Source organism: Trachurus trachurus (assembly GCF_905171665.1).
Source record: "Trachurus trachurus genome assembly, chromosome: 6".
Classification (NCBI taxonomy): Eukaryota; Metazoa; Chordata; class Actinopteri; order Carangiformes; family Carangidae; genus Trachurus; species Trachurus trachurus.
In genome coordinates this window covers 24990705-25206049 of record NC_139897.1, presented here as the reverse complement: position 1 = coordinate 25206049, position 215345 = coordinate 24990705, and the positions used below count along the sequence as shown (strand labels likewise).

At 40.0% G+C, this 215345-nt stretch overlaps 16 protein-coding genes across 18 annotated transcripts; 4 read left to right on the top strand and 12 right to left on the bottom strand.

Moving 5' to 3' along the window:
• Positions 1–8719: 8719 nt before the first annotated feature.
• On the bottom strand, positions 8720–26058 carry mmp15a (matrix metallopeptidase 15a). Its single transcript, XM_083972988.1, has 10 exons — positions 25831–26058; positions 23441–23589; positions 21654–21776; positions 20569–20897; positions 19811–19972; positions 15000–15415; positions 13546–13684; positions 11695–11845; positions 11475–11590; positions 8720–10040 (listed from the first exon to the last, which is right to left on the bottom strand). The coding sequence occupies exons 1-10, from the start codon at positions 25945–25947 to the stop codon at positions 9562–9564; spliced, it is 2181 nt and encodes a 726-aa protein (XP_083829114.1). The 5' UTR covers positions 25948–26058; the 3' UTR covers positions 8720–9561.
• A 2647-nt stretch (positions 26059–28705) lies between these two features.
• zpd (zona pellucida glycoprotein d) lies at positions 28706–35483 on the bottom strand (the record flags this gene model as incomplete). The annotated part of the gene is made up of 10 exons (XM_083974357.1): positions 28706–28827; positions 28948–29053; positions 30541–30724; positions 30836–30963; positions 32085–32199; positions 33191–33348; positions 34143–34351; positions 35021–35128; positions 35223–35277; positions 35472–35483. The coding sequence occupies 10 exons, from the start codon at positions 35481–35483 to the stop codon at positions 28706–28708; spliced, it is 1197 nt and encodes a 398-aa protein (XP_083830483.1).
• A 4239-nt stretch (positions 35484–39722) lies between these two features.
• On the bottom strand, positions 39723–75330 carry nup93 (nucleoporin 93). The gene is made up of 22 exons (XM_083973268.1): positions 75203–75330; positions 73341–73523; positions 72297–72414; positions 57726–57788; positions 56028–56156; positions 55465–55539; positions 53349–53441; positions 53094–53233; positions 52216–52348; positions 51068–51225; positions 50447–50612; positions 49150–49243; positions 45106–45297; positions 44879–45005; positions 43865–43937; positions 43610–43654; positions 42126–42242; positions 41871–41989; positions 41575–41692; positions 41160–41243; positions 40725–40853; positions 39723–40042 (listed from the first exon to the last, which is right to left on the bottom strand). The coding sequence occupies exons 2-22, from the start codon at positions 73517–73519 to the stop codon at positions 39932–39934; spliced, it is 2463 nt and encodes an 820-aa protein (XP_083829394.1). The 5' UTR covers positions 73520–73523; positions 75203–75330; the 3' UTR covers positions 39723–39931.
• A 4300-nt stretch (positions 75331–79630) lies between these two features.
• On the bottom strand, positions 79631–82080 carry steep1 (STING1 ER exit protein 1). The gene is made up of 2 exons (XM_083972976.1): positions 81518–82080; positions 79631–80101 (listed from the first exon to the last, which is right to left on the bottom strand). Exons 1-2 carry the CDS (start codon positions 81941–81943, stop codon positions 79850–79852), a joined length of 678 nt encoding a protein of 225 aa, XP_083829102.1. The 5' UTR covers positions 81944–82080; the 3' UTR covers positions 79631–79849.
• A 651-nt stretch (positions 82081–82731) lies between these two features.
• On the bottom strand, positions 82732–83708 carry mt2 (metallothionein 2). The gene is made up of 3 exons (XM_083973637.1): positions 83511–83708; positions 83352–83417; positions 82732–83003 (listed from the first exon to the last, which is right to left on the bottom strand). Exons 1-3 carry the CDS (start codon positions 83533–83535, stop codon positions 82912–82914), a joined length of 183 nt encoding a protein of 60 aa, XP_083829763.1. The 5' UTR covers positions 83536–83708; the 3' UTR covers positions 82732–82911.
• A 5073-nt stretch (positions 83709–88781) lies between these two features.
• LOC310986819 (metallothionein) lies at positions 88782–89894 on the bottom strand. The gene is made up of 3 exons (XM_083972907.1): positions 89592–89894; positions 89413–89478; positions 88782–89065 (listed from the first exon to the last, which is right to left on the bottom strand). Exons 1-3 carry the CDS (start codon positions 89614–89616, stop codon positions 88974–88976), a joined length of 183 nt encoding a protein of 60 aa, XP_083829033.1. The 5' UTR covers positions 89617–89894; the 3' UTR covers positions 88782–88973.
• Positions 89895–92070: 2176 nt separating this feature from the next.
• LOC310987409 (metallothionein) lies at positions 92071–93379 on the bottom strand. The gene is made up of 3 exons (XM_083973636.1): positions 92837–93379; positions 92668–92733; positions 92071–92347 (listed from the first exon to the last, which is right to left on the bottom strand). The coding sequence occupies exons 1-3, from the start codon at positions 92859–92861 to the stop codon at positions 92256–92258; spliced, it is 183 nt and encodes a 60-aa protein (XP_083829762.1). The 5' UTR covers positions 92862–93379; the 3' UTR covers positions 92071–92255.
• Positions 93380–95513: 2134 nt separating this feature from the next.
• On the bottom strand, positions 95514–96605 carry LOC310987408 (metallothionein). The gene is made up of 3 exons (XM_083973635.1): positions 96325–96605; positions 96154–96219; positions 95514–95793 (listed from the first exon to the last, which is right to left on the bottom strand). The coding sequence occupies exons 1-3, from the start codon at positions 96347–96349 to the stop codon at positions 95702–95704; spliced, it is 183 nt and encodes a 60-aa protein (XP_083829761.1). The 5' UTR covers positions 96350–96605; the 3' UTR covers positions 95514–95701.
• Positions 96606–98614: 2009 nt separating this feature from the next.
• LOC310987411 (metallothionein A) lies at positions 98615–99668 on the bottom strand. The gene is made up of 3 exons (XM_083973638.1): positions 99430–99668; positions 99258–99326; positions 98615–98902 (listed from the first exon to the last, which is right to left on the bottom strand). The coding sequence occupies exons 1-3, from the start codon at positions 99452–99454 to the stop codon at positions 98811–98813; spliced, it is 186 nt and encodes a 61-aa protein (XP_083829764.1). The 5' UTR covers positions 99455–99668; the 3' UTR covers positions 98615–98810.
• Positions 99669–103042: 3374 nt separating this feature from the next.
• LOC310986804 (lathosterol oxidase-like) lies at positions 103043–106676 on the top strand. Its single transcript, XM_083972889.1, has 6 exons — positions 103043–103579; positions 104802–105020; positions 105108–105240; positions 105348–105448; positions 105996–106124; positions 106363–106676. Exons 2-6 carry the CDS (start codon positions 104811–104813, stop codon positions 106621–106623), a joined length of 834 nt encoding a protein of 277 aa, XP_083829015.1. The 5' UTR covers positions 103043–103579; positions 104802–104810; the 3' UTR covers positions 106624–106676.
• A 99-nt stretch (positions 106677–106775) lies between these two features.
• Positions 106776–108039, bottom strand: anapc13 (anaphase promoting complex subunit 13). Of its 2 annotated transcripts, none has more exons than XM_083972891.1 (3): positions 107948–108039; positions 107652–107844; positions 106776–107054 (listed from the first exon to the last, which is right to left on the bottom strand). In XM_083972891.1, the coding sequence occupies exons 2-3, from the start codon at positions 107748–107750 to the stop codon at positions 106929–106931; spliced, it is 225 nt and encodes a 74-aa protein (XP_083829017.1). In that variant the 5' UTR covers positions 107751–107844; positions 107948–108039; the 3' UTR covers positions 106776–106928. The 2 variants fall into 2 exon arrangements, with proteins under 2 accessions (XP_083829017.1, XP_083829016.1); XM_083972890.1 differs by having other exon boundaries at positions 107987–108039.
• Positions 108040–110196: 2157 nt separating this feature from the next.
• Positions 110197–126522, top strand: rspry1 (ring finger and SPRY domain containing 1). Of its 2 annotated transcripts, none has more exons than XM_083974061.1 (15): positions 110197–110316; positions 111504–112149; positions 113460–113512; positions 116700–116812; positions 117071–117197; positions 117719–117777; positions 118018–118084; positions 118829–118960; positions 119078–119193; positions 119953–120096; positions 120205–120316; positions 120654–120756; positions 121477–121629; positions 123169–123273; positions 124035–126522. In XM_083974061.1, exons 2-15 carry the CDS (start codon positions 111752–111754, stop codon positions 124129–124131), a joined length of 1779 nt encoding a protein of 592 aa, XP_083830187.1. In that variant the 5' UTR covers positions 110197–110316; positions 111504–111751; the 3' UTR covers positions 124132–126522. The 2 variants fall into 2 exon arrangements, with proteins under 2 accessions (XP_083830187.1, XP_083830188.1); XM_083974062.1 differs by having other exon boundaries at positions 110229–110350.
• A 706-nt stretch (positions 126523–127228) lies between these two features.
• On the top strand, positions 127229–130519 carry arl2bp (ADP-ribosylation factor-like 2 binding protein). The gene is made up of 7 exons (XM_083972901.1): positions 127229–127292; positions 127587–127665; positions 128329–128390; positions 128531–128637; positions 128816–128901; positions 129137–129233; positions 130219–130519. Exons 1-7 carry the CDS (start codon positions 127274–127276, stop codon positions 130315–130317), a joined length of 549 nt encoding a protein of 182 aa, XP_083829027.1. The 5' UTR covers positions 127229–127273; the 3' UTR covers positions 130318–130519.
• Positions 130520–131034: 515 nt separating this feature from the next.
• On the bottom strand, positions 131035–138723 carry pllp (plasmolipin). Its single transcript, XM_083973176.1, has 4 exons — positions 138177–138723; positions 134464–134637; positions 134126–134242; positions 131035–132325 (listed from the first exon to the last, which is right to left on the bottom strand). The coding sequence occupies exons 1-4, from the start codon at positions 138339–138341 to the stop codon at positions 132218–132220; spliced, it is 564 nt and encodes a 187-aa protein (XP_083829302.1). The 5' UTR covers positions 138342–138723; the 3' UTR covers positions 131035–132217.
• Positions 138724–148163: 9440 nt separating this feature from the next.
• Positions 148164–155689, bottom strand: tgm2l (transglutaminase 2, like). Its single transcript, XM_083973278.1, has 15 exons — positions 155603–155689; positions 154634–154804; positions 153757–153987; positions 153204–153322; positions 152689–152817; positions 152321–152498; positions 152077–152206; positions 151880–151983; positions 151635–151777; positions 151369–151468; positions 150991–151178; positions 150136–150265; positions 149873–150033; positions 148906–149042; positions 148164–148744 (listed from the first exon to the last, which is right to left on the bottom strand). Exons 1-15 carry the CDS (start codon positions 155610–155612, stop codon positions 148579–148581), a joined length of 2097 nt encoding a protein of 698 aa, XP_083829404.1. The 5' UTR covers positions 155613–155689; the 3' UTR covers positions 148164–148578.
• A 12101-nt stretch (positions 155690–167790) lies between these two features.
• hsf4 (heat shock transcription factor 4) lies at positions 167791–192490 on the top strand (the record flags this gene model as incomplete). The annotated part of the gene is made up of 12 exons (XM_083974523.1): positions 167791–167916; positions 170844–170952; positions 171062–171189; positions 171923–172047; positions 177111–177186; positions 178465–178532; positions 180511–180610; positions 181757–181875; positions 182350–182580; positions 184509–184626; positions 184818–184883; positions 192431–192490. 12 exons carry the CDS (start codon positions 167791–167793, stop codon positions 192488–192490), a joined length of 1326 nt encoding a protein of 441 aa, XP_083830649.1.
• Positions 192491–215345: the final 22855 nt, after the last annotated feature.

Sequence of the window (215345 nt, the reverse complement as noted above, 5' to 3'; positions counted from 1 at the left end):
GTATTGTAGACTTGGCTATTCAGTCTATAAATGCACAGAGAGAGGAGATGGAAATCAGGATACTATCTTTAAATTAAAGGGGACATATTATGGAAATATCACTTTTTGAAGGCTCTTAGACACATATTTAGGTGTTTGTCTGGCCTTCCGCCCCCAAAATTTAAGAATTGACAAAGAAAATCTGTAATTTGCAGTCTCCCTAGGTTGGAATCCATGTGGTTTTACGAGCTGTTCCCTCAGTTGTCTGGCAATAATGTCACCAGTTTTCGAATTTGCATAATACCACCCCTATCTGGTACCAATTGAAGGGGCGGGGCAAGCAGTGATTAATTTGCATTTAAAGGGACAGGCACTGACACCGGTCGTTTTAACAGATGAAAAAGAGCTGTGATGTTTGATTCTTGGGGTATTTTGACCGAAGCATGTCACATACATGTCTTTAAGACACCTGGGAACTATTTTAATTTGTGAAAAGGGGGCATAATATGTCTCCTTTAAAACAGCATCAAGATCAAAAGCCAGAGAAAGGGGTGGAAGTTAACCTTGAGCAAAGCTGCAGTGCAACATGAGCTGCTTTAAGAGGGTTCAGTCAATATAAGACAGAGAGGAATCGGTCACAAAAGTGAAGAGGAAGAGGAAGAGGACGAAAAAAAAGTGACTGATGGGGGATTTGAAGGTAGAGATTTACAGAGCCAGCAGGGGTGCCACTCATCTGACCTAATCTCAAATGTGCGTATTATCCCCTGTGAGAGTTTCAGCCTGTTGAGCTAATCCACTTCAGCAACAGGGCAAAGAGCCACTGAGCCTACGAAGATGTCCCAGTAAAAGACCACAGCAACTAAGACAGCAGCCGACAAATACAAAGATCAATAATCACAATCACAGCCTAGTTACAGTAGTTAGTTAGAGTGTTATTGTGTTGCTTATTTCTATCATATATTACAAACTAATTATCCTTCTGTCTGCTTGATGGGTCATGGGCCTGAAGGTCTGGAAAAAGTGGAATCGCCACATTTTAGGTTTTCTATGAAGAACCTGCTCATGGAAAATCCACATATACTTTTTATCATTTTTAAGTCTATGAATGGTTTAGCCCCCTCCTACGCTGCTGACATGCTCGCTGAATATACGCCTGCCAAAACCCTGAGATCATCAAACAATAGTCTTCTTCCTCTTGTCATACCTTGCATCTACTGTACACTAAATCACCTAATGGTGCTTTTAGTTTCCACAGTCCTGCCTACTATTTGGAATAAATTACCACTAGAGATCAGGTCTGCCACAACTGTAGCAGTTTTAAAACAAACCTCTTTGCACAAGTCTAACTAACTCATTGTGTACCTTTCCTCTTGTTTTTTTTCTTTCTAATTTTACTTTTTAATCTTGAGGGCCCCAATCGGTTTTTATGTATTTAATGTCATATGTGCATATTTTTGTATCTTGTATGGTGCTCACTTTTATTGTTAAGCACATTGAGTCTGTGCTTGTCACATGAAATGTGCTGTATAAATAAAATCTGACTTGACCTACATGACATATACGTGGCCTCATTGCATTGTGGTTTGATCTGTTGTTGTGATCCCTAACACAATATCCCATCAACAAAGAATCAGAGATCATCTCCAGTCATAAGTCATGAGGAGGACACACTAAGATGTATAACAAACTCTTTATCTACTGATAGAGCTGAAAGGATTGGTTCAAGTTCGGCTTTAGGGTTTCATGATTTTCACCGTCATTTATATGTTCTCTGTCTTTCTGCTGCAGCTTCATTCACTGCATCTAAACCAAGACTCTGATCGCCACTAATCACAGCCACTCCAAGTTATTTGTGCATAAAGTTGTGTATCTCTTTGTCTAAAACAATAATAATGATAATATGTTTTTCTTACCTGCGCGTCTACAGGTGGCTCTGCATACCGGTGGCGTAGAGATCCAGAGTGCGGCACAGCCAGCACAGGTGTGTTGGGATTTCCACAGTGGCTGCCTGGGGCTAACGGGATTAACCGGCGCCATCTGAAGGTCAAGGCACAATCCTGGACCGTGAGCAATCGCAGATTAACAGCAGAGAAATGTATCGTCAGGACATCATCTCTGTAACCTAAAAAAAAAAGAAAAAGAAAAAGTGGAGAAAGCACCAAAGAAAAAGTGCTGATTTAACTCCTTTGTGGAAGAAAGTGAAACTCCTCCTTTCCTGTCATCTGCAGACCATTCAAAACAATTCAATGTGCAAACCAAGTATTTGTCATATTATGTGTTTGTATCTGGGTCATGAATTTTGTTTTGTGTTTAATGTGCAGGCCACACAGGTTTCCCCAATATGTAACAGAATAAAACTGTTAATAAAATACAAATTCCTGCTGCTCTTTCTCCTCTACCATCTTTTAACCCCATTATTTTCAATTACTTCCTCATTATCCCGCAGCAAGTGACGCTCCGCCTCCGCCTGTCCAGCAACAAGCTATATAAAGTCCACCTTTTAACTAATAACTCTCAGGGGAGACAGAGGGGAAGGTAAAGCTTATTAGACAGTCTCAGGGTCTGACCAGGGCTCTGATGATCTCTGTCTTATCTCGTTCCTATAGCCACATAAAGACCACAGCTTTACCAGGCATGTGCAGCCAGTCGTCCTTCCTATAAGGCCTTACGTGTTTCACAGTGATCTATCCCCTTGGGCAAACAAAAGGACAAACACCACAATAGACAATGTAATCAATGTAATCTGATCTAAGTAGGGATTTGAATTAATTGCTCTTCTTCGTTCTAAGAAAAAATATCTAAATACTTCTATTTCTGTTTAACAATGAGAACGAAGCAGGTGACAGGGAGGATTTAGAGGGGGATACGCAGCATGTAAAAAAAAAAAAAGCTGAAAAAAAAAGGAAGAAGGAGGTCAGAAATCAAGATGAAGATGTTTGGTGGAGAGGAGGAGAGAGAAAGCATGATGGCACGATGCCTGAAAGCGATTAGCGGCGATCCAGAGCTGGCCTCGTTAATTGAGCGGGTGGTAAACAGGACGTGGCACATTTGCCTGGTCGGGGTTTTTATTGTGAGAATGAGAGCAGCTCGCATGATGGACATTGGACAAGTTTATGGAGATCCAAACTAACAACTTGTATGAGCAAGCATAGGTCACACAGTGAGTGAATAACAGTGGCATGCAAACCTTTCTCTTTTACATTTTCCAAATGACAGAAAAGGAAAAGGCCCCACAGCAAAGGTTTGGCCACCCTGCATAGTTAGTACCTGCATGACACTGTACACATGTAGGTGGCGCTCTGCGAGAGAAACGGTCAGGCAGATAATCTGAAAGGCACTGAAGAGGGAGAAAAAAGTCAGCAGATCAGACGTGCACAAAGATCATAAACCACCTCTAGACTATACGCCTGTTGTTGTTGCTGGGTTTGAGAAAGGGAACTACAGAACAATTTATGGTGGTGGTGATGAGGCAGGAGGAAGTGGGCAGATCCCATTATCAGCTCAGAGGTGGATAAGCTGGGAGGAACAGCTCGATGACACAGACCCTTGGCCCTTGGTTGGAATATGCAGCACTGCACTGGCCTCAATCCTAATTGAACAGCTGGATAAGACGGAGCACAGGGGCAGACAGTTCAAGCAAAGACTCAATTAGAGGAGCAGAGCGAAGTTAGGTCTATGTAACACATAAACTTGAAAAATGTCTTCAAATTGGTGGGAAACCGATGTTATTGCGCACCATTTATTTGTTTATTATCGAATGTTCTGATTAAACTGTTGTGTATAAGAGGAAATCAATAAGGGATACTGTAGCTACAAACAGGTGATGACACAGAGAAATGAAGAAAGAGAAAGCAGTGCAGAGGTAAAGCTGTAGTGGATGATCTGTGATGGAGGCTAATCCTGATTAACTCTGACATGAAGACATGCAGGAGGGCGCTCTCACTCACACAAAGGAGACAAAGGCAGTCACGCATGGACTTTGTGTGTCTGTAGCACATAAATACATTGTACACATCACATCTGTGCAGCAGCAGTGCGATCCTTGAACTTAAGTAAAAGTAGTAAAACCACAACATAAAAGTATTTCTACTTTACAAAAGTAAGAGTTTGCAAAATGCAAAATGGACACTTTTGAGGTGTTCATATCATTATGGCAAATAAAAACCAATTATTATTGTTGTTGTAGCTGGCAGAGGTAGAAGTAAATGTAAATACCTTACGCACTGTTTGACGTCCATATTTCATGGGCTGATCAAGTATTTTCCAAGAAAGTGTGAACACATGCAACATAACTAATGACTCTACTGTAGCTGCAAATAAATGCAGAATAAAACAGGATGTCCCTTGGAATAATGAAATGTCATACTACTTTGCACATCTTCATTAGAGGTAAATAGCCCTACTTTTTACTACTAAACTAAAGTCATTTAATGGGAAGAGCTGTGGCAAACATATGAAATCTATTGACTTCATTCAAAATCTGCGTGCATACTGACACATTATTGATCTCAAAATGATATATAACATGCACTTTAACCTTAATAATACAGTGTTTTTTACTTTTATATTGAGCATTATTGCTTTTAAAAAGTATTCAGAGTATTCATCTCACCTTTGCTTCTAAACAATCAAGAAGTATGAAACGTCCTATCAATGGGCAAGTAGGATTTGCCATAACTCTGATAATCTGACCGGAAAAAATGGCCGCCCTGCTTCCGGTCTAGGAACTGAACTTTCCCCCACATTTTTATGTTTTCAGTGGGTTTTCTGACCGTAAGGCGATATAAAGTCCAGTGAAAGCTGTCACTAAATTCATAAAAAAGCACAATAATGTCTGACCCAAAATGATCCAGTTATGACCGTGCTTCACCGTTGTTGTATGTCTAACAGCTAGCCTAACGGTAGCGATAGCAACAGCAACCATGACAGCAACGATAGCGATAGCAACAACGGTAGCGATAGCACCACCGCTAGCATTACTTACAGCCAGTTAGCTAACATGATCCGTGTCAAAATGATAATAGACTCATTGTTATGTAGCGATTCAATTTACTTACACAAAAAAGGTCAAGTTCTGAGTCAAGCTGGATCAATTTAACCGTTTGGCTAAGTGCTCTCCATCTGGGTTGAAGCCAGAGCAGCCATTAGCACCTCGGTCAAAGATGGACAGAAATTCAGCCTCGGACTTTTCCTGTAGGACCGCCCGGTCGTACAAAAGGACACTGATGGGGCCGTAAAAAAAAAAAAAAAAAAGCAGTTCAGATGTTTTGATGCCATTAGTATTTCTCCAGTAGATGGATTTCCAGATGGTGTGTTTTCACTTGAACGCCGCACTGACTGCACGTCCTGCCCTCTCACCTTTACCTGTGGGCGGAGCCTATGAGTTCTTTAAAGGTAAGAAAAGTCATCTGTTGTTCATCAGGAGGGACTTGGCATCCAGTTGTTTGCTATTGAAAATCTAATTTACAGAACCTTTAAGAAGATTGACATCAAGCAACAAATAGCTAGGTACTGTTATCTCATTACCTCCCAATATTGTTGTAGTCAAGAGAACACTGACTGAACCCGAGACCAAGTCAAGACCAAGACCAAACCAATGCGAGACCATTTTCAAGACTTTATTCAGTGCCAGTCCTCATAATAATCATGTGGCTTGATATTTACATAAAGCTAAAAAAGAAAAGATGATTTTATATCAAATCTATACCATATCTAATTGAAACAAAGTTTGGATGGCACAGAACACAGCACAGAACCTGCAAAGTCTCCTGCTCCTGCAACCAAGTTAGCACCAGCATATTGCCTACTTTTGTAGAACAATTTTAATTAAGTTATTGAATTACATCACATCAACCAAAGCGAGTGAGTGACAGAGACATTTGCAGTTAAGAAAAAAAGGTTGTCACTGCAGCGGTGGTCTTGAGAAAAAATCCTGAGTCAAGTAAAAATGAAGTCGACCCCAGTGAGTCGATTCCAAGACAGGACCAAGACCTTGAAAATGTGGTCTCAAGACCGGTAATTGAGACCAAGACTGGTAACACTACCTCCCAATAATATTAAGTGCTACAGAAACAGGATTGTATCTGTGTATAACCACACACACCCCAGCATGTTTTAGGTTTTACTGTTACTTTCTACTTTACTCTTGATTTATCATACTGTTTGTGTTAATACTCGGGGTCACAAAGATACCTGTTCAACATTTCAGAGACAACCATTCCCTCTTGTGGCCAAAAGCAGAATCATCCTCTTCTTCTTGAGCTTGAGATTTGCACAGCAGGATAAAAAAAGAAGTAATAATTATGTGAAGCCAAGAACTAATTTTTTACCTGTGAGTTTTATTGTGAAATATTTAATGTACTCTACACAGGAGTGAACAGGCCTAACAGAACATGCCCTGCATGCATCGACAACATCTACTACAGAAAACCTGAACATGAACAAAATTAACAAAATTACAAATGATAAGTACAAAAAAAAGGAAGAAACACATATTTAAAAACTGTCCCTCATGCTATTTATAGTAACAAGACATTACCCCCAATATTCACAGGAAAAAAAAGGCACACAATAAAAACATGTAACACAGGCAAAACAAAATACAAGCACAATGTCAGAAGCAGAAATACAAAGCTGAGTGTTTAATGGTTGTAGCGTTTGAATAGTGGCTTAACACAGAGATGAGCAAGGTAGAGAGAGAGACGGACAGACAGACAGATAGACAGCGACAGGAGCGCATCACATCCTGCAGATGTTTGTGTGCGTGAATTATCTTTTTAAATGCTTGAGCTGACTTTCCACAAGAGCGGAGAAGAAAATGAGTACGTTTGGGAGCAGCACAGACGCAGGGAGGGGTGGGTTACAGCAATTAAACAGAAAGGATAGAATAGATGAAAAGAATGAAAACAACATCAACAACAAAAGTACAAAACAGAAAAAGGGGGTCGCTCGCTCGCTCGCAGAGGAAGTCATCTCCAGTCATGACAACAAGCAGAGCAGAGAAACAAGAAGAGTTGAGAAAGAGGAGGAGTGGACTAAGTGGCCCAATCTAGGTCAGGAGGCACAACGCCAGCGCTGCCCCTCCCCGAAATCCCTCCAACCTCCCTCCCCTTGGAAAGGAAATGCTGGCAAACCTCTCCTCTCCCCTCCTTAATCTCTGCCTCCTCTTATTTTCTTTCTTTCCTTCCTCACCTTACCTCATTCTCTCTCATTTGCAGTCTTCTTCTAACTCCCCACCACCATTTTTTTTAATTCCTCCTTTTTTGCATTTTCCCCCCCGACTCCCCCTCTCCTCCTCTCTCTCTCTCCTCCCTCTCATGCCTGACACTACTAAATCAGCAACATGTGGGTTTAATGGAAACCAGACCCTGACCCATTCTTCTCTGGCCTGCAGGCTTCTTCTTTTTCTTCTTCTCCCTTGTACACTTTAATTAGCTTCGGCTCTATTTAGTTTAGCATGAAGGAAGCAAGAGGAGATAGAAGACAGAAAGATACATACTGCTGCTATGTTACGTTTGTTTTTTTTACTCTTCACAGGTTTACGTTGAGATGGACAAAATTTGTAGAAAACCACAAACAATTTTCAATACTCTACTTGTTAAAGGAGACATATTATGCTGATCCACATTTTAGAAAACCCTTACAATGTTATAATGTCAAATGTCCGTGCTGAACCTCTGTAAAGTTGCACAACATTAGCTATAGGGGTCCTGCCGTAGACCACCAACGAGATTTCACATGGTTTCCAGTCTCTCTGAACGCTCGGTAACGAGATCTCCTTTGTGAGATTTGCACAAAAACCTGACATAAGGTTTTACCGTCCAATTAGGACGAATGCCCAAACTGCAAGAGATCTGCCAAAAACAAGTTCACAACGCCCGCCTCCAAACGGGATCTATACGGAAAATCGTAACCGTTTTCTTTCCCTAAAAATGAAAACCGTAGGTCAGACTAAACAGATACCAGCGCAACGTAACGTTTAACAACGCAAGGTAAACAAGCACACATGGGCCTCCACTGAGCAAGCCAATCAGAGGAAGTGATCCTGAAGTGGCTGCATAGCGTTTGAAATCGAGATTTTTCTTTCTTTCTTTCTTCCTTTCTTTATTAGGATCCCGATTAGCACCCGCAACAGCATCGGCTATTCTTCTTGACATCTGTACGAGACAACTGAGGAGTTTTTGGAGCTGAAAATCATGCAGAACTACTCTGTAGGTGTTCAAAAACGGACACAATGGTGAGCAAAAAGCAGTGAAATATGCATAATATGTCCCCTTTAAAAAAAAAAGTGATTAAATTGCCCCCTCCCGCCCCTCTTGTATTTCATTCCTGCCCTGGCACCAGTCATATATCAATATGTCTCCACTGGGATTGTGTTCGTTTTTTAGTGGTGGTGCAGCCTGAACAGTTATCGGGGCTGTGGTGGTGGTGGGAGGGGGAGGAGGAGGGAGGAGGGGGAGGCTGGAGCCCGGGTGTCTGTGTGCAAAAAAACTCTATGTGCCTTTGTCGAGGGTGGGGGTGGTCTCTATGTGTTTGTGTCTACATATGTGGACATGCATGCACAAATGAGTGCACTTAGGTTTTTTTTTTGACATCATGTGATGTTTGGGGCATATGTGCATGTGCATGTGTGTGTGTGAAAGAGAGGGAGGAGGGGGGGGGTAAATAGATGTAATGGGCTCAGTGGGAGACGGGCGGTCATGGACGCACACAGCTGTCTGACATTCCTGCGCTGGTCGGAGGATGAAGCTTCTCCTGCGAGTGTCTTCTGTGTGTTTACAGAGAGTTCTGCTTTGCACGGAAAAACACACACGCGCACACTTCTGCAGCGAAGCAAACTCAGCAAAACACAAAACTACAACAACAACAAAACAAAACAAAAAAAAAAACAGAGTCAAAGTGCAAACTATCTGTTCTAAACAGAAAGGAAAAAAAGTCGAGACTGGCACCTCGGCGCCTTAAGTCAGTTTCTATAAAAAGGCTTGTTCGTATCAGTAAATGTGTTTGTGTTGGTTTTTAATAGCTGTGTGTGTGTGTATGTACAGTGTGTGTGCTTCAGGTTAATGTATGTGCATTATCGACTTTGTCTGCATTTATACTACAAATACACCGTCTGTCCCTCCTCTCCTTTTTACAATTAGATTTGATAGAAACTGAGATTCCTTGAATGTCTTGTGTGCACATCTGGTGGTGACACATAACGTTTTTTGTTTTTTTTTCTAAGTTTCAATGGAAACAGGCAGGAGTTTTGAAGAAACAGAGGTACTTTTTCAGACATTTGAAAGGCACAAAGGGAGGCACTGGAGAACAATTTCAAGGCCAGTGGAAGAGGGAAAGTACACTGTCGCTCCACAGGCACCAACTTTACCACTTAGAGATTATTTCACATGAGCAATAAAAGTTCTCACAATGAATGGGGCTCAAAAAGGCGACTTCTCCTCAGCTCTCTTTAGACTTTAGCACTGAGTCAAAGCTTCTTTTCTTTTCACCGTGCCGTGAGTTTAAAAAAAAAAAAAATTTGATGCCAACGTCTGCACCAGACAAAACGATCAATACCCGCTCAATGCCGTCTGATTCTGTGCGTCACACCCAGTCCTGAAGTGAGCGCTTGCAGTGCACCAAGGCCCTCGGCGTCTCTTTGTTCTGCAGAGTCCTGAGGATGGCGTAGATTAGCACGAGGATGCACAGGACGAGCACCAGCGGAACGATCACCATGATCAGGGTCATGACTTTTGACTCGTTGTCGGCCACCGTCACGACCACGTTCACCTCTTTGTCCTCCTCCTCTTCCTCCGAGCCGTCGGGCTTAGAGCTCTGGTCGTCTTCCGAGTCCGTGTCCTTTCCGTCCGGCTCTTTGTGCTCGTCCTTGCCTCGGTCCGAAGGCTTCACTGGTTTATCTCTCGGCTCCTGGTCGGTGTCGGGGTCGGGGTCGGGCTGAGGGTCGGGGACGCCACGGCAGCCCATGAAGTCCTTCAGGATGGAGCGCGGGTAGCCCTTCTCTGCCTCTGTCTTGTGGTTGTCAAACCTCCAGTAATTGGTGCCTTTGTAGAAATATGTGTAAGCTGCAGAAGTGGGAGATAAAAGGACATTTCAGTCAGACAAATCTTGTAGAATGGATAATCAATAATAATCAATGATGTCTGTACAGTATTTGCAATTAGACTCATACCCATGTTATTTACATTTTTATGTTGTGTATATCAAACTATTCACATGGGAAATACGGCTGTCTGTACAAGACTTCATTGGCACTTGAAACAGTATTTGTTTGATTTGTATAGCTATTGGACTGGACTGGACTTTTGCGAAAGGGGAACTATGCAAGTTACTCCAAAGCTGTTTAATTAAGGTATAAATGTAGCATACAGTAGTTAAGGTAAAAATCTTGCATAGTTCTTTCTCTTAACATCTGTCAATCTAATGGATTTGGGCTTTGAAAAGGTGAGAAAATGAAAAACTGAATGATTGAAGAAATCATCAAACAGACAGAAGGACAGTGGGGTCATAATACATCCATGAGTGGGGTCCCTCTACTCATCTTCCTTTCAGCAAAGTGCAGCTGGAGAAGTATTTTTAGACACAAGGCGAAACTCAGCAAGGTCTGAGCGACCTCTGGTTCATTTCAAAATATTATTCTTTTCATCACCGAGTCAATATGGGTCGACTCTTTTTGCATTTTGTAAATCCCCTGTGGGCCGTAAAACTAACAGCCTTAACACCGATTCTGCAAATTGCCATTTCATTTGTAAAGATTGTCTCTTTAAACTTTACCATTTGTTTTGACAAAGTAAAACTAAGTTCATTTTTTGTGTAAACAAAAAAGCAGACTCAGGAATGTTTCTTTAGGAACCAGCTTAGTCTTTGCACTCTCTCCCCGTCGTTCCCACACCTCATAGCTACCAAGTGGACCTCTGCAGGGCCAGAGCTGAGGTTTAATAAAAGCATTTACTTAAAATACCAAATCAACAATAAAGACAGAAAGAAATACATCATTGCAATGATATTGGACATTGATATGCAAAATAATAAATAATCTATTTGGGGCAAATGTCTGGGTGTAAATGTGTGTGTCGGTGTATGTTTGTGTATGTGTGGTGAAAACCAGGCTTGCAGAGACGTCCGTGTGGGTGGAGATAAGATCTGACTGTTGCAGAGTGCGTTTAGAGCAGCTCTGCCACAAATCTAATTTCCAAAGGAAGGACGGGCCAAGCCTCAAACCAGAGCTCTCATTCCTGCCTTCTCTCTCTCTCTTATTCATCCCCTCACTCCTCTTCTCTCTGCTCTGCCCTCACCAATCTCAAATGCAATTTTTCCCCCTGTGTCTTTTACACACCCCATTTCACCCCTCCATCCAACCCTCTCTCATTCTTTCCCTCCCTCCTTCCCTCCGCCTCCTCTCGCTCTCCTGCTTTCAGCGCTCTATTTACAGCTCCTCTGACGTCCTCCTTCTTCCAAATAAAAAACTCTATTTGTCTTATTAAACAGGCTTCGTTTACCTCCGTCATCACTGAGGAAGGCTCCTTTGGGGGAGTCGGGGATCCTGCCCCATCTGCTGATTGGCTTGGGGAACTCGCGGTCAGTTCTCCTGGTTTCCTCATCGTATCGCCAGTATCTGCAACAAACAACACAAAGATTTATACACAATACAGTTCAATAGCAGCCTTTACTGTATATAAACACTGACGGCACATTGTTGCATGTGTCTAAGTGATGTACCTGTCTCCTGAGAAGAAGTACGTGTATCCATTGGGCTCCCACCAGATTGCTGTGTCGATCTTATGTGCAGGAACTCCTTGTCCGTACTCATAGATGGGCTGTGGGTATCCTGGCAGCACATCGGCCTCCCTGAACACCCAGTATCTGTCATCTGCAGGGACAAAAACAACAAAAAAAATAGGCCAAATGTTTCTCTCTAAAAAAAAAAAAAAAGACACATTTACAGTACAGTACAAGCTTCCTGCACTCATTGCACAGGGAAAAAAATGTTTGTTAGCTGGCTAAGAGAGTAAAAAAAAAAAATTCAGGAGGGAGCGAAGGAGAAGCAGAGCCATAAAAGCATGGGCAGATGGAGAGAGAGAAAGTGATGGTGACAACATCTGGCACAAGTTGTGGGGTTTACTCACTCCCGGAGAGAAAAGCAGAAACGACATGCAAGGTAGAAATGGTACTGTAGGCATAACACCGATTTTCCAAGATTTTTTACCCATGTGGACGCCAGCTTCTCCCCCCTAAACCATAACCTTTGGACACACTTTCAGCCACTTTCCACCTCTAATGCCAGGGCGCTTCGGCATTTACAGCACAAAACTAATAGCTAGTTCTTTTTTTTTTTTACTAGTTAGTGCACATTGACCGATTTTATAGTGCTGCTTCACCATTTTTAAATCTGATGTTTTGTCAGCTAGTAGTTTTGGCTTCACATCCTGCCTGGCCATCGTTGCTGCAGGTTTTGGTCTGTGCGCTATCCAAGAATCTTTGGAGTCGATGCAAAAATGTGTTCCTCAAAATCAGCTTGTGCAGATCTCCTTAAACCTCTGAAGAATGTGGTGGGGGGAAAAAAAGAAACAACGACGCAGGGATAAGCAGAAATCATTAGCGACGAATCTGCGGAAGCTTACGGGAATTAATTTGCGATCAAAAGCACAGAAAGAAAAACAACGACCTGAAAATGCATGACAAATCAGGCATATGGCTTTGTTGTTTAAGTGAGAGAGCTGTGCAGCTGTTCACATCTGGAGCGGTGCAGCGCGGAGAAGGCTGATGCAATCCCCTCCACCTCTCTCTCATGAGGCCTTTTGGGGCTCAGCTGGACCGGAGTCGAACTGGGGCAGAAACAGCTGCCACGCTGCACAGACCTCATTCAAGACACCCAGTGAACTCAGTAACACACACACACACACACACACACACACACACACACACACACACTAATACACACTAATACACACACACATGCAAAGACACAGAAACTCACGACTCAGGTTTTTGTCTGCAACCGTTATTATCAAACTGTTTAAACAGTGAATCGTTTGGCCGGTTGACTTGTTTTCTTTTTGACGTAACTTCTAATGTTTTAAATATTTGTGCGTATGAGTAAGGGAGGGTGTGTGTGTGTGTGTGTGTGTGTGTGTGTGTGTGTGTGTGTGTGTGTGTGTGTGTGTGTGTGTGTGTGTCGGCTACAGGGAGTTAAAGCTGCGTTGAATTATTACCATCTCCCCGTAAATCAGTAAGTAAGGGGGGGAAGGGTGAGGGATGGAAAAAAAATGCTGAGTTTGCACTGTTTTCTTTCAGCCTCACCAATTCAAATCAAAGCACAGATTTGTGTTGTTCTCTCTCATTTTGTGTTCATGGAGCAGACACACAACTTAAACAGCTCGGATGAAAGAAACTGTAGAAACCATCTGTTGATGTTGAGCCTGTAGGCAAACTAGTGAAAAGCTCACCATACGTTTCTAAAAGAAGGTCCTGACGTAAACACATCACGTAGTCTGCTCAGCATGTGGACGGCCGCTGTGTTTGTAAGAGTGACTGTTTTGTCATTTTTACTGTTGATAAATAAATAATTACCTTTGAAGAAGACAAATTTGCCATCGTGGCGTTCGTAGGCAGCGTCGATGTCACTGGGCAGGCCGATCCAGAACACAGATATGGGCATCGGGTAGTTATCCAAGACCCGGTTCCTCCGCACCCTCCAGAACCAACGACCCTGCAGAGTCAGACACAATAATGATGTTTAACTTTCATCAAAAATATGTAGTATAGTATAGTCCACTCCTCTTTTCTCAACTTGTTGCTATTACTAACTTGCTATTTTGACTCAGAACCCGACTCATAGATTTATAAATTTGGAAAATCAAAACTTATAGAACAAACTCTTTGTTCAAACAGAGACAAGTTGACAAAGGAGACGGTTCGCTTTCTGTTATGTCTGCTCAATCCATTCATTGCAATTGGAGAAAAAAAGCCACCAAAAGGCCACAGAACCTTCAAAGTGTCTGACATCAACACAACATTTTTCAGACCCACAGATTTTGAAGAAAATTAACATAATTTGTGACCTCCCTTTGTCTCACCAACAAACTCTCATCCAGTTTCTCTGCTGCACATCAGTCAGTTTTTCGGGACTTACAACCTTTAAAATATTGCTTAATAATACAAGTACTGTTCTTATCATTTAAAGGGATAGTTCACCCAAAATTCAAATTTCACTCATTATCTACTCACCCTCATGTCGACTAAGAGCTGTGAGAATTTTCAGAGTCCTCCGTCCCTTCTCTGAGTTACGGGGGGGGGTCCGTGCAGCAGTATTTGTCCATATAATGGTTGTCAATGGACACCAACTTTCTTCGTCCAAAAAGACACACCAAAAAACATCAAAATACCTCCATACTGCTCGTCTGTAATGTCCCTCTTGTATTGAAGCCCCGACATGAGAAATTGTTCCACCGGTCAGTGCAAATCACGAGAGATTTGCACTGACACAGGAAGAGCAGTGAACTGAGACACTGGGAGCTTCCGCTACAAACAAGCTTAAAATATAGACTTATTCAATTTTTTTCGAAACAGTTTCTCATGTCAGGGCTTCAATACAAGAGGGACATTACAGACGAGCAGTATGGAGGTATTTGGATGTTTTTTGGTGTGTCTTTTTGGACGAAGAAAGTTGGTGTCCATTGACAACCATTATATGGACAAATACTGCTGTGCGGACCCCCCTGTAACTCAGAGAAGGAATGGAGGACTCTGAAAATTTTCACAGCTCTTAGTTGACATGAGGGTGAGTAGATAATGAGTGAAATTTGAATTTTGGGTGAACTATCCCTTTAACTCTTTTTGGATGGAAAATAGTGGGTGTTATTAGGCTGATATTAAAATCAGATTAAAATGAGGATGCACAAATTCAAACACTGTCTATTGTTGTGTATTGTTATTAATTTAGACTTTGACATTTCTCATCTTTGTTACTTGTTACTGTAAAATAAAATCAGGCGATCAATCTATAACTCTTTATTATTTCTCACCTTGAACACAAACATCTCCCCCCTCAGCAACGTCACCGTGTCAAAGTCCCCGTCACAGATGTCGGGGGGCTGGTTGTCGGGCAGCTTGGGAGGACGAGGGGGAGCGGGGGGTCGAGGGGGAGGCGGAGGGGGAGGAGGAGCGGGGTCGTCTTTTCTAACCACCGGGGTGACGGGTTCGGGTTCAGGCCGGGCGGCGGCGGTGGTGGTGGTGGTGGTGGTGGGGGTCGATGTGGTTCTGGGTGGAGGCGCCTCCGGGTGGACTGGGGGGTCCAGGTTGTTGTCGGTGGGTTTGGGTGGGGGGTCAGCGGGGAGAGATGAGGTGGGTTCAGCCTCAGGAGGAGACGGGGAGGTGAAGGAGTCAACGTCAGGTTTGTCTTCAGGGTCGGGGGGCGGAGCTGCAGTGACGAGAGGAGGACCTAGAAATAAAACATAAAGTAAAAAGATGAAGAAATGGTGTTCAGGATCAATGTTCTGCACTTTACTTTTAAAAGTAATTAGTTGGAAACTGGCTCTTATCAATAAACAGGACCACTATTATGATTTTGTGTTTCATTTCATTTTCATTTCTACTTTTCACCTTTTTTTTTTCTTACTTTTCCTGAATGTGTATATTGTTTTCCTTGTGACTGCACATTTTCCATGTCAAAAACAATAAATATTAAAAATATAATTATTAAAGGGACAACGAGGAGTTTTGGAAAGCGAAGTGTTTTCACACTACATTTCCCATGAGCCTCCGCTCCCACTGTGAAATTCTTGGACCGGCACAAGATTGGCGAAAGCGAAAACATTTGCCAAGAATGTTTTCATTGATCAAGAATTAAAGTCAAAGTTTCGAAGACGATCAGATACCGTTGTAGTTCCGATCATAAGCGGCGATTCAGTGGCGTTATTCCCATGACCCGCTGGGCAGCGTCCGCGAAACCGAAAGTAGGAAATTCTGGGCGAGTCGACCACTAATAATAATAACAAAATAACGATAAAGACAAAACGATATATTTATCGAAAATAGACCCATTAACAAGTGTGGGTAACATAGATTCATCCACATTTATATGAGACTATGAAATTAGTTATAGTTACTTTCCGCAAAAGTAACATTGCTGGTTATTGTCAGTAACCGTTAACAGCGTTATAACGGGATAAACAGTAACTTAATAATAATAATACATTTCATTTATAACTTCTTTGATTTATCATTACTGCTACTAAAGTAGCAACGTTAGTAACACCCATCATCACTGTTAAGATTTTTCTTTTTTTAAAGGGGGGGAAGTTGAATTTCACACTTAAGGTGGTCAAAAGGAAAAACAACCTCCAGCTGAAGTAAAACATAAATCTCCCCGGCTGCTGGTTTGTCTTTGTGCCATCAAACATCAATAATCTCTTTCATCCACTTCATCCTCCCTCTTCCTCACGGTATCCTCTCTATCGCTCCCTCACACAAAGGAAATGCAATTTTCCATTTCCACTTGACTGAGAGCAACTCTGCTGCTGCTGCTGCTGCTGCTCTCTGGAAAAATGAGCCGTGCTGGTTGCTAAGAGAGGACAACACACGGATACAGTCAGTTATGTAATATGTATGGACAGCTGATGGTCTTAAAAAACGCAATGAGTTCTGGCCTGAGCCAAAAACATTGCAAGGAATATGACTCATCCATCAATATGTGGAGCAAATCCGCCACTACATCTGCAATATATAGTCAAGAAAGACAGTGAAAGGTGTTTTATTTAGTTTTTTAAGAGTTTAACAAGTTCTTGTGGTGACTTCAGTGTCTATTTTTGATTATCTATTGTTACTTCCTTGATTTGTGTTTTAATTTTAGTTCCACACACAATGGACTCTTCCTTTGTTTCAGATACACTGTACATTAGAGGCTTGTGCTGAAGGATATATTAAACAGTTATTTTCATCTCAGGAAAAAAAAAGTGGAAGAGGCAGCAGCAGTGTCACAATAAAAGCTGCTGCACACAGCCGATTTAATGTATTCAACCTTATGGCTTTGGCCATATGGGAGCAACACAACACTGCTGAACAGATATAGCATATGACATGTTATCGAACTGTTGTCTGTTCACACGTCTGCCAGATATAGAGCTCCATTTTGTCCCCACAGGGAAATATCAGGTTCTTCAGCTGCAGGTTTATCATAACACACAGTTCAATCTATGTAGAATCACCTGAGAAAAGGGAAATGATGACATGAAACAGTCATCTATTCCACTTTTATTATAGATAAATACGTAATAGATACAAATACATGCCCATAGAGTTGGATTAATATTGTTTTTAGGCACATTCCTCTTTTTATTCCTATTATAAAGGTTAATTGTGGTTTAATTTTCACAGTGATATACAGTATTTGGAAGAGATTGATGAATAAAGTTTTGGGAAGATATGCACTTTATCCATCAAGAATAAATGACATTATCACAATCTTTATCACACTTCAAATTACTTATATATCATTTATTTCCCAGGTTACTTAGTAATGTAACTCTTTTTGCAGCACAGAGCTGGACAGGAAAGCAACACACGAGCAGCTGATTCAGCGATGCCTACGAAGGAACCTGAATGTTTATTTCTGCCAACAAAGTTTATACTGCGTCGGTGTCTATTTAGATACTTGGGATCCTTTTTTAATCAGCACGTCCTTCCTGCAAAGTCAATTAGATCTCCTTAATAGAGCTAAACTACTGCTGTATAATTTCAGTCCAAACATTTACCTTAAAAAAGGAAAATCCAAGGTACTCTTCTTCAATAATAAAAAGCCTTTATTCATACAAGGCAATATCGAATAAAAACATTTGAGTGGGTTACAGCCCACGCGTTTCGGCAGAAGCCTTAAATGTTTTTATTCGATATTGCCTTATATGAATAAAGGCTTTTTATTATTGAAGAAGAGTGCCTTGGATTTTCCTTTTTTGACCAATGTTCCCACCAAAGAGCACCTTCGTCATATGTTTTGAACCTTCTGAGCACTCTGGACTTTTTCCTTTTTTTCCTTTGAACTAACATTATTTACCTTACCAGAAATTTACAGAAGTAAAACTTGCAACAAGAGTTTTTCACATCACTGCTTTGCTAAAAAAAAAAAAAAACTTCTTAATTTCCTCTGGTGCAGCGAAGTGAAGTGTAGGCGTATCAATAGGGCCAGAGCTGTGTGTGGGTGTGGAAAGATTTCTGGGTTTGCTGGAGAAACTCAAACCAGAGACGACATTCCCAAACTGAGCTGGGTTGTTTGATCCGTTATGTGACACCACAGATGTCACCAGAGCAACACAATGAACACCAAAGGAATGGGGGTGGGGGTGGGGGGGGGGGGGGGGTCTTTGTTTTTGCCCCGAGGCGAAAGAAATCATAGATCAGTCATTCAGTATAATAAACAATGTCTGTCATACATTCACATCTGCTGGCCTGTAATTACAGCTCTAATAAGAGGCCCAGTGTAGAAACACACCCATATATACATACATTCATACACTTTAATACTCATATGAGCCTTTTTTCTAACCAGCACACACACACACACACACTCACACTCACTCAGAATGACGTAATGTGTCAATTAACAAGGCCGTCCATTCAGAGGCAGCATGATAACATCATATCGGCATGCATGACACGCAGTTCTGACTGAGGTCCACTGGTTTTGTGCGCGTGTGTGTGCCACAAAGCTTCTTCACAAAGGGGGGTCCAGATGTTGCACAAGTGTGATACAACAAAAGAAAGATAAATAAATAAACTCGAGGATGTGTTGTAGTTGTAGATATAGTGTTTGTTTACCCTGCGGAGCTTCCAACAGGTGGATTCGCTATCTGTTAGTTTCACAGAGGCGGAGCCAAAAGCTTCACTGTTTTGAAGCCAGTGATAATAATAAATATCATGTTCATTATTATTCATGAGGCTGTTTGTTTGTTCACATCATTTGCTTAAATCACAGTGAGTATTACACAACATGTATTTGGAGATCAGTGTGTCAGTAGGACAGGAGAGCGAGGGGGGCGGGGGGGTGACAACAACTTTAAAATTCAGTAAATTAAAAACATATTATTATGCAGAGACCTACTTTTACGAGCTCTGAGAAGTTGTTATTGAAAACCGAAGGAGTAAAAGATGCCGAGTCAGCTGCTGCCCGCCCCATTTCTACAAACATCTGTGTGTGCAAAGTGTCATTTACTACGATGGTAATAATGAGCATCGTTGGACTGACTGGACACAGATGTATCCCAGTCCCTTTATTTAAATCAAATCAAATCAAATAAATTTTATTTGTCCCACAGGGGGAATTTAGTTTACATTAAGGTGATTTCATGTCATGTGTCCATTGTATGCAGGTCGATCTGACCTCTCCGAATGAGAAAAGCATCTCTGCTACATCCTGATGATGATAAATACTATCATTAACCCTTAGAGGTTTGAGTCTGTTTTGGTTGTTTTTTAATACTTAAGATTTAATTAATACCCATTTTTATCACTTTAACCTACTTTATTAACATATTGGGCCTAAAAACCCCCACAAAAATCACGTAGAGTATCAGATAATTCAACCACTTTTTTGAAAATGATAAATGTTCTTCCATCTCATCCCACTTTTATGCTATAAGTATTTTTGTAATATCATATCCCAATCCCAATATCAATGTCAAACAAAAAACTGGGAGTTTCAAATCTGCACTTTCCAGTTAAATTGACAGCAGCGCTCTAGGATTTTGTTATGGCGAGTGATCTGCGTGATCATAGACCCTGGAGGGTTAAACTACTACGACAGCAATCTGAAGATGTTATGAATGAGGTGTGTGCTTCTCACCGTATATGTACTGTATTCCTTTGATGTCATCCGAATGCAGCGTGAAGTTGTGAGTGTGAACCCACTGGTAAAAAGGAGCCATCACGGCGTTGGGGTTATCCGAGTGCTCCAGACCCAGAGCGTGACCGAGCTCATGGACGGCGACCAGGAAGAGGTCAATACCTGCAAGACAAGGTGGCACAGCTCTAATCCAATCGAATCCACTATTTATTTATACATTTTTGAACATTTTCAAAACATAAACGTTTACCAAAGTGCTGCACAGTGACTAACATACAGGAAATAGAGCACAAAATGGTTCAGAAAAAGGACAGGCACATTAAAAATACAATAAAATGTGAATAAAAAGGCAAGATACAAGAACAGAGGTCACACAACTCTTATGCTGAGTTAAAAGCCAAAGAATAAAAATAAGTTTTAAGATGTGATTTTGAATTTGGTAGGGTGGGATACATTTTTATTTCTAGTGGTAGTTAATTCCACAAATTAAAAAACACTAGAAAACACAGATGTAGTTTGATTTCATTTGACTGTAATTTGCTAAATAATTATTAATGATTCAGATTTACTTCCCTATGTGACCTTTGTACTTTGTAAGTTGTTGTTTAGCTCAGGCTAAAGAAAACCTTTGTATTAAGGTAATAAATTGTGTAAAACAATCTGTTCATGTCATACAACGTTATTAATGTAGTAGAAATGTTAATTCATAAATAATAATGATAATATATAAATATATAATTAGACATAAACCCACTAACCGTCTGGATTTTGGTTGTCCAGCGTCCAGGGCTCATCAGCATCAAAGTGCGTATCCCCACCAATGCCCGGTCCGGGGTAGTAGGCGTGCGCCAGCGACCCCCCCTCGCCGTCAAACAAGGACATATCTCCATGGAAACCAGAGGCGAACAGCAGCAGGATGTCGGCGAGCGCCGCCTGGCTGCTGTTGACGTTGATGTTGATGCTGTTTTCAGCAGGCAGCTCCTCAAAGGTGAGCGGCGTGACCTTTCTCCACACATCAAAGGCCTTGCGGATGGCGTCGAAGGTTCGGTCCTCCCCCAGCGAGGAGGGGACGTGTTGGTCCATGATACTGAAGACAGGGGAGAATGGATATTTAAAGGGATAGTTCAACATTTTGGCAAATTGGCACATTGCCATAATCCCTATAGTCTTAACAGTAGGTTCGTTACCTTTAAATGTCGGTGCAAGATATTTTTAGAACGGCGGAGCAGAGCCGCGAGCTGCTCAGAGCTACGCTACGGAGACTTCCCTCATCAAACTCATCAAATACACAATCCAACAACTCCAATATGCTCTGGTGGACAAGTTGTGACCTGCACATTCACCACGCTATGAGATAATAACAGAACGTTACCAGACAGAGTCGTTTTAGAGGCAAATACAGAGACTGCTTTCTGAAAAACTGCACCCGACGGGAACGCGCATCAGCAGTTTTGCATGAATTTACCTCTAAAACAACTCTGTCTGGTAACGTTCTGTTATTATCTCATAGCGTGGTGAATGTGCAGGTCACAACTTGTCCACCAGAGCGTTTTGGAGTTGTTGGATTGTGTATTTGATGAGTTTGATGAGGGAAACCAAGAAATCCCATGAGCCTCCCATGAGAGCGTAGCTCTGAGCGGCTTGCGGCTCTGCTTCGCCGTTCTAAAAATAGCTTGCACCGACAATTAAAGGTAACGAACCTACTGCTATGACTATAGGGATTATGGTAATGGGCCAATTTGCCAAAATGTTGAACTATGCCTTTAAGTTACTATTTTAAACTTGCTGCTTTGTCGGTTTCAGATTTTTAAAATTTCATTTCTATTCTTAAGTTCTGACAAACCTGTAGGTGATGTGGTCTTTGTCCCACTGCTGCCCAGTGAGTGTGTAGCGTTTCTTTCTTGCACCATCGCCATGCTCCTCTGGTTTTCTGTCTGGGAGGCCGCAACGAGGTCGGCGCATGGCCCTACACAAACAAAACACACACACAAACACGCGCTCATAAACAAAACAAGCTTCAGCTGCAAGAGGCTGCTACAGATTTGTCCCAAGTAGTGTAAAGGCCATTTTGCAAGCATCCTCACTTAAGAAAAACAAAACAAGAACCACGCTCTTAAGGAGGAACTATGTAAATCCGGTCGCTTTTCCGCTGTTTTGCTAACCCTCCTCCTGGCCATGTGCATTTGTTTACATGGAAGCCAGTGAGAAATCACTCAATAGAGCGATACATAACGTTATTTACTGTATCATATGTGATGTTATGACTTGTATATCTGTGTAGTCTTAGATTACAGGTTACAGTTGTGTCCACCACAATTACTCCAAAGCTGTTTAATTAAGGTAAATGTAGCATAGTTAAGATACAAATCCTGCATAGTTCCTCTTTAAGGAGAAGAAAACAGAGGGGGAACAGATAGTTTATGTCAAAAGGTAATAAAATGTGTTAATATGTAATACGTAATCTTAGTTTTTGTTAAGTATAAACCAACAGATACCATATAAATTATCAGAGCCAAGCTACTGTAGTTGTTAGCCCCCGATTTCTAAGGCTACGCTAAGCAAACCACCAGTGATTCATATTGTATCTGCTATGCACACACATCTTTTCATCTAATTATTGGCAAAAAAGGGAAAGAAAAACAACAAAACTGTTGCTGTGCGACCTTGTTTACTTCACACACAGTTTACAGCATGAAAACAATGGGCTCATACAGCTGCATCAAGGCCACAGTGAAATATAAGGATGTGACACAATAGACTGGCTGGCCTTGTCAGTGAGGAGGCGATACAGGCAGAAAGAAACTCAACTGCAATGTAATGTAAACCTTATCATCATAAAAAAAAGGGGAAGAAGTTATTAAGAGCTGGCACTGTTTCAGTCGTCAGTGGTAAATTAATCTAACGATATCATTGTGTTGTTGGGGAACAAACAGCCCAGTGCCCACAATGCAACACAACAGCTTCAGGATGCAGCGTGATTATTATTGAGTTGCAGTTTGTTGCTGGGCAAACTGAAACTTGTAGCCTTGTGTCATTTTATTTATATACCATGAAGTGCATGAAAAATGAGAAACATAATGCAAATGAATGCAAAATGAATTCCCCTACATGCTTTAAAGGAGACATATTCTGCCCCTTTTCCACAAATTAAAACAGTTCCCAGGTGTCTTAAAGACATGTCGGTGACATGCTTTGATCAAAATACCCCAAGGATCAAATATCACAGCTCGTTTAATCCTCTCAAAATATCCCTGTTCAGAGCATCTTGTTTCAGTGCCTGTTTCCTTAAATGCAAATGAATCATGATCATTGTCAGACAACCGAGGAAACAGCTCGTAAAACCAGGTGGATTTTAACTTAAGAACCCTGCAAATTACAGATTTCTTTTGTCAATTCTTACATTTTGGGGGCCAGAAGGCAAGACAAACACCCAAATATATGTTAAATAGCCTTCAAAAAGTTATATTTCCATAATATGTCCCCTTTAATGCAACCCCACAAAATCCCATGGTTTCAGTTTATGGTCAATGCATGCATGTACTGTAGGCTAAATGAGAATAATCTTTGCTTGTCATGTGAAACTGATCGTTATGCAAGATATAACCACTCTTATAATATAAAAGAGCTTACGTGACAGTGGCAGGGTCCATCTTTCCGGTCACCTCCAGCCCGTAGAAGCTCTGCATGTCGCTGATGGCCTTGGACAGGATCTGAGCCGACTGCATGGTGGACATCTGTCTGCTCGCCTGGGACAGATAGCCGAACTTCCGAAGCCATCCCTGCAAGAAAGGAAGCAGGAAATTATTTGTGATTTATTTATTTATTTATTTTTTGCTCAGTCAGTCTGGCTCCAGAAAAGTTGTCGCTTCACACATGCCTGCTGTTTTTGTGTTTACACGCAGCTACTATATGACAGTTTCAGCTGTTGAGGAAAGGAGGCACAGTTTTTGCTAATTCAGGGACAAGCCCCTGTCTAATGAAATGACGGCATCTGAGCAGTTAAAAAGAAAAGGGAAAGTAGAGATAGAAACCAGATGGATCCCATTAACATAACAACATTCCTGCTTTTTTTTATTCCTGCACTGACAGCCAAGGAGAGGAGAGGAGAGAAGAGGAGAGAAGAGGAAAAGAACTGGAGCTGAACAGACAAAAAACTTGACCATAATTAAACAGTGTGTCCCTTCAGCGGCGCACTATTAGATAAACACACAGGTCTGAGTGTGTGTCTTCTTCTTCCTGACACATGCCAAATCTTTCCCTTTCCCTCCTCTTTTGTTTGGTGTTTGCTGACAGTGAAATTGAGGATGCAGAGCCACGTAGCCGTGCAGGCAAACAGGACGACGGCTCCTCGGGGGAACAAAAAAAAAAAAAAAAAAACCTCAGTAAAAGTTTTAAGATCTACCCACAGACCCCAACCCATCTCCCCCTTCCTCCTCCTCCTCCTCCTCCTCACACAGCTGGATCATGGGACTCCACTTTCATGCATGTATAGTATGAACACAGACCTGGGGCAAAACACACACACACAAAACCACTGTGCGTGAAAGTCCTTCAAGATGATTTCTGCATAGCATGACAAGTCTCAACTAATCTAATAGTCTAGTAAGCACATTCACACAAGTGCCTGAAGAAACGACAGACAGACAAAGGAGAAAAAAACCTCCTCCTCCTATAGAAAGGTCATGCATTATACTGTATCTGAAATGCATTTCCTATTATAATAACTTTCTACCAAGTGGACATGTTGATAAATGCTTCGGCATTGTTAGAAAACATGAACTCTTTGAGCTTTTAAGACGTTTGAATGTTCAAAACTCATCAAGATGTGAAGTTTCACTCAATTCATCGAAGAATTGGTGACTAAAAAAGTTGAACTTACTGGATTTCTTCTGGCCCTTTCAGCCCCAAACATTGACCTACATCAGTTTATAACAATTATATCATCCAGATAGATAGATAGATAGATAGATAGATAGATAGATAGATAGATAGATAGATAGATAGATAGATAGATAGATAGATTGATTCACACACGAATGAAAGAAGAAGAAAAACTCCAATAGTAAGACCATGCATTCCTGTTATAATAACCTTCCACCAAAACCCAGTATCCATCATCCAAAAGTGGAAGATATACAAGTGGAAATATTAATAAACATGAACTGTTTGAGCTTTTAAGACGTTTGAATGTTAAAAACTCACCAAGATGTGAAGTTTAACTCAATTCATTGAAGGATTAGTCATTAAAAAGTTACATTTACTGGATTTATTCTGCCCCCGTCAGCCCCAGTCATTGACCTACATCAGTTTATTGGTCAATGACGTGATGCAACCCAATGACAAATGGTGTAACCGGCATTTTTTTTTTTTTCATAAAAATCTGACGCCTGTATACAGGAAAATAAATCTGGACTCCAGTTTGGAATAAAAGTAACTCATGTTTGCAATGCAGCACTATGCTTCTTGACAGTTTTAACATAATTTCTAACACATTAATTAGAAAAAAAGTGGTGTTTTTAGATATTTTCAGGAGCATTCAGTCTTAATGCTTTAAAACTGACATGAATACAAAATGTACATTTTAACAAAGCTGATGCATGCTCTTAAACAACCTCATCTTGCCAACCCTTATTATTTGTCATTGACCCTTATACAAACTATATCATCCCGATAGATAGATAGATAGATAGATAGATAGATAGATAGATAGATAGATAGATAGATAGATAGATAGATAGATAGATAGATAGATAGATAGATAGATAGATAGATAGATAGATCCATGTGTGCGCCATATGTGCTGTGTTGATGTTATTTGGAAATGGGGCAAAAGGTCAACTGACATCCCTGCAGTGCAACAGCAGCTGACCTGGTGCTTTGATGTTCACAAACATGAACACAAAGACTTGAACTGTTGACCTGACATATATTTATACAATTAGAGAGTTAAAGGTGGGTTATTGCTGGAGTAAATGACATTGATTTCACGGTAATATTTTATGACCTTGACATTACTGTACCTCAGCACTGAAGCCTTCCTCCTCCGGGACATCTGGCTCTGTGCTGCACAGGCTGAGGGAGAATAAAGACACCAGTGTGATAATGATCTGAGTCCATGATGTGAGCTGAGATGCCATCTTCTTCTTCTTCTTCCTCTTGGGGTCCCTCAGATATTAAGAGCTCAGCTAATGTTGTCAATAAAGACGCAGAGTGCTGTGGGTTTATTTCTCTTCTTCTTCTCCTCCGCTCACATTAAATCACCAGTGAGCTATCTGCTCATTGTTGGACTTTTAGACATCTCCAAAGAAAAAGAAAAAAGAAAAAGTTAGAGGATTGCCTGTCACAAAAAAAAAAATTAAAATCCAAATGTTACTAATCCATTTCTGGTTGCAGGGAGTCCGACTTGTCCCGGGACAGCAGCAGCCTCATGGCTCATTCAACAACTCTCCTTTTCTTTAAGTTAATGCATAAACCTCTGTAGCCGGCGGGGCAGATAAAAAAAAGAAAAGAAAAAGTCCTTCCTTGCCCCCCCTTTTCTTTTTTCCCCTCTACCAAGTGCACAATGGCTGATCAGCAGAGTGAGAAAACCCTCCGATCAACTCAACAGCAGGACGCGTCCGAGCGCATGGAAACTTTCCCCCTCAAGTTCACGACGAAAGACAGTGAAGGAGAAGAAGTTCAGGCGAGGCGATCACATTTCCTGCTCTGCGGTGTCAGCGGAGGTCTCGTCTCGGGGTATAAACACTGACAGGAGGCCGAGCCGAGCCGAGCAGTGCACGTAACTTAACTTAACTGAGATGAGATCCACCATCAAAGAGTTGTGCAGCAGCAGCAACAGCAGATAAAGGATTGTTTTTGATGGTTTCCTAAGAAGAGAAGGACCCTCCTCCCTCCCTCCATTTATATTCAGCAGCAGCAGCAGCATCAGAGCAGCAGAGCAGAGGGCCAGAGGAGGCCACGGTCAGTGTGCCATCTGCTGCTCCTCTGGGAAACTACAGCAGCAGCAACAGGATACAGTTGTGCTCAAAAGTTTACATACCCTGGCCGAATTTGTGAAATACTGGCTACATTTCAGAAAATATAATTGATAATGCAACAAAACTTTTTTTATTCAGAGTTAGTGGCTGGGCGAAGCCATTTATTATCACACAACTGTGTTTGATCTTTATAAATCCTAATGATAAGTGCAACCACCAAAATGGACCTAATCAAAAGTTTACATACTGTACCCTCAAAGTTTTACCCTGATAAAAACACCTGCACATTTCATCCATTGCTGCACTGACTTTGCTGGATTCTGAGCCATTGGGGAAAGCAAAAGAGCTGTCAAAAGTCCTGAGAGAGGAGGTTGTTCAACTTTATAAAACATAAAGAGGGATATAAAAAGATATCCAAAGATTTGAGAAAGCCAATCAGCAGTGTTCAAGCTCTCATAAAAGTGGAAATTGAGGGGTTCTGTTTATACCAAGCCATGGTCCGGTACCATCAAAAGTTTGTTGGTCAGACTCTCTGATGGTCAGTTTAATTTGAATCCCATTAAAAATAAGAGAAATCTGTTTTGCCTGATCACTCATGTTTTCCTTAATGAATGGTACACAGTTACAAAATCTTCCAGGGTATGTAAACTTATGAGCACAACTGTATGTATATAGCAGCCTATAAGCACTGAAAGTTTTACATACAGTGGCATCATGCAAAAGTTTGGGCACCCCCTGGTTAAAATTTTAGTGAACAGTTCAACAAGTGGAAGATGAAATGATCTCCAAAAGGCATAAAGTTAATCATGAAACACTCTTTTGCAATATTTTAAGCAATATCAGAGTATTATTATTTTTTGTTTTATACAGTTTTAGAGTGAAAAAGGGGAAACAAAGCAGCAGCCTGCAAAAGAATGGGAAACCCAGGAGACTTGAGCTCTCAGATAACTTTGACCAAGGTATCAGACAAGATATTTACTATTTACACACTGTGATAGTTTCTAAAGGGGGGGCTACTAGGTACTACCTTTTCTAAAATGTAAAGGGAATGTGTCATCTGTAACTTTTTGCCTTTTGGAGATAATTTCATCTTCATCTTGCTTAACTGTTCACATTATCAGCAATTTTGACCAGTTTTGCATGCCACTGAACTCATATCCAATAAAGTGCTTTTCTATGACACATCAAAAACCTACTATGGTGCATTCTTCTTGCTCTGAATCAACATGGGAGTCGAAACCCACAACCCCTAACATCAGGAGTCACACGTTGTACAGACCGATCTAATCAGACGGACATGATGACCTGTCTCTCTCTGAACACCGACATGTAGGAGGAGCTGTCGACCTGTCCGTCCGTGTGCATTTGTGCAGCGTCGGCCCAAACCTCCATGAGGCCTTATTAAGCAAAATTTGATTATAGGGCCCCTCTATTACTCCCTCTACTCCTTATCTATCTATAGTTGTACACGTTGTACAGACTAGACAGACACATGGTTATCTCTCTGACCGCTGACATGTCTCTGTGTGAGAGAGTGTGGAGTCAGTCAGGCTGCAGGTTTGAGTCCCAGCCACAGCTAATCTTTACCTGAATCAACAACATTTGTGTGCTTCAAAGGTGCAGTGTGCTGAGCTTGTACAAATTGATTTCAGGTTGTCATAAATCAGGGAAGAGATTAAAATCTATATCTAAAATATCCGTTTTTTTGGAATAAAGAACCAAATGAAATATGTGCAATACCCTTTACAGTGCTATTTGTGTGACAGATGGGACCCAATCTCAAGATGTTTTGATTTGTTTTCCTTTGTGATGTTAATTGCCTGTTAATGTGCATAAAGGCAATAAAGTTAAAAACAAAACAAAACAAAAAAACAACATAAAACACTTTTTGAAGTTTTATTCAAAGTGTTGCCGTCAGTCAGTCGTGCTCCAGCGTCTTTAGCCTCCTGCTGCCGGCCTTCGCCACGGTGATGAGGATGACGAGGAAGAAGCCCACGGTCCAGACCCCGACCACGGGCAGCACCACGGCCAGCAGGACGTCTGAAACAGAGAGAGACAAGTGCAGTGAGACGGGTCACAGCAACACCTGGCGGACCACGGGGCAGCGGGTCAGGACTCAGGAGGAAGATGTGACAACGAGAGAGAGAGAGAGGATCGTACGGGACAGAGGTCGGTCTGGAACCTCGACCCTGATGGGTCCGTACGACAGGAGGCCCTGGACCGGGTCGGCTCTCACCGCCTCTCGCTTACTGATCGAATTACAGTTCTGCAGAGAAAACAAAAACAAGACGGTTCAGTAGGACGTCAAAAAAAGAAAATAAGTAAAATATCACCATGGGGTCGAGATAAGGAGGACTGAACAAAAGCGAAAAAGGATGAATCTTCATTGTAGCCATTTGGTTTGCTTAAAGGGCTAGTTCAACATTTTGGCAAACTGGCTCATTGCCATAATCCCTATAGTCATAGCAGTAGGTTCGTTACCTTTAATTGTCAGTGCAAGCTATTTTTAGAAAGGCGGAGCAGAGCCGCGAGCTGTTCAGAGTGTTGTGATATTTACCCCAGAATCATATATTGCTGTAATGTTTGTGATATTGACATTTGCCTTTAGCTTGTGTCAATCAGTTTAATAATGAAGCATGTAGTCAACTTTTGGATAATTGGTGTAATTACTGTGTTTTACTCTTACAGCCCAGAGAGAATGCCATTAACATGACAGGGGAAGTAGCAGTTACACACACACAGACTGTATGTACTGTATGAGTTTGTTTGATAAATTACCAGGCCTAGTTACACCTAGTGCAGAGATGATAGTCAGCTGACGCCAGAGAGGCCGTAGAATGCGGAGGGGGGGTTGTGTGTCTCTGTTCTTTTCTCTGTCTGTGTCCTTGTTTGATAGGTGCTACGTATCAACAGCTGATCGGCGCCAAGCATGAGATTGGGGTCAGACACAAGGTCATGGCGTATGGGCTCCAGCCAACGAAGAATGCATATTACATCAATTACATCATATCTTGCATTTGTGCAGTCAGTAATATGAGCTCTGAAAAACGATCTCTTTTTCTAGTTGCTTCTGTCAGAAATACATTTAGGAAAAACTTGGAATTGAACGTCTCCTGTGTACTTCATCAAACGAACATGCAAGTTCAAGGATTGGAACTCATCAGGAGGCTAATGGGATTTCTTGGTTTCCCTCATCAAACTCATCATATTCCCACAATCCAACAACTCCAAGCATCAGCGGTTTTGCATGAATTTACTCCTAAAAACAACTCTGTCTCGTAATGTTCTGTTATTATCTCATAGCGTGGTGAATGTGCAGGTCACAACTTGTCCACCAGAGCGTTTTGGAGTTGTTGGATTGTGTATTTGATGAGTTTGATGAGGGAAACCAAGAAATCCCATGAGCCTCCGTAGCGTAGCTCTGAGCAGCTCACGGCTCTGCTCCGCCGTTCTTAAAACAGCTTGCACCGACAAATAAAGGTAACGAACCTACTGCTATGACTATAGGGATTATGGCAATGGGCCAATTTGCCAAAATGTTGAACTATCCCTTTAAGAGTTGAATTATCTTGTAGCGCCCAGGTGAACTCAGCCAGGTAACTAAGGTATGGAGCCAGTTGGTGATCAGGAAAGAAAAGGAAGTGAGGCAGGTGAAATAAGGAATTAGAAAACAACTCCTATACTTCATATCTGTATCTGAAGTCAAGCCATGTGTGACAACAGAGGTGTGTGTGTGTGTGTGTGCGTGCTCACAGGTGTGCAGGACTTGTGGTCGTCCGGCTCACACAGCTGCACGGTGCAGTGCAGATACAGGCTGTGTGGTTCTGCTATGAAGCGAAACATGTCGAAGCTGTAGCGGACGGTCGAACCCGCGCCGTTACGTCCAGGCAGTCCGTCGCTCGCGTTGTGAAAGGAGACGGTTCGGTCGTTCACACACCTGCAGGAAGAGATGGAGGAGAAAGAGAAGAAGAAGGAGATGTCATAGTAACTGAGACAAACTGTCCGTAATGATGATGAGAGAGGGTGTGGGTGTGGGATCGATTCGAACCCGTTAAGCAGCAGAGTGTGAACCGATCCCTCCGTCGTGTTCGGCTGTGGAGACGACGTGGCCCAGCACTCGTTCACACGGAGCAGGAAGAAGTCTGCAGGCTCCGTCACCGTCACCTCCACGTACACCTGCAGACATTTAGAAAGAAAAACACACACACACACACAAATATAATATCTTTTAAAGCTTCAACAACATCAACATCTGGTCGACCTACTTATTTTTACTTACAGTGGGGAAAATAAGTATTGAACGCATCAATGAGCATGCATAGAGGCCACGGCGGTTAAATGCATTACTCCTTTACTCTTTTACACAACTGTATCTGCTGATTCAAGGTCCCTCTAAATCTCTCTGTCAGTGATCCTCAGCTTTTTCTCTTCTTAGTTTTCTTTTGACTCAGAAATCTTGTGAGGACCTGGTCGTGGCCAGTTTATGGTAAAATGTTGTTCTTTTTACATCTGGATAACGGTGCATTCGGACACATCTGTAACCAATGCCATCAGTACGTTCTGCGATATAAGTTTCTGAAGGTCTGGAGAAGCTCTTTGCCTTTCCCCCATCATGAGAAACCTCTTGTGTGACACCTTGGTGATGAGAAACCTTTTTATAGGCGTCAACTTGGACTAAAGCAGCTGATATGACTTTGCACTGATAGGAGACAGGATTACTTTCTAATTACTGACAAACTCCAGCTGCTTTCTTGGCTTTCCATTCCTTTTCTCACCTCCTTTTCTTCATGTGTTCAATACTTATTCCCTGTGTCACTTCACTTTATTACACATAACCTAATTCATGCACATAAACGTTTGGATTTATTTGTATGCATTTATTATTTGTATATCTGGTGAAAATTTCTTGTCAATAGCTCTATTAGAAATATATTTTCTGAGAAAAATGTTGATGCGTTCAATACTAATTTTCCCTGTTGTAGGTATTTTTACTTTTTTCTCTCTCTCATCCATCCCTTTGTCTCTCTTTCTTTCTCACTCTCTCTTTACTTAATACTAACTATTGTACTCCAGGTCCACCTTTTTTTATGTCTTGTTTTGTTCTTCTTTTCATTCTGTTCACCTATTTGGGGTCTTGTTTGTACTGTGCTGTTGTTTGTTAAACATCCATGTTGCACCCCTGTATTATTTGATTGACTCCTCACCCTATATTGCACTATATAAATAAAAGTTAAACAAACAAAAAAAAACTATCTGGTCGAGCTGCTATAAAAGAAGCTGAATGTTTTTTTACCGACCTTGTCTCTGAGCTCGATGGTGGGGGCGCTGCTGAAGGCCGTCGTGTAGGACCGGTCCGTGTAGAGCTTCATCTGGACCTTGGCATCGAGTTCGTCCATACGCATCACTTTATCGCTGCACAGGAGAGTCACAGACACACACAAATAAAAATACACACTGCTGAGTGACGACAACTACAGACACACTCACATCTACAGTCTGTACTGGACCCAGTCTCTGTTGTGGCAGAGATCGACTTGCTCTTACTCCTCCTGACTCCTGGTATTTGACCTTTGACTCAGTCCCAGTTTTGATTTGATACTTTAAAGATAAGACACTTAAAGTTTAACATACATTATTATTTCTGAGCTTTTATCTGTGAAAGTTTAGGTTAAAAACCAATAAAGGATCAGACTTAAAGAGTCACTTCCTGTTTTATTCTACTTCTTAAGACTCTTATTGTATGTTATCTGCCTTTGTGGTCCCATACACCTTGCAGCAGGAGCCTTTTACCACTTTATTGTTTTTTCTGTCATCTATTCTTTTGTTTTGAATGTACATTACTTTCTTTTTTTTTTTTTTTAATAATATCCTCTTTTTGTAGTCAATAGTTTCTTTATATTGTTAGTTTGTTTATTTATGTATGCACCTGAGTGGGCATGTGTTTTGTGTTTTGTGTTTTGTATATATAACTAGAGCAGGAGAGGTGGCTGGAAACCTGTTTTCTTTGTTCTTTTGTTTGCTGCTTGTTTGGAAAAATAAATCATTAAGGAAATGCAATGAAACTGTTTGAACAATGAATTAACCACAAACCCACAGAGTGTATCAGAGGCCTTATAATTTAGTGAACTAAAGTTTGTTTGAGGACAAATAGTCCCTACACAAATAAACTATTTACATTATTATTACTATAGAAGGCCTAAGATGAATTTAATGATGATTCAAAACCCGAATTATGTCAAAATACATAGTGAAAAAGATCAAAATACAATCTTAAACCATCCCGTGAGTAACTGAACGACTTCTTCCTGCTCAACAATGAAGCAATAGATAATCTCTCAATGTTATCTGGACATCCATCATCCTAAAAGTGTCTGAACAGAAAGGATGTTTCCTACTCACTGACCTGGAGAACGGGACGACTGGGAACGGCAGACTGGTCCTCCTGATGTACGGATACACACAGGTGTAGTCCATCTTAACGACGGGATCTCTGATGATGTTTCCTGTGACCTGAGGGTCCGACAGTAAACTGAGACTGTACGAGACGTGAGTGATGTTTTTCTGTGAGAGAGGAAGAATAAAAACAGAAAACATATATGTAACATTTGTTGTTGTGTTTCTCCTGGTTCAGATATTCTGTTTTACACTAAACTGACCACTGAGAAAATACTTTTTTAAAGGGATAGTTCAACATTTTGGCAAATTGGCCCATTGCCATAATCCCTATAGTCATAGCAGTAGGTTTGTTACCTTTAATTGTCGGTGCAAGTTATTTTTAGAACGGCGGAGCAGAGCCGCGAGCTGCTCAGAGCTACGCTACGGAGGCTAATGGGATTTTTTGGTTTCCCTCATCAAACTCATCACATACACAATCCAACAACTCCAAAACGCTCTGGTGGACAAGTTGTGACCTGCACATTCACCACGCTATGAGATAACAGAACGTTACGAGACAGTTGTTTTAGAGGTAAATTCATGCAAAACAGCTGATGCACGTTCCCGTCGGGGCAGTTTTTCAACAAGCAGTCTCTGCATTTACCTCTAAAACAACTCTGTCTCGTAACGATGTGTTATTATCTCATAGCGTGGTGAGTGTGCAGGTCACAACTTGTCCACCAGAGTGTTTTGGAGTTGTAGGATTGTGTATTTGATGAGTTTGATGAGGGAAACCAAGAAATCCCATTAGCCTCCGTAGCGTAGCTCTGAGCAGCTCGCGGCTCTGCTCCGCCGTTCTAAAAACAGCTTGCACCGACAATTAAAGGTAACAAACCTACTGCTATGACTATGGCAATGGGCCAATTTGCCAAAATGTTGAACTATCCCCTTAACATTTACGACGTTGTGCTGCTTCCTACCTCTAGCGGCTTCCCTCCACACGTCTCATATCTGTCTTTGTTTATCCTGGATACATAGAACGGCACTCCGTCAAACACTTCCCTCTCAGCTCCACACGACTTGTTGGGCAGGTGCAGCGACTCCAGCGGCACGTTGTGATACTGGAAGAAATCCTCCACCGCTCTGATGGAGATGTAGTCTCTGCCACACATCACTTTGATCTGTGCGTCTGCAAAAGTCGATAAGTCAAGTCAAGTCAAAGTGTTTATTGTCATTTGCACAGTGGAAAGGTGAGTTTTCCTGGCAATGAAATTCTTACTTTGCTGTCCTCGTCATAAAAAGCCAGCAACAGAACAGAACAGAAGCGACAGAAACTTGATTCTTGAGTGTTATAATAGTAAATCTAACATCTAAAAACATAATAAAAATGCAGTACAGACAGTCCCTGAAATGGAAATTAAGGAATGACAGCCATTCGATGACATCATAAAGACATTTGGTTTGCAATGTGTACTGCCAAATTCTCATCACTCAGTGTTTTCTGTATTAAATACCTAAATTAATGCAAAATAAATTCATTTTGGTATTGAAAAAAAAGCCATTTTTGTTTTAATACTATTCTTATTAATTTATTTCTGCATGTATTTGTACTCGTGTCATCTTTTGGCCATATATGGAACAGAGCAAGCTTTAAAAGAAACAGAAATTGGCTTTGTCAGGTTTTATAAAAAGGGAAAGCCTTTGCATCTATTCAATCAATAACTTCTAATTGATTGAACCTTATGTTATAATAGATTTTATGAAACCAGCCTTAACTTGTTTTATAAAGGAATTAAAGGACATTTAGTGAAAAAATAAACCAAAAGTGAACTGATGATAATAAAATACTTTGACCTACTTCTGTCACACCGGTCTGAATAAAATCCCGTGGTGCATTTACAGCGTCGTTGGTCTCTGGACAGGACGCATCGACTGGAGTCAGTGCAATGCTCCACGCTGCAGGTTCCTGCGGAAACAGCAAAGAAACGACACTTATAATATCATAACATTATGTAATATAACATGACAAAGTTTCTAAAAGCAAAACTCAGCCAGCTTACCCTTCACTCTATAGCGCGTGAGACCAAAGAGAAGCACGAGGAGAAGCACGCTCAGCTGATCAACAGAACAGAATAAAATGAAATACGATAAGATGTTAAATTATTTATTTACTGCCTACATTGAAATATTCACTGATACATCTGAGCTAAACAAACAAACAAACAAACAAACAAACAAACAAACAAACATCAAGCTTAATTTTCTCTGGAAAACATTTATTTATTATTTTAAAACCTTTCGTCTCTCACCTTCAGGAGCATCGCTCTGACTTTATAGTGATATTATAGCCTATAGCTTATATATTTATTTCAAATATATAGATTGTTTTTAAAGGGGTTGCAGTTAAACTGGACGTCCTCTCTGTTACCGTCGTTTTTCAGCTGCACCTGAGTTCCTAATTGAACACACCTGTTGGCTGTGCTCGTGCTGGGCGCTCGTGCTCGCTCGTGACTGTGACAATCAATCCTTTATTAATGGTTATAGGTTTTTTTTATTCAGCATTGACTCTTCTGAAAATTAGTAATCCATGAAAAACTAATTACTAAAAAAAAAAAAAAAAAAGAAAAAAAAAAAGGCTATTATTGAAACTGTAAACCCGGGAATGATTAACTTGACGTCACCTTTGTGATGCATATTTTCTCTGTTCTTACAGTTTATCATCTTATATCGATTAATAATCAGTAAAAAATAAGCGCAGCCTTCGTAACAATAACGTAAAAACATTTACTTTGCTTTATCCACCTTCTCTACACTTCAAATCAACCCCGACCACTAGGTGTCACTGTTGTCAACACAAAGGCAAAGTTCAGGCGAGTTCAGCTCATCATTCAAGACAATGAAAATAAAATGTCAATCACTCAATAATCAATGCTTAAAATCGTTGGTAATCTAACAGATTACTTCATTTAGATCCATATTTGAAAAAAAACCTGAACAGACAGGGAAACATTTGGGTATAAAATCAAAAGAAATGATATTTTTTCTGAGCCAACAGATATGATGATGAGATATTACAGTGTCCACAGGGAACACCATAACTGGGTCACTGTACTTCCTGCAGAGCCAACTCATCTCACCCGGAGGCTCAGTCCATATTTTGAGAGTCCACCAGGCAGAGACCCCCCCCCTCTGGGTCCAGACCATCTGCCTCCGTTGGGCCGAGTTAAGTCTGGGCCAGAAGGAGTTGGTGGTGAAGGAGGAACCAGGATGAGTGACGAGGCAGGTTTACAGCAGGTCTGGTGGTAGATCACACAGCCTGAGGGATTATATTATTATTAATAATAATAATCAACCCATCTCCTCCTCCTCTGATGATGATAAAGGGTTAAAATAGTATCCATAGATTAATATCCAACTAGCTCAAGCCTTTATTCCTCTTCATGTAATGTTACTTGAACTATTCAGACTTTCACATCCACACTTTTCATATCAAAATAAGGTTACTGTTTTAACCAAGTGTGACATTTAACATAACATCAGCACTCTACACATAGATGCACATATATTTATATAAAATATATAATTTCTGCATATTGTAACTCTCTGTCTCTGTACATATTACGGGATAGTATCATTTATGTTGTAGTTTCTGATTTTAACCTGGACTTTTGCCCATCTGGTTAGATGCTAGATTAGATTCATTGTCTTTATATAGGCCTATCTGCAAAAATGATAATAAAGTTACATTAAAAATGCAATTGTAGTAAAAAACAAACATAATAATGGGATAATTTATAGACTCAATTAACTTTACTCTTAATTTTTATCATGCCACTAGATCTAATGAATTCCTATGGAAAGTTATTCAGACTTGAAGCTTTTTTTTTATTGGTCCAAATAGAAACTGAAGCAAAGGATTGAAGATTTTCTATGGATGCTTTTTTTTTTTTTTTTTTAAATATATAGTGTTGGCAAAGTTCAGATCTCATTATCATGCATAAATAAAACCCACAGTGAAGATATGAGAAACTGAAACAAAAGAACAAGTCTGCAGCAGAAACACTGGTAATATTGTTTATTAACAGACCAAAGAGATAAAAAAAAAGGATTTTACAGAGCTTTACAGGGTGTTGTGAGTGGTTTAGAATATCTGTATATGTCTATATGTATGTGTATGTTTATGTATGTGTATAAGTGTCCAATAAATAAAATGGGGAGAAAACAGATGTGGTTGCTTTGATGAGATGGAAAAAAACACTGAAACTGACAAAACTACATCCATGTTCCACAGAAAAACAGAAAAACAACTAAGTTAAGACCTGAAACATCAGCATCTGTGTCCGTATCTGCAGGTCACTGACCGAGCTCATGTTTTTTAGTTTTTCTCAGCACCAGCGTCACGTTGTCGTTGGTTGTGACTCGTCCTCGGTGTCGTTGTGTCGTCGTCAGTGGTGCGGTGCCACCCTGGTGTTGTGAAATAGCCGGGTTATTGGAGGTGTTTTTCATCGGCCTGATTCACAACACCAGCTGCAGCACACACACCTGAGACACAGGTCTTCTGCTGTAGGAGGAATTAGGACACACACACACAACACAACACAACACACACAGGAGGAGGAAGATTGTATAATAAAAGACACAGTAAAAGGAATTATACTTAAAAAAAGGGTGAATTGTTAGGACTTTTGTTCCTTTATAAAGTGTCAGTGTCTTATGTAGGTCTGGAGTACAACAGCGTGGATCTCATCGTAGTTGGCTGAGCTCTGTGTCTGTGGCCGTGGATGAACTGCAGCATCTCCACACAGTTATTATGTGGAGCAGCCAAGACAGAATGAGCCTCCATCTGTGTTCTCCGAGGCCAGACTGAAGGACACTGAGTGTGGGCCACAGAAAAAACTCAGCAGCAGCAGCAGCAGAAGAGAGTGAGAGTGAGAGTAGGGGCCGATCGTTTCTCTTAAGTCATACAGTACAGATGCACTCAAGAGGTGCTCGGTTGGCTCTTTTTCCTGAGCGAAATGGTTCTTTCTGGGAAGTTTAACGAGGTTTAAATCACGTTTCTGAATCAAATATTGAGGTTCCTTCAAAATAAAAGCATGGGCGAGAGCTTTGTAGCATTAAAACTGTGGGACTATGTTTGCCAATTGGGTTAAATTGATGAATGCGACATTGCAAAATTCTTTTTCCTCTTTTTTTTTTGTTGCTAATGTGCCAGACTAAGAAGAGGTATTTTCTGCAGAAATCCCCCCTCTGGTGCAGAGACAGAAATATCCCTCCAGTCCTGTGTTGGACTTCAAGCCAAACAACCATCTGCCAGGGTAACAGACATGTCACAGATACTGTACTCTACTCTACTGTACTGTACTGTGCTGTACAGCCTGTGGACAAATGAGACGGCTTTTGTTAAACCAGAGGGAAGCAGGACATGTTTACAATAGATAAAAGCTCTAATTTGTCTCTTATCTGCAGCTTCTTTTTTTAAATTACACTAAAAAAAGTGGTTTAATTCTGGTGAATTTGTGTCGTTTTAGTAAAAATCCAACATGAATCCAAGGTGACTCTTCCTGCTCTACTTGTATCATTTCAGCTCTGGTTCTTGTTTGAATAATAAATTATGATGGATTTGTTGACTTTACTCCACCACCTGTCGTTTAATCTCGACAGTAAACAATAGAGTAAATGACACAATTTAAGACTCTTGCGGAGGACAGTGTGTCTTCTCTACAACCTAACAAACCCTGAACACACACAGGAAGAAGGTGCGAACATGTCTATCAACACTTATCACCTTGTTACACTGCAAAAAGAGCACAACAAGACAAGAATATTTGTCTTATTTCTTGTCAAAATGTATAATTTCTAGTCAAAACTAATCTCTTTCCACTTAAAATAAGACATATCACCTAAAAATGAACTTGTTTTTAGATCATTTTCACTTGTTTCAAACAAATTTTCACTTAAAATAAGTAGAAAAATCTGCCAGTGAAAGCAAGTTTTTTGTGCTTGTAATAAGAAAGAAAAACTTGTTCCACTATCAGATTTTTCTACTTATTTTAAGTGAAAATATGCTTAAGAGAAGTAAAAAGTGTCTGAAAACAACCTAATTTTTGGGTGACGAGTCTTATTTTGAGCATAATTTGATTTGTTTTGGCTAGAAATAACATTTTGACTAGAAATAAGACAAATATTCTTGGTAAGACTTTGAGTTTTTGCAGTGTATGAGATGTCGTGGTAGACATCAGTTACTCTACAACAGGCCTCAGATGCATTAAATCTAAACCCAGAGTATAAAAATAACTATAAAGTGAAATGAACTGAACTAGGGAAAACACATATGAAGCATGGGAACTGTTATCAAACTGGGTCCAATTAAAAAAAAAGACTGTTCAGCTCAATTATAATGGTAAAAAAAAACATGGAGGTAAAATAATGAATGAATAAAGGAAATTAAAAAGAAAAATGATGGTGCATTCAAATAAAAAGGCAACTTAAAAACATAAACTTATTATTTTTTTTATTCCAAATCATCAAAAGATACAAATATGAAACAACAAAATGGGAAAAACAACAGAAGCAAAAACAAAGAAACAAACAGGGGACTGACTGACGACGGGAACGGGCGATATAAAGATGCATCTGTTAAAACACTGATGAACTTAGCGGCCTATACAAAACAAAATGGCAGGCGAATGAGTGTGTGTGTGTGTATATGAGTGTGTGTGTGTGTGTATGAGTGTGTATGTGTCTGTTTGTGTTGATGTGTCATTGTGTCTCAGTTCATCAGTAGCTCCATCTGCACCAGTCTGGCGTTGGTGTCGCCGGCCATGTTGTAGGGAATCATCCCGGCGAAGGTGATCAGGGCTCTGGCCTGGCTGCGCAGTTGCTGTTTGAAAGAAGAAAAAGAAGAAGGAAACTGAATCATTATACAGCTGCTAAAAGTAAAATATAATTATCTAGTAACGATTTCTCATTTAGAAATAAGAACAAACCACACAACTTGGTTTCCTCTTTAGAAAACACAGAAAAACCAAACACTTTATAAATTAACAAATACTGTTAATTATAAATGAGGCATGATGTCATTGTTTTTTTTCTTTTTTTTTTCTTATCAGGCCCCGTGAGTAACAATTATAAAGAAATAGTGTCACATTTATACATTTTCTGGAGGATAACCACTTTATTTTTCTGTTTTAAAACGTCCCACTTAGTGAAAAACTTTTGCCTTCTTATGTTTGACACCGAGGGGGGTCTGGAAAGTAACATTTTTATGTCTTCATGTTGAAATAAACATCATCTGACATACATTAACTCATATATCAGTTAGTTTTTAGAGCATTTTTTGTCATTATAATGCACTAAACCACTTTTACCTCTTTCTGTTTTTACTATTTATTGTTATTCTCTATTGTACTTTTTTAATTGCTCATTGTCTCATGTCATTGTTGTGTATTTCCATTGTTTTCTGCTGCTGGTTGCACCACAAACTGCCCCCTCAGGGACGATAAACATACCTTGAAACACCATTTATTCTATCTAAAACATCAATCAGACTCCTGGTTTCTCACCATGTCTCTGTCCTCGATGGTCCTATGTGGTCGTCCCGGTGTTCCCGCTGTCGCCCCCTTCAGGCGCTTGTACTGGGTGAACAGGATGTTCATGGTGGCGAGCAGCACCTCGGACAGGTTGTGCCGCACCTGAACACACAGGAGGAGAAGATTAGAGCCTTTTATTCTGTTTTATCTTATTTATTTGATGTAATTTTAATTTATTTTATTACTTTACTATTCTTTTTTAATCTAATGAATGATTTTGGTTCATTTATATTCTGTTATTATCATTATTACTGTGCCTATTGTCATTATACACTTTCTTTGATCTCTGTGTGAATGTGCGACTGTATAAGAGGAGATATTATGTTATGATTTAGACTTGAAATTTCTATAAAAATATACAAAATGGTGTTAAAGTCTGAGCACACGTTCATAAACCAATCTCCTCACCTCGTCACTGAAGTTCCTGAACGCAGCCACTCTCTCCTCCACGCTGTCCTGGCTGAGAGGGAGGAGCTTCAAACGCTCCATCACCTGCAGAAGACGAAGAAGAAACACAGACGGACAAAGATTAACAGAGAAGCTGACATCTTATTATGTGTGAATTGTTAAAGTGTTTTCTTTTTTTATTTAGCAGAAATAATGCATGCATGTGCTTCGTTCTGCACTTTGACACTTCAACGGCCACCTAGCGGAGCTTCCCTCCACAAACAGAAGAGATTTAACAGCTTTTTTTTGGACATTTGAGATTTAAGTAAGTATCATCCAATGAAAAACTGCTTAATTTGATCTTCTTCTTTTTATTATTATCATTAATAACAACAGGTCTGATATGTTGTTATCAGTACAACAGGTCTGTACTCACATCGTAGGCTCTGTCCACGTGACCGGCGTGGTATTCGTCGAAGAACGTCATCAGATCCAAGAGCAGGTAGAACGTGCTGTCGACCGATTTCTCTCCTGCGACGCCCTGAGAACGATTCCTGCAGCAGAAAAGAGGATAAATTAAATTAGATTTATTCATTTATTTTTTACATCTGAGGTCATAAAACCAACAACCAGTCGATGTCTGGGATGTTTCTCAGGGAGCTTTGGTTGATTTACACAATGCTGTTGATTACATTTAGATAATTTCTGCAGCGTGTGTGTGTGTGTTCGTACCTCTCAGCGATGGCCACTGCTGTGTTTTTTAGCCTCTCCTTGTTGGACTGAGGAGCGCTGACCTGGGCGATGACTGGACTCAGCAGTCGGTTCATCAGCTCCAACACTTTATCTGGGTTCTGTGATCAAAAATAAATACATAATGATAAAAAAAGTTGAGAAGAAATGAGTGGAAATGTAAAAACTGGGCAGATTTAACAGCGTTTTCTTGCAGCGATCGCCACGGACCAGTCTGCTGCTCGCTCACTCGCTCACCTTGGCCAACTCGTAGAGTCGGACTGCCTCCTCAAACAAGCCCTTGTTCTCGGCCTCCAGAGCCACTTTACTGATGATCGCTCTGGTGTCCCCGGCAAACTTATCTATGACTCCGGGCTAAAGAGACGAGGGAGGAAGATCAGAGTGAGGCTGAGAATACCACAGAGGATACTGCTCCACTTCTGACGGCGGGCGCCACAGCGGAGCAGGAGAACTGTTCTGATAGAAACTAAAGCCTGTGTTAATGGGTTCATGTTAAAGAAAGCGTTTAAACATTTTTTTTTTTAGCAGCAGTAATGCATGCTTGCGCTTCGTTTTGCACTGTAACACTTCAGCGGCCACCTAGCGGCGATTTAACAGCTTTTCTTTTGGTTATTTGAGGTTTAATTCAAAGTATCATCCACTGAAAAACTGCTAAATCTTATCTGACGTACAGTAAATGCACCAGAGAGACTTAAAGTTTAACTAATCAAAACCTTTGCAAGCTCCCTAACTCGCTCTTTATGGAGGTTATTTTGCAGTAAAGACCAGAAAGGAGAAATAATGGAGGCACAACAGCTATCCAACATGAAGCTCATCATGGCGAACACAGTTTGAAGTTCACTATGAAAACTTTTTAATGTCTTAATCTGTATTTATCTGTGTTGTTTGTTTGATGTTAAACTGTGATTTTAACTTGTGTTTCTTTTATGCACACTGAATCTGAATCTGAAGTTATTAGATGGATATAAAAACTAAAATTCATGAGCAAAAATCAGACTGCACATCTGCACTTTAAAATATCATTTTCAAACTCGCACTGTAACAACTTCCTGTCTGTGTTTCAGCCGAATCACTGCGTTTTTTCTAATCACCGTTTCCGACCACAACTGAGCTCTGGTTTGCCTTTAATTTAAAGCCACATTAAAGCAAAATTAAACCTGATTTCTAAACAACATGATCAGTAAATTAGTCTTTCAGAGAGATTTTATCTACTGCATGTGTCTTGTAAGGAAGGCACCATCTGTGGTCTTTTGTTTAATCACCATCTTACAGTTTTATAATGTTAGATATACGTAATAATCCGTCCAATATCTAACTTACTGTATGTAGAGCAACATGAAACACCACTGCAATCATAATGTAATATCCCATTAGCTGTGGAGTTAATGTAGTAATGCAATGTAGAGTAGTCTCCATGGGTGGGATGAAAACATGCAGTGAAGCGAAAATAAAAACCTTCAATTGTCAGATTTTGCTGAGTGAAGCTAAAAAAAACTGTGAGAAAAGTCAAGAAACTAAAAGCTACGATTTAAGTTTTGTGAAAATCTGTTAAATGAGGAATTATCGAATCATGCTGGAGGCAGCTTGAACAACGGGAAGATTTTCTGACCACGTCCGAACTGAAATCGTCAAATAGAGCAAAGAGTGCGAGGAGAAAATGTGAAGCAGGTGAGAAGCAAAATGCAAAATAAATATTAAAACCACAGGAGTCGTCTTCCTACCTTCCTGCTGCCGTCCTTCTCTAATCTCCCCAACAGCATGTCGAACTGTAAACCAGAAGCAAAACAACCACATCATTTACGACTGTGACACCAGAGAAAAAACAGTTGGCGAATAATAAAAACCTCAATTTATCAAGTTTAATATACTAATTTACAATAAAGCTAATAACACAGGGATGCTGCTCTGACATTTATAAAAAAAAGAAATGAGGCTCTATTCTTGGTCCTTGCTGTGTTAAAACGTGGGTCACTCACCTCTCGACTCTCAATAACGAGCTCGCTGACACATCGCATGAACATGTTTTCTCCCTGGCTGTCCTTCTCGTTGCTGCAGAGAGACACATTACAAAACAGGAATTTAACTCATTATTATGGAAGTGTATTGCATTCAATATTTTTCTGTTTTTCTGACAAATTTTTGTTTTTTTTTTCATGGATTTCAAAATCCTGTGAGAAGCTCCCACCTGCAAGTAACATAAAGACTGATTTCAAAATAAAGGTGCTACAGTGACACTCTCTGAGGTGGTGTTCTGTAATAGCAGGTAGTTTCCTTTAAATATAAATCAGAATTTACTGGGAACACAGTGAAAAATGAGTAAAATGAGTGGAGTTTTCCTTTTGAAAATCTACAATGCCGTTGATACTGTAGCTCGACTGTATTTTTTGTGGAGCATACAGTATCCATGCATTTATCTCGACATGGATCTAAGATGATCCATGATGAAGTGGAGGCTTGACTCGTGGATGTATTTGGCTTGACTGCAATGGTTAAACGTTAAACTTGCAGGTGGGAGCTTCTCGTTAAGTCTCGTTAAGTCAGAAAAAGACTACCACGAAACAAAAGAAATAATTACCTTGAAAAACAAACCAAAAAAAATAAATTACTCAAGTGAATGCAATACACTTCCGTACATTGTCAATTAATGCAAGCAAAAGTCAAATTTAATACGGCTGATAGATAAGATAGCGTCCATCACATTCTTGCCTCTCCATTTGAAAAATAAGAAAAAGGATGTTCTTTTTATTATTATAACCTTTATTATTTATAACCAGGTTTGTCCCATCGAGACATCTTTTGCAAGAGAAACCTGGCCAAGAATGGCAGCAGCACATAAAGTTTCAACACATTAATCATAGACAAAAAACAAAAAACAATAGATTTTTTAAGATTAGTTAAAAGAATTTACAAGATTAGTCAAAAAATAAAACATTTGCACTGCTAAAGCCTGTGAGAGAAAAGAGGGAGTGAAGGAGTGTAGGATTATTTACCGTAAGAAGTAGAAGTACTGCAGGGCTTCCCGTGGATCAGTGGACTCAAACTTGCGAGTGTAGAGCATGAGCAGGCGGATAAAGTTGAGCCGACGTACCATGGGAGGGTCCCCGGGCTCCTGGCTCACTGCACACACACACAAAACACACACCAAGTGAACACTGTGTTTTTTTTCCATCTTTTAACCGAGATGTTTTTTTTTCCAAGGCGGTTGATTGACACTCACGCAGCTGAGCGCTCTGACCGGACGACTTGAGCAGCAGCCGCAGCTCGTACAGCACCAGCGCCATGTGCACGGCGTGACTCCGCAGCCTCTCGACGCGGAACAGGAAGGCGAGCGCCGCCTCAAACTGAGCTGTCAGGAACAACACCTGGAAGTAGAGGAAGGGCTGCTGGCTCGCCGAGAAGTGGGACTCTCCTGATGGACGGAGGGAGAGACGAGACAGAAAGAAAGAAAACAGCTGTGTTACTTCCAACATGTTCAACGTGATCACGCCTGTAGTTTAAAATGTAATAAAATTGTGAAGTCTTTTAACAACCACTTTAAATTTAACCATTCAAAGTAAATTAACAGATGCAAACTATGAATTAAGACACTAAATAATGTTTGATCAATATTCTTACAAGAAGAAAATGAAAGAAAACATATTTGAAATGAAACGTGCGATCTATAGTTTATCTTGTTTTCTCATCTCCCATGTTTTTCTCCAGGTAACGAGCTGCAGTCCAGATGTTTCATATGCAAACAGTTGAGTGCATCATCCAAATGTAATAAATCAATACTTTGCTTTTAATTAACTAAACAAAACCCTGTGCAATTTCACATGAGAAATGGAAATAGAAAACAAAATGAAACTCATTTTCTGTATCAGCCATCTGACAAATCAGCGTTTCTTCTTCTTAATGCACAAACCGTCCAGTTTCAACCATAAAAGTCATAAAATACCAAATCTCAGCTCAATAAAATGTTCAAATGATCAGTTTTATGTTCACAGCTTTGGTTCGGTCTCTGTTTGATCAGCTCATTGAGTCTCTGTTCAAAAATTAGACTTTTACATGAAGAAAGACCTTGAATAAATGTAATTAAAGGTATTAATTTTATTTTTTCATCTGTAATATATGGATATATAAATAAAAATTGATTTGATTTGACTTTGTGAAGCTCATTGTTCTATATAATCTACAGTGTCAAGGTGAGAATCTAACATTAGCGTCCCTGAGGGAGTTAGATAAGATCCATTTCATCCTATTATTATTGGACTAAAATGAGTTTCTGTGAAGTCACAGTGACCTTCATCTTTGACCTTTGACATCCTCATCAGTTCATCCTTGAATCTATTTGAACCTTTTCCGACTGATGTAACCAGGTTTTATCAATATGCTGCGGGAAGGAAAAAGGCAGTGCGATGTCACGACGACCTTGCCCCGGCTCCTGTCTAATGTCACTGAATTCATTTCATGTCTAATAACGACGACTCCTCTCTCAGTTTAACTCTGCAGGTCAAGACGAACCGCGGCGGCGAATTCTGAGAAGTTTCTAACTACAGTACGGCAGCTAAGATGCGAGCGCAAACTATTTGGAAAAACATTTTTTTTTTTTTTTGTCCAGCGCAGGTACTTAGTCATCAAGTTTACTTTTTAATTATAAATCCTTAATCCTCTCGCCGGCTGAAACTTTGGGGTAGCAGAACAGGGTGGACCATGTCAGCCATTTTATAGCCTTATCTCAGACTCACAGCGCTTTTAGTTCAAAAAAACGAGAGCGTGTGAGAGAAGAAGGAGAAGAGGAGGAGAGGAGAGAGGGAGAGAGAGGGAAAAACAGCAAAGAAGGAGAGATAAGAGTGTGGGAGTGAGGGGGAGTCGAGGCGGCGGCGGAGCGCACAGAAACCAGAAATGAGAAAGAAGAACAAAATATGCGCATGCGATGTGGGAGGAGGGAGGGGAGTGGAGCGAAGTGAAAGAGGACAAAAATCAGTGGGAGGACGGAGGGAAAACAGCGGTGCAGGTGTGAGGATAAAAAAAAAAAAATAAAAAAAAAAAAAAAAAAAACGGGGATAAGGAATAAAAGGAAGAAGACCTAGATGCAGCGAACAGAGAAGTAGAAGAGGAAGAAGAGGAGGCAGGAGAAGAGACGAGGCCGAGGGAAGAGCGTTGGCGGCGTTAAGAGAGAAAATAAAGGAAAAGGCTCTGGGCTCCGACGTCCTGCTGTGAAGCAAGATGGAGGACGGCGAGCGAGGGAGGGAGGGAGGGAGGGAGGGACGCGGTGCCAGACGAAGAGAGAGAGAGAGAGAAAGAGAAGGAGAGAAGCACAGCGGGGGGAGAAAACAGAATGAGGCTTCAGGCTGCATTTCCCACTGAGCAACAGGGAGCGAAGGAGGGAGAGAGGGAGGGAGGGAGGGAGGGAGGGTGAGGGCTGCAGAAAGAGAGAAAGAGAGAGAAAGAGAGGGAGAAAGAGGGAGAGAAAGAGGAGTGCAGTCTTATCTGAAGGGAGCAGCATCGGCCTGTGGAGAGGACGGCACCCACGGGAGGAAACTGTGCTTTCTCAAACTCAGCAGGAGACGAGAGGAGGAGAGGAGGCCCGATGCCCCTCGTGCTCTCGCTCTCGCTGTTTTTTTATTTATTTATTTTTATTTTTTCGGTACGTGCTGGGAGAGGTTGGGGGGGTTTAAGTGGGTACTTTTATTTTGAAAATGACAGGAGGTGAAGAATCAAGGTCATCAAAGTCCGACAGGCCCTCGAGAAAACAAGCTTCCTGTCACTCAGTGAGAAGCCGCCGTGAACAAAACAACGCGTTAATCTGAATACGCAAGAACAGAACGTCAGGTGATCGGGTGAAAGCTGATTATTTTTTAAAAGGTTTTTTTTTTTTTTTAAGTTCCTGAAAAGTAAAAGCATCACTCCTCTTCTCGTGTGCAGCGTGTTCAAAGACCGACAGTTCAAAGATGTGTCGTTACTAAATATAATACATTTTGTGTTCTACTGTCCTTTCTATGACTTTATTATAAGACAAAAACTGTTTAGTGAAGTTAGATCAAAATAACGAATGTGTTGGTGGTTGGACGATGCTGAGAAGCTAAAACGTCTTTTTCAGTTGAATACATCTGCATTTTCTTGGGCAATGAGACGAAGATCGATATATACGGATGAGAACTGAAAGTAATCTTAAATTGGTTATTTATGTGTCACACTTGTGTGGCAGCCAGGTAATACCAACAGAAAGGACTAAGGTCTAGTTTTTGTATTTGTCAGTAAATGTGTCTTGTAATCCCATATGCCATACGGAAATAAAAATTCATTCATTCATTCATACAGAACTGCTCCTATTGGATAATCTCAGTTTAAATTGAGTTTAAAGTCAATAAACTTGTCTTTTTTTTGGCTTGTTTTCATTTTAAACCTGGGTTTAGTTATTTTAAACCCTGTTTTAATGTTGGATGAATTAAATATCGTTGGTGCAATCGAGACACACGACACATCCCTGAGCTGTTACTGAACATTTAACCTTTTTGGAGAGGATTAATTGTTGAACTCAAACGAAAATAAATAAATAAATAAAATAAAAGAATAAAAGCTGTGTCCTCTGTGTTGTAATATGAAGGACGCCGAAGCCTCGGAGGGACCGGGGACGGTGGAGTCAAGAGGACACGAGACCAGGTGACACACGTTGTCCTTGTTTTGTTTCCAGCACGGTGAATAATTATCATTAACATTATGTTTTTTCAGTCTCGCCTACAAGCTGCTGTTTCCTGTTACTTACTGTTCGCTGAGGGTTATTTCATGAGGTCGACAGACAAAAAAAACAACTATAAAACAGTTATAAAAGACGAGCAGCAAACCTGTTGAGATGTATTTCAATGTATTTCTATATCTCAACAGTTTTTTTAAAAATCAATTCACAAACAAATTTCCGGCTCAAACTTGTGAACTTTTGTTCCCCGTGTGCCGTGACGAAGCGCTCTGAATTTGCTTCAGCTCTGAGTCACGCTGTCTGGCTTGTTGTCCATAGCAACAGCAGCAGCAGCAGCAGCAGCAGCAGACTGAGGGAGGCTCTGTAGCGTTTAGAGCTGCTCCACAAAAACCAAACCGGAGGAGGGGGAAAACAAGACGAGGAGGAAGAAGAAGACGGAGAAGAAACACGTTTCCAAAGCTGAAATATTCATAACTGTTTTGGCTTTTAAGTGCTGTTGAATTATCCAGCAGAGCTTCTGTCTGTATATGTGTGTGTGTGTGTATTTTTTATTACTTTACAGTAGGGGAAACGAGTGCGTACCGTAGTCCTCCAGCAGCTGCTTCTGTAGCTGTGGCAGGGTCAGTCTGTCCTGAGGAGAGCTGCTGCCGTCGTCATCAAAACACACCTGGTTCAACTGCAGAGGACAAAACACGGGACAACAGAATGAAACAACGACTTTGGCTCAAAGGAGGCTTGATTATCTAACAAAAAAGAGATGTAAGATAGATAGTAGCCTGTATATCTTATAAAATGCACATTTTCTTTTCTTTTTAAACTATTTATTCTGTATGATGTGTTACATGGACCTGTGTCTGCAATAAAGCTTTATATATATAGTAGATTTACAGACTTTGCTTATAATTTCCTGCATCTGACGTGTTGGTCGTGCCTTATGGATAATATGTCCTACATGACACTTTCCATGCTCAGTATGGATTTTTTTCTTTAAAACACATCTTCTTGCTGTGTGAAATGCACTGACGCATCAGCTCAGGCAGGTTCGGGCCGGCTTCTTCTGTGCCACCGTCTCTACTGTTGTTGTGAAGCATGCAAACATGATTTTGTCCAGTTTCAGTCCGATTAAGGCGTATACATGCAGAAGAAAACCGATTATTGTTTCTGATTACCGCATTATCTGGGTGTTTCAGTTGCACTTTGGTACACTGAAAGGATTGTTGTAAAGGGCTGTATAAATAAAGTATATTACATGACAAAGTACAAGCATTAGTCGACTAAAAAGTCATTAGTCGACCAAAATGTCATTGGTCGATTGGTCGCAGAGAAAAAAAACAAACATTTGGAGCCATGTCTTGTCAAAATTAAGTCAAAATCAATATGACTGAACTGTATATGAAAGGCCAATAGGCCAAGATATAGGAAGTCGTGACACTCACTCGCTGTCAGTTTTTACACGTCCCTATTTTAGTTTAGTCGACCAATCGCCCTAAACAACGACTATTGGTCGGGGGCAGCCCTAAATAATTTGGTTTTTTGAACTGTGATGTAAACGTACCGATTAGCTTCCACTACCCCGCTCCCTCTTCACCTCTCACCCATGGATTAATGTAAGACCATGCTACATAGAGCAATATAAATTAATATAAAATAAAATAAATTTGTTATTTCATCAACTTTTTTTTCCCCCTAACTGTGGTGCTTTTAATATTTGTATCTAACTATTTATTCTACTATTTAATTATATGTTTTTCTCGCTTTTATTATCTGCTTTTACTGCCTACTATTCTAATATTGGAATTCCCCCCCAGGGATTATTAAAATATCATTATCGTTAACAATAAAGTTGGTATATTTAACTCCATTTTAATAATAACTGCACCTTCAGCCAGAGGTAGTCCTCCGTCTTGTCCGCCACCTCTCCGTGGTTGTCACTGATGTCGCACTTTCCGATCAGGCAGTAGACGGCTCTCTTGTAGGGGTCGGCGCTGTTCCTCAGCACTCTGCGGTAGTGGAGGCGAAGCTTGTTCTCGGACGTCGGTGAAAGGCTGAAGAGAAGAGATTATGATTATGATGTGAACTTCCTTTTGTTGTCTAGTGTTATAGACAAAAAACACTTCAAAAACTCAAAATCTTTCCAAGAATATTTGTCTTATTTCTTGTCAAAATGTCTCATTTCTAATCAAAACTAATCTCTCCCGCTTAAAATAAGACTTGTCACCTAAAAATTAGCTTGAAAGTGAAAAGCAGGTTTTTTGTGCTTGTACTAAGGAAGAAAAACTTGCTCCACTATCAGATTTTTCTACTTATTTTTGAAAGAAGTAAAAATTGTCTAAAAACAAGCTACTTTTTAATGTGATGAGTCTTATTTTAAGTAGAATGAGATTAGTTTTGACTAGAAATGACATTTTGACGAGAAATAACACAAATATTCTTGGTAAGATATTTGAGTTTTTGCAGTGCATCATGATATAATTTAAAAAAAACAAGGAGCCTTCATCACCGTCGGTCCGGGCTGCTCATGTACTCCTGGAACCAGGTCTTGAAGTCTCCCAGCTGGTGTTGCACTCTGTTCACCACCTGCATGGCGGCGTTCAGGTCTCCGCAGCGCAGACAGTAGTAGATCACAGCCCACACCGGGTGGCCCTCGATCTCGCCGTCCTGTTACATAAACGTACGTGGTTTAATTCATCCATGTTGTTATACAATGAGACTTGATGAGTCTTCTGCTACAAGTTCATTGAGTTTGTACTGAACTTTGGGAGAGTTAACGTTTAGTTTTTTATGCATCATCGGGTTCACAAAGCACTTTAAAAATGGAAACTTTGGTATCATCAAACCCTTGAGGAAGGATCATACGAGTTGTTTTATCCGACTGTTTCATGTCTCGTCTTCACTGACTTGTATTTTTAGTTTCTATTTTAGTTCCTTCTTCAACGTCTTTGTGAATGAGGGCGAGCCTTCAATGCTTTTCAAGTTTAAATAAAGGCTATTAATAAATATAACAAGACAAAACCTGGTATTTGTGACTCTGATTCTGACGTGTCCATACCATAAGAGCGTATGAAGCGTGACTGAGCTGAGATACCGTGATAAACAAGGTTAGAAACATGTTGCCTGTGGAAGTGACATAGTTTAATCAGTTGAGATTCAATGTATTTTGGCCACTATATTATCTTTGTACATGAATGTTTCGTTATTTTTGTTTCTGATCAATTAAATCAAGCCGAGGTCATGAATAAATATCAACGAGCTTTGATGTTAGTTATTGTGAATAGGATCAATCAATCAAATGATGAATAGATAAGATGAGAAGAAGAAAAAACACTAGATAAAATAAAGTGAAATAGATAGGTGTAATAGGATAAAATAGAATAAGAATGAATGATGAATGAATGAAAGATAATAATAAATAAATATAGATAAATTAAATGAAATAGGTAAAGTAGGTTAGATAAATATGTATAATGTGTAGGTAGATCAAGGGGATAGAGAGATATTGCAATTAAGACAATAAATAGTTTTATAATCATAGGATCTTGATGTTTGGCAGATATACGTTTACAAATGGCAGGTTTAACCAATTACAGGTGATGTTTTGATTACCCATAAGCATTCAAATGTATCTGTGTGTGTCTGTGTGTGTGTTACCTGCATGCCTGCCAGCGGTCCTGGTAGTTTAATGTTGAGGAAGCTGCGGACTAGTTGGTACGTTCCTGGCACCCCTCCTAACTGGGCCTGGTGGAGGTTTCCAAACACTGTGACCATGGTGTAGTTTTTATAACTGTGACAGAGAGAGAAGACACACACACAGAGTTCAGTTTAACGTTATATATCCGGCACTAAGTTGTTGCCTATGATTTGTTCATTAGTTTATTTATAGGATCCCCATTAGCTGATGTCATTATTATTAGGTACGAAGAATACATCAGACATCGCATTACATTACCACAACGGTTCAACCCGCAAATAATTCCTACAATAAATTATTATGCGTTATATATATATATTATTCATTGAATTTACAATTTATTTAAATAGTCTTTTTAAAAATGTGTTTTGAGTTAATATTTTTGATGTTATTATTAGGTAATGTGTTCCATCCTATAATGGCTCTGTATATTACAGTATGTTTTAAAAGTTTGCTCTTGGTTTAGGTGTCAGTAAATTATCATATCTTGACTGTCTGGTTGCGTATTTGTTGATATATTCGCTATCCGATCTGAGAAATATTGTGGGTTTTTTTTTTATTGTTAATCAAAATTTTCATGAAAGTTAGAAGCTTAATTCTTAAAGAAGATACATTCTATATTCTAAATTCTGCCATGATATTCTAAATTCAAAATTCTGCCATTCTAAATTCCGCCATGATATTCTAAATTCAAAATTCTGCCATGATATTCTAAATTCTAAATTCTGCCATGACATTCTAAGTTCTAAATTCTGCCATGATATTCTAGCCATGATAAATTCTGATGCATTTTAAAGATATTTTGCAATGCATGCATGACAAGAACAAGCTCAGTCACCTCTTCTCCAGGAAGCTGAGCGCCTGATGCACGAAGGCCATCTGCATTTCCACTGAGGTGCGGCTCTTGAGCGTGTCTTTAGCTGGAACCAGCAACACGTCCGTCATCTGCTTCACCATCAGCCACATGTCCGATACGTTCTGAAACACACACACAAAAACAATAACACTGATCTACATGTTCTGCAGAAGATAAAAGTGCTACATGAAAGAATAAAAGATCATTTTATGTTGATACCAGTCGGTGTTTTTTTACCTTGTCGTCCAGACTTTCTGCGACAGAAGCACACAGGTCTCCCAGATTGGGCTGAATGTGGCCGTTCACGATCTTCTCGTTGAAAATGTAGATCTGACGGAGACATCAGAGGCGACGAGAGGAGAGAGAGACACAAAAAGATAAGATAAAGATAAATAAGGTCAGAGTTTAAAAGCAAAAAACGCTACGACGGCAATCGAGTGAAATGGTTCACGACGAAGAACAGGAAGAAGAGGATCAAAACGTTTAACAGGTCGTCGAAGAGGATGACGAAAATCAGACAAACGACTCCGCACGCGATGTGTCGACACATGGTCGGACTCGGAGGGAGAGAGAGAGAGAGAGGCTGCGCTTTAAAAGCAAAGCAACTGCGTCATAAAAGCGAGATCAGAGAAAACAAAACAGAGAGTGAGTGAGAAAACAGAAGAGAAGGTCAGACAGACAGGATGATGAGAGAGGGAGAGATGATGGAGAGACATAGAGACACAGTCAGAGAGAGAGAGAGAGAGAGAGAATCAGCCCCTCTACCCCCCACCCAAATTAATCAATATGTTTGATCCGCCACTTCCTGGCTCGCTGTGACCCAGTTTTAACTCAACAATCAAACAGGGCATCACCAACAGTACGACGATAACGATGAACACATCTGGGTTTAATTCACTTTAGCTACAATTCAGGAGGTGGATGTTTGTTTAGAAACATCTGTGTTTAAAGGGATAGTTCACCCAAAATTCAAATTTCACTCATTATCTACTCACCCTCATGTCGACTAAGGACTGGGAGAATTTTCAGAGTCCTCCCTGCCCTGTCGGAGTTGCACGTGAGATTTGCACTTTTTTTGACACAGGAAGAGCAGTGAACTGAGACACTGGGAGCTTCCGCTACTAACAAGCTTAAAATATAGACTTATTTAATTTTTTTCGGAACAGTTTCTCATGTCGGGGCTTCAATACAAGAGGGACATTACAGACGAGCACTATGGAGGTATTTGGATGTTTTTTGGTGTGTCTTTTTGGACGAAGAAAAGTGAGCCCCATTCACAACCATTACAGTATATGGACAAATACTGCTGCGTGGAGCCCATTCTCCCAGCCCTTAGTCGACATGAGGGTGAGTAGATAATGAGTGAAATTTGAATTTTGGGTGAACTATCCCTTTAATGTCTGTTACTGGTTATGTCATAGCTATATGTATTATCTGTACTATATGTAATCTACTTTTCTTTTTTTGTCTGCATGTTATGCCAGTGTTGCTATGTGTCGCCTGTACATGTCCTATTTGTTAGTGTAGTGTATTATCCACCTGAACGTTTTGCTTTAACATCATGCATTACGTTCTTCTGTCTTTCTTGGAACTGAAGCAAAGTGTTTAGTAACAGTAATAGATGAGACATGAGTGACCCTTGTGAGATGCGCCCTAGGTGAATGTGTTTTTTGTTGTTCACGGAGCCTTAAGCTGATGTTTAGCCTCGTCCGGAGGATGAACCCAAGGTCGTAAAATTATATATAGGCTAGATCCTGTCTTGTGTTCATGAAAACAAAACATGAACTGTGTATGTTAAACAGATACAGGTATTGTTTGGATTTACAGAATGCTTCTGTTAATGTCGAACAGTTAATGCCTAAAGTTATATCCTTATGTTGGGAGAAGGTGGAGTTTTGGAGTTAGAAAGTATATAAAGATTGTGGTTTTGAGCCATAGGGAGAGGGAGATCTCACATTGGCACCAGAGATGCTCCAGGATTCAGCATTTTTTGTACACTGTTCTTCTTGTTTCTACTTTTTTGAATACAAGTGAAGACGTGTCGGCGGTGATCCCTTCTTTTCATCAACACATCAATATACCACATTAGTATGAGCTTTTAGGTAAATTGATATGTAATTTCAGCTGTATTTTAATGCATTGCTTAATTGTTTTTTTTGGTTCTTGGGTCGCCTGTAACATCTGGCCAGGGATGTCAGTCGTAATTATATCGTCTGTCCACCAGAGCGCACTGATATATAGGTATATCTTAGTCATAAAACTCAACTGATGCGTCATAAATAAATATATTTTCCATATAAATATAAATATAATCGTCTTTGCTGAAAATTTCCCACAAGTTGAGGCGACTCACCTGTCGTCCGTACGCCACCTCCACGCTGTCCAACGCACTCCTTCCTGGAGCCGTCACCTCGCTGACGAAGCTCGGCTACAACACACGACACAAATAAAGAGTTAAATGTGATAAAAAGGTGCAAGTTTTTTTTTTTTTTTAATGCCGTTTAGAATATTTCCTTGTTGTCTGTGTTTCCCACGTGTTTCCTACAGGATGGGAGTCTTTTACTCTACTCAGGCAGAACGTTTCCTCTTTGGGCCTCTTCATTATTAAAGAGCAACAATGGTTGGACCTCGCCACTTTCCGTTTCCCCTTTTTTTATTTTGTGTATTCATTTTTTATAGCAGATCTCGGTAAAACAGAGGCGGAGGTTGCGTTAAATCCTACAACCCTTATATTAAATTTAGCCGACATATGGATGAAGCATCTTCTCGTCGCCTTGAGCAACGAGTTCAGCCTCCAAAAACCCCTGCAGCGAGTTCTTCCCCTCCAAATTCAGATTCAGAGCCATGTAGCTCTTCGTTCTCTCTATCATATTTCGCTATTCATATTTTATCATTCATTTCATTTCATCTTTGCACCTCCACATCTTGACTGAAGTCCAGTGCGTCTTCTCCCGCTCCGAGCAGCGTGTGCAGGACTCTCTGCTTCACCTGCTCCCACTGGACCAGCATGGACTCGCGGTGATACTCCTCCGCCAACAGGAACGTCTGCAAACATTAAATAAACTCAATACTTATTCATACAGCACACAACTTTAGGCCATTACCACCGTTTTATGTGTTTGTGGATTAAAACAACTCTTCTCCCTGACCTGCAGAACAGAAATGCACAAAATGCACAATGCCTTTTGTTATTACGTTATAAATGTTTACTTTTTATATTATTTTATGTAATTTATATCATATAATTGTTATGAAAGCTGCTGGACGATCTGAATTTCCCTCCTAGTAGGGATTAATAAAGTATTTTCTATTCTATGTCACCGTTTTGAGTCAGCAGCAGGAAAGATAAGACTTAAACTCACGTGTTAAATGTTACGCAACGAATTAATGCAGCAATTTTCTAGCGTTTTTTCACATGTGCCAAAGTTTTCCCTGGTGATTTTTAACTTGCTGAAGATGTATAGTGTATAATTATTAACAACTTACCCCCCTACACACACACTACTGCTACTAAAAGATGAGCAGAGTTAGATTATAACAATTGCTGTTAATTGGGACTACCTAGGACACACAGGGAGCAGATTTAGCAGCAGGTCTCTCAGTGCAGATTGCTCTTCTCCACCAGGACGCACCGCAGCCTATTTTAACTCTCCACAGAGACTCGGAGTGAGATAATGGGAACGTGAGATAATTGAATCTCCAGCTCAGCTCAGCTCAGGGAGAGACACAAATCTAGACTAAAAGTCACCATTTACTGGGTTACCGTAGGTTACCGCTGCCTGGATGTCAACGCTTTACATATTTCTGAGATGGAAAAAAAGCTATAATTAAGTTGAAAAATGAATATATATTGAATATCAGTTTGAAAAGAAAGTAAAACGTAGATGTGAAGTGAGTTTAAGTTTATTTTTCACATGTAAATTCTTCTGATCTAATGCACATTTCTTATGTAATCTTATTCTAACAGATTTTACTTGGATATTATTGTGGCATCTGATTTAGACTTCCACAATCGTCAGTAGCCAAAAGGCCTTTAAACTTAAATGAGATCATAGTTTGTTGTTTCCTCCTTTGTCGTCTCTCAAAGGAAACATTTAACATCCACTTTCTTTGCAAATCTTCGGTGCGTTTCGGTTTTTCCACTCACACACGCACATACGGCACGCGTCCCTTTTTTCCTTCCTCTCAGGGAGCAGGGAGAGATAATGGGAACAGCAGCTAATTAAACACAGGGCCTATTAGCTCTGCACATCAGGGAAGCCATTTCAAAACTATTCCCTGAAGGTTCACACCAGAAGGACTTTGAGATCACAGCGCAAAAAAAAAAAAATTACTACAAATTTGGGTTTTTAAGTGTTTCCTATACTGCGGTTGTGGTGTGCCAACATAGTACTGACAGCCAGATTAGGACTGCGAGTGACATAACGCTGCGTGTTCCTAATGAGACTGATTACTGCCTCCTGTCCTCTGAAAACTGAGCAGTAACATCACCTGGAAAGACGGAAAAACGGGAATAATGTTGAATTAAAAAAGGGGCTTTTTTGCTTGCAGGCCTCGATTGTTTAAAAAACCATCTGTATTTCTTTTTCTTTTGTCATGAGACGAAATACTGACCCTGCGGCGAGACTCCTCGATGGCTGACAGCAGGGCGTTGTCCCTCTCGTTCTTCAAGAAGCCCTGTGGACGAGGCAGACGGAGAAGAGAGGGAAACAAAAAGAAAGAAAGAGAAAGAAAGACAGAAAAGATATTAGTTCAACCGGTGAGGACAAAGTAAGTTCTTTCTAGAGGGACAGATTTAACCGGCGCACCATCGTTTGCTCGATGTGGAGAGACAGACAGAGACAGAGGCAGCGTCTCAGTTTTCCATCCTATTTCCCTTTTCCTCCCTTCGTCCTCAGATGGACAGACTAACGCACTGTGAGGATTAGTCAGACATATGGTCGCCATCTTATCCAGACGTATAGGACAGGCAGTCGCTGCTTTTCCATACACACACACACCAACACACACATATGCACCTCTCTCTGCTGTGAGGCAGCAGTCACCATAGCCTCCATTTTGATGTCAGCTCAAGATGGCTGCCGCTGCATAGAAACACACACACACACATACACGCACTCGCATACACACACCTCGCTGTTCTGGCCCTGGATGTATGAAAAACACGGTAATTATTCCTTTTCTTGTGGAGCAGCTGATAATAAAACTACTTATCTTTCTTACATACATGAGCTCGGAGCTGTCGGGTGAGTAAGTGGTCCTTTACGTTAACAGCTGGAACGTACAGGAGAGAAACGAACCACCGTCCGTCTCCTTTTATACATTCAGCAGAAATATATCGACATAAAACCACGAAGCAGTGAAAGAGCTTTTTTTTTTTTTATCTTTTATGTTCGTATTTCAAACAAATACATGTATAAAAATCTTTTTTTTTTTGTCCGACTGAAAGAAAAAGTGCATCGAGTATCGCGGCCTCGACCTGAACTGGTTTCATCTAACATATAGAACACATAGAAAATATATTTTAACGCTTAGAGGTGGTGACAATACAACTGTGATTGTTTATCCTGCATCATAAGTGAGATTCAGACTCAATAATATCATAGATTTAAAAAGAAAAAAAAAATGCATAATTGTTCCTCGAATCAGAATGAGAAGGAAATGAAAATGTTTTAAAGTGCTGCTCTCTGACTAAATCATAATTTTAATCGTCTATTACTCTAATAACGACGAGTAATCACGTTAAACCACAGCCTGAGCTCTTACTATGTCTAAATATTCAATTTGCAACATAAAAATGGAGAAACCCTGCAAATCCTGCACCATGTCGCTGTCATTTCTCCCTGCTATTGATGAATTAATTAATCAAATAATTGTTTTTAAGCACAATTAACACGCCTACACACATAGATACAGAGAGAAAGAAAGAAAGAACAGGAAGTCCTGTCTGTGGCGACTGATACAAAAGGGAGAGAACAAATTAATTAGTTCAATCCGAGCAAACAATGGATTAAATTTGACTGAGATTTCTCTGTCTGAACGATGTCGCAGATTTGATATTTGACAGATTTCGTTGACTTGCCGTCAGTTAAGTAGCAGCGTTGCCGCCGCCACTCCTCACTATGTGTGAACGATGTGACATAACAGCCTCTTAAGTTGGAGGAAAGTTGTTCCTCTTCGTCAGATAATGGCACATTAATTCATCGGTGACATTTATGGCACCGTGTCTTTTTCCTCCCGTCTCGAGCACGGAGGATCGTTTTAGCTCGTGGAAAATAAGCACCTGGTAAGAGACGTAGCATTTGTCAAAGCTGCGGCTGCGGGGATTATTCTGCTGCTGCTCTACGGAGGAGGAGGAAGAGGAGGAGGAGGAGGAGGAGGAGTGGTGAGGGCTTTCAGCTTCTTCGTCTTCCTCTTCTCCTCTCTCCTTTCTTGTCACCTCTCTCTACTCCCCCACCTGCTCTGCTCCACTTCTGTCCCATTTCCAACCCCTGTCCAAGCTCTCGACCTTCACCTGCCTGTCATTGCTCTCCTCCTCCTCCTCCTCCTCCTCCTCTTCCTCCTCCTTCACTTTCCTCCCTTCATACTGACAAATCAGGGCAAACTGGAAGCAGAAAGAAGCCGATACAGAAAGATTTAAAGAGGGTGACTGATTGTTACCGCATTGAGAATTGAACCAGAGAGACGTTTGAGGACGCCGTTTGACCTGGACGGGTCAATTCATCTGCTATGAATATATGCAATTTAAAAAAAAAAGAAAGAAGAAAAAAAAAGCTTCCTCTTAAACTGGATCTGCTTTTTATATAATGAGCTGCTCTAAATAACCAGGTGCCTCCAAAAAGAAACACACAGTCTGTTTTTTTTTTCGCAGGACGTGACACGTTTAGTCCGACCTACCTCTCTGCTGCTGCTGCTGCTGCTGCAGGAGCAGGAAGACCGACCGATCGCAGCGACTGAGTGTCAATCATATGATGTAAAGCTCATAAAGTAAATCTGGAGTGAAGAAGAATTGTGTGTTTTATTATTTCACCTTATTCCTCACGAAAAAAGCAGCGAGCGAGCAGCTTGTCAAATAATATATTTTAGAAAAGGTGGAACTTGTCAAGATCCAACCAGGTTATCATCTACCTATCTAAAACACAGAAGAGAGAGGTGCGATCCCCACAGACTAGAGAAAAGAGAAAGTACCAGTCGTGAAAAAAGAAAACAGAAAACAGAAAAAGAAAAGAAAAAGGAGTCCGACTAAGTCTGATATTCTGCTGCGTAGAAATAGGACACGGATGCGTGCTGTTGCAGCATGGTTACTGCAGGTGTGTGGATTTACATGGTGGCTCTCTTTCTTTTTTTCCTTCCTTTCCCTTTTCTCTTCCATGTCGCACTGAATGCATTCGCGTTTCATTTCGAGCCAGAAGCAAAAGCAGTGCGTTTTCTTTCTCTTTTTTTTTTTGCATTAAATGTGTATTCGTTGGTAATGTGCATTTAAATGTTAAGAAACTGCAGTCGTTCAGGTCAGAAACAGGTCACACACACGCACATACACACACACTAGTCCTAGTTTCCTAATGAAAACCAGAGCAGGGTTTGACCTGCTGCAGAAGGACAGACACCATATCAGTTACATGGTGTCAGTATCTTGATAAAGTAAAACACACAAAAAGACGTTGGTTTCACAGTCACAAAAACTAACATTAAATAGAATTTGTCAAATTAAATTAAGTATATTTAACCCTATTAGGGAGGAGAATAAGTTTCTGCCTCCTCCCATTTGCCCATTTACCTATTTGGTCCATTTCTCATACACCCACCCACCACCCACCACCCACCCTGGACCCCTCCCTCCCTCCCTCCCTCCTATCCTCGTCTTTCTTTCTTTCTTTCTCTTTCTCTCTCACTTTTGTGTCCCAGGAGAGGCCGACAATGGGTTTATATTTAACCACTCTAACCAGAGAAAAGAGCTCAGGTCACTTGCTCACTGGAGAGCTGCACTGGAAAAAAGAAAAAAAAGAAAAAGAGCAGAAGTAACAAGGGCTTATGGTATTTATCTACTACAATACAGGACAGGGCGGCCTTTTTTTCTTTTCTTTTTTCTTTATTGTCATCACGGTGATGACTCTGTTATTCCAGTAAATTGGAGGAGGAGGAGGAGGAGGAAGAGGAGGAGGGGAAATGAGACGGACATCTTTTCCAGAAGCAGACAGGAGGGGCTGCTGCTCTTTACCCAACCGGCTCTGCTGAAGCAATGGCGGCGCATTGGGTAACACACACACACACGCACACACACACACACACAGAGTGGTGGATGACTCTGCTTGGCAGTCGGCTCAGCATTTTTTTTTTGTGTGTGTGTGTGTGTGTGTCTGTGTGCGTGTTTCAACAACAGGAGGCAACAATTTTTCATCGCTGTCATTCTGGCGCCTGTTGCCAGCCAGCCAGCCGCACACTCGCACTTTGCGCTGCCACCTGCCAGTGACTTGTTCTTCTTCTTCTTCTCCTTCTTCTTCTTCATCTTTGCCTATACAACATTTTTCGTGCCAAATGTAAAAAACTGACAACTTGGCCAACAGCGGCGGCCAAAACTCCCATTTCGTTCCGAGATACAAATCACGGCCTCTTCCACGTCATCCACGACCTCCTGCCTTTAGAGCGCCTGAACGATGTTATAATAGAAACTCTAAAAGAACTAGCCGTTACTATTATCATCATTAATAGTCGTCCTTCCTTTAAGGATCATGTTTCAGTGGAGAAACTAAACATTTCCCCCAAATTTTAAAGCTTCATCACAAAATCTTTGATACGATTTTCACAACTGTGGTATAATACTGTCATATATATATGCATTATACTCGGCCTGAGACAGTGCAGACGCTTCGACTCCTTCTCCTCTGTAAAAATAGAGATGAAACAGACCAGAGGTGTCGTATTTAAAACCCACGGTGACACATCCAGACCAGAAATATATATAGATTTTTTTTCTTTTCTTCTTTCAAATAGAAAGGGAAGACGTTTTAGCTGGAGACTAATGCGCTGCTTGTCACTATCAGCGATCAATTCAATTCAATTCAGTCCAGTTCTGGGTAATGGTGGTGGGTAATAGTATCTAAAAAAGATGTACATTTTCTGTTGCCCCACCCCTGTGTTATGTATCCTCCTCATCCTCAGAGATCTGACTGCAACCCACCGTGAACACCCACAGCCTGCTGGCCAGACAGCCCAGAAGCTTCTGCAGGAACAGGAAGGAAGACGACGGACGGCGGCCACAAGGGAAAAATAAATAATCATTTGATAACTGGTTAATACAAAATACTAGATACTATAATACTATAATACAGTGAAGTCGAAGTCAGAGAGGTAAAAAAAAAACGAGGATTAAATCTGATGGAAGTTTAAGTCTTTGTCTCTAATAATCACAAAATGACAGCGGACGACTTGACTGCGTCTTTAGATTTACACCTCGTCACAGGCCACAGGACATATATGACCATTTTTCTTACAGAGGAAAACGTCGATACTGCTCCTCCTCCTCCTCCTCCTCCCTCCCTGCCTCCCTCCCTCCTCCTCCTGTGTGCATGTGTGTGTTTCCAAATGCACATGTTAACTTGCACACATGTGCTCATCTTCCTCATCCTCCTCTGTACCGGCGCACACATAGACACACAGACACACACAGGCCCCTTGGCTTCAGGGGAAAGTCTCGGTTTTTCACCCATTCGACGTGGCTTTACGCTTCTCACACACAGTTGAGAGATACAGAGCGTTACACCGATACGATGCAGGGTCATGAGGAATCTAAAGGCGACATAAGGACACGGACGAAGAGCAGTGAGAGAGGAAAACGAATGAATGAACGAACGTAGGAAACCTCGTTTTTTTTGTCTTTCTGTGCCGGTCATCATGACATGACATTAAGAGTGGGAGGCTTTCTGTCCTCATTTGCCACGACACAATGAGCTGCCCACTGCCCCAGTGTGTGTGTGTGTGTGTGTGTGTGTGTGTGTGAGTGTGTGTGTGTGCGTGTGTCAGAGAGAAACCCCACCCTTCACTCCTTCGCTTCCTGTGTCGCGAAAAATATATACGTAAAAGACTACGGCATTTTTCTTGTCACACACGCACACTCACACATGTACATATGTATGATGAAGATGTCTGCCTTTAATCGCTCCCAATCAATTTATACAACCATCATCATTATCATCATCATCGTCATCATTGTCGCCGCCGCCGCCATAGTCGCCACGCAGCCATATACGGGTACATACATTATGGTATTATAACCAGAGAATAAAAAGTCTGACAGACAAAGCACATGCCTGTCTGTGAGTGTGTGTGTGTGCGTATTCATGTGTATATGGGCAATACTCACTCATGCCGAGCAGAAGAGAGGACGAGACAAGAGTTTAAAAAAAGAAAAAAGAAAAAAGAAGAATTAAAAATAGTTTTTCTCTGTCTCTTTGTCTGCTGCCCAGGTATCTGAGCTCTGACACCTGCAGTCGTTCACGTTCGCCACCGCCATCCCCATCCCTCTGGCGCCGGGTGGGTGGGTGGGTGAGGCGGGTGGGTGAGGTGAGGGAGGGGAGTGGAGGGTGGTAGGAGAAGTGGCCGCCATGCTGGGGCGTGTTCCCTGAGCCCCGGTGTGTCGTGTCGAGTCGAGCCGGCATGGCGGTTAGTTGCTTGCATGTTGCAGCCTTTCACCCCCCGGTTTTGGAAAGAAGAGGAGAGAGCGAGAGGAGAAGACGGAGAAGCAGCAGCAGTGATGGAGGCGGAGGCGGAGGAGGAGGAGGCGAGTCTGAGCTTCGTCGTCTGCGTGCGTGCGGAGGAGCGGAGTGCAAGTGCCACATCGAGGCTCGCTGGAGGTGGTTTTATTGTCGGGGAGAGAGGGTCGTACCAACTGAGCGCTCAGACACGGGGGGGAGAGGGGGGGATTCATGAGGAAGGAGCTGCTATGGATTCATATAGGATATCAGCTCCTACCATCGCCTCACCCTCCTCCCCCTCCTCATCCTCTCCTCCCTCCCTCAGTCCCACTCATTTTCTTCCTTTTTTATCCATCTATGCATCCTTCCTTTCTTCCCTCCCCTCCCTCCCTCTCTCTCCCTCCTCCCCCCAAGCTCAATGCAATTATAGTAATGGATTTTTTCCCCCTCGGTTGATGGCTTCCGACATCCTGTCTTGAAATGAGGCTAATCATGCTCTTAAGGGTCATGTTTAGTTAATGAAGGGTTTGGGGAGGCACATACAGGGTGGTGGTAGTGGTGGTAGTGGTGGGAGGGGGGGAGATGGGGGGGGGGGGGGGGGGGGGGGGCATTCCTATGTGCTGGCTGACTATCAAAGCATATGAAAAAACCTGGCATGTTCATATACACACTTGTCGTCTCGAGCACGCAGCAGCAGCACGGAGCGTTTCATATGTGAGGATGTGAACATGCATGAACCACGTGCAGCCGAATCTACGCTACACACACACACACACTCATTCATTCATAAGTACATGGAGATGCAGCAGCAGTGGTAGTGTGTGTGTGTGTGTGTGTGTACGGTGTATGTGCCAGCGAATCGATCGATCGGCGGCGGCGGCTGACACAGATTACAGGCGTGTGGCGTGTGCACACATACACACACACAGCACACAGCACATATTCTGGCGAAGCGGTGTCAGAGCTGTTCGTCTATCTCAGCAGATGCTCTGGGCTTAGCCAACTGCATCCGCTGCTGAACGCATGCCATCACTGCTGAGGGAGAGGAGGAGAGGAGAGGAGAGGAGAGGAGAGAGAGAAAGGATGTAAATGGGAAAGAGGGAGAGGGATGGAGAGGGAGGGGAGGGGAAAAATCGAAGAGAAAGGAAGGTAAAGTAGAGAAGAAAGGGAGAGAAAGCAGAGGCAGCAGCTGAAAGAGAGAGTGAGAGAGAGTGAGAGAGAAAGAGAGGTGGTAGAGAAAGATGGAAGAGTGAAAAGTGAGATGAGGACACAGAGACAGGGGAAAAAAAAAAAATTGCATCCAGTCGCCATTTTTCCACCGGTATCGCTCTCTCTCCGCCTCACACTTCTACAGTTTCATTTTTCTGTCCATATTTTTCCAGTGTGATCCACTTTCTCTCTCTTCTCTCTCTCCATCTCTTTGTTTCACATTCTCTGTTTCTGTTTGTCATCCTCCTTTTGTTTACCTTTCGTATGGATGATGGTGATGATGATGATGATGATGACAGTAGAACAAATAATAAGCACCGGCGCCGGCTGTCACGGATCAAACACGGCGTTTCATCCGTGACAAAACACACACAGGACGTATAGCGCCGAAAAAAAAGGACAATAAAACAAGGATTAACTCTAAAAATCATTAACAATGTGGCCCGTGGCACATCTGTGCACAGATGTGTTATGTGGGATTAGGTGTCAAGGACTGGCTTTCCAGAAGATGGGATGAAAACCAAATAAAATGTGACTCTAAATCAATAAAATCTATATCCTACCCTATCATTTCTGGCATATAAATAATATTATACACTAATAATAATCCAGACAATGTAGGAAAAAAGTCATTTTCAATCAATATATTAATAATCTGAGGCGATGTCTTGTTTTGTTTGGTCCTAAAACACTGAGTTTACTATATTTATACAGATGATAACATCATTTTTTTTTTTACATTTAAGAAGCTATCACCTTTAAATATTTGTCAATTTCAGCAAATAAATGATGATTAAATGATGAATCATGATGATAAAGCAATATTCTCTCATCTTATGACACATCACGTATCTATTATAATCTTATTACAGCAGTGGTTGTGTGATATATGTATAAATGATTTAAATTTCCTAATGCATCCACAACGAGAATAATCTAAATACAATACAGAAAAATCATAAAATATCAGATAAAAGAGTCAGGATTGGAATAAAAAGTAGCCACAGAGAGAATCAGAAAGTAAAAGCTCTATTTAAAAAAACAAAACAAAACCAAAAGAAGCACTAAATCTCAGGCTGTGCGTCCATACAGGCTCCTATAGGAAGATCCACACTAATTTGCACTTGACCATATATGTAGACACATCATTCACACACCACTGCCCTTCGTCCTATAAGTGTATGTGTGTGTGTGTGTGTACACTGTATGTGCCACACAGGGGCCACAGAGGCATTTATCAGCTCACTCATGTGCAAAAACACACACACAGATGCAAAAACGGCATATTGGTGTGTCTTCTTCCTCCTTCTCCAGTTTCTCACCAGACACTGATGCTGCTGCCTGATACACAATTAAGTTTTAGCCCTGGAAGAAATAAGACACCAGCACCACCGGCAGCAGCACCACACATGGTAGAGCTGCTGCACTGAATCTGATATGCAGCAGCAGCAGCAGCAGCAGCAGCATCACTGGCTCCCGTACGGACGGACATTATCAGACGTTATCACCTGCTTGTGTTATTTTTGCCTTGCAGCGGCAGCCACTGTGGCACAAAGAACAGAATATAAACAAACGCTAGTATTTTCTTGAATGACTGATCAATCATCAACTCCTCAACCTTAATATAAACACTGGAGAGTCTCACGCTGATATCGATGTATGGATTAACCCTCCTGCTGTCCTCCTTGGTCAAGGAAGGAAGGAAGGAAGGAAGGAAGGGCGGAAGGAAGGAAGGAGGGACAAAGGGAAAGAAGGGAGGAAGGAGGATAAAGGGATAGAAGGAAGGACAAAGGGAAAGAAGAAAGGAAGGAAGGATAAAGGGATAGAAGGAAGGAAGGAAGGAAGGAAGGAAGGAAGGAAGGAAGGAAGGAAGGAAGGAAGGAAGGAAGGAAGGAAGGAAGGAAGGAAGGAAGGAAGGAAGGACGAAGGGAAAGAAATAAGGAAAGAAGGAAGGACAAAGGGAAAGAAGGAACAAAGGAACGATAAAGGGATAGAAGGAAGAAAGGAAGGACAAAGGAAAAGAAAGAAGGAAGGAAGGATAAAGGGATAGAAGGAAGGACAAAGGGAAAGAAGAAAGGAAGGAGGATAAAGGGATAGAAGGAAGGAAGGAACGAAGGAAGGACGAAGGGAAAGAAATAAGGAAGGAAGGCAGGAAGGACAAAGGGAAAGAAGGAAAGAAGGAAGGACAAAGGGAAAGAAGGAACGATAAAGGGATAGAAGGAAGGAAGGAAGGACGAAGGGAAAGAAAGAAGGAAGGAAGGCAGGAAGGACAAAGGGAAAGAAGGAAGGACAAAGGGAAAGAAGAAAGGAAGGAAGGATAAAGGGATAGAAGGAAGGACAAAGGGAAAGAAGGAAAGAAGGAACGATAAAGGGATAGAAGGAAGGAAGGAAGGACGAAGGGAAAGAAAGAAGGAAGGAAGGCAGGAAGAACAAAGGGAAAGAAGGAACGAAGGAAAGATAAAGGGATAGAAGGAAGGACGGAAGGAAGGAAGGACAAAGGAAAAGAAAGAAGGAAGGAAGGCAGGAAGGACGAAGGGAAAGAAGGAAGGAAGGCAGGAAGGAAGGACAAAGGGAAAGAAGGAAAGAAGGAAGGGCAAAGGGAAAGAAGGAACGATAAAGGGATAGAAGGAAGGAAGGAAGGACGAAGGGAAAGAAAGAAGGAAGGAAGGCAGGAAGGACAAAGGGAAAGAAGGAACGAAGGAAAGATAAAGGGATAGAAGGAAGGAAGGAAGGAAGGACAAAGGAAAAGAAAGAAGGAAGGAAGGCAGGAAGGACGAAGGGAAAGAAGGAAGGAAGGACAAAGGGAACGATGGGAGGAAAGAAGGAAGGGAAAAGGGAGGGAAAGATAGATGGAGGGAGGGAACAGATTGGGTCAAAAAAGAAGGAAGAAGTAAGGACGAAGGGAAGGAAGGAAGGAAGGGAGGGAGGCAAAAAGGATTGTGGAAAGAAGGAAGGGAAAAGGGAAGAAAAGAAAGATGGAGGGAGGGAACAGACCAGGTCAACTGGATCAAAAGAGGAAGGAAGAAGAAGTAAGGACGAAGGGAAGGAAGGAAGCAAGGGAAAAGGGATTGTGGAAAGAAGGAAGGATGGAGGAAGTGAACAGATTGGGACAACAGGAGGGTTAACAAAAAAAAGAAAAATGCACATGAAATACGCAATAAGCCAATAAAAATCTACTGATTGATCAAACTGATTCCAATACTGTTTCTAATACAGACGGGTTTTACTGCCCAGCGTCGCAAATATCCGACTGCATGATCCGACTGCTGCAGCTTTGAAATGTAATAATGTAATTCAAGAAGGTTTTGTCCTGTTTCCTCTTCTTTTTCCTTTGCTGGTTGGTTGGTTAACTTCCAGCCAGTGTTTTTTTAGTATAAGAGCTGCATGATGTGCAAAAAACCCCCCCATCATATTAGGATGATTAATATGGGCAGATAATGTCACTGTGTTTTAAGTGTTGAATTGTCGTTCTCACTTAAAAAAAAACATGTGAAATTCATTAGACAAACAAGTCCCTTTACGTCTAGAGAAGATGACTTGTTGGTCAGGGGGGGTCTCTGATAAAGGGATAGTTCAACATTTGGGGAAATTGGCCCATTGCCATAATCCCTATAGTCATAGCAGTAGGTTCGTTACCTTTAATTGTCGGTGCAAGCTATTTTTAGAACGGCGGAGCAGAGGCGTATAATAATATCAAAATAACTATAAAGACAAAATGATATATTGAAAATGGACCCATTAATAAGTGGGTAACGTAGATTCATCCACATTAATATGAGACTCTTTTATAACCAAAAGCAAACTCCTCGGGGTCTCTTTAACGTTAAACTGAAAGACCAGTGCCTTTATTGTGTAATGAGTGAAGGAGGCAGAGAATGTGTGTTTAGTCAAAGAGTGATGCTGTTTGTCAGTATATAAATCCTATACTGTAATATCTCAGTGCCACTTTTATCCTCAATGTACTTAGTGATGTAAAGTGAAGATAGATACTAATAATCGGATTTGACACAGTGAAACGTTCTTCATTTTTCTTTAAATGGTCAAACAGACAAACCAACGCAAAAGAAAAGCCATCGTCCCCATTGTTTTGGTTTTTCGGCCTCAACAGAGTAGATGGAGATGAGATGGATTTAATATTAGGAAGTATAATGGATGGAGTCCAGTACCACAGTGGTCCAATTTAGTCAAGGTTTAAAACACCGTTAGGCCATTAAACCACTGAAAGGCAGATTTGGTGCAGACGTTTTGATTCTGCTAAAGCGCATTATGCATTTAAACTATGACTGTGTGAAATCTCCAGTGTAGTTTGTGCTTGTACTTATGGTGCATTATCAAAAAAACTAATGTGTATCTGTGTTAGTTATTTTGATAAAAGCTCACGTACAGTATATCCCATTACTGAATACACTTGCTTCATGATGAATACCAATGCAGTGCAACTATCTCTGCTGCTGACTTCCCTCTTTTTTCCCCCCTTTTTTCTTTTTTCTTTTTGACCACCTTCCTGGAATCTGGTCGATGGATGGGTGGACGGATGGAGCTGTGGTTTCGTCTGCAACACTGAACAAGATATTGTGCATTTCGACCGAAATGAAACTGTAATGCACTGTCTCCTTATAAACCAATAAGGCCAATAGAGCAAGTGCTGAGAGGATGTGTGTGTGTCTAAGTGTGTGTGTGTGTGTGTGTGTGTGTGTGTGTGTGTGTGTGTGTGTGTGTGTGTGTGTGTGTGTGTGTGTGTGTGTGTGTGTGTGTGTGTGTGTGTGTGTAAGTGCACTTCCAGTCAGTCAATCAGTCAAACCCACTATGGCGAGCAGACATCCAGTTGACCAAGACGAGTGAAAACAAATGAGTAAATTCATATGATCAGATGTTCAAGATAAATAAACATTGGCTGGTTCTAGGTGCTGCAACTAACGATTATTTTCATTATTAATTGATTAATCTGTCAATTATGTAAATGATTAATCGATTAGTTGTTTGGTCAATAAAATGTAAAAAAAAAAAAAAAAAAAAAAAAATGTTGAAAAATGGCAATCAGTGTTTCCCAAACCACAAGATGACATCCTCAAATGTCTTGTTTTGTCCACAAACCAAAGAGATACTCAACATATTGTCATAAAGGAACAAAGAAAACAGAAATATTCACATTTAAGAAGCTGAAATTTTCTTTAAAAAACTAACCAAACCGATTATTCGATTATCAAAATAGTTGACGATTAATTAATAATCGATTATTGTTCATTTAATTGTTGCGGCTCTAGCTGGTTGTTCACTATCTGCTGCAGCTGATTCTACAATCAAGACTTTTTTACTACATAATTATGATATATAAATAACTAATAAAAGCAAAGTAACACCACTATACAAGATAATAGTGCACATATATGAGATTTCACCATATGAAAGTTAATTATAAAGATTTGGTCCCATAGAGAGGAAACTGCTTTAAGCTGCTGCTACGTTTCTGTTGTCATGGGTTTACGATCTCCTGGAGTCTCATTAAATCAAGAATCTTTCAAAATCTTCTTATTGATTGACTGATTTTAGTCTTTACACGCTTCAGTAGCTTCATGTTTAAAGCTGGCAAACCCCCACACACACACACAGCCACACACACACAGCCACAGGGTTTCTTCTACCGCATCTCCATGAGGGGGGCGCCAATGAACTTCAGTCCATAATCAGATAATATTTCCACAGGAAACAAACTCACAGTATTTATTTTTCATCTGCTCTAATTAAGTCATGACAATTAAGTGTCTATTAACACTAATGCAACACTTCTTCCTCTCCCTGCTACACAGTCACAGCTTTCCAAAAAGACACAGTTCAAATTCAGATGACAGTTTTCACAAAACACAGCGCTACTGCTGCTGCCTCACACCCGACAAACACGTGACCGAGCACGAACCACGTTTACTACGAACACTCAACACTCTCGATGTGCAGCACGTAACACAATCATATCATCATAACCTGAATTAATGTGCTCATTAAAATATTGTTGCATCCAAACTAAATCATCAATAAAAGGCCCTATCCACACGAAAACGTTTTTTTTGATAAACGCAGCTTTATTCATCAGGTTTGGGGGGTCCGTACACACGTAAACGTACTAAAAACGTCTATGCGTATATGCGTATTCGTGTGTGGACATAGATATTTTAACACCCGAACTTGTGTGGACGGGAATATTTAACACTAAAGTGTTGTTTTTCGTCTAAAGGTTATTCTTCGTATGTTTCTTTTCCTGAATGGCTTTTGTTGTTGCTCTATTTTAATCTCTTGATGTGTCTATAATTGAGATTTATTTCATGACTACAGTAACATTGTGTCTTTTTTCAATGAGAGTGGTCATGTCATATATATCAATACCGTCTTCCTCCGCCTGAAGATCTAGTTTGGGTTAGTATCCCTTATGAGTATTTTTCCCTACTTCTGTTTTGTATTATGCTTGTTTAAAAGAGAGGCTCCTCTAATGGTTTTTCTATATGACATGATGGCCTTGTATAGCCTGAATCCCTATATGGGAACATTAGATCTTATTAGATGTATGTGTATACATGGGTTTACAATCATGTTTAATAGATGTTTTTATTTTTTCTACTACTGATTGGTATGTCATGGGACTGGACTGGTCTTTAAAAATGGCGTCTACTCTCTACCCATTCATTCTCTTGTCTACCATCTGAGGAAGAGCCGGTGGTGCTCGAAACGTCATGTAGCTTTAATACATTTCTGCATTGGAGCTCTTTTGGTGTTGACGACTTTTCTTTACCCTCATGTGACGGGAATATTTAACAGTAAAAACTCTGTATATAAAGAAAAAAAACGTTTTTGTGTGGATAGGGCCTAAGATTTCTAATCTCTACACACATACAGCACATGTGACTACATCTTCAACTGCAATGGCTTTTCTACCATCAACAAAAACAAGTGTTTTCCTCACTGGGAATAATTTACCGACTGAAGGGTCCGTGAAAAACCACTCACCTAAACTAAACTGTAGTTGTCAGGGATTATTTCTATATTCTCAGACCAGACACTGGGGTTTATGTGCTGATTGTGGAGGTTGATGTGCTCTCTGCAGGCCGCAGCGTGAATTACATATGTTCAGCCAGACAATGAACCATCGCTTTCATAACTGGGACGATATAAAATGGAAAACGTCTTTTTGCAACCCGTCAGGAGAACGTTCCCTGGTTTGTCTTTCTCTCATGAGACAATCCTTACGAGGGGCTGCAAAGCAATCTGGACTCGAGGCCCGTTCTGTCGTTCGTACCTGTATGTCGGTGTCTTTCACCGGCTCAAGGGGCTCGAAGGTGGTGGCAGCGCTCAGAGTCTCCAACCTCTGAGAAATGTGGAAGATGTCCAAGCCTCTGGACCCAAGGAGTATCGACCTGAGAGCGAGACGGAGAAGAGGCGGAGAGAACGAATATGAATGTGACTGATTGAAGGACTTACAACTGCAAACTGTAGTTGTGCTCGACATCCACTAGAGGGCGCACAAGGGCTTTGTAACTACTGCAGCACCATAAAGCTCATGTCATGACAGCGCCATAAAAAAACCACTTAAAGTTTATGTTAAGGAAAACTAATCATAATGCAATATGCAGTATTTATTTTAATGTGTGAAAATGAGTCATTTTAGCTATTCTATATGTTTTTTTTTTTAATAAGACACACATTTGCATTTACTGTAGATGTGAGAGAACCTCTGAAAATTACTACTAAGTACTGCATTAATTCACATGTTATTTAGTTCATATCAACAATTCAGCAATTAATTGTACTAAATGCTATATTACTCACAGCCACTTTAAGAAAGTAAGACTTATATGCTAAATGTATAAATCAAAGGGGTATAATCTTGGGAAATCAAATGTATATGGATTTCAAATATGCAAGGATCTGTTATTTAAGAATAGAATAAATAGGGCTGCATTAAAAAACAACAATTCAATTCTTACGATAAGCCCCACCGTTGCATTTAGGTTTTAGGTTACACGCTTTGGGTATCGGGTATCGTTAAAAAAGCACTATATAAACCATTATTATTATGTTTCTTTCCCTTAAACACCCATTTGTGCTAAATGTATCAGAATATTAAGTTATTATAACTCCCACAATGAATATATTCTAACATTAAAACATAATATAGATAATATGCACTAATATAAGCTGCCTTGAGTCATAATGACTTGTTAATTGTGGTGAGTTCCCCTCACAGTTGAGGAGACAGTGGTGACTCAGGGTGATGAGTCAGGATGGTGGTGATGGTCCCATTATGAGTGAGGTGTTTTTTTTTTTTTTTTTTAGTTCTTACGCTTTTACGTCGGCAGCATCTTGCGAGGTGCGCGTCAAGGTGCGGGATCGAAGCCTCTCTCCCGCCTGCTGGATCTCCTGGAGGTTCCTCTCAACATGTGGCAGCTCTGACACGGCTTCGGTCTCTGCAGCCAGCTGCTCCGCCTGCTGGAGCAGCTCCCCGAATCCCTCGGCATCCATACCTCTACACAGAGAGAGAGAGAGAGAGAGAGAGAGAGAGAGAGAGAGAGAGAGAGAAAAAAAGAGCGGGGGAAGAGAGTTTAACCAAGTGAAGACAACAGCAATATATTGGGAAGTACATCTAAAACAGATGGATGATACAGTGACTGATCTATGGTGAGATCAATAAGATGTCCATGTTCTGTACTCTAGCTAATTTCAAATGACATCGGCCTTAAATAATTGAATCATTGACTCAGCAAAAGCTCTTAGAGTTGATTCAACACGGATTAATCACTGTATTTAGATTAAAATTTTTTTTTAAAAGAACCTCAAAATAACTCTGACAAAGCCAGAAGATTTAATGATCATAAGTGGCATGATGAGACAACACAGATTTGTCACCACAGTTTTGAGCACTTAAGCTCAACCAGATACCAGATATAATGACCAAATACAACATGGGATGGCTTTATAATTATGAGCAGCTGAACCAGATCTTTGTGTTAAGATGAAAAAACATAATTATTAGAAAATATAAACAACCTAAAAGCATAAAACATTATGTTTAATGGATGACAGGAGAGGACCCCATTTTGTAACTGTCCTACAGCTGAAGCAACAACACAAGAACCTCAAGATGAGAGGCATATTTTTGTTGTCAATAAAATAGTGTAATATTAGTGTGCAGTTGATTATCCACCTGCCTTGAATGTTTTTCATGTTTTTGTTTTGTTTTTATTGTATATTACTGATGTTTCTATCCTGTATTTGTTTTACTATATGGTGCTATGGATCTCTCTTTGGGATGTGTCTTTAATAAAGTATGTATATCTATTTATCTATCTATCTATAGCAGAGGTCAGCATAAGTACTGCAAGGGGCAGGGGGTCGCGAAATTTTTGGTTGATTAGACAATTTAAAAAATATATTTTTATAAATGTGTTTCCACATTTATGTATGAAATGAAAGTGTCAATTTAAATAGCTTGATTAACATGCAATCGACAGACATTGTTGATATTGGCCTTGGTATCAGTTTACAGGTCTTCTTATAAATGGCACGAAGCCCACCCTACTCACTGTACCTGTACATGAAAAATACACATGAAAATAAAATAAAAAACATTAATATATATGATCCTCCTGTGTATTATTTATAAAGCTTAGTATTAAATGCACAATAACAAGTTTGGCACACTGGGCCCAGTTAAATACAAAACACAATTTTTACAGTGGGGAAGGGTCCCTGCTCCATCTCTCCATCAGTTTGAGGCGTCTTTGGCCTGAAGACCACTGATCTATTAGTACCAGGACACACACCGTTTGACAGCTGGCATATTATGGGGCTGCCAACTCTGCAGCGCGCGCGCACGTAGCACGAGAGTTGACAGACTTAACGGTTAGCATCACTAGCTAACACCTGTGCTAACTAGGTGACTCGGGCTTCATTGCGACGACGACAACGACAAGAGACAATCTGCGTGAGGTTATTGCAGTCGGACACCAACGTGACAGATATTATAAATACTTTTCCCCTGCAGCTTTGTTAGTGTAGTTTACTTCACTTGTCAAAATGAATGGCGCTCCGGAGTTGAGCTAACGAGCTACACCGCTAACGTCCACACGCATGCTCCCGTTCAGTCAGTCAACTTAAATTGTTCATATTAAACTTCACAGCGTTAAAAAGAGACACATTTCATACCCGTTGTATGGGGCGGACGTAAATACGGTCCCGTATGTTTTCTTCAGGTCACTGTATTTCCAGTTTTTTAACCTCTTATTCGGTTTTGTTCAGCAAATACAACATGTACTCAGAGCATATTATTTGGCCCGGCACTTCTGAAGTCGACGCTGATTGGATGATTCGCGGTCCGGCACTTCTGAAGTCGACGCTGATTGGCTGATTCGCGCTCAGAACCGGAAGTGACTCCTCTTCTCTTGTTGCCGAGAAGTGGAGAAGCCCCGCTGCTCCGCCTCCTGGACAGGATGACTGGAAACCTACTGCAACATGGCAGTAATGTCATTTAAAACATTTAATAACCTACAAATTAACCTTAAATGCAGGGGTCTTCAATGTTTTTCAGGCCAAGGACCCCGAAGTGATGGTGAGATGGAGCAGGGACCCTCTACTATAGCCTATATATTGTATACATTTGTGTATTATATTAAACTGGACCTAGTACCATGTATAAATGCACATTGTTATTGTGCATTTAATGCTGAGCTATTCAAATAATTCACAGGTTATGGCTGTGTCACTGCCATTAATAACAGACCTTGTAACTGATTCCAATGCCAGTATCAACAATGTCTTTCATTGTAAAATGTAAGTGTAAATGTATAGCTACTACAAGCTATTCTAATTGACGTTTTTATGTTAAACATAAATGTGTAAACGAAAAATGTATTTATTTGTTTGTTTGTTTTTTCTTTTGTTTTAAGACTTAATCATGATTTTAAGTGAGTTTTAAATAACTTTTGCTTGTTGCTTGTATGCATCAATGAATGCTTGTTTTCACTTCTGTAACTCTTTAAGGCTTTGTTTGTGAAGCACTTCGGTGCAAAGGCTATTTGTGTTTAAAGGTGCTATATAAATAAATAAACTTGAGGTTGAACTTAATAGTCATTTGTGAGACTTTTATCTTAAAGGGTTGATCTGTAATCTTTCTTTAAGGAGATACACACCAATATACGTTATAAATGTAACGTATTTCTGTATACATCACTTTGCAACTATCCAAAGTCTTTCAACTGTTGATCCTCCTCCATGACCTTGTGAGGCAACACATGTATAGTATTAACAGCTACAAAGTTACATAGTGCAGGTTAAAGCACCAAACACACTCAGGTCAAGGGAGTTCATTGCAATGTAGGTCAGTAAATGAATAGACATAGTTTATCTAAAAGCTTGCAAAACAGTGTCGTTGGGTGTGTTTTCCTCTTTTGGTGTTTGTGCCTCTCTCCATGTGAAGAATGTATGGTTTACAATCCCTGGTAAGAAAAGTCACACCTCCAACCTGCTGTTTGATCTATGTTAATATTTGAAGATAAGGCAAAAAAGAGAACTTGCAACACTGTCTTCACTCGAAATAGAAAATATATTTATTCAAGGGCTAAAGAGACAACGTTTCGAACGACTGGCTCAATGATTTGAACAATTAGGTGCTTCTCAAAATGGTTTTCTGGGAGGGGGGGGTCAGGCCATGAGCGGTTTAAAAACACAAATGAGTAACACAGAAGATGATGATGAAAACGTGAGAGAAATCCATCAAATGAGTAAAACAAATAGACATTCAATACAATATAGCACCATAAGTATCACAATAGTCACATAAGTATAGAACTACTACAAATAAGTATAACCAAAAGGGAAAATAAAATTTAATACACAATATATCTAGTCTTATCAAAAGACCAATGTAGGTATTTGAAGACAGCCAAATACACATGGTAGAAAACAGCAAAATGCATGAATAAAGTTTATAATTGTATTCTATATGCACATTCTTGCTATTTATATCTTAATATGCACAGTATTGATAGCTGAAGGTCATTGCTGTTGTGCTGTCTGGGAGCTCCCCACCTGGTGAAACACTCAGTCGTACCAATGTGGGACATGCATGGATTCAGGAAAACACTGACATCTTTTACTGTTTCTCTTTCTGTTTCCTCCTCATGAGGAGAAACCACCGTCTCCAGCTTGGATCACAAAGCACAGATGGTTGATGAGCGCCTGCTCCCACAGTCTGCTACAGTCTGCTGCTTCATTCGTTAAAAAACCGATCTAGTCATGTGGAGTGAAAGAAAAGCCCCAGAGCTACTTCATTATGTAACACAATATGTACAACTGTTACACAACACAGGACACACATCACAGGACTTTTGTGACTTTATGGCACAAAATAACAGTTTTTAACCAAACCCAGGTTCCACGGCATCTGTGATAGCAAATTTATTATTGAAATTATTAGATTATTGACTCTTCTTTCCACAATATACAATGTACAATCTAAAAAAACTTGTATAATCATTGCCATTTAATTTTTAATTGTATATGCATTGATGTGTTAAAAGAACTTTTGAAAAGAAAGTTTTATATTTACAGCCACAAGCTGCATATATTACATATTATTTCCCTACATTATTAATCAGCCTGCCACTTTTTTTTTTTACATAAAAAAATATTTTAGCCTTTGTCCTGTTTCATATTTTTATATTCCATATTTGCATCTATATATTTTAATGAGGAGAGAAGCCACGCATAATTGCATTGTACCTTGTATAATGACAATAAGGCTGATTCTGATTTATAGTAACTGTGGTATATTATCCTCAACTCAGTTCAATCTAAATTTGAAGAACGTTAGGAACCACATTTGTGAAGAGCGACAGTTTATATCTTTACAGACTAAATACAAATGTTAAAAGAGAGAAAGGCACACGGATACATTTACGAGCATAGGAGTTTCCTTTGTTTTTGTGGACTGTTCCCTGAGAAATGTGTCCCTTGTTATTCTCCCTTGTCCTGTGGGGATACAGGATACTTGTTTTTCCTTAGCTTAAAGGTCAGAGGTCATTTTACCATTTGGACAGTAGCACCTCTGTCTGGAGAAGGTGGAGTGTATTCAAACAGTGTAAACTTTATGTTTTTGTAGCTATGACTTGTATGAAACTCTAAAAACTGTACAATTCTTCACCACATGAACGAAAGCCGTCCATGTGGAGGCCTAGATATTTTTAGGCCTGTACATAAATGCTTTATTGTTTTTAATCAACTGTGGCCACATTGTGATCCAGTCTACGTGACACATTGTTCTCCTAATCTGTCTCCTATTTTTGTGACCCACATTACGGCTCTGACCTGCCAGATCGACACTGGCCTACATTACCCATCCTCTCATCACTGAATCACTGTCTGACACAAATACTTCAAATATCTGTCTAAATCAATTAGACGGATGCATGTGGCACATTTGTTAACATTTTAACACCAAAAAGGGTAAAAACATGCAATATGCATTTTTTCAGAGCACATTTTCAAGATGTTGTCACCATATTTCAGGGGTGTCAAACATACGGCCCAAACCAGCCGACCAGAGGGTCCAATCCAGTCCACTGGATGAATTTTCCAAGTGTGAAAATTACAAAGAAGACAGAAGAGGCATAATTGCAAGTATTTTTCTCCAGAAAATTGCAGGTTAATCTTTAGGTTAATATTTTGTGAAAAGGAGGATTTATTTGCAGTAAAACAAGGAGAAAATTTAGAGATCTTGTTATTTATAGGTTATTTTATCCCATTATTTTACTGGTCCGGTCCAATTGCGCTGTGTGTGTGTGTGTGTGGCCCCTGAATGAGTTTGACAGCCCTGCCATATTTGACAAATTTTGATTATCAAAGGTCTTGAATTGACTTAATTTTGATCAGCACGGATAACGACTTAATTAAAAAACACCAAACAAGTTTATTCTATCTTTTAATTTTGCTCAAAATAAAATTTTAACCATAAAGGTCTATATTTGGGTTGTGATCCCCAGGAACCACACATTATATCAGTCCAGTTTCTGTTTGTACAAATGTATAAAATGTGTCCACTGTGGGTCAGTGCAGGTGAACACGTCCTCCACAGGGTAACAGCCACAGCCACAGTCAGTGAATTGTATAGAACTGTATTTTTTTTGTTATTTTCATTTTTGTTAAATGTTATCTTATTGTATTGCCATTTATTTCATGTAAAGCACCTTGGTCAACCTAGGTTGTTTATGAGGTCCTATATGAATAAACGAGACCTTGCCCATGACCATATTTAACAGAATTGGACTATCAAAAGTTTTGAAATAACTTCTCAGAGGTTAAATACCTGGGTCTCCACACTAGATAGTTGGACCAGTCCCAGCCTGGTCAGATGCGAACATGAACTGATAAAGCCTTGGATGAGAGGTGAAACGTATTCCTAGACAAATAACCAAGTCCAGTTGCATTCAATTTAAATTTCCTTGAGATAACTATGACCTGGACAAATGAGAATATTCACAGGCTTTTGAAATAACTCAATTTTGATCAGTCACAGACTTGCAGATACCATAGTAAATATTTCACTGATAACAACTGAATTAAAAAATACCAACCAAGTTCATTTTGGTCTTTTAATTGTGTACAAAATAACATTTTAAACAAATTTAAACGTAAATATTAAAATTCCCAGGAACCACACATGTTATCAGTCCAGTTTCTGTGTGTGTACAAAATAAATGTATAAATTGTGTCCACTGGAGTTGATCCACTGTGGGTGAACACCTCCACAGTCCCAGTCCCGGTCCAGCAGCCCCCCTGTGTGAGACCGGTCCACCACTACTTGAACTGGTTGTCGATGAGCGTGCCCTTCATCTTGGCCTTCTTGGCCTCTAGCTCGGCCAGCTCCTGCAGCCTCCTCTTGCTCATGCCCTTCCTCTCCAGCTGCTTCTCGATCACCTTGGCGTTCTGGGCGTACGAGTCGGCCACCTCCCGGGCCTCGATCTCCTCCTCCTCCTCGTCGATGGTGGACACGGTCACGGAGCTGAACTTGCCCATGTCCTTGGTCCTCTTCGTCATCATCACCCGCACCTAGTGATGGAGAAACCAAAGCAATCAATCAATATGAATCAATTGTGTTGAAATGGTTCAGTGTTTCGATGCATTTGATACAATTAAACATGGCGACATCTGCTGAAAACACAACAGCAAATCAGAAAACACAACAGCAAAAGAGAAAACACAACAGCAAAATCTCAAAGGAATTTTAAATCGAAAGCAACTGGACTTGGTTATTTGTCTAGGAAGACGTTTCACCTCTCATCCAAGAGGCTTCATCAGTTCATGTTCGCATCTGACCAGGCTGGGACTAGTCCGATTGTGCAATAAGCCTGTGCTGTGCATATTCTCATTTGTCCAGGTCATAGTATCTCAAAGGAATATTGAGCCTGGTCAGATGCGAGCATGAACTGATGAAGCCTCTTGGATGAGAGGTGAAACGTCTTCCTAGACAAACAACCAAGTCCAGTTGCTTTCGATTTAAAACTCCTTTGAGATACTATGACCTCCTGGACAAATGAGAATATGCACAGCACAGACTTATTGCACAATCGGACCAGTCCCAGCCTGGTCATGCTTACATGAACTGATGAAGCCTGGAGAATATGCACAGGCTTACAACAGCAAAAGAGAAAACACAACACAAAAAGAGAAAACACAACAGCAAAAGAGAAAACACAACGACAAATTACTAAACAGTTTTCTGTTTTGTCGTTGTATTTTCTCTTTTGTCATTGTGTTTTCTCTTTTTGTGTGTGTGTGTGTGTTGTTTCAAAGGAGGTTAAATCGAAAGCAACTGGACTTAGTTATTTGTCTAGGAAGACGTTTCACCTCTCATCCAAGAGGCTTCATCAGTTCATGTACGCAGCTGACCAGGCTGGGACTGGTCCAACTATCTGGTGTGGAGACTCACTATTTAACCTCTTGTGTGGGCGTTTCACAAGGGTGATGATGTCACTGGTTCCCTTTTGTGCTCCAAGTGCCAACGACAGTCGTTGGAGTGACAGTCGTTGGTGGGAAGTTGGTTTCGACTTCGTTAGTGCCCTATTGTGTTCTAACGACAGTCGTTGGAGTCACTTGCCACTTGTGAACAGTAGTTGTTCTTTGAGGCTAGATTGTTGAGTCTCCTGGGAAGGGATGAGAGGTGAAACGTCTTCCTAGACAAATAACTAAGTCCAGTTGCTTTCGATTTAACCTCCTTTGAAATACTATGACCTGGACAAATGAGAATATGCACCGGCTTAGTGTGTGTGTTGTGTTTGTCATGTGTCTCTTTTTGTGTTGTGTTTTCTCTTTTAGTGTTGCGTTTTCTCTTTTGCCGTTGTGTTATCTCTTTTTGCTGTTGTGTTTTCTGATTTTCTGTTGTGATTTGCACCTCAGGGCCACCGTAGTCTGCTTCGAGCATATTAACACCCCTACTACTACTACTCCTCCTACTACTCCACGCACCTTCTTGGGGGCCTCCGGCTGCTTCTGGCTGTAGACGCTGGTGTTGCCGAAGCCCTGGCCGAACTTCACCACGGCTCCGTCCACGATGAAGGTGGCCGGGCTGTTCTTGTCCTGGTGCTGGTAGAAGAGCAGCAGCCCGCACTTCCCGCACTTCTTGCGGCGCTGCCTCTCGATGCCCTCGGCCCTCTTGACGTACGCGGTCTCGTCGTCCTCCACGTTGCAGAACTTGTGAGCGTGTTTGGCGGCGTCGATCACCCGCGCTCGGTCCCGGGGCCTCATGGGCAGCTTCTCCAGCTGGCAGTCGAGCACCAGCACCATCTGCCCGCAGAGGCAGTAGTAAACATGGAGCGGCTTCTCCCCGTCGTCGTACTCCTCCCGGTCCCGGGTGTCGGAGCAAACCACGCTCCTGGACACGACCTTCGGCATCTCGACTCGCTTTTGACAACAATTAAGTTCAATTAAAGGATTAACGCTACTGCTTCGGCGTCATTTCGACAAAAAAACAGCAAAACAAAACGGCAACTTGAGGAGTTCACGCAGCAGAAACAGAAACAGCGCGTTACTTCCGGTGTGCGTCGCTCGTTGCTGTTGGTTCCGGTTCCTCCTAGCAACGAGAAGAGCGTCACTTCAGTTCCGCCTCGTTAAAACGTTCCATCTTGACGTTTTTATAAGTGATATTCAATCATAATAGGCTAATTAAAAATGATAAATGATAAATTAAATGTATATAGCGCCATCTAGACACCCCAGTGGAAAAATAAAGTTAAGTAAAAATAACTAAATGAGAACAAAATGACTAATTTGGAGTTTACCCATACTAAATGATTTAAATTCATAACTTGAAATATTGCATTTACGTTTCAACTTTAATTGAAAACTGAATTGATAGGTCGTATTGTGTATTATCATATCAAATAAGTTAAAAAAAAAAAATCTATGGCTGATGCTGCAGACACTTTTAGACAGCGTGACTTTTATTTATAGGCTACAACAGTCGTGTTTAAGCCTTTTAGCGAAGATTAAAATTCAGGGTTATTTTTAAACATGTGATGGCTGCATTTGACCTCCCGTGCAGTAGACTAGACGACTAAAGGAAACTGTAGCTTTAACAGTTAATCCGTATTAAACGTGCAGGCTATACTGTCTCCGACCTTGCTCTGCCCCGACATTTAAAAAAAAAAAAAAAAAAAGCCAAACCCAGGACAACCATCACGTTGAGGAAACATGATTTATTTCAACACTGAAAGACAGTAAGGTACAAAATAACTTCTTAAGACACACACGTGACAGAAATTGATTCAAAAGTTGATCACAAAAGCAAAAGGCTCCATCACACCGCGGGCAGCTCGTCTCGGCTCAGCCCGGGCAGAGCAGGCGCTGATGCTGCAGGTGCATCACTGACAGCAGCTGGTGTCGCATGTCTTCCCTTTGCACACGCAGCCAGAGGCGCACTTGGTGCATCCAGAGGGGCAGCAGGAGCAGCAGCCTGGAAGAAGAGGAAGAGGACACAGTGATTGAGTGACAAACAGCAGCAGCAGGTGGAAGCCATTACACCTTTACATTGAACCCTAATTAAGCCAATTGGAGACACCTGGGCTGCTAGACTACATGCGTTTCACGTGGAAGTGAAACAACTAGGACACCAAAAAACATTTTAGTGCATAATGTAAAATGTGCCTACAGATTGAGACAAAATAAAATAAAATAAAAATCGTGGATTTGAGACACGTTGCATCCAGGATGTCAAGAGTTAAGGCTATGACGCCAGTAAACTGCTCAACATTTTGTCTTCTTTTTTTTTTTACAGTCTATTGTCTTTACATGAAGGACTTACTCTTCTTGCAGGTGGTACAGGAGCAGTTTGTGCAGCTGCAAGAGTCTCCGCAGCTGCAGGTTCCAGCTGAAAATAGAAAAATACAAAAAATAAAAATTAGTTTTGATTGACAAAGTGTCTCATTGTCGCTCTCAAACACTATAGGCTAATACTACTTACTCTTGGAGCACTCGCAGGGGTCCATTTCTTCAGGTGGCGTCTGGTTCGTCTTCAGATAAGAGAGAAGTATCTGTGTGTTGTCTGTCACAGTCAGTGTTGTGATCTGGAGGTGAATGGGCGGCCCCTTTTATAGCAGGCAGTCCCCGGCGACAACAACAGGACCGCGTGCAAAAATCAGTCAGTCAGGCTGCTGCTGCTGCACGCGTGCACATATAGCAAAGATATAGTAGATGATTACAAAGGAGTTTGTGCACACGATCTGATTTACCGCACCACCGCAGCGGGAGAAGCACACGGATTCCCAGGCCAAAGGACCATCTGCCTCATCGAACCACTTCTATTACATCTAAGATTTAATTGGGATAATAATTTGTGTGGATTTTGGGAGAGTGACATTGAAACGGTGGGACAAATTTTCTATGAATGTGAGCATGTTATACAATTTTGGGTATTGTTTCAAAGCTGGTTGTTGACCAAACAAATTGTTTTGCACCCGTTAAACTAACTGGATGTCGATTAAAGTTGGAGTGTGTAGTGTATAGGCTACACACCTTAACTTACTTACTTTAATATCTTTAATTATTTTATGTTCTTTTTTGTATGTGTGTCTTGTTTGGAACTGAAGGAATGTGTTAATCGATGCTCTGCTTGATGGACATGTTTTGCTCAGAAGTAATCTGAGCCCTGAGATACAGGGCATTGGGTTCGTTCTTGCCTAAAGGTTAGAGGGTAGGTCAAGGGTAATTTAACATCTGGTTTGCCTGACATGAAATAGACATGAGATAATTCACTTAAAAAAATGTGTGGTCAATGGTGATGATGAGGATCAATATTGTAAAAGAAAAAGAGAGAAAAAAAAACTAAGGGTGGGAAAGTGCAAAATGGTTGCTTAATAATCATTTTGCGCACGGTTCAATAAATTGTGGGGAAATTAGTGGGAACAGCAAAAACTTCCCTTATGTTGAAATTTAATAAGGAGTGTCATGTCATGTCTGTTATTTCTATTCTAATATGTCTTCACATAGCCTATCAATCAATTACACAACGGCTGTAGTGTGATAGCCTTATTGTGTGTGTAAAAATGAATTTAAGTGCAAATTAAAGGATATTATCAACCTACATTGCGTCGTAACTGTGACAGTTATACAGCAATACATCACATTTCTCGCATTTATTTAATTTTTTTCATTTTTTTAAATCCTCGTTTAAAATGTTTCTAATTGATACTGAATGTAACTTTGAGTCTCTTGAGTTGACAGCAAACATGAAAACCATGACATGTCCGCAGTTAATGAGATGTTTGTCTTACATTCATCCTTTATCAGTGTTTTTGTTTTTTCACACATCTGGTTTAGGACCCCTCTCTGTTTGGAGATGGGGTTGTCAGAAAAGGTACAAGTCAGAGCTCTGGGCTAGTCGAGAGAAGATTCTGCATTTTTTGTACACTGTTCTTCTTGTTAATAAACTTATTTTTTGAAGTGATCCCTTCTTTTCATCAACACATCAATATACCACAAGTGCAACTAAAGGGAAAACAAAAACTTACACTTCTTCTTGATCACGCTTGGAAAACATTTCATTCACAGATGCAAATAGCTCAAGGTGAAGCCCCACATCAACAACGGATGGAAGAATGAACTCAATATACAAGTACATCCTTGTACTAGCTACATGACAAACAAAAATGCCCAGAGACTCTTTTCTTTATTGGATTTATTTACCCATGTTTGTAATTTGTTGATACTTGAAATAAAAAGTAATAATAAAAAAAAAGGACCATCAGCCCGCAGAGGCAGTGGTCTGACGGAGGTACGTTTTATCAGTCTGTTTTCTGGGAATAATTGACATAAGGAGAAACCAGAAACAAGCCGTTTTTTCGTTTTTTCGTTTTGGAAAAAAAAACGGAAATCAAAATTTCAGTTCGTTTTCTCGTTTTTGGTTCTTATTTAACAAAACGACTTTACCACTCAATATTTTGTTTCCGTGGGTGGGCGGGTCCTAGTGTGCTTCCTTGCCCTGTGCCCTTCAAAATAAAAGTTCCTCAATTTAATAATGTCGACAAAAATATTACTGTAGGCTAGTCTACAGACACTATAGAGGACCCCATCACCCACAGTCAAGACTGACACGTGGCTTCAAATAACAATAATAGTAGGCTATTCATAATGAAAATGAGAACTTATGAAGTTATGATGACTTCAGTGTAGATGTTTAGCCACAAGGTGGCGCAGTTATTACATGAAGAGTAGATCTGAGGGCTTTACTACGACGGAGGCTCACAACATATCGTGTCGTGTGTATTATTGAAAGCGAGGGGTGTGCTATAGGCTAAAGGCTAGTGAGTACAGAGTGTCTACTCTGTACAGTGACAAAGACTGTACAGTAACTTCGTTCAATATACAGTAGATACTACTTCAAAGTGGCCATTTCACTCGCGGGGAGCGAGATTCACGCAACGCGTGAAATGTGACTGACAAAGTGATCACACACGAGAGCATTATGGCTGATAGCTCCCCTGGTAGAACAGCTCCCTCATTAAGCTGAGTCATCCACTAATGTGGGTTCGAGTCTCAGTTTAGGTTGTACCATTAATTAATGTGTTTTCTTTTCTCATCATCATTATGATCACACATGCTTAAGTTTGAGCAAATAAATGAGCAAATGAGCATTAATTCTCCGCCGGGCCGAGGCACCAACTTCCCTGCTTGTGTACATGTTTATAGGGATGTGAACGTGTACTTAAATATGTACACGTGTACACTGTGCATTTTCCTGGCCAGCACAGGTACCAGGAGACCAAGACCCCCTGTCATGTCGGTCCTCTATGGGATCAAATAAGGGTCATAAAGATTCTGTACTTGTACAATGATGTTCAAATGTGTGGGCACCGGGTTGATTGGCAAGTCAGTAAGCAATGTGCTGATTGGCTATTCATTCAGCCGTCAAAACAGGGTCAAAATTCGTACTTGTAACTTGAGTTTTGTAAACTTGTAACTTCAGGGTCGTACTTGAAGGTGGGAAATTTGTGTTAGTTTTACATGTACAAAATATTCCCATGGATAAAAATATGTTTTACACATGCACAAACTATTTTTACAAATTCAAAATTTTGTTACACATGCACAAAATCTTTTTACAACTTCAAAACTTTGTTGCACAAGCACAAAATCTTTTATACACCTTCAAAACTGTGTTACACATGCACAAATTGTTTTTACACGGGCACAAAATATTTTTACAACCACAAAACTTCAGTACACATTTGAACATCATTGTACAAGTACAGAATCTTTATGACCCTTATTTGATCCCATAGTCCTCTACCCTTCCTGATCCGCCGCAAGTTGCAAGAGCCCCACGGAGCCCATGTCTCTCCCTCCTCTCCCACACTTCAGCACCTGTCCTGGGCTGTCACTCTGCAGGGACGGCGCGTGTCATAAGCCGTTGGAGACAAATACGTATACTACACAAGCAGGGAAGTTGGTGCCTCGGCCCGGCGGAGAATTAATGCTCATTTGCTCATTTATTTGCTCAAACTTAAGCCATATGTGATCATAATGATGATGAGAAAAGAAAACACATTAATTAATGGTACAACCTAAACTGAGACTCGAACCCACATTAGTGGATGACTCAGCTTAATGAGGGAGCTGTTCTACCAGGGGAGCTATCAGCCATAATACTCTCGTGTGTGATCACTTTGTCAGTCACATTTCACGCGTTGCGTGAATCTCGCTCCCCGCGAGTGGAATGGCCACTTTGAAGTAGTATCTACTGTATATTGAACGAAGTTACTGTACAGTCTTTGTCACTGTACAGAGTAGACACTCTGTACTCACTAGCCTTTAGCCTATAGCACACCCCTCGCTTTCAATAATACACACGACACGATATGTTGTGAGCCTCCGTTGTAGTAAAGCCCTCAGATCTACTCTTCATGTAATAACTGCGCCACCTTGTGGCTAAACATCTACACTGAAGTCATCATAACTTCATAAGTTCTCATTTTCATTATGAATAGCCTACTATTATTGTTATTTGAAGCCGTGTCAGTCTTGACTGTGGGTGATGGGGTCCTCTATAGTGTCTGTAGACTAGCCTACAGTAATATTTTTGTCGACATTATTAAATTGAGGAACTTTTATTTTGAAGGGCACAGGGCAAGGAAGCACACTAGGACCCGCCCACCCACGGAAACAAAATATTGAGTGGTAAAGTCGTTTTGTTAAATAAGAACCAAAAACGAGAAAACGAACTGAAATTTTGATTTCCGTTTTTTTTTCCAAAACGAAAAAACGAAAAAACGGCTTGTTTCTGGTTTCTCCTTATGTCAATTATTCCCAGAAAACAGACTGATAAAACGTACCTTGGTCAGTAGTAAACATGGAGCGGCTTCTCTCCGTCGTCGTACTCCCATGGTGTCGGAGCAAACCACGCTCCACCTTCGGCATCTTGACTCGCTTTTAATAACAACACGGTTCAATTACACGATTAACGCGACTGCTTCGGCTTCATTACGACAAAAAACAATACAAAACAACTTGAGGAGTTCACGCAGCGCAGCAGAAGCAAAACAACGCGTTACTTCCGGTGTGCGTCGCTCGTTTCTGTTCCGGTTCCTACTAGCAACGAGAAGAGCGTCACTTCAGTTCCGCCTCGTTAAAACGTTTTTATAAGTGATATATTTGATCATAATAGGCTAATTGATCATTATAAATGAATACATTTAAGAAACTCAGTGAAAATAAAAGTAAAAATAAATGAATAAAAACTAAATAAACTAATTTAGAGTTTATTCAATTTCAATTCAATTTTATTTATAAAGCGCATTTCATGCACAGGGCAAACTCAATGCGCTTCAGAATAGTTAAACAATTATAATACAATGCAATAATAGTGCAAACAATTAAAAAAGTGCAAATTTAAAGACAAAACAAGCAACATCAAAACAGTATCACATACACTTATAATGCTCAGGGGACACATATGGTACACACACAATTTAATCAAATGCAGTTGTGAAGAGGAAAGTTTTTAACTTTTTTTTAAATGTGGTCACTGATGTTGCCTGTTTTACAGAGTTTACCAATATTAAATGATTCAAACTTGAACTGAATTGATAAAGTAGTTCCCCACTTGTGTATTTTCACACTTTAATGTTATTTCAGCACGTTAATGTCATTTAGATATCGTGAACAAGGAAGAAAAACATTATATGGTTGATGCAGACAGCAACACATTTTGAAAGCCAAACCCAGGACAACCATCACGTTGAGGAAACATGATTTATTTCAACACTGAAAGGCAGTAAGGTACAAAACAGTAACTTTCTTAAGACACACACGTGACAATAAGACAGAAATTGATTCAAAAGTTGATCACAAAAGCAAAAGGCTCCATCACACCGCGGGCGGCTCGTCTCGGCTCAGCCCGGACAGACCAGGCGCTGATGCTGCAGGCGCATCACTGACAGCAGCTGGTGTCGCATGTCTTCCCTTTGCACACGCAGCCAGAGGCGCACTTGGTGCATCCAGAGGGGCAGCAGGAGCAGCAGCCTGTAAGAAGAGGAAGAGGACACAGTGATTTAGTGACAAACAGCAGCAGCAGATGGAAGCCATTTACACCTTCACATTGAACTCTAATTAAGCCAATTGGAGACACCTGGGCTGCTAGACTACATGCGTTTCACGTGGAAGTGAAACAACTAGGACACCAAAAAACATTTTAGTGCATAATGTAAAATATGCCTACAGATTGAGACAAAAAAAAAAGAAAAAAAAAGAAAGATTTGAGACACGTTGCATCCAGGATGTCAAGAGTTAAGGTTATGACGCCAGTAAACTACTCAACATTTTGTCTTCTTTTTTTTTTACAGTCTATTGTCTTTATATGAAGGACTTACTCTTCTTGCAGGTGGTACAGGAGCAGTTGGTGCAGCTGCAAGAGTCTCCGCAGCTGCAGGTTCCAGCTGAAAATAGAAAAATACAAAAAATAAAAATTAGTTTTGATTGACAAAGTGTCTCAATGTCGCACTTAAACACAGTCATTGAACGCCAAACTACTACTACTACTATTACTTACTCTTGGAGCACTCGCAGGGGTCCATTTCTTCAGGTGGCGTCTGGTTCGTCTTCAGAGAAGAGAGAAGTATCTGTGTGTTGTCTGTCACAGTCAGTGTTGTGATCTGGAGGTGAATGGGCGGCCCCTTTTATAGCAGGCAGTCCCCGGCGACAACAACAGGACCGCGTGCAAAAATCATTCAGTCAGGCTGCTGCTGCTGCACGCGTGCACATATATAGTAGATGATTACAAAGGAGTTTGTGCACACGATCTGATTTACCGCACCGCAGCGGGAGAAGCACACGGATTCCCAGGCCAAAGGACCATCTGCCTCATCGAACCACTTCTTCTTACATCTAAAGATTTAATTGGGATAATAAGTTGTGTGGATTTTGGGAGAGTGACATTGAAACGGTGGGACATATTGTCTATGAATGTGAGCATGTTATACAATTTTGGGTATATTGTTTCAAAGCTGGTTGTTGACCAAACAAATTGTTTTGCACCCGTTAAACTAACTGGATGTCGATTCAAGTTGGAGTGTGTAGTGTATTAGGCTACACACCTTAACTTACTTACTTTAATATCTTGAATTATTTGATGATGAGGATCAATATAGCTACACTGTAAAAGAAAAAGAGAGAGAGAAAAAAAACTAAAGGTGGGAAAGTGCAAAATGGTTGCTTAATCATTTTGGGCACGGTTCAATAAATTGTGGGGAAATTAGTGGGAACAGCAAAAACTTCCCTTATGTTGAAATTGAATAAGGAGTGTCATGTCATGTCTGTTATTTCTATTCTAATATGTTTAACATAGCCTATCAATCAATTACACAACGGCTGTAGTGTGATAGCTATTTGCCTTATTGTGTGTGTAAAAATGAATTTAAGTGCAAATTAAAGGATATTATCAACTTACATTGCGTTCATTAGTGTGGGCTTTCGTGTAACTGTGACAGTTATACAGCAATACATCAGATTTCTCGCATTTATTTATTTAATTTTATTCATTTTTTAAAATCCTCGTTTAAAATGTTTCTAATTGATACTGAATGTAACTTTGAGTCTATTGAGTTGACAGCAAACATGAAAACCATGACATGTCCGCAGTTAATGAGATGTTTGTCTTACATTCATCCTTTATCAGTGTTTTTGTTTTTTCACATATCTGGTTTAGGACCCCTCTCTGTTTGGAGATGGGGTTGTCAGAAAAGGTAGGCTATATAAGTCAGAGCTCTGGGCTAGTCCAGAGAAGATTCAGCATTTTTTGTACACTGTTCTTCTTCTTGTTAATAAACTTCATTTTTTAAGTGATCCCTTCTTTTCATCAACACATCAATATACCACAAGTGCAACTAAAGGAGAAAAAAAACTTACACTTCTTCTTGATCACGCTTGGAAAACATTTCATTCACAGATGCAAATAGCTCAAGGTGAAGCCCCACATCAACGGATGGAAGAATGAACTCAAGTACATCCTTGTACTAGCTACATGACAAACAAAAATGCCCAGAGACTCTTTTCTTTATTGGATTTATTTACCCATGTTTGTAATTTGTTGATACTTGAAATAAAAAGTAATAATAAAAAAAGGACCATCAGCCCGCAGAGGCAGTAGCCTAGTAGGATAAACATGGAGCGGCTTCTCTCCGTCGTCGTACTCCCATGGTGTCGGAGCAAACCACGCTCCACCTTCGGCATCTTGACTCGCTTTTATAATAACAACACGGTTCAATTAAACGACGACTGCTTCGGCTTCATTACGACAAAAAACAATACAAAACAACTTGAGGAGTTCAGGCAGCGCAGCAGAAGCAAAACAACGCGTTACTGCCGGTGTGCGTCGCTCGTTTCTGTTCCGGTTCCTACTAGCAACGAGAAGAGCGTCACTTCAGTTCCGCCTCGTTAAAACGTTTTTATAAGTGATATATTTGATCATAATAGGCTAATTGATAATTATAAATGAATACATTTAAGAAACTCAGTGAAAATAAAAGTAAAAATAAATGAATAAAAACTAAATAAACTAATTTAGAGTTTATTCAATTTCAATTCAATTTTATTTATAAAGCGCATTTCATGCACAGGGCAAACTCAATGCGCTTTACAATAGTTAAACAATACAATAATAGTGCAAACAATTAAAAAAGTGCAATTTAAAGACAAAACATCAAAACAATATCACATACACTTATATATAAATGCTCAGGGGACACATGTTATACACACAATTTAATCAAATGCAGTTGTGAAGAGGAAAGTTTGTAACTTGTTTTTAAATGTGGTCACTGATGTTGCCTGTTTTACAGAGTTTACCCATATTAAATGATTCAAGCTTGAACTGAATTGATAAAGTAGTTCCCCACTTGTGTATTTGCACACTTTAATGTTATTTCAGCACGTTAATGTCATTTAGATATCGTGAACAAGGAAGAAAAACATTATATGGTTGATGCAGACAGCGACACATTTTGAAAGCCAAACCCAGGACAACCATCACGTTGAGGAAACATGATTTATTTCAACACTGAAAGCCAGTAAGGTACAAAACAGTAACTTTCTTAAGACACACACGTGACAAGACAGAAATTGATTCAAAAGTTGATCAAGCAAAAGGCTCCATCACACCGCGGGCAGCTCGTCTCGGCTCAGCCCGGGCAGAGCAGGCGCTGATGCTGCAGGCGCATCACTGACAGCAGCTGGTGTCGCATGTCTTCCCTTTGCACACGCAGCCAGAGGCGCACTTGGTGCATCCAGAGGGGCAGCAGGAGCAGCAGCCTGGAAGAAGAGGACACAGTGATTTAGTGACAAACAGCAGCAGCAGGTGGAAGCCATTTACACCTTTACATTGAACTCTAATTAAGCCAATTGGAGACACCTGGGCTGCTAGACTACATGCGTTTCACGTGGAAGTGAAACAACTAGGCCACCAAAAAACATTTTAGTGCATAATGTAAAATATGCCTACAGATTGAGACAACAAATAAAATAAAATTTAAAAAAAATCGTGGATTTGAGACACGTTGCATCCAGGATGTCAAGAGTTAAAGTTAAGGTCTTCTTTTTTTTTTACAGTTGTCTTTACATGAAGGACTTACTCTTCTTGCAGGTGGTACAGGAGCAGTTGGTGCAGCTGCAAGAGTCTCCGCAGCTGCAGGTTCCAGCTGAAAATATAAAAATATAAAAAATAAAAATTAGTTTTGATTGACAAAGTGTCTCAATGTCGCTCTCAAACAGTCATTGAACACCACAGTAGCTAGTACTTACTCTTGGAGCACTCGCAGGGGTCCATTTCTTCAGGTGGCGTCTGGTTCGTCTTCAGAGAAGAGAGAAGTATCTGTGTGTTGTCTGTCACAGTCAGTGTTGTGATCTGGAAGTGAATGGGCGGCCCCTTTTATAGCAGACAGTCCCCGGCGACAACAACAGGACCGCGTGCAAAAATCATTCAGTCAGGCTGCTGCTGCTGCACGCGTGCACATATAGTAGATGATTACAAAGGAGTTTGTGCACACGATCTGATTTACCGCACCGCAGCGGGAGAAGCACACGGATTCCCAGGCCAAAGGACCATCTGCCTCATCGAACCACTTCTATTACATCTAAAGATTTAATTGGGATAATAATTTGTGTGGATTTTGGGAGAGTGACATTGAAACGGTGGGACATATTTTCTATGAATGTGAGCATGTTATACAATTTTGGGTATTGTTTCAAAGCTGGTTGTTGACCAAACAAATTGTTTTGCACCCGTTAAACTGGATGTCGATTCAAGTTGGAGTGTGTAGTGTATTGGGCTACACACCTTAACTCACTTACTTTAATATCTTGAATTATTTTATGTTATTTTTTGTATGTGTGTCTTGTTTGGAACTGAAGGAATGTGTTAATCGATGCTCTGCTTGATGGACATGTTTTGCTCATAAGTAATCTGAGCCCTGAGATACAGGGCATTGGGTTCGTTCTTGCCTAAAGGTTAGAGGGTAGGTCAAGGGTAATTTAACATCTGGTTTGCCTGACATGAAATAGACATGAGATAATTCACTTAATAATAATAATAATTCACCACTGTGTGGTCAATGGTGATGATGAGGATCAATATAGCTACACTGTAAAAGAAAAAGAGAGAGAAAAAAACTAAGGGTGGGAAAGTGCAAAATGGTTGCTTAATAATCATTTTGCGCACGGTTCAATAAATTGTTGGGAAATTAGTGGGAACAGCAAAAACTTCCCTTATGTTGAAATTTAATAAGGAGTGTCATGTCATGTCCGTTATTTCTACTCTAATAGGCTATGTTTAACATAGCCTATCAATCCATTACACAATGGCTGTAGTGTGATAGCTATTTGCCTTATTGTGTGTGTAAAAATGAATTTAAGTGCAAATTAAAGGATATTATCAACTTACATTGCGTTCATTAGTGTGGGCTTTCGTGTAACTGTGACAGTTATACAGCAATATATCACATTTCTCGCATTTATTTCATTTTTTTTAAATCCTCGTTTAAAATGTTTCTAATTAATACTGAACGTAACTTTGAGTCTCTTGAGTTGACAGCAAACATGAAAACCATGACATGTCAGCAGTTAATGAGATGTTTGTCTTACATTCATCCTTTATCAGTGTTTTTGTTTTTTCACACATCTGGTTTAGGACCCCTCTCTGTTTGGAGATGGGGTTGTCAGAAAAGGTATATAAGTCAAAGCTCTGGGCTAGTCGAGAGAAGATTCAGCATTTTTTGTACACTGTTCTTCTTGTTAATAAACTTTTTTTTTTTTGAAGTGATCCCTTCTTTTCATCAACACATCAATATACCACAAGTGCAACTAAAGGAGAAAAAAAAACTTACACTTCTTCTTGATCACACTTGGAAAACATTTCATTCACAGATGCAAATAGCTCAAGGTGAAGCCCCACATCAACGGATGGAAGAATGAACTCAAAATATACAAGTACATCCTTGTACTAGCTACAGCCTACATGACAAACAAAAATGCCCAGAGATTCTTTTCTTTATTGGATTTATTTACCCATGTTTGTAATTTGTTGATACTTGAAATAAAAAGTAATAATAAAAAAAGGACCATCAGCCCTCCGCAGAGGCAGTAGTAAACATGGAGCGGCTTCTCTCCGTCGTCGTACTCCCATGGTGACGGAGCAAACCACGCTCCACCTTCGGCATCTTGACTCGCTTTTAATAACAACACGGTTCAATTAAACGATTAACGCGACTGCTTCGGCTTCATTACGACAAAAAAACATCAATACAAAACAACTTGAGGAGTTCACGCAGCAGAAGCAAAACAACGCGTTACTTCCGGTGTGCGTCGCTCGTTTCTTTTCCGGTTCCTACTAGCAACGAGAAGAGCGTCACTTCAGTTCCGCCTCGTTAAAACGTTTTTATAAGTGATATATTTGATCATAATAGGCTAATTGATAATTATAAATGAATACAGCGCCATTTAAGAAACTCAGTGAAAATAAAAGTAAAAATAAATGAATAAAGGAGAGAAAAAAACTAATTTAGAGTTTACCAATATTTTTTTTTTTTTTTTTTCGGCTTTTTGCTTTTTATTTGATAGTGATGACAGTAGAGATAGACAGGAAATGGGGAGGCAGAGAGAGGGGGAATGACACGCAGGAAAGGTCTGCCCGACGCGGGATTCGAACCGGGGACGCCTGCGGCGAGGACTGTAGCCTCTACATGGGACGGCCGCTCTACCCACTGCGCCACGCACCGCCCCAGACTTTACCAATATTAAATGATTCAAACTTTAACTGAATTGATAAAGTAGTTCCCCACTTGTGTATTTGCACACTTTAATGTTATTTCAGCACGTTAATGTCATTTAGATATCGTGAACAAGGAAGAAAAACATTATATGGTTGATGCTGAAGTCACTTAGACAGCAACACATATTTTGAAAGCCAAACCCAGGACAACCATCACGTTGAGGAAACATGATTTATTCAACACTGAAAGGCAGTAAGGTACAAAACAGTAACTTCTTAAGACACACACGTGACAAAGACAGAAATTGATTCAAAAGTTGATCACAAAAGCAAAAGGCTCCATCACACCGCGGGCAGCTCGTCTCAGCCCGGGCAGAGCAGGCGCTGATGCTGCAGGCGCATCACTGACAGCAGCTGGTGTCGCATGTCTTCCCTTTGCACACGCAGCCAGAGGCGCACTTGGTGCATCCAGAGGGGCAGCAGGAGCAGCAGCCTGGAAGAAGAGGAAGAGGACACAGTGATTTAGTGACAAACAGCAGCAGCAGGTGGAAGCCATTTACACCTTCACATTGAACTCTAATTAAGCCAATTGGAGACACCTGGGCTGCTAGACTACATGCGTTTCACGTGGAAGTGAAACAACTAGGACACCAAAAAACATTTAGGCCTAGTGCATAATGTAAAATATGCCTACAGATTGAGACAAATACAATAAAAATCGTGGATTTGAGACACGTTGCATTCAGGATGTCAAGAGTTAAGGTGATGACGCCAGTAAACTGCTCAACATTTTGTCTTCTTTTTACAGTTTACGGTCTTTACAGTCTATTGTTTTCCTACATGAAGGACTTACTCTTCTTGCAGGTGGTACAGGAGCAGTTTGTGCAGCTGCAAGAGTCTCCGCAGCTGCAGGTTCCAGCTGAAAATAGAAAAATAGAAAAAATAAAAATTAGTTTTGATTGACAAAGTGTCTCAATGTCGCTCTTAAACACAGTCATTGAACACCACAGTAGCTAGTACTTACTCTTGGAGCACTCGCAGGGGTCCATTTCTTCAGGTGGCGTCTGGTTCGTCTTCAGAGAAGAGAGAAGTATCTGTGTGTTGTCTGTCACAGTCAAGTGTTGTGATCTGGAGGTGAATGGGCGGCCCCTTTTATAGCAGGCAGTCCCCGGCGACAACAACAGGACCGCGTGCAAAAATCATTCAGTCAGGCTGCTGCTGCTGCTGCACGCGTGCACATATAGTAGATGATTACAAAGGAGTTTGTGCACACGATCTGATTTACCGCACCGCAGCGGGAGAAGCACACGGATTCCCAGCCCAAAGGACCACCTGCCTCATCGAACCACTTCTATTACATCTAAGATTTAATTGGGATAATAATTTGTGTGGATTTTGGGAGAGTGACATTGAAACGGTGGGACATATTTTCTATGAATGTGAGCATGTTATACAATTTTGGGTATTGTTTCAAAGCTGGTTGTTGACCAAACAAATTGTTTTGCACCCGTTAAACTAACTGGATGTCGATTCAAGTTGGAGTGTGTAGTGTATTAGGCTACACACCTTAACTTACTTACTTTAATATCTTGAATTATTTGATGATGAGGATCAATATAGCTACACTGTAAAAGAAAAAGAGAGAAAAAAAACTAAGGGTGGGAAAGTGCAAAATGGTTGCTTAATAATCATTTTGCGCACGGTTCAATAAATTGTGGGGAAATTAGTGGGAACAGCAAAAACTTCACTTATGTTGAAATTTAATAAGGAGTGTCATGTCATGTCTGTTATTTCTATTCTAATATGTTTAACATAGCCTATCAATCAATTACACAGCGGCTGTAGTGTGATAGCTATTTGCCTTATTGTGTGTGTAAAAATGAATTTAAGTGCAAATTAAAGGATATTATCAACTTACATTGCGTTCATTAGTGTGGGCTTTCGTGTAACTGTGACAGTTATACAGCAATACATCACATTTCTCGCATTTATTTCATTTTTTTTAAATCATCGTTTAAAATGTTTCTAATTGATACTGAATGTAACTTTGAGTCTATTGAGTTGACAGCAAACATGAAAACCATGACATGTCCGCAGTTAATGAGATGTTTGTCTTACATTCATCCTTTACCAGTGTTTTTGTTTTTTCACACATCTGGTTTAGGACCCCTCTCTGTTTGGAGATGGGGTTGTCAGAAAAGGTAGGCTATATAAGTCAGAGCTCTTCTTGTTAATAAACTTCTTTTTTGAAGTGATCCCTTCTCTTCACCAACACATCAATATACCACAAGTGCAACTAAAGGGAAAAAAACAACAACTTACACTTCTTAGTGAACAACTTGATCACGCTTGGAAAACATTTCATTCACAGATGCAAATAGCTCAAGGTGAAGCCCCACATCAACGGATGGAAGAATGAACTAAAAATATACAAGTAGCCTACATCCTTGTACTAGCTACATGACAAACAAAAATGCCCAGAGACTATTTTCTTTATTGGATTTATTTACCCATATTTGTAATTTGTTGATACTTGAAATAAAAAGTAATAATAAAAAAAGGACCATCAGCCCGCAGAGGCAGTAGTAAACATGGAGCGGCTTCTCTCCGTCGTCGTACTCCCATGGTGTCGGAGCAAACCACGCTCCACCTTCGGCATCTTGACTCGCTTTTAATAACAACACGGTTCAATTAAAGGATGACTGCTTCGGCTTCATTACGACAAAAAACATCAATACAAAACAACTTGAGTTCACGCAGCGCAGCAGAAGCAAAACAGCGCCTTACTTCCGGTGTGCGTCGCTCGTTTTCTGTTCCGGTTCCTACTTACAACGAGAAGAGCGTCACTTCAGTTCCGCCTCGTTAAGACGTTTAAGTGATATATTTGATCAATAGGCTAATTGATAATTATAAATGTATCAGTGAAAATAAAGTTAAGTAAAAGATGAATAAAAACGAATTTATTATTTTTTTCCACTTTAAACTAAGTAAGACTCATCACCTTAACTTGTTTTGAGACAATTTTCACTTGTTTCAAACAAACTTTCACTCGAAATAAAAATCTGCCAGTGAAGCAGGTCTTCTGTGCTTGTAATAATAAAAACTAATTTAGAGTTTACCAATATTAAAGGATTCAAACTTGAACTGAATTGATAAAGTAGTTCCCCACTTGTGTATTTGCACACTTTAAATGGTATCTCAGCACGTTAATGTCATTTAGATATCGTGAACAAGGAAGAAAAAAAATTCTATGGTTGATGCTGAAGTCACTTAGACAGCAACACATATTTTGAAAGCCAAACCCATGACAACCATCACGTTGAGGAAACATGTTTATTTCAACACTGAAAGACAGTAAGGTACAAAACAGTAACTTCTTAAGACACACGTGACAATAATAAGACAGAAATGGGTTCAAAAGTTGATCACAAAAGCAAAAGGCTCCATCACACCGCGGGCAGCTCGTCTCGGCTCAGCCCGGGCAGAGCAGGCGCTGATGCTGCAGGCGCATCACTGACAGCAGCTGGTGTCGCATGTCTTCCCTTTGCACACGCAGCCAGAGGCGCACTTGGTGCATCCAGAGGGGCAGCAGGAGCAGCAGCCTGGAAGGAGAAGAGGAAGAGGACAGTGATTTAGTGACAAACAGCAGCAGCAGGTGGAAGCCATTTACACCTTCACATTGAACTCTAATTAATTAAGCCAATTGGAGACACCTGGGCTGCTAGACTACATGCGTTTCACGTGGAAGTGAAACAACTAGGACACCAAAGAACATCTTAAGAGTGCATAATTTAAAAATAGCCTACAGATTGCTAAAGATAATACTTTTTTTTTTTTTAATCATGGTTTTGAGACACGTTGCATCCAGGATGTCAAGAGTTAAGGTGATGACGCCAGTAAACTGCTCAACATTTTGTCTTCTTTTTACAGTTTATGGTCTTTATATGAAGGACTTACTACTCTTCTTGCACTTGGTACAGGAGCAGTTTGTGCAGCTGCAAGATCCTCCGCAGTTGCAGGTTCCAGCTGAAAACAAAAATACAAAAAAATAAAAAATTAGTTTTGTTTGACAAAGTGTCTCTGTCGCTCTCAAACACAGTCATTGAACACCACAGTAGCTATTACTTACTCTTGGAGCACTCGCAGGGGTCCATTTCTTCAGGTGGCGTCTGGTTCGTCTTCAGCAGAGAAGAGAGAAGTATCTGAGTGCTGTCTGTCTCGGTTGAGTCAGTGTTGTGATGTGGAGGTGAATGGGCAGCCCCTTTTATAGCAGCGACAACAGCACCGAGTGCAAAAATCAGTCACGCTGCCGCTGCACGCCTGCACGTCGAGTAGATGATTACAAAGGAGTTTGTGCACACGAGCAGATTTACCGACCGGCAGCGGGAGAAACACACGGATTCCCAGGGTTGGCGTGTCGTCTGAAAATTACATAACCCCCCCTCTGGACCCCCCTGTTTCCCCCCGAGTGACACTTAACCCCCTGGAATAATTAACATGTTTATAGGAGAAAAACAACATTATATAAGGGAGAATAATATAGAACACATCAGCTTCATTGTAATGCCTGACACAAATAGACATGAGATATAATTCACTTGACACAAAAATGTGTGTGGTCAATGGTGATGATAAAGATCAATATAGCTACACTGTAAAAGAAAAAAGAAAAAAACTAAAGAGGGAAAGTGCAAAATGGTTGCTTAATCATTTTGCGCACGGTTCAATAAATTGTGGGGAAATTAGTGGGAACAGCAAACACTTCCCTTATGTTGAAATTTAATAAGGAGTGTCATGTCATGTTTGTTCTTTGTACTCTAATATGTCTTCACATAGCCTATCAATCAATTACACAGCGGCTGTAGTGTGATAGCTATTTGCCTTATTGTGTGTGTAAAAATGAATTTTAGTGAAAATTAAAGGATATTTATCAACTTACATTGCGTTCATTAGTGTGGGCTTTCGTGTAACTGTGACAGTTATACAGCAATATATCACATTTCTCGTATTTTTTTTTTTTTTTTTTCACAGGATTTCCTCGTTTAAAATGTTTCTAAATTGATACTGAACGTAACTTTGAGTCTCTTGAGTTGACAGCAAACAAGAAAACCATGACATGTCCGCAGTTAATGAGATGTTTGTCACTTAAATGCTATACATTCATCCTTTATCAATGTTTTTGTGTTTTTTCTCTCTATAATTATTCTAATTGATTTCCATCCCTTTTCTGTTGAAGTGTAACTTTTCCACGTTGTTGCTTCTACTACAGAGTTTAAATTCTCATATTTTATTCTGAAGGCCAGTTGTTGGCTGGAACTAATCAATGAAAAAACATAAACAGTGTAAAGCCTACTTTTATGCCTTTACAGTAAAAAAAATATCAATCACATCATTTTAAAAGTGATGTTATGATATGCCCCACGTCTTAAGATCACCCCATTTATTTCTATTTTAAATTGTGTGTCATGTATTTATCTTTTTAAAAATGTTGTCTAAGTAATTGTTTATTAATTTCTTAATGAGGTCCACCAGAGGACAAAAATAAGATTCAGCTCGGGGACATTTCCTTTATTCCTCCGTCACATGTGAGTTGTGATGCTCCAGTGTTGTGGCTCCATGTGCACACGGTTCACGGCGTCTCCTGTTTGTTGTTGTCATTCCTCCTGCAGCTCTGCACCCGGCGCTGGTGAGCAAACCAGAGTAAAATGGGCTTTTGTAGTGTTGCCTTCAAGCACCGTGTGCAGTAGGGAAATTCACCACCACATGGAAAACCACCAGGAAAGTGCAAAGTATGCTAGCCAAAAACCACACAAACTGATAGTTTAATTCACATTATCGGGGGTATCGATCAACATTTCACTACGTAACGTCACAATTTCACCATGAAATCGATCTGCTTCGTGTGACGACGAAGTTAATTAACGTTGTTGATGTTTTGAATCCTGTAGAGAAAATTAGCATGCCCACACGCTAGATCACCATTATACTCCTAAAAGTAGAAAAGCCAGGATGTTTTATATATATTTTTTAGTTTTTTCCCCCCCAAACTGACACATATTTTCACTGAGACTAGCAAATTTATATTCATAGCACTCGGATTGTGTTGGGACCCTGAAGGCAACATTCGTCCCCTTTTGCACTCGGCTGTCGGGTGGAAAAGTTTTCCACACAATCACAAACGCTGACCGACATCCTGCACTGAGCTGAGTCATTGCCATTACGAGATGTCATAACTGTAAACGTTTACAGCATGGTTTACTGTTATCCGGTCTCGTAATGACTCAGCGTGAACTGAAATATGTGATGTTTAGATTTTATTTTATTTGAGAAACTAGGTTATTCAAATGTAAACGAACGAAGAGAACAATACATAGGCTAAATCTGACAAATCTGATGTCACATTGTGGTCATGTGGAGGAAAAATACTTAAAATCGCCTGGAGCTGTTCTCAATTTATATAAGTTATCATATTGAACAGGTCAGGTCAGGGACAAATCACTGTCTTATTACATTACAAACTTTTGTGAAACTATTAGAGATTTAGGCTATTTGTGATATTACATGGGAATTTGACTGCCCAAAGTTCACAGGACATCAAATGAGGAAAAACATTTAAATGTTTAACCATAAAAATGTACCTTCAGTTTTTACTCTCAAGTTTGCTATGAGATGAAATTAGCACAAGGAACTTTTTAGAGTTTATTTATTATTTATTATCCATAGGTGTCTTGTGATTATGATGAATACTTTTAACTGATGCAAAACCCACATATAGATTTCTAATTCATCCATTGTTTCTGGGTCACATCACATGGTGATCTCATGACAAACATGAAAAACAGAGAAGGATGCATAGAAAAAGTTCAAAGGGACAGAACAGAGAGTTGCTGTTTGTGCCAGAGACTCTAGAGGGAGACATTTACAGTCTCGTATAAATAAATGTAGCTTTGAAGAGAGAGAGAGAGGGAGGGGGCTAGAGCTTTGAACTGTGTGTGTACCTCATCATTTCCTCACTAATACACCTTAAACTACTACACTATGGGTAGCAGTAATCTCTCTCCTAGTAATTAAATTTATTGTAAAAAGATATTGATAAAGGATGAAGTTGATAATAGCAAACACAACAACATGGAGGCCAGAGTGTCAGAAAACCATGTTGTACCTCATTTTGAGGGAGCAGAGCTTTGACATGCAATAGGCCACATGTATAAGATATTGAATTATATCTTGAGAAGTGAAAATGAAAGTAATTATGGTTGAAAAATAACATCAGTTCCAGATGATTGTATGAAAACATTACTTATATTGTTCAGACAAGATACATAATAAAAGAACATTTTCTTGCTGAGTGACACTATGCACATTGTTCCCCTGAGATATATGTGTTTGTGAGTCAGGTTTGAAACGTAGACACAAACACACACACACAGTAGGACTAATGAGATGATAAGTATTTATTTAATTTTTTCTCTTCCTGATCACTGATCACTTTTCAAAGTTCGTGTGGGATGTGTACGTGCTGTATGTGTGCATGCGTGTATGTGTGTAAAGGGCAGACAGTTCACAGGGAATTTGATCCTGCGGCGCACCATGGGATATTGCACATGCATTGCAGAAAAATGACATACTTCACCCTGCAGGAGATTTCATTTTACACTAAAACAGATCAATGGGTGGCTCAAAATTCAAAATGCATGGATTAAAGGCTATAATGCTGTTTCACGTGTCTAATCAGTGTGTCTTTATGCTTTTATAAAGACATCGGATTTGAGATTTACTCATTTCATAACGAAGCACATTCACTGACTTGGAATCAAATAAAGAACAAACCAGTAAAGAACGTTAACGCCACTAAAACTGCTCTGAAATTAGCAGAAAATGACTTGAAGATCATATGTCACCGAGCTTCTCGCTATGCGCTGAGCATGCTGGGATCTTGTTCCAGCACGACTCACTTGCGTCTTCCTGTCAAGATACTCACTGCCTCAACAAAATGAAGCAAACAGGCGCGTGCGGCTGAATCTCTTCCACCTCCCAGGACGAAAATAGTTATTTATCTGAACATCTATTGAACTGGAATGCATGGTCAATTCACTTTAGTGTGTATATGTGTGTTATCTGCTACTAAACCATTTGCAACATAAGGCCACATGCTCTCTGTGACAAATCATATACTGGTGGTGTGGAAGAAGAAGGAGGAGAAGGAGGAAGAGGAGGACACGTCCACTTTCTAGGAAGGCTCACCACAACTCTGACGTCGGGCCGTGGTCCTAAAGCAGGTCAGTTCATCAGCAGCTCGTCTTGTCTTTAAATTCTCTGATCCTGAGGAAAATAATTATTTTAAAGCATGAAACGAAAAGCATTGATAAATTAAAGATAAAAGGTGACCACACAGATTTATACTGAAACTATTTAAATGAATAAATCTGATCACATGGTGAAGGTTTGCCTCAGCATGTGTACAGTGTGATATCAACATTTTGTGTCCATTATAATTAATACAAATATAATTTCTTACATATTTATGCTTAATTCTCCACAAGAAACACTGAATTAGGTCAAACTTACTTTAAAAAATCCGTATAAAGCAACTGAGTGTGAAGATTTCTGCACAAACTTCACATGCCCTCTTGATTCCTTCTGCCATCAAAATGCACAATGCCATTTACTTGGCATTTATATCATATCATTTTACGTTATGTAAGCTGCTGGACAATTTGAATTTCCCTCCAGGGGATGAATAAAGTACTTTTCTTCTTGTCTGGCCTCTGTGCTTTCACACTGATTAAAACTGTATGGTGATTCTGAGACAGAGGTGTGAAGAGAGACTAATGGTTGAATATAGTCTGATTGGGATTGAGGAGATTTTAATCAACTGAGTTAAACAAAGTCAGGACTTTAATCTAATCATCATTCAACCCGGTAGCCCACGGTTAAAACAGTGCTCAGTCTAACAAGAAGAGTTATATTAATAGAAGCGAAATTGGAGTCTTTCCAGCTTCAGTGTTGTGACACTGCATCAGGATAGTGGACATTTGAACAGGTACAGACAAGAAAGTGCTAAAATATATAGTTTTTTAAAAATCTAGATCCAAGATTTACCCACAGCTGATGTATTTATATTTGGTGTGATAATGTTTTTTTTAACCTTTGTTTAACTTTGCAACTGAGAAAGTCTTTGAGGGTGCTCCTCTGTCCTGTAGAGTTAGGATAAAGGTAATTTTAGGGAATATTTATCAATAAATGTATCAAAAAAAACAAAAAGGGAAATGTAATATCACATTAAAAAGGTTCATGTAAGGTATGATGCTTTAACCTCTGGTATATTGAGCATCGTGAGCTTTTGAATTCAGTTTACAATGATACACAATCATTTGAAAGACTCTACTCATATAGTTTCTGCACCTTTATGTGCTTTATGTAGTTTAACCACAACTAAACTTCTGTGATTAGTGGTGATGACTTTTTAAGACTGATCTTCCAGCTGCCTTGAACTCACAGATTTGTGCCATGGATTATGTGCTGGACGTGGTGGACCGTTACGTCTTCACTCCGTATGTTTACCCGACCTGGTGGCCCGAGGATGAAGCTCTGCGTCAGATTATCAGCCTGTGGGTGGTGACGAACCTGGGAGCAGAGCTCATCTACCTGGCCTTTGGCGCTCTGAACTTCTACTACGTGTTTGACCATAAGCTCATGAAACATCCACAGTTCATTAAGGTAAGCTCTAAGCTGGTTAACGTAACGTAAACCTCTGCTCCCTCCCAGATGCTAACTTGAACGTATTTGTCTTTGATCCAACAACAGAACCAGGTAAGAAAGGAAATCCAACTAGGAACTAACGCTATCTTCTGGATGAGCTTCCCCACAGTAGCTCTTTTCTTCTGGGAGGTCAAAGGCCACAGCAAACTTTATGACGACATCCATGAATCTCCACTTGGTGAGAAAGCTATTATTTAAAACCATAAAAGACAGTTCAGAGCTCATATAAGCACTGATTTAAATCCAAAAGTGACTTAACTAGTCCTTCATTTGTTTCTGTTTCAGGCTGGCCTGGAGTGCTGCAGAGCATCGCTGGTTTTTTGTTCTTTACCGACATGTGTATCTACTGGATACACCGGTGCATGCACCATAAGAGCATTTACAAGGTGAGCTGCAGGGGAAAATAAAACTCAGTTGAACCTACCAAACACTGCTTCATCTGCTCAGCACCAATTAGTAGTAGTCAGGCAGGCGGACTACAAAGATGAAGCTAAAGAACCAGACATTTTCCCCAGGAGTAGGTGGAGACCATGACAGAGTGAAGCTTAGACCTCCATTCATTAGGTGACAATTAACAAAACTAAAATGAACAATTGTGTTAATAAGACACTCGCTATATAGTGATAGTATGTGAATGTTTACAGCTGCCACATAGTGACCAAAAAGTCTTTTAATGCAGGATTAAGTTAAGAGGATTAACAAGAGTAATGTTCTTAATTCTGTATATCAGCTCTTGGCTCTTGGTGGAAGGGGTAAATTTGGAAGTTAAAGTATCAATACGACATTTCAGTATGTGAACTGTAACTGTGGATCTATTAATAACAATTTAAGAACTTAAATTAATTTATCTATTTACGACACATCTATGAGTCTCTCCTTAGTTTGGATTCTGTTTTTTCCCCACTAAAGACCATTTGTGTTTCTCCTCCTCAGCACTTACATAAGCAGCATCACATATTCAAGATCCCAACGCCGTTTGCCAGCCACGCCTTCCACCCACTCGACGGCTTCCTGCAGAGTTTGCCCTACCACGTCTACCCATTCATCTTCCCCCTCCATAAGGTGGGAGTCTGATGGTCACTCTTAAATGCTAAATATTGTCATGTTACAGCAGCTGAAGTTTGTGGTGTAAGGATATTGCAAATTATGAGTGTGCGATCTTAACTTACTGCACTGATTGAAACTTTAATTGAACGACTTTAAGGACAAATGTGAACACATGTTGATGACAAAAACTACAGATGTTGTTGCTCAACTGTTAAATTCTTTATAAATGACATTTGTAACATTTACATCGCAGGTGGTCTACCTCTCACTCTTCGTCTTTGTCAACATCTGGACTATTTCCATACACGACGGAGACTACCGCATACCCGGCCCTCTCATATGTCTGATCAATGGCGCTGCTCACCACGTAGACCATCACCTCTACTTCAACTACAACTACGGACAATACTTCACACTCTGGGATCGCTTGGGAGGCTCCTACAGACACCCCTCAGTTCTTCTCGGGGGGGAGTCACGTGACTATATCCGCAAGCTCGGAGGAAAGACAGAGTGATGATGGGAGCACATTATTAATTTCTCTTTTCAACGTCCCAGTGCTGGAGTCCGTGGACTGTTGCTTCAGTTACACCTACAGCCATCTGAGCGGGAATTTGAAAGCCATAACACGGAAAAGGCAACATCTGATTTTTCAAAGCAGAGTTGTGCATATAAATGACATCCTCCTTTAGTTTAGGTGACGTAGAGATGAGTCACAATTGAGTTTGGAGGCCTGTTTGTCCTGTAGCAATGCAGTCTTAGTAGTTGCAAGATGAATTGCGGAGTTGATTGGAGGTGGCTGCAACTTGCGTTATAAGTCTCTCAGCTTCCGGTGCTGGGTGTGTTTTCATGGAGGCTCTGCAGGGCGAGGTCTGTCCACTTCATCTCTTGTTCTTTTACGGACTCTGTGGATCCTCCGTTGTCCTGTTCAGCCTCAGGCAGTTCACTCTATCAGAGATCAGGGGAATACAAAATGCCATGGAAATGAGAAGCAGTAGGTTCACAAGTTACATTCATTCTAATTCATATCAGAGTCACGGTATAACAATATGATGGTTATCTTCATAAAAACAGCATGGAAAACCAGGTTCACAAGAATGACGGATGTTCTGTGTGCACTTCATCAGATATGGTTTTACCCTTAATGCTCTGTACTGTGTCCCTTTAAAAGCCTTTTAGCCATTATGCCAGCTGGAAAACATCATTCAGCCTTAAAATGACTACAGGATGTTCTAGTGGTCTCATTGAACATTAATAATATAAGACCAATAAACTTCAAGAATGAAGTGAAAATTTGAAGAAACGCCTCTGTCTTTGTGAAAACATAGTGATAGTTCAACATTTTGTAACATTATGTAACATTGCGAGATGGAGTTGTTTTCTACTGTTATGACTATTGGGATTGTGGCAATAGGCCACTTTGACTAAATGTTTAACTATCCCTTTACATACAAAATGTCAATGAGGAATTCCTGCAGCTCTACGTAAACAAACTCCATGAAGGCAGCTTTACAACAAACTGTGTAGCGGTGTAGCAGCACGTACCAGTGGGATGGTGACATCTTCGTAGGGCAGCTTGTCCTCCCTCCAGGCATCGTCGGTCAGGTCCAGGACTCTCCCGTCTCTTTGGATTTCACTGTCCATCTTCCGAGCAGGTCCCCGGGGCCAAGCTGCTGCTCACGTCTCCTCCTAGGACTACACCGGGGTTAGCTTCAAGCTAACTGCAGCAGCACAAACACTGGGAAAGTAAAGAGGAAACAACCAGTCAGAGTCTACAACTGCCTTCAAAAAAATCTACTCACAGTCAGCCAAACAAAGAAAAATAACAATAAGAAACTAACAACATCACGAAACTGCTCGTTAACACAGTAAACGTTTACATTTGTTGTGAAATTTCCAGCCGATTAAAACCAGTGGACGCGGTACTTGTACGTAAAGTGTGACGCTTGATGATGACGTTGTAGAAGCTTGAGACGTTCAGTGCCGTAGGAACATTCTGGATTACACGTTTGGACCCATGATTCTAGTTTTGAGAGTTTTATGTGGCCAGAAAACAAAGCAGAGTTTGGAAAATGATTGAAAAACCAAAAATACATAAATTAAACAACTATACTCGAGCTGCTGTTTCCAAGGTTAAGAGAGAATTCCGTTACAACCGTCCCTCCCATCGCACCTAATGTTTCGCGGTTTCCATAGTGACCAGATGCTTCCCCCTCGCAACCGTTGCCAGGTTAACACATTGGTAAATAGACAACACAACGCAGACTTTCCCCACTTCGTTTATTGCGCTTTTGAAGGTAACTTTTTGTGAAATTACTAACATATTTGGAAGAAGGACAGGGCTTTGTTCAGTTCGTTTTTTTAAATCAGTGAATTAGTAAATTAGGAGTGCTAACGCCAGCTATCTTTGATCTAACTTGAGCCATGTACACGTGGATAAGTTGCTTTAGCATGTGTATCTGTTAAAATGTAGCCTGGACGTCTTATATCTTTTGTTTGTCTAATTTATAATTCATTTTTTCTGTATTATTTCGCTGCTCCGATTTATGTTGAATTAAAATGCCTAATATATTGTATCCTTATTTGTTACTGTTTGGTGTTGTATTGTTTTGTTTGCCTTCATGAATCCCCTAAATGTTTTTGCACTTTTACAGGCCTACTGAACGTAATTTTTCACCTGTATTATTATCCTCATTGAGAGTATGTATTTTTCAATTGCTCAATAAAAAAGAAAAGAAAAAAGAAAGAACTGTTAAAATCGATAGCTATTCTTTCTGATTTCTGTCTCTCTCTCTCTGTTTCTCTCTTTTTTTATAGGTTCTGCATCTAAGGATGTCCGCCTCCCAAGAGAAGCAGATGGAAAGTACCAAACAATGGACAACCACTACTGGAAACCCAGTTTTCTCCTGCATGTTGTCTCCGGTGTTTAAAGGTGAACTGCCGACGCAGTGGGCAAAGACAAAGCAGCATCCCCTGTACAGGACCACTGCCAGCGAATATGGCCGTCGCCCTCCAACCGATGAAACCTTGCCGTGTACTTTCCACCCTAAATCACAGAGGTTCACCAAGGAGGAGGCCAAGTTTGGGCAGTATCGTAACAGCTCCTTTAATACAGCGCTGGATCGAAGCAGAGTGTATGACTGTCCCAACCTGCAGCACACTGTTTAAATGCAGAGTTGTTTGACTTCATGGAAAACATGTTCATCCCTGACTGTATGCAATACATGTTTGTTGTAGTCTGTCTCATTTGTTACATTGCATATTGTGGCCTTGTGGCCCAGAGATGATCGAGATTGATCACATTTGTTATTATTTCACAGAGAAGAACACTTTCATACTGTTAATAAATGTTCATTGACATTCAGTCAAGTGTTTCTCAAAGCCTTTGTCAGTCACTCAATGGCTCAATGCAGATTCACCAGAGAAAACTAAGAAACTGAATCTCTGCATCACATTATTCTGTATTTCATCGGTATAACACATCAGCACATTCCTCCTCTGCTGTCAAAACCTGATGAAAACATTGTGTTTTAAAACATCTTGTGACTGTTGATTGCGTTCAAGTCCTCTGGGACAGTCCAGCTTCAGGGTAGATCTAGTTGCCCTTTAGTGTAATTTGGCAAACTTTATGCTTTATACCACATTTTAGTTTCATAAAATGTCGACGTTGTGAGTTGTTGATTTTTATTTTTCTCACTATCTCTCTGTCATATAGAGTGGCATGCAACAGTTTGGGCACCCCTGGTTAACATTTCTGCAGTTAAATAAGTGGAAGAAGAAATTATCTCCAAAAGGCATAAAATTAAACTGGACATAGGCCTACTCTTTTGCAATATTCAGACTATTGGCCTACTTTTGGTTTCTACAATTTTTATGCTTTGGCAACATAGTCTTTGTGACATAAAGCAAATTGAATTGAACTGAATTGAGAGAGAGAGAGGGTTTTTGTTTCATAATATGTGATCATCTGTACTAAACATCCTCCTCCTCCTCCTCCTCCTCCTCCTCCTCCTCCTCCGCATCCACACCAGTTAATGACGTCGAGCCTTTTAACGTTAGCTGTTGCTGCGGCTACGGAAGTTAGCACGCATTAGCATCAGGCAGCAGCGGCTAACGGCGGCGTCGCGTCGCGTCTCGGGTAAAATGTGTACGAGGTCCCCAGCTAACTAACGTCATGTGAATGTGATGATGTTATTGACTTCAAACAAAGGTGTGTTTCCGGATATACGCGGCTTCATATAACCGTACGTTTATTTATTTATACTTCGCCAGTGTTTTGTGTCACACGTTTTTAGTTCACGGCTAGTCATGTTAGCTTGTAACTTGTGGCTTCGTTTTTAACAGTGGTTGAATCAGAGGAGCTAACCGGGCTATCAGCTAACGTAGGCTGTTGTTTTTTTTTCTTCAAGTTGTAGTATCGTATGTATGTATTTCTGATAAAATGAAAATACTGTAATATGTTACTGAAATGATACATGCGAGTTTATGAGACTTGGTTTTCATTTAGAAGTACTAATGTTCAATGTCTTGTCTGGTGGGTGGCTAGATTTTTTTTTTTAGCCAGCTAACCGAGTGATGAGTCTTGTTTGTCAACAATACAAAACGACTCCCAAGTTTTGGTATATAAACAACACCGTAAATTTCACACAGTGTCATTTTCTATTGAAAGAGCTCAGCTGAGGAGTAAATCAACAAGGTATCGCGTTGTAGCTACTTTGTTTGGGATAAACTAAGTAGCTACAACAACATTTATTGCCCGTCCTGGGTGAGGGATCCCTCCTCTGTTGCTCACCCTGAGGTTTCTCCATTGTTTTCCCTGTTAAAAGGGTTTTCTTGGGAGTTTTTCCTCAGTCGATGTGAGGGTCTAAGGGCGGAGGATGTTGTCATGAAGCTGTGTAAAGCCTTATGAGACAAACTGTTAGTAAAAACGGGCTATACACATAAAATTGCCTTGCTTTGCCATTACTGAAATGATACATGCAAGTTTATTAGACTTGTTTTGTTTTATTTAGCAGTACTAAATGTTCATTGTCTTGTCTGATGGGTGGCTAGATTTTTAGCCAGCTAACTGAGAGAGTCATGTTTGTCAACAATACAAAATGACTCTTAGTTTTGGTATATTAACACACTGTAATTTTCACACACACAGTAATTTTCTATTTAAAGAGCTCAGCTGAAGAGTAAAACAACAAGGCATGGCGTTGTAGATGAACAGTTTTAACAACAGTTAGTTGTATTTTTTTTGTCTAGTTTTCAGTATTTGATCACATGTATTGCTGAGCACAACAACTAGAGCAGATTATTATCAGCTGATTACTGATATCAGCTTTAATACTGGACGCAAGGGGCGAAGTTTAATTGTTGTTGTTGTTGTTTTTGCTTGTGTTGCCTCTACAGCTGTGCAGCTGGACCCGGATCGTGTGCTGTCTATGATGCTCAGAGCTTTTCTCGTTGCATCACCTGACCCCTCCTGGTTCATTTAAAAAGAAAAAAAGAAGAAGAAGAAGAAGAAGCCATATAAAGTTATTGCTCCCACACACACCCGGTTCCACATCTGTGCTTTGGCCACACAGTATGATCGTTTACTCTGACCCCACCCGGCCCACTGGGGCAAGAGTCCCCCGAAACCAAGCTCTCCCAATGATATGATAGTAGCCGCCTGGATCACTTACTGTGCCTGCAGGAGCCTCGCAAGGGTTCTGCTCTTCCCTTCCTCCGCAAACTCCCTCCCTTCATTCTGGGAGACCCTCGCCAGCGTGGTCTCCAGCACTGGAACAATGGGGAACAGCTGCGTGTGCCGGGAGGACAGTGACTTGGAGGACCATCACCACGGGTCGACGAGGGCGACCCGGGGGCAAGCGAGGCGGGTGGATCACGGTACAAGTGTAGTCGCCGACGCCGGAGAGGCTCGCAGCAGCCGGCCCAGGGACCCGGTCAGGCCGCCGCGGCGAGGGCGAGGGCCGCACGAGCCGAGACGGAAGAAGCAGAATGTGGACGGCCTGGTGCTGGACACGCTGGCTGTCATCAGGACACTTGTAGACAAGTAAGTCTAGTCATGTCATTAATAATTTAAGGGCTGAGGAGTGACCGGAGAGTCAGAGAGTCAGAGTGGTCTGCACAGTTTTGAAATTCATATTCTAAACTTTGCCTGCTGTGAAATGAATCCTGACAGTGTCTCAGTTAATTAAAACTTCATGAACCAGGGTTATGTGGACATATTGCAAAGTGACTTAAGACCTTCTGTCTGTTAAAAGTGTCAGTCATTTTAAAAATATTGTCATTTACAAGTAGATATTTCCACATTCGAAGTACAAGTACTGTAGCAGCAGTGCCCTGTGTACTAGTGCATTCAGTAGGTGTGTTGTCTGGGAATATTTGAGCCGTCTAATCTCGACTCTTGAGTCCTTTTTAATTTCATTGACTGAGTTATACGTCAATTAGAGCAAGAGGGGAATCAAATGCCACAATCACACACTCCACATTAGCTGCCCTTGAAACTCAAACTCCTCTTGGCTTGGCGGCATCTGTCTGGTTGTCTCATTAAGAAATGTGTCCCTGCTCATTTCTCAGATAACTTTAGAGATAATACTGAGATGCACAACTGCAGATTATTCATGTAGTAATGACATAACATCACAAAACACCTGCCTAAAACATAGAAACGTAAAGGCTGTTGAAAGTAAAGGACACATTAGAGTAAAATCATTCTTTTAACAGCACTTTTCTATGATTAAATTGGGTAATTTCTTTGAAAATTCAACAGACTGAACCATTTTTCTCATTTAATATGGACGTGATAAGGACGGTGCTAATTACTGCAATCAGCTGCTGCAGGTTTTTGTTCCTGTGTCTGAATTCTTCAGAGATAACTTTGTGTCAGTCAGTTTTCTCGCCATGACTCGCTGCAATGGGTGCAGCATGTTGAAATGTGCTGCTTGCTTCAGTGCTGCTGATCCTCCTCCTCCTCCTCTTCCAGCCGTGACAAGCAACAGTAATAGCAGCAGCAGCAGCAGCAGCAACGACGCCGCTCAGTGAAGTAAATCCATCACAATTATATGCTTGCATTCCTATCTGTGGGATGACATTACCGTCCGTCCATAGCCATTACTGGAATAATGGAAACCCAAAGGCTGAGTCGCTTGTTTTCAGATGCACTGATCTCAGGGCTACAAACACTTGAGATCTGTATATTGTGGTTGAATGCTCTTAAGGTGAAGGACCACGTCCACTTGCACATAAACCAACGCACAAATCACTAAATGCAGGTCTTGAGTTTGTGATATTATCCATTACACTCCTAACCTACAGTAGGTTTAAAAAAAATCTTATTCTGTGTTTTATTTTATATTTCAGTGACCAAGAGCCTCCGTACTCCATGATCACTTTGCATGAGATGGCAGAGACAGGTAAGAAAAAAATAAAAATGCACATTCACATGCTGAGAACACACGCAAGCAGCATTTTATCTGCGTCAGCATTACATTTCCTTGTCTGAAGACGACAGAAAAAGGAGTATTAACACGTTAAGTTTGAACGTCAGAGGATGTTTGAACCATCAGTATTTTATTGCTGCTGTTTGGCATCTACATACCCACCCCCTTTATGACTGAGGGGCCACATTTTATATACGTATGAAGCCTATTTCATGGTCACATTGGCGCTTGCTAGTAGGTAGTTTGAGCCGAGTACAGTATCATGTGTCTTATAAACATTTAGGACGTCCCTCTCTCCAGTCATCAAGAGCTGTTTACATTGAAGTCTGTGGCGTCCTGAACCCAAAGATGACATTTGTGCTCTAACACTGCTATCTAGTGGGCACTTGGACAAGCACCCCCCATGAAAGGAATATGTGAATGATGGTATTGAAGTTTGATTTTTCTCAATAAGAAGCATCCTATACAAATGCAGATGTAATTACTGTCAATATTATTCGTATTAATAATTTAATTGTCAGTGTTCCTGATCTCAGTTCAGAGGTTGCTTCTCTGGAGATCTGCGGCGCCTTATTGGTGAAGTGGTAGCACCCAGATTTAAACGTCTTAATGCGGAAAATAAAAGAGTGAGAAAAAGGAGGCGAGGAAGCGCTGAGTGAAAAATGTAAAGGAGTGCTGAAAAACTGAAAGATTTGAAGAATACCAAGGCAGCTCTGTTTTGACAGAAAATAAAATGCCTTTATTATAATCATAGGGCCAGGTACACATATTAAAACAGGTATGGAAAGTATGGAATTTGATTTTATACATTTCCAGGTCTGTAAAAGTATGGAAAATGGAAACTATTGTATGGAAATATATTTATCTTAATGCTTATCTGGGTTTGGTCTTATGTGAAGTTATTTGGGTTCATTATTTTGCATGTGTTATTAGCTACAATCTCCTGACATTATTTGGTGACATAATGGCATACAAATTCAGAATAATGAAAACAAATCATGATTAATTGCATAATTTACTTAGATGATACGCATCTAATTACTCAAATGTCACAAATTATTTGAATTTTTTAAACCGAGCAGTCTGCAAATTAACCCCGTTAACAACCCTGTCAAAAGGTTAAAACAAAACAAACACGGTTTAGCTGAAATGAGCCTTCATCAAGGTTGAGGGAAATAAAATAAAAGGAAAACAAAAGGTTTGGACCAATTTGTATTCCCTTACTGTAACACCACCACCTGTCTGCTGCTGCTGCCTCAGCGTTTCTCCAACACACCCACCGACCGAGCTCAGGGGAACATGACACGACCTCGGACACGCACTCTTATGCCTTTGTTGGTTTGAGCAGTTGGACAGTAACTGATGAGTCTGATCCTTATTTGGGTTTTTGGTTTGTGTGTGTCTGTGTGTGTGTGTGCTTTCTTGAGCAATATGGTGACTGACGCTCTCATGCTGCGCGGGGGCGAGAGAGTGGTTGTTCTGTACGCTTATGTGATAGCTTGTGTTTTTTTTTGTTTTTTTTTGGGGGGGGGGGGCTTGTTTTTCATGCACATATGGCGTTTGATGCTCACATTGGTTGTTGTGGTGTTGTGTGGCTCGACAACAGCCAAGTCTGGTATTAGCTTGCAGATACTGAACCCTGAAGGCAGCCAAGCAGCAAGTCAGTCAGCCAAGCCAGTCACTTTCAGTTTGACATGTGCTATCGTGTTACATTATTCATCAGCAAGTTCTCCACTGATAGCGTCACAGACAGAGTGTTTGTTACTGACTCATCTAATGGACAGGAAATTGATGGGCTTTTTTTTTTTTTTTTTTGCATTTGAGCTGCGTCCAACACTCATGATACAAATTTCAACAGAATTATATTTGAGGTGCCTGGTTTCATTAAGACTAACCACCATGGGAATTGTTCCTTTTTTTTTTTTTTTAAATCATGAAGAAAACACCCAGAGAATAGAAACATCTGTCTGAAGATGAATACACTGTAAAAACAACAACATGTTGTGGAGATGCAGAGGCAATCTGACATAAAGAAGAGACACGTTTGATTGATTCAAGACTCAACAAAAATCTGTCATCGTTTCACTTCACAATAAAGTGAAAATAAAAATCACCATCTCTAATGAATATGCAAAATCTGCCTGTATAATCTCATTATAATGCTTTTTTTTGCATGTCTGAAGTTGCAGGCATCTTTTAACCAGTGTTGATGATACATACACATCAGACTAGTATTAATACACAGTCCCGGCATTGGGTTCATTAGGATGCAGTGGCTTACTACACGTAAAATAGTAATAATGGCTTTAAGACACCTGTTAAAGAGATAATTGTGTGTATGTAACGTTACGATACAGAGTTGTTTTCAAGATAAATTCATGCAAAACCGCTGATGCACGTTACCATCCGGGGCAGATTTTCAGCAAGCAGTCTCTGCATTTACCTATAAAACAACTCTGTCTCATAACGTTCTGTTATTATCTCATAGCGTGGTGAATGTGCAGGTCACAACTTGTCCACCAGAGCGTTTTGGAGTTGTTGGATTGTGTATTTGATGAGTTTGATGAGAGAAACCAAGAAATTTCATTAGCCTCCGTAGCGTAGCTCTGAGCAGCTCACGGCTCTGCTCCGCCGTTCTAAAAATAGCTTGCACCGACAATTAAAGGTAACGAACCTACTGCTAAAACTATAGGGATTATGGCAATGGGCCAATTTGCCAAAATGTTGAAATATCCCTTTAACAAAAGACACTGGAGGATGATCTGGCTTCACACTTTATTATTCTGCTGTAGAATAAATGAAAAAAATGGTTCTGGCTTGTTTACATTTCTTTACACCCATCCTAATTATCTTGGATGCCACTGAGCCCAGGATGTTTTATGGTTGGTTTGATACGTTTGCACTCAGATATGAGCAAAATGGTGAATTCCAAGCAAAGAAAACTCCCAAAAAGCTCGAAAAGACGTCATTGCATGATTCAAACCCCATCAAAACTTGCCATTATTTACAGTGTGTAGGTTGTCGGATGTTCTTGTTTTCTGTGGCGAGACAGAGTCTTTCTATTACAGTTGTGAGTCATAGCATTTATAGGAACGGTCACATGAATTTAGACATTTGAAAGTAAAATCAAACCTTTTTTCCCTCTTTCCTCTCTCTTTAGATGATGGTTGGCTGGAGGTCGTCCAGTCACTGATTCGAGTGATCCCGTTGGACGATCCGCTTGGCCCTGCAGTGATCACCCTTCTGTTGGATGAGTGTCCCTTACCCACCAAGGTTTGTGTCTTTTTGTATTTGTTTAATGTGTTGCATTTAGGTGAGATTCATTTTCTCCAGAGTGTATGTGGGTGCATCCGTGCACTTGGCTTTATTACCTGGTTATTATGACCTGATCTATCCATAATAATGAGATATTTTGACTCTCCATCTTTCCCTTTTCTGACTTTTGGATTGTTTCATAGAAGCTGTGTGTCTGTGAGATTTTGTTTGAGTAACTGTTCCGTGTCCTCTCTCTCTCTCTCTCTCTCTCTGCAGGATGCTCTCCAGAAACTCTCTGACATGTTGAGCCTGAGTTCGGCCGTAGCGCAGCAGGACGCTCTGAACCCTGCGAAACACAGAAACACCACGGCCGTTCTGGGATGCCTGGCAGAGAAACTGGCTGGTACGGTCGCTCTTTGATTACATACACACACATATATTCCCGATCACAAACATATTTACAGCTCTGGGAACCACTTCAAAACTTTCTCGATAACATCAGATTATAAAAACCATTGCTGCGATTAAAAGTTTGGGTGATTCCAACAATGTTTATTTCTGATCTCTTCCAAAGTAAAACAAAAAAATTAGCTTGTGTTGTTAAAAAATGAATTTGAACTTGTTTTCTTTGCATTATTTGAGGTCTGAAAACACCAGTTTTGACTAGTTTCTTCAATTTTCTGCAAATAAATCCTCTAAATGACAATATTTTTATTTCAAATTTGGGAGAAATGTCGTCAGAAGTTTATAGAATCAAACAAAAAGTTTTCATTTTACTCTCACACACACACATACCTACACCTAACAGTAATAACCATAGAAACTGATCATTTTGAAGTGGTGTCTTCATTTTTCCCCAGAGCTGTATATTGTATGAAGTTTACGTGTCTCTGAGGTTTACTAACTTTATCGTCATCATGACAGGACCAGCCAGTATCGGACTATTGAGCCCAGGAACCCTCGAGTACCTTCTAGAAAGCCTGGTGAGTGAAAACACACACACACACACACACACACACACACACACACACACACACACACACACACACACACACACACACACACACACACACACACACACACACACACACACACACACACACACACACACACACACACACACACACACACACACACACACACACAACCAATTGAAGCGGTCGTTATTCAGCACATTAAGTTTGAAATAAAGTCCACACACTGACGACTGTTTCTCTCCTCAGAGCTCGGAGGCCCATCCCACTGTCATGCTGTTTGCTCTCATCGCTCTGGAGAAGTTCTCCCAGACCAGTAGGTTCACTCCAAGTTTTCACCTAAAACCATTTCAAAATAAAGGTTAAAGGGATACTTCACCCAAAATCAATAATTCACCAATTTTCTACTCACCGTCATGCCAAGGAAGGGTTCGGAGAACTTTCGGAGTCATCAAAACGCTTTAGGAGTTCCAGGGGGGGTCCGGCTGGCAATGGATTTTCATGTAATGGCGGTGGATAGAGTTCACTTTTGAATCGTCCAAAACACACACTATGAAACATCCAGATACCTCCATACTGCTCGTCTGTACTGACCCAAGTGTCCTGAAGCCGCCACATGAAGAAGTTGTTGGAAAAAATGAAAGTGATCTCTGTTTTTATCCTTGTTGTAGTAGTAGCTCCCAGTGGCTCTGTTGATGTTTGTGCACATGTACGAGATTTGCTGCGAGATGTTTGTTCGTCGTTGTAAACCATTGGATGTTTGATGAGCTACTGCTACAACAAGGCTAAAAACAGAGATCAAATACATTTCTTCTGAACAACTTTTTCATGTGGCGGCTGGAACTCCAAAAGTGTTTTGATGACTCTGAAAGTTCTCCAAGACAAGAGTAGAAAATTGGTGAATTATCGATTTTGGGTGAAGTATCCCTTTAATGAAGAGACAAAATGAACACAATGAGTGATTGATCCTAACACTTTCTGTCAGGCTGAAGTTGTTTTGCTTGTGTTTGTGTGTTTTATTTAATCGTTCTTCCTCACACGCGCCTCTTCTCGCCCTCAGGTGAGAACAAACTGACGGTGTCCGAGTCTTGTATCAGCAATCGACTCGGTGTCCTGGAGTCGTGGGCGGAGCATCCCGACTACCTGAAGAGGCAGGTTGGATTCTGTTCACAGTGGAGCCTTGACAACCTGTGTGAGTAGCAGCAGCAGCCCTGTGTTTTACTTTTATTTTATTTTTTATTTTTTTAAACATTAAGTATTTGTTTGAGTCGAAGAAGAAATAAATGTATACGATATTTGCTCTGTCCAGTTCTTAAGGACGGTCGTCAGTTCACCTACGAGAAGGTCAACCTCACTAATATCAACGCCATGCTCAACAGCAACGATGTCAGCGAGTACCTCAAGATCTCTCCCACTGGACTAGAGGTCAGTCTGTGTGTAGTTTATAAAAAACAGCCACATTCATGTTTTTAATCTTTATGCACTTAGTGAAAAATTGGTAACTGGACCATAAAATTATGATGTGCAGTGCAATAATTTTGGATTTTTGTGTAATTTTTAAGTGGGGACACTACAAGTGAATAGAGTAAAAAAATTTAACTAACAGATATCACCATGAAACTTCTCAAGTTTATCACTTACATTAAGACAAATATTTTTTGTATTACAAGTTTTGTCAAATTTTATGTTTAAGTATGTAAATGAGGCAATATCTAATGAAAAATGCACTAATTTACATACATTTCCAGAACCTAAAATCTGAACAATGGATAAAGCCCCTTTCAAAATTCATGTTTTATCTTGTTAACATATTAGAGTCAGAAGTTTTTACAGAGGGGATTTTGGATATCTCTTTTTATCACTCTGTAAATGAGAAAATACTGTCACCAGCCCTAAAAAAAAAAAAAAAATGTCGCCATGTTTTTAGGAATAAAATGTTGTATAAATCAGACTTTGAATGACATATCAACAATCCCCTTTGTAAAAACCTTCATAATATAGACAGGAATAAAACTGGAAGGTTTAGTGCTGCTGAAGTGGAGATTTTCGCGATCAGAGTAAAAAGAGGAAAAACTAATTTTGTAAGTGTTCAACACGTGTTAAACAGCCACATTCATGTTTTTAATCTTCAGCCTAATGTGAATGATCTATAAAAAGTCGGATGAATGTTTCCCTCCTTTTCAGGCTCGGTGCGACGCCTCGTCCTTTGAGAGCGTGCGTTGTACTTTCTGTGTGGATTCGGGCGTCTGGTACTACGAGGTGACCGTCATTACGTCGGGCGTGATGCAGATCGGATGGGCCACCAAGGACAGCAAGTTCCTCAACCATGTAATCCTCCTCCTCCTCCTCGGCGCGTTTACACTCTTCAACCTTTGCACGTTGTGGCTCTCTGCAAACATATACTTTAAATATGTCGTGTGTGTGTTTGTGTTGCAGGAGGGTTATGGAATAGGAGATGATGAATACTCATGTGCCTATGATGGCTGCAGGCAGCTCATCTGGTACAACGCTCGCAGTAAACCTCACTCTCACCCCTGCTGGAAAGAGGGTACGCACTAAACGCACATAAACACACTGTTATTACCGAGCAGCACTACTGTTGTTTTTCAATGTGTTAATCAAAGACGTTCTGTAATCGTTGCCACTTTGAACAGTAGGAGAGAGAAAGAGAGAGACACCACGCTTTTAAATGTCAGATTCATTTGTCTCCAAGTAGATATTGTTTTTCATGTTTTGTGATATCGGTGCCCACATGCCGCTGTCATCGCTCCAGCATTCACGCTCTGATTTACCTCCCACATGGACGGAGGGAGGGATAATGGTAATTATAGCAGGCCGGTGCTTTATTATTCTGCTTCTGCGTCTGTTTTTTTGTCCCGGTTTAGGAGATGCCATTGGCTTCCTGTTGGATCTCAGCAAGAAGCAAATGATCTTCTACCTGAACGGACATCAGCTGCCTCCAGAGAAACAGGTCTTCTCGTCAGCCACGTAAGTTCACACCATGACGCCAACCTTCCTGTCCCATCTTCTCTTAGAAGGAAAGGTAAAAGGACAATTCCAGGCAAATTCAACCTGGGGCTCTAGTTTCCTGATATTTTTTACGTCTAAAAGAACGAATCTGAAGATTTTCTTTTTGTTACGGTCCCTTGACATTCAAAACACATAGGCTGGAGCTAGACTGGTGCACAAACTAATACACACGAAAAGATTCAATTACAAAATTGCAAATATTAAAAAGCATACTACACAATAAATTCAATAAACACTCCCGCTCCTCGTCCATATTCATACACTTTAACAACCATTTCATTCATAACAACAATTGATCGTAGCCATCAACACATACAAACACAAACATTTACCTCACTTCGCCTCCCAAGGGCGTGAACTCTTTGATCCAACACGTATCAGCTCCACACTCACATCTCTTCTGGCAGTGGCTAAACAAACATCACAGTCGCCCAAGTTGCATTTACGTACACAATCGCGTCAGAACGATGTTGCATCAAACATACTTAGGTTACATACCATGTCACAGACAGTCACAGAACTACTGCATCACAGGAGACATTCAAAAGAAAATCTTCAGATTCATTCTTTTAGACCGAAAATATTAGGAAACTACAGCCCCAGATTGAATTTGCCTGGAATTGTCCTTTAACTTGAACTTTTTTTTCTCCCTCCATCTTCACCTACCGTCCCTGACAGGTCGGGTTTCTTCGCTGCCGCCAGCTTCATGTCGTACCAGCAGTGTGAGTTCAACTTTGGGGCCAAGCCTTTCCGTCACCCACCTTCTGTCAAGTTCAGCACCTTCAACGACTTTGCTTCGCTGCTGCCCAGTGAGAAGATCATCCTCCCCAGGTACAAAGTGACACAAACAGGCCCTTGAAATACTTTTCGTACTTTTTTGTGTCTATGGCCACTGTGTTGTCTAAAGCAGTAGACAACACGGTTTGGGAGGGGCCGTAGCAGGTAATGGCGTCGTCTCACTCCGCCGTCCTTTGACCGGTGAATCATTTGACATTATAAAAACATGACTCATCGTTTTCGGCTACATTAAAGCAGCAGCTCTTTAGACTTCTTGTAAATAGGAAGACTAAGTAGCGACTTTATTTAGAACAAACGGATGCATTGAAATCAACAGACTAATGCAGTGGGGTAGGTGCATCTCCTTTGTAGTCTAATGCTCTGCGATACCACAGACCTCTCTTGTTTATGTCTCTTCACTTTGAGGTTTGCAGCATCCACTGAGCTCCACCGACATCAAACAGTTCTATTAATGTTACTGATCATACTCGTCGTGTTTAATAAGATAAAATATTTGCCATCGTCAACACCTCTCTGGTGCAGTGTCAACAAAAACTGAATATTATAATCTTGACAAAGAAACAAATGGCCGTGTTGTTTGTACGGCATAAAAGGTGTCCACAGAAAAGTTACTGAACTTTAATCTGATGTATTTTTATGCAGATATCGAACTGAGCTTTATTAGTGAACAATTGGTAACTGGACCATAAAATTATGATGTGCAGTGCAAGAATTTGGGATTTTTGTGCAATTCTTAATTTACTCATGCATCAATGAATCTTTTAAAACAGTCATAGCATTATATGTAATAAAAACTAATTTGTATTAAAGGGATAGTTCAACATTTTGGCAAATTGGCCCATTGCCATAATCCCTATAGTCATAGCAGTAGGTCCGTTACCTTTATTTGTCAGTGCAAGCTATTTTTAGAACGACGGAGCAGTGCCGCGAGCTGCTCAGAGCTACGCTACGGAGGCTAATTGGATTTCTTGGTTTCCCTCATCAAACTCATCAAATACACAATCCAACAACTCCAAAACGCTCTGGTGGACAAGTTGTGACCTGCACATTCACCACACTATGAGATAATAACAGAACGTTACGAGATGGAGTTGTTTAAGAGGTAAATGCAGAGACTGCTTGCTGAAAAACTGACCCCAAAGGTAACGCGCATCAGCGGTTTTGCATGAATTTCCCTCTAAAACAACTCTGTCTGGCAACGTTCTGTTATTATCTCATAGCGTGGTGAATGTGCAGGTCACAACTTGTCCACCAGAACGTTTTGGAGTTGTTGGATTGTGTATTTGATGAGTTTGATGAGGGAAACCAAGAAATCCCATTAGTCTCCGTAGCGTAGCTCTGAGCAGCTCGCGGCTCTGCTCCGCCGTTCTAAAAATACCTTGCACCGACAATTCAAGATAACGAACCTACTGCTATGACTATAGGGATTATGGCAATGTTGAACTATCCCTTTAAAAGAAATCAAGCCAGTGTGATGTCTGTAAGTGTTCAACTACATGTGTACATTTTTACAGAACAAGAATATCATGCTGATCTGTGTGTCGTTGTTGTCTTGTTTTGTGTGTTTCCCAGACACCGGCGTCTGGCCTTACTAAAGCAGGTTAGCATCCGAGACAACTGCTGCACGCTGTGTTGTGACGTCATGGCTGACACGGAGCTGCGGCCCTGTGGACATGGGTACGTGTGCATCTGACAAATCTTATTAAAAGTCCATTTGTGACCCGTTCTATCAAAATGAGTCAGATGTCGCAACGTTCTATTTTTAGATAATCAGCTGATAACGTGGAAAACCCATAGAAAATAAAAACATTTTTATTTACCCTAATTTCAAAGCAATGACATTCAAAAACAATCTCCCAAAGTTTCACAGTCCAGATAATTGAGAAAAGGCATGTAAATGATGATTAAAGTTGACTTGCAACTTAAACCCTCCTATAGAGCGTTGCTTCGGTGCCAAACATGAAATATCTTCTGAACCGTTCATGATACAGACGAGCTGTAAACTGCATCTGAATCGCGGGATTCTCCGCTTTCCGACGGTCATTGAATGGTGGCTCTATGACAAGAAGGGACAGGTACAGAAACAGATGCTAAACGGACTAGCATCGACGCTAACAGAGCGTAGCATCGATGCTAAATCAAACGTAGCAACGATGCTAAACCGAACGTAGCAACAACACAATGCTTGCACATGTTTTACAAAACATCAAAACATGACAAGTTTTGAACCGTTTATGACTCTGACTAGGGTATCATTTTAAAGCTTATTTTCTAATCTTTCCATTGATACCAAAATCTCAACTTTGAAATTTGGGTCACTGTGACTCATTTTGATGGATCAGGTCACATTTTACAATCAAGACAATTCATTTTTTCTATGAATGCATAATAAAATCTTCTCCTGTGTTGTGTTTTTTCCCCCCCACGTCTTCTCACAGTGGTATGTGTATGGAGTGTGCCTTACAGTTAGAGACGTGCCCCCTGTGCCGCCAGGACATCCAGACCAGAGTCAGACTCATTGCACATGTCTCCTGACACACTCCCTGCCCCTACTCTAGTACGGAGAGACACACGAGCCCTACTGCCTCCTCCTCCTCCTCCTCCTCCTCCTCCTCCAATCCCCTCTCACCCAGCGGGGCTGCGAGGGCGCTGCCACCAAGCTGTGACGACGCCAGAACCGCCAGTTCTGGTCAGAAGAGGCGACGACGACGGAGGGGTGGAGAGAAGAAAGAGAGGAAATGAGAGGAGGGGAGAATCGAACCACAGCTTGCCCCCGAACCGCCCGCCCCACCGCTGCCCCAACCCAATCCCCTCCTTTCCCCTAAAGGAGCATTCCCTCATTTACTTACCTAGGTCTCCTCTTTTGTATCCTTCTGACAACTCACTGCAGGAGCTGGGCCAAGAATCATCAACTTTCTACAGACAGCGTTTTTTTTTTTTGTTTTTTTTCAGACAAAAAAGAGCAGATGTGAGGAGCAAAAAAAAAAAGAAACAAAAAAAAAGAAAAGAAGTGACCAGTTTCCAGACAAAACCAGCTTCTCATCATCTTCAAGCCCACATGCGTAGTAGAGTTATCAGACGTCCTCTCGCTGCGCTTTCAGCCCCAGAGGCTTCGACTATGTATACACACACACACACACACACACACACACACAAACACAAACACGTCTGCAGATCTGAAAGGGCTGGGTGGCTGAAAAAGAACACGGCCTTTCGTACAGTATTAAACTCAAGGTACAGATAAGTTTGAGTATGTATCACACTGTCATGTTTCAGGTTATAGATATTCGAAATTGTTGTTTTTTTGAGGTAGCATTTTCATTTTCTTTTCTCATGGTCGTACCCAAACCTGTCCTTCTGATCAGCTTCTCTTGTCCGTACCTATCGATCGATCGCCCCGGTCGGTTGGGGTTTGCCAATCCGAAAAGAAAAATAAAAGACGCCAGAGTTTTCTCTCGGCGTGAGAGAATTTGAATTTTTACAAAAGATACTAAACATAAAATCAGAAATTAAACAACAGAGAGAAATTCAACGACGATTATTGTTTCACAACCAGTAAGAAAGCGACATACTTGAATCTGTATAAGGACTTCACTGACTCTCAGCATGGCTGACCTCGCTGCTTTTTGTGCCGTATCTGTCGTCTTTTGCTCCAATGTTGATATTTCCTCAGTCTTAGTCACATCAGCAAATAAACACACACAGGGATTCGAATTGACATAAATTCATATTACAGTGCTCATGTTTGAGAGGCAGCACCACCCTCTGGAGTCTGTTCTGTGTTGCTTGATTGCAGCGGTGTAACTAAGTCTTAATTTTTTGTTTGTGATTACAAACACGTGCGTCTGTATCAAGACGTCGATTTTCAATCCGCAAGATGTGACTTAATTATGAAGTCTAACAGATTATGAACACTGATGTAGAAAACTTGGAACAGGTTTTGTTAATTGAAATTGTTTTATCAGAGGTAAATCAGTAAATTCTATAAAAACATGTGCGAAATGTTTACATGAATCGTCTTTACTACTCGGTTATCAGTTTACGAAATATCCCGAGTCTGTCTCTTTAAAATGTTGTAACTGTGGGGAAAATCCTCAATTTCAAATAAACAGAAAGAAAAACTACCCACCGCAGCACAGGGGCGTGACGTAGAGAAAAAAAAAAAGATGATTAAAAATGTTTGATTTGCTACAAATCAACGACATTCTTGGTGAGATTGATCGACTACAGTATTGATCCTGTCTAAACACGTTTGGAGAAGGCGCCAGATTGAAGGTGTTTCTTCCAGATGACGGGTTCTGACTAGGAAATGTGGTTTCCCACTGTGCTTTATATAACAGCACATCTCTCTGCTCTCATGTTGCCATTTCTCTGTCTTTCCCCCTACTGTACGTCTTCAACCATGTGTTTTCCACCTGTCTCTTTATCCTGTACTTGAAGTATCTCTGGGTTGACTGAATGATATTTATCTTTTTGGAAACAGGTGACAAAATGAACTTGAGGGAGGTCGAGAATCAAGAAAAATTCTATTTAGAAAAACAAAACAATGACACGTCAAATGAAAACAGAGAGTAATTATGATTTTCTTTTGGTCATACAGTTTGAAATAGTATGAAATAGTTCTTACTCCACCAAAATGCATGAACAAGGTCTGTAAAATCATTCAGCCTATACTGGAATAATTTATTAAAGACAACATGCATCTCTCAGTACAACAAATGACTGGTCTGTTGCCCATTTGTTACCTTGTATTTCTTGGAGCACCTTATACATTTAGGTGAGAGAAACTGTATGGTTGTCCCCTCAGTTGGAGATGAACTTTGCGATTGTAAAGAATAAGTTGTGAGGTGTATTTAAAAAAAACATCTATAAAGGAATTTTGCCCCAGAGTTCCCAAAGATGTGATTTATTGAAGAATTGTTGTTTCCTGGATTGTGATATTTGTAATAAATGTATGGTCATGTGATATATTTTGTATGACTGACTGTCTGCCTATATGCATCTCAAATATCCTTCTCTCATCAGATTATCATAAATCTATAAATTATCATTCTTCTGTGTGCTATTACTTTTACTTGACTACTACACATACCTTCTTTGTTTAAACTTGAATATCATGTAGGCTGAAGCCTTCATTTACAGTAATGTTGAACAGATAGATCAAAGTTTCACTATACTATATAAACTATAACAAACCAAAGAAGTTTGAAAATCCTGTTACCCATGGCATTTAAAAACAATAAGTTGCAGAATGAAAAACCCGACAGAGAATAAAATATTGTCATAGCACACAAATTGGACAGTGAAACTGGTGAAGCATCCACCCCCATTGCACTTAAAAAACAACAACACTACGCCTATTGATAATAAATAATTGATAAAAATGATAAATAGATAATCAGGACATACTATTGCACTGTTAGTGAGAAAAATTGATGAATAATATGAGAAGTGGTCCCTTATTGCACTATTATTGCACACATAGTATTATTATTATAGTACTAGTAGAAAACAGCACATAAAACAGGAGGAGAAGTAGGAACCAATGAGCGCAGGCTGTTGTGTTCCACCGGATGGAACACAGAGGCGCGCACGCACGCACGCACTCGCCGTTTCCTTGGTAACAACATTACGTCCACTATTTACCACTGGCGTCACCTCTTCATTTAAAAACAACATGGACATCCAGGAACTAAGTAATTACATTAAATCCACTTAACGAACAGCTTATTGAACATGTAAATCAATAACTTTGTATTAGAAATATAAATGAAATGTCGCGATAACTGCTCGTTTAACGCTACATGTGTTTAGCTAATGTTAGGCTAACGTTTACTTTAGCCAGTCAGCTAACGTAACTAACTAACTTAGTAACTAATGATGATAATGTCCAATTTTCAGCTCGTGTGTTTTATATACAGTCTGTGGGTGGGTAACGTTGTTAGAACGTGCATGTTCAGGTGTTCCCTTCCTCCCTCGTTGTTCTCCAGGTGTCCAGAGCTGTGGAGATAACATTGAGGAAGAACAAGAAGAAGTGGACTTGGACGAGGAGGACCGTGCTATCTCCAGGTGGCTTTTCTTTTTTTCTTTTTTAAAATCAGGCCAAATAATACCCATTTTTGACTTTATTAGGTTGAGACTTGGTTATTACATTCATTTTCACGGTCCAGGTCTCATATCTGCAACTTCTCCATACACACTTTTATGCAACAGGCCTCTTTTACATACTACACTTACACACTTAAAGTGGCATGCAAACGTTTGGGCACCCCTGGTAACCCCCGAAACTACCACAGTGTGTAAATAGTAAATATCTTGTCTGATACCTTGGTCAAAGTTATCTGAGAGCTCAAGTCTCCTGGGTTTCTTTTGCAGGCTGCTGCTTTGTTTCCCCTTTTCACTCTAAACTTGTAGAAAAGAAAAATAATCTTAAAATGTTGCAAAAAGAGTGTTTCATCTGTAACTTTATGCTTTTTGGAGATCATTTCATCTTCCATGTGAGTAACGACTATCCACTGTTCATACATTTATTCATTTGGGACAGTATTTATTCTTGTACTATTTACTTCAACTGTGCATAATTTAGGTCTGAGATTTGAGATTTACAGCTTTTAATTTGAAAGGTTTGCAGCGGCCCACCGTGGCTATGTGCTAATTTAGTAATAACTGCTTTAAGTCAAACTTATTAATTCTGCCTTGAAATGATATGATCTTTTGCATTTCCCCCTCCAGTTACTCTTCTGCAGATGTCGCCTTTGATGCTGTTATTGGCTGCATAGAGGACATTATAATGGGTAGGACAGGACTAGAGATAAAACCACTCATGCTTTAGGTTTTATTATATGTTGACTTTTCTCAGTGAATTTGGCAAAAATAATTGTTCAACAACCTGAAAACTTTCAGTGTGTCCTCCTGTCCATGTCTTTTATTACAGAAAATGAGTTTCAGCAGCTTCAGCAGAGCTTCATGGAGAAATACTACCTCGAGTTTGATGACTCAGAAGAAAACAAGCTCAGCTACACACCCATCTTCAACGAATATGTGCGTTTTTTTGTGGCAACTGTCTGTGTCTGTCTAATGTAACACACCTGTCTTCAATGACTATGATATAACTGATTTATATTCCCCTGTTAAATGCTAATACACAGTTAGCTTCAACAGTATATCAACTTTAGATCAACTAAGATCACCTTTATATAAGTTATTGTATGTGGTGTAGGTGGACCTGCTGGAGAAGCACCTGGAGCAGCAGCTGATGGAGAGAATCGCAGACTTCAACATGAAGACCTTCACAGAGCTGCTTATGTAAGATGTGAAGCTATTTCCTTCTGTCTGTTTCCTCTTACAGCAACTCATTCATTTTAATCCATTTAGTGGTCTTGATGGTGTCTCTGACAGGAACCAGTCAGCGCACACACACACTAGTTTGTTTGGTGCACCTCTTAACTAATATTACATGTCAGCATGCGGCCACTAGATGGCAGAGCAGGACATTTGAAAACAGGAGGAGATTCTCAGTTTGTCTCTGGTTCATCTGCAGGCAGCACAAAGAGGAGGTCTCAGATGACATCTTCGACATGCTGCTGACGTTCACTGACTTCATGGCCTTCAAGGAGATGTTTCTGGAATACAAAGCTGTGAGTTGTTTTGAAGCTGAGCGTCCCAACACAACCTATTATTATTATTATTATTGTTAATGAAATAAAACAATATGAATTTTCTCTCATCAAATTGGCAGAATGACAGTTGATGCTATAATCCATAATGTGAATTAGTTTTTGTGGGTTCACAGTTTTAATATAAAAATCACAGCTTGCTCCTGCACTCACATAAGCTCTGTTTAATGGGTCAGTGTTTCAGTCTATTGACCTTCATCAGGACCAACATTTTACACTTGTTATGTGGCTTCCTTTTAACACAACAGCACACGTATGCAATTAGTTGATTACAGGTGTGTGTAGTTATCAGAGGAAGTGACATCATCACAAAAAAGGAAAAGAAAAACTATTGGCTTAAAGCATTCAATTAAATAACAATACATTCTGGACCGCAATAGAAAATGTGTAGCAATCTAGAAAAGAAGAGGAAAAAAAGGATCAAATATAAATATTATTGGTAACACTTTACAATAAGGGTCCCTTAATTAACGTTAGTTAGTACATTATTAAGCATTAATATATAAACCAATGTGTTAATTAATGCTGAGTAATGCATACATAATGATACAAATTACATTATTCAACTTTTATTATTACTTAATAATTTATTAACTAACTTTGAGTAGTAGACATTAATTAACCTTATTGTAAAGTGTTACCTTATTATTTTCACCAACATCTTATATATAAGAAAAATATAGGGGGAAAGGGTTCACTGACTCATTAGATCCAATAACTCCAGGGGGCAAAGACAACAATGGAAGTGAATTAATTGATGTCATTTGACTGGATGATGATATTATAAACTTATTTTTTTGCACCACATGAGCATCATGTCATAAAAACAAAAAATATTCTGGCACCAAAAGAAAGTACGCACATATAAATGTAATGTAAACTGTTAAAATATTCATAAACTGTTGTTTGAACCTCAATAATAATACTGTGTTGTATATGTTTGCAGGAGAAGGAGGGACGAGGTCTGGACCTGAGTCAGGGCCTGGTGGTCACATCTCTGCTCCCTGCAGCCTCCAAACAGACCAGCTCCATTGAATCACAGTGACACACACACACCTTGCCTCTTCCTTCATGTGTACAGTCAGGCCTCCAGAAAGTCGTTACCTTGTTGTCAGTGGTGTTTGTAACTTTTTTTTTTACTCTGATGTCGAGCTTCAGGAGAATCTAAATCTAAATCTAAATCTAAATTTGTAATGGCAACTTCATATCTGCATCCCTGTGTTCTTCATGGTAGGTGGGATTGTGGCATTTTTCTCTATGCCCTACAAACTGCACTGGACTACAACCATACTTTTATTCACATGAAGTCTCATTAAGATGAAACATTGCTGAGTTCTGCTCAGATGGAGAGAAGGACTCTGAATTTCTGGTGCTTGTACAAAGCCAATGCCGCCGTCAGTCAGGAAAACATTTAGTATAATTGACTGTTCCCTTGTACATTGTTTTTTTTTTTTCATAAGACAAGACTTTAGCGGAATACATTTTGTGAAGTTTTAAATTATCTTTTTAGCGTGAAAGTTCATTGGATTGAGTTTTGTGCCTGTGAAAGTGATTTTGAATGTAAATAGTGATTGTTTGTGTGTGCGTGCGTCTGAAGATCCACAGTATAGTTTTCAGTACAATGTCAAAGTGTTTTCTACTTGTCTTAACATGACAGTTTTAACTTTAAAAGTATATTTATGTCATTGCTGAAGTACTGTTTATATGTCACATTTGTTTAGTGAAAAGATATTTCCAAATAAACAAGTAAAAAGCCTCACACTGCAAATTACCGAGTGCTTTATTAGACCGAGTGCTTGGTGGAGTCCCAGCACTAAACACAGGATTTCTCTAGTATTCAAACTCTGGGTACAAAAACACAACATAGAGGTTCATACAGTACAACAGGAGTTATTCATGTGCTGCAGAAACAATGCAACTCTTCAGCTGCAGGAAATGTTTGATTCATATTGTATATTTTTTATTTTCAGCATTGTTTTGGCTTCCTCAATGAAATTATCTTGGTTCTGTCTCAGCACATAATTATAGTCTGAGGAAATCTCCCCTGCCGTGTCAGTTTATGAGAGTTGACACCATACTCTGTAAACAAACAAAAAAATACAAAACAAACTTCCAATAATCACATTTCTTCATGATAAAAAAAAAACCCAACCTCAGACCTCACTGCCTACAAGTTCATGTACATGTTTGAAATCCGAAGTCTTTAGAGTCAAAGTTCGGGGCTGTGGGGTTTGTAATATGGATCTTTTGTTGGATCGTCCTCTCGCCTCATTCACAAAGGAACAGAATCATTTTCCATTTCGTGGAGTTTTCTTCCCTCTTTTGATGCAAAAACAGTGGTTTGCCACAAAGTTAGTGTTATAAGACCTTACATTCATTCACGTTGTTTCCTGTTTTTGCCAAACTAATGTCAGATATCAATCAGAGTTAATAACTTTTGTGCATTTGAAAACATTCCTTGTCAAAGTGTTGATATGTTTTCAGAATATTAACAATTGCACTTATTTACTACTGCTGATACTATAGACTAAAATTAATTATTAATGCTCATTTCAATTGTTAATACTATTTACAATAGTGTTATCAAATATATTATTTTCACAACGGCCTGATTGTGAAGCCTCAGTGCCATCAGAGCCCCTTCAAAGACAAATATAATGTTGATACTGTTGATATCAATTATCTATAGTATCCACATTTATCATGATAATCCAGTGTTTCTGTTCAACTTATTTTTCATAATGTAAAGATGAAAGTCTGTTGAGTTTGATGTGTGGGTTATATTTCATCGTATTGTTAATACTGGGGTTAAGGCTGAGGTCAGGGTTTGAGTTACCAGAGCCGGTGTGTCGACACTAGACTATCCAAATATAACTACAGTATCTCCAGGGAAAGAAAAAACACAAGTTGTTCTTCCCAGCCGGGAGCAGCGCATGTTCGATGTCCTAGGTCGGCACTGTGTTCGTGGCGGCGTTTCCTCCATCTCCCCTCCAGTCCATGTAGGCGAAGAACGCACTGGCTCCGTACGCCAGAGTCACCACGGCACCGAAGAACTGGAGGTGAAGAGGGGAGAGAGGAGAGGAGAGGAGAGATAGTTACACAGTCTGTAGTCGACATGAATCACGGAAACATTTACATTTTTATCTTTTCACATCTCTACAGATTCCAGGTCCGTGTGCTTTAACAGCTCTGATAACACATTAATAGGTCATTAGCCAAGATAAATACATTTTAGCATGTCGTACCTCAACGTCAGAGAAGTGCACCTGATGATGAGTGTGTGACAGGGTAGGGCTGTGTGTGTGTGTGTGTGTGTGTGTGTGTGTGTGTGTGTGTGTGTGTGTGTGTGTGTGTGTGTGTGTGTGTGTGTGAACTCATGTGCTAAATGATACTGCAGCTGTAAACTGATGTGGACTTTAGCCTGTGGAAAGAAACTATAAAACAGCATATTGATCCTTTATTCCTTGACACTGACCATGTATGGTCACACACACCCCCCTCGTGTATTCACTTCACACCTGAACTATTTTTGCTACCTAAACACTGGCTCTTAAACAGCAGAGGGGAGGAGGAGTGAGCAGCAGCCGCACCTGTGGTACAAAGGTAGCAAATAGCACATGACATACTTTCGATGTCATGTGAGAAATGAGATGATAAGAAAAGCCTCACCCTTCTCCATCTCACTCTGCCTCACAAGCACATACATACACTGTACACGTTCTGGGCGTTTGTACGTGACGCACCCTGATGGGTAAACATCCAGAAAACACACCAAGCCAAACAGTGATGGTGTTCAAACACTAGATGACTGTGCAGGGCGTGATCTGAAGAATATAAATAAGATATTGTAATACCAAGGACCACCCACTGCAATGATGTCTTAAGCCAGTGGTTCTCAAAGTGGGGTCTGGGGACCGCCAGGGGTCCTTGAGAGGGTTAAAGGGGTCCCCAACGTTTTCTTGAAATGTTACCACTTTTTTCTAGAATTTTTATAAACTTTTTTTTTGAGAAATGTTCCCAGTTTCTCCTAGAAAATTTTTAACTGTTGGGGTTTTTTTTTTTTTTTTTTTGAAATCTTACCACCTTTTTTTTTCCAGAAATTAATTATCTCACACAATATTTCCAAAAATCACACCATTGGCCCTAATTTGAACATACATTGACTATAAAAGTAATGTTCTTCAGTCTCAGAACAAATATTTGTGTATTTCTGGTGTTTGTCCAATGGGGGTCCGTGGTCTAATTTGTGTCGATTTAGGGGTCCTTGATGTAAAAATGTTTGAGAACCACTTCCTTAAGCGACCTGAAGAGCTCCTTTAGTGCCACATTAGTGATGTCAAGGTGCTCTTCAGAAGGTTTTAGAAGGTCCTTTATACCTGGTGCTGTGAAGTTTTTTTTAATATGAACATTGTCGTTGATTGTTGAGTTGGGGATTGCTTGTATGATAGTTATCTCGTACTGCCTGAGTCTATGTTTCGTTGGTGTATGTTTGCTGTCTTTGTGCAAAGGTCAAGGTGACATCTAATTTCCCCTCTGAGGTATTAATAAAGTACTTCCAGTTCCACTTCCAGAGAGCACAACCCTTATTGTCTTACACAAGTCGACACACAAGGGATTAAAGTCAAATGGTAGAAAGATTTATCAGCGACTATTGGTCCTGAACTCACTGCAACGTAGATTTTGACAAAGTAGACCATTTCTACAGAGTCTGGTATTTGTTTGTTGGTATATGTTTGTTTTATTAATAACGTAAGAAAATCAAATAGATATCTATTGCTAGAAATAAGTGATAATTAAAGAAAAAAAAGACTTATTTGGATGTGTCTAAGTGTCACAGGTGTCAGGCGTCTTACTGCAGCGGCTGCGAAATGTCCGTAGAAGTAGCCGTAGCGATAAGGGTGGACAGATGCTGCATTGGCCAGGAAGGCAGTCAGATAGAGGACGGCTGCTATGCCGTTATAAGCCATCACCTGTAGGACAAGAGAAGAAACATTAGTAAACATTTTGGTCACCTAAGAAGAAAAAAATATACACAGTATTTTTTAAGGCTCATATGGTTCAGGTCTTTCTGTATTTCTTATGGGAATCCCGGGCCACCAATTGACCCTAAAGTCAATTTCACATGGACCTAAAAGCCAGAAACAACTGGAACACATTTGATCTGTATATGCTAAAATAAACAAATACCTACCGTCAGAGGCCAGGGGATGGAGCTGAGTTTTCTCTGGGTACCGAACAGGATCATGCAGAAGAGGATGGTGGTGAGGAACCACAGGGTGACGGCCACAAACAACACCCAGCCGTACGCCGGCAGCGCCCAGTAGGGGGCGCTGGCTATCAAGGCCCAGTGGAGCAGCCCCAGAACCTGGAGATGTGTAGAAAGACGAACAGAAGAAAACACTTAAAAGTGATAGAAACATAAAAATGATATTTTAAAACAGTGAGTTTAACAATTCATCAATTGAGGCCTGGTTTGGTTTCGTTTGCTGCCTCTCTGCTTGCTGCCTGTCCCGTCAGAGAGGACATGAAAGGACAGTCTGTTGAGTGTGCAGAGCTCATGTTTCACTTTTTACACACCTGATACACAAACATACACGCAGCGGGCACCACCTTAACAAAGAGAAGCGTTCTGAGCCCGAGGAACAGCAGACCACCTCAGTTTCCTCATTAACAGTAATATGTTACTGTAATATAAACACGTTGTCAAACTGAGACAGGATGTTTTCATTGGTAAAATAAACCTTGTTTATTCATTTTTGATGATGACTTACAACAGACGGCTTACTTAGTTCTATTGACTTAGCTTTTAGAGTTGTTATTATGAAAATAGTGATGTAATTTCAATATTTATCCAGTATATTTATCCAGCCTCACCGAAACTTGCCCGAAGCTATAGATAAGCACAAATGATAAAGGGCAAGGCAATGGGCACACTATGAAGTGCATGGGACTGTGGGAGATGGTGTGTTCAGATTTAAAGAATTTGAATATTTATTCCATAAAGCCACTTGCACTCTTACACCTGAAATATGTTAATTAGTTACTAAAGTAGGCTAGTTGACTTACTATAATGTAATTTGGGGGAATCTGAGTTAGAAGCCATTGTAAGCCTAACTCTTTTCCTGTACCACAAAGATGGTGGAGACTAAAACAGAGGTAAAACAGAGCTAAAAGAAGATTAGATTTAGATTTACATCAAATACTATACTTTTTTTAATAGTGGTGCTGTTTTACAACATAAAACAAAGTGGCACGTCCTAAAAATCACTTTTTACAACAAGCCATGTGTCGTAGTTTATGACATTTCTATAAAAACTAAACTTTCTCTAGTTTACTACTGTGAGACTGCGTTCCTGCTGACTTATTAACCTTTGGATGACATATCTCTACCCCATATATATATATATATATATAGCCTACTGCAAGACAAGACCATTTGTCACCGCAGCAACACAGGTAGCTCACAGTAGCCGACAATCACGGTACCCTGAACATTAAACGAGGCTGTAACAGAGGGATGGGTCCTTACCCTCCTTCTTTTTACAGTCTATGGTCCTTACACTTTGCATGTGAAGACCATATAGACTGAAAATAACAATGGGCGTAGCCTCAAACATTATTTCACCACTGCTTCACCCTCAGTTATGAAACAGACATGCATGCAACCAAGAAGTTTGTCTACTGGGTTTTCACACGTTAGACTGAGGATAAGTTGAAATAAACTATGGCATGGTATAGGAAAATTGTGTTCATTTGCACACCGGTATGTGTCTACACAAATGAGCATTTTTGAAGCATGTGATGAAGAAACAATGTTAAGTTTATCCTCTAGGTAGAAAATTCATATGGACACATTTCACTGTAATGTGCTAAATCACACAAAAGGCTTGTCATCAGACTACAGCTATCAACCATGCGAGGAGACCAAAGCACACAGGTCAATTAAAAAAAAAATCTATACTGAAGTTATCTCAAGAACAGGTGTAGACCTTATCTCTGTCATAATAATATTTACAGAGACCCAACAATTCAAAGAAACACATGGCAGCAGTGGCGAGGAAAACCTGCCTTTTAAGAGTCAGAAACTCGACTCAAGGTTGGCAGCCATTCCTGGACTGGTTGGATTGAAGAGGAAGACTGAGGAAAAGTGCGGTCAATGAATCACATCTATAGAGGACTGATTTGGTTTTGGAGCTGGCATCAAGCAGCCACTCAAAGGTTTTTGTTCTGAAACCATTTAGGGGTTTTCACTCAATTGTTAAATTAGTTTAGTGGGCGATTTCTAATTTATTCACACTGGAACTGAGAGCTTGACTATCTGCAGGCTGCACATGAAACACTACCAGAATAAACCCCATTGTAGGCTACATAGGGTGCAGTTGATAGTACACTTGAATATTTGGGCAGGTCACTTGTCATGAGCGAGTGTTGCCATGTCTTCAGGAAAAAATGGAGTCTTCAATTATTCAGAAAGTGAAGAGATGCCTAGTTAGCATGCTAGCTTCAGTAGAAGATATGATAGACCCTAGACACAATTGGCGTTGCTTCACGTCTCTGGACAGAGCTGTAGATGTAAAGTTTGATGCTGAACTAGCAACATTTCCTATGGACTAGTTAGTAAACAGCCGCTATTGCTAATGGTAGCCATGAAGCAATAGTTCCTACTGTACAGATTATTAATGTACGTTGGCAAAGACTTACATTAATAAGTCTTTACCAGCCCCAACAAACAATTTGAGTACAACACTGGTACATTACTGCTAACTTCTGCCCTTCTGCCTCACTGACCCCATTACTACAACACCACCACCACCAATAAAGCTAAAAACTCATAAAGCATGAAGGCCTGTAGCAAATGTTTAACTGACATAATACAGAATGGACTTTTGACAGTGGCTTCTAGGTCCTTGAAGGCTACATGGGTTCAATTTAATAATGGGATAGTTATGAAGGGACAGGGCCTCCTTGGGGACAAAGGTCTTCTTCTACGGTCCAGTCACATGTCCTCTGCACAAATACATCACTGAGTGGGGGGGGAAATGAGTTTGAGTCGAAGATCAACACCCTTGGCATGATTTCCTCTTTACTTAATTCAATCCTACAATCAAATATCAGAGCAAACAGAAGACTCACAGTCAAATTTCAGTTTCAGCTCCATACCTGTCCCTGGGTTGGCCTGATATGAGTCTTTGTTTGCACACAGCAAAGCTAAAGCAGCAGAGCAGCAGCACCGACCAGTGACAGCCAGGCGTGTTTTACTTGATCGATACCCAGTGATGTTTATAAGCTTGCTGGCACAAATTTAAATTCCTATGGCACTAGATTAAGAGTGCGGAAATGCAAATGTCTTCACACAGTGCTGTTATATGATGTGGGTCGCAGTGCTCTGAGTTTATCACACTGTGGTTAGCCTTTAACTCTTCCTTGATAATCAACATAATAGGGTGTATATTTAGCACATTTAACTGTTTATGACTGATTGTGAGTTACCTGCTCTCAAGTTCTTAACATTAGTAAAATAGCCAATGAGTTACAACTAGTATGAAATTAGGACAAATGCAACAATAAACATGTGAATACTGAGATACAGGAAGTGGCAACTTCATATGAACACCACCAAATTAGCTTATTCATCTGTGCCATTGAGCTTCACTGAACCTTTTAAAAACAATGGGTAACATCTTCCTCTATTATGAGGAACATGGGCTCTGTTGTTTATTTTGACTTAACCACACACTGACCTGAAAACTAAGAAAAATATATAACAGTCTTACTCTTTAATAACCTGTAAATTAAGCCTCAGGTGCTTCCAATAAAAACAAATTGAAAAAAAAGAGTAAAAGTTTAGCCCACAGAGCTGAAAACGGGAGTAAAAGCAGAGCAACTCTCTGAACTGTTACGTACTATTTCAGCAATCATGAGGTAGGCTGGGATACTTCGGATAAAAGACATGTCCATCATGACGGTGACGTTAGAGGCCAGCCCCCGGAGGCTGTTGCCCCCCTGCTGAGAGCTCTGGGCGTTGGGAGAGCCGGTCTCTGTGGTAACTTTGGACGGGAAGTCTGCCATGTTCTTGCAGCTTATCTGAAGTTGAGTATCTCCGAAAAAAACTGACAGCTCCGACAGAAGTCTTCAAAGAATATTTTTCCTCCACCAGCAGGTTTCAGTTTTCCTCCAGAAAAAAAAAAACGCCTGAATGTTGAGATTCAGTAACCATTGACTACTTCAAATGGTGACGACATCAAAAAGCAAATATTCAAATTAACAAAAGTACAAATACTTAAAAAAACCAAAATATATTGGTACAAAAAAACAGTCCAAAGAGTCAAAGAGGAGCCCTCCAGTGAAACATCCAAGTCCAGATATCCAGTAGTTGGTCTCCACCTGTGCTGACAGGTGTCTAATAGTGGTGGTGTGTGAGTCTCTCTACACTTCTTGCTCCCATACACACACAAACACCCACACACACACACATTGAATATTTCGTCATCCTATCTCTATGCACCCCCCCTCTTTACCACCTCCATCGGCTCCTGGCACCTCCCATATGGCTCCGAGGCCTTTCACCCGAGTGACTCAATTAATGTGTTTGGAAACAGGGAAGAGGAAGGAAAGATAAAGAGCTCAGTGAGGCCCTCTTGTTGTGGGCTACTGTTGTGTACCTGCACACCAGTCCTTTACAGAGGGGTAATGTGTTGCCGCTGCACTGCGGTCAGTTTAATAAATGACACATAAGGTATGAGCTAAATGCCTTTTAATTCAAAAGGCAAAAGCAAACAGGGAACTGGTCCAAACAGTCATACTTGAATGGTTAAATATTAATGAATAACACAAGACGAAATGTAACTGCTCTGTGTCGTTCAAACCTTTGAGCGTAAACATTGACGTTTCTATTTCAAACACTGAAAATAAAAACAAGGCATAGTATTAGAGGGTAACCAATACAACCAGGGTTACTAGTACAACACATGCGTATATATAGTTGGTACATAAAACATTTAGCACAAACAAACAAACATGGAAAGGAACAGATGGTCATTGTAATACTGTTATAACATTATCATAAACTACAATAAATTGATGAGCACGTTAATGTTCTATTTGATTCTAAAGTTATTGTATTGTAATTGTAATGTAAGAGGGGACTCTGTACTGATATGAGCTGAAGTTGAATTTTCTCTATCAGGAATAGTTGTTGTACTGAAATGACCGTATGTTATATTGTTCTATGTATAGTATCCGGTACAGACATGTTAACTGTGTACAGTAATAAATAGTTGCTGTCAGAAGTGGGATTCGAACCCACGCCTCCAGGGGAGACTGCGACCTGAACGCAGCGCCTTAGACCGCTCGGCCATCCTGACATGTCTTACTGTCTTCATGACACTTTCACTATGACGTAATAGTTATATGCAAGACTGTAAAAGTTGTTGGTTGGATTTGTCTCTAGGAGAAACTGACTAGTCTTGAAATGCTTATACTTGGACTTTCAGTTGTACATGTTAATCATTCAAGCAAACAAACAAACAAACAAAAAATGAAAAGATGTTGTAACTACCATATTACTACAACAATATTATCACAAATACAATAACTACATGATAGCTTCATATTGCCCAAGAGGTTCTTCTAGCCTACTGTCCTTTTTCATTCTAACTCTGTCATTCTTTATGGCGATACCTATTATATATGATAGTTGTATGTATGGGTTTAGGTTATTACGTTGTAACAACTGTATATTTAAAGTACAATAACTACATGATAGCTTCATATTTCCCAAGAGGTTCTTCTATTGTCTCATTCTAACTCAATCATTCTTTATAGCAATATCTATGTGATAGCTGTATGGGGATAGGTTATTATGTTGCAACAACTGCATATTTTATCTGTGAGTTGTCTGATACAGATGTGTTGGCCACAGCAGCAAAGAGTTACTGTCAGAAGTGGGATTCGAACCCACGCCTCCAGGGGAGACTGCGACCTGAACGCAGCGCCTTAGACCGCTCGGCCATCCTGACATCTGATACAGTTGCTGTGACACTTTCACTATGACGTAATAGTTGTATGCAGACTGTAGAAGTTGTTGGTTGGATTTGTCTCTAGGAGAAACTGACTAGTCTTGAAATGCTTAGACTTGGACTTTCAGTTTTTAAAATATGTTATTCTGTCCTTTTTCATTCTAACTCTGTCATTCTTTATGGCAATACACATGTGGTAGTTGTATGGGGATAGTTTATTATGTTGTTGTTACAGCTGATTGTGGCCTTAGACCGCTCGGCCATCCTGACATCTGTTACTGTCTCTGTGACACTTTCACTATGACGTAATAGTTGTATGCAGACTGTAAAAGTTGTTGGTTGGATTTGCCTCAAGAGGAAACTGTCTTGAAATGCTTAGACTTGTACTTTCAGTTTTTACTCTACACTCAAATAGATAGTTCATAAAATACCAGACAGTATGGATTAACAACTAAAAAAGTACTTGGTACAACACAATGTACGGTATGTATATAGTTTTTCTATCACTGTAAATGATTGATTCATTCAATCAATCATGTTAATCATTCAAGCAAACAAACAAACAAACAAACAAAAAATGAAAAGATGTTGTAACTACCATATTACTACAACAATATTATCACAAATACAATAACTAGCCTACATGATAGCTTCATATTGCCCAAGAGGTTCTTCTAGCCTGCTGTCCTTTTTCATTCTAACTCTGTCATTGGTTATGGCAATACCTATTGTGATAGTTGTATGTATGTTGATAGGTTGTTACGTTGTAACAACTGTATATTTGATCTGATACAGATGTGTTGGCCACAGCAGCAAAGAATGTTGTCAGAAGTGGGATTCGAACCCACGCCTCCAGGGGAGACTGCGACCTGATAGTTCATAAAATACCAGACAGTATAAAGGGATTAAAGCAGAAGTAAGTGGTCCGGTCGTTTTCGCTAATGCTGCGTTCCAGGCAGGCTTTTGAAATCGTAAATTACAGCTTCAAGTCACAACTTACGACTTTGTAGCGTTCCAGGCAACCCACTCGTGTTTTTCCGACCTGTTTTACCGGTGAAAGTCACTATAACGGCCACTCGTAACTTCCGACCGGTGAACTCATACCAGATCGAACTGGTACGACTTCACGGTCGGAAAAATACGAGTTTCCTTGAACGCACCATAACAGTCCTCGTCCCTACGTCACCACATTCACGGCGTCCCTTGGCTGCACACACAGCCCTGCATGCCGTTCTCTCTCCTCATTGGATAAAAACTGTAGGATACGATAAATGTTTTCTCCTCGGCTCAGAGCAGAGCAGAGTGACTGACAGACCCGTGTTTCAGACCAAACACTCTATGTAAGTGATTGCTGTCGGAAGATATAACTATTTAAGACTTATATTAACACAAATATATCACTTACTTCTGCTTTAACAACTAAAAACGTACTTGGTACAACACAGTGTATGTAGGGTATGTATATAGTTTTTCTACTTGGTACAACACAGTGTATGTAGCCTATGTATATAGTTTTTCTATATCACTGTAAATGATTGATTCATTCAATCATGTTAATCATTCAAGCAAACAAACAAACAAACAAACAAAAAAGGAAAATATGTTGTTGTAACCACCATATTACTACAACAATATTATCATAAAGTACAAAAACTAGATGATAGCTTCATATTTCCCAAGATATTCTACTGTCCTTTTTCATTCTCACTCTTGTCATTCTTTGTGGCAATACCTATATGATAGTTGCATGGGGATAGGTTATTACGTTGTCACAACTGCATATTTTAACTGTGAGCTGTCTGATACAGATGTATTGGCCACAGCAGCAAAGAGTTGCTGTCAGAAGTGGGATTCGAACCCATGCCTCCAGGGGAGACTGCGACCTGAACGCAGCGCCTTAGACCGCTCGGCCATCCTGACATCTGATATCATATTTGTGACACTTTCACTATGACGTCATAGTTGTATGCAGACTGTTATAGGTTGCCGGTTGGATTTGTCTCTAGAGGAAACTGACTTAAACTAGCCTTGAAATGCTTATACTTGTACGTTCAGTTTTTACTTTACACTCATAGATAGTTTATAAAATCCCAGACAGTATAAAGGGATTAACAACTAAAAAAGTACTTGGTACAACACAGTGTTTCTATCACTGTAAATGATTGATTCATTCAATCATGTTAATCATTCAAGCAAACAAAAAAGGAAAAGATGTTGTTGTTGTAACTACCATATTACTACAACAACAATTACTACCATATTACTACAACAATATTATCACAAATGCAATAACTAGATGATAGCTTCATACTTCCAAAGATGTTCTACTATCTTTCTCACTCTGTCATTCTTTATGTCAATACCTAATTGACAATTGTATGGAGATAGGTTATTATGTTGTAACAACTGTATATTTGAACTGTGAGTTGTCTGATACAGATGTGTTGGCCACAGCAGCAAAGAATTGCTGTCAGAAGTGGGATTCGAACCCACGCCTCCAGGGGAGACTGCGACCTGAACGCAGCGCCTTAGACCGCTCGGCCATCCTGACCTCTGATACCATGTCTGTGACACTTTCACTATGACGTAATAGTTGTATGCAGCCTGTCATAGGTTGCCGGTTGGATTTGTCTCTAGAGGAAACTGACTTAAACTAGCCTTGAAATGCTTATACTTGTACTTTCCGTTTTTACTTTACACTCATAGAAGATAGTTCATAAAATACCAGACAGTATAAAGGGATTTACACCTAAAAACGTACTTGGTACAACATGTATGTAGCCTATGTATTTAGTTTTTCTATCACTGTAAATGATTGATTGATTCATGTTAATCATTCAAGCAAACAACTACCATATTACTACAACAATATTATCATAAAGTACAATAACAAGATGGTAGCTTCATATTTCCCAAGATATTCTACTGTGCTTTTTCATTCTCACTCTTGTCATTCTTTGTGGCAATACCTATATGATAGTTGCATGGGGATAGGTTGTTATGTTGTAACAACTGCATATTTGAACTGTGAGTTGTCTGATATAGATGTGTTGGCCACAGCAGCAAAGAATTGCTGTCAGAAGTGGGATTCGAACCCACGCCTCCAGGGGAGACTGCGACCTGAACGCAGCGCCTTAGACCGCTCGGCCATCCTGACATCTGATACTGTATCTGTGACACGTTCATGATGACGTAATAGTTAGATGCAGACTGTAAAAGTTGTCGGTTGGATTTGCCTCTAGGAGGACCTAGTCTTGAAATGCTTAGACTTGTTCAGTTTTTTTTAAAGATGTTATTCTGTCCTTTTTCATTCTAACTCTGTCATCCCATATGGCCATACACATGTGATAGTTGTATGGGAATAGTTTATTATGTTGTTACAGCTGGTTGCGACACCGCCTATCTCCCATTTACAATGTCGCCCTCTCTGTACCGAGGAGAAACAACAACTTAACCTAACCTGACCCTAACAACTGTTGTTTTCCAGGGGTCACAAGACCCTAACGACTGTCCTTCACATGAGATACCAACAGGGGCAAAAGACCCTAACGACTGTCGTTCACATGAGATACCAACAGGGGCAAAAGACCCTAACGACTGTCCTTCAAATGAGACCACAACAATGGTCAAGTGGAACCAGTACTTTCACAGGTAGTAGGTACTTTGGTGAACACGCCCACAGAGGTTAAATACCTGGGTCATCCACTGTCTTGGTCAGCCTATTGTGGACTAGTGAGACCGATGCGTACGAACTGATGAAGCCCCCTGGACAAGAGGCGAAACGTCTTCCTAGACAAATACCAGTCCAGTTGCCTACGATTCAATTTGAGAGAGAGAGAGAACAATGACCTGGATGAATGAGAATATTCATAGACATGTTGTTACAGCTGTGTATTTAAACTGAGAAGTGTCTGATACAGATGTGTTGGCCACAGCAGCAAATCATTACTGTCAGAAGTGGGAACCCACCTGAACGCAGCGCCTTAGACAGCTCGGCCATCCTGACATCTGAAACAATAATAAATCATAATCAGAATACTGTCCCAAGTGGGGTTCAAACTGGCGCTTCCATTAGACATTGGTAGCCAAATGAGAAACTTTTTTTTTTTTTTTTTTGTAAAAGTCAGGTAGACATTGGCTGCCAATCATGTTTGCAACGCCAATATTCGGTAACCAATCAGCGCCGCGCAATCTTCCATCAGCGCCAAAATTTCCAAAGCATGATAAACACTTACAATATTCAAAAGTGGTGAATGGTTTTACACACAGTTGCACATGTTAAAACATTAAAAGCAATGCCAACAGTTCATGTTGTCGTGTTTGTTCATTTACATTTTAAACCGTCTATTCCATGTAATTTGAACCATAGAAAGAGTATTGCAACTCTATGGTTTGGGCCTGAACTAATTAGACCACTCAGCCATCGTGAAATACCGGTATAAAACACCTTCGTGACATTTCTGGCAGAATGAAATAGTTGTTGCCTCCAGGGGGAAGTTGTGTCGGATATGAGATTCGAACCGGCGCATCCAGAGGAAAGTTGTATGTATATCTTCTTTTTACAGTCTATGATGTATATAAATTACCGGCGGCAGCTACCAAAGGATAATTTGGGAAAATGTTGGAAACGTCAGAGAAATGTAGACTGTATTAAGCCAATCACATTCGCTGCTCCAACATTCGGTAGCCAATCAGCGCCACGCAATCTTCCACGAGCTCCAACATTTCCAACATTTGACCAATCACGTCGCAGAAATGTTGGACCAGAAAAGAGTAAGGGGGGCGGGGCTTAAACTCAAGTGCGTAGAGCGGTTAAAACGTTAGCTAGCTAGTTGTTCGAAAGTTGGGGAATATAATATACATCGAAATGGTGAGTAGATTTACACATTTATTACATATTGGCGAAAAACATTAAGAATATTAGCAATCTTATCTGTTGAATCATGTTGTCATATTTGTTAAATTGGATTTATTTGGGACCAATTACACTGTTCATCCTGACAGCAGGCTATACAATGTTAGCTTACCTGTTTGAGTCAATTTGAACTGCAAATGTTGATTAAGAGCTCAATATTGTGTTTTACTGTGCTCAAATAATATTCCGCGATGAGCAAAGTTTCGTATTTTGGAAATAATGACCTGTAATCATTGAGGTAATAGCCTACATGTGCTGTTGTAGCATGTATGACTTACCTGGTAAGTAATAGGAGGTGCAGCCAACTGCTGGCTGGCCGGAAATCTCCAAAATAAAAGTTTTAGGCAACGTAAAAAAAAAAAGAAGAGGTCTGTGTTAGTGTAAGAAACAAATTTCGTGGTGCGAAAAGGTTATTGTCAGAAGTGGGATTCGAACCCACGCCTCCAGGGGAGACTGCGACCTGAACGCAGCGCCTTAGACCGCTCGGCCATCCTGACATGTAAAGCAAAGGAAACCAACTAAAGTATATAATGGACTAACCACCGTTTGATTTCTTCCATTTCTTGGGGGTCTTTTTTGCTTTGATTCGTGCTCTTATTGTTGAATTACCGTCTTTGAGTTCAACCCGGAAGACAACATTGACATGTTCAGTGGCTCAAACGCGGTTCTCTTCCTCCCTCTAGTGGTACAAATATACCTACCTACATCTGAAGTCGGTTTCTGTCAACATTAACGTAGCCTAACTTCTGTACACAATACCCGTAAAATACAGACAGATAAAAACAAAACAAAACAAAAAACCCTTGGACGAGCCGCGGGAAAGATGAAAAATAGCAGATTCAGAAAACAGTCCCAAACGGGGATAAACGGTGGACCGAGCACAGCGACTCATACAAAAGCTCAACTTCTGCAGCAGCCGAATTAGATAATAAAAACGCAAAACAACGAAAATGTGCAAGAAAAATAAACTCACAGTAAAAGTAACCTACCCGTTCTAGAGTATATCCACTTAATGTTCACTTGCACCTTCTCCCAAGCCATTTATTTTTTATTTTTTACTGAACATCACGTCCCAGTTCGACTCCCACCCGGAGCCTGACTACGTGTCAGGTCTGTCGCTGGCTCGCTCGCTAACCCTAACCCTATTATCCAGGAAAAAAGGAGCCTCTAATTTCGAGGATATAGTAAAAATATATCGGGAATAAAGTCATAATATTGTTTAAAACAAGTCAGTGTATATGAGGAAAACAAAGTCACAACATTATGGGAATAAAGTTGTAATTCCCCCCCTTTTTTGTCTTTCTCATCATACAACGTTTTCCCCCTTGAGGTACTCTGACTTCTCTCAAGTACAATGATGACTTTATACTCTTTATTTTATCATCTTGTTATAATATAACATATAACAACAAAAGGGATGACTGCATTTATGGGTCAACTTACTTTTTAATACAGTATCAGTTAAAATCCTGTAGGTGACCGTCATTGCCACTAGGTGTCGCACTAGACCACCACAATCTCTTCATTATAGGTTTTCTGTTTTTCACACTAGTGTGATTTCCTCACACACTATTTTAAAACTTTGATTTTAATTCGTTTACTGAAGCACCATTTTGAAAGCAGAAGTATTAATTGAAACAGTTTTTTTTTTGTCATTTTGGTGTGTGCTGACAGTAAAACTGAAACAACCACACATACACAGTGTAACATAAGGTCATGTCCTCACTGTGGACTGTAGGCTGAGATGTGCTAATCCTCCTACTTTCATTAATCACAAGTACGAAACGGTGATTTTCCAATTCCCTACTTTTCATAATAATAGTTTTGGTATTTAAAGCAGATATCAGCTTCACGGCCGTTTCGGCTAATGCTGCGTTCAAGGCAGGCTTTTGAAACCGTAAGTTACAGCTTCAAGTCACAACTACGACTTGGTAGCGTTCCAGGTAACCCGTAGCTCGTGTTTTTACCATCCTGTTGTCTGTGAAAGTTCCCTATAACGGCCACTCGTAACTTTCGACCCGTGAACTCGTACCAGATCGAACTGGTATGACTTCACAGGAAGGAAAAACACAAAGTACGAGTTTCTTTGAACGCACCATGAGTTAGCAGCCCCCGCCCTTGTCAGGCATCAATTGGTCCTCGTGCTACGTCACCACATTCACGCGCATCCCTTGGCTGCACACACAGCCCTTCATGCCGTTCTCTCTCCTCATTGGATAACACTTGTATCCCACAAGGAAAATTTTCTCCTCGGGTTACAGCAGAGCAGAGTGACGGAGAGACTCGTGTTTAGGCTGAAATACTTCATGTAAGTGATTGCTGACGGAAAATAGGACTATTTAGGACTTATATTAAAGGGACAACGAGGAGTTTCTATTCGGTTATAAAAAAGTCTCACGTTAATGTGGATGAATCTCCGCTACCCACACTTGTTAATGGGCCCATTTTCGATAAATATATCGTTCTGTCTCTATCGTTATTTTGTTATTATTAGTGGTGGCGGAAATGCTGGTCGAGCCGACCAGCGTTTCCTTCGTGGCGAGTTATGAGAATAACGCCGCCGAACCGCCGTTTATGGTCAGAACTACGGTGGTATGTGAACCTCTTTGAACCTCTGACTTTAATTATTGATGAATGAAAACACGAGTCCGTCTTGCGCCCGGTCAAAGAAATGTACGGTGCGCGCGGAGGCTCATAAATGTAGTGTGAAAACGCTTCGCTTTTCCAAAACTCCTCGTTGTCCCTTTAACAAAAACATTCCACTGATATCTGCTTTAACATGACATTTTTCTCTTTGTCACATTCTGAATATTACACCCACAGTGGTAATGACATGTGAAGCAACAAAGCATAAGTGTGATAAAAAAAATCTTTATTGAAAGCAGACTGTGCATAGTTTATATCAGCATGAACACACCCAACTATTATATATACTGTATATATATTTATAAAAAAAGAATAAATATTAGGATTAAGTATTCAAAATTGTGTTTTTTTTTCTCTCTCAATCATATGTTGCATATTTGAAATAGTGCAAAAATGTCATTCAGGAACAAAACACAACAACAGATTTTCTTTGATCAGATGCTTTTCAACAGTAACAAACTATATGGAATAATATATTAAACTTACACCACATTTAAATGTCAGACACTTAAAACTAGCTGTGACTGACTATGGACCAATGAGTGGGATTTAACAGAGAAGAAAAAATGTTAAATTTAGCAATGCAGTCAAGTAAGACATACAAAGAGTGAAATAGCACTGAGGAGGAACATAAAGAGAAAGTAAAAAAAAAAAAAAAAGACACCTTCCATTCAAACAGGGCAGCTATACTCGTCTCACATTTTCTCAGGTTCAGACAGCTCAAACATTAAAATCCAGCCAACATATGGCCCCGGCGGACAATCACGGTTCCTTCTCCCTTCATGTCCTTCAGCCGATCGGAGTCAAAGTCGACGATGAGCTTCCTCACCCCGGCCCTCATGGGCACGAAGGACAACTTCATAGACACTTTCTGGCTTGGAGAAATGTCATGACTGAGAGAGAGAGAGAGAGAAGAGAGAAGAGAAAGATGAGGGGATGAATGTTTCACTTTCACAGACAAGTGGAAATATCAATCTGTTGCCATTATTACAGGTTGTTTATTCTAGCCTGTGCAATACATGCTGCAGTTTGAACGCCTTGTCAGCACACTTACCTAAAGGGGATCTCAGTGGAAGGAAGTAGACCGGCCCCCTCCACAGTGAACACACCACCCCTCAGTGGAACGGGTAGAGGGTTGGTGAAGGAGACGAAGGCTGAGATTTTTTCCCCTACAACGGCTTTTCCAGGCACCTGGAGGAAGAAGAGGAGGCAGCTTAGTGTTATAGCCTATTGAATTTATTCACAAATGTATGTCACAAGTCACATATTTCCATTAACAAGAACTCAGAACTGATGAAACAGGATAGTATGATCTCATGTCATTTCCTATTATCTTAAAGTTTATTTGGTAGGCTAACTCTTTAACTTACAGGCCGCTAATTACGTGATAATGTCAAGAAATAGCCAAGAAATAACGGTCAATTTCATAGTAATGTCGAAAAATATAGCCAAGAGATAACGATTGATTGCATAGAAATAGGCCAGAGATATTGGGTCAATTGCAAGGACTTGGTAGAAAAAAATTCTGGCCTTTCTGAAAAAATTCAAAGCATGAAAAGCATGTGTAATCATTTGCATTTATGAAAAACATGACAGTACTATGAAATTGACCGTTATTTCTAGGCTATTTCTTGCCATCACATTATAATTAGCGTAATTAGCAGCCTGTAAATTAAAGGGTTACTGTTTGATTCTCATTTGTGAATGTCTTTAAGATTATCGTCTTTTGGCTAAAGGGAAGTTCAAGTGATATTCATGTTGCTTGATCAAAAAAGAAAAAGTCTTATCAGCTCACGATTCGTGTCAATTGTGTCACTTATGCTAGACATTTATGGCCTGTGTGCACAAAAGTCCACAGATATTGCATTCTTGAGTTTGGGAATTGCTTCAGCAGAGGTCGTCACAACAAGTCATTCTACTACGGGCAACTGAATTAGGCCTGTGCCTTTTGTTGAGAAAGACAAATTCGGCCAAACCATATTGTTGGCTTCATGGTCCGAGTGTAGTGTAAGTGTACCCACCAGGACGAGGAGAGAAGGTGTGCTCAGTGGGATGTTGACTATGGTCATGATGGGTTCGTTCAGCCCTGGGGCCTCTATTAGGGCTTTCACTCTGATCACATGATGCTCAGAGACGCACTTGGCATAGTCTTCATAGCGCAGACGCATCACTTCCTTGTGGGCTGAAAACACACACACACACACATAGACACACATTTAATATTTTGACTCTTATTGTTTTACAGTATGTATTCCTTTACAGGGTTTCTACTTCAGGTACTTACTGTTGTTAGCGGGTACGGTCACAGTGGTCGTCTGCCTCTTGCACGCCCCCAGACTGACAGAGTTGTAAGTCACAGCCATGGCCAGGATGGTCAGCTGAGCATTGGCGTCCTTACCTCCACCGTTCTTCACCTGTGGACAGACAGAGGGGACTCGTCATCAAAGAGGTTCGACACAACCTACACACCCAGCAGCATCAGCAGCCCCTGATTCACTGTGGGTGCTTTCAGACCGACACAGTTCTGGTTCTGGTTCTGGTTCTGGTTCTGGTGCCTTTCTGGAGTCTCAGCAACCTTGGTGCTTTCTGGCGAACCAACCCACGTTCACACCAATTAAAGTGTAACAAAAGTATAGGCGTACATTACTCTGCATTAATCAGGCGGAAGTAAACACAACAGTGGCAAAACTTTAGCTTTTTTTTGCTGTCTCGCTAATCCTTGTTCAGTTTTTTAAGTTTGTTAATTAATTGGTCTGGCGTTCAAGTGAACTCAGCCAAGTTCAAAGATAAGAATTATTTTACTTTATGAAGCCCAAATGCCCAAATCGCCACCAAACATTTTTGTTTCTTTAGCAGACCCCTACAAATTTTTTTTCTTCAGGTTCTCAGTCGCTGCCCTCTCTTCCTCCTTCCTGCTCGTCTTCACAGTCTAGAGTACGACACGCCCACTAACAATGTCATGGTTCGCAGGGAAGAACCAACTATTCTTTGGGTCTAGAGAACCGACTTTTCAGGTTTCAAACCTGTTATTTTAACGCGGCGGCTGGCCCAAAATTGGGTTTGTGACCTGGAACCGGCACGGAGCCCTGCCAGTGTGAAACCCCAATGTGTGAATTCACTTCTTCTTGCAGGTACATACCTCAACGATCACATCAAAGTCGGTCCCAAACACAGGCTGGGCATGCTTGATTGACATCTGCAGCTGTAAAGGTTCTGTGTTGCCATCGTCCCGCCCTGTAATGACGCTGTCTGGCTCTGTAATGGCGCCGTCTGGCTCTGTGACTCGGCCTCCTGCTTTCTCGTATGCCTTCCTCTCTTCTTTGGAGCCTGTGGAAAAGACATTGGTACATGAGGACTGATCCTATAACCAGGAGTCTTAGTGGATCATTATGAGCAGATAACAACAGCGGAGGAAAGTGAACTATAGAAATGGGATTATGGTCAACAAGGGTTTTTTTTTTGTATTCATAGTGGCTGTGTGCAATCATTGAACAATCTTTGTGCTCCACCTACGAACCTTCAGGATATTTGTAGTGTAGAGTGACATCTTCTCTTTTGTTGCCGTAGACACTTTTGGTGCTGATGTTCTGACCCACAGTTCTCTGGTCCACTTTGACCTTTAACAATAAATATGATTGTTGTTATTATCATTATTATCAATTGGCCCTCATCTTACACTTTGATCAGGTATTATATCTCTGTTAAGCACATTGAATGACACATTGAAACTCTGTTCTAAACCTTGTAGTTCATTTCAAATCAATCAAAAGAAAACCGGGTCACCTTCTGCCTCGTGCCATCTGATCTGACCATCCAGAAGATTTTGTCAGCGTTCACCTCAGCGAAGACAAACGGAGCGTCGTACTTCACTTTCAGATTTCCCTCCTTGATGGCGGTCACTGGACAAGGGCCACAGCGAAACTCATCTGAAGAGTGAAAATTCATTCAGTTTGATTTTCAGGCTAACACCTTGTCCTGAGAACAGTTCAGAGAACAAACGAAAGTCGGAAATTATAAATGCAGCCTACCATCACTCCGTTCTTGAGGGGTGGGATCCAGAACCTGCCAGCCGTCATTCCCTTTGGGGAGATCGTCTCTCCTCATCCAGGACTCCACCCAACAGTGGAAGTTCCTGCAAACACAAGACGTGGGGATGATGAATAATTTATCATATTAGACGACATATCATCTACTATTCAGTTATTTTTTCGACTTTGACTCCTACCAGATGCTGTCCCCCTGAAGGCTCTCCAGTTTTTCATCCATCAGGTATTCGATGGATAAGTTTCCATCAACGTCATGGGCTGACTCAAAGTTAGTGATGAGGCGTGTTGGGATTCCCAGACAGCGAAGCACTGTGAAGATAACAACACTTCAGACACCACTTTTCCTTCTCCTTATCTTCAGAGCCATTATACTTTGGCATACTTGAATAAGGCAACAATCAAATCTAGTGAGGTCTGTCTTACCTGTGCAGGCGACTCCGGCAAACACCCAGCACTGGCCGTATTTGACCGCCCTGGCGCCAGCTTTGCTCCACTGTTGAAGGATCGGCGCGCTGCCGTTCCATTTGTACGGTGCAACTCCATCGGAGTATGGCTCGGACCAGCGACCAGCCAACACACCTTTGTCATCATTAGCGTTCACCTGGAGAGGGTGACGAAACATGTGGAGGACACATTGTTAAAGCTGCAAATCAATGCAGGAAGCACTGGTTTAGATACGAGAAGGTTTCTTGTATCTCCTACAACATGCTTTCAGTTTTCTGTTCAAAGCTTTTGTGCTTGGACCACATGTGCTATTGCTTTAGTAGTGAGCGTTAAGAGATCATCGTCACCATTGCAGTGATCGTCCTGCCGACGTAGACGGGGTCAGATCTCTTTTCGATGTGCATCTTGGAGTTCCTCAGGGCATCATTGGAGTAGTCCAGAACTTGAAAGCAGATGTCCATCACATCGTCCTCAAACTGGAAGAGAGAAGATTGAGAGAAATCATGATGAGTCACATTTGTTTCCCATTTGATAGCTTTCAATCTGTGTATCAGTTACACCACCCCCTGCCTGCCATCTATCTGTTTGCTTGTCTGGCACACACTGCCTCCTTGTTTGCCTTCCTCTCTGTCCTCCCAGCGAGCTGCGAAGGGACAAGCCCTTGTTTGTGTGGTTTGGTTACATTCTGACACCTCCTGTCCAGAAGGTTCCTCCGTCCGACAAACAGATTTCCTGATGCAGCCAAAGCCGCAGCGCTGTCACACTGCTGTGACAATTCACACAGGTCACCTACTGCCCTGATGGACACGGACACACTCGACTCAACCCATTCACATAATGGACGTGTGTGTGAGAGAGGTACCTGTCCAAAATTCCAGGGGATGTTTTTAATGTTGTCTGAAGACCCCACGAAAATGAGTCCATCTTCATTCATGATATACTCCTGGAGCAGCGTCTCATCAGGGAGGTACACCTCATCATCTGATACCCACACACAGAAAACATGACATCAATATACACACATTCACAAGCAGCAAAATGAATGCAGAGGTTTTAATGCCCCATCATGCACACACACATTTAAAAAAAAAAAATCTATAGATGTGGTGTCACGTCTACAGGAAACAGAAACAGCCAACAAGACGTCAACATAAATTCTGAATCAGCTAATGTGAATTATGTTTGTGTTCAAGGGCCTTGATTAGAAAAAACACACGGCTGTGTTGATCTGTGAGAAATTCCATCGTTTGGTGTTTTGATGACGCTGATGGAAAATGCTGTCTCACACTGACAATGCTCAACTTTCCCATAAACACACAGTTGGCTTCATATGTATTGGTTCATTTAAACAGGTGAGGGTCAAAATGGATGAACTTTAATGTGTGTGTGTGTGTGTGTTTGTTTGTTTTTTTTACCTTTGCACCAAGGGTTGTAGAGCAGGTGGAATTGAGTTGTTTTATTCTCCTCCCTGATTTGGCCCTCTGGTGACATTACCAACACAGCCACACGGTACTGGCCAATGATGGCGTCGGCTGGACTGTGCAGAGTCAGCAGTATCTCATCCTGCGCCACCTGCTGGTCAAACCACCACTTGTCTCCAGCCTCACGCTGCTTCTGAACTTTGATCACCACCTCGTCTCTTTTGCCTAAAGAAACATACAAATAACCCATCGTTTTTAAAACATCAGTTCATGAGATCTTCATCTTGCTTTTCTGACTCCCAGCCTCTTAGCATGCTGGGAAAATCCTAGGTCTAAACCAGGCAATGGTTCTTCCAGAAAATTGTTCCAATCAGCGCGATGCCTATCAGATTTTTTTTTACCACAGAGTGGTCAAAAAATGAACCACACAGTGTCTTAAATTGTGGGAAATACATTTGCCACCAGTAAATAGATAAATGATTGAATTCAAGAACAAGTTTTAAGTTGCATATTATTAAAAATGTCTGAACACACAGACTCAGGGATGTATTTAAACCATGAAATTAGAATTAAACATATAGGCCTAGTATTTATTTGTTTAATAACTCCAAAAAAGAAAATTGAACAAACTGTAAGCCCATCACATATAAAGTTATATTGAACATTAGATTAGCTGTTGTCCAAAGTTTTTTTAATGACTTTCATGATTACATTTTAAGCACTTTACTCTCCATAAACTAATATACAGTGTCAACACATTGCCAGGTTCAGTATAAACAAGAGCCTGCTATTGCGAAGTGGCATCAGAGTATTAAAGGATACTAACAATACATAATTTTGTTTAACCTCTTCCAGGTTGGACTGTACTCACCAAGGTGCAGCACCAGTTCCAGGTGGTGTCCAGAGGGCAGAGAGTCAGTGCACTGCACAGTGATGGAGAAGGGCTGACCCCTGCGCACAATCAAGCGCTTCTGATCGATCTCCCTGGTGCGGTGAGCCAAGTTGTTCTCATGGCTCATCACATCCACATTATCAATCAAACCTAACCGGACAAAAAAGAGTCAAAGTTAGTCAAGTCTGCCAGAAAACACCTGCTGTGGATGTTTGTTTAATGAAACACTGGAAGAATTGCATTAATGTTGTGACTACACAGTAGTTGGTCACAGGTCAGGCTAAACATTATGATTGAAGTAGTTTTTCCAATACAACCCACAAAATAGGGCTGGATGATTATCAATTATGGCAAAAATCATTATCAAGATTATTTTGGCCAATATTGAAATCATGATTATTTAGACGGTTATTCGCTGTACTTTTGTTTGATTCTGACAACAACCTGCACGTTTAATAAACCAGCAACAACAGGCCAGAGGAGCGAGCTAACTAACTAACTAACCAGCCAACAATGAGTTACTTAATTTGATTATGTGAATTAACTGACACATGTGGGTAGAAAGACTGTCTTTCAGAATAAAATCCCAATTGTCTATAGGAAAATGACAAAATAATTGTTGTTCTTTGATTATATACGTACGTTTTGAGATCGTTTCCATCCAGAATCAGACAAAATGTGTTTTTGGTACAGTCAAAAATTCAAGTTAGATTAGAAGATGAATGAACTCTAGCACTGTAAATTTCTAATGTGCTTGTTTGACTGGCCTGATCCAACGCTGCTGCAGTGGCAGGAGTTATGATGGATCATATCACAACCGAGCGTCAAATAGTACATCAAAACATCAGCACATTTTTCACACAGAGCATAATCTCCCATAGAGTTTTTCTAACATCGACTAGAGAAAGAAAGAATAATAGATAGATAGACAGATAGATAGATACTTACGGTTGGCCATCGCAAAATCTTTCTTCAGAAATTCTTCTCGTCTCAGTTAAAAGTTGCTCCTTCGTGCTTGTGCGTCTTTTTTTTCGTACTCAGTGTCCATCACTGTTCTGTATTTATACAGTTCAACACCGGCCCTCCCTCCTCTATGACACAGACACTCACCCCAAAATACACACTCACTCCACCACACCTCCCCTCTGTGACCTCTGACGTCACTTACCAAAAACCTGCAGCAGTCCTCATGAAGCCATACGCCCAGTATGTGTGTGTTTGCAATGTGTGACTGAACTGAGTTTTTAAAAAAAAGTGTGTTTCTCACCTTCTGTCACACTGGTGTCTTTGTTAATGTTAGAAATTACTGGTGCTTATTTGTGTCTCTCTCTGTAACGGTTCATGTCTATTGAAGTTTTATATTCTTTCTTATTTTTTTTTTGCTTATCAGACTCGCTCATAACTGAAGTAAAAAAGGAAATACCAAATGAAAGTTGTTGCATCAGACTGACTTGGTTAATTTCACAACATCACTCAGCAGTGAGTTTCAGAATAAGAGGACATGACCATGTGTGGGTGCAAGTAAAGTTTGTGATCCCTGCGTTGCGGTTTCCTGATAAGCAACAGCAAATGACCTTTTTAAGACGGCCAAGAATGTTAAAATGAAGCCTGAGCTCTGAGTGTGTTATTATGAAGGCAGTAATATAATGTGACATCTTGTCTGAGTACAGTCTGTTTTTCATAGCATTAAATATGGGCTCTGTTACAGCATACTGGTACAATACTGTTTGTTTAGCCATATGACAAGGGTGTCAAACAAACGGCCTGCGGGATGAATTTTCCAAGTGTGAAAATGACATAGAAGACAGAAGAGGCATAATATTGTTGAACTGAAGTATTTTTCTCAATAAATTTAGGGTTGTCCATAATGTTTTGTAAAAACAAAGAGAACATTTTGAGTTCTAGTTATTGATAGGTTATTATGCTATTATTTTATTGGTCCGGCCCAGATAAAATTGCACTGTGTGTGGCCCTGAACTAAAATGAGTTTGACACCTCTGTCAGTGGTTTGACATTGAATTTATTTTCTAATCAGACTTACAGTATGAATGCTGTCTGATATTGTGTTAAAATGTCCTACTAGTATCTAATTAGAGGATAAATTGGTGATAAAGACCGATTTATTTTGGATCTGAATGATACATAATTAAAGGCCCTAATTATGTGTTTGTTCACTTACTGTTTGTTTAGTAAAGACTGCTGCTGTCTTCTTTGGGTTAACATGTTCACTGCAGATGTTCCAGGTACTCCTTCCCACAGTCCATTCACCTGCACAATTAGGTGGATTGACGACTCTAAATTTCCAATAAGTAAGAATGTGAGTGTGCGAGGTTGTTTGTCCTGCACAGAAAAGCAGTGAAGCCAATTAATGGATGGATTCATGGATTTAATTTAATCTAGGTCTAAATCTAAACTACATCTTACGTGTTTTTAGTGAACCATGAAATCAAGTGTGACCTTTGTTCCTAAAGAACAGTGAAATACACCATAAACTCTTAAGAAATCTCTTCAATGGAACCCTACATGAATTTTGTGTGGCAATCTTTAGGGTAGCATTGAGTCCAACTTCCCATATTTCCACATGACAACTTGTTGTACAGCTTGACCCTATAACCAGTGCGTGGTTGGTTCAAACTCTTACAAACTCCGTTGAGGAAGCATGATTGAAGTTGCCCTGCCTCAAATACTGAGTCACATTTCGAGCTAATTCAAGCAACAGCAAAAATACAGATGATGACCAAATTACCAGTTCAGATATTAATACACAAATCGACAGCCACGACCGCCCCACCCATGATTAGACAACAGCAGTTGGAGTCAGATAGCTACACACACAGGTGCGTGCACTTGTTGTCTGTTTCTGAACTTGGTTGGCCTCTTCTCGACCTCCCAGTGGGACATTTCTAATCTCTGAGTCTGGCCCTTTATCAAGGCCGTTAAAAAAAAAAAAAAGCAGCAGCACCCACTTGTTTATAATGTAATGTTGTCATTATCAGAAGGGAGTTTCTTCCTCAGTTAATATCTCATCCACAAAGGTCTACGTCCAAAAACTTTGTCCAAAAATAAACACAGCAGGTGATTGAACCTGCAAGTCAGTATTGAGTAAAGCAGTTTCACATGAAAAAGTAAGTTTGAAAATTAAAGGGAACATTTGGGATAATGTAACAAAATAAAGAACATAGATTTTGTTTTTTTGTTTTTTTGTTAGACATTTTAAAGTGAAATAAAAATAGACACATTTAAAGTGGGTTGTGTGAGGTAATCAATGAATGAGTTGTACTCTGGAATGCACAGAATTTCAGATGATCAGCTGTGTGAATCAGAAAGTGGTGCAACACAGTGCACTCTGTCGGTTTGTGAGTAGGAACACTGCCGATGAAAGTGATTGAGAAAATGTACTGGACATGTCACAGGAAGGTAAAAACCCTTCAAATTAACTCTTTAACTACTGAATAACTTGAAACACGCCCCATCCATGCCAAAACATCTGCAATTTTGGAAGAATATATTTGAATTTTTATACAGTATTATTGAAGCCAGACTCATTGATAAGTATTTTAATAAGGCTGATCTGATAGATGACATTAACAGGCTGTTTCATGATATGAGCAAAATACCCAAAACATATACTACAGAAGAGAGGAGCCTGTGGCCACATTTAAAATATGTCTATGTCTTCGGGAAGTCAGCAACGTATTGCATTTGGAAGAGCTAAGGCATCATTTAAACAAAAGGTCTGGGTAATTCATGAAAGTCTGAAATCCAATTAAAACAATTTTGGTATTAATATTTTTATTAAGTATTTTAAATATTAGTAGGCCTATATTAGGGCGTGAACAGAATCTTACTTCAGGTTTTGCAGCGACTAATCATGACTACCTCACACATCCTCATGTCCAAAAAGAAAACCCTGGAACATCCCTTTAATTTTACATTATCTGTGGTTTCTAAGTCTCTGTCTGAAGTACAAAAAAAATAAACAGTTTGCAGACTGAGGGACCCAGAATCTGTTTGTGCGACTTGAGAGCTGACTGCGTTGTGCTACATATCTCAGTGGCCACAGTGTGTGTGTGTGTGTGTGTGTGTGTGTGTGTGTGAGGGCAGCTGTATTGTCTGGCTCAGAGTGCGAAACAGGAAGATATTGAGGTCTGTGTCGGACCAATAGAACTGAGAAGACACACATACACATTGGATCCAGTACAGTAAAGAGCACATATGATAAAATACCCAATCACCTTGTTCACACATCATGAGACATTAAATATCCTGGAGGATTGTGCCTACTGTGCTATAAAGGTGACACACACCGAAACATCTGGATGTTTTATTGTAGGCCACACATACATACACACACTTTCACCCATTGTGAGTGATGCACCAACCATGTAGCTCCATACGTAGAGCTGGGCCCCGTTAGCGACTGACTGACTGACTGACTCGGCTGAAGCTACACGTTGACAGGATTTCGTTCCTGCTGTGCTCTACATTCCCACTCCCAATTAAAACAGACCAGATGAATCTGATGTAAAAAAGGATACGTCTGGTACAAATGGATGTACAAAGGTCACAGTGTCACAGCTGTGGACAGGACACGCTCTGATGTTGCTCAACTTCATGTGAAATTTGGACACATTGCACGGTTTTTTTCTCTCCTAATGAATACTCCAGTAGTGCAGCAAAGACTGAGTCATGCTGCTGACTTTTACCTTTTCGTTTCAGGTTTAATTCACCATTTAAAAGAAAATGACAAAGAAAACTGAACTAGGCCCACAGTGCAGCCACTAAACAGTCAACACCCAAGTAAGATAAGATAAGATAAGGTAAGATTCAGAGCTGTGAAAAAGTATTTGCCCCCCTCCTGAATTCTTATTCTATCTTTGCATATTTGCCACACCAACATGATCATCAAACAAATGTTAATATTAGACAAAGTTAACTCAAGTAAATATAAAATACAGTTTTACTGTTCAATCAAGACATCACGTCTGACAAAATAACAAACAGTAGTTTCAAAGATCTCAAACAGCAACACATAATGCTGCGATCTAAAGAAATTCAAAAACAGGTGGAAAAAACAAAATCATTGACATCTATCAGTGTAGAAAGCGTTACAAAGCCATTTCTAAAGCTTTGGGACTCTAGCCAACCACGCTGGTGAGAGCCATTATCCACTAATAGAGAAAGTTTGGAAAAGAGGTGAAAACCTTCCCAACCAAAAATAACCTCAGGAGCGCAGCAATGATTCATCTAGGAGGTCACAAAGGACCCAGAACATCTCCCAGAGAAGTGAAGGCCTCATTGGCCTCAGTTAAAGAGGAACTATGCAAGATTTTTACCTTAATTAAACAGCGTCAGAATAATTGTGATGGTTAAATAAATGACTTGTAATTTGTTACAAGGAGAATGGAGGCTCTTCCACCTAACATCAAAACCAACCTTGCAAGATCAGCGCTGCCGACCCAAACTCTCGTCTCTGCGGCACCATGACACAAACTCACCCCGTAAACCGTAATCTCTTGTTTATGACAGATAAGACTACACAGATATATTGTATATGACATATGAAGTAAGTTACCCTCCGTGCTCCATGGATTGCTTTCTTGACATTAATACACGGACAGTAATACGTGAAAACAGTTAAATGGTCTTTCAAGCATGTAGACCTCATTTTCACTGTCATACACTCTGATTTTCCAGGCCTTGGTTCATGTTGCACACTTTATTCTCACAGTCTCATGTTTAGCAAATCGACATTCAACCGCAAGATCAACGATGTCTATACGCTCTGTCTTTCCATCTTTGCCTCCTTTATGTGTTTGCACTTCCTGCTGCTCAGCCGTGACTGTTCAGGCTTTAAGCAGAAGAGCAAACATTTCACAGAGTAAATATGTGCCTTCATGTGAGTGCATCTGCCTGACTGGAAGAGATAGCATTAGTGTCAGCGTGATGCCGAGCTGTGGAACGCCGGGCATGGCCGTGTTTCGGGAAAACGAGGTCTCCGAGTGACCTCAGCCTCCTGGTCACACCAACGTGTCGACGGAGTGATACACTGATGGGCTGGGACGGGACGGGAACGGTGCGATGCACTCCGTTTGTCACTCACTCACCTCTCTTTCAGTTCCCCAACGCACACACTCAACTCAAAACCGACTAACACATGCAGAAGTGTAAGAGTGTATGAGGAAGTGCTTTACGTGGATATAAAACACCATGGAAAAGACAGTGAGTGAGTGAGTGTGAGTGTGTCTGCGTCAACACAATAACAGCCTCACTTTCTTTTACAGGGAATAGAAAGGACAAAGGTCCTGTAACGGTTTTGACTTCACATAAATCAGATGAGCATCCAGCCCATGACGTCTTTACAAAAGAAAACAAAAAACTTTTGTGTCATTCATCTTTATTCCTTCCCTTAGTGGTGAGTAACACATCTTTTTTTTTTTGATTTATATACAGGTATAAATAAAAAAAATAAATAATAAATCAGAAAACCCAAATTTTAGGATATTTAAGAAGAAAACAAAAGAGAAAAAAGAAATCAGCAACAGCAACCATAAAAAAATAAAAATAAAAAATACATGCCAAACAAAAAAGACAAAACAAGACAAAGACTAAACAAAAACAATATATCATAAATAATAATATCAGTCATGGGTTCTCTCAATCAATTCATCAGTACGTACATATCTTTATCAATCACTTCTGAGTATGACCTATAATCCCGCTCAGTACCAAAAGACAAACAAAGAAAGAAAAAAAAAGCTCTTTAAATTATCAATCCATTTGTTCTCCCACTACCTCCATTAATGGTTGCCATCTCTCTGTAAACACTTCCTTCTGTAATCTCAACATATATGTAATTCTTTCCATTGTGTAAATATTTTTCAGAATTGTTACCCAATCAGTGTATGTGGGAGGGTCCTGTTTACGCCATCTTAATGTAATTGCTTTCTTTGCTGCTATTAGTACTATTTGTAGGATATACATCCTTTTTCTACTGAGAATAACATCTGGTTTCATCCCAAGAATCGCTGTCAAAGGGTCTCTAGCCAGTTCGACTTCTAATGTTTTATTCGCAGTAGCAAAAATGGATTTCCAAAAATTATCCAACAGTGGGCATTGCCAAAATATATGTAGGTGAGTTGCTGTGTTCACACCACATCTCCTCCAACATGTATTTGACTGGTTTGAGCTCATCTTTGCCATAATTTCTGGTGTTCTAAAAAATCTATTTACTATCTTCCATTGAAACTCTCTCCACCAATTGGCATTAATAACTGTATGTATCTCAGCACAGATCTTTATCCAGCCTTCCTCAGTGATTTCCTGTTGTAGCTCTCTATCCCACCTTTCTTTCACATGATAAGTATTATCCTTTGACATTAAAGTCAGGATTCTATATAAATTAGTTAGGCTATTGGCTTTTGTATATGATTTCCTTCCTGAGTAACACATCTGGCATGAAATACTGAATAACTGCTTCAAAATCCTGCGTCATGACACGTATAAGAAACACAAACACACAACAGTTTTCAAGCCTCTACAAATTAGCTTCAACACCAGCAGCTGTAGTCGAACTAAAATACTGTTTTGTTAATTTAACCGTCTGTTTCAGATTTATGGGCATGCTGCTCATGTTTGTGGATGAGATATTAACTGAGGAAGAAACTCCCTTCTGATAATGACAACATTACATTATAAACAAGTGGGTGCTGCTGCTTTTTTTTTTTTTTTTTTTTACGGCCTTGATAAAGGGCCTGCTCTGCTCCCTTTAATTAACAAATTAATTATTTAACTATTAATTAATTTTTTGTATAATATGATCATGTATGCTGTTTCTGTTCTGGAGCTTGACTAGAACTAATTAATGATTGTGTTGAACAAATGAATAATGAACATAATAATGGTAGCTGCAAAACTGAATTGCCTCGGATTAATAATTGTATTCTGTTCTAGACAACAATATATGTATTTATTTTGGTTTAAATAACATGAGGAAGTATATCTACAGCTGTGTTAAAGTCACTGAGAGCTACAACCTTAAACACTATTATGAAACTATTTCCCATCGAATGCTCACAAAAATTAATGTTGGCTCATAAGACTTTGTTTCAGTAGAAGAAATGGTAAAGGAGACAATTAAAATAGTTCCCAGGTGTCTTAAAGACTATCGCGGAACGAAAGTGCTAAAATTAAATAAATAAATAAATACACCATTAAATAATCACTTAAATGTGTCATTAATCAATTAAAATATCAATTAATTTTATGTAAAAAACATATATAATTATTTCACTATTTCTGTTTCAAATATGTTTATTAATAGGAAACTGATCACATAAAGAAATTGACAGTTAACAATTATGTTTCCATGTTTTTTACATAAATAAAAAGTAATCCCTAACAAACCAGACTAATGACAAAAACTGTGTAACAAGTAACATCAACAAAGCAGATAAAACAAAACAGACAGGACAAAAAAAACAAACAAAAAAAAGGGCAGTATTATTTCACTATTACATAAATTATTTCATGGTCCTGTGTTGCAGTGCTTCATGAATTTATTTTATCTGTCTGAAGGCTTTGAAACCGAAAGAAGAATGAGTCTTTCCAAACATGGTGGCTATGTTGATGGAGGATCTTCATGGACTTTCTAGGGCAGTTAACTCTCCAGAAACACCATTCTGTGTATTTCATTTTATTAAAGTAGCTAAGGATGGCCATGCTCCTCTCTACATTAGTTATACCTGCAGTGAGGAGGATGAAGCAGCTGTAGGCTACATCCACATCTGTTATCTCTGTGGTTCTTGATGAATATTTAACTTTTTACTGTACAGTAACAACACTTTAGTCCATAATTTGGTTGATAGGCCTACAGCTGACTTCAGCACCATCTTGACGACTCACTCACTCAGTATCAAGCATTTTTACTGTAGAATTTTTGAGAAATTAAGCCTCTAAGTAACATTTTTTGCTCAGAAAATGCTCAATTTTTACTGTACAGTAACGCCACTTTGGTCCATAATTTCTGACAATGGTTGATGCAGTTGACCTCAGCAGTAGTCAGGGTCTTCCTGAGGTCAACTATATCAACAATTGTCAGAAATTATGGGCCAAAGTGTCATTACAGTACAGTAAAAATGGAGTATGAGTTCTTTTCTGTGCAAAAAAAAGGGAACTAAAAGGCTTAATTTCTCAAAAAAGATACAGTAAAAATGCTTGATAATGAGTGAGTGAGTAGTCAGGGTCTTCCTGAGGTCAACTATATCAATGATTGTCAGAAATTATGGGCCAAAGTGTCATTACAGTACAGTAAAAATGGAGTACGCTGTCTTTTCGGTGCAAAAAAAAAGGGAACTCAAAAATGATACGGTAAAAATGCTTGATAATGAGTGAGTGAGTAGTCAGGGTCTTCCTGAGGTCAACTATATGAACGATTGTCAGAAATGATGGGCCAAAGTGTCGTTACTGTACGCTAAAAATGGAACATAAGACCCTTTACTGAGCAAAAAATGCAAATCAGACAAGATTTTTAAAAAGCCTGTAAGAAAAAACCCAACACTAAAAACAATCACAAGATGGCGCCCACATATCACTGAGCTTTGGTTATGTAGAGTTTATGGTTTATGGGAAATATTCAGTTTTTAAGCCTAAATGAACGTTAAAAAGGGTAAAAAGAAGCACTTCCTAATGCATTATGAATTTAAAGCATGTACTGTACATTTATTTCTCTTCAGTCACTACTGTCTCCTTAGGTAGCGACACAGTGGTGGGTAACACCATCACCTCACAACAGTAAGGTTTTTATGTTTTTAAGCTTATCTTTAAAAGGAAACATTAAACATTTTGTAAAATACATTTATTTCCTTATCTGCCCCCGGCAAAATCTACTTTACCAGACTGGAAAACCTCCCTTTTCCACCTTCTGTTATTCTTATTATAGTTATAATATAGGCTAGAATCAGACTTAATGAGATAGAAAGTATTCAATCTAATTGTCAGTTGTTACAACCCTGTAGTGGAGCAGCTTCAGTGAGTTTATAAAACACAAAAGTCCAATGATGCACAAGCAGACTCTGATAACATTTCTAGTTCATGTAAATCAACACAAATTGTTGCTACACATGAAAAGAAATGCAAAGACCAGTGTGTGACAACAAATTATTTGTCTTTCACTGGCTGTGCCATGAGCTACGTTAGCTTTACGGAAGACTTTAGACAGCAGCAGATAAACTTCATGCATGTGCTTCACTGTGGCTTTAAGTGTTGTTAACACTTGCAAAAGGGGGCCCACAGTTTGTTTACTCAGGTTTAGGATTTATTTAAATAAAGCGTACCAGTGGAGTAAAAGGGGGGAGTACGATTTATTATTCAAGTCCTATTTCACACATGAATGAGCACTTGACCATGGGAATGCATAAACACATCCACAAACACAAAATGTGTTCTCTTCATTGGTAATCAGTGTTTCCTCAGCAGTGACCATAATAGGCTATCAATGCTGCTAATAGATTGGTGGCAACATTATCCATTGTTTCATTTACATGTAATAAAAGGCCACTGGCTTTGCAGGATGGGCTCAAGACGTATTTATCAATGATGCCATCCAAAGGAATAATAATAATGAAGAAAGGTAAGAGGTAATTAAAAAAATATCTTCAAATAAATTATTAATGCATCCACAGGGAATCAACTTATTCTGTTAACAAGGAACATAACTGGATACAAGATACAACTTTAGTGCTTCTTATTCTGACCTAAAACAATTGATATGTCACATAATCTTATAAACTAACATGAATTGAAGGTAAATATAGTTTGGAAGTAATAAATATTAGACTAATATGACTGTATGGTCTCTAACAAAGGGGTTTTTGGTTGTTCACATCCTCCTGCCCTCTCACATCTGGACACATCTGTGAGCCTGTATTTCCTATAGTTAAAGTACCTTCTGTCTGACTTTATGTAGTTAATAACTAAGCAATACACAGAGTGCATAAAGTTGGGTGAATGTGCTGACATGAGCTGTGAGTCAGTCAGTGTTGGTTGATGCAGAGTTTCTGTTTGAGTGTGAAAGTGCAGGTAGCTCTACAGCGCCACCATGTGGTCGCCCTGTCAGTGACTGACTGGTGTTTTGTTGAATTAGGCCTATGACATCATGACGACTAACTTTATTTATACTTTACATGTGAAAGTTTGATTCAACTTTTATTTTAGATTGTTGATAAATTCATTGTGTATATGAATGTACATGTGTTGTGTTTTTGGACCTGAGGGTAAAAGTGTCCAACATGGAGAATAACCATAATTTGAGATAATTTTCCTCATGAACTATTTGAGAATCAGTTGCTTAGATTTATTATATAGTATTGATTGTATACAAATGTACATTTTGAAAGGAAATGTCAACATTAAATCACCAAATTCACCAGGATTCAATCTGAGAGAAACCCAAGACTATACAACACACTATAATACCATAAACCTACTGCACAATGAGACACTGTAATGTTCCCTAGACACAATAAGAGATGTGATGGAGGGTTGTTAAAAAAAAAAAAACCCTCAGAAGAAGGAGATTAAAGGAATAGTTCACCAAAAAATGAAATTCAGTCATTATTGACTCATGCTGATGAATACTCTGGAGTAGTTTTTTATTCCTCAAAGTGCATCTGGAGACCCGGGAGGCCGGTTCGTGGTCCAACGAAATCCTTATATGAGAGTCAATAGCACCCAACACAAAAAGGTCCAAAAAACTACACAATAACCTTGTAATTTTCCACCATACTGCTCGTCCGCTGCAATCCAAGTGTCCTGAAGGGATATAGGCTAATCCAGAGTTCATCGCTAGCCGTGAGAGTGTGCCCCCAGGCAAATTCAATACAGGACTGTTTAGGCTGTAAAAATGTCCCAAATGACGTTGTTTCGAGTAAACTTTGGACTATATCCCTTCAGGACACTTGGATTGCAGTGGACAAGCAGTAAGGAGGAATATTACAAGGTTTTTGTGTAGTTTTATGGACGTTTTTGTGTCGGGCGCTATTGACTCTCATATAATGATTTCGTTGGACTACAAACTGGCCTCCCGGGTCTCCAGATGCACTGTGAGGAATAAAGAATGGGCAAAGATAACATCACATGAATCCATTAATTAATATAAAGGAGAAAAGGAAACACTAGAATTGATAGAAGATGAAAAAGAGACAAATAAATAAAAAAATCGACATGAAAGCAGATCAACTCATATAGAAGTATAGTTGCTGTTACTGCAACATAGAAATATCACAGCGTGTCCACTTGAAGACATTTATATGTTTGTTCTGAGGAGCCGTGTCCTTTGTTTGTACCTGGCGTAGCTACGGGCACAGCTCTGAACTCTGCACTGTTTCACTTTAACCAGCGGCCTTTTGACGCGGGGACAGTGGTGTATTATTGAAGCTTTTGTGTGGATGCTATATTGTTTTACTGGGCTGTCTCTTGATTGTCAGTGGGAGGCCGGGGGGCAAGGGGTGTGTGTGTGTGTGTTGGTGGGGGGGTGGAGGGGTGGGGGGGTGGCAGGGTTGGGCTTCAATGGTGTGTGTGTGTGTGTGTGTGTGTGTGTGTGCTGACATGGACCTTCTGTGATGACATTCAGTTGGATGACTGGTGTGTGGCAGGGAGGACACACAGAGAGAGAGAGGAGAGAGGGTGAAAGAGAAAAAGAAACCAAAAGAGCTGCAGAAATAATAAAAACAAAAAACAGGAGGATTAATTGAACAGAAAAGAAGAGGATCAGCAAAAAGAAAAAAAGAAAAAAAACCAGAGATCAGAGACGAGGTGAGGCCGTTGTTGTTGTTGTTGTCGTGTCGTCGAGGAGGAGGACGCACCAGAGACCGACTTTGACCGACTGAGATGGAATCGAAGAGACTGAGACAAACTTGGGATTATCAGTAACAGATCATCAGCAGAGGAGTTTCTTAAACATGGACTAGTCTGAGAGTCTTCACACACACACACACACACACACACACACATACACACACATACATACACGCACGCATACATACTCACGCACACATACATACTATCATATACACATACACGCACATATCTAGGTTTCCCCTTGTAGAACGGTCTTGGCAGTGGACAGGTGTCTCAGCATGCAGGAGTCTCCAGGTGCCATGGGCGTGGACGGCAGCTACGCCAGCAACGTTCCCGCCTTCCTCACCAAGCTGTGGACGCTGGTGGAGGATCCAGACACCAACCACCTCATCTGCTGGAGCGCCGTGAGTCAAACAAACACGCTCCCTAGTCCCTACTACACATCCCAACATAACTCTGTGTTGTGTTGTGTTGTGTTGTGTTGCAAGCTAAATATGATAGCCCTCTGATAGATCATGACGCTACATGAAGGTGAAAACAGATTTTAATGCTATAAAATCCTCTATATTCAACATTATAGACACAAAAACTGATAATAAAGTAAGTCTTGCTGCCTTGGTAGAGAACTGTTAACCACAAAATCTTGAATTGGAAACTCTCCTAACACCTGTATTTTTCTCATATCGCAGCAAACTGTGTCATAGATTTCATAAAAGGTGATATTATTAGTCTATAATTAACCACAAATATGTGTCGGCCTTTATTTAATGGAAAAAAAACCGCACTATACTTGCTAGTGCTTGATTTTTTGACCTTTGACCCGGCGTAAGTGGCTAATTGTTAAGCTAACTATGAAAATAAAAGCAAACAGGAGTTCAACTGTGAAACAATTTATTGGTAAAACAAATGCTGACATGAAAATTGTTCTCACTTTACATAATGAAGAGATGCACCGTTTTTTTTTTTAAATGATAAAAGCCGATGACACGTGTGTGACACAAAACGAGGCTTCAGTGATAAACGTTCGTATAAGAGGACAGCGTCTCTGTTCTTCTGTGAAAGGAGACAAACACACACAAAACAGATGCTGCCCCGATCCCATGACATCTAGAGTGTGCAGCATCAGCTGTTGCATTGTCAGACTATTAGTAGACACAAGTGAGCGTCGTCGTCACCACATACAAGGTAAAAAAAAAAAAAAATACAGAAAAAAAACAACATCTTCGCCACAAATTGTCTAAACTAAACTTCACACCGTTCACAGCTGCAGTGCAGACGGCACACGGTCATTCATTTTAGATTTAAATAAAAGTGTAAAGTGTTTAAATACACAGAAATGAAAAAGAGCGAGATTACATTTGCTTAGTAAGACTGGGAGAGAGAGCATGACTCATCATGACAGAGAGAGAGAGAGAGAGAGAGAGAGTTTGATTGGCTGACTAAGCTCAATATGGCCGCCGCAGATGAATAGATTTCAACCTGTGGCGGGGGAAAACAAAAAAAAGAAATTACCTTCTTAACAAAAACTCATTTCATCATATAGTCTGTGTGTGTCCAGTCACAGCAGGTGGTTGGTGAGTCGTGTCCATGACGATGATGAAGCACATTCACATCATCACTGGAAAACTCTGAGGTCTGGTCACGATGATGATGATGATGATGACAGGAAATAAAAAATGTTGTTACTTTCTTCTCGGACCTCATGCTGGTGTCACATCAGGAACCAGAGAGAACAAAAATAAACAGAAAAACTTCAAGATCAACTCTTCTTTAGGCTTGAAAATATCCAAACATGATGTTGCCTGAGAACAGTTACCTATGATCTGAGGCAAAAGCACATATGAGATATGTTAATGTATAATTCAATACACCTGAATTACTCAATAATATCTACACACTATTAAGCATTAGTTAACACAGTTATAGATGTTTAACCAATGTGTAATTTTGGCTCGTACTAATGGTTAGTGAGTGTGTTTATAGAAGATATCTTATCAACACTTGTCAGTACTGAAATTCATAATGAATGCCTGAACACATGAGCACTTAACTATTATGTAATTTATAAACCCTTAGCTTAAAGTAGCGTAAGACGATCTATAATGTGTTTATGATTAATGATTATATTTTTATATTCTTTATCAGTGATGGATTCAGCATTTATAATTTAAGTGTAATATCAAGGCAAGGCAAGGCAAGTTTATTTGTATAGCACATTTCTGCAACAAGACAACTCAAGGTGCTTTACATATTAGCAAAATGAGAACATAAAAAGCAAATATTATTTAAAAACAGACAAGAGAAAGAATTAAAACAGGTATAAAAAGAAGTAAAACAGAAAGGGAGACAGAACAACTAAAACATAGTGAAACAGATATAAAATAACAGAATAATGTTACAGTGCAGTTAATCAGTTAAGTTAAGTTATTTAGGAGTTATTTAGGAGATGCCAGTGGCATCAGATCAGTGATGAAGTGTAAGTAAATAATGAACAAACTATGACGACGTAGGTGCATGAAGGGATAATGCTTTATATATGAATTAGATGTTTAACTAATGCTTAAGAGTGTGTTGTTAGTATAAAATGTTTATCCTCTCATATTTTGTTTATAGGACTTTAGATAAAGCAATTATAAACTTGCTCTAACTCACCTACATTTGGGTTTTTAAAACCAAACGAAGGGTTCAGCTCAGTGTTTGAGATCTCATGGCATTTACATGAACTTTGACTTTGACAAAGCTCAAAGAGTGAAAAGTCAAAAAAAGAGAAAGAAACAAACGTCCGGTCTCTTTCTTCACTTCTGTTCCTCCAGACTGTGTCACCCTGCAGCCTGCAGATGCTCCGCTCACTGATGTTGTAATGAGTGGTGCAGCATGTTTCGAGTGTGGCTCTGTGACGTCACATGGGTTTCTTCATTCAGCCTTATCTGTTATCACAGCGTTTCCTGACCCTTTTGAACTTTTGCTATTTGCTCTCAACTCTGTTGGTTTGAAGAAGTTCAACAGAGCTGCTACATGATATAATATGCTACAGTACATGATAGCAACATGTAGTAGTTGTTAATAGTTTCAGATTCAGCTCTGAAACAACATAAAACGTCATTGTTTGTCATTTTACTGAGATTTAAACAGGTAAAGAAAACCACTGGTCCCACTGATGCTTGGTTGATATCCAGACTGATTAGTATTAGTATTAGTATTTATATCAAATATGAAGCCAATGAAATAAGAAGGAAACAAACAAGTGAAGATATTATGTCCGGGGAAATGTAAAAAGAGAGAAAAGAGAGATCATTTGATCATGTCTTGTCAAATGTGTTTCCTGTTTCAGACTGGGACCAGTTTTCATGTGTTTGACCAGGGACGATTCGCTAAGGAAGTCCTGCCAAAGTACTTTAAACACAACAACATGGCGAGCTTCGTCCGACAGCTCAACATGTGTGAGTACTTTCTTCTTCTTCTCCTACTTCTTCTTCTTTCTCTCCACTCCTCCTCCTCCTCACAGTATTAACTCTGTGTGTGTGTATATATATATATGTGTGTGTCTAGATGGTTTCCGTAAGGTGGTGAACATCGAGCAGAGCGGCCTGGTGAAGCCTGAGAGAGACGACACAGAGTTCCAACATCTGTACTTCCTCCAGGGACACGAACACATGCTGGAGCACATCAAGAGAAAGGTGTGGACAGAGACACACACACACACACACGCACAAATACACACACAAATACACACACACATGCACAAACAGACAAATACAAAGTGTCTCCAAACAAAATAACCAGTATCTACTTTATGCCGACTTAATATCACAGTATTGGAGGGATCTTAAATATATAAAGATGAATTTAACAATAAAATGAAGTAAAAAGGATATTTATATGAAAGATATTGTGGTAAGACATAAATACATACAGTACAAACATGTGCAACATATTTGTTTGTCTCATAGAATTAAGTCTATTTTATTTTTAATACAACATTTTGTAAATACAAACCTTTACAATATGTAGTGCACATAACATTGTGTATCCTGTATAACAAAGCTAAGATGTTAAAGGCTTGGATTATCAGAGTTTATTTGGGTTGTGTCCTCAAATTAAGAAAGATGTTGATGAATATATGAAATCTTATGACTGTCCATCTAGTTTTGGACTCTAATCCAAGAGACTCAGAGGTGGTAAAACATCTTCAAGATCTACAACCAAGTCCCGATACTATCGATTCAGCTCTTCTTACATCAGTCATTAGGATCCATCCTCTAGGGACCAATTTAATGTTTAAAAATTGGAAATCCACCAAACAGTGAAAGTAAAATGTAAAAACAACTGAACAAGAGTTAGTTTGTCTAAACTTTTTGTCTGTAAATTGCAGAGTTACTGAATGAGGCTGTACTTTGTGTGTGTGTGCAGGTGTCTATAGTAAAGAGTGAGGAGACCAAAGTTCGCCAGGAGGACCTCAGTAAACTTCTGTACGAGGTTCAGCTCCTCAGGACACAACAGGACAACATGGAGTGTCAGATGCAGGACATGAAACAGTGAGTAGAGAGTTTAAAACACACACACACACACTAGCTTTTACAAGTGGGAGACCACAGAGGTTGTCAGGGATGTTAAAGGGATAGTTCAACATTTTGGCAAATTGTGCCCATTGCCATAATCCCTATAGTCATAGCAGTAGGTTCGTTACCTTTAATTGTCGGTGCAAGCTGTTTTTAGAACGGCGGAGCAGAGCCGCGAGCTGCTCAGAGTTACGCTACGGAGGCTCATGGGATTTCTTGGTTTCCCTCATCAAACTCATCAAATACACAATCCAACAACTCCAAAATGCTCTGGTGGACAAGTTGTGACCTGCACATTCACCACACTATGAGATAATAACAGAACGTTACGAGACAGAGTTGTTTTAGAGGTAAATTCATGCAAAACCGCTGATGCGTGTTGCCTTCAGGGACAGTTTTTCAGCAAGCACTCTCTGCATTTACCTTGAAAACGAGAGAGACTGCTTGCTGAAAAACTGTCCCTGAAGGCAACGCGCATCAGCGGTTTTGCATGAATTTACCTCTAAAACAACTCTGTCTGGTAACGTTCTGTTAATATCTCATAGCGTGGTGAATGTGCAGGTCACAACTTGTCCACCAGAGTGTTGTGGAGTTGTTGGATCGTGTATTTGATGAGTTTGATGAGGGAAACCAAGAAATCCCATGAGCCTCCGTAGCGTAGCTCTGAGCAGCTCGCGGCTCTGCTCTGCCGTTCTAAAAACAGCTTGCACCGACAACTAAAGGTAACGAACCTGCTGCTATGACTATAGGGATTATGGCAATGGGCCAATTTGCCAAAAATGTTGAACTATCCCTTTAAGTGTCATCACCCACCAGTCTGCTTTGACGTAGTGTTTAGTTATTCTCACACTTTTCGTTGTGTTTATACAACGTCGGTAGGTGAGCTAAACCAAATGACACGTGTGAAGTTTAGCAGCTGTGACACTGAAGTCGGCCGACCGGGGTGCAGGTCATTCATAAACATTTTACATTTGTGGGTTGTATATAGGCTTCAACAATCGTAAAAGTGGTTTTTATTTATGAAGAGTATCTAGCTGAACAAATAATTCAAGTATTATTTTCTGCAGTAAATGCAAAATTCAATTGAAAAATCCCACTGGCTTTTTGCTGTGAGAGTCGGGGTGAAGCTAAATTTCAGCTTGGCCTGTAAAATACATTATCCCTGTGTCACTGTATTTAAACTAGACTAGACCCAGTAGTCTCAGTAGACTACATATCCGGGATGTTAAAGGTGAGATGTGCACAAAACTCAAGGCTAGAAAAGCTGTATTACATTCACAAGTCAGCACCCGGTGGGAAACAAAACACTCAAACAGCCAAAATCCCACTAACTTGCTTTGCACTGGCTCATTTCATTTCATTTCATTTCATTTCAATGACCCTTCCACCTGTTTGCATCCCTCCTCCCCATCTGTGCACCATGCTCTCCGTACCGGGCACCGAAATACCACACAGATGGGCAAAGCAACATTTTTAATGTCAGGGAAATACCAAACGAGTCCGAGCGCTGATTGCACTGCTTGTTGCACAGCCATAAAAAAAAATAAAAATAGGAGCGCATATGTGCCCCTGGTCCTCCAAGGCCTCATTTAGCTCCTAAACAAGTGTTGTGTGTTCACTACCACAACAGCAGTTATGTAAATTGGTGTAACATTAGTAACTCTAATATTTTATACTTGTTAAAATGGAGTTAAAATGCTGAGATGTTGATATTCAAGTGAAACCTCAGTGGCCTAACAGCTGTGGGATCTGAACTACAAAAATTAATACTATTATCCCTCCCCCAATACACAGTCCAGTTCAATATAAATTCAATTAAAGAAACTTTATTTGTCCCCAGAGAACAACCACAACAATAATATCCACACGATAAACTTATCATTTAGGAAATAGAGGATGTGAACAATGAAGAAAATATTGTTGTAATATACATACAGGTACATGTACAGCAGATGAGTCATTGATGCATAAATAGCGGGAAATTAACAGATCTGAAAATACAGACAAAATTAATCTCAAAGGAATTTAAATCGAAAGCAACTGGACTTGGTTATTTGTCTAGGAAGACGTTTCACCTCTCATCCAAGAGGCTTCATCAGTTCATGTAACCTACGCATCTGACCAGTCCCTGATGAAGCCTCTTGGATGAGAGGTGAAACGTCTTCCTAGACAAATAACCAAGTCCAGTTGCTTTCGATTTAAATTCCTTTGAGATACTATGACCTGGACAAATGAGAAATATGCACAGGCTTATCAGACAAAATTAATAATAAACATTCAAGATGAGTCTGGAAATAAACTTTATATCTACAGCACCAGAAAGCAGCCTATAAAAAATATTGTAGGCTATAGATAAATGTCTGTACAGCACATGAGTAGATCAATAAATAAATTAAATATAGCAAATACAGACAAAAACGTAATTAAGAAGGCTGGATTACCAATCAGACAAGACTGAGAAATACCCAGAAGCCTCAGATCCTCAGGCTGTAAAAGACCTCGTTAGTCAGTCGCAATTGATTATTGACAATTTTGCAAAGTGTACACGTTTGACTGACACGGGCCTGATACTTTTACATATTATTGAGTCTGAAAATCTAGTTTTAACAGTATTTCTTTTAAATTGTGTCCTTGTGTTGAATTAAATTAATGCACAGCAGCCTGGATTCACTACTCCTGGCCGGGTGTCTCAGTAAATGATTGCAAATGCGATGCTGTTAAACCCTCCAGAGTTATAAAATACTGACTTATAATATTATAAATCTGCCTTAGACCTGCTGCTCAAACTAGACTTCCTTCCTGGATCTTTAATTTAGTAACTGGTACCTGAAGCGACACTCTGGGAGTGGGAGTGGGTGTCAGAAGGAGGCTCCTTGGGCTCCTTAAAGTTTATTATGCGGTAGTGTAGACATCTTTTCATTGTTATATTAACACATTTTCCTGTGTTTCAGTACCTTTAATTTTAGAAGAAAGAAACATTAGACATTTAAAACTGTGCAGCCTTCAAATTTGGAAAAATACAAACCCACTGTGGCTGCTTTCAGAGTCTAAATGCACCCACGTTCCCTTTTTGTAGCCAGGTTTTACAGGGAAAATTTCAGAAGAGCGATTGACCTGTCTGTTATTCCTCTTGCTAAGTTGGAACAAATTACCCAGTGGATGAACTGACTGTTTCTCTAGAGGCTATTGTTGCTGAAAATAGCTGCTGTGTGTCCATTGTGTGATGTGGCTGCTTTGTGCTCAGTATTGTTTGCTAATGAGAGGAGAGAATGTTCACCTGCTCACCTGACTAACACACACACACTCACACACACTTGCACACACACACACACACTCACACTTGCGCACACACACACTAATATGCACACACACACACACCAGTAATGATGAACAACATTCTTAGAAACGAATGTGAACAAATGTGCGTGTGCACGTGTTCATGCATGTGCCTGGACAAAGCTCTCAGAAAAATATTCCACCACAGACTCGACCCTTTTCCATTTTATCATCGTACCTGAAAACAAATGAAAGTCTGAGTCTGATCACATTAAACTTCTTGAAATGGCTGATACATACATAAGTTTTGCCATTTAACATAAGTTTAAATGGCAAAAATGCTATTTACATACATATTGTAGCCCTGGGTCTATGAACATTGTCAGGCTCCACCATTATGCCGTGTGTTGTGCAATAAGTCAGTCTACCTCACAGGAAAAACTCACTGAGTTTACATTTTCATTTTTTAAGTAGCTTTATATTTGATATATTTTTTTAAATAATTCTCTTATTATACTTTATTTATTGGTAGAATGCATTTTGATGTATAAGGACGAATTGTTGAATGTCTTTTTTGCCGTTGGTCAGGAAAGTAATAATAATAATTTATTGGTGCAACAACTTTCATACATAAAATGCAACTCAAGCAGTACTATATAGTTATATAGTACTATATAGTTGTAAAAATATAAACATAAGAAAATAAATAGATAAATTGGAAGAATAAATTAAAAGAAAGTAGAAAATTATCTAAATAGGTAACGTCTCTTATTCATAAAGGTAGTTTGCTCCAAGCCATTGGTGCATAAAAAGAGGATGATGCTTCACTGTACTTTATTGCTGCAACTTTATGTTGTGTTCTTTTCTGCACAACTAATTTTGTTCTATTAAATATACAGTAACAATATAGCCATTTATGTAAGACTACATAAGTACTGCAGTATTGGGTTTCAGCCGATTGCAGCAGCGAATGATACAGCTGTATAAACCAAGGGCCTTAAAACCTCTAGGTGTTGTAGAAAAAGTTATTTGTTGTCGAAGTTACGAGCCAACAGGAGACCAAACTGTTTCATTTAGTTTGGCCCTTGCGGTCTACGGCGACTACGAGGGGGCCACACCTTTCTAGGCAACATCCTCCTCAGCCGCAGCTACTGTCTTTCCCTCTGTGCTGCTGCTGCTTGTGCACTGCTTGTGTCTGACAGATAAAATAAAGCCCCGCCGGTGCAGACTGACTGTGACATCAACTCTGGGCAGAGGAGGAGTAACGTTGCACGCTCTCTCTTGTTATGAACCTATCTGTCACAGAGAACAAGTAAATGAGGTTTATATATCAAAGAGCAGTGGCGAGGGAGGGAGGGAAGGCCACGTATAGTGCTGAGCCGGCAGAATCTGCAGTGGCAGGTTAGTGGGTGACACCTGGATGAAAAGTGATGTGGAAACACTGTTAGAGCCTGGAAGTCGGGTGAAATGTGGAAGGGATTAAACTTCAGGCTTTATTAGGGAGGAAATAGAAAGAAAACATGCACCCACCCACCCAGACTCTTGTTTTTAGTGCCGATCAGCTGATTATAGATAATCCATAGTGAATCTCTTCTAATTCCCTCCACTGTATATAAACCCACAGTTTTGCTCGTTTTAGTGGAGCAGTAAATAATTGAAATTCTTTGGTACAGAGGATGTTGAATACATCTGAAAGCATGACTCCAGACTCCTACTAAACATGGCTGCTCTCTGTCCTCTCATCTTCCTCCTCCTGTTTGCAGGCAGAACGAGGTGCTGTGGAGAGAGGTGGTCTCACTGAGGCAGAACCACACACAGCAACAGAAAGTCATGAACAAGGTCAGTGTGTGTGTGTGTGTTTGAGTGTGTGTGTGTTTGAATGACATGAACAAGAAGTCACATCTGAGTCAAACTGTAGGCAGTGAACTACATCCTGACTTTCTGTTCTCAAGTCTTTTATACTGCAGTTTGAGCTTCACAAGTAAGAGACTGGAAACTATAGGGTGTACAGTATATTCTCTATATGTGCAATGCATACTATATATATATATATATATATATATATATATATATATATATATATATATATATATATATATATATATATATATATATACATATACTGTGTATCTGCACCTAATCAGTATCATATCTGCAGCTTCATCACCACATATCATCCCATTTAGAAATGTAATATATGACACATGTGGGCCTGTATCAAGAGTGATGTTGCCATGTCACATCAATCCATCCATCCTCCACATATATAAAGATAAACATTTATGAATATACATGAAAAACCAACGCTAAAATCTTTGTATGAACATACATTTCAAAGTCTATATTGTGAATTTTTATGTGATAGAAATTGTGAATGATATAGTTAACATATGCACATTCAACCACATGCACATACAGATTTAAATGTGCCTACCTTCACATTTTGCAAAACTGTTCTCTAAACTGACTTTTAGACTTATTTATAATATCAATATTGGCAGAATTTGAGATGGATATACAACATAAACATACATAAAGATACAGATTTATATGGGCTAGACATATATGTGCTACATACCTGCTTTTATGTCATATAGAAATTCAGTATACAAATATTAAATTTGCGTCTAGTCTGCTGCCTCTGAGCTTCTATTACAACAACTACAACAAATGCAGCTCTAATGGATCCAGCAGGCACACACCTACAGCGGTGTATAACAGGAAGTTATTTCATCCTGGGATCTTGATTTGATTTGTTAAATATGTGATTCAAAATAGTTATATAGTCATTAAAAACTTTACCACATCTAATTTCTTATTGTTCAGGGTCTATTTTTGGTTTTACAGCTGGAGTATATGGTAGAATTCAAAGAGGCCCAATGTGTGTTAGGTCCCATGTCATAGATTATCTAACACATTTTGATGAGATGATGAAGGATAGGTCAGGTAATTTATCCTCCTTTTCCCACTTGTGTTTGTATTTGTGTGTATGTTTGTTGTGTGTGTGTGTGTGTGTGTGTGTGTGTGTGTGTGTGTGAGAGAGAGAGAGAGAGAGAGAGAGAGAGAGAGACCAAGTGAAGATGCTGATTCATGCTGTGCTTTTTCTCTCTCCGCCAGCTGATTCAGTTTCTGTTCAGCCAGATGCAGTCCAACACACCCAGCACTGTGGGCCTAAAGAGAAAGCTGTGAGTGCACGCACACACCGCACGTTCATGCACGCACGCACGCACGCACACACACACACACACACATACACATACACGCACGCACGCATGCACACACACACACACACACACACACACACACTCACATACACACAAACAGTGGAGCAATCAACAAAAGTGAGACAAACAGGGCCACAGAGGGGCAGAGGGAAGGGCTGGCTCAGCTGACAAACTGAACAATCTAACTCAACAAGCGCTGTGAATGGAGACAAGTGCTGAATCAGTCAGTCAGACACACACACACACACACACACACACCACACACACATACACACACCACACACACACACAGTGAAGGCAGAGCAGAGTGCGTGACCCTGCTACAGCCTGTGTGTGTAAAATGCTGGTTCAGCTCTGTTGCCGAGTGTGAACAAGGCCGACATGAGAAAGGAGCGGCACGCCGGAGCACAAAAATGCTAAAGAAATCAGGGTCAGTGTGCTACCTGGGAAAGGAGCCATTTTACACCCTGTGTTTTACTCATAATTATGCACGGCCTTCTTGTTCTCATATTCTCCCTGAAGAGATCTATGTTTAGCATCTCTATGATCTCAGCATGCACTCAGCCCCTCACTCTACCTCTTCATTTTCAGTCTTAACCAACTAAAAAAGCTAAAAATATTTAAAAAGGGTGAAAAATCGTACAAAAAGCAGACTAATATGCTTCATCCCAATTCATGGGCCACAACCTTTGGAGGCATTTTGCATATGAAGATCAATTGTGGCTAACAGATGCAGCCATCTTTTCCTATTTGGTAATGAAAGTAGGCCACTTTTAAATGCAAAAGTATAATGTTTCAGCTCAGTTCAGTTCAACAGCTAACGGTAGAACTGTTAAAATCAGGGGGGTAGCTATAGCGAACCATTTACCAATTAGGCCTACGAGTTGGTAACAAGTCAGAAAAGTTACCATTTGGTAGCCATTGTTGTTGTTAGCATTAATACCAGTGACAAGATAGTAGCCTAGGCCTATAAGTCAGAGAAGCAAAGCTTTGCTATTATTGTTGTTGTTAGCATTGTCAGCTAATACCAGTTGGTAACAGGTGGGAAAAGCAACCCTTTTGTTGTCCAGGGTGTAACTTTGGGTTAAACATCGGGGAGGGATGAAAGCAGGGGATTTACGGATTAACATAAACAGCAGAAACTGTATCTGCGATAAACCAGAGTGTTATCTGAAAAGTTAGGATGTGTTAGTGATTGATTGACCTTGTGAACAAGTGTCCCATTCATTCCTATGGCCGAACTGCAGAATTTATATTTTAAATCCTTGACACATTCATTGCTAGGCCTACAATGCAAAAACTCAAAACCTTTCCAAGAATATTTGTCTTATTTCTTGTCAAAATGTCTTAATTTTAGTCAAAACTAATCTCTTTCCACTTAAAATAAGACTCATCGCCTAAAAATTAACTTGTTTTTAGACAGTTTTCACTTGTTTCAAACTAATTTTCAATTGAAATAAGTAGAAAAATCTGCCAGTGAACACAAGTTTTTTGTGCTTGTAATAAGAAAGAAAAACTTACGTCACTATCAGATTTTTTTGTTTAAACTGGAAAATGTGCTTGAAAAAAGTAAAAAAGTGTCTAAAAACAAGCTACTTTTTAAATGTGATGAGTCTTATTTTAAGTATAATTAGATTTATTTTGACTAGAAATGACATTTTGACTAGAAATAAGACAAATATTCTTGGTAAGATTTTGAGTTTTTACAGTGTACATGGTTTTAATAGTGGTAAAAAGCAGATATCTTTTCAATTTAGAGTAATTATAGGAATTTATATTATTCAAAACCACCAAAATTAACAACAAATCCTCAATGTGTAATTTTTTACTCATTAATTATTCAGTACCCTGATGATGTGATGATGTTGTCTCACTATTGTCATGTCTAACTGTTATGACTCAACATGCGTGAATGATTAAAAATGTAATTTCCCTCCAGGCCCCTGATGCTGGATGATGGCTCCCCCAGCCCTCCTGCCTCCAAGTTCAGCCATAGTCACCCAATGGAGCCCATGCACGAGCCCTTCTACATTCAGTCGGTGAGAAAATTATACAGTTTGTATTAAATAAATAAGTAATAATATCTAGTAAATAATAAAACATTAAGCCCATGTGTAGTAGTAATTGAAGCTCTCGATGACACATTTTGCTGGGAACTATAATTAGTAAACTACTGGGCGCTGCTGACCTTCCAACACCGAGCACAAATGATGCCGGCAGCCACATCCAGTAAACGTCAACTCTGTAGTTACTGCCTGGTGTTTCTGAGTGCACGGCCATGTTGGGATTTTACTCTCGAAGCCACTTGATTTAGCACCCACCGGTCGTAATACGGAGTAAATCACAGTCTCCAGCAGCTCAAGAGAGTGAACTTGGAACATAATATCCACAATATCATAGTAAAAATATTGGATATGTTGAATATGTATACTGAACATAAATTTGCTCCATAACTGTTATGTTCTGCCAACACTAGAGGGAAGCAGTGCGTAGAGACAGATTTACAGCCACACATGTGCTATGTGTGACTGTGCACACACACTGTACAAACCAATGTTAATGTGGATGGAAGATAACTGTTTTTGTAACATAGAAATGCCACATAAAGGCTTTAATATGGAGGCAAAGAGCTAACTACATGTTTCTTAACTTCATACTACAGAAAAAAAGGATATAAATGCTGTAATATATTTATTTTAAGGCTAATTATCTTACCTTAAAATGCCACTAGTGGTTGAATCACTAAAATGTTGCTTTATCATAAATACTGTACATGTTTCAGTGACAGAGGGAGCTGTGTAAAAGGAACAAGTAACTTACTGTGAGGGTTAGCTGGTGGCTCCACTGCTTGCAAATGTCTAGCTGTATCATAGAGTGGGTTTTATATAATAACAGTTATTAATAAATGAGAGTTAATGGGTAGCTGTAGAACCATACCGTAGAGGTTACAGCTTTGACTTGACTTAAATTTTAGCTCCTTTGGCACATAATACTTAAAATGCTCTTTTTTTAGGAAAGTGCTGAACTTCTGCTGCGTAGTATTTTGTATGGTAAAACTTGTTACTCAGTTTATACAGTCTGTAGAGAATATACCTCTCTGATGTTACAGCTCCATTTATTTATCCTTTTTTAAATTAAACCAGGATGAGAAACGTTACCTCAGTCCCTCTCCTCTTCATCCTCAGCCATCCAGTGACACTGCCTCTTGCTCTACTAGTGGGCTGACAGGAGGACCAATCATATCCGACGTCACTGACATTTCTCAGGCCAGCATGGCTCTCCAGATGCAGCCTGATGAGACCAGGTGAGTGATGCAAACACACAACCTTACATCCACCATCAACTCCACAGACTTCAGACCTAGAGATTTATTGATCCCAAAGGAATTTCAAGTATCCAGTAGAGCAGACATGCATATAATGTAAGGGCATCTAAGAGCAATATATATACTGTACATAACACATAAAAGTAAGAAAAAAATATGCACTATATATCCTTATAAAACTATGTACAGTATGCATATGTTTTGAATAAAATGCTATATTAGAATAAATTAGAGAGAAAAAAGACAAATCTGTACCAAATTAAATATGCATAATGTATAAAACTATAAAACTGTGCAAAGGAAGTGCAAATGTAGTTGTGCAAAAAGTTGTTTGTGATTATCTACCTCAGCATCTACAAGCACTTGGCACTGCTGCATCAAACTGACTGTCTTTTTTAATATTTACTTGACCGACCATCACTTTTGACTCACAGCGTTTGACTTTGCTCGCAGGGAGAAGTGCATGATGCTCATCAAAGAAGAGCCCGTGAGTCCAGGCGTGAGAGGAGGAGGGAAAGGAGGCAACGTGGGTGGAGGAGAGGCCGTGGCGTTGACCTCCTCCTGTGAGGTCTGCTCCTCAGAACCTCCTGTCCTCCCGGTCGCGATGGTCCAGTCTGTCCTGGAGGGGAGGAGCTCTGCGGCCGCCGTGGTGGAGAGGAGGACCAAGAGACCCGCCCTCGATCGGTAGGTGGTCAGAAGAACACACGCACACACTATACATGTAGGCCGGATTGCACCAGCAAGGGTTAAAGGGATAGTTCAACATTTTGGCAAATTGGCCCATTGCCATAATCGCTATAGTCATAGCAATAGGTTCGTTACCTTTAATTGTCGGTGTAAGCTATTTTTAGAACGGAGGAGCGGAGCGGCGAACTGCTCAGAGCTACGCTATGGAGGCTAAAGGAATTTCTTGGTTTCCCTCATCAAACTCATCAAATACAAAATCCCAAAACTCCAAAACGCTTTCATGGACAAGTTGTGACCTGCACAATCACCACGCTATGAGATAATAATGGAACGTTACGAGACCGAGCCGTTTTAGAGGTAAATTCATGCAAAACCGCTGATGCGTGTTGCGTTCAGGGACAGTTTTTCAGCAAGCAGACTCTGTATTTACCCTGTATTTACCTCGAAAACGGCTCAGTTTCGTAACGTTCCATTATTATCTCATAGCGTGGTGGTTGTGCAGGTCACAACTTGTCCATGAAAGCGTTTTGGAGTTTTGGGATTTTGTATTTGATGAGTTTGATGAGGGAAACCAAGAAATTCCTTTAGCCTCCATAGCGTAGCTCTGAGCAGTTCGCCGCTCCGCTCCTCCGTTCTAAAAATAGCTTACACCGACAAATAAAGGTAACGAACCTACTGCTATGACTATAGGGATTATGGCAATGGGCCAATTTGCCAAAATGTTGAACTATCCCTTTAACAGCTTAAGTCGAACCTCTGTTGCACCAAACTAGTTTAGAGTTTAGTTTTTACTTTAAAACTTTTTTTCAGAAGAAGCTCCCGCACACTGTCTCACTCTCAGTTATTTTATTAAAGCAACGTTTCGGTCAGGAATATGACCTTCATCGGGCATATAAGGTCATATTCCTGACCGAAACGTTGCTTTAATAAAATAACTGAGAGTGAGACAGCGTGCGGGGGGCTTCTTCTGAATTTTGCAATTTGGGTTATGCCCTCCTCCTACGCACCTGTATCTTCAGGTGTGCTGAGACCTTTCACTTGCACTTTAAAACTTTTTAACACCCGTTTGAAATGTAATCTATAGGATTCATTTGAAATTTGCAGTCAAGGAGGATTTACTTTCATAATGGCAACATTTTTGAGATGGATCAAGGAAACCCAAGTTCCTCATGAAGACAGCTTTTTTTATTTTTTTTGCTAGCTAGCAACAATGTATGTTTTTTTGGAAGAGCAGCTGTAACTCACTAGGTATGCAAATTATTTATATATACGTATATGTATTTACATACAAATTTATTCAATTTTAATTTGGATATGCACAGTTATCCCTATGTATTAAACTCAGTTTAAATTCAGTTTAAATGAATAAACCTGGCTGATTTTAGTTTTAGTTTTTAGCTTGTCTTAATTTTAAACCTGGATTACAGTAACTCATTTCAAAGAGGAATATGCACGATTTTTTACCTTAACTATGCTACATTTTTACCATCTCAGGAGTAATTGTGACGGTTACATAAATGACTTGTAACTTGTTACGAAGGAGAATGGAGGCTCTCTGCCTTCCACCTAGTGTCTCTTGGCTGAAAACCCACCTTACAAGATCAGCGCCTCCAACCCATAACCTGTAATCTCTTGTTTATGACAGATAACACTACACAAAGATACACATTGTCATACATATATGATATATAACATCATCCACTGCTGCTTTCTCACCGGCTTCATTAAAAAAACACATGCACATGGGCGGGAGGAAGGTTATTAGCAAAACAACGGTAAAGTGACTGGACTTAAATAGTTGCCCTTTAAAGTTTATACCTAGTTTCACCAAACACAGATGTTTAAAGAGGCAGAAAACTGTGCAGTGAATTAAGTGTGTGTCTATGTGTGTGCGTGTGTGTGTGTGTGTGTGTGTGTGTGTTCAGGGTGGAGGTTTCCGATACAGTGGAGAATGTGGACATGAGCCTGGAGGAGCTGCAGCAGCTGCTGCTCAGAAGCCATCAGCAGAGCACCGTGGAGGCCGGGACCAGCGCTGTTATGGATGTCAGTAGATCACACAAACAGAAACATGCTGACAGGCAACTGCAAATACGCTCTGACAAGTCTGATATTGAACATTTAAAAAATTTCAAACTGGTAGTTGTATCTGCCATTTTCATACACAGCAGCAAATTAACTTTTTTTTCTCCCTCTCCTGCCTCTGTGTGTGTGTGTGTGTGTGTGTGTGTGTGCAGCCCTTCAGTTTAAGCCTACCTCTGACTGAGTGGAACTTCACAGAGATGGAGTCCAACCTCAAATCAGTAAGTCATCCAGTGTGACAGCCGAATACTGTAGATAACAAGTGAGCAGAGCCTCAAGGGAGAAGGTTTCCTACTAAAGAGGAACCACCTGCACATTTAATGATACTGCTGCTGCTGCTGCTGCATGACGGCAACTCAAGATGTATAGTACTGTATGTCTGAAACAACATCTGAGTGCTTCTTCTTTTTAAGACGACAGCCACAGGTATCCGTTCACGTCTTAAAAAAGATCTGTGTTTTCATTTTCTTGATATGTGACCACTTGTGGTGCAATGTGAACAATGTCTGTCTTTTCTAGAGATGAAGGAAGTGAATATTCATGTGGAGGTTTACAGACTTTTTTTTTTACACGACTGGAAACAATCTTTTTGATTTGATTTTAGTGATTCATGTTCAAGTTAAAACATTAAGGACATAGGTTTGGTCTCAACATTGGTAGGGACACTGGACAGGACTTGATGCTATAATAGGCTAACATGCACCAGAATTATGGTCCGTAAGTAAACCTACACCCTTGATATAGTGAATGTGTTATTAAAACAGTGTTAAATTTCTTTTACGGTTGCATTTCAGTCCAACATTCACTAACTTTTAGCTTGGTTTTTGGTCTCCACCGACTCTTTAGGAAAACATGTGTCTCTATAGCTGCAAAATGCTCCACTGTCTCCACCAGGTGGCTGCTTAAATGTTGTCTATTCGCTGCTTGGTGCTGGGCAGGTTCTGTACCTCGGCTTCACCTGAGCTGACATTGATATGAGGAGTGAGACTGAACCAGAACAGTAAAGTTGTCAACCGTACAACCAAAAGAATTAGACTGAAGCTCTTTTGACGGTTCATCACCATCATCACAGACTATGAGCTTTTCACTTTACATAGAGTTACTTCATCTTTTATTAAAATAGATTTATTAACCCCCTCTTTGTTCTTGTGTAGTGGGTGAATAGTACGATCTGCTCTTCCACAGCATTGACTCACTCATGAGTCACATCCACTAAGTTAGTGTGGACATCTCCCTGCACTGCACCTTGGATGGTCGATCTTAACCTTCATTTAGACTCAATAGCACTTAGCTTTAAAATGCATGGTGCTGTTCACTCCCAATCTATGTAAAATATACAGGAATCTAGACTATAATTGTGAAATGCAATAATATTTAGCCCCATATAATGACCAGGTTAATCAGGTGTGAGCTCAAGTGAACGTGTGTCTTAAAGGAATAGTTCACCAAAAAATGAAATTCAGTCATTATTGACTCACCCTCATGCTGGTGAATACTCTGGAGTAGTTTTTTATTCCTCAAAGTGCATCTGGAGACCTGGGAGGGGAGTTCGTAGTCCAACAAAAACTTTATATGAGAGTCAATAGCAAAAACGTCCATAAAACTACATAAAAACCTTGTAATCTTCCTCCTTACTGCTCGTCCACTGCAATCCAAGTGTCCTGAAGGGATATAGTCCAGAGTTTACTCAAAACAACGTCATTTAGGACATTTTTACAGCGTTAACAGTATTGATCACGATTACGCGATGACGTCGTTTCGAGTGGCAGTGTGGAGGAATATTACAAGGGTTTTGTGTAGTTTTATGGACCTTTTTGTGTTGGGCGCTATTGACTCTCATATAAGGATTTCGTTGGACTACGAACCGGCCTCCCGGGTCTCCAGATGCACTTTGAGGAATAAAACACTACTCCGGAGAATTCATCAGCAAGAGGGTGAATTTCATTTTTTGGTGAACTATTCCTTTAAGGCCATCACTAAAGATACACATCAGACCCATTGATTTCATTGACACACTGAATTTAACCACGTTACTGTAACAACACTCAGGTCGGTGCAGTGTGGAGAGCTTCCAGCAGGTGGAGGGTTTCTGTTGAACAGATCAGTGACTCAACACTCAACTCATAAAAGAGTCGGTTTTGCTGCTGAGGAGGAAAATCAAATTGTCCGGTGTCGCTTACAGATTTTGCATCCGGACCGAAATAATGTTAAAATGTCCGCCCCAGCCCCTCGTTTCCCCGCTCATCACCACCACCGTCCTCTCAGTCTGTACCTCGAATGTCAGACAGCCCACTGTTAAAACTCAATGCGGGCAAAGTAATCAATAATGTCACTGAAGTCCAATTTTCTGGCCGCCTCGCATTGAATAGACACGATAGTGAGGCTGTTCAGTCTGTCTTGACATATTGTGGCGCTTAAATAGTTTTTCAGGTGCTTTGTGAAAAGCTCTCTCCTCCTCCTCAGCAGCAGCAGGAAATGCACAAAACAGACTAATTGTGCAGCCACACCTCCACAGAAATACTCTAAGAAATACTAGTCTGCTACACTGCATTTAACGGCTGATGTGTGTGTGTGGAGAGAGGGTCGGCTGGTAATCGATACTGTGACTGATATACAAGTCTGGTGTCAAATCGGTGAAAGTGTGTTTGCCTGATTGGATTTGAGAAACGCTGCCTAATCTGTTAGATGTCACTTGAACTACCTTTGGTTTTGTATTTTCCCGGCTGGGTCGTGTGCTGTTGAAACATCTGTCATAATAACTAGCCAAGAGTAGTTTCACAGAGGATCCCATGTTTACAGTAAATGCTCCAGTTTTTTTTTCCATGTCTGTTGAATTAAGGAAAATATTAAACATTATATACCCAAGTACAATACAATTATACAGTATAAATGTAAAATGTAAAAATTCAGATAAAAGATAACAAGAGAATGACAACCAAAACCAAAATATTAACAGCAATAACAAATACTTAACAGTCTGTACAACTCAAAACTGTATATTCAGTTCAGTTCAGTTCAGTTCAGTTCAGACAACTTTATTTATCCCCAAGGGGCAATTCGGTTTAGCAGACTCAGTTTCATTAAAAGACAAATAAAAGAAAGAGAAGGGAGACAAAAACAAGTTCATATCAGGTAAACAGTATGTGGCACAGACTCTCACCGCACGTTGGTAATAATAAAGATAAAAAATAATACATACATGGCACCATAAATAAATAGCAACAGTAAATACAACAATATATCTTACAAAACTTTATGGAATGTCTATTTTATATATATATAAATGTATTCTTTACATCTGCTTTTTTCTACTTTATCTTATCTTATCTTATCATATCTTATCTTATTGTATATTATATAACCGTATCGTATCGTATCGTATATTATATTATATTATTGTATCCTATCGTATATTATATTATTGTATCGTATCATATCGCATTGTATTGCACCGTATTGTATATTATATTATCGTATTGTATATTATATAATCGTATCGCATCGTATATTATATTATATTATCGTATCGTATCTTATCAGATCGAATATTATCTTATCACATCGTATCGGATCTTACGCACCAATAACAGCATATACTGTGACTTAATCAAAATACTGTAAATAAAACATATGAGGATGTTCACATGCCAGCACATACGCTGATGATGAATCATCAATAGTCAAATCAATAATCAACACAAGTTTCCTTCTCTCTGACTGACCATGAAGTCTGTATTTATAAGCTAAGTTCAGTTTCCAGTCACAAGCATTAACAAATCCATTGATTAGAGGTTGCAGTTTTCTTGATAAGCCCTCAGCTTCCTGATAAATTGCATCAATTCATAAATATGTACAACAGACAAAAAGTAAGTCAACTTGTAAAACTTGGTGCAGGACTCTTTGTTGAATATAATATGAACTTGTCCTCTGCAGAGCTGTCCTGATCATGTCACATGCACTTCTTGATCTTAACAGTTACCAGAGAGAAAATAACAGAGTCCTTTTTATGTCTTTTTTTTGGTAACAAGTGCTCCAGTAGAAGTGGATGATAACGCGTCAACAGCTCTTGTGTAGCTAGAAAAAGTCATTATCATCCATTATCCAGAGCCGTGGTCCTCCTCCTCCTCCTCCTCCTCCTCCTCCTCCGTCTGAAAGGCAGATGTCTTGATGCTCGGTGTAATATCTCGTTTTAAGGAGGAGCTCGTTTCTCCTCTATCTATCCCCCCGTTTGATTTTGTTTGTGCAGCTGACAGTCAATACTACTCCCACTAATTAGAGAGTGCTGCAGCTTTTTTCCACTTCCAGTTCCCCAGTCAGTCTTGAGTGTGCGTGCGTCTTTTGGTTTGCCCTCGTATTCTGGTGGTGATGATAATATATCAAACACTCACACACTTCCATTTACCCAAAAGATGTTGTGTAACCATCTTCAGGCGCTTCAGCCCGACTTGAAGATCTCTTTTTATTCATTTTTGGAAAAATCTGAATACCACTCATGTCATGCTTTGCCTCCACAGTCTCAAGGCTTTGCTGGGTTGTGTGTCTGACTCTGGTGGTTTCACTCTCAGCTGATTTATCACTGCTCTCTCTGACCGCAGTCCCGAGCCAGCAGACAAATTGTGATATTCCTCTTTCACATCCGCCTCTCTTTGAGTTCCCCTGTCTTCTCTCTCTCTCTCTCTCTCTCTCTCCGTCCTCAGCTTCTTCATTACTGCTTCTCTACCTCTCTTCCTCCTCTCTGCTTCCCCGACAAGCCGCCTCTTCCCTCTGTAGAGAGGATATATATACACAGAGCTGTTGACAAGTGAACGTAGCTCACAGGAAGGCACTTAAATGCGAGGGGATGAGGCGGTGATAAAAGGAAGTGGCAATAAGATTCAATGGGTTTTCAGACATGTTTTTAGATGTGTTTCAGCAAAGTCTTGTGCGAATAGTGATTCAGACAGTTAATATGAAAGTTTTGTGTTAAAATTAGTTTTTTTTTAGATGTGGTAACTTTGACTTTTGGGTGTCAAATTCACTTAAGTCATAGTAGAGCATATTGCTGGTAATAACACCAACAAAACACCACCATCTCATTCCTGCCTCACTTTGATTTGAAGTGTCCTGAGTAATTGTAGGAGCTGGCTATTATCTCAGCGTAGGTCATTGTTAAAATGTATGAAAACCCACACGGTTGAGCCAAAATAGCAAAAATAATGAATAAACCATGTGCTGATTTGATTCCAGTGAGAAAGTGTCAGAAGAGAAAGATACGAGGTGGATGCATTTTACAGCAGAACAACAACAACAATATTAATAATAAGAAAATGGCTGCACATTTAATCAAAAATATAATCAAAATACAAAATGCATGTACCTACAAAATCCTAATCAAAGGATCTGCAATCTTTTTGATTAAAGGTAAAATATGACATTGTCTGCTCCATTAGGGTTGCGGTGCTACAGAGATGCTTCAGCTTACATATAATATTCTCCAGTTGTGAGGAAAGAAACATGTTTGTTTGGTTGAAACAAACCCAAGAAATAATCACATAATCATTATTTTAGCCTACCCTAAAATGAAAAAGATAAAAGCAATCACTCCTGATTGAAACTCAACTGCAGTTTCCTTTTGTGTGTTTGTGTGTATCATGCAGCCCTAAACCAAAACACTGTAGAATATAGCAGAGAAGTTTTTATTTAATGTTATCACAGATATTGACAAGTTAAAAGTGTGAAACTTTGGTGAACACACATGTGATTTGCAACGTTGCATGTGTGTTCACATGTGAAAGAATTTCGTGTACACTCCTGAGTTTAGAGGCAATGACAGGACTGACACTTATATATTCTGGAGCCAGTTCAAAAAAAGTCATAAAAAATGTAAAGTTAACTCTTAAAATGTAAAGGGAGCCAGTGCATTGAAGCTAAAACTGAAGCTGAAGTATCGGCCTAAACCTGAAAACGTCATGTGATCTCAATCTTTGCTTAGTTCTCGTGGTGCATCTGCTTCCTCCCATCGCGGCTTCTGCTGTAGCCGTTGAGCGGGCAGGCGTCGAACACACAGCCTGATGATAGTGGGCGTCTCGTCCACACAGCGAGCGATGTTAGGCTCTGCTGGTGGGCTGCGCTCAGTGGTGGACAGTAACAGTACATATCCAGAGGATTTGTACTTTACTTCAGTATTAGATTTCTTTGGTACTTATCACTCTAACTTGAATACATTTCCAAGACAAATAATTTTTTACTTTTACTCGAGTTAATTTCTAGGAAGGCTGAAAAGTACTTGTTACTTTCAGGTCTGCTCTTTTTTTTTTTTTTTTTTTCTAAAATACTATTGGACATAAGCTGTGTTTGTCAAAGAAGGAAACCCTAACCCCTAACGCAGGTGGTTTCAAAGAGTTAATTCTCAGAAACAAGAGTTAAAAGGTCCTTAGATTCATTTAGAAAAAATTATAGTATTTCATTGATGTGAAAAATAAGAAATGTACTCTTACTCTTACTTTTACTTAAAGTAAATTTAAAAGCATGTACTTTTGGATACTTAAGTACCTTTAAAAGCAAGTACCTTTTTACTCTTACTCGAGTAACATGTCGACTGAGCTACTTTTTATTTATTTGTTTATTTCGGGCATGTCAATTAAATCATCATCATCACACTTCATCTTAGTTCAAATAATACAATACACATGGCTGAAAGGGAAAGCGGGTGAAGCAAAAGCTTATCTAGTCCCACCCCCATTACCCACAGAATAAAATCTTCATCATAATCTTTTCTTTTGCTTTTTACATTTTGACATAACATGTTACAGCAGTAGGTAGTATACAGAGTTGAAGTCTAGCTCTAGACAGTACATACAGATTACGTGTGTGTCTGCACATGTGTCCATATTTGTCCGTCATGAGTGAACAACAGTCTCATCTTGTAGCCTGGCATGTCACAAGGTCACAAAGTGGTCCAATCGACAGAGAGCAAAAGTCCAGTGTAGCTACTTATTATTTGTTGGGATGGTGTGAGAGCCCTTTTATGCCATTTTTCTTTTATTCATACTTTTACTTTTACTTGTAACGGAGTAAATTTTGACAGTAGTATTTGTACTCTTACTCAAGTACTGGGGTCGAGTACTCTGTCCATCTCAGTGTAGCTACGGCTGCAGGTGAAGCTTCTTTCTGCTTCAGAGAAACACAGAGTCGATGAGAGCGTGACCACCCGGTGACCCTGCAGACTAACAGTCTTCACACCGAAGCGTTGCTCTGTTCTCTGCAGTCGGACGGCACAAAGACATAATTCAGTCAGAGAGATCTCAGACTCTCTCACACACCACAGGAGCTGCTGTCAGCTATCACTGAGATGCTGAAGTTAGCTGGAACAGATAAGAAATAAAACTCCCATCCAGTCAATAGTAAGCAAATATAATGCACATGTAGAGAGCTCACAGGTCGGCTGCTGAGTTATCTGGGATCAATAAACATTACTGTGCAGCGATGAGTGCGAAGTGAACACACGAGGAACATGTCGGAAAATAGATTTTACATCTCGTAGCTTCACCGGGAACACCACTAAAGAGCTGAGCTAGACGTACACTGACACTGAAACGTGTTGTTAGAACATTATAATAATAGACCTGCTGCCGGCTGCCTCAACAGTATCTCTCTTTTATCTCCTCCTTCATTTCCTCTCTCTGACTGATGTTCTTTTGCTCATGTATCTGTTGTGTTGAAACATAAGGCAGAAGTCTTTGTGTTATTAGAGTTGTAGGACTAAACATGTGTTTGTCCTCCATCGCAGTACATGTTCCAGAATCAGGAGGCGGAGGCTTTTCCAGCTGCTGGTTGTGAGGAACAGTGACGGACCCGAGCTGTGGACGGAGTTGGAGGTAACTGAAATATTACCCCAAAGTTTATTATTAATTCCTAATTAATTCCTTTCAAGTTTTTTTTTTTTTTTACCAGACCTTAACCATTTCCTTCCTTGTGACTAAACCCAACCTTGCTTTAAGATTCCCTTTGTAATCTTAACTAAATATCCTTTCCTGCCCAAACCCGTTTAACCCTTTTAAATGTTTAAATGTAATTAATATTAATTAATGAGTCTATCTCAGTGGGAAGATCTGAAAAGACAATATAATGCTGAGACACCACTCTGTGTTGTTTTAGTCCCATAACCTCAACCTTAATGTTAAACATGATATGACTAATTTAATCCCATGAAACACACAATGTGTTTCTCCTTAGATACTTTATTAAATACTTCTTCTTCCCATCTGCAGCACTAAACAAACAAGTTAGTCAAACATTAGTCATACAGTACATACAGATGAAAATATTGCATTTGGACTTTTCACTTTATTTTAACGTCAATATTACATGATTTATTTTAACGTCAATATCACCCGTTATTTTAACGTCAATATCACATGATTTATTGCAAATATACACTGTTAGCTTACCCTTAGTCTTTAGTCAGTTGTTTCTGGATTTACTGTGCTTTTATGGTTCTGTATATGTTTTCTCTAGTGTGTTGAACATATGTGCATCATCTGTCGTCAAGTTATAAAACCGTTTTAGACCTAAACAAAAGGAGTTACCTTAACATGAGCCGCCTCGGTGGGAGATGAACACTGATGGAGATACATCCTCCCTTGTGTATTTTCAACCTGAAGTCACAGATTATTTAATGAACTGTTGTTTCCTGACTCTGTCGCCTTGTGTCTGTCCTCAGGCCTCAGAAGCTGCTGCTTCCCTCATTATTCCACTCTGCATGAGTTTGATCTCTCGGCCCTGCCAGGCTCGTTCCTCCACTCGGCTTTATTCTCATTCTTTACACTTCCACATCTCTACAGAATGAAAAAGCCTGTGGAGATCATGTGGATTTTTTTTTCTTTATTTCTTTTATTTTTTATTTTTTAAATGGACTGATCAAAGCTCACACTTCCTGGTTAGCTGACTGCCATCGGCTTGTATCAGCTATTACATCGGCTCTGTGGGCGTGGTGACCGCTGCCTGCATTGGAAAGACGCTGGTCTAAGTTACCGAAAAATGAACAAACAAAACAAAAAATGAAAAACAAAAACCAAAAAAAAAAGTGTGTTATGACATGACTATATCTATAGACTCCAATATTCAGCCAGCTGGATGCAGACGGTGCATTCTTGGCTCCAGCACTTTAGTCTTTGTGTGAGAGGGAGTTCCTGCTTGTGGAGGTGATTTTTTTTTTCTTTCTTCCTATTACGGATGTATACAAATGAATATTTTTATTATTTTATGCTTATTACAAAAAAAAAATACTGTATTTGTCTTCAGTCTGTGTAAGGGTGTGGGAAATGTAAGGGCTCCTTATTTAATAATGAATGCATTTCAAATCATGATATATGTGTTGAGACAGATGAGAGGTACGTTAACCTTCGTGATATGAAAGGTTCTTCTAGCAGAAATATGGAGTCAAGCCACTCTAAAATACAGAAAGAAACCTTTTTCTTTTTCTTTTCTTTATTTTTCTTTGAAGCATATCATGATAGAAGGTTTTACCCATCTAATGTATCTTTGCACAGGCCTGACATGTAGCCTTAGACTACTCCTCTTCTGTCCATTTAAATGTGAGGTTTTAAGTACATATTTAAAAAAAACAAAAAAACGAACAAAAAAAAAAACACTTCTCATTGACAAAAAGCATGAACACCACTGCATTTTTGCACAATCCGTATCAGTAGTTACATATGGTTACGACAAATGGTCAATTATTTTCTGTATGTAGATGAACAACGCTCTGTTTTGCTCTCGGAGGGGGGCGGCAGAAGATTTTTCCAAAAAAAAAAAAAACAACTCGAAAGGCAAAAATTTAGTCTTTTCATGATGAGCTTTCTGAATGTTACAGCTGTTGTCATCTGGAAACAAAGACCACATGTTGAGTCGTCGAGACATATGGACTTTCATGAGTGTGCATAGACACATAGAAACACTGATAAACAGTCAAGACAATGGGATGCTGGTTTTCATACTATGTAGAAAAAACAAAAGACAAAAAATCAAACAAACGTAATTGTCCAGGAGCCAGTCTTTATGAAGATTTCATTATGATTGACTATGTGTCATTAATGTAAATGGTGGGGTGGTTACTTGAGAATTGAACCCGTTATAAAAAACCATGAGTACCTGCTTGACGAAATGCATATTGATTACTAAAAAAAAATCATTAACAATTCTAACTGATTATGCCATTCGATGTAAAATATTAAGTCGTCGACACTGGTTGCAGGCAACGGTTAAGATATGAACTTAGTGCTCAATATACTTCTGGGAAATCTTCCTCGGAGATGAGTTGAATTGTGCAATACTGTACAGAACTGTGAGAACTCGCAAAATTTGCAATACATGGATGACCATAGGAATGTAGGAAACAACAACTGTGAGTGGTGGACTGAAACACAGTGTAAAAACGTAAGATGCACCGCAGGAGGAGAAGAGTCGGCCCTGTGAATATCGAAGCCCTGCTAGCTCGTCTGAAGCCTCACGTGCAGGTCAGCGACGACAGTGTGGCCCGGGGTTGGAGTTTATATATTACAGCGCCATCACCCCATTATTAATGCAAAACTATTAGCAATGAGTGGTTGCACGGAATCACTGTACATTTTGTCCCCTGTGTGAATCCAAAAGCTCAATTATCCCTTTTACACTGAGGGAAGAGCAGCTTCAGCTAGCAGGGCTAAAGTCCGTCAGGTAGCGATTTGCATTAGCTTTTCGGAAAGGGTGAAGGGCTGTACTTTCTCAAAAATGTACTGTTGAATCTTTTATGAACTAATACCGCTCTCTCAATGATGTAAAAAGTTGGAAAAGTTACTTAGATGTGATAACAATTTGGTTTTTTTATATATTAAAAGTGGAAAAATACATTTAACCAGGGGATCCTGAAATTAGCTTCTTTAGCATTACCTTTAGCTTCAGCCTGGGGAGCCCTTTTGGCAAATACCCCAACAATACAACAGCAAATGAAACAAAAACAATTCTTTGCTATATTTTCTTAATTTTATTTATACAATAATAATATTACATTTGACATATTTGAGGTTATCCTTGTTAAAAGCATGACCATTTTTGTGGCACGTCTAGCTACATGCTAACAAGCGAGGCAGCTTGGTGGCAGGCGCAGACGGCAATGCTACATAGCATAATGAATAATGTTTGACTGGTCATAGAAAGAGTTAAAAGTGAAATGAAATATATTTTATGATAATATACATAAAACTTTATTTAATTTGTTTAAATTAGTTTTTTTTTTAATAGCCTACCTCATCTTCCATCCAATTTGCTCAGGACCCCCTGGTGTCCCACTGCATTAAACTTTGAGAGTGTAGCTTGAAGAAATAAAACAAATTTCTAGACTTAATTAAACATTACATCGAATTTATTTGTTTGTGAAAAAGCTAATGCAAACTGCTCCCTGCAGATTTAACGTTCTCGTGGCCGACTCTCCTTCTGTGTGCATGCTTCGGGGGGAGAAGGGAGGAAAAGCAAGCTGTGGTGTATAACAAGTGAAATTGCACTAAAAATGACAGTTGTATGATATTTGAGAGTATACAGTACATTTTAGACATAGCATTTATTCTTGTTCCTCATGATAATATGAGTGTTAATGATTTTTCTTTTCCAAGGAGTGATAAATACACACATTCAGTTGCTGTTGTGTTCTTAATTTATTCTGTTTTCCATTTTAATCATTTGCACTGGAAATAAACGGATGTGTGTTCAGATGACATTTATGCTTGTCAGGATTGCAAATAGATGAAGTATTTTTGTTCATTGAGTGAAAAATATCTCTGCTGTAACAGAAGCCTGGCATCGCAAAAGCACCTCTGCACTACGACAAGACAACACGAGCCAACCGACGTCAGTACATAAAACATGACTTATATAGGCTACAGACAGTGAAAAGTTTTCCTGTTGCAAACAAACAAAGAAATCACAGCTGCCATCAGTGAAAGAGTACACACAGACACGATCTTAGTGCCCAGGTGCTTTTGAAAGTGGGCCACAACCTGCTGAACATGTGAATTGTTTTAAATGGTTTTTTGCAAAGACTAAAGTGTATTGTTACACAGAGTCAAAGAAACTGAAAGTGTATTCCACCTGTGTATGAAATATTTAAGTTGTTAAAACAAATAAAAGTGAAAGAAGGCAGACTAAGAGAGGCTTTTTGATTTTCTTTTTTTTGTCTTTTACTCTAACAATCTCTGCAGTGCAAATCCCTGTGCATCCAAGTGGCCTTAAAGCTCCCAAATATTAATAAGCCTCGATGACTCTGGGAGCAGATAATCTATAGACCATACACTGGTAAAAGCCCAAAGCTATATTGACTTTATTTCATCATGGTTGGTGCTTTGTTTACATGGAAGGCAAACAGTTCAAAGTTAATACAACATGTACACCGCCAGGGGCGGAGTGGCCATCGGGAGGACCGGGAGATTTCCCGGTCGGCCGGCGGCCAATAAACTCAGGTCAGCCGGCCCGCAAGCTGCCCTGCGTGGCCGTGTGGTGCTCACGAGTTAAAAGTAACGCTTAGTACAAGCCCCCATGATAATCTCCAAGCTCTACCTCTACATCAGAATCTAAGTCCACCCATTATTTGTACCCCTTCATGTCTCTCTACCTCTCACTCATGGTTGCGATAGTGAATCAGACTCTCATCAATCCAGCCTACTAAATGATTTTTGTTTAGCCTCCTATCTTTATCTAATTATTTTACTTCAATGTTACAGAACTTTCATGACCACAAAATATAAAATAACCAGCAATTTAATTAGTTTGTTTGTTCTTAAAGTAATGTAGAATGGTGCAAAGCCTCATGGGAAACGGTAAATGCTTTAGCCTATCACTGTGAAAGTTATCATTAAACTAGCGGCTACGGCTAAAAACAGATCGACTCACGGAAGCCAACCAGCAAACCTTATCAGTCCTGCCCGTGTGTTACGCTATCTACAAGTTATATTAATTTAACAAGACAACAAAGTCCGTGCTTTACTGTAAGTGGGCCAGTGCGCGTCGGTACGCGGACCGCGGTACCGTTACGAGCCGGAACCTCTCACATCACAGCAGCAGCTGCTCTGTCTTCTCCACGGGCACCGAAGCTGTTGGTGAGTAGGACAAGACCCGAAACGAAACCGTGGCGTTTGCAGCGCGCTGTCAGTAAAATCAATTTGCAGTCAGAGCAGAGTAGTTGAGAGGGGGAAATAAAGGAGTAAACATGACTGGATGTAATGTTATGGTCAGCAGTGTTAAGTAGGCTAAATCTGCTTCGGAGGCACTAATTGCAGCTCTTTCACATTCTGTATTTCTGTAATTTCTTTCTTTTTTTTTTTTTAGCTAGATAAAAGTAACAATGTGTTAAAATCATGGATATATTGGTTAAAATGCACCAGAATATGGGAAATGGTGTAGCCTTTATAAAAGAATTTCTGGGGGAGGACCCCCAGACCCCCAATTAAGTTGTTTCACCCACATTTTTTTTTTTGCTTCTGGCACTCATATTTTGCCATATGGAATGACACATAGCTCTGTTTGAGCGGTGAGCGGTACAGAAATATGTAAATGGTGTGTGTGTGTGTGTGGGGGGGGGGGATTGGGCCGATGGTGGGCCGGTGCGGTCAGAATTTTCCCGGTAGATTTTGGTGCCCCACTCCGCCCCTGTACACCGCAAAAACTCAAAATCTTTCCAAGAATATTTGTCTTATTTCTTGTCAAAATGTCTAATTTCTAGTCAAAAAAACCCCTTTTCACTTAAAATAAGACTCATCACCTAAAAATTAACTTGTTTTTAGATCATTTTCACTTGTTTCAAACTAATTTTCACTTGAAATAAGTAGAAAAATCTGCCAGTCAAAGCAAGTTTTTTGTGCTTGTAATTAGGAAGAAAAACTTGCTCCACTATCAGATTATTTTAAGTGAAAATATGCTTGAAAGAAGTAAAAAGTGTCTAAAAACAAGCTGCTTTTAATGTGATGAGTCTTATTTTAAGTATAATTAGATTTGTTTTGACTAGAAATGACATTTTGACTAAAAATAAGACAAATATTCTTGGTAAGATATTAGATTTTTTGCAGTGTAGAGCCATTTTTGTCAGAAAAATACTGAAATCTTCCTTTAAAAACGCCCATATGCACTAAAAACATTCCACGTTGTTGAAATTAATCGTCATTATTATGTGATCCACAAAATCTGCAGTTAAAATTAGGTTAAATCTTTTTCAGCTGACACCAACTTTTGCCCATCTGTGACTGACAGGATGATTAATTATTAGTTATTTTTCATCTTTTAATGTTTTAATCATTTAGTTCAGGACCAGCAGTCAGCTCTGACATGAAGTTGGTCATATGTTTTGAATATGCCGACTTGACACACACACACACAGACAGACAGACAGGAAGTATAGCCGCTATAAACCTTATTAGACCTCTCTCCTCAGTGTTTCAACTCGTCTTCTGCTGGTTTCATTCACGGTGGTGGAGCCGCACTCGTCTCCAGTTGCGCCTCAGATGGCAGCAGATTTTCCATTTGTGAATCCCCCAAATTAGATTTTCTCCCTTTTAAGCCTCCATCAACCTGAGAGTGTTAACTCACACAATCAAACATTTTTTTTTTCTAACAGTGGCGATGTTTTGACGACTGAGTTGCAGTTGCAGTCAGGTCTGAACAAAGACGAGCGCCGTCTCCCACGGTGAGATTATAAGAGACCGAACATCACTGAATTTTTCATATTTTTTCTTCCCTCAATGTTCTTTTGAAAAATAGATAAATAAATAAATAAAAACCCAAACAAATCATGAGTGAAAAATTTCAAAATGTAAACCTCAGGTTGTCAGTCTTCTTGTTTTTAATATTTCAAACCCTGGCTAATACAAAAATGAGCTCAGTCCCGATGCATAAGCAGCATGGCCCCAATTATGCACAACAATTCAGATGTGAAGTGAGCTAAATTCAACTCAATCAATGGAGATTGACTCACTTTTGGATCCACCCTCTAGTGGCCATTTGAAGAAGTGCAGTCTTTGATATTTCGATGTCAGCTTAAATTTTCTTCAGTTTTCTGCCGGGTATCAATCAACTAATAGTAGAACTATGTATTATGTGAAAAGAAATACGATTTATTGGGTTTTAGTTGTGTGTGTGCATGCAGCATCACGACATCTGTTTGCATTTTCGTGCTTCGGTGAACTCGGTCCACTGATTCCCAGGGTAAAACCTGACCTCAGGAGGCACTTTGGTTCAGTCGAGGTGTTTCTCCCGCTGGCTCCTCACTTCCTGTTGTGTGTTGTCTGTCTGCGGGGAGTTACAGATATTTTACATTATGCAGAGATCGCCAGGCTTTCACAGTCGGATGTACCGCTGTCGACAGCTTCACAGAAAACGGCCTTTCGGTCTTTTTCTCTCGTGGCTGTTGTGAGTCAAGGCCAAATCTGGTGGGTACTGACTGACCGCTGCAGGAGGAAGCCATGTGGATCGCTGAACTGTCAAACCAACGTGTGACAGTGATATTTTCAGCAGAGCATCTTCCTCCTCCTCCTTCTGCTTCTTCTTCTCGCTCTTTTGGTTTCAGCTGTGCCTCGCAGAGCCTGTTAACTCTGCATGTGCCAGTGTTGCAGCAAAACAAAAAATGCTTGTGATGCATCTGCAGTAAATCTCCAACCCATAATGTAGCTACAGTTTGAAAAAACCTGCAGACTTTGATGGGAATAAACTTGCTTATAAAGCCTTTCCTGCTGAATGAGAGGTTTTCAGCGTTTGGTTTTTATTTTGATGAGCTCATCAGCGTTTCCTGGCTCCTGAGTGTAATTACCCACAAAGTGAGCAATGTTCCTCAGAATCTGGCTCGACATTCGCTATCAAATTAAGAGGAAGACTTTTCCTCTGATGACCTGCAGTGCTGATCACTCTTCATCTTGGCTGCTGTTTGAGAGAGAGACGGCTTTATTTCTTCTCTAAGAAATCTCTGTTCTGGATGGGAATAGATGCACAAATAAATAAAAGCTCTGATTCTGCAAACTGGTTGTCTATGGTTTCCCAGTGCTTCCTAGTTTCTCTATACTGGACTTGAGTGCTGCTGTCTTTATAGCACATGCTCATTCCCCTCAGGATCCTCCGCTCCCTCCTCGGCTCAGCTTGCTAGCATTTTCGTTGAACCCTGTTTTTCTGGAAGCCACTCATCATCATCACTGCCACTATAATTATCATCACTGGACTCCGAGGGAATTTCCTTTGCTGCCCTGCAGGCCTCTCTTGTCTTGTTTCTCCACTTATGCTCTACAAAATAGATGATAAGGCCCTGGACTCACACACACACACACACAGCCTGCGTGTTATAAATGTGTCGCAGCCGCTGAACGGCCTGGTTTTCGTGTGAGCGTCCATGTTGATAAGGTCAAAGCAGCCACACACACACAGAGACACACACACAACCTGCATGAGGGTTCAGGTTCTGATGTGTTTATAATTAAATTGACATCATACCAACAACATTACATCACACTCTTCCCTCTCACTGTAGCTGCACTGCAAAAACTCAACATCTTTCCAAGAATATTTGTCTTATTTCTTGTCAAAATGTATAATTTCTAGTCAAAACTAAACTCTTTCCACTTAAAATAATAACTATAATTTTCAATTTCAAACTAATTTTCACTTGAAATAAGTAGAAAAATCTGACATTGAAAGCAAGTTTTTTGTGCTTGTAATAAGAAAGAAAAACATGCTCCACTATCAGATTTTTCTACTTATTTCAAGTGAAAATATGCTTGAAAGAAGTAAAAAGTCTTACAAGTCTTAGTTTGAGTATAATTTTGATTTGTTTTGACTAGAAGTGACATTTTGACTAGAAATAAGACAAATATTCTTGGTAAGGTTTTGAGTTTTTGCGGTGTGCAGTGTCTAGGCTGTGTGTAAAATATAAATATAGGCTATTACATATTCTTCTCTATCTCTCAGCGATTGCACATGGAGACAGGTGGAGGCCACACGTGCAATATTTCGCTTTTGAAACTCTGTGTAAGCCATAATTGTATTATGTCAATAATTCAACACTTGGAGGGCAGATTTTCCCTCTCTCTGTGTGTGTGAGAGTCGCTCTGAATAAGGTTAAATAAAGTTAATTAGGTTTACAATGAACAGAAATCGAACATTTGAGTATTGATGGCAACGATCCGAGGCAAACTGCACACACATGCACACACACTGTAGCTACAGTTACTTACAGGTTCCTCAGAGCCTGCAGTCTACACAGTAAGCCACTGTATCGTGTCTTATAATTACAAAGTGCAGAGGATGATTCTGCTGCTGTCACAATCTGCCTCTACACTGAGAGGCTATTGTACTTTCAGCTCCCCTCACATTGGAAACTGGGGCAGCAAAGGAAGAACTATTATTAAACCTTTAAGAAAAGCTTTTCAGCTCTCAGAAAACAAGCTGTTTTTTTTCTTATTCTTCCTCTTCCTCTTCTTCTTCTAACTTTTTTACATCCAGACCGGTCGTGTTATTCTTCATCTAGATCTCCCCTCTGTTTTCTGACAACCCCCCCCCCCTTCCCCCCATCTTCACTCATTCTCCACCTCTGCCTCTGTATCATTGTGAAACAGCCGTCCTCCCCGTTTGAACACGTTTCCTCCATTTCATCTCCTCCCCTTCATCCTGCACCTAATTTCCTCTCTTATCTCTGCCACCTTTCACTGCGCCCGCCTCACACTGCAACTCTTTCTCTCTCTCTCCACTCTCTCTACACAATCTCTCTTACACCCTCTCCTGTAATTCTCTCTCTTCTTCATCTCTTCACCTCCTCCTGCTCCTCCTCCTCTTCCTCCCTCCTCCATACTGCTGCATTATTCAGACTGAGTGCTATTCGGAATGGCTTGTGTTGTCCCTGAATACCTCTCCTCTCATCGCGCTCCATGGAGCATCGCTCTGGAGTTTAACCCCACCCCTCCCGACTGCACCAGATACAAAAACACACACACACACACAAACATATATAAGGTCAGACCTTTACGCGCACACACCCACACACACACACTCTGTCAAACTCATGACTTCACACATACATCCAGCATCCGTACATCCAGGCATTCTCCTGCTGCACAGATGTTTGCAGCTATACTCCGTCTTTCTTTCTTTCTTTCTTTCTTTCTTTCTTTCTTTCTTTCTTTCTTTCTTTCTTTCTTTCTTTCTTTCTTTCTTTCTTTCCTTCCCAAATACCAGCCAGGGGGTCCTCAGAGATCACTTAAGCAGCAAGCTGAAGGCAGATGCAGGACCAGACTACAACAGAACAAGACGTCTTTTATTTATAACTACCAGCAGCACCGGGCTGAAGCACTTCAGCTGCAGGCATCGCGGCCTATAACAGCACAGAGCAGGGAGAAGGTTCTGCAGCCATGAAAAAAAAAAAATGAAGCAGAAACATCCCTGCATATTTAATTGCTTAACAAAAAAAAGAAGAAAAAAAACGGGACACTAGATGGTCCAAGACCTTTGGTGATGTGGATGGATGAGGAGGAGAGAGATATAGAAAATTGTTGCTGTGGAGAGAGAAAACGGTGCCTATCAAAGATCTTTCAAACATGCAACATCAAGTGCCAACGAAAGGTTTCACTGAAAAATAGATGGTGATGAAGTGATGAAGTGCATATGGAGCTCATGAGGATGAAGTCCCTGCTGATCTGGGAGAAACAGAAAACCCTTTGTGCTGCCTTTCCTAAAACATTTGCAGCGAGAAGTGAACGTCTGAATATCTTGGCAGTTCTCTCCTCTGTTCAGATTTTCTCTTTTTTCCAGCAGAAGTTGCCTCTGTGACACTTCAACAATCGTTCTTGACGGCGGCGAAGTTGTCTCTCTCTCTCTCTTTCTTCCATCCCATTTTCATTTTTGCCCAACAGCTGTGCAGAGGAACTACAGGGAACACAAATGAAAGACATGAGCTACAGTATGAATGTTCTTGGAAAAAAAGTCAGGCTTATAGCGTTAACGGCGGTGGTGGCGATGATGATGTGACTGGGGCATCAGGGTTGAAACTCTGCTGCATTTTTCATGCAAAATGTCTTTTTATAGTTGCGCCCATGTTGTGAGGATGCAAGTTGGCTGCCAGTGAAATAGTTATTGACGTCAAACAAGGCCGGGGATACAGAAGCAGTGGTGTTTTATGTTTGCTCACAAAAGAGCTTACAAAAGCAAAACCCTTAAATGTATAGATTTCTTATTCCAGGCTGCGGTAAATTTCACAATGTTAGAGTTGTAGGAACAGTACTTTTATTTTTCATTCTACTGTGGGAGATAAACAGTTTCACATCATGTTCTTCTTTGGATGATAAAAGAGCCTGCAGTATGAATCACAGCCACTGACAAACAGTTACCACAGGTCAAATGGTTTTAATTTGGTTGCTAACTCGTCTTTCATGTTCATTAATCACAACACAGAACACAAGCTCCGAGCAACTGAGAGAAATAAATGAAATAATAGCACACAATCTGCATTTTTATTTACTCTCTCTCCACACCAAGTGAAGTAGTGACCACTATTACTGTAATGTATTACAGTTAAGGCAACAAAGACGATTGGAGTTTCTTTTATTCAGTAATAATTAGGCTTTCCACAGGGTAGCTGTATGTCACTGAAAAGTTTTTCTGCATAATTCCCACCATATGGTAGCTATCAATTGAAGACCAACAGTGAGGGAATGAACAGGAAAAATTAGTCACATATGTATCTGAATAAAGGCAAAACCCCCTGTCCTCAAAATATAACTAAAAAAAGGAAGAGGAGAATCAGCATCACTTTCGTTTCTCTGGTGTACCACAGGGATCTGTGCTCGGTCCCCTACTCTTCTCAAAACGTTTGTTTCAGTTAGGATTTTCCAGAATTTCATTTACATGTCCCTGTCCTATCGCTTCTCCAAGAATGTATCCCCACATTGTTTTGTAGTGAATTGTGTGACACACAAATTTTTCCCTTTGTTTAACTCACTTCCTCTTCTTTTGGTATTTGTTCTTGTTTTTAGTTTCTAGTATATTGGTCTGCTTCCATGAGGCACTTTCAGTATGTTCTGGACTGATAGATATGTTTGTCTGCAACTAATTGTTGTGTAATTGTATGCGTAGGAGTGTAACCAAAACAGTGGAAAAGCGAGCGGACTTGCACAGTTCCCTGTCTTTCTGTGTAAATATCTCATGTTAAAACATGAAAACCTGTGGCTTATATTCAAGTACGGCCTATATATGTATTTTCTTTTCAAATTTAGGTGCGGCTTATATTCAGGTGCGCTCTATAGTCCGGAAAGTACGGTATGTTTTTCTGTCTAAACAAGACTCCTTGCTCTAAAACTGGATCATGACACCCTATGTTGAAATAAGTTGAACCTATTGCAAATCCTCATAATCCATTGTCAGGGCAGACACAACTGACCAAGGATGGAAAATATTGTAAACACACAGACTTACAGCATCTGTACATCCAGACTCTCTATTGTTTTTCAGGATGTCATGTTGACCTGAAGCTACTAGTGCAATATAGGAAAAACCAAGTCCATGGAAAAGGGGATGGTTTGGGTGTAGATTTGGATCATGCATGATCACCTCTCACAAACCCCCCATGTTAAAGGGATAGTTCACCCAAAATTCAAATTTCACTCATTATAAGTTTCAGAGTCCTCCGTGCCTTCTCGGAGTTACGGGGGGGTCCGCGCAGCAGTATTTGTCCATATAATGGTTATGAATGGTGCTCACTTTTCTTCGTTCAAAAAGACACACCAAAAAACATCCAAATACCTCCATACTGCTCGTCTGTAATGTCCCTCTTGTATTGAAGAGAAATTGTTCCTGTTGACACAGTAAGAGCAGTTAACTGAGACACTGGGAGCTTCCGCTACAAACAAGCTTAAAATATAGACTTATTTAATTTTTTTCAGAATAATTTCTCATGTCGGGGCTTCAATACAAGAGGGACATTACAGACGAGCAGTATGGAGGTATTTGGATGTTTTTTGGTGTGTCTTTTTGGACGAAGAAAAGTGAGCACCATTCACAACATTCACAACCATTATATGGACAAATACTGCTGCGCGGACACCCACCCCCCCCCCCCCCCCCCCGTAACTCCGAGAAGGAACGGAGGACTCTGAAACTTCTCCCAGCCCTTAAGTCGACATGAGGGTGAGTAGATAATGAGTGAAATTTGAATTTTGGGTGAACTATCCCTTTAAATAACCTGAACTAACCCTTTAAATCAATGGACTTGTAGTTTATGGACATAGTTTTGTTTAGGACCACTACTGAGTCATACACTATTAACAGCCTTTCTTATTTTATTAGGTTCGGTCTCGTCCTTGACAGACTCTGAGCTTATCCATCTTCACTTACCTTGAGAGTGTTCTGTTTTTGACTCCATTTTTTCCTCTGTCAGCTTTTTCCCTGGAGGGAAAACGTGTTGTACTTCATCGGTCAGGGTTCATCGTTTCTCTCTGAGCCTGATCTGATAGCTGCAGAGTCAGGCTGTATTCCCTGTCTGCTGGAGATAATGATGATCTTCTGTCTTGTTTTAGGGCAAAATTGGGAACGGCACTCACAGGAGGTAAACATGATGAGACACTGCTCCCTTTCTTTTTACCCTCTCCTAATGTTTACTCGTTTCTCAATCTGCTGAGTTCTCAAGCCTTACTGAATAACATTATAAGGGATAAGCACATGTACGTTAAAGTGATGGACTAGAAATGACAGAAACATTTTTTGGATGCTGTTTCTACACAGTGAATCAAACCAAATTTCTCAGTAGAAAATGAATATGCATATTTCTGCAGAAGGTCAGCACAGTGAGGATGAATAGTTAATTGCAAACTGGATTGCACAGTTTTTTTCTAATTGACTATATGGACTTTTATTCTGTGCAGTGCACCAAAGATTGTTTTTAGTGGTGACCATTATGATTACATGTGAAACACAAACCGCCTCAGGGTAAGAAGGAGGTTCAGAGTGGGATTTTTTAGCCATGGAAAACGGATTCATAGCAGAATATTAATCAGAAAACTGCAGTAAAGTTAAATTGTGGTGTTGAATCCAAACGCTCTGTCTGCTCAGTGCTGCGCCTCCTTCAGTAACCTCAAAGGGTTTTTGTTTCGACAAGTCACATTAGACATCAAGCAAACAATAATCATCAAACCCACACACAAAAAAGTCAAGAATAACAACATATAAAACATGTCATTAATGGCTTCAGAAGAATTTAATATTGTATAATCAACATTATTGTATTTATTATGTAACCCCCGAAGAAATTCAGAATATATACAAGTGGGGGTTGTGTTGTAGGCAAACACAAGTGCATCACAACTTGATGCCCAATAGATTTGGTGTTATTTAAAGAAAGGTTTGTAACAACAGCCCCACAACTTTCCAAACTGCCCAGCAAGGCTCCACTCATGCAGGAAGCCGGTGTAGGTGTGTTGTGTTTTTTGAAGGCCCACACAGTGCAGTGCCCCCAGAGCAGCCGCGGCTTTGGTGCTGTGTTTGATTGTTTACCAGAGTAATAACTGCAACAGAAACACCCTTTTCAACAGAGGGAGAGTTTATTCTTGGTCAACATCTTTTGAAAATTGACTGGGAAATAAATAAGGAACTGGATATATATACTTGTCCTATAACCGACAGAACTCATCACATCTACCACATCTACAATATCTGCCTGGAGATTTAAGATAAGATGAGATAAGTAACATAAAACAGTGCAGCGTTATTGCAAAGTTGTTTTTGCACCATAACTTATCTTAGCTGTTAGTTAGGAAATAAGACTAATGGCTCTATTTCCCCGCTGGTGCAAAAGCTGTTCAAGTCATTGAAGTGCTTCATCCTGGTGCCATTGATATCTGCACAATATACTGGAAACTGGCCATCCATCTGATCCTTGTAAAACTGTGTCATTGAAAAAGCAAAAATGCCAACCCGCTGGTGGTGTTACTGTAAAAGTTATGACCTCTGCATGACGAAATGGACCAACAGACTCACCCTATAACTACCACCCCCTACAAAGAAAAAACAAAGCTAAACAAAACAAATAACATAGGCAAGGTCAAAAACTCTATTAGGATCAAAAACAAAGCATGATGATGATGACAGCAATGGAAAGCTGAGGCCGCACGTGGCACATTGTGGACAACATGGAAACAAACCAATATCAGTGAAGTCCTGAGGGGATGGGAAGGAACACGTGAACAGGTGACTCCACTGTTACGAAAGGCAGGTATATAGTAGGTGCTACAGGTGTGAGAGTGTCAGTGTCCGTAGCTAATCACAGCAAAAGTTAAACATGGTTGAACGTTCTTATCTATTTTTAATTAGCCTATTTGAGCAATGAATGAATCATCAGATTTCACAATACAAACCTCTCTGAGTCAATAATGTGTTGTCTATTACAATTCTTAGTAACCCATATCCAATGTTCAATTACATGCAGATTTACACAATTGAGCATAGCTGCAAAAGACAAGTGTACTGTAGGCGCTATACTCTACTCTCAGGTAGCTACTGCAGCTTAAGCATTATTCCAAGTGTCACTGTGTGCGGAAAGCGATTACTATTATCTGTTTTACAGCCAGATACAGGATCCAGTGTTGGCAAGAAAAGAACCTAAGGCTATTGTGTAAAAGATGAATCCAGTCACGTTGTTATAAAATATGATGAAATTCAAGTTTAAGATGAGAACTTTTTCCACTACGTGTCCCCTATGGTGATGATGATGTGACAGGCACACTCTGTGGAAGGAGTTATCAGTATAAAGGTCCCATATTTACACTTTTCCACTGTTTTATTTTAGATTTTTTATATCCATAAGAAGATAATACGTCTTCTCTCCCCTTTTACTGTCTTCACTTTATATACTCAGTGCTGCAGTAAATGTATACAATGTCATCATTCAGACCATAACCTCTCTTCCTTCCTCCTCGCTGCTCCTCATCATTCCTTCCACTCTCTTTTTTTCCACTCACCACCACCTCCTCCTCCTCTTCTTTAGACTTGTCCCTTTCTTTTCCATCACTCTGTCCTTGTTTTTTTCTTCTTTCTTTCTTTTTAAATCCGGCTCCCCACATCTGATACTGTGTTTCTTTGAAAGCAAATTACACCCTGACACCTCGAGTGAGCCCTCTTCCCACATTCTGCTCCTCACTGGCTCCTAATCAGTCGACAGTCTCTCTTTGTAAAAGGAGACGTTGGTTGTTCTGTAAACAGCAGCTCATTACTTTTTCTTATTTATCACAAAATTATCACTGTTTATTTGTATTGTTCTAATTGTTTGGCAGGATTATAAAAACAGTAGTGATTTTTGACACATTGGTGCTTAGCCACTGCTTTAGCTAAACTGAGTGATTACAGTAAAGAGGAACTACAGTATGCGGGATTTTAAGCTTAACATTGCTACTTTTTTAATACCTTAATTAAACAGCTTTAGAGTAATTGTGATGGTTTAATAAATGACTTGTAACTTATTACAAGGGAGAATGGAGGCTCTCCCACGTAGCGTCTCTTCGCCGACAACCAAACTTGCAGGATCAGAGCCGCCACAACACAAACGCGCCCCGTAACCCGTAGACCCGAAGACTAGCTACACAAAAGATGCACATCGTAACATTGCATAGCCTATATAACGATAAGTAGGCTACTGCTCAATTGATTGCTTTCTCTTCGGCTTTGTTGTAAACAAATGCACATGGCAAGGAGGAGGGTTAGCAAAACAGTGGAAAAGCGATGGACTTGCGTAGTTCCCCTTTAAACTAAAGTTAGCTAACTACAGCACCTCTAGCTGCAGTGTCTCTTTATTTCATTAGCTAACCTATGTGTTTTAACAGAAATAACTATATCTTGGGTAGCAGCATAGCTGGGTTTACTGGAAAGGAAAATCCAACCCAAATGCTTTTGCACATTACTGTGAAAACTAATGTTTTTGAAGAAAAAAGGGGGAAAAACATGGAAATATAACTTGTTCATATGTCCCAGCTTGCACTAGCTTCATATGATGAGTAAAATATGTAGTAAATTATAAATTATAGCCTCTGCTTGACTATCTTGTATATAAATCATTTCTAATTATTTTTTTATTTGCTAAATGTGTTGCAGGTCATCTGACACGGTATTATGTTGAGTATAACTGGGTTTGCTTTTGCCAAAACTTAATGCTACAGTTGCTAATTAACATTCAGGACCATCTTCCACAACTGTGCATGTCAGGTTTTATCCCAATTGTTTATTTGTCAGCTAATTCATGTCAAAAAAGAAACATTTGAGTATTTATTTTGTATTTTTCCTCCTGGGAAATGATTTCACAGGTTTGATGACTTCTTTACTCAAGGGTGTTTACTAGCCTACTGAATCCAATTAAAACTGTTCATGTTGCTATAATCATCAGTGATGCTCTCTATCAAGGTGAATTCAATGGATATTTTTAGTTTTCCCTGATGTAAAACGTTAAACTGGGGAAAATATACTCTTTTATTTAAGAAAATTACTGTTGTCAGCACAGATTTCCTATTTAGACTAATATGTTGCAAAATACTTTAAGTCTGTTTCTGTTTTTCTGTCCTCAATCAGTGGATCCCACCCCGAGTGTGAGGCAACAGCGCTGTTCTTGCATTCTGCTCGGAAGACTTGCATCATATCACTGTTGATAGTGTGTGTGTGTGTGTGTGTGTGTGTGCTGCTTGTGAAACCACAGCATGTGTTGGTTAACGGACTGACCAGATGTGATAAAGGAAGAAAAAGGAGAAGGAAGGTGCACTGTGCTTCTATCAGTGACAATATAACATGCGGTAGCCTATAGAAATCCAGATGCAGAAAAGGCAGTTGCTTCCATAATATCTCTGGACTCGCATGACAGTTCAAAAGAAAGATCAATTAATCGGAGAAAGAGAATTAGCAATATAGTAGCAATAGCAATAGTTAGCAATATGAGCTAACAAGGATTTCATCCCTTGTCCCATGGCATAAACTCCTTTTTTTTCCCTTTTTTTTTTTTAAAGACAAAAGACTGTAAGACTGATGTTTATTATAAAATCTTACTCTAGTCCAACTTACTGCCACTGTCTCCAGCTCACTAAGGGGGATTTGGTGGCTGCAACAATAAAAACCTTCTTCTTCTTCTTCTTCTTCTTCTTGCAACATACCAGCCCTGGGAGGGATTTGAACCTCCCACTCCCATGTCAGTGCCATTGCCCAACTCACCAACCTTTCCAGCTGAACGCATTGGGCCCTCAGGTCCACCATACTATTAGCTTACATCTTGGTAATAGGCTACTTCGGCTACTTATCCTGAAACAAAACACAATACGTTGTGATCGGGTCACTAAACTAAATTGTCAGTCTGTTCTGTCTATAGCTACCATTTCTTTTACACGTACAGTCTTGCTTTTGTCTGTTTGCTAGTGCCAAAAGAGCCTATAGGTCGTTCGTACAGCAGGTTACTATGACCCATCGTTACGTTTTTGTTACTAGGCGACACCTAGTGGCCGTAGTTATAAAGACAACAGCAGAATTACACATGGACCAGATTTGATTGGATGGGTCAATCAATGAAACACAGAAGAGGCAGTACTGCAGTTACTGTTATAGATAAAAATCAGCAGTTAAAGCAGAAGTAAGCGATCCGGTCGTTTTGGCTAATGCTGCGTTCCAGGTAGGCTTTTGAAACCGTAAGTTACAGCTTCAAGTCACAACTTACGACTTTGTAGCGTTTCAGGCAACCCACTCGTGTTTTTCCGACCTGTTTTACCGGTGAAAGTCACTATAACGGCCACTCGTAACTTCCGACCCGTGAACTCGTACCAGATCGAACTGGTACGACTTCACAGGTCGGAAAAACACGAGTTACGAGTTTCCTTGAACGCACCATAACAGTCCTCGTCCCTACGTCACCACATTCACGGCGTCCCTTGGCTGCACACACAGCCCTGCATGCCGTTCTCTCTCCTCATTGGATAAAAACTGTAGGATACGATAAATGTTTTCTCCTCGGCTCAGAGCAGAGCAGAGTGACTGACAGACCCGTGTTTCAGACCAAACACTCTATGTAAGTGATTGCTGTCGGAAGATAGAACTATTTAAGACTTATATTAACACAAATATATCACTTACTTCTGCTTTAAGCACATCATTATTATACTGTAATAACCACGACAACAAAGATCATCAAGACTGGAGCCCTGGACAGATTATGTCCATTTACCACCACCTCTAAAACTCACTAATTAGTGCATTTTATCTTATTTGCATAATCTATTTACATAGCCTAAGTGTAAAAATGACACCATGGCAACCACATGGTAATACCAAGATCACTACCCGTCCCACTAATCCCACCCAGATTAAGAGGTGAGATATTATATGTTATCAGTGAGTTTTGCGCTGGTACATCATCTTCTTTTTTAACCTTTGGACAGAACCAGGCCGTAGGTATTTCTGCTTGTTTACAGTCGGCTTCAAACAATCATGAGACAGTTTTTTTTCTTCTTTTTTTCTGAAGTTGACACTCTCTTAAAGTCTCTGTCTGAAGAGACCAGTGAGTACAATGTTTCTTTCGGTTTATGTTCCTTGAGAGAAAGATAAAATGGGTCGTCAGCTTGTATCAGCTGATGCAGATTCCACTGGTTATGTTTAGACGGCCGACTCTGAATAGGCAGCTGAGACACACGTGTTTCTGTGTGGATCTTAATATGATATCTCCAATCTTCAATCTGTCTGTGGTATGAAATGCCTTTACTTTAATATGGTGCTTGGGAAAGTGAATGCATTTTGGCATCTCCAACAGAAAACACTTGTGTATTGTAAGATGTAGCTGAAGAAACCTACTGTCATCACTTTACTTAATGTCCCACTATTTAGCATTTCTAAGCAGTATGTTAACATCTACAGTGGTAAATAGTTTATCATACTGTGGTTTCTATATTTAATGTACTTGTTCACAACTATAACCCATCCTGCTGCATATAGGCACCCAGAACAATATAAACAAAACAGCAAAACACAGTTGTCATAATATAAAATAATAATGAAGATATGAAATGTTTTCATACAATTGTACACAACAATATCATAATGTATTATATAAACCAGTGGATTCCCATGCTTTTCCGTGGTAATGCCCCCAAAATAGCATTAGCAACACTACAGCAAACATTTAAAAAAGCAAAAAAACAAAACAAATTGACAACTTGATTCATTTTCTTATTTTTTGATGCAGTAAAGATAAGATTTGCAGACTGCTACATTAGTACAATGCTAGTTTATGGCATGAACAATGGTTTGACTGGCAGACAAGAAAAATTAATGTCTCTTTGCTGCTTAAGAGGGTTAGATAGGAGACGTTACAGTAGCCACTTGTGTTGTTCATGCCTCGAGGGAATTATAACAATGTTAAAGCGTAATATTTGGGACTACACTGTGCGTTTGTGTCTTGTTGTCTTTGTTGTGCAATAATCTTCCTTTGAAAACACGCCAGGATGTGGCTACTGTACCAGTTAGCAAATGCTCGATGCTCGACTTCCTGCACCAGCCACTTTGGCTCGCTGCCGTTTCATGCTGGGTTAGGGTAGTGTTCAGTCAAATTGTTCAGAGTGTGTGCGTATGCAGGAAACAGCTGCCGAGGGTTTCATGTGCCACAGGGACAGATGAGACGATGAACCCTATGGTCTTTGTGTGCAGACTTGAACAACAACGACAACAACACAATGGGCTAAATGTGCTTAGTGACGTTAAATGTCCAAAATCTATGATGGATTTTCTGTAAAGACTCAACCAGGGATCTCTTTGCCCAAGAGAGACCTGAATCTGAATGTTTTATGACTTAAATCACCTTAAACTGACCTGAAATTTGTACGGAAACAATATTTGTTGTTTCACAGAATCTTATAATTGAAATGCTGCAGGTACAAAATAGGAACATTTTAATCAAAATACTCTGACTCATGTTTAAAAAAAGCCAATTAAAACAAAGCTACTTCTCTACATTTGCTGATAAAAAGCAAAAAATGTTTAGTTTTGGCTATAAATGAACTTCCTCACTAACTGAAGTCTGAGTCTAATTATTAATTAATTCATCCCCCTTCAGGTTTTTAAATTATTAACAAAAGATACACTAACCACACAGAAACAGGCTACACAGTTTTCTGAAGTCCATAGATGACCCAGATGGATAATAACAGAGGCACCAACACACTTCACTGCAGCCAAAAGACTTTTCTTTTCTTTTTTTTGTCTTGTCTTTGGTGATGCCACAGATATAAAAAAATAATTTCTATGAAGAAGTCAGATGGAGCTTAGATATCGCCATCAACCACCAGCCATTATTATAACCACAGAGAGAGGGAGGAGTCATTTTAAAGAGCCAGTGCATTGATCTTCCTGGTAAAGTCAAGTTTCACAACAGAAGATCCAGCTCTTTATCAATGTGTTAACTGGTGAGAGACTCAATGAGAGGATAAAAGATAATGCACATTTTGACTGGAGTATTGCATTTGATGTGCAATATGATTTACAGTAACCAAACAACCAACTATGGGAAAGGAAATGTACTCAAGCACTCCACGGCTCACCATAAACTTGAAGTAATATCTAAGTGATTGTGTAATGGAAATGACTGCAAGGGAGTTTTTTGGTTCAGACTTAGAGTTGAGCTCTAGATTTGACACACACAGTGATTGTGATTGAAGGTTTCAGTGGAGTTTTGATATAAATATGAAGATAATCAGTGTATCGTCGATGTATAATGTGCTCCTGTCTGTCACATCATGGATTCAATGAGTAAATCATCCCATGAACTTTGTGTCTAGAGATTTGGTTTCATTGCTTGTGATGATGATGAGTTATTATCATATTAGCAATGTTGAACCATTTTCCACCTCAGATGAGAGAAATTCAATAAAACCTGGAGCGTGAATGTAATGAAAACTATATGTCATGTCGGTTCGTTGACGCTGCTGTTCCTGATGATGACGACGAAGACGACGACGAAGACGATGATGATGAGAGATGCTATTACTAAGACAACCACACTTTCCACTTAGAGAAATCCCATATGATGATGAGTCAGATTGTGTAAGTATAACAAGTCACTCTGTGTAGCCTTGTGAAGCAGCTGCTCCTCCCAGTATCTGTAATGAGCTCATGTTGATATACAGTATCTGAATATCTGCACCAAATTGAGACGTTTCAATCTGGACAGATGTGGAGGACACGCCCACTGACACACTGACCTCAGCATCACTAAAGCTGCGACGGCCTCATCATGACTGATAAAAGAATTAGGAACCAAAACATTATTGGAACAATCAACTTGTTGTCATGTGACCATGTGAACAGGTGAATCAGGTGTTGAAAATTAAAAGGTAAGAAAACATTAATTGTCCACTTCCGCTACCTCAAATTGCTCTAATTGACTGCATAACCTTTAATTTGTGTTTATCTATGTTCTGCTCCTGGTAGGCCCTATAACTACTATAGCCAAAGTTAGCTGAAGCTGACAAATTCACTTTTTGAGTGTTTGGTTTCCTATGATCAACACTCAAAACTAAAGTTTTCCTCACAAGGGAGGATCAGAGTCAAATGTGAAGATTTTAATCCAAAAAATCTCTAGGCTATCTATAAAGAAAAAAAAAAGATTCAAAATCATAAAAAAACAACAGTTTTTTAAAATCACAATTCAC

Coding starts and splice junctions, on each gene's coding strand:
- mmp15a (XM_083972988.1), bottom strand. CDS start 25,947: ATGGCATCTCAGCTCACATCATGGACTCAGATCATTATCACACTGGTG. Junction 11,846..13,545: donor CAAATTTGTCTTCTTCAAAG/GTAATTATTTAT, acceptor TTGTCCCTGCAG/ATGACAGATACTGGGTGTTC. Junction 11,591..11,694: donor TACTTCTTCTCAGGAGACAG/GTACATCACTTA, acceptor TGTTTGTTGCAG/ATACTGGCGATACGATGAGG.
- nup93 (XM_083973268.1), bottom strand. CDS start 73,519: ATGGATGCCGAGGGATTCGGGGAGCTGCTCCAGCAGGCGGAGCAGCTG. Junction 72,415..73,340: donor GATGCTGCCGACGTAAAAGC/GTAAGAACTAAA, acceptor TCTCGCTCTCAG/GTCGATACTCCTTGGGTCCA. Junction 40,854..41,159: donor TCAGGAACTTCAGTGACGAG/GTGAGGAGATTG, acceptor CTGTGTGTTCAG/GTGCGGCACAACCTGTCCGA.
- steep1 (XM_083972976.1), bottom strand. CDS start 81,943: ATGCCGAAGGTCGTGTCCAGGAGCGTGGTTTGCTCCGACACCCGGGAC. Junction 80,102..81,517: donor AGCCGGAGGCCCCCAAGAAG/GTGCGTGGAGTA, acceptor CTCCATCACTAG/GTGCGGGTGATGATGACGAA.
- mt2 (XM_083973637.1), bottom strand. CDS start 83,535: ATGGACCCCTGCGAGTGCTCCAAGA. Junction 83,418..83,510: donor CCCCTGCGAGTGCTCCAAGA/GTAAGTAGTATT, acceptor TTCTATTTTCAG/CTGGAACCTGCAGCTGCGGA. Junction 83,004..83,351: donor CTGTACCACCTGCAAGAAGA/GTAAGTCCTTCA, acceptor CTCTTCTTCCAG/GCTGCTGCTCCTGCTGCCCC.
- LOC310986819 (XM_083972907.1), bottom strand. CDS start 89,616: ATGGACCCCTGCGAGTGCTCCAAGA. Junction 89,479..89,591: donor CCCCTGCGAGTGCTCCAAGA/GTAAGTAATAGT, acceptor TTCTATTTTCAG/CTGGAACCTGCAGCTGCGGA. Junction 89,066..89,412: donor CTGTACCACCTGCAAGAAGA/GTAAGTCCTTCA, acceptor CTCTTCTTACAG/GCTGCTGCTCCTGCTGCCCC.
- LOC310987409 (XM_083973636.1), bottom strand. CDS start 92,861: ATGGACCCCTGCGAGTGCTCCAAGA. Junction 92,734..92,836: donor CCCCTGCGAGTGCTCCAAGA/GTAAGTACTAGC, acceptor TTATATTTTCAG/CTGGAACCTGCAGCTGCGGA. Junction 92,348..92,667: donor CTGTACCACCTGCAAGAAGA/GTAAGTCCTTCA, acceptor CTCTTCTTCCAG/GCTGCTGCTCCTGCTGCCCC.
- LOC310987408 (XM_083973635.1), bottom strand. CDS start 96,349: ATGGACCCCTGCGAGTGCTCCAAGA. Junction 96,220..96,324: donor CCCCTGCGAGTGCTCCAAGA/GTAAGTACTAGC, acceptor TTCTATTTTCAG/CTGGAACCTGCAGCTGCGGA. Junction 95,794..96,153: donor CTGTACCACCTGCAAGAAGA/GTAAGTCCTTCA, acceptor CTCTTCTTCCAG/GCTGCTGCTCCTGCTGCCCC.
- LOC310987411 (XM_083973638.1), bottom strand. CDS start 99,454: ATGGACCCCTGCGAGTGCTCCAAGA. Junction 99,327..99,429: donor CCCCTGCGAGTGCTCCAAGA/GTAAGTAATAGC, acceptor TTTTGTTTTCAG/CTGGAACCTGCAACTGCGGA. Junction 98,903..99,257: donor TACCAAGTGCAAGAAGAGTA/GTAAGTCCTTCA, acceptor TTCTCCTTCCAG/GCTGCTGCTCCTGCTGCCCC.
- LOC310986804 (XM_083972889.1), top strand. CDS start 104,811: ATGGATTATGTGCTGGACGTGGTGGACCGTTACGTCTTCACTCCGTAT. Junction 105,241..105,347: donor CATCCATGAATCTCCACTTG/GTGAGAAAGCTA, acceptor TTTCTGTTTCAG/GCTGGCCTGGAGTGCTGCAG. Junction 105,449..105,995: donor ACCATAAGAGCATTTACAAG/GTGAGCTGCAGG, acceptor TCTCCTCCTCAG/CACTTACATAAGCAGCATCA.
- anapc13 (XM_083972891.1), bottom strand. CDS start 107,750: ATGGACAGTGAAATCCAAAGAGACGGGAGAGTCCTGGACCTGACCGAC. Junction 107,055..107,651: donor AAGATGTCACCATCCCACTG/GTACGTGCTGCT, acceptor GATCTCTGATAG/AGTGAACTGCCTGAGGCTGA.
- rspry1 (XM_083974061.1), top strand. CDS start 111,752: ATGATAGTAGCCGCCTGGATCACTTACTGTGCCTGCAGGAGCCTCGCA. Junction 119,194..119,952: donor TCTCTCCCACTGGACTAGAG/GTCAGTCTGTGT, acceptor CCTCCTTTTCAG/GCTCGGTGCGACGCCTCGTC. Junction 121,630..123,168: donor GAGAAGATCATCCTCCCCAG/GTACAAAGTGAC, acceptor TGTGTTTCCCAG/ACACCGGCGTCTGGCCTTAC.
- arl2bp (XM_083972901.1), top strand. Junction 128,391..128,530: donor CATAGAGGACATTATAATGG/GTAGGACAGGAC, acceptor CTTTTATTACAG/AAAATGAGTTTCAGCAGCTT. Junction 128,638..128,815: donor CACCCATCTTCAACGAATAT/GTGCGTTTTTTT, acceptor TATGTGGTGTAG/GTGGACCTGCTGGAGAAGCA.
- pllp (XM_083973176.1), bottom strand. CDS start 138,341: ATGGCAGACTTCCCGTCCAAAGTTACCACAGAGACCGGCTCTCCCAAC. Junction 134,638..138,176: donor ACCTCATGATTGCTGAAATA/GTACGTAACAGT, acceptor ACACATCTCCAG/GTTCTGGGGCTGCTCCACTG. Junction 132,326..134,125: donor GACATTTCGCAGCCGCTGCA/GTAAGACGCCTG, acceptor CTTCACCTCCAG/TTCTTCGGTGCCGTGGTGAC.
- tgm2l (XM_083973278.1), bottom strand. Junction 152,818..153,203: donor TCCCCTGGAATTTTGGACAG/GTACCTCTCTCA, acceptor TCTCTCTTCCAG/TTTGAGGACGATGTGATGGA. Junction 148,745..148,905: donor TCCACTGAGATCCCCTTTAG/GTAAGTGTGCTG, acceptor TCTCTCTCTCAG/TCATGACATTTCTCCAAGCC.